Here is a 226,752-nt window from a genome sequence, read left to right as displayed (position 1 = left end):
CTCTGCTCTCTCTAACACCATACTTAATCTTAACTGTCACTGCTTTGAAGCACAATAACTGTAGATGAGAGGACCCTTGAGTGTGCTCCCATGTTTGACTAAAATTGGCTGAGCACAGTGTGTTTCCCATTGTACTCTGGGACAAACCAGAGACCCCATCAACAGACCTTATCTATTATTTACACAGCACCACTGATACTCCAATAAGTAAGCTAACTGCCATTCCAAACAACTTGCTACTGTCACAAACAAGAGAAGCATATTCATATACTTTCTGGCACCCAGACACAGCGGTATCTTTTGATGAATAGCTTTTAAAAAGGCTTCAAAATGTCAAACAAGCATGGGGTTGATGAGGGCGGTAAAAGTTCATGGCACACATGCAGTCAAACACAAATAACAGAAGGAGAAAAATTCACGAATCAAGCCAGGAAATGCATGTCCAGGCTCATATTTGAGAATGATGTCATTCATGCTGGACAGGATGTTGTGTATTGGTGCTAACTCTGGGGGCTGTTACTTTCATCTGCAGCACAATATATGCTGATTAGCTTCCAGGGAGCAAGCCAAGGGAGAGGAGAGGGCTGCAGAGGGGCGAGGGAGCAAAGGAGGGAGAGGATTTTGAGATATGTGAAATGAGTTGCTGTTGAAGTGTATTAAAACTACATTTTGAATCCCTTCTCCACCGGAATGTGGCTGAGGGAGTTTGAGCAAATGCATGCAAATACAGACACAAACACACACAGAGTAACAAGGAGAGAAATGTACACAGACCTGGAAACACACACTTTCTCCGCATATGTACGAGTGAGAGTTGCAGTCTCATTAATAGTGTTAGCGCAACATCGCACCTTAATGATCCCCATCTTTCTCTGTGCATCTGCCTCTGACACCGATTCACTTTAACTCCAGGGCCAGCAGGGTTCACGGCAGGACAGGGCACAACTCGCACACTGCTCGTATATCCAAGATACATCACACCACTTTACCAGAGGGTGACTAATTGCCCACCACCCAGGAGATCAAGTCTACATCCAGCTCTAGGTTGTCAGCTCTGACAGGCCCAAGTCTGGCCCTCCTCCCATATTTTAGGCTCTGCTCCCCTCTGCTTTATGCTGAACAGAGTCATTTTCAGAGCTGAGGCCACTCCACTCCTATTCCTCTGGGTTCTGTCTCACTGGACCCTTCTGACTAGATTTGACCAGCTTCTATTTCCCCTCTCCCTACATCCTTACACAGTGAGCCTGCACCTACAGCTCAACCATGAAACCACAACTAAATATAAATCATCCTTTCTCTTACTATGTCATCTGATAGCCCCTCCACACTCTCTCATTTGTTCCCTTTATTTTTCCTCCACCTCTCTCTCTCTCTCTCTCTCTCTCTCTCTCTCTCTCTTATATTCTCTCTTTCTTGCTCTCCACCTTACACAAACACAACTCTAATAAATTGTGGCACTGGTAATTACATAGAACCCACCGGTAAATTTCACTTCCATTTACATTTAGATTACAGAATATTTCATTCCTATCAATCTGCAGTGCAAGACCAATGTGTGGATGGCTTGGTCCATATGCAGACACAACTGCTCATGGCATTTTTATATTCTCACTGCTGCAAGTATGGACACACACACACACACGCACACACAGGAGCAAGCAAGGAGGGGAGCGCACATATGCTCATGCTCAAATATACACATACACAATCTGTGCAAGCGCATGAAAGCACACACACTCACATAGGTGAGTAGACATGCGCACGCATGGCACGCACTCATGCTCACACACGTACATGAACGCACTGAGCAATAAATCTCAATGTTCACCAGCACACACAAATGCACATATTACGGCAGTAAATCTTAATTTCACACGCCTACGTATCTAAATATGCAAACATATGTGCACATGCATATGGAGCCACACATAGCTGATGGTATCTTAAAGTCAAATGATAGCTCAGGTATATTGGTTTCATGAATAGATGTTGTTGTTTTTTGTTTTTTTTTTAGAGTTACAATTTACCTTGAACTGTGCAATACTCATATGATTAAAGAAATCACACTCTCTGTGGAGTTCTGGTCTTGTTTGTAAGACCAGTAAAGAGATGTTCTTGTAAGCATATTTATCTGCCTCCACACTTTCTGCACATTCTTTGTGTGGTGTGTTCACATTGATGCTATGGTGAGTCTTTAGAGGACACATGCTCCTGTCCCACCCACAGACAAACTTACCCACTTCTGGATCATAATACATTCAGATGCAATCTCATTCACTGCACATAAAAGACAGCAATATGAGCCCAAAACCTAACTGTAATATTTCAGCGGTTTATAAGGAGAGAGGAGAGGGAAAAAGAGCCAGAGGCAGCAACTGGGGAAAACAGATACCACCAAGATTTTGCCTTCCCTCTCTCTTTTTTTCTTTCTGTCTGTCTCGCCGTCTGTCTCCCGCTCTGACTCTCCCACCCACCCAACCCCCACCTCTCAGTATTACTGCATCATTTCCAACAGTAATGAGTGCACCAGGAGCAGAGAGATAGCAAGGGAGAGGGGAGGTACTTCAGGGAATTTGAGTGTTTAAAATATACACAACGGTTTTCCTCTTGTGGTTGATCAGTGCAAATAGCCCACCCACCCCCCTCTGCACATACACCCACTACAACCTGAAGATACTGAATCACACTGCATGGCACACCTGCACACTGTGTGCTCTCTGATCCCTGACATTAGAAGAACACTTTCAACAAATGCAAAGGAGTTTCTTTTTTCAATCGCCATCGAGGAGCCTGCAGTGTTTGTGCCATTGTTTTTGGGGTTTTTTTTGCATTACCTGGCTGTTCAGAATGCACTCATTACTGCTGCTGCTTCGCTTTCAGTGGCGCTCCAGGACACAGAAAATACATTAAATAGCAGTGCTTAAGTGTATGAGACATTAACTAAAGCTTTTGCCAGAAGATAGTATGGAGGTAATTTCCTGTGTAAAATTGGTTTCCTTTTCCTTGAGTGAGGGAAGAGTATTCCCAGGTGGTAAAGTGGCTGAGAAAAAGCAAAAAGACAAAGGACACATGTGAGTTTCTGTACGTGTTCATACTGTTTATATTTATGTAGGCACCCAAATGTGGATAAGAGTGTGCTGATGTTTTCTCCACCCAGACAGCTTCATTGTTATTAGGGAGCTGTGTTGATATGATCTACTGAGGTTCAGGCCAGTGGCTGCAGGAGGAAATTGAAGCAAAGGGGTGATGTTAGAGTTTAGCCTGCAGAGCAGCGGAAAACCAACAAACTGATAATGCCCGCCAGATCAGCATCAGTACAGCATAAACAGCCGCACGCTTACATACAGATACAAACATACACGAGCGACCCTCAGGGTTACACTGAATTGGCAAAAGATCCTGGACACCTTAGCAGAAAGCAAATCACTGGAGAGACTGGAGTCCGAAAGGGAAAAGGAAAACTGCTGTTCTCATATAGGAGCATGCAGACCGAGAGACTCGTGCAAAACACACAATGAGCACAACAAAAGGGTCATAGCCAGCATTTTAGAAATACTGAAATTGTAAAGAAAATGAATGTATAAATAGGAATATAAATCCACACATGACCAACTTTTCATGAGCTAAGAAAACAGCCCTGCTTTTAGCTTTGTAACTATGCATTTTCAAGTAGTTAAGTAGATCCTTAGATGGGTCTGGAGATGGGAGATGCATGGTGTTCACTGGACCCCCCCAACCCTACACAGCCTCAGGAAGGACATTCTCTTCAGGAAATGTATTTATCTATTTATTTATGACTAAAACTAAATCAAAACTAAGATGTAAAGTATAATGGAATCAGCCTGTAAAATATCAACTCTATCCAAGATACTAAAACCAAGAAGATCCTCAGAAGAAGACTGACCACCACACCATTATATCTTAAATAGTAGCCTTTGTCCTGTGCACAGACATGAAAATATATTGATACAAAATATTATACAGGTAGAAACTCTTGTGTCCTCAAGACTTCCCTTTTAAACCTGTTCCAGTCACAAAGAGATAACAAAACAGATGATTTAACAATAAAGCTTCGAGATAGTTGAGATGTAATATGTGGAAGAAGCCTGTAACTTAATGTCCGAAAGACCTCTCCAACGTTTGTGATGCTTTGTGAGTTCTAGGCCAACATCTGCCTCAAAAGAAGCAAGGAGGCTTAATTTTATGCTTTGCTCTGGCTGGATTTTTTTAAAATAAAAAAAAACCCTTCTATGAAGAAATCCAAGGTTAGATCTCTATCTTAAAATAAATGCTCTCCTGCTCCTTATTATGTTGGCTGAATCACTGGAATCAGACCTATTAAAAACCATGGGAAGGTTGTTGAGGTCACTTCAGAAGAATCCAAATAAGCTGTCTGCAGGTCATGTAAATCAGACACACACATGTACGCACACACACACACACACAGACAGAGAGGCTCAACTCAGCATGGTGTACACACATGCATGGTCTCCAGACACACTGACAGATGTCTTCTCTCTCTATATATATATATATATGTGTGTGTTTTTCTCTGTCTCACAACATCACACTTGCCATATTACACTGTACCTTCACCAACCATTACAGCAGAGAGGAAATCCATCACAGGGGAACGCCTGTCCACCATCTCCTGAGAAACCAGAGAGGGTCACCGTACGACTGTAGTTTGAGCAAAGATGTTAATACAAGTGTGTGTGTGTGTGTGTGTGTGTGTGTGTGTGTGTGTGTGTGTGTCGTGCATCATAGTGGAGGACAGCCATTAATAGGCCCAAATATGAGGAGTATGCAATAGACAGACAGATCTATGCCTCATTCTTTCTGTGTTTACTGTAACTGGGAGTTGCAGAATCCCCGAGGAGCAAACCTCTCATGTATGAGGGCATGCAGATAAAAACAGCACCATCACACACTCTCTCAGTCATAACAGATCAAAACCAAAATGCAATGTTGCTTTGAATAAAATAGCTCTGAGGCAAGCTCACGTAGTGATGTGGGCATCTACAAAGGGCTGTGGTTTGAGAGGGCTGAGGGGTGGCAGGAACCTGGCCTCAAGGACTGGACAAAAACTTGCTAGAGTGCAGGAAAATGCTGTCGAATCAGGCAACGAGTAGGCTGCAGAGGAGCAACAGTTTGACAAAGAGTAGGAGGCTGTCGAGAATAATGTGTTTGCAAAAGCTGCAAAAGCACAAGGATCAGCCATGATTGTATTAGAGGTGCTTGGAAGTTCAATTGGCTGAGAAGCCAAAAAAAAAAAAAAAAAAGTTTATTTGCAAGGTGTCCTTTGGGGTTTCTTGAATGAAGAATGTGATAAAAGAAGGTTTGGTTGGGGTTCTTTTCTTCTGTGCATCAAAACAGCAGCAGCACCTTGGTCTTATGTTTGTTTTTTCAGTCACTGGAGGCAGGTATTTAAAGACCCTAAAGCTGAATGGATAGCTGCACTAAATCTAAACACTGTTGACGTGGGAGGATAAGTCAGAGAGGGAGACGGACATTTTCGTTGGGACATACCTCCTCCACAGTGACAGGTGTCCTACCTTAAATAACGCTTGAACTTGTTAACAAAATGAAAGCTGTGCTAACCTGAAGGATATATCTCTCTATATGGTTGCATATATCAAAGAGCAAAGTGGACTCCCGTCCCGCGCTGTGACTTGTCCCCTCTTTGTCCTTCTACCTCGTGTTTACCTCTGAAACCCGGAGCTGTCTGTAGCGTTCAGTGTTGACGTTGAGCACAAAAGGCGCCCTAATCCCGGCCTGAATATGCATGACGCGCCGCGCAGCGCTGCGAGTGCTCGCAGTTGAATAGTTTCAGCACCGCGTTGGTGAACAGCGCCATACGCCGCTGAGACAGACTGAGGCTCAGCTGCAGCGAGTTCCGAGCTGCTCTTTGACTGCACCCGGCGCAGTTTGACAGGCCGAGCCCGGAGAAAGACCCTTTCATCTGTAATCAAATCATTACCCCCGAGGTTGCAACTGAGAGAGGTTTTCCTTTTCCCCTGACGATACCGAGACTTTGTAAAAAGCTTGGCTCTTTTACTTTGAAGCCTTCAAAAGGAAAAGAGAGAGGGACAGGGGGTGAGGTTGGACCAGAAGACACGAGAGAGAGAGAGAGAAATTGACACAAACATATTGTTGGTTGCAGATATTCTTTAATCACACACACACACACACACACACACACACACCTTGCAAATAAAGTTTATTCCTTTTTCCTTTTCCTTCTTAGCGCACAACAAAGGTGCGTGTGTGTGTGTGTGTGTGTGTGTGTGTGTGTGTGTGTGTGTGTGGGTGGGTGGGGGGGTGGGGGGGTTCAATTGTGGGTTACTCAAGCACAACGTGGACAGAAATTATCCCCCTATCCCAGACCCACGCACGGCCACGGGCTGCATTTTATAGGCTACAGGAATCCGGTCCGGTGCAGCCCCCCGAAAAGAGAGTCTGAGAGAGAGAGAGAGAGAGAGAGAGAGAGAGAGAGAGAGAGAGAGAGAGAGAGGGAGAGAGAGAGAGTTTCTTCCTTGAGAAAGAATCTGAACCACTTCAGCCTGTCTGCGCTGGAGCCCGATAATAACTACAGGACTGCTCTGGATGAACCTGCCGTCTCGCCCACCTCGTGCGGCGGAATTTCATTCACAAAACAGGTGATTTTAAACCCGGTGCCAATCAATAGAGGGAAGAGGCAGAGAAAGAGGGGTCAGATGTTTTCCCTTTCTTCCGTCTTCGACGTGTGCGTGAAGAGGAGGCGCACCTGCGAGAGTGCCTGCTCCCCTTCTCGTTACTGAGGACACAACAGGACTGCTGCTGCTTGGCTGAGGCTGCATACACTTTACAGACTGGACCAGCGGACTGTATAAAAGACATAGAGAAGGAGAGAGAGAGAGAGAGAGAGAGAGAGCGTGTGCGTGTGCGTGCGTGTGTGTGTGTGTGTGTGAGAGAGAGAGAGAGAGAGAGAGAGAGAGAGAAACAGAGACTGGATGGATTCCTCTCTTCCTCTGGCACTCCACAGGCGCTCATTCATTTATTTAAGCCCGACCGACGACAGCATGCCAAGCGCAGACTCCAGCGGCAGAGCTCGGTCAGTCTAACATCCCTGTCTGTCTCTCAGTTTTTCTGTCTGTCTCTTTCTGTCTGTTGTTCTCTCTCTCACGTAGTATTATTATCCCACGGGGCGCATTCTCATCTGGTCCCCCTTTTTAAATGCAGGCACAGACTTCACAACAGAGGACAGGAGTGAGACGTCCACCGTCGCACCGGCCCGGTCGCGCTCTCACCTGCGCAACATCCGTGCGGGACCCGTGCAGATACCCAGGACCCGACCGAGGGCGACCCGCGGTACAGTGTATGGGCCCAAAGCCCCGTGAGGCCACTGGGATGGCGTGCAGCGCGTGTTACTACCTGGTTATCAGCTCCACACACCTGAGCAATGGACACTTTCGGCGCGTCAAGGGAGTGTTCAGAGGACCGCTGTGTCCAACCGCAACCAGTGATTCACCGGTAAGAGAACATGCAGGTCTTAATAGATTTCTGCTAGGTGTGTGTGTGTGTGTGTGTGTGTGTGTGTGTGTGTGTGTGTGCGGGCGCGCGCATGTCTTTTTGATTTTGTTTTTGGAAAACCCACTTTGAATCACTGAGCTTGTAAAGGAGTCTGTTTTATCCACTTGTCTACACTTTTTCTTGATGCTACTTCATTATAAGGGTTAGGAAATTAGTGTTGTCATACTAACTTCCTCACAGTAGGAAGACGAGAAAAAGTGTGTAAGCAGTGGGTGCAGGATATGAGACAACAACGGCCTGGCAGACCCAGTGGCACTGTCATCTACTGAGGAGGTGGATGACAGGTGGATATTTTTTTTCCAACAGATGATCTTTTTCTTTTCGTGAGCCATAAAAGAAAGTTTTTGTTTTGTTCTGTTTTGCTTTTGTTCTTTTTTGGTAGAGGACAGTGAATATGGACATTTTAAACAGAGGAGAAATTAGGTATCCAACCATGAAGCCATTGCCCCCCCATGCCTCCTTCTCACTCTCTCACAGCTATGGGAATTAAACGAATCAAATTACATTAGTGCTTTCAGGAGGAGATGAGTTGCCCAGCCGAAAATAGCACTAATTACCTGGGGAGTATTTGTTAGGTGTGTGTTGGTCTATGTTAGTGTGTGTGTGTGTGTGTGTGTGTGTGTGTGTGTGTGTGTGTGTGTGTGTGTGTGTGTGAACTTGTGACCTGCCCATCCTAGTAGCGTAACTCCCTGACCTTTCCCAGGTGCCTGTGGTTCCTTTGAGCCACCAAACTGGCATTTAGCTGCAAACTGACTCAGTCTGTGAGCACTTGCTGTCTGTGTGTGTTTGTGCATATGTGTGTGTGTGTTTCTACGTGCATGTGTGCACTTGCAGAGACAAAGAAAGAGTGTGTGACAGTGAGAGAAATAAGGCAGAGAGAAAACCAGAGAAAGTGACAGTAAATGTAAATATGTACATGGTATTTTAGACTGTGTGAATTATTCTGTGTGTGTGTGTGTGTGTGTGTGTGTGTGTGTGTGTGTGTGTGTGTGTGTATGTGTGTTGTAGATTCAGGAGCTGCTCTGAGGGTCTCTGGTAATCACACATTATTCATGAGCTCTTAATGTGAGACGAGACAAACTGGCGGAGCTGATGACAAGTTTGATGAGAAAGGAGGAAAGTAGCAGCTGGTATGTGTGTATGAGTGTGTCTGTGTGAGCACGCGCGTGTGTGTGTGTTCGTACTCAAGTCATTACCAGTCTGTCATGTTCGGCCCGCGCTCACTATGTGATGGGAATGAGCGAACAGTGTTGAGTAGACACAGTCAGACTAGCAGAGATGCTGCAAAGAGTCATATTAACAAATTTATGTGCAAACCTCTGCTTAAATGCACGCACGCACGCACGCACGCACGCACACACACACACACACACACACACACACACCTTATTTCCAGACTATATACACTCTACAGAAGGCTATGCATATATCTCAATTTCTACAAATTAGTACTTCCCTTTTAAAGTTGCTGATTTTAATTATCTGTCTCAGAGCTCATTGATCTCCTTGTAGAATCATCAAATGCTCATTTTTTTTATTGCTCTTGCAACAAGTTTAGTCTTGTCTTAGAAACAAGTCTAATTTCTCAGAAAGTCTAATTTGGATGCACTTAACTGACTATATTAAGCATGTCTACATTTTTAGACTGATGGCTGCATTTGCCTATTTTTCACGCGGGCAAGTTTCTGTTAATTTTGGCATGCTATGAAAATTAATTTGAAAAGACCTGACATGGCTTTGAGGTGGGCATTCCATTATAATGTATCATTACTTTTGTCAAAAGTTGGAAACAAATGGAGCATAAACAGTTAGCCGACTACTCAATTTTTTGGGTTAACAGAAAATTCATCAGCAGCTGTTTTGATAGTCAATTGAATGCCTTTTGTATAATTGCAAACTCAATACATTTGAGTTTGTTTTTTGTTGCTCAGACAAAATGAGCAATTTGAAGACATCACCTTGGCTACTTGAAAACTGTGGTGGTCGTTTCTCTCAGCTTACTGTCATTTTAAAGACAAAACAATTAATCTATTAAAAAACAAAATGATAAACAGACTGATGATTGTGAGTTCCTTCCATAATCAAATTATTGGTGACTTCCTCTTTGATTAGATATTGAAGCATTCAAAACAGGAAAGGTTCATCTCCACACTATGTTTTATGAAGGCAAAGTGCTTCTTTGAACACACAGTGAGAAATTTGGCATATTTTGTTTATATTCCCCAAACTAAGGTTCCTAAAAAGCTTTGTTAGCACTCATTTTGGCAAACATTTCAGATGAGTTCTTGGTTTATATAGTATGTAGTAAGGCTGTTAAGAGCAGGAACTGCTTGAAAATCCCTTCTTGCTGGTGCACTGAAGTGCTTGTGAAAGACTGCATTTCCTAAAATAAATCAATGTTATCTCAACTCCAGTTTTGAGGTCCGCCATCCCAACAGACCTTTTTCACAGCAGACATTTTAACTTGTATTTTAACTTAGTAGGGAAGGCACAGGAGTCTCTAATAACATTAACAATGACTCTGTTCTATTCAAGCATCCCAGAAAGCCACGACAGTGTGACAGTGAGCCAGCATGCACAGTACCGGGACCCTGAAACTGAAGCAGCTAAATGGAATTCAGCCATTATTAATTCTATAATCTTTACTTTTCCTGCTGTGACACAAGAAATGACTATGCTTATCAGTAACTGAATTGTCATACTATACTAAACAGTCAAATCAGATGTGACATTGAACATTAGGAGTCTGTGCAGCCGTAATTCAAACCCATAAGTGCCCGAATATCATCAAAATGTAGAAATACAGTGAAAGGAGACCATTCAAGCAAACAACGTCAGTACCAGGCAGTGATAAGAGTGTCTAAATTCAGGCCTTCATCCTGCTGAAGTGTCCCTGACCAAAACACTGAATCCACACCAGCTTCAGGGTCTTACAAGCTCAACTATAGCTGACCTTCCTGAGGCAGGTAGAAATAGAAGTTCACATGATGTTGAACACATATATTTCTCTCCAAGCTGCAGGCTTGTAATAGGTGTCATTCACTGTAGGAAGGACATCATTCAGGTCCGCTGCCATGTCTGAACTAATGTAGATAAATCCACATGTGGAAAGTTTTCAGTGTTGGAAAACGCTGGCTAAGTAGGTACGGAAGGTCAAAAACTAAAAAAAAAAAAAGAAAAAAAAAGAAAAAGACGCTTTCAGATTTATCCATATTAGTTTAGACATGGCCCAATTTATGGGCCTGTCAGCATGATAAACAGGCAGCGCTTGTGGTCAGAGAGTTCAAAAGTGACCTCTTGTGTTCGGTCCCTCAGCCAAGAGCGGGTGAGTTTCACACACCTCTTGAAGACATGCTGAGCAGCATCTTTTGCTCCTGTCCATTCCATTGTAGCCAGCCAGCACAACAGCTAGTTGCTCTTTGATTTAGCTTGGATCAGTGGAGTACAAAGGATATTACGACTGGGATTTGTCAGGGGTAACCTCTTGTATCTTCCCTTTGATAAGGCGTTGCAGCATAAGAAAACACTGGGCGCCTACGAGGGGGTAAAGACCAGCCGTCTCGCCACGGAGCCCCCCTCTTCCTCCACAACAAATCCTCTCGTGTTTGTTAAGAGTTCTCTGCTTTGTTGTTTAGTTAGCTTCCCCGTGGAGTGCTGTGGTATGTCTAGATTAAGATTTTGCTCATTACTACTTTATCATCACTAATTAGTCATTGTGATAGGACTCTCGGACGTGTCTAAATTTTGGCTCCCGTATGTATATTAGTGCTTAATCACCAGTGGTGACTCATTCTTCAAACTCTCATTAACATTTCAAAGGTTTTTCATTCTTGGTGTCAGAATAGAGGGAGGACAGGAGGAGGACTGTAGCAATGGAAAGGTGAGTGCAAGGAGGACAGATACAGCCCGGATGCATCCCTCTATTCAGGCTGATCCAAACCGATATACACCTTCCATATCTTCTGCTGTCTCTTGTCCGAAAACCCTCTAATTCTGTTCCCTCTATCACCCCATTTCCCTTTAGAAACCCCCTCCCTGTAGAATACCACAGCCTTGTGTGTGTGCATACTTAGCTGCTCATCTGCTGAATACCACTTTGATGTATATTTCACTGCCGTTGCAGAAAACAGATGAATCTTTAGCGATACAGAACAGTGTCAAAGTGAGTGCAAATGTGCAGGCGTGTATGTGTGTGTGTGTGTGCATGTGTGTGGCTGGGACTGTGTTTTCACCCTCGTGTTTCCATTGATTCCACGGGGAGCTGAACAGTGTTTATGTAAATGAGGTGGCATTTAAACATATGCCCTGAACAATTATCCTGAAACAAGTATTTAGCTGCAAAAAAACACAGCCACGTTCTGAGCGAGTCAAGTACTTAGCTACAAATACTAAGCCATCATGAGGGGACAGAGGTGAGATGAGCCAACTGGTTTGCCATTTGGCGTGCCAGTTTGCTCATGGCTGTAAACACGATACCGAGGAATCTTCGTGCACTTTTAACGATGATCATAATAATGAGTGATACCGGCTCAGTATCAAAGAACTCCCAGGGGGCAATCAAGCTGGTAACAGCGTCTTGACATTTATGAAGTTCGACAAATGTCAGAAAGAAAGAGATTAGTTAAATGTGAGTTTAAGATAAAAAGGCATTTGTGATACAAGCTTAGAAGTGGCTGTAGAGTTGCTGAGTCTTGTGCCGTCAGAAAAGCTATTTCAGACTCAAGGCCCCTAATGCTGCAGTCGCTCACAGTCATAAAGTGTATTGTTAATGCAGACAAACACACACATACACACACACACACGCACCAACTCAGCCATCAGGCTCTAGTGGGGCAGTTTGAGAGTGAGCAGGTGAGTGCTGCTGAATACTAAAGTCCTGTATGACTGGACCGTTCCTGCTGACCGCTGCAAAGTGCTCCCACTGATCACCGCTAATGTCCTCCATCACAGTTTACACTCAACGCTCCGGAGAGAGTGCGTGCACGAGTGTGTGTTGGGGGGAAAGGTGGATAATTGGGACAGATGGGTGAGATAGGATGAAGAGAAAGGGGAGGGAGAGGGGCTGAGCAAGACAGTTGGCATCGATTTTAACACTCTCTCAAGCCTTTATTGACATTTCATTTAGCTAATGAATTCATTAGTGCTTCATAGCATAATAACCTCTACTTGATAACCAGGATGGTTCCCTGGAGGAAATACAAATGTCTTTACTCTGTTGCCTCAGTATTTTCTGACTTTTCCAAACTCATTCTCAGCGTTCTTTGATTATCCCCCCCCCCCCCCACCCCCACCTCTGTTTGTTTTTCTTTTACCTAGCAAGTTTCCTGTCTGTTTGTTTGTGCTGCATTGTGTAACTTGTAAATGAACCCGTTGTTTGAGGTGGCGTAACCTGCCAGTCTCTCAACAACAGCACAGCACACCCTCATGAATGATGGCGAATAAGAGGGGAGGCACAAGATGCACAGGCGCATTCATCCCTACCTGTGTACAGGTGTCTTTGTACCTCTGCACAAGTGTGTTTGGCTGGCTCTGTGATGCTTATTCACCCCGTAGATGGAGACGGTCTTTATTCAATTTACTGACAACTGATGCATTCTTTACTGTATATATTTGTCTTTGACCTGCTGCCTACTGGAAACACAAGCATGCACACAAGCACACACACGCAACCCTGATTTGAATGCATGAATTGAAGGACTATTTAAATTCACACAAAACTGTTTTTCAATCACATAAAGGATGTTTCACCCAGAGGACTTATGTTTGCACACATTTACAACCCTCCATTCGGACCAACACGTCTGTTAGACTTAAGACGCTGGTTTATGAATTGGAAGGATTTATTTATTCCTGTTTGGGTCTGATGCCTGAGAGGTAAAATCTGCTCCTGTGGCATAACTGTATGGATGTCTGTGGGGCCGAGCTGACCTGTGTGAGCTCTGTGTGGGCGTGTGTGAGCACGTTTGGAGGGTATCGTGTGGGCTGAGAGTGTTTGGTAATAGTTTGTCTGTTATTGCCAGAATAGCAAGGGCTGCTTCTGTTGATTTAACGTTTTGATCACCAAGCGTGCAAAACATCTTTATAGTGAACATTCTGCTATTAGATGTATGTTTGGTGTGATGCACTAGTTATCATACACGCATACATGCATGCACATGCACACACACGGGCACAACAGATGGCCAACCTCTCATTTTGTATATTACCTTGGGACAGATGTTTGTCTGTGTGGTCATTAGTGATCGCAGCATCAGATAATTACCTGGAGACACACCAGCCCATAAACACACACACTCACATACAATTAGAGAGTGTTTGATAATTACAGGATGTTTGATGAACCATCTGGAACACCAGCTCATGTAGAAACTGAAAGACACGCTCCAAACAAAATCATACGCGCAAAAAACCTCAAATCATAGTTATCAAAAGAGAATCCCAGCCCAAGTTATGAAAAAAAAAAAGAGGAAACACAGATAGCAAGACGACAGGTGAGAGATGAAGAGATGAAAGCGTTTTTGTTTCACAGTCATTAGGATGTCATGTCTCATTCATGGTTTGATCTCATCCTCTTTTATTCTCCTCGACTCTGCAACCTCTGTCTCTGCCTTTTTCCTTTTTTTAAACGATCATTTGCCCCTGCCTTCTGTCTCTTCCCCCATGCATTTCTCTAGCCAATAGCTTTGCTTTCACCCCCCTCTCCCTGACACCCCTCTTATCTCCCTCTCCTATTGCTTTTTCGTCTCATCTCTCCAGCCCATTCATTTTTTAGCAGGTCAAGGGTTCAGCTGTTAAGGCCTTTGAATCTTAGTGTGTGTGGGTTTTTGTTTGCGTGGATATGTGTGCACAATATGCCTATATGGAAGTTTGTGTGTGCAGGCGATGGGAGCAATATTACAGTGGCAATATTGCTGAAAAACCCTTGAAGGAATGAAAGAAAAGAGAGGGTGTGCTTTATTTGGTCGTCAGTATTTCTGTTCTTCCGTTACCTCCATTCACTCTCTAACTGTGCTTCTTATTCTACTGTACTATCTGGATTAATGCGTTCACATAGGAACAGATGTGAGGGTGCAATTATAACTCCATTAACTCAGCATGCATACATACCTGCATGCACATGTGGGTGTGCATGTTACACATATTTGCACCTGTGTGCCTGAATGGCTGCCTGTGTCTCGAGCACTGACACACAGGCCCAGGTTAAGAGCTGCTCAGACAAATTAATTATCTCTTCTCCGGAGGAGAGATGGCTCAGGGAAAGAGAGGCTGTGAACCAGCACCTCCTGGTTGAGCAGAAGCCCAGGAATCACTCCCAGCCTTGCAGAGACTGAAGGGCTTCCTTCTGAATAAAGCAACTTGGATTTCATCTGCAGCTTGATCTTCAGATCATATTTTTTTGCACTTTTCATGTGCATAAGGCCAATTTATAAAAATAACTGCGACTGAAAGAAGTCGAGCAGGCACGTTGCATTTATAGATCAAAGTGGCAGAGGAATTTTAATGCATATGAACAAGTTTCACTTCCCTGAAATCATTGACATAAGATCAAGGCTTTCATGTTTTGCATTGCTGTGCCTTGCACAGAATAGGCTGTTCTGGTGCATCTCGCACAGCTGGGTACACCCATACACTCACACAGACCATTTAAAGTCATAGACTGAATCAGGAGAACTGAAGGACTGAAATAATTATTCAAAACATATTATATAATGTACATATATATGTGCTGGCAATTTGTATGATGAAAATTTTATTTGGATGTCTGCTGTCTAGAAAAAAGAAAATACATTTTTAATTGGCATGAAGGCACTTTATGTTACAATAAATTTTGGACTTCAGTAGATTTAGGAACTAATTTAATAGCAAGCTTTTTTTAATCAATAGGGCTTTGCTGAATTTCAATGTGAGGCTTTCATATTTCTGCTGTCTCAGCCACAGTCTCTTACCTCTGACCATTCACCTTCCCCTCTGACCTCTGCTAGATAGCCCTGGGGTAAAATAAGTGACAAAAAGGTCAATATTAGTTAGTTTAGAGAGATGAAAAAGGGTATTATTGAACTACTACCTGGAAATATACTGCTTGTATGTTTTCACATATCACGCAGAAGAATGCACATGTGCATACATACATACATACAGGAAGGGAAGCAAAATAGACCAAGAGCACGTAAGTAGAAAAAATGCATGTAGTATTATAACAACATTTTGAGTGCTCACGTGTTTGTTCATTCCGGTGCACTCTCATGTTTATGTATCAAAGCAGATAGGACCTAGTAGGACATTCTGATGTGCAGGGTCGGTCATGCATCAGTAACAATGCATCAAATTATATCAGACGTACCTCCACCAGCAGCACGGGCCATGATGCAGACACTAATAATTCATGCGGTTTGCTTCAACCTGCCTTCACATCAGCCACGTTGGAGAGAACAACCCACTGCAATTATCATGAGCAGCAGCATTCCTATGTTCAGCAGATTGGAGATGCCAGGCGCTCAGCTTAGCGCTGTGCAGAAATGTCCTGGCTGCGCACTGCCAGGATGGCAGGATCACAGTGGTCTGCAAGCAGCCTCCGGCTACCAGCCACAAGGCCTTGGCTATCTCCTTTATATGGGCAGGGTGCCGGGTTCCTCTGTCGCTTTGTGTATGTATGTATGGTGTGATTGTGTTTGCTGGTTACTGCAGGAGTCTGCTATGGGGCCTTCTTACCCTTGCTGTGAGGTATATACTTACCGTGTGGTACGGGATTAGTCACAACACTGAATGGGAAGACATGGAAACAGCGGGAGGGGAAGAGAATAGAGGGAGAGGATAGTAGAGGAGAGGAGAGGAGTGGAGAGGAAGGGATACCCCCACAAAGATGAAAAGAAATGCGTGGGTGGATTGTGTGAGTGCATGTGTGCCTGCATGCCATGGGTATTCATCAATTTCCCTAAGATTCTCCACTTTTCCTCTGCCATAAAACCCAGAGGCAAGAAGTAAACACAAACTCTGTAGAATCTGTTTCTCTCTGCCTCTTCTTGTTTCATTCTCTCTTTCCTCCTGTTTCACCCGCTTCTTTCCACATGTAAAGTTCGCTATGCATTTGTGCGCGTGCAATTTTTTCAACTACATGTGCAAGACATGTCTGTCGTCAAGGAAACAGGTATAATGTGAGGTCTGGGGGATGTGGAACATATTGTCTTTTGTCGCTGAGCGTGCGGGTGTTGCAGCTACCAAGTGCTTGAACGGTATGGGCACAGTTCTAAATCCTGTGTTCATTGCTTGATTTAAAGTGTCTTTTCCAGGTATGACAGAGACGTGTGCGTTTGGAAAAGCTTTGAAAAAAAGAGAGCGTGAGACATGCGCACCGCAAAGCAAGCCAAAAATCGATGAACTTTGCGTGTGTGGCTGTATGTGGGTGTGTGTTTGTGTTTATGTGTGAGCGTGTGAAAAATGGCAGCGTGTGATTTATGTAAATGAGTGTCATCGGCCGAGGAGGAGGCAGAATTCCCAGGCCTGATGAGTGGCTTAATGATTCATCAGCCTGGCTCAGGCAGGCATCAATAATAGATGACAGAGTGGGTCATGCAGGATTGCTCGCCCCTTGATTAAAGTGCTCCACAGCTAAACGCCTCACTTCCTCCCTCTTCTCACCCTACCTTCTACGAGGATAAATACAGAAATGCGCCATATACACACACACACACACACACACACACACACACACACACACATACACACATACACACATGGTCACATACTCCCCTTCCTCAATCTCTTTCTGTACAGCTTTATGTCATCTCACCTCTCACATGCTTAATAAGCCCTCATCCCTTCCTCATCTCCTCACTCTGTTTCTTTGGTCTTAATCCAATCACAGCGAGTGAAAGAGGGAGAGAAAGGGGTAGAGAGAGGCAGCAATAGAGCGGGAGAGAGGGAAAGAAGAAGATGCTGAGCGTGGGAGAAAAGAAGAGAAAGCCACAAATGAATGCTTTATAATTTTTCTGTACAGAAATGGAACTGTTCTCTCTGGATATGAGACAGGAACATAAATGTTCTTTCTCTCCCCTGTGCACACAGAGTGGAGGGAGTCATTTTCTCTCTGTCTCTCTCTCTTTAAGCTGTATGTGGGTGTTGGTGTGACAGGACAAATCTCTGTCTATTAGGAGACATAAACCTCTAAACCCTGAGCTACACGGCCATACATACTAATGCAGCAGCCATACAGAGGGCTGGATAGAAGTTGGGAATGATAGCGAGGACACACAGAGAAAGAAGGAGATGTGGAGAGCAGAGAGATGGAAGGAGGCAGAGCAGGATGTTGAAAGCAGAGAGAGTCCTGGCGGGATTTCAATCCCCGGCCAGCACAGAGTCTTAACTGCTACACAATCTTTTAGTACAGCAAAACCAGCTTTAACAAAGTTGGACTGATGTGCACCACAGAGCAAGTTCAGTGAGTGTGTGTGTGTCTAGTGTATGAGTGTGATGTTAAAGCAAACAGTTCCTTTCAGCCTTCTCGTCTGTAGTATCATTTGGCATCCATGCACTCGCACTCTAATGTGCCAGAGAAAAGATCACTCACTCTTATTGGACACACTCATGCTCTCCCCTGATAGCACAAGTGAACCACACAGAGCGAACATGCACACGCACACACAAACGCTCAGCCGCACATCAAAGCTACAAAAGGAACTGCAATCATACATGCCTGAAAGAGAGCAATCATTCCTCAATTCACCGACAACAGCAACCGCTCGTTCTCTCTCACCCGTCCTCGCTCCCCCTCACTTTGTCACACCCCTCAACCCCCATCTGTAAGTATCTGAGTCGGCACGACTTAGGCGAGCGTTAAGAGCGCAGCGTATAATCTTTGATTGTATTAATCCTGTTATTTAAATCTGCCACTTCCCAAACTGATTACCTTCATCTTCTTAACTTGTCTTTCACTCTAATCTGTTTCATCACACTGACAGATTACAGTCCCAGTTTGATCACTCTAACAGATAGACACACAATCCTCTTTGAGGCAGTCAATCAGACGTCTTGTCCGGACAGAAAAGTCCAGTACATTTTGTGTTTTGGTGGGTTTGTGTGTGTGTGTGTGTGTACCAACTTAACTACACTGTATATCAATTTATCCATGCAGGGTTTTCAATTGTGTCTGTAATTTAAATGTCAAGAGTGTATGGTCCATATAATTCCATTTTTCTGCCAGCTGGGAGAGCAAAGCGGTTAATACTGGAGATGACATTTAGCGAGAGAGGAGAGAAGCCTGATGGAAGGACACATAACTGACAAGTGCTTTTAATGCATGAGAGAGGGAAACAGATGAGAGACGAACTGAGAGACACTTCCAAAATAAAATAAAAGACTACAATAGAAAAAAAAAATGCCTGACATAAATGAGAGGTTGATTGAAGGGAGGGGAGAGGGTGAAAGGATAAGAGACGATCCAATCTCACCTATCGAGCCTTCTAAGGCTCTTTGTCATTTTCACCCCTGAGAGCTGCTGTGGACTGAGCATCAAAGAGGAAAACAAGAGCTGCAAGAAAAACCCATGCGTAAAAAGCATTCTTACCATATATGCATTAATATACTATGTGTAGAACTGGCAGAGACAAAGACTAAAGTTCCCCTCTCCATCATTTCAACAGTACCTACCATCCTTTGTCTTCCTGTAATTGGTTTATGATGTTCTGTTTAATGTGCACTGAGAGTAAGCGAAGGAAACCTTCAGCTTTTAGAGAAACAAATGCAAGTCCCTGAAGAGCACAGTGAGTGAGTGGTAAGATCATAAAAATACATTAAAAGACACAGAGGAGACCACAGTTTGCAGAACGGCTGGGTATTTTAGGAATTTGCATGCACGCTTTCATGCATTTGTGCTTCTGCCTTGATCCCACCCAACACAAATTTTATCCACAAAACGTCTGGAAAGAAAGTATGGGTCATGTTTGTTCAAGTGGAGAAAATGTCCTCTGCTTTTTTTTATTTATTTATTTATTCTGGTGGGGGGGGGGGGGGGGGGGGCTGTAAGCTATGCTCTGCCCCGGTGAATCAGTTTAACTTGTCCTGCACGAGCCAGAGGCTGAGCTCACATTGTATGCAGGATGACACAGGCGCAGAGAGATTGAGAGAGGACGGGGGGAGGATGTTGAGAGGTGGGTAGATTTTAAATGTGCCACCTTATAGGATTGATCAATGATACAGTGCATGAATAACTATGTGAAAACAAGGAAGCCCTGTTGAATGGGGAAGAGAAACAGAGAGAGAGGGAGATGGAGAGAATGAAGGCAGAGAGGGGTGGACAGATCAGTGGAGGGGCTCTTTGGCCTTGCATTGTGATGGACGGGGAATTAAATTTTGATCGCTCGCTGAGTGATCGTTTGGTTGGGCCTTGTGACTAATCATAGATTTATGACTTCAGCAGGAGAGCGGTGCGATTTGTTCATGCCACAGACTTCCTGCTGTTGCCCTTAGTCAAAAGCAGTACAGTTATTTTGAGGTTTCTGAACACACTTCTCTCATTATTTTTCACCCTCTTTTATATTTGGATGTGATGCATCACATGTTATACATGGAGTCAGGCTCTAGTGTAAGAGTAGAGTTCTCTTTTTTAATAGACATGTCTAGGTCTTAAAGTCTGTCAGCTGCATAGATGCCTACAGACACGTTGAGAGCAGATTTATTTTTAACTGTACATCTGTAACACAGATTACCTTCTGTAAACAGAGCATGAAAGCAGCACTTACTGTGAGGTATTTAGACAGTAACATATTCTCTGTTTTTTATGTACTTCAGCATATTAGATTTAAAACAACGACAAGGTTTAAGTGCTGGCTTTCAGCTTTAAGTGTTTCTGAGTGTGTTCACATTTGTGTTGCACGAACAATGTTAAACATGCACATTTCCATATAATAAATGTTGTGTTTTCAGGACAATGATCCTAAACATATAAAATAATCCACATTTTTAAGGTAAAACCTTTCTGAACTGATTGATTTAACTGCACTGCAGGCCTGACAGTAGTACAATTATATCTGACATTGTAGATTAATACTAAAAACATCAAACCTATAAAATAACAAAAACAGACTTCTGTGGTAAGCAAACAAAAGTGTAAACAAAGCAAAATATGTTACACACTACTAGCATCCTCTGAACCAGCTGCATGAGGTCGTCCCTTGGAATACTTCTCCACCAGTCTTTAAATGAGTTCCTACATATGCTGAGCTCTGTCACTCTGTGGTCAGTGGCGTTGCTAGGGCCCAAACAAGAAATCCCTGGGGCCCCCACCCCTCCTGTGCACATGAATACTGAAAAAATAGATTAGTGGTTCTCAAAGTGAGGTCCAGGGACCAGCAGAGGCCCCTGAAAGCCAAGACCTATCAATAATTGTCGTTGTAAATAAGTGGCCGGGGCCCCCTAGTGGCTGGGGGCTCCAAGCAACTGCCTGGCTTGCCTGTCCGCAAGTCCCGCCCCTTTCTGTGGTCCAATTCATCCCAAACTATCTCAACTGGGTTCAGGTTGGGTGATTGTGGAGGACAGGTCATCTCATGTAGCATCTCACTCTCCTTCTTGGTCAAATAGCCCACACATGGCCTGGAGGTGTGTTTAGGCTCATTGTCCTGATGAGGAACAAATGGTGTTCCCACAAAACACAAATTAGATGGACTGGCATGTCACTGTGCAGGATACTGTGTTACTAATGCTGCTTCTATGTCCATTGAATTTTGAATAAATCGCCAACAGTGTCACCAGCAAAGCATCCCCGCATCATCACATGTCCTCCATGATATGGGGTGGGAACACAGGCACCATCCATTCACCTTCTCTGCGTCTCACAAAGACAGAGATTTTTTAACCAAAAATGGTTTCTGGCTGAAATCTGAGAGGTCATTAATTGGTGATTTCTGTTGCTAGTAACTGTAATGAAGTTATCCACTGCAGCAGAGGTAACTCTTGGTCTTCCTTTCCTTGGGCGGTCTGCATGAGAGCGTTTCATCATGGTCTCTGATGGTTTGTACTGCACTTGAAGACACATTCAAAGTTTTGAAAATTTGCAGATTGACCTTCATGTCTTGAAGTAATGATGGACCTGTCATTTCTCTTTATTTAGTTGAGCGGTTCCTGCCATAATTTTGATTGCTACAGTCGAATGGGGCCTTTTACTATATACTAACACTATCTCAGCACAACATAACTGATGGTCTCAACTGCATTAAGAAGGTGAGAAATCCCACTAATTAACATTTGACAAGGCACACCTGTCAATTGAAAACCATTCCAGGTGATTACCCCTTGAAGCTGGTTGAGAGGATGCTAATAGCGTGCAAAGCTATCATCAAAGCACGCTGTGGCCACTCTGAAGACTCTCTAAAATTTTGCTTTGTTCACACTTGCGTTATATCCAAGTTAAAAGGTTACAATGTACGCAGACGCTCAGTGTCAGGATCAAGTCCAGAGAGAAGCCCTCCACATTTCAACGAGGCAACAAAGGGCACAGGGCAAATTAGCAAATATAATCTCATCATTTATTTATTCAGTTTGTTTCTTGCTGCTCAACTTAAAAGGTCAGAGGGAGACGGGGCATTTGGTTATATTTTGAGCAAGACAAAGCAAAGGAAGAGAATCAGACAAATGCTGGTGATTCATGATGTAGACGCTGGTGCTTAAGATAGCATAGCAGCTACACAGAAACTCTATGACTCACAGTACACCTGACACTGGATCATTGGAATACAGTCTGTACTTTACCTTGTTCTTGGTAATCTTGTATTCTGAATTATTTTCGCCTGTCTAGTGTCTTTTTCACAGAGTTGGTTGCTGGCAGTGTGTGAGATGACGTAGCTCACTGGTACTAACACATCTGTCCTTTTGGCTGTAAGAGAAGCCTAATGACTGTATCCGTGGTCAACACATCTGCGATTTTGGCCACGGTTGCTCCATGTACTTGTTTTGGCCATACTTCTAACTGGCTTTAATGATCTGGAGCAAATAAAGATATACAAACACAATGAGAGGCGGCCTCACATAGACAAAAACATGGGCTGGGACGTATGCAGATGCATACACACATCAAAATGGATAAATGGGTGGGTACTGGCCATGGAGGCATATTAAAAGGCAGTCAAGGGAGATGCATTAGGGCTGCAAATATCAGCTCATTAACACTCTGCTATCCTGTTTGGCAGTCTGTGTTTGTGTGTGAGTGTGTGTGTGTGTGTGTGTGAGTGTGTGTGCACAAGCATGTCTGCCGCTGAGATCTACAGGTCATTACAGTAACAAGCAGCTTAGCCCTCAGGTCAGCTGTCATTAGCTACAGAAGAATGGCCAGAAATCACACCACACCACACCACCGGACTCTCACACTGCCAGACTCTCCAGTGGTGCATGTGTGAATGCATGTATGTCTGACGGAGAGAATCACAGGAACACTTAAAGAGACAGGCAGGCAAGAGAACAGAGCGGCAGATACATGTTAAGTGACTGGGGGGGGGGAGTGGAGCGGGAGGCAAACCGATTTGCCGAATTATTTTTTACCACAAATGAAATTGTTTCTATTCATTACAGTGGCCAAGTTAGGGTGATAATTACAGCTGAAGATAATTAAAGACTTAATTGGGCGTGATAAACAGTTATGAAGTGTTTATTGAATTGTTCTCACAAGGCTAGGTGGCAATTAGAAGTTCTCTGGATTCATAAACATCTCCTTTTCACAGCCTGGCCCTGTGTCACACTTCTCTCCTCTAAATGGAAGATAGGTAGCACACTTTCAAGATTAATGAAATTTTCTAAAGGGCAGACAGCCTTCTTCTTTTTGACAGAGCTTATCTTGGTCTCTTTTTTATGAAAGGCAACGATATTCAATAGTTTACACAGTTGAGGGTGCACTTATTTCTGCATCTTTTCATGTTCCATCACTGTGCTAACAACAACTGCTGATATGAACAGTAAAAACAGGCAGTACATGACATAACGTGACTTAGAGACAAGTGTCATATGAGTCAGCCGACTGTTGAAAGAATCAACACTTTTGCACTAAACAATAGGTGTCACAGCAACATGAGTCAATTCCTGCAACGGAGCTGGAAAGAAGCAAAGTTTTGAAGAAACTGAAAGGCCGAGGGGAACAGGCTTGAAAATCATAACATAGGAACATAGGACAAAATACTGAAGCAGAGAGGAACAGAGTTGAAACTAACAGCGATATTACAGACATACGGTGCAGAGGGTTCATAAGGAGACATATTACTAATTGGCATGTAATCTGCTATAGCCTGTGTTTGTACTTTGTGTTCGCAATTACTGTAACAATGTTTTCCTCAAAGTTAGCCATATTAATGAAGTTCTTTCTTACTCTTTTTACCCCCTGCAGTAAAAGTTCTCTTCAGCAGAAGATGATATATTTGAACACGCAGAATCTGTTACCACCAGTTGAGCTGCTGCTGGCCTCTCCTTTCCCTGCGTGGATTTATTATGCATGCTGAGTGTTATGCCGGCCTGTTTTTTTTTTTGCTCGTTTGAAATTGTTTTGAATTTCATACTGAACCAAGATTGCAATTAAAACTTGTGTTGCAATCCTGTTCGCAATTATCACATCTGATCAGTCTCATCTCAGTATGTCCAAGCCAGCATAGTTAACAAGTCTGCAGGGACACAAATAATTCACACCCCTGTACAAAAGATATTCGAGTGTTTGCCAGTCACCCATGCACATCTAGTCACATTCACTTATCCACGCATGCTGATAAAAGCACAAAGACTTTATCTAATACTCTGCACCTAATTTATACAGAAATATTTGCAGAATTTTTATATCACAGTTTCATACTTTAAGAGGATTCTCGTTATTAGAAAATTGCCATTTTCTTCCAGTGACATCCCATCTGTTTAAGCTCTAGTTATAATGATCTCTCCCTGCATTATGTCCGATCCAAACATCCCGTTTTAGTGGAAAACACATCAAATTAAGGAAGCAAAATGCTCTTAAAATGCTGTGTCGGAGTGACTGTCCTCCCTCACACTCTGTCTAGAGTGAGTCCAGCCATCCATGAAAATGCTGTTCAATATTTAATTGCAACCAGCAAGAAAGTGACCAGTGAGATGAGTGAAACAATTTAGCTCAAGTGCACTACAGTAGGTAGCTAAACACAATTTCAATGTAATTGGTTAAATCATAAATTATTTCAAAACTGAACTTGTGCAAGTCACTCTACATGAAGTTTACATGTAGAGTACAAAGCTTTCAAATTATTTTCCACAGTCTCCATCATAAAGGACACCTTATTCAGTGTTTTCTACAACATTTGCTTCTTCTTTTTTTCTTCTGTAACCCCTTAAACTAACGACTTATTCTGCCAACACAAATTGTGTGATTACTAACCTTGCCTCAAGTGGATCTCACAGACTACATGTAATGTTCAAATTGTTTGCTAGATTGTGTTGTATTGTTTTTGTCACAGCTTGTGCAAGCAGAAAAACAGGGGAGAGACGCAGATGCAGACTTCTGAGGAAGAGCTTGTGCAGTTCAATGATTTTATTGCAACAATCCAAAAAAAAAACACAAAAAGCTTACGGTAAAGTGAGGCAGGCGAGGGTCATAACCAGCGGGCAGCAGTCCAACACAGGCAAATAAATCCAAAGGGAGCAGGAAAGAATCCAAAATCCAACATACAGGCAACAAGCCAGGCACACAAGTCAGGCAGGAAAACAGGTTCCTTTAACAAGGTAACAGAAAACAGTTGAGACATAAAACGCATGGATAATGACTTTACAATCTGGCAAGCAACAAGGAAGTAGACCAGCACATACAGTAAGTGGCTGATGATGGAAGGAGTTTCAGGTGAGGAGGTCAGCAGGAAGCTGCAGAGCAGATCAAGCAAGTGAGAACAGGTGTGTGATCGGGTGGGGCAGTCAGGTGACGGGGGAATGGGGAAAAAGTGTGAGAGCATCTAGTGGATAAGAGGAGGATAGCACAGAAGGTCTGACAGAAATGTGTCTGGAGAGGGAGAGCAGGGAGACAGACTGTGGCAGCTTTCTTGTTGCGTAATGCTTTTCTCTGATTGAAGTTTGAAGGAGTGAGCTACAGCTGCATTTCTGTGGAAATAGTTGGGCAGTGATGTAGTGATACAATCCAGACTCCAAAACAGTTTGGAATGCTTGTAAAACATAAATAAAACAGAATGTGACATATACTCAATTAAAAACAATAAAAAGGCAAGATATTTAATGTTTGACCTCATCAACTTCAATGATTTTTTGTAAATATGTGCTCATTCTGAATTCGATTCCAGAAACACATTTCAAACAAGCTGTGACAGGAGCAACTAAAGGGAAACAACCTTTGGATTATTCCACAGCTAATCAGGTTCATTGGTAGCAGGTGATGGTATCATGATTGGGAATGAAAGGGGCATCCTTGAAAGCCTCATTCGTTCACAAGCAAGGATGGAGCGAGGTTCACCACTTCATCATTGTTTGTCTTATTTGTGCTTTAACGTTTTGGAATCGGGGTTGCACAAACTTGGCCTTGAACATAAATCAAGTCTCCCCCTGTCTGAAGGTTCCACCTACAGTGAGCTTACACTCAAGATGTTAGAGTTATGAGAGCGATGTGTGTATTGTCTCGTGATTTTCTGTGCAGTGTAAACTTGCAGGTCAAGATCATCAGACAGTGAATTCTGACTTTTTCTTATGTTCATTTTAAAGTTTCACTAGTCTAAGTGTGCTTACAACTAGTAAGAATACAATTTTTATTTCATAATTGTATGAAAGTCAGACATCCAAAAAGAGTCATTTCATTCTGCAGAACTCTCAAAGGTTCCTCAATGGACCTTTTCTTTCTAAAGGTTTTTTTTTATGAATTATTGTACATCATTACTTTTCAGTGCATACACGTTCAAACGCTGACAGATCACATGTGTAAAACACTTTGAGCATGACGTGTTAAAGTTCATAACGACTCGTATTTGTGGCATAATTTCAGCTATGAAGAAGGATAACATGGCACTTTTCCCACAAATTGAGGATAAACAAAAAGAAAAAAAAAGCCTCGCACAAACACTCACACACATAATCATGCGAACAATCACTGTCCATTCAGCTCTGCAGATATCAGTTGTGCTTTCTCTGCAAACAGATTTATACTAGTGAGGTAAATTGAGGTCTAGATTAATTTAGCAGTTGGTTTATCAGGTTGACAGACTGTGCGTGACTGTGCATGCATAATATGTATGTGTTTGTGTTGAAAGTGTAGGTGTGATTGTGTAAGTGAGTGTATATATTCCGTGTTGGTGCATTAGGGTGGGAATCATATGAGGTGTATACAGGCAAATGAAAGCATTCATGTTTGATTTACGTATTCAGCAGGAAAATGGGGAATTGTATATCAGGATCCCTCCGACAAAAACAAATGGTGACTGAGTTTACACACACACACACACATGCAAGCACACCTCTTTGCGTATATATTTTTTTCCTTGTTCAAAATAATCATCCTGACAGAACACAGAGAGGTGAGAAGAAAGGGTTAGATGCTACACAGGCAACCACACAAAAATATGAACATGTACACACATATATGTGAAGGTATGCCCTTACACAGTTCCTATGTAATCTCTCATGAGCCCAAAGGTTGACAAATACACATTCATTATCTCAATCTCATTGCCCCCACAGCACTCAAAGGAAGGCCGTTCTGGGTGATTGGATCATTTCCTGGTCGTGATTTAAGCCTGCAAGGCAGATCAATACCGTGGCACACACATACTCACACACAGAGCAACACAGGATCAATGTATATTAGTTACCTTTCTGGTGATTTCAGTATAGGAGAGTCGTGTCAGCCTGGTCGTTCCTCCCCACCTCTTCATCCATTGTGACTGCAAGCCAAATTGAACACGAGGACAGTTTTTCCCCTGTGTGCGAATGTGTGTGGACCTTGGGAATAAGAGCATTTTCGGAAAGTGAGGACATTTTGGATGTGCAATTAAAATAGTCTGGCTATAGCATTTATATGTGTGACAAATGATGGCGTGACCAACAGGCATTGTTAGACTCTGAGGTAATAATAATGCTGTTTTTTCTGCATACCTCTGTGTGTGTGTGTGTGTGTGTGTGTGTCTGTGTGTCTGTCTGTCTGTCTGTCTGTCTGCCAGGGCAGGCAGGGGTCATTTCTCCACTTGCCGGCATTCCTATCCTTCGTCTCTTTTCCTCTCACCTCTGTTCCTGTGTGCAGGCATATTACTGAAGCAAATTGGGGCCAATAGACTCTGTCACTGCATGACCCAGGGCTCACCAAACAGAAAAGGAGCATGCCAGGCAGAGAAAAAAAAGGCAAATAAAGGGGATAGCAGGGGAGATAAAGGAAAGGAGAAAAAGGGTGAGCTGGAAGAGGAAGAAGAAAAGGCTGGGACAGTATGAGAGTTTGCAAAGAGAGGGAGAAAGATCCCAATGATGGACAGAAAGGAAGGAAAGATGCAGAGAAGGAGAGAAAGAGAGAAAGAAGTGACAACCTCAAATTAAATTCCCATCATGTCAGTGTAGAACAGAATTCAATAGTGTTTATTGGCAGCCCCTAGCCTGAGGGAAATTACATTCTGAGGCAGAGTATGGCATGAATGCACACACACACCCCTGAACACACACACACATACACACACACCCACACACATTCCTTGTACACAACACTGTGCATGTCCTCAGACCAAAAAAGACAAAAAGCCCTCTGGCTGATGTGAGCATGCAGACAAGCGATTTATCCCCTGAGGTCCATGTGCCATTTGCGCAGTGCATGCATATGTGTATCTGTCTGTCCACATGCTATTTACAAGCCTTTGTGTGTGTGTGTGTGTGTGTGCGTGTGTGTGTGTGTGTGCTCATCGTCACAAGCACAATTTTGCCAGTGTACAAAAGTCCTGCCTTTTAGATGGACAGTTTTTCCGTCTGTCGGACACAATTGCCACTTTCTCTGCAGTCATACTCAGATTATTTGCCATGACAGTACATACGCAGGTTTTTATTATAGTGGCTGTATTAAATGTGTCCCCAGGCTCAAGTTGCCATGAGCACCAGGCATCAGTGCCTTTGTCCAACCTCCAGCAACAGCGGCAAAGGCAGTGTACTTTAATGGGAAGCCGTTTAACAGTTTTATGCAGAGCACATGTAGAGGCTATTACTGCTGATGTCTCTGGGATGCAGATTTGCTCTAAATGGCTAACAATCTGCCATTCTTTCTGCCCCCCTCCCCCGACTCCTCTTGCTCTCAATCTCTGCCCCCCTAACCCTTTATGTCTTTCTCTGGGTATGCCTCTATCTCGATTCTCTCATTTCTCTCCCCCAATCCCTCCAACACTCTCACTCATTCTCTCCTTCTCTCTCTTTCTCCAGGAGTGTGCAGAGAGGGCTTTGGGCTGCTCAGTTGAGGATCTGAAGGCTCTTTTCTACTGTGAGCTGTGTCACAAGCAGTACCTCAGACACCAGGAGTTTGACAACCACATCAATTCCTACGACCATGCACACAAACAGGTACATGGGATGCACCTGCTCTACAGTTACACACACATAGTACGGTGTAACAGCACACGAACAGACACACAAGCAGACATTTTTTATGATCTCTTGTCATGGAATTTAGGTGTGTTGGTATTATGCGGGTTGATGGAAAGCTACTTTACATTTCTATGTCAATCCACCCATTGGGTACAGTTTCCCAGCAGGTAACAGGAGCAGTGTGACAAATGTATCATCTCTTACAAGCACACGCACAGTGGTGAAACAGCTCCACTTGAGGCAGATACACACAAAAAATACAGTATATACACAGACATGTAGCACTATATTTACCTTAGCTTTCCATTTTAACAGCCTGATATCTTATATAAGATAAGATAAACTTTATTCATCCGGGAAATTTAAGTCACATTTAAGTCACAGCAGCTACAAAGAAGTAGAAAAACTATACAAAATTAAGCCCCTGCTATAAACATATAAACAGTATAACACGACATAGAAAAAGAAAACTATATATACTATATAGACAGAGTAAATAAGAAAATAATAAGACCCAGCTGCTGTATGTGTAAGAATAATAATACTTGCAATGTCAAACCTTTTTTTTTTTTTTCCTTTGCTGACCTAATACCCAATATGTAGAAAAGCAGTTAAGTGATAACCCACTCTGCAATCTGAGCGAACACATTTGCTGAAGGTTAGAAAAATACTTAATACATAAAATTTTAAATTCTGGGGTCAGTTAGACCTCTCTGAGGTTAGAGCCATCATGAACACGATGTTAGCAAACTCCCAGAACAGAAATCAAAATAGACTTTGGGATTTGGGAGGGATAGTGCAGAGTAGTAAAGATACAGAGCACAGGAAAAGCCATTGTAGCGTGCAAGCGCTCACACACTGATGGCACATGCTCATCCGGAGCGATATCGCGCTTCATGATGATTCTGTGCTCACTAATGGCACAGCTATCAGGACCATTTTGGGGTTCAGTATCTTGCCCAAGACGCCACTAGAAACCAGCAGCTATGGCTGGCCCTTTAGTGGTCATTAGTGGACTATTAAAAGCGAAGCAATTCTCATAAAATTAGAGAAACTATCAACGTTAAGTCAAGTTTTGAGCTTTTACTGAGGTCCCGCTGTCCCCTGGACCCCAAGCAGAGCATTGTTTGGATATGCGTATTACATAAACTGACCCAGTAGTTGGACCAGTAAATAAATGCAAAAATCCAATGGACTTAGACACAGAATCAAGAGGATACAGTGTTTTATTCTTAGCCTTGCAAGAAGTAAGAGCAGTAACCAAAGAAACCTGAATGAAAATCTTAGTATGCACAGTTTTCAAGTTTTAATTGATTTCCAAGTCCACAATTTACAATAATGGAAATTTCGTTTTTCTCTCGTTAAAAATTTCAAGCAATTGATTTGTATGTATCTGGTGCGCAAGGACGCTGCTACAAAATTCACTTTATTCTTTAATTTGTACTTCCTTCAAAAGAAAAATAAATATTCTGTACCAAATAAAACATGGAGCTATTAGTCACAGCTCAAGTATGATTCTGTTATTCCAGTTTGGACAAGATGAGGCCAATGGACCATTACGAAAAGGCCCGGCAGCAGGTTTTCTCCTGCGTTCTGCTTTCACATCCGTTTTCATACACAACTTCCACTCTGGACTAACAAGCTGAAGGTTCTGCTGATAGCACTTTCTCCTACAGCTATCTGTTGTCATGCCAAGACATACACTCACATACAAAAACATACAGACATGCGCTTACCCGGGTACACATTTGTCCTCAAACACAGGCAATCTCTGAACCGAGCCAAGCCGCTTCCCACTTCTGAACGCCCACACTGTGCAACATGAAATAAACATTAAATGAGACTGTTCCTCCACTGTCATTGTTCTTTGAAAATGAATTGAGGCAACTGCAGGCCAATGTTAATGCTTTGTTTTAGCCAGCGGCAGGCACATGAAATGAGCTGCATGAGGCACTGAGCTGACAGTAGCCACTGGCACTGTAGGAACACACACACACACACACACACACACACACACACACACACACACACACACACACACACACACGCGCGCGCATACAGGCATACATGCACACTCTGCCTACCGAGCAGACAACAGATGAAATTCTAGCTGAAGACAGCTTCCCTGCAGGAGTATTGGCTTTGGAGAATGGAAGCTGATTGCGTTTGCTCTGTTTCCTTTCCTTGTCATCGATTCAGGGATAAACATGTCTGAATACAGCGCTTTATCAGCATTTACTGAAATTGCTCATTACAACAGAATTACACTCCCTTTTAAATAAAACAGCAATCAGCCCATTAGCATGGCCGCTCACATGCTACCTAAGTATACATCATCCCTCATTCTAAGGCCCTAGTGGATATGAATCAACTCTGACTCATCCCTAGTTGCCTCAGCCTGAGCACTCCTTAACACATCTAAAGGAATATTGATCGAGGCTTTGACAGACGGATCGAGCTTTATAGCACATACCGAGACTGGCATGTTGGAGAACAGGAGTAATATCACTTCCTGCTGTTTGGTACATGACATCATCTTTGAAGACAAAAGTATCCCCTTTAAAGTAGGAAAACAGAATATCTCTGCCCTGTGTGCTCAGTGAAAATGGTTCTGCGCACAATATTTTGTTTGGCTCTAAATATAGCTACAGGTTTGCCTGCAGTGGGACCTGTTTTTAAGAGAGAACAATAACCTGGCAGAGTGCAAATGCAAGAGGAAGGAGGAAGAATTCATCTTCATATAGTCCATCTATTATAGACTCTCTCTCTCTCACACACACAGTCATTTCCATGGACAGCTACATCTCTGATCTTTTTTTTCCTCCCTTCTTCCTCCTCTTTCCTGGCTCTGTCCGCAGCAGTTCATTAAGTATGCATCTGTGCTTGAACATGATTAATATTTCCCATAGAATGAGTTTGGCATCAAAGCCCCTGAAAGCTCCTTACTGCACACTAACACACTCAAACGCACACACACACGCACACTCTCTCTCTCTCTCACACACACACACACACACAGACCTACAGTGCACAAACACCTATACTGTAAGACATGTATGTTTAAGGGATACAAGCCCACATGTGCTGCTCCGTCGGTACATACTTAATGCTGTCTTCAGTGAGCTGACAGTGGGTTGTTAAGCATCGAGTGATAATGTAAAAAGACACCCGATTGTGTAAGACTCAACAGAGATTAACCTGACGACTGTCAGCTCCAGCAGAAGATCTGGGTGTGAAAGAGAGTGAGTGTATAAATACATCTGATGTCTGAGGGGCTAATCTGATGTGTGCATGTGTGTGTGATACATACCGTATGGGTAGATAATAGCATAACATAATCTAAAAGTGAGAGTGGTGTAATCCTGTTGCAAATTTATACTACAGGATAGGTTCACAAATATATAAGATAAACAACAAATCCTGAAATTCTAAGCCATGGGTGGATTGCACACGGAGGCAGCTAAAATATACTGGGAGGTGAGAGAGAATAACGCTGGAGATGGGGGGGATAATTGTGCACGATACTGCAGCTATTCCCAAACTTCTTAGTCCCTCCTCAGCTTTCAGGCACACACAAACACATATACAGACAAAAAGAAACACACCAACATGCATATGCACACAGACACATACACAGACACACACACACACACACACACACACGCACACACACACCTGCCAAGCATGGATAAAGGGGGATTAAAGTGTGTCAGAAAAGGAAACCGGAGAGAGAGGCATGAATCATTGTTTCCCTGAGAGGAACGGCGCACCTATGGCTATAGACACATAGTTTTGCACAAATACACACATGTGCACTCGTACAAAAGACACACACACAAAACAGTGGTAATTGGTATTTTTTTCTGCGCCATGATGAAGGTAAAGACCCACCGGTTTGCTCAAAATGAAATTACTCTCACTATGGTGTACTTCTTTGACAAGGTATGTTTCTCGCTTGTGTGCATATATGCATAAACACACATACACACACACACTCAGCGTGTGCATACAATGTTGTAGCATTTTTCCTACTGAAATCCGCGGCCATTGCAATGTCTCACATGGTTATTTTGCCAATGATGAGTGGCTGTGCCTTTATGTTTGGTGATGTGTAATTTGAGCACCAGTAAATCAATGGCTTTGGTACACTCCAACTTAAAGGCAGATTTCATTGGATAAGAAGGTCTCCCAAGCTAAGCTGCGATGACTGATGAAGGGCTGAACATTTTAGAAATTTCAGTAGCAAGAGCATCACCATCATTAAATCACTCATGTCACTCATCTCAGCTGTGTCTGTAATCTACTATTCACCAGTTGGGTTGTGTTTGCTCTCAAACTGTGTGTTGGAGGAAAGACGCTTTCTTCCAGGCTGAATGGAGTTAATTGGACATGAGCTTTGGAGGAGAACATCTGCAAATGCTGCTGACTGATGTGTATGGTTTGAAAGACAGCTGCCTGCAGAGAGCTTTCTAAAACTAATCTGTCACTCTCTCTTCTCTTCTCTTTGTGCCACTCTTGTGCCCTCCTCGCTACTCCCTGCCCTCCACATACTTTTTCTGTCCCTGCCTCTATCCCCCTTAATTTTCATTTCCTGCAGAGGCTGAAAGAACTCAAGCACAGGGAGTTTGCGCGCAACGTGGCCTCAAAATCATGGAAGGACCAGCGCAAACAGGATAAGGCTCTCAGACGCCTGCACCAGCTTGCGCGGCTGCAACAGGATACTCAGCAGTGAGTGGGAGTAGTGTGTGTTTGTGTATGTCGGTGGCTGCATGTGTGTGTGTGTGTAATGAGACCAGGGGCAGGAGTCTAGAGGGGTTAAAGTGTGTCACATCCAGTCAACGCTTCTTAGATGTGATGGATGCACCCACGATGTGAGAGCACTCACTTGTCCTAGATGGGCCACAGGTGAAGTAAATATAACATGCAGACACATTCTTGCTGACACTGTTAGAGTAGATGATTCGTAGAAGGAAGAGGTGGACATTTAGAGAAGAATGAATAGCAGCAACAAAGTAGCTTGTTTAAAAAGAAGTAAATAAAATGAGAGAAACAAGTTGGAAGATGAAACCTACCTCCAGATTCGCACACCTAAAGCAATCAAAGCGACTGATAGAAAAACAATACGTCACGTAATAATCAACTTGATTGCACCTATTCCCTGTGCAATTAAATGTGTTTTCCTATAATCAGGCAACGATATGTGAACAGCATTACTATGAATATCATGCCTCTGCTTTTTTTCTTTGTTTGTTTCTTTGTCTGTCTGCAGTTCTTTGTTCATTTCTTTCTTTATTTGTTTTTCTTTCTTGCTTTCCTCCTTTCTTCTTTCTCTATGACAGTACATCCCTGTACATAGCCGTACACACAGTGCATACCTCTACTTCCCCTATTTTGATCCTATGCGATTTCATACGGCACGGTTTTACTCAGTGCTATCATTTTGGGGCACAACTAACAGCTAATGATTAATTAACTACTAATTAACTTAAAAAGTTCATCAATTATTTACAATTTTAATTGGTTTTCTGTTTTAATGAATAAAATTTTATTTCATTAATTATATTTCTATCTATCTATGCTACTCTGGCATTAGCTTTGCCTTTAATTTCATATCCCAATTTTAAGATTTTAATTAAATGAATTAAATGTAATCAAAATAAGCAAAGCTTGAGTGAAGTCAACTTAAATCAACTAAAATCAATAATATTTCTATTACTTTCTCTTGCAGAGTCCCAGGAAGGACTTATGGGCTAAGAAGTGCAGTCAGGGCTGTGAGCCAGCGAGATAGAGACATGGACCAAAGAGACCATAGCCCTCAGGAGAAACCTGAATCCTTCAACCACGCCCAGAGACCCCCTCCTATGCAACCCAGAACAGCTCCTCTCAGCCACCCACCAGAACATCCATACCAATCTCCTTCCCAAATACCGCTGGCCACTGCTCTAGCAGAGTCCCCACGAATCACATATCCAGCATCCAATTCAGGCCCTTCTGCAGTGAACCCCCCGTCTTGCCTAGGCTTGTATCCCCAGCTACCAGGCAGACTTGGGGTGTCTTTCTGCTTCTCACGCAGGGGGCCCAGGCTTGAGCCTTCTGCCTCTGTCTTCTCAGACCTGGAAGAGGAGGAGAGAGAGAAGAGGGAACAAATGAAGGAAAGGATAAAGGGAATAATGGAAGACATTGACAGGGAAATTGGAGAAGTAGAGGAGAGGAAATACAGTGATAGTGAAAAGCTCAAGTCCAGCTCTGACAACGGTGAGCCGAGCGACATGGTGCCAATCCCCAGAGAGACTGCCAGAGAAGAGGAGGAGACTGAGAAAAGAGACGCAGTGAAAGAACACTCTTCTATTTCCACAGAAGCACCTGATATTCAGAGCCATGATTCACTATTCTCGCCATCACAGACCCTAAGGAGCACAGCTCTAGCAGGGGCACACATGGACACTGAACACACAGACAGCGAGACAGAGAGAAAACAAGAAATAGAGGGGACAGAGGACAGTCAGTATATGTGTGTGCTGGGAAAAGATGGCTCTACCTGTCTGAGATGGCCCGTCAGTTTGCTGAAGTTCACCAAATCTCAACCAAACATCTGCTACGGCTGCAACCCACTCTTCTTGAACCCCCAAAGACCAGAACAAGTCACAGAGGAGCTGCAGGAGTCACGGCAAAATCACTTGTGTGCTCTCTTAGATGAATCAAATCCACGTGTGCCAGCTATTCTTACACCAGACGCTCATTCCTGTTTACACAGACAGACAAGACAAGAGCTTAGAGCACACAGACAGGCACAAACTGAGGAAAATTTCAAGGCAGAGCAACATATCGATGTGGAGACAGAAGAACACCTGTTCCTAAAGAACAAAAACCTTTCATCATCAGACACGAGACCAGAAAGGGGAAGATGCACGCTAAGTATGGAGAGCTGTGAGAGGGCAGCCTCCCATCCATTTGACCCCGCTCACAGTGACAGCTCTGATACAAACTCCCAGAATCCTCTGGGAGGCAGATTAGGGGGTGCGAGAAGGATCAGGGAGAGAGCCATCACAGCCCTGAGCTGTAAATCACAGTCTGTCATCCAGGCTGGCACACGGGGGACATGCATCAGCCCGTCCAGGTGTGAGTGTGGGAGTGAGACAATGTGCAAGTGTGCCAGCGCTCCACAGCCGTACGTGGGTGTCTCAGAAGTGTCACGCAAAAAGAGGAAAGCCAGCACAAAGAAACACAAGCTGGGAAAGAGGAAGAGGAGCAAGAAGGAAAAAGCTTCAAACAAGCGCCAATCAGCAAGGTGCAAAGTGAGGAGTGTTGTCTCTACTGTCTCCACTGGCATTGAGAGGAGAGAAGAAGCTGGAGGGAGCTGGGGGAAGAAAAAGAGGCAAGGGGAGATGGGGGAGACGAGGAGGAGGAGGAGGATGGTGCAGAGAGCAGGGAGCAGCTGTCTCCAGGGGAGATGTGAAGCTGAGCCAGTATCTGTCTCTGTCAGGAAGAGGAGGCCTCACAGGAGCCACAGCACCGAATCCCAGTCACAGCCAGACAGAGAACAGGCAGAACGCTGCAGTGCCTCCTCCCAGCTCGCCAGACACACAGCAGACAGAGACACCGAGGGGGAGGGAAAGCGAGACCAAGATGCAGTGACTTTTCCCTGGCGGTCTCACTTCTCTTTACACTCCTTCACACCAGGATGTAACTCAAAGCTGTTTTGGGAAAGGGGTCACCATAGCAACCCCAGGAGTTTCATTGACTGCTGTTACCCTGACAACAGCTGTGGTTGCAGCCCGGCAAGAAAGAGAAAAGTCCTCCACAGGGACAGGAAATTCATTCATCGTAAGAGGAAGAGTTTGAGGCATCGTGAAGTCTGGGAGGAGACGGAGAGGGGCAAGAAAATGGGAGGGCATTCAGGTGGCAGAGATAGGGGCCTGGTTTCAGATACAGAGCAGTGGGAGTGGATGAGAGGGAGCTGTCCTGGAGGCGGTGAGGAGGGCAGGCCAAGGGCAGGGTGGAGATCAAGAAACAGAGCAGTGGAGTGGGAACGGCTGTCAAGGTTTAGCCCCAGTCCTAGCAGCTGGGGCCGGAGAAACAGACATCTTAGCACAGAAGATGTAGAGTGGGACAGATGCAGCGTGGACAGATGGACATGGGGCAGCAGCGACAGCTGGGAAGACAGGGGGACACACAGATCCACGTCAGGCTCCAGGACAGGGGCAGACAACAGAGACAGCCCAGCCTGTGTATGGAAATGTGCAGGCAGCAGTCGCTCGAGCTCACGACACTTCTCCAGCCCTGAGTGGTGGACAAGTAGGCAGACGTATAGCCCCCAGTCTGTGATGAACACACGGGCCAGCAGGTGCCACAGCCCTCGCTCCTGCAGCCCCTGCAGCAGTACCAGCATGTCTGAGCTTAGCTGGGAGTGGAGCAGGAGCAGCACCTGCTCTGGAGTCACAGTGGATGGATTGACGGTTAGCTCCCGCAGGTCATCCTCAGGAGCTCCAGGAGTCTCATCTGAGGCCCCTCAGGAGGCAAAAAAGCAGAGCAGCCCCACATCCACGCCATCCAGCCATACCTCTGGCTCCTTCTCTCATTCTTCGCCCCACAGATCTTCTTTTGCTCCCATAGTCTCAGGCCTCAACACACGCCATTGTGACAAAAGTCCTTCTCAACTGAAGGAACCCAATTTACAGTCTGACCTTGGCCATGGGCCCCCTGGCCCTGTCACAACAAGCAGGACAGGTGCAACTCCAGGAATGTCCCCCAGTAAGTCTGGACCACAGAAACCAGCCAGGATGTTGCTTCTCCCTCTCATAGGGAAACTACCTGCAATCCAGAGAAAGGCAAGGAGGAAAAAAGGGCTGCTGGAGAAAAGTCAGGAGAAGGAGGGAGAGGACGAAGAGGAAGCTAAAGGCAGTGGAGGGGATCCCGGAGCAGTCATCAACAGTCAAAAATGTCCTCTGGCTGAGTCAAACCCCAGCAGCATGCCAAATCTCTGCTCACAGATTAGGACTGATGACAAACAGACAGGTGGAGAGACAGTTCTGCCAATCAGCTTTACTGCTGAGGAGATGGACAAATACCGCCTCCTGCAAGAGCAGGCAAGAGAGCACATGCAGAAAGTCCTGGAAAAGACACAAGAGAGTGCAGATACACTAAAGGAGACAAACTACACTCACGCAGCACAGGCAGACAACTGTGGGACTTCAGAGGAGCAATTCACACCTGCACCCATGCACAACCCTCCACAACCTCAACCTCAGTCAATTCACACAGACACAATGCAAACACAAGCACAGCACAGCCTCCAGGTCAGTCTCCCACTTCCACATGTGGCCCCACAAGAGAACTTTACTCAACCCACGGCTCTGAGAGTCCCCAACCTCCCCCCCTCTCCCCCTCTCTCCAGCCTCCATCACATCATTTTACAACACACAGCCCTCTCTGTGCCCCCCTCCTCCTCATCCTCTCCCTCTTCATCACCCTCTCCTGCCATCCACCCACACCCAGCTCAGCTCCCTCACCCCCTGCCCCCTCTTCACCCATCCCTCCCTCATCACCTTCACCTGTCTCCTTTCTCCATATCGTCCCTGTTTCCCTCCATCCTGCTGTCTCATCACCCTATCCCTCTCCTCCCCCAGTCCCCCGCTTTTCATGCAGCCCAACTCACTCCGCTCTCCCCAGTAGCCCTGCAACCCTTGAACCCACAGCCTTTCATGGACAGAGCGTGGCCAGTGAGGTTTCAACAGAAGGCGTTGTGATTTTCACTGAGTGGCTGCCATGTTTATTAATCTTCCTTGGCAACACAGACTGGTGAGAGAGAGAGAGAGAGAGAGAGAGAGAGAGAGAGAGAGAGAGAGAGAGGGGGAGGGAGGGAGGGGGGGAGAGAGAGAGAGAGAGGGAGGGAGAGAGAGAGAGAGAGAGAGAGGGAGGGAGGGAGGGGGGGAGAGAGAGAGAGGGAGGGAGGGAGAGAGGGAATTTTTAGTTTGGATAAAAGCCTGTTATTTGAAATGGGGATGTGTCAGTGCTTTTACAAGCATAAACTCCAACTCTTACTCACATATGCCCTTACATGCACACACACATGCATGCATACACACAAACAGCCCAACTATTGACTGTTTTCAAATGAAATTTGTTTCTCCATCTAGCCTCTGCTGTGTTGTAGCAGACAGTGAGAAAACAGACTTTGATCCTTTGCTTTTTCCATCATTTCTCATTCAGGCCCAGAATAAAGGGAAAGGTGCACCTGCTATTCAAAGACAAGCTGGGCTTGTGTCATCCTCTCTCTTTCCTTCTGAACCACAGACAGACCTGTCTGCCTTTTGAAGTATCCTTCATGCCAGGGACAGAGGGGCAATAGTGATAATACTCTCTCCTTATCTCCATTTCATACAGGTTATCTGACTTAGAGTGTGACTTTCAACAAACATAATAACGTTCCAGCGACCGCAGGGCATAGCACAGCCATTTTCACTGGGATGTATACTGTATTTGTGTGTTTTTGTGTGTAAGATAGAGGTAATTCTGGACTGACACACACACACACACACACACATACACAGTAGGAAGGACAACAACTAATTTCCATATCTGACACATGTAAAGGCCTGTTTTGTCTCTATAGTGTAAATATTCTGACAATGAGTGATAATATTAGAGTCATGGGAAACAATAAAATAAAAGGTGAATTTAACCTTGACCAATGCTTATTCCTCACTCAGTGGCTTCAGTAATGCAAACACGTCAACAACTTTGCATATTCATCTGTGACATAAGATTTTTTTCCACACAGCATTTAACAAATCAGTTGTTGAGACAGTCATGAATGAATCGGATCTGTTGCATTAAAACTTGGGTGAAAATAAATGGGCTTCAATGCTTTTTCTTATTCTGTCTGATTCATGTTGATCGTGCAACATGTTGCAACACATTCCACATGAAAAAATAATACTGTGCAGTTTTCTTCTCGCTCACTTCTCAAAGTGAGGTCCAGAGTCTTTTAAAAGATCGTGGAGATGTGGTTCAAAACGTGACCCCCGTAATTTAAAGAGCCCCCGCTCTTGTCACGAGGGGGCATGTCAGCTGCTTAGGGATTTACTCTCAGGCTGTTTTATTGGAATAAGTGTTGGATATCAAAAGAGGCAAAACTATACAGTATTACACAGAAAAGAAATCAGAGAAAAGTTTTCAAAAAACAGAAAATGATTTTATTTCTTACACTGATAATCATCTAGCAGCCCCTTCGATTCACCTTCAGATGAATCTCTCCATCTGAAGGGGCTGATCTCCAGGTTGAAAAGCATCATCCTTGAGGGTCTGAAGAAAAGGTGATGTGACATTTAATACATTTATCTACCAAGTGTAGCAATTTATTTAATAAAAAGAAGGATCCATGTGGAGGTGCTTTTTATTGTGTCCATCACAGTTAGATGTTGCCCTTTAGAGGGTACCATATTTTATTTTAATAGTGAGCTATTAGTCCTTTTTATGGCCAAACAGATAAATCGTTTTGTCCAAAGAAGCACATTTCTTTAAGGACATGTCATTTTAACGTCCAGTCTGACCTTTGGTTCACTGTACTGGGGATGCCCAAAGCCCAAAGCCAAAAAATGTCCACTCAGTTTCAAGCCAGCCAATCTGCACCAGACAGTTTTGAAGTGCATGTTGTCCTTGAATATCATACATGTGAGATAAAAAGAAAAAAAAAAATCATTAATGAAACATCGATGAACTTCTGTCTTGCGTGTCTTGCCAAGGGTTATGATGGTTAGTAACTGTTGCTATGCCTGGTGACTGGCGAAGGCGCAGATGTATTAAAGCTGCTTGCCAAACAGTTGATCACTGCAGCGGCCGACACTCAGGGAGCAGAACACAGAAGAGAACAGAGCTGCATCCAGATGGTCTATGGACTTGGACTACCCAGAGTGCTTTGAGAGATTGGATTGATTTGCCCTCTGTGATATCAGTGAACACAGCCCAGCACAGAGGGGGGGGGGGGCTGCAGCAAGAGGTGGCATAAATACAGGCACAAAAACAAGATACAAACTGTACAATACCAGTCCGGAGGTGTTGGCTGGAAATATAAGTCAACCCCTGCAGAGATTCAGTAATTAGAGCACAATTCCTCTTTCTCCTCCCTCTGACCCCTGCGCTTATGTGTGTGCGCTTTGTGCGTAGAAGTGTGTGAGTTTGTGAGAAACAGAGACAGAGAATCCCTATCTCTCTCCACAGGATGGGAGATCAAACAGACTGTGTGAAATATAGAGCAGCAATAATTAGCAGCTGTTACAGCATCAAACCTCTCTATCTCTACCTCTCCGTCTCTCTGACACACACACACACGGAGACACACACACACACACACCCGACTGCTCTGTTCTTATCCCAGAGTTTAATTTAGAGATACTCAGATGTGCTGCAATTTCTCAGTCCTCCAATACTGATAATCGGGGAGATGATACGAAATCAACCCGCTCCAGTTTTTCCTCCATCTCCTCTCCAGTTCATAAGCATTAAAATCACTCACAGAGCCTGAAGGGGAAATGCATGAGAACCGTCACATACACAAACGAAAAGCTTGAAAGCAATTACAGAACTTGGGAAAAGCCACTAAGAATGCTGTTTCAAAAGCAAATTCGTCCATGAATATGGAGTGCTTGGGACTTTCACTTCATCATAAAGCAAAATTTTGAGTCAAACACACAGAGTTATCCACACAGGGGTCATGTGGAAACTGGTAATCACAATATCACTGTACTTTCTGTCAGTGACTGATTAAATCATTACCTAAGCCTCACAATTCTCCCCCTGGTGTGGTTCTGTTTCTGCTGTTGTGTGTGCGTGCGTGTATGCGCATGCACGTGTTTGTGTGCACACGCAGGAGTGAGTTGATTCATGATCAAGAAGAAGCGGTTTCCTCAGTCAATCGCTCCTGTGAATTAATGAGGTATAAAAACTAAAGCTGGCTCTCACTCAAATACGCCAGCAGTCACAGAGAGCTCACTGCTGGGGCAAGATCACCTCTGTTGGCACCACATTTGATTGTTAGATTGTGGGTATAGATTGCATTGAGCAGAAAAGAGCCCCTCACGGCTACTGAAGCGATCCATCCACCTAAATTGTAATGCTGTATAAATGAGACACTTCCCATTTCTTGCTCTCTCTCCCTTTCGCTCCTTCTTTGCAGACTCGCCCCCTACCCTTCTCTTTGATTCAACCAGGTCAGTGGGCTGCGGTCAGCTCCCCCGGCTGTTCCCTGACTGTGCAGAAGAAAAGGCACGATTACACTTCGTCCTCTCAATTCCCCTCATTCAGAGTCTACATCTTTCACATGTTTGAATGCTGTTGTACAGCACAGACTTTCACAGCACAATGTGCTTTGCTGAATTCTAACACAGTGAAAGCCCTTCCAATACCTCTCTCAGCGACATTCATTAAAAGTTTTCTTGAGTCTCGGCAGAGTGTGACATGCAGTAGGCTACCAGGTAGTTCCACTCCACTTTACATCTTGTTACTGAATATCTGTGCCTCTTAGGAATAGCGGTAATACTAACAGTAAGAATATAGTTTTAATTATTGTACAAGGCCACCAAATGACATTCAAAATTTGCAAGTCAGAATATTGTTAAAAAGGGCTGAACTGCTCAAGATCAGAATGCACTAAAAACCGATTAGAAATTCTACTTTCCATTAGTTGAATAGTCACCTGGCCTCAGTCATTTGAGCACATAGCACTGTGCATTTTGGAGAGTTCAGGTTGATGCATCTCTTTGCTAACGTTTGAACTCACATAAAGGTACAGTAAAAGAGCAAACTGATACCACTTGTGCGTCAAGAGACACTGGTATTGCTGCAGGTGCAATATATGGAGAGGGAAGTGGCTTCAGGCTGTTTAGAGCTTTTACATCGAAAAGATATATTACTGTGTATAATTCTGAACCAGAAAAGCCTGTTAATCCTATGAAACACCAGACTATTTTTTGTTTTATTCTATTTACTCACTGTATGCTTGGCTCTCTTGTTGAGGAGGGACTTTGTGTAGGACTTGTCTTATGTAGAAATAACTGTGAATTCTGTTCTACGATGGATTTAAGGCTTAGAGGAGGTGGTGGGCTCTGTGATACTCTTAAACTTGGCACAGTCGCCCAAGGACATGACACTGTCAGCACATTGCTTACACTCCTCTGTGCACACACACACACACACACACACACACACACACACACACACACACACACACACACACACACACACAGAGGTGTAATAGGGTATAATTTAGGAGGCTGTAATAGTGAGATGTGATGCTCTGTTGTAAGACAGCATGGCTAATTCCCCGGTTATGTTATCTCTGGGAGACAGATGTTCCCACCAAAGATTACTATGCACACACACAAAACAAAAACAACACACACATAAACTGTGTACATGCAGAGATGTATGAACGCATTCAATCCTCAGACAATAGAAGCAATAGGATGGTCTAAAATAGCCTTATTGACCAAAAACACAGATCAATGACGAGACGACTTTTCTGAGAGTTAATTATGAGATGTAATGAGTTTCTGCAGAATACAATAAAGAGAAAAACAACAGCTCGCACAGAAACTTTTCCCCAACAAATAGTTCATTTAAAACACTCAAATGAATCATATAATAGATGTTGACCTCTTGCTCTATTGATTCGAGGGAAAACACACATTTTTCCAAGCAGACCACTCGAAGACAAACCATATCACCTTTTAATGATCATATTAAGCCCCACAAAGCTGTGAGTATTAACCCTTTGCATCAATACATCAGCTCCAGTGCCTTCCCCAGGTCAGACACACTGCATCCATTACCCAGGAAATTCATCCTACACAGGAAATGGCTTCACTGTAGAGGATAAAAGTCAGTTGATTAATGGTTTCTCACAGTGGCTGTCAGGAAAACCCTTGGGTCAGATAACCATCACTCTCATTATGTCGTTAATTCACAGTTTGAATGCATGGCCACAGCGTGAAGGAAGTGATGCAGGTGAGTGACATGCTGTTCCTGTCAGGGAAGTCCATTTTGTCCTTGGTCTTCTTTGTCCTGCTTGTCTGAATTTTTTATTTTGCTGACAGTATGCAGCTGATCATAGAATATCCATAAGACCTCTCCAGAGCACAAACAGTCTCCATGATTCAGAAACATCCCAACAGTGCTTTTGTGAGGTTGAAAGACTTGCTTGTGCACCTTCAAGCAAATTTGAGTGCCTGAGCGTGACTTCAAGAGGCCAATTTACACAAATGAACATGTGAACGTGTGTATAAACAGCAGAAATGCCTCTCAAACTCCTTTCTCCTCTGAGCCCTGATCTGCCTCCTCCTGTTTCCGTTTAACTGGTTTCAGCTTTAAGTCTCCAGATTCTGATAATTTCCCCCTTAATCCCTTCAGAGGAGCACCCCGCTTAACTCTCTAATTAAGTCAACGATACACACATACACCAACACAGGATAAACAGCACATGCACACACATCTTGTAGCATTCAGCTAACTGATGCACAGACAATTGGTGGTTGCTGTGTTGAAATGTGTGTGCGTGGCTACTGTGTTTGTGTGTCTGTATTTCAATGATTAAGTCCCAATCAGGATGTTGTTATGACGACACATGCATTTTTAAGCTGTTAATCCAGGATTATTCTCCCCTCCGCTCATCTCATTACCGTCGATTATTAAAAAACACATACAGGAGCGCGCGCACACACACACACACACACACACACACACACACACACACACACATATACATACTAATTATGGGTTGGTTTCCCTGGAGACTGAACACATGCTGCTCCAGTCTCTAAAGACAGCTTGACATACAGGTAAGAACAAATAGAAATGAATGTGCCTCAGGCATTAACGACACATTCATGTAATGATTTTTTTAAATGTGTATATTTGTTAATTCATGGATATTTGAAACATGAAAACATAAAAGATAAAACTTTACAGGTCTGTGGTGTGGCAATATATTTATACAAGTCTGATTATTTCTGTGCTTTGGCCTTTCAGAGCGATTTTCAACATAGAGTGGGAAACAATGAGAGTACACAGTGAGTGTCCTTTCCCAGTGATTGAATGTGTGTCCTTGTGTAGAAACTGCACTCACCTCTCCCAGCAAGCGAAAATATTCCCGCAGTGCCGGGGCTGATGTACAGGTGAGAGACTAGATGAGGATTTTGTGATCACCTGAGGCTTTGTGCCCACTGTGGCCCACTCACATTAGGTCAGCTCAGAGTACCCAGAAAGGCCTGGCCGTCGACGTTCACTCACCCCAGGAGTCAATCACACAGCACTGCAGATGAGCTGCATGAACGCGTGCCGTAACACACACACACACAAATGCAGAGACAAACGCACACACTCGAGCCCAGTTAATTACAAAGCCAAATGTGAGATGACAGCATCGCTCCAGGTAGTCAGTCCTCGAGGCCTGTACTCCTGGTGCATTACCATACACTGAACATCACAGACATGAATATTTCTGAGCCGAGCCCATAAATAACAACACATCATTTCACATTAAGCTATCAATATCCGCGGTATATACAGCACACACACACACACACACACACATGCAAACACGCAGTACCACATTAGTTATTTTTCTCTTGAGCTTTATTTTACGCTCTTTAAACACAAACGCACACAATCAGATCATGGGATCTGAACCCCTGTATTCCCGAACAGGGCTCGCAGCTTGCAGCTGGGTCGCTATCAGGAGCACGATCTCAGATAACGTTCCCATTTACCGCTTATGAAATTCTTCAAAGGGGCTGCACAGCAATGAATGCCTGTGGTGTGCTGTGTTTGTTAACAGGCATAGCGCATGGACAAATACTTCGCGGTAGATGTGTGTTACGGCCATGCATGTCACATACAAAAGTCGTCCCGTTAAAGGTATCTGAGGAAAATGTCAGTTTATAAAAGTCATAACTGTTCGATGTATTTTCCAAGTGCAAAGCTACAAACCGTGTTTTGAAATTGTGCTTGGGGCAAAAATCAAGAATAAAGAGCAAGAGACATTTACGGATCATATGCTTGTAAGATTTCAATGGATGTGTATCCAATATTGTCACAATGTAGGTTTTCTTTTTTTTTTTTGTTTCCTTTTCGATTTCCAGTCTGACGTCTCTGACCTGAACCACTATCTTGGCATACTGTGAATGGCTTACATTTTGAGATTTGTGCTGCTGTATACACAAAAAGATGTTCAAATGCTATGATCTTTTTTGTCCACAGAAAGTAGCTGCATATCTAGCTGTCTATCACTCCGATGTACAAACACTGCCTCTTCACCTTGCTGCTCTCCATTACACAAAAATCTAAAAAGTGAAAAGCATCAGTCCATTATTACGCCAAGCCGTCACCCTAACCCATGTCACTATGCTACATAACTCTGTCTGAGAAGTTAAAAAGGCTGCAATGTGAAAACTACAGTAAAAGAAAAACTAAGTCAGAGTTGCCAGTTTCTCCTTTCTGAAAGGCTTTGTGCCAGACACTTTGAACAGTCTAGCAGTGAGAGAAACGCATGCTGCATAAGTTAATGTCAAATTCTCTCTATTGTGTCTTGTCTTGTTGAATCCAATGAGTTAACAAAAAAGGAGGAAAAATCCAAAGCAGGAGAATAAACCGAATAGCATAAAAATTCAAGAATTGCACATAAACTTGGAATATTAGAACCATTACATGTAAAGTTAGCATTAACTGTTTGTTGGCAGACAGAGTTTTCTAATAATGTTTACACCTCAATGACATATTCCACTCTACTGCGGTCGGAGAGGGAATCACTGCTGCTACTGGTGCACTTGTACAGAGTAATTAACATGTAGCTTTTATGCGTTTCAGTCTGTGTGAACGGATGTGTTGTGTGTTTGCTTACAGAAACCAATGCATGGGTGTGAAGGTGAGAAGGTAAAAGCACTCAAAGGTGTTTTGCTTTTGCTGCTGGTGAGAAGTAAAGCTCTAAAATTAGTTTCTTTTATCAACATCTGTCAAGGAGATTAAGGGAAGCATTACTCAAGTATGCACTTATTTCACCAAAAGCATTAAACAACTGACTGAAAGAGATTGAGCAGACTGCAGCTTTTAATGCCACTCTTTTTGTGCATCTCGCTTGAATTCAAATTCATCTTTGATAAATGGGCATGAAAGGAAAACCAGTTTACAAAAAAAAAAAAAAAAAAAAAAAAAAAAAAAGGCACTTCAGAGAGCGCACCAGAAGCTAGAGGGAAGCATGATGGGGGAAAAGTGGGATCTTAGAGTACGAGCAAAGGGCTGTGGTCAGTGTTCCATGGGTGCATCTGCATCGTCCTCCTCCTCATCACTGCAGGGCTCATAATCGTCATCCATGACTGGGACTCCTTCGTCTCCTTCCAGCTCTCCTCCAAGCTCGGCTAGCAGCTGCTCCGCATGCTCTAACATCGGCTGGTCATCACACCGCAGCTTACTGTACAGCTGGGGAAAGAGGGTAGGGAAACAAAAGACAAAAAGGATGATGAAAGTGTGTGACGGGCCAGTAAGGAGACTGAAAAACGGACATTTTAATAGAAAGTAGGTTATGCAGCAGATGCTGTGACAGAACATGAAGTGCAATATTATACCGCGGTGGCAATACAAGAAATGAGACATGATGAGTGAAAAGCTCTCGACTGAAGAACTGAAGATAACGCTGCATCACCACAGCATCGGTAAGCAGCAGCTTGGAGTTGAGGGAAGAGAGCGGCCCCGAGGTTCGAAGTCTCTAAGTGCTGGTTAGACCGCCTGAAATATCCAACAGCAGCTGCATTCTGTCAGAGAGGCAGTCACGGCTCGCAAAACGCTGGTAAACAGTTTTTGTCTTTCATTTGGCAAATCAGCACATCTGATACACCGTTCAGCCGCACGGGAGACAAAAAGACCATTTATCTTCCTCTTGCTGTTGCAACACGCATGCACACACACATGCAGAGAAAGCACGTGTGGCGATGCGCCATACGTGCGCACGTACGCACACAAAATCAAAGCTGTTATCTCGATGAAATATGCCGTGAAAGAGCAAGATAAAAAAGTCCTGTTCTCAAAGCAGGCAGCAGATTTATCTCTGTAAAATACTCTGCTTGTGTGTAATTACTGAACTCAAAGTGGAGCTGGGTGATAAAACTACTGGCACTACCACTAAGAACAGCAAGCGTGACGTTGCGTGTGTGCGTGTGCATAGACACAGCAAGGGGAACCGATACAGAGATTCATATTTATGCATTTCTTTCCAGAAACAAAACTAGAGAGAAAAAGAGGTCGAGTGTGGAATGGGTTTGTATGATGTAGGAAAATTATTCTAGTTCGTCTACCAAACACACACACACACAGGCGCACACACACACACAGTCACTTGAGCTCGCGGACAATGAGCAGCTGAGTGCCATCATTCTCACTAAAACTGTAAGGAGGCCAGGAGAGTGAAGAAGAGTGTGTGTGACTGCTTTGCCCCAGGACCAGTCTCTAAGCAACAGCAGGTCCTGACAGGAGACACGCAGTCCCATGGGAACTCATTTGGAGTGTAAGAATGTGTAGTGTGTGTGTGTGTGTGTGTATATTTAAGTGGATGCTGTCTCTGCAGGTTGGAGCTCCAGGGAGGTGGAGCGTGACCCAGGTCCAGGCACAGGGTCTGATACTGAGGGGAGAGCTGACCCTCTCAGCCTCCTTCGAGCACCACACACACACACACACACACACAGAAAAAAACCCTGATTTTCATTCTGCCAATGTCACAGTGAAATGCCTGGAGATGTTTATCTACAACGAACACTCCGAATAAAACTTGGGTTTGCTTTACATTACGATTCACTATATACACACAATAATTGCACATTATAGCCTTGAGGGAGAAGCAAAGGGGGTCTTTCATATGAGTTGCATAAGAGAACTGATGTAATAATTAGGGTGAACATGAGCAAAAAAAAAACAAAAAAAAAACAACAACCTTGTCGACACTACTGTATGCTTTTCTGTATTTCTGTTATTGTGCGAGGTGATATTTCCTACAAATCAATAGCACAGAGTGTCTGCTGGATAAGATGAGATTATTCACTGTGATGCTTTCAGCTAGCTAAACAAACAGGAGCTATTCTTTACACATTCTGCACCGAACGCTGCTGAGATCAGCAACGCCGTCGCAAAAAACACAGGCATTTCTCATTTGCAGCAGCCTATGTTTTCTCTTCTCACTTTCACGGCCCAGAGAGCTGCCTAGAGAGGGAGGGAGAGTGTGTGTGTGCGTGTGTGTGTGTGAGTGTGAGTGAGTGTGAGTGTATGTAATCGTATAACTTTTTCATGGTCCACTTTGCTCTACTTTTAAGCCCTGTGTCACAGCCCAAAGCATACTTAACCACCGCTGTAACAACTCACAAACATGTTATGCACTTACACCCCACACTGAAATATTTCAACAACTAATGGATGGATTTCCATGAAATTCTGCACAAGCGTTTATGTTCCACAACGCATGAAATCTATTGACTGTGATGATCCCCTGACTTTCCTCTCGCTCCACTGTGAGCTTGACATCTGTGTTTTCACAATTAAATATCTTGACAACTACAGGAAGGCCTGCCATGGCATTAGGCACAAACATTTGTGGTTCCCTGAGGATGAATTATAATAACTTTGATCCTCTGACTTGTCCTCCAATACCATCATCAGGTCAAAATGTAGCCTAAGACATACCTGCAAAATAGAGTTGCCATGATTTGGTAATTATCTTTTTTAAATTTTGGGGAATTTCTCCCATTCGTGCAGGACATTGAAATCTTCCAGGACACGCGGACCCGCACCAACAGAAACTGTGTCGCAAAACTAATGACACTCCCATCAGACACAGCTGCACTTTATGCTAAGTGCTAATTAGCAAATGTTAGCATGCTCACACACTACGTTCAGAGGGTGAACATGGTAAATATTACACTTCATCATCAGTATATTAGCATCGACGCTGTGAGCATGTTAGCACGCTAACATTAGAATTTAACTAAAAGCCACACCATGCTAACGCACAGCCTGACCACTAGTTCGACTCTGTCATATTTATACTCACATGTCGTGTCGTTACCGTACTTCATACAGAATAGTAGTGGTTACTGCCAGTTAGCAACACACATGTAGAAAGAGTCAAATGCCATTCACCTCAAAGTAGACAAAATACTGAGTGGACACACAACCCAGCAGCAGCTTAGCATAGTCTTAACTTCATTGCCCTTTGCTACCGTATGTTCACCTGGGAACTGGCAAACTTCTAAACAGGGAAACCAATTTGAAACTTGTGAGTTCGAAGTTTCCAGACATGGAGAGATAAAATGTGGCATAAATCAGCACATTCATAGTGAAGAAACTTCTACAGAAAGAGCTGACAAGTTTGACTTCATGATGATGACAGTAATGACTCCAATCCTTGGTAACAGAATTGAAAAGGCCTCTGGAATTTAATATAAAACAGAATTACGTTCACTTCGGGTGCACAATCGAGCTTAAGTGCTTCTGGAACTGAACGAGGTCTCACCCTGTTTAGGGTCATTATCCTGCAGCCTTCAGAGCAGACAAAATGTTGAAACAGTAAGGAAGAAAGTGAAACTTTATCAAGCTACAAGGTAAGTGAATATACATACATAAATAAATAAACACTGGAGGTATTGACATAAAAATTTTAAAGTATCCTTTAATTCATTTTTTTTCTCTCCATTTACTTAATTTCCTTAGATAGATCTTCAGTATGGGCCAGCATAGATGATCTGTAAGTGCTTATCTTTTGTCCAGTATGTTGCCAACTTAAGTATAATAATAAGCACTAATGTACCCTTCATACTCAAATTGGTCCTTTTCCCCTCATTTCTTGGTCAAAACCTTTTTCTACAACTCATATGGCAGAATAAAGACAGGCTGATTATGTGGTGAAAGCATAATCATTCTATCATTGTTCACCTTCTGTTCCACATCTATGCTTAACTTTCCTTTTCATTTCACCTCTTCTTTCATTTCATTTCCTAATGCCTTCATTCTCCCAGCTCGTGTCCTGACCATTTTCCTCTCGTACACTCTTTCATCTTTGGCTTTCTTTTGCTAACGCTCGCACACTCTCACCAAATGACCTTCCTGACAAGGAGACAGATACCTCTTCATAGTTTCACATCTTATACTCGTACATTCGCGCGTGCACACACACACACACACACACACACACACACACATACACACACACACACACACGCCATTTTGGCAGAGTGTTTCCAAAATCTTGTCCTCTTCTCAAGATCCCACTGTATCCTCAATCCTGCTCTTCCCATCCCTTTTTTAGACCAAACAGAGCAGTCCTACTGTGCATCTCTTCATTAGCGAGACAGCAACAGTCAACATTTTCATCCTCTTAAGTTCTCTGTCTCACTCTGTCATACAAACAAACACACTCTTCTTCACGGGAAAGGGTGCGACACCGGTTGAGATTAGACCTTCTTGAGTGTGAACAGGACATGTCGCTGGAAGTCTCAAGAGGGCTGACCGCAAAGTCTGTGTTTCTCACACAAACACACACACACACACACACACACACACTCACTCACTCACTCACACACACACACACACACACTTCAGTCCTCTAGTCACATCCTTGGTAGGAAAAGGCATTAAAATTACATGACAAGCACACCTTGGTCCTCCCCTACCCACAATCCATGCTCATGGGATACCCTTTCAGCCACATCAAATAGTAAAGCTTTTGACCTCCGTTCGCCCTAGCTGACTTTGTGCATGCTCATGCACACCTACACACATGCACACACATTTATAACAGTGTCCTCTGTGCATACACTGCAGATCCTTTCTCAATCGTACCCTATCTGGCTGAGACTCAAATTCCATTTCACGTCCGGTTTACTATTGATTTTACCCTCGCCACTATTCACCAGCTACACCCCCCTACACACACACACATACACACCACATTCAATCTGTTCCCTTCCTCGCCTCCCCTTTTATTCTCCCACTCCTCTCCTACACTTCTTTCTTGTCCTCTCAGCCCATCCATTCTTCCCTATCGTTCCTTTTTAAAGCATCTCTCAGCTGAAAGCAGTAAGTGTGTGTGTGTGTGTGTGTGTGTGTGCGTGTGTGGGAGCATGCACGTGTATCAATCACAGTAGAGATGAATAAAGAAGACACTCCTTAACAAATAATTAGATATGCAAGTTGGCACATACAACCATAATTAAATATGTGCATCCACATAAGGTGCGCCTACGCATATCCGCATGCTTTTTCTCACCATCTCACACTATTCACATAAACATGCGGCTACACACACACACACACACACACACACACACACTTAGCAAAGTCATAAAGTATGCAGAGAAGTGGACTGGCGCCAAAACAAGCCGTTGGGCTTTGAGGCCTCATTTCCATGTTGGAGCCCATTTTAACTAGCAGACTGACTCATCGTTAATAATTAACACTCACAGTGACGCTCAGAAACAAAGCTCTGATATAAACAAGGGAGAATCTCGACTGCACAATGTCGACACGTGTGTGTAATACACAGACATATGAGAGAAGGCACAGAGCTGAGGAATTAAATGCACCATGTGGGGGGCTGTGTTCGCTCCACATTCCACCTCACCTTTTCAAGGTCTTCATTTACCTTTCACATTATTCTGCACCTGTTGCTTCACTCACTCTGTAAAGAAACAGCTATGCTGTTTACCTGTCACGCTCTGATGCCTCAACCAATTCTTTTACCAGCCTTTCGTTTTATTCCTTTGCATTCTTTCTTCCTATACAAAAAATAGCAAAGTACCTAATTCTCCCCATTTCTCAATTCTATTTTTTTTCAATTTGTATTTTTTTTTTCTCTATTAACTCACCACAAAGCTGGCAGCTCAAGTCTATATGCACTCTGTGCCTTTATTTTCCTCCCCACAGTTTCTTCCATTCTCCTTCTTGGCAGCTCAAAGCCCTCCTCGCTCCTGTCTCAGTGGTGGACATTCCCAATGGATGCTGGTTAGACAGGCCTGTCACTACACTGCTGGCTAGAGAGACATACATCAATATATCGCCACTACGGTGCCCCTACTCATCTGTAGAGGGACACGACGGAGCGGGAGAGGAGGAGGGAGGGTGAGTAGTTGGGTGGGGAAGTGAAAGGGAGAGGAAAGAGAGGAAAGTAAAGAGAAGAAAAAAGGTGTAGGTGGGGCCTGCCATCCCTCAGTCTATGCTGTCTGATTTACAAGCCTATTGGATTTTAGACTAACATGAATCACGGCTGCATAGAGGCATTGCTCCCTGACAGAATGACAGAATGAATGAGACACATCACTCCAAGTGTCTGTGTGTCTGTGTGTGTGTGTGAGGAGGAAAGGGAGAGAGACAGGGGTATATCTAAACCTCTTTGAGATGGTTCTGTGGCAACAATGGAGCTTAGTTAGGATCCTCTCATGTTCCTAGTACTGTGTGTACTCCTTCACTGACAAGAACTGGTTCTAAGGAGTCCTTTCTATTGTGGCAGTGTACTGTATGCAACTATCTGTTCGCACAGTGGTGGAAGAAGTATTCAGTTCTTTTACTCAAGTAAAAGTATCACTACCACACTACAAAAATACAATACATAGTAAAAGTCCTGAATTCAAGCTGTTTTTTTTTTTTTTAAGTAGAAGTACATTTCATCAGCAATAAAGTAAACATACTCAACACAGAGAAAAGTATTTAAGCCTGGTCGTTGTTTGAGGTGGAGCTAGTTTTTAGCCCTTTTATATATAAGGCTGCAACTAATGATCTTCATAGAGGATTAATATGCTGATTATTTTCTTGATTTGAGTTCTTGATCCATTCAGTTATGTTTTTTTGCTTTTTTTGTGTTTTTTTTTTTTTTTTTTTTTTTTTGGCAAAAAACAGTGAGAAATGCCCTTCACAATCACCCAGAGCTGAAAGTGACATCAGGTTCAGATGTCTTGTTTTGTCCAACCAACAGTCCAAACCTCAAAATTATTCAGTTCCCTTTAATTCAAGATAAATCGTCACATTTGTGAAGATGAAGCTATAAAATCTTTGGCATTATTGCGCGAAAAATATTCGATTAACTGACAAACTAAGAACTATGGCTGTCAGATAAATGCAGTATAGTAAAAACTCCAACATTTCCCTCTGAAACATAGAGTAGCAGTATGTAGTGTCATGCAATTCAAATACTAAGTACAAGTAAGTCAACTTTGTAATCTAGTATTTGAGTTAACACACTTATTTACTTCACACCACTAACTGTACACTATTTCAGTATTAGTCAATTGTATGATTGTATGAGATGAATCACAACGACGCCTTATCTGCATCATCCAAAAGCAGTGACCTATTGGACCTACTGGTTCATCGTCAGATTATATGACGTTATCTTGACCTGAATTACCTTCTTAGCGCTGGTCAGGTACGATCTGGCCGCCTCCTTCAATGCCTTCCACTCCTCTTTCTCCTCCTCCGTCGCTTCTCTCCCCTCTCTTTCTTGCTGCTCCTTTGCTTTTTCAAACTGGAGGTAGCAAACCCACCCGGAGAGATACCACACCTGGGAGGCACAGAGAAAGAGCGGTGGGTTGGGGGGGGGGGGGGGGGGGGGGGGATTCAGACAGAGAGAAAATGTTCTTTGCTTTGTTGCAGTAAGTGAGCTGTGACAAGGGAAACAGATTTGTAACCCACATGGAGCATGTCTGCATGAAATCCCATATCTTTCTTTGACAAACAGGTTTCACACATATAACACGGAATCACACACGAGCAATCCATCACTCACAAAATCACTGTCGGCCTGATCCAATCCTGACATACAATCTCCTCATTTACCAATGCTGCAGGATTGTAAATGCACATGTGCATTGTAGCGTCATAATGAATTCAAACCTGCGACTTGTGACTTGACCATCTGTCACCAACGATTTGTTTTGTATCTTTTTGTAGCAAAAGATGCTATTACATTGTTGAAATACACCCTAAATCATAATATAATAAAGAGAAAAAGAAATTCCTACGGGCAAATATCTTACTTGCATTTCAAACAATATCATACTCAGGTTGCGTTAGCCTCGCTATTAAATTAGAGGAGGCAATATTTTTTTAATGTTCCATTTATCTGTGAATTCTTTCGTTGTGCATGCATTTTCAATTCAAAAATATTTCTCATGAGTGTCCTTCTGCCTGGACAGCGACTGTGGAGGAGCAGAGGTACCACAGTGCTGGGGTCTGCCTCAGAAAGCAGGATTAGTGTTAACAAGCTAACCCCGCATCAACGTCCTGGCTCCACATAAGCGGCTCTTTTTTTAATGTGAATGTCAGAAGTGTTTGCAGGCAAAACAGAAAAATATCAATAAATAAATCAATAAACAGGTAGCCTGATGGCAAGTAATGCAATAAAATTCACTCTCGCAAACTGGTGCATATGCATGATTTCTCCATTACACTGTTATTTACTGGAAATATGAATCCTTTAACAGGTTCAGGTGTCGATAATTTCAGAATTTATTTTATATATATAAAATGTCATAATATTTACAGTATATATACATATATATGAAATACATCCTTCTGCATCCTCATGCATTTGTTATGTATTTCCCACTTTTACAGCAATATGCTGAAATTTTCATATACCATGTTTATATAACTACATTTTCTTTTTAAAGCTTTTGATTGCAGGCTTTCTTCAAGGATCATGTTGGTTCAATTGCCACATTTTCACCAGGGCTCAATAGTACCATCTTATTTTAAATACAGCTTTAGATCCATCAATGTAGCAAACGACCGGCTACTTTTCCAAACTCTCTCGTCTCATGTATATAACATGTCAGAAGCTGCATCAGATTGGGCCACCAGAGACTAACCAGATGATTATCTACTGTCACTCCTGTAGGTTAGCTGTCTTTCATTATAACTTCATAGTGTATTTGCTAGAACTACTGAATTTCATGCGCAACACAAAGCAGCTTCCTAAGCTCGATATATGCACATATATTTGGTCATAATTTCGCCTCTTCTGTTGCAATAGTGCAACCCTTAGTAAGTGTCCGACACCAGATGTGTGAGTGTTAAGGGCCTCTTAACCGGCTGACTGACCTTAACTTGGCACCTGATAAAAATATGAAAAAAAGTCCATTATTTTTCCATTTTATCTCATCGCTCCAGAGTTCAAACAGTGACAGGAGATATATTTTTAACTAGAAGTCAGAATGCTGAAATACAACAGAATCAGCTTGTTCTCCTTCTTTTCCATAATCACACATTTCTTCTCCTACATAATCACATACAATGTGCTATGCTCGCTCTTCCATCCCTAGACACAATCGTGTTCAACTCACAGTGAACTTGGAGGTGTGTGTGCACCTCTCATCTAAGGCCAAAGATCACCCACCCACTGTTCTTCAAGCACCAAGATACAAATATTAGCTTTATTCATTATTCATTGAGGGCAGAGGCATTAGGGACCTGCACCTCTTCCAAATCAACCATTTAGCTAACAAACACATCAAGGCATGCCACACTGAATTCAGAATTGCCGCTCAGCATGCTGAGTGGGAGGCTACCCCCTGCAGCCATACTTATCAGAACAACAGCAGCACTGGATAAATGTAGTAACACTGCAGAACCAGCAGTATGACATTTTTATCACTGAAACATTTTCTGTGAATACGGAACCTAGAAAAAAAATGTGTCCTTGTGTATATATGTGTATATTTAAGAGAGAAAGAGTGAAATTGGGTCACTTAATTCTTAACTTCTTAACAAATGAAGAACCACTGCATGTCTTCAAAAACAGATAGAACAAGGCTGGAAATTGCTTTACAGATGGTGCACTGTGAAACATTTGTGCATGTGGTAAAGATGGCTTGTGCATCTGCACTCAAAATTAAAAACACAAGAAAGTTAGCTAATTAAGAACTTCACAAAATCCACTCTACCCTTCCACAACCCCAGACAGAAGCACACATAATAAAATAAACGCTGCGTCTGTCAATCAAATCACTGGGACTATTGTCGTTTCAAAGTGAAGACACATCTTAGTTCCCATATGGTGCTGCTGAAGGAAGAACAAAAGCATCATGAATGAACAGAATACCTTTGAAACCAGATTTGCAAGGAACTAGCTCAGTTGTTTGTGCAGACTTAACATTTTATAAGTAAGGTTCCAACTTTGAGATACGCAAGAGCACACGGAGACGGAGGCGAGCGCTAACAACTTATCTACTGCACTTAAGAGAGGAAATACGAAAGAGAGTAAGACGGGAGAGGGGAGTAAGGAGAGTAATGTGTCTGTCATACACTTCTGACATCACTAATATGACTCTAGCAACATAAGTGTGATACAATCTGACAAACACTTTCTGACCATTAGAACTGGTGACTGTATGCATGTGTGATTGGCTGTAGGCCCGCTCAAATCGAGTGTCACAGCTGTGCGTCTCTGGAGTGAGTTTAAAAGTTCAGCCCCCTGATGACTGCTCTCAATCTGTCAGCTGAAGGGTGTGTGTGGGAGGCTGAGCCTGAGGGGGAGTAGGAGGGGAAGAGAGAGAGAGGGGGAGAGAGAGAGAGAGGGTTGCTGCTGTGCTCTTCTATCTGACACTCAGTGGCACACCTCCACTTCCCCTGCCACTAACAGCGGGGATTTGGAGCACACTGACAGCACACGGTTCCCACTAAATCACAGAAAATGCTGCCATTTACGCCACTCTCTAATAAGCATTCAAGTTCTCAGTCATACTTCGCGTGAGCACGCAGGTGTTGAGAGCACGTAATGCAAAAGTGTGGGTGTGAAGTGCACACGCATAAACAGTAGCAGAAGCAACTAGGTGCTCAGGTTGAGGCTCCCTTCCCACTGGGGTGATGAAAGATTTGCCCACAAGTTGGCCTGATCCAGCACTGGCTACTGAATCACAATAATAAGACTACAAGGGAACACATGAAAAGACATGACTTATTCCTTCAACAAGTAACGCACATGCACACACACATCCCCCAGAACACTGTTTGCTCAAGAATCGTCAATTAGTCAGGACAGACTAGCCTAATAATCAGGCTGAACTGCCATTTTAGTTTCATTTCGTTCATTCAGCCTGACACTGTGTTCATGTTAACTGATTTCTTGCTGGGTGTTGTTTTCTTGTGCTCTGGCAAACAGATGAAGCTGTGGTAGATGCTGCTATGAGCTTCTAATGGGAAATATGCTGATTTCAAAGTTGTCAACTGGCAGCTGCATCTACACACTATTGCTATTTTTCATGGATGTAGCTAAATAGCTAGTTAGCTATGTAGGAAGTTGTTTCCATTCTTAATCCCTGCAAAGCTTTGTGTGGTTGATTGTTTGTACAACTGCTCTCAATGTTCACAACACTGGTCACGCAGGTATCACTGAACAAATCAGCGATGTGGGTGGCGATTCGGAGGTCTGGAGCCAGCATACACACAGACAGGGAGGAAATACAAATGCGATTGGATCAAGACATCCAAAACTGAGGGTGGAAAAAAACTGCTGAGGCACAAAACTGACACCCAGAAATGAAAACTAAAAAATAAAATCAGAATGTAAAGACATTTTTACAAGGCAAAAACAGCTGGAATGTCACTTTACTTTACCTGGACAACTTCATCATCCTCCTCTAGAAGACCCTCCAAAACATCAACTGCCATCTGATGTAGAAAGAGAGGGAGAGAAATTAGGGTTAAAGATTCAAATGAGATTTGAAATGATCTTAATGAAAAAAGAAATATCATCAGAGTATAGTAATACCAGAAAATAACTTTTTAGGTTCAACAAACTCATCAGTGCACTGGTCTTTTCTGTGATACAGCCTGGACTCAGAGACAAACAAACACGATGGGCGCGGCGTTGTGCATCAGCTCGATCAACCAGACTGACAAGAGGGTCCGACAAGCATCTCTGAGGCCAGCATCCCATACAACACCACCGTCGATAACAACAAGACAACAGACATGGCCATCGATAGACACACTCGCCAGTGCTTATCACACAGTCAATAGTCACTTCGGCTCCTCTGTTCGATAGCCCTTTAATCCATTTACTGACATTAACAGTCAATATATTCTCAGCATCAGCACCGCTCCACGGAACGCATGGTTATCCTAAATATCATGCGAGACCCCGCCCTGCCCCGAGAGTAGGTTTGATGCCGCAAAGGAGTTAAATGTTTGAGGTCTCAAAAGAGTTTAATGTCTGGTGACCTTTGCCATCCTGCGTCATTGTCTGGGTCAGTTTCTGTGGGAAGTTTCTATTACAGAAGACAGACCTTGACTAAAGAAGGCTGTGTGTTTGTTTTGCTCTGCTTCTCTCCTTGCGGATTCTATGGTCGTGGTGTGTGTGTGTGTGTGTGTGTGTGTGTGTGTGAGAGAGAGAGGCCCCAGGTGATGATATATTGATTTTTGTCAACTTCAGGTTGGAGGCGACTGTTAGCCAATCACCCATGGTGAAGGGCAAGAATAAAAGACATGCACGTACCCGTGCGCGCACACACACACACACACACACACACACACACACACACACACACATACACGCGCCACAACAAAGCTACACACAACAGTGAGCACAACAAGCAGCACTTGTTAAGGCAGTCTTATTAGCTGCAGAGCTTCCTAATTTTTCCCCCTCCTGCTCTTTGGAGCTCTCTTCTCTTTTCATTAAGCGTACGTGCTTCCGGTGGCGATAAAGAGGTCAGCTGCCCGAGCAGACTGAAGGAGAGTCAGGTTAATTGAGAGGATCTCGTTAAGAGTGTGCAGATGTGCATGCCAGGGAGTCAGTTGATTGATTGCAAGACCAATTATCAGCTGAAAACCCATTGTCCTTAATTAATTAATGACTGATTAAAAATACACAAACAAAAACACCTAATCCCAGCTGATGATGAATGGATTCATGCCCAGCGTCAGAATTATCTACTTGACTTTCATTGTATTACACCAATGTGACAGACACACACACACACACACACACACACACACACACACACACACAGAGTAATTCGAGCCAAGCACTAGATATAAGAGATCGGAGTAAAGATCAGTCTGGGTATTAAACAACTGATAGAACAGGCAGTTTTGGAGCAACAAAAATAGAACAAGAGATATCTGGGAGCCCAGATAAGTGTGCAACGAACCATTATATCGTCCCCAACTGTACTTCTTCCTAACTACACTGGTCAACCCAGGGGCGAGTGATTAAAGATTCAGAGATTCCTAAGCCACTTCACGCTCTAAACAACAACAAGATTAATATTCCTGTGAAGATAAGGGGAAAAGAGGGGGTACTACGAAGGAAAAAGTCAGAAAATTGGAAGGAAGGGTACAAAAAACTATCATAACAAACAAAGCAAAACTGGTCCACGAACAACAATGGTGCACGGCAAAGACACACACACACCAAAGACACTATGTACATGCTGTCCTCTTTATTTCAAGACCTGTTAAAGAAAAAAAAAGGCAGCACTCTTGGGAGGAACTCATTTATAATGGCCATTGTGTGTGTGTGTGTGTGTGTGTGTGTGTGTGTGTGTGTGTGCAGACTGTGTGTGTGTGTGTGTGTAATCTTCAGGCAATTTTGTTTAACAGAATCATTTTACCGGAGCGCACAGCAGAGACAGGAGAAAGACAAATCACTTTACAAGCGAGGGCAAGCCGTATCTCTAACACACAGAAATCCGTACAAACACGCACACACGCATATACACACACGCACGCACACGCAAACAGGGACGTCTCCACTTAAGTAAATAAATCCTGGGGATGTCAGTGCTAACTGTACTTGCAGGCAACATTGCAAAGTACAAGCTGCGCTCCATCGTGAGCTAAATTCAAGAACAGAAATGTTCAATGAATAACATGAAAGCAAACAAGAATGACAACGACAAATAACTAACCATCAGCTGCTGTGACAACTACGCCGAAGAGACACCTTAATGGCTGTCAGGGGAGGGTGTCTGTCTGTCTGTCTGTCTGTCTGACAGTCTGTCTGCTATGTGGCAAGTGGATTAGCGGTGGTGATGGGTGATGATGATGGTAATATGTGTGTCTGTGTTGGTGCGCGTGACGGTGAGAAAACAAGAGCTCTCCGAGGGCCGCACTGTCACCACACAGCACATTTGTTTTTCATTAAAACATGAAGTAACATGTCAGTACAAACAAGTAATAAAGCCCGAATTCAGGGCTACAAATGATTATCATTTCACCCAAATATATTCTTTTATGTGAAGCAAAGAAAAGGAGAAGATGCAACCAGAGTACAGTTGGTAAATAGCATAAACGATGAAAATGATTGGTGATTGACTAATTGATTAATCCAACAATCATGCCAGCACAGGTGTAGCTTTTCTCCAACCACCCTTCGAAACCAAAAACATATTTAATTCACTACGACATAAAACACAGAAAAGCAGCAAATTCTCTCAGATTAAAAGTTTACCATTTCCGAATGACAAATTACTAAAACCAATCAATCATAAAGACTGTTAGCTCCTCAATTAATCCTTTATCAATCCAACAAATCTATCAATTAACAAGTTGTTTCAGCACCACAGAAACAGGCTCAGAAATCCTCAAACAAAACATCAAGCTGCTGGACGATGACACCTCCACAGCTGGCTCGCTTGTGCTGCTTCCAAGAACCTCTCATGCGCTTCTACTCAATTTCCATTACAGTGACAGAAATCACAAACACATTTGGCATGCATTCAAGTGTTTCTCCTCAAAAACAATCGAGAGAGGGAAAAAAAAAAGACCCTGAAAAGTGACTTAAATTAAGTGTCACGGATCTGTGTCTTGCTGAAACACAAGACTGAGGCGAAGAGCGGCAGTCGTGAAACTGACGTGTTCAAGAATCAATTAGCACAGGTTTTGTTTTTTTTGTTTTTTTTTCCAGTGCTAATTCATTTACAAAGAGCATAAAACAATTACATAGTGCAACACTTTTATCATCTGATGATGTCATTGTTTCAAGGCTCTTGACCCCAAGTCAAGTATCATAAAATAGCCACTTTCTTAGTTCATGTCGAGCTTTTCATGTGCACTCAGCTTAAAAATTGAAAGGAAAGCTCTCCTTTTAAAAAGATTTTCTCCAAAACGGTTTCGAGAGTCACGGCCCACCTTCCTACTTCTGGTATCTCATGGCTATTGCAGAGGCTGCCCACTGGCGCTGAATTGGTGACCACCTCTATTAACGTCATAAGATGTTAATTGGCTTTAATGAAATAAACCCTAAGCAAGGGCAGAGGTGCCATTTCAGATAGCAAAGGTCATATGTTTAATGTGTGATGTTCTTGTTTAGACTGTCACCTTGTGAAGTGATCTTAAATGATGAGATGCTGTCTATCCACCATGAACAGCCTTTGGGGGGGGCGGGGGGGGGGGGGGGGGGGGGCATTTTTTTGTGATTTCATCTGTCGCCACGATGCACTACATTGATTTTTTTTTTCCCCAATAACCAGTCAGATAATATGATACGCCTAAATAATTTTGTCATCACAGTATGACATTTTTATTTTGTCAAATGCCTTATTTTCTCCAATTCAAAGGCAAACCACATAATAGATTGAATGTACAATGCCAAACTGCATTAATCAGACAAAGAGCTTAATCTCCAACAGAGACAGACAAGTGCTTTTTGGCAAAGAACATCGTGGCTGTTCTACCGCTTTTATCATTTAGAACTAATATTTCTTTCCAGAAATAGCCGTATAGTGAAAGACACGCATCTTTTTTTCAATTCAATATGCTTCTTTGGCAAAAATATTAATGACATTTTCAAAGCCTTGGCTCCGTTTGGACGAAACCAAACATTCAATAGGGAGAAAATACAGATAAGTGGTCACATTCTGGCACCCTGCTAAAGAAGTAGCCTTCAAACTGATGACTCTAGACTCAGAGAGCACACAACTTCACAGAGTTTAGAGTTGTGAATAGATTTATAGTCCACAGGGAGAGATAGTGAGCACAAAAATGAGTGAGTGAGTAAGTGACTGTGTGTGTGTGTGTGTTTGACAGAGGAGCAGAGGAAGGAAAGAGAAGAGAGGATGTTCCTATCAAATCCAGGTAAGTCCCAGTCTGGGAGAGATGGACAGAAAATAGCTTGCTTCTACTCTTCTTCTACCCTTAAGCTCAATTTCCGAAACCTCCGCATAGCTGAAGGCTGAAAGCAATTACGACCAAACTCGTGCACGGATGTGTACATGCATCCATGTGCATTCGGCAAAATATTCACGTTACAAAGCACACAAAACGTGTGCAGTTTGTGTTTCAGGCTTGATGGCACCAACAGGAGGATGAAGACAAACGACATGTCAGAAACTGTGGACCGAGACGCTGTCATTTTACTGATACACCTGACAGCCCGCCCCCCCCCCCCCCCCCCCCCCCCCCCCGCCTCCTGCACCCCCTGACACACACACACACTATTGGGAGTGAGGGGGGGGAAAAGGACACTGTTCTCATTTCCTGTCAGTGATAACCATAAACCACTCAACAAGAGTGACTACAAATTAATCGCTGAATCACAACAGAAAATAGCTGAACCGCTGTTGGTGTGGCAGTAATCACAGAAAATGACTTCAAGCCTTAATGACTGTTAGAGGTTTTAGCACTGAACTGAAGGCAGTGAGCCAGTAAAATCAAGGCCATTAATACTGGAAATTGATGAGTGATTTAGAAGTGCGCTCTATCACAGATATGGCAGCAATTCATCAGACTAGACCTTCCTTCCTTTATTTTTTTTTCCTTCTTCACAGCCCTCCTCCCACGCCCCCCCCCCCCCTTTACCCCCGTCCCTCTCTGTAAATACCACTCTTCAATTATTGACACAGAACTCTGGAGGGGATAAAGACCAGCCATGGCCTTCCCGCCTTCAGTGCTATTCACTAGAAAGAAAAACACACAATTGCACTGCGCGCACACATACAAATGCCAGGCCACCCTCCCACCACGAAACATCCACAGACCAGCAGAGTGTGCGAGCACAACACGCAACATTTTACCTCGTATTCTTCGGACTCGATGAGCAGTTTGGCTGTGGTGATGCGGGACTCGTACGGTGGGATGTCGTTCTGGGGAAAAAGGACAGCACCGCCACCTCTACAGTGAGTGTTTACACAAGCATCCACAAACATAGTTCTTCCTTTGTCTGACAACAGCACGATCCAATTTCAAGGTACAAAACATTCTGTAACTATGTGGCTGTTAATCACAGTGGAAGTGTCTGCAGGCTGAGTTGAGATCAACCTGCTCCTGAAGATAAGCCTCATAACAGTGGTGCCACTGGGATTTTTGTCTCAAATCATCACCCCAACCACTCTGATATCACGTTTTCTCCGTATTTGAATGCAAACTCGGGTACCGTTTATCAGGTGTCATTTCAAACCCATCCTAACGTTGACATTTCAGCCATTCCCTTCTCTTTGTAAAATTCCCTGTAGTAATTGGCTTACTTATCCTTTATACACTTTCTTGGTGTTGCCTTATGCTTACACATCCATTCTTTCTCTACACACACGCACCGGCACACCACACAACACACACACACAAAAAGCACACAGGTTTGAGAAGTATTTGCTCCATCTTTTATTTTTTATTATCCCTCGTTTCATTATCTCTTACTTTTTATCTCTACTGGTGTCCTTATATTTGTACTCACTGCAAAGCATACTGTGACAATCCTGTTAGTTGAAAGTGCTTTATAAATAAACTGGGATCTTGTGAAGGCTGGCTGCTGTCAGAGAAATACCAAGCACAGCTCCAACTCACCTGCATCTCTTGCTCTGTGCTGGAAGAAGCTGCACTCTGTTTCTGGGCAGGTAGCCACAATCCAACACTCTTCAACAGGTATTCTCTGCCTTCCTGAAGACAGCAGCAGCAGCATATATGTGTAAATTCACAGATACATGTAGGATTGTGCAACTACATATGCAAATGAACACAAGGACAAAGACACAAATCAGCTAAAAAAGGACAGAATTTGATGAGTTTAAATCATGAGTTTAACTTTTCCGGGCTGGATCCTGGATGCAGCGTGGCGTATCAATGACCTCTGGATTAAGTTACAGTTAATTTTCTAATCTGTTTCAGAAATATCACCAGAATATTCCAAAATAGGTTGTTGCTGGGTGATATGAAACGTGACTGGAGTCAGTCTGACCCCTACAGCTTACAGGTGGTATTACAAGTACACTTTAGCTCTGCAGAGTTTCTTTGTTTTTCCTCAGTTTGGTGACAGAAGAGCATGAAGAATAATTTTTAAAGATAGTTTTACATTTATTGGCTCAGGTGTCGGTGATAATCCATTGCTGGCAGCAATACTTTAAAATCTTTAAAATATGGAAAATTAGTAAAAAACAAAAAATATAAAGACATTTTTGCAAACTTATTGTCAGATGCTTCGTACAGCAAAGTTTGTGTCACTTTTTTCCAAGTCCAATAGGTTACTCATCTCTCTCTCTCTATCAGATGACGATACAACCTCGATGATCTGCCCAGTAATTAACATTCCTATCGCCATGACCTGCCTGTGTGTGTGCATGTTAATGTATGTGTCCATCTGCTGATTAATGGCATACGATTCAATTTGCTCAGAATAATTAACTCAGCAGATTCCCGCTTTAATGTGGTGATAACTCATCCTTGGTGTGTGTGTGTGTGTGTGTGTGTGTGTGTGTGTGTGTGTGTGTGTGTGTGTGTGTGTGTCTGAGGACTGACCTGGTTTCTCTCTGTGCTGAACAGGTAACTGGCCATGAGCTGTAGAGCCTCAGGGTTGTCATAGTGATACTGTAACGCTCTCTCAATGAACTCTCTGCACTTGTCTCCAGCTCCCTCTTCCATGCTACATGTGCACACACACACACACACACACACACACACACACACACACAAATCTCAACTCATTACCAAAGCAATAACATGAATTGGGGTTATAAGTGTCAAGAGTGTACAGCAACTCCTTATGCTACAGTACCAGAGGTCTGACAGGTAAATCTCTGCAATGGAGCAGTAGGCTATACAAACATCCTTCGCTGTGGGAAGCTCAGGGTTCTCATCTGGTGGGGCAGCAGCTCTGGCCTGAGCCTGCTAAAAAAGCAGAGGGCAGATGTCTTGAAACGCTCTATCAATTATAAGTTTTAATAAGGTCGTGAACACATGAACATACAGTAACATTCCCTATGTTCCCAGAGAAACTCAGAGGACATGTTGATGTAGTGCAGTTGGAAAAGCACAGGTGTAAATAATGAAATTAATGATGGCTGAATTCCATTTAGCTGGTATTGTGCATGCTGGCTCACTGCCACACTGTCATGGTTTACTGGGACACTTGAACAGAACGCAGCCATCGTTAATGTAATTAGTGACACCTGAGCTTTTCCAACTACGACAAGCCAAAATGTCCACTGTGAAAATGGTCTTTGGAGATTTAAATCACACAGAATATCCTATGCTTTTTCCTATAATTGCAGTTATTTAAATTGACACTAATAATAAACAAGCCATAATGTAGGTTAAACAACTGGTGCATTCAATGTGGCAGTCCAGTGCTGTAACGCACACATGAAGCTTTTGTGTTTCCTACCTTTTTCAAGAAGTGTTGTATTATATTACACTATATGTGACAGCAAAATTTGCATGAATTAATGTAGTTATGAATGACACATGGTTGACATCACAGAATAATAACTATTTGTTGAGTGGGTACATCCACTATGTCATTAATTTAGTGTTGTTCAGTTAAACTGACACTGGACTAAAGATCTCTGTCAAGGGAAGACATGTATGTCTGCAACAGACGGACGGACAGACAGACAGAAAGATAGATAGATAGATAATACATTGTCCAATAGCACCCTCTTGTGAAGAGACAGACCATTACATTTGCATTAAACTTTGGGCACAATGGCATTTCTCCCTGGGTGAAGAAAATAAATCATAAATGGAAAGTAATTGTGTATTGGGTTGCACTCACTGTGGACTGTGCTTGTTTGTCCAGTGCAGACAGCAGGACTTGTATTCCTCGAGTGTAGTAGTCTACAGCCTCTTGGCCTGTATGGATTTGTCCCAGGTACATGTATTTACTGTGGCCTACATCTGGGCTCAGCTCCACTGCACGCAGAAAAACTTGGAGAGACCTGGTCAAGGAGGCTACAACCCTCGCTGTACTCAAACATGACAGTGTTTCAATGATATGATTATGAATGATATAAAAGAAACCTTCATAAAGGATATTTCCTTAGCTTTCTGTGTGTCTCCGAGTTCAGAGCAGATGTTCCCCAGCATATCTAGAGCTTGCAGGTTGTTGGAATCCACATCCAGGGCTCGTTGGCAGAAAAGGCCAGCCATCTCAAAGTCAAAAGTGTCCATGTATTCCTCTGTCTGTACAACAGATGGTCACGAGGTATATAAAAACATGCAGTAGATGGTCAGAATTAAAACACACATTTCAAAGGCATGACAGGTCTGAGCCATGTCTGTGTTGTGGATATCTTGTCAATGTCACCTTTTCTAAAAGCTGTTGCACCGAGTACTTTTCAGCTGACTTCTTCTTGGCTTTTTCATGCATTCTTACTTTCATCCTTTCCTGGGGGGTCAATCCAACAAATCCTGCATCTTAAGTGATTAGATAAAAGGAGAGTCAACGTTAGTTCGGTCTCATTAGGTCAAGACTTGAAGTCAAAGCCTAACAGGTAAATTTCGACTAACAGTAACTACTGTCTGTGAGGTTGATCTTAACGTTACATACTGTAAATAACTAGCAAAATGTTGACCCACTGAAGAAACTTACCCTTGTTTGGGCGGTTGTCTTTCCTCTTCGGTTTGTTTTTCTTTTTGCCCTTTGCCTGTCCTCCCATAGTGCTGAAAATACCTCTTATACCCACAATTTCAGTCTTTAAAACAGACTTTTCCCAAAGTGTGACTCTCACTCGCGTGGTAAGCAAGTGTACGCGAGCCAGAAGAATGCACTGCGCGTGCGCAAAGCAGTGACTGGGTGGCTGCTACGGAAAGAGATAGTGGACATTACATTATCGATCGTGAAATAACCTCTTCTTATACTGAAAAACAGAAAACAGAACTCCCATCGTTTTAACCATTACGTTTTAAACACATGCCTCAACAATGAGGTAACCTTAAACGTCCCTAAGTGAAATTTCCATTTTGCAGGGCGCTGATTCCTTTAGGCGGGCCTTAACTGAATTAAACGGTTCTGTCTGTGGGCGGGTGCTCATATTGATTGACATGCCTATAGACCATTGCCATAACGCGTTTAAACTGTACCCCTAGACGTATCTGGAACTGTCTGAGTGTTAACCAATGGGCAGTCACGTCAAATGTACGCTAGTTTTTTTTTTCTTTTTACAATTCTCTTGTAAATAAACGAATGACAGAGACGCTGTAGATAGTGGAATTGCTACAAAAAATATCTAATCAATACGGGATCAAATTACTCGACTGTCTGTTAAGGTAATTAAGCTTTAATGTTGTCTAACTAATGACAAACAGCATGAATTCATACAACTACAGACATCGCTGTAGCCTGAGAAGTAATTGAATGACAAAGCAATGAAAGATTAGCTGCTAGTAGTAAAGCTAATGCTAACTGCTGACATTACCAAGCCAATTCAGCTCTTTTAACCCACCGTTGGCAGTTATTTGACAACACTGTAACAAGATAACAGCACTGCCACAGCAATAGCTAACCGTTATTCTCGTGTCAGTACTTTTATTAGTAATCATCCGTTGTAACTATCTGACGTTAATGGTTAGCTTGCTCACTTGTTAGTAAAACCAGCGAGTGTATAGCATTACACCGAAGTATGAACTAGCTATATCGCGCCATCGTCGCTTTTACGTGCATTTAAGTTATCTGTGCGAAGAATCATGCTGCCTTATATAAAGTCACGTTAGCATATGTTTCTATCCCATTACGTTGCAGGCTGTTGTGGCTACGTTGATGTCAGTCCCAACCGCCAGTTTGCTGTCACCCTCTAGAGTCAAACTGTATCGTGCTACTCGGGAAGCTTGTGGCCAATGCCACAGGCTCGACCTGCCGAGAGAAGTGGACTGTCAACCTCGAAAAGAGCAGGCAAGTTGGACTCGACAGAGCTGTCCTGTCCCCTCGTGGCTGTCGGACTGAAGAAGGAGTGCCTGTAGATTGAGCATCAGTAAAAGCTGGCATGTCGGAGTTAAATAAAGACGTGGTGGATTTGGTTTGGGGGAGACCCTCCAATGGAGTGTCTGCCTCCATATTCCGAAGATGGACCCAAGGTAACAGTGCTGTGTCTCAGTATGGTGATATGAATGAAAGTGGTTTTACAGAACAGGAAAGCCTTAATATTTTTCTCAAAAACAGCAGTGGAGAGCAAAGTGTGCCCAGGTTTTAATTCTGTCAAAATCAGAACAACAGGTCATTTCCATTGTTTGGTCTTTAACTGAAGGTCAGATAAGCAGTTAAATACCCTGCTGCTGTGCATGTAGTGCTGTGAACACTGCACATAATCATTCCTGCTCTGGAGTTTAGCCTGAATTTGCCCTGTGGTCTGCTTGGTTGACTCAAGATTTTCTCTTCATCGCAGGATTTGTTTTTAGTGAGAATGAGCACACGGCACTGGAGCAGTTTGAAGGAGGACCGTGTGCTGTCATCGCACCTGTCCAGGTATGGTCTAGTTCAGCCTCTTAGTACTCTAAGGGCCCAGTCTCAGTGTCCAGCATATTACCTAAGTTCTGAGTCCTGACAGACTTCCTGCATTCTCAGGGGGTGGAAATACTTAAAATTGTATGGTGAAGAATAGGAAATTTAGTCTGCAGCATTGCACTCTTTCAGAATGTACACCTTTTACAAGTTGACTCTGGAATTTTACAGTGAGGCAGTTTTACACACAGCTTGGGATGTGCTGTCTTAGAGCATCTATAATTAGCTTGTCTGTGAGTCTTATAAATATATGCGTTGTTTGCAATGCTTCATAATGGTTGATCATATATTAAAAATTTATATAAAAATCAAAGTTTGTGAAGGTGGATTGTGGACAAGCAATACATAGCAAGTGTAGCACATAGAATATTTTCTTGAAAATTTGGCACTGAGTTTGTGTTTCTTTGCAGGCTTTCCTCCTAAAGAACATTCTCTTCAGCAGAGAAAGTTCCAGCTGGAGACAGATGTCAGGTAGATTGTACACAAAAAATAGTTTTTGCTCTTGTTTTATATAGTTAAATGTCTTCTAAAGTCATGCATGTTTTATGCTCGTGTCTGTTAGAGGAGGAACAGAAAGCAGCACTGTGTTCCACTCTGAGTGAAATCTTGGAGTCCGCCTGCTCCAGCCCCTCCACAGGGTTCTGCCTGGTGACCTGGGCCAAGGGACAGAGCCCACATACTAGCACACATACAAACACACAGACACAGTCACAGTCGCAAACACAGGACATGCCAGAGCCAGAGAGCAGCCAGCCGCAACAGGAACAACAACCCAGTGAGTCCTGCATCTGTGAGATTCCCACTTGAGAAGCACATTCAGTATGACGGTGCACAAACATATGAATGCTCACTTGTTCACCCAAGCCCAGTCTTTACTGTTAATCGCATAAATAGTAACTTTTAATGGCTAACTGTTTGAACGTGTGGAGTTTCCCTGTGTCATGCTCCGATACTACAGTGTCTGTGTGTTTTCTTGTGCCTAGCTGCTTTGGCTGCTGAGGATCTTGGCTTTGAGCGATTTCACAGTGTTCTCCAGTAAGTGACACTTAATATTCTCATCGCACCTAACTCCTTGCACCATATGCTCATGACTGTCTCCTGTTGTCTCAATGCAGGTAATCTTCATATTAATAGCACTGCAAGTTTCTTCAGAGATCTCACAAATTCTTGCTTTACAGTAGCCAATATGCAGTAGTGAATAGATAGAGAAGTACATATTTATCAGATGATAGACCCCTTTTAAACTTGGTATTAAAATATGATCTATATCCAGACACACAATCCAGATAAGGTAAAATGCCTGTTAATGCAAGATGTAAATGCATCGTGATTGGAATGTGATCAGATCTGGAGGTAGTGTGGCTGGCATTGTGTTTGGACTTAGGTAGGTGTAAAAGTAGTCCACAACATGATGGCAACTATCCACAACAGGGCATTGATACAAATACACGCCTCTGATTACTGATTATACATCTGTTCTTGCCATGTAAGTGCCGAGAGATGTACTATTCAGCACAACTGTTTGAAAATTGAAATCTGTACAGGTGGGAAATGAATTATACAGAGCAGGAAAAAAGTGTGTGTGCAACTGTGTGAGTTGCAGTCATTTGTGCATCTGATCTGCTGCTAACGTGCCATGTGATTTATCTAGTCAGAGTAGCTTTCCCATCAGTGCTGCCAGGACAAACTGACATGATATTTTTTTATTCAGACTGTTTTATATTGCTGAATTTAAAAGAGGGGACAAATAATTAAGAATTAGTTGTAGACAGTGTTTCACAAAGTTGATACATTTTCTCCTAATTTAACATCTCACAAAACTCCGATTTTTTTAGTGGAGTCTGGGACTAATTTCCTGCCATGTCAGATTTCTCACATGCAGGCTTTGATCTGGAAGGACAGATCAGATTTTTCAGTGAGGATATCGAGAATGCATGAAAATACCAGGTGCAACGCAAGGGCAAGATCTGATCGTTTATTATCCAGATAACTGGATACAGATCCCGTTTTAATACCAGGTGTAAATGGACTGCTAGTATCAGCGAAGGGATGGTATTTCATTCATCTAGTCTGCAGGAATTGACTTTCACATTGAATTAGCTATTTCACTCCACTCACAAGTCAACGACTCAGCACTTTCACTGATTGCCTAATAAAAAAAAATCTACCTCTCACTACCTTTCTTACACACATACTGTCTGTCACACATGCACAAACTAAACGAATGCAAGGCTTGCCAGATGAATAATGAAATTTCATCACACAGCATAGTGGCAGCTAAAACCGCCGTCAGCAAAAAGCCGTGCTGACTCACAGTGAAGAATTGCATGCTAAACTAAGACAAATCCACTCGCAAGCTTTGCAAGGTGCAGCAAAAGGGTAACTGCGCCAAACAGACAAGCACAGATTTTTCTCTAATGCAGTTTATTGATTTCTGCCTTATTGTGAAAGTTATCTTTACCAACTTGGCACGACAGATGCGACTAATACATCAATCTCGTCAATCCTAAAACCCAACAATTCTTTGGTGTTTTGAGTGTTTCATTAATCAGCTTAATGTTTGTTGCCCTTCCTGCAGTAAGCGGACTGTAATGTCAGTGTCTGGTCTCAGAGAGGAGGTGCTGTCTCTCTACCACACCTGGAGGGGGAGCTGTGGAGTCTTGCTTTTTCTCTACTCTGTTATCCTCACCAAGGTAAAGGAAAGAAATAAGTAGATAAAGATATTAGATACTGATTGGAAATGATGGCATTTAGTCATCCTGGTCGGTCATTTTAAGTCACTGGATCAATGTTAGAAGACGCTAAAAGTAAATGCAGAATTGTCTCTTTTGGTCCTCTCTGTATAGGGCATAGAGAATATAAGAAATGAGATCCAGGACACAATGGAGCCTCTCATAGATCCTGTGCATGGCCATGGCAGGTAAAAGGAAAAAAAAAGAGAAACGTAATAAAGGGTACAGCATATGTTACGTTGTCTCCGAAACTCTTGACATCTCCTATCTTATCTTTTCAGTCAGAGCCTGGTGAACCTCCTGGTAACTGGCCACGCTGTCTCTAACGTCTGGGATGGAGACAGGGAGTGCTCTGGCATGAGTAAGACTTGCATGAAGTTACTGCATTCACACACAAACAACAGACACATGCACGCAGACTACACTCACAGAGCTCAGTGTTGTGGCCCCAGAAAACCACAACCACCAGAGGGCAATAATTCTTATATCCCACAGCAGTTCACAAAAAGGCACAAATTCATGCCAGTTTGATATAATTTAACAAAATTCTCATGTCGCTGCTCTTTTTCCTCCCCCTGTCTTGTAGAACTGCATGGTATTCATAAACAGGCATCAGTTGGCTTCCTCACGCTTATGGAATCACTGCGTTACTGCAAGGTACGGACACATACAGGTTCCCACAGCAAACTGCTAGTCTAATGCTTCTTCATGGCAAATATGCAGAGGATTTGGGATTTTTTTGACAAACACTCACTATGAATTGAGATGGACAGCCACTGTATACAGTAAGATGAGAGAGTGCTAGGAAGACAAATAAACGCACAAATACTTGTGACTGTGAGATGTGAGACATATCCAATATGTGAGAGTACAAACCACAGTGAGAGCTCCCGTGTGAAAATATGTGTTTGGAAGGAACAGTCCCAACAGACTAACTGTAAACTCCCCTCTCTCTCTCTCTCTCTCTCTCTCTCTCTCTCTCTCTCTCTCTCTCTCTCTCTGCCTACACTTTTATTTTCTGCCTCACATGTACCGAAACACACTTTCACTAAAAATAAATCACAAAAGAGGTTTACAAATACACATGACGTGACACATTTTAGTCTTCTTAGAAAACAGGAATCTTGGTTATTTATTTATCATTGCCTATTTACAGAGTTCATGTCTCACCCCAGCTTTTTTTGGGCTTGCTTATGTTGGCAGAGTAAGCAGCCATAATAAGGTAATAACAAATAAATGGTTGCCAAAGTAACTAGAAGGCTGGTAAGAGTGAGTTAAGAGACCAACTCATATTGAATAAGGAGAGGTCTGGTCATATGTACGCAGTTTATTGTTCTTGTATGGAAATAAACTTCAAGTTGGATTTGATGCCACACTTCACAAGAGCAAGTACTGATAAGAGACGATGCAAGTGAAAATGAGCTGAATATTATGGACTAACACACTGTCATCTGTTACACATTCCTTTTGTGTGTGTGTGTGTGTGTGTGTGTGTGTGTGTGTGTGTGTGTGTTTCAGGTCGGGGCATTCCTCAAGTCTCCAAAGTTCCCTATTTGGATCCTTGGCAGTGAAACGCACCTCTCTGTCTTTTTCACCAAGGCAAGTTCAATGCACTCGTCCATAAGCAACCAAACACATGTTTCACTCACGCAGACACACGGTGTGTAACATAAGCCAGTCTCCTCAGCAGGTTAGAAAAACTAAAAATATGGAATGTGCTTAAAAGATTTAATATTGTGCAGGTCAGATATCGACATGGGGAAAAAAGAGAGGGAGAAGGGGAGGGGAGGGAAAAATGAGAGCTGGAGATAGTCATATATGGCCAGTGCTGTTTCTTGGCTTTCCACCTATCCAGCATTAAGAGAAAAAAACACACACAGCACACACACACACACACACACACACACACACACACACACACAATCATTCATCTTCATGCTCTCTCTGTCTCACGCACACAAACACACGATTTTAGTTTCTCAGCCATCTGTGATCAGCTAAACAATGTGTGGTTCATAATATATGACCATGATGTAAACAGCTGAATTTGGACTCCAGTGAAAACCTCTATTTACAGTATACCTCTGTCTACCTTCACTGTCAGGTTAATTTCAACAATATTGATCACACATTTTTCTGTCCTGGCACTTTGTTGGAATTGTTTCCACTGCATCTCAAGAAATGTGAAGAACGCCGAAAATCAGACTAAGATGTCAAAACAGCAACTTTGTTAGAGAAATGATTTGATAAGGAATGAGATAACACGCTGTTGACTGACTGAAAAGGAAATAAATGTTGGAAAGGAGAAGTTAGGAGATAAAAGGAAGGATAAAAAATAGTAAAAAGGCATGACACCTCGTCTAGTCTCCCTCGTGTTTTTCTGGGTCATTTCTCTGCTTTAGTGCTTAACCACAGTTAGCAAGCATAAGCTCTATCACATGCCCATTGTCTGCTTTGTTAGTTGTTGGGAATTGTTGTTTACATGTCAGTATCACCAAACAAAAATTCCTTGCCCACCTATTTTTTTTTTTTTACTAATACCAGTGCAAGAGTGTAGTGAATGACTACAGTCTGTGCTGCAGAATAAACCCTTGAGCCATCAGAGAGAAGTACATCCGAGTAGATAGCTTTTGGGTTACGGTCCAGGAAACAAAACTGGAACCAGATTCATGTGGTCAAAATGCAGGTAAAATTTCTAGACTTCCTAAGAAGGTTCCTGGGTTCCAGAAAAAAGGATCAAGATATCCTACTCAGATATACATTGTGCATGTGTGTGTGTGTGTGTGTGTGTGTGTGTGTGTGTGTGTGTGTGTGCGCACATACATACAAGGTATAGACTGCATACCGTAATTGGGGTCAACCTTGTAACTGAGCAAAACTTTGGCTGTTGCATAGAGGTATGAATCATCAGATCGCTACACTAGTGTGGATATGTGCACATGCGCACACGCTCACCCAGTTGCACTCAAACAAGCATGTTTATCATCTCTATCCGTAACATGTAACATAATACGCTGCTGTAACATGTGTAATAAAGATGGCAGTTTTGGTTGTAGCAAATCGATTCTCCCTGCTGTTAGGAAAATGGCACCAGAGAGGCAAAAAAATCCCAGGCAATCATCTCCGTCATAACGCCACACCCTTAACATACCATTGATTAAAAGCTCAGTTACATGCATTAAGCTCGCCTGCTAGGCGATCATATGTTGGCTCAGTGATGACCCAAAGTCGTCATGCATGCACTGATGACTTACCAATTGCTACAACTCCCCCGGCACTGGTGACATGTTCACATACACACATGCACACACACATACACAAACACAGTCTGACTCTTACACACACATTCCAGAGCACAGGGAACCTAATCCTGATTAGCATTAGTATGTGTGTGTGTGTGTGTGTGTGTGTGTGTGTGTGTATGTGTGTGTGGCTTCAGGTGAATGGCTTCCTGTAGGGAACGTGATTCCAGAGTTCCCATCTGGATCCAGTTGTCCCACTGGAGACACACACACACACACACACACACACACACACACACATGCATGCACGCACATGTACTGACGTACATGGCTGACGCCACACTGTGCCAGCTCTACAGCTTTGTGACCCTCCTTGAATTGGAGTCTACATTTAGAGCTAATTTGAAGCACACTGAGATTTCCCAGGCTTCGTGATACAAAAATACACGCTACCTGGTTATGTAGCTTTTAGTTCCAATATAGAGCCAACCCCACAAAAGCAGAAAACCTGATCCCTGCCTCTGATGTGTCAGCGGCTCCTGTCTGCCATTGGGGACGGGTGTGTATTCCCCCGAGTCGCTGTCAGTGTGACTGTGGCTTTCAGACCATCAGCTTAATAGCATTAGTTTTTATCTAATCTGCCTACACAAAGCCCATTTCACCATCTCTGATCCTTACCCACAACACCCCCCACACTCTTTCTCTGTCCTCTGTTCTATTAATGTGTGTGCATGTGAGAAAGAGGCTGAGTGTATATAATGGCATGTAATGGGATCTGTTTTTGGACAAGAGTTTCTGAGACGCCAGAGGAAGGACAGAAAGGAAGAAAGACAGACAGAGAGTGAGGGAGAAGAGGGAGAAGAGGGATGGGATGATGGATGAGATGTATCATGCAATATATGTAAAAAGGATTCTTTCTTCCTTCCGTTCCCCCCCACTCGTCTTTGAAGTAACTATCCACTCTAGTGTATAGTTGGTCAGTTCCCCAAGAAAAGGAATCCCCAGCGCACCTCAGCCAACCTCTTCAGATTATTGGTCCCTCATGGGAAAGAAAGAGGAAGAAAGGAAGGATGCACTTTAAAGAGTGGTGCAGTGGTCACTCAGGAAAGGGGGGAGCCGGTGCTCCTGTGACATTTCTCATCACTCTTTACTCTCCTCACTGAGTGATGAGGTTCACAGGCTGTGTCTCAGCTTCTCCGGGGAGTTAAATGTGTGTCTTGTGTGAGTGTGTGTGTGTATGTGTACAGTAGTCGGGTTCTGGGTCAGTGATTTACTAGGAGAGAGAGCAGCCGCTGTGGCGCTCTGTGTCCCTTAAGACTCCTGCTTCTGTCTGCACACACATGCAAAATGTCCTTCAAGGACTGGCAGGGAGCAGGAAATGAAAGCGTGCAGACACACTTACTGTAGGTCAGACTTTATAGGCATAATTACAGTAAATTTATGGCAGTGCCAAAGGGGCTTGACTAAATTGCTGAAAATCCTTATTATAATTTGTTATTAATTAATAATTTGATTCATTAATTATAAAATACTCTAAACTCAATCTCATTTTCACCTTCATCCCACTGCCTTCTTCGGTCAATGGAATTTCCCGGAGATATAAATAATAATATCGAAAATAATCACACTGATTCTCAAACCAGGAGACTGTAAACTTCAAATTTATGACGTTGTATTATCACATCAATATAATATGTCAGTGGTGCATTTATAAATAAATATACTGAATTATGCTCGCTCCCCACAGTGTAGTGAAAGGTAGCTGGAATATTTTAAAAGAGCGACAGGAGCGTAAGACTTTCCAGCCTTCTGTTGAAGAGGAGCGCTTTCTGTTCCTAGTATGACCAGGGGCCGCGGGCCACACACAAACACTAGATAACAAAGCGGTGTACATTAACAGTCATTAATAATCTGTGGCAGGTCAGACCAAGGGCCATTGTGGTAGAATGAAAAGCTGTCTGTGTCAGTGTGTGTGTGTTGCATTATTTTCCCCTGTCCCCTGTGTGTCGTTCGCTGTTATAGGACCCATCATTACACCATGTAATATCCTCCAGTGTCTCCTCTCTTCTCTGGTGAGACACAGTCTTTCTCATCCAAGACCGCTTCCTAAATCATTACTTTGTCCTGTCTGTCACACCTGAAAACACACACACACACACACACAACCATACAGTAGATACTGCATGCACTCCTTATGTAGCAAGAGAGACAGGTTTTCCGTTGTTTTCTGTACTCGTAATCACATGGGACACAGGCTAGTTAAGGTCAACAAAACAAACACACATAGACCCTACATAACAAGCCCTCACACACAGACTCCCTCCTCAGGTTCCTCCTCAGCCTGTCATGTAGCGAGGTTGTTGCTGCCTGCTAGGAACAAGGCAGGGAGACACTGTCCGAGACCTCCGCTTTGTTGTCTCGAAACCGATCCCTTCAGACGCACTCTATGGCCACTCAGAGCCTCTCAGCACACACAATAGCCCTTTGGGTGGACTGGAGGGAAAGAAAGAGTAACTCAAGTAAAGTACTGTGCCTACCTGTCTTTCCTGAAGTACCTACCTGCATGAGGAGATAAAGGATGAAAGGGGGAAGGAAGAATAGAAGAAAAAGTCAACGGTGGGAGGGTAGGAAATACTTCAAAACTGGAGTACCTACTTAGCACAGGAAAAGGCAAGTGAAAAGGGATAAAACTGGGAAAGAGAAAGGCCAAGAGAGGAAAAAGGCCTACAGGGGATGAGTTGTCAACTTAAGAGAGCCAACAGTGCAGATGGCTAGAGGTGAAGGTTTAAGCAGTGCTCAGTAGAACTTCCCAAAAAGACAAAAATGGTAAAGAGGTTTCATGGTTATCAGCTAAACTTGGTAGGGTGGGATGCAGGAAATCTGGTCTAATGATTACAAGGATAACACAGATACTGTGTAGTGCATACGGTCTGATTTGATCTTGTGCTATGGGACAAGATGTATCAGTTTGATACATCAGTCTGATTTCACTGAAGAGACACACATACACACTGTTGCTTCCACCAAAGCCTTTCTGGTCATTTGAAATTGTCGGCTTTTAAACAAGACATGCTTGATCTCAATGCATGTATTCTGGTTCTGCTCAGAGCAAATGTTCTGCACTGCTTTGTATTTTTAAGTCCTTGGCCTGGTGTGTGTGTGTGTGTTGCTCTTGCTTTGTTCCCGCGTAGGGTAGCTTGTTGTTGTTCTGTTAAGGTTGCACTGTGGGGATTGGAATGTGCTCCTCGATTTCATAAGGCACACTGACAAAGGACCTGGCATCAGTGCAACTGTGTGTGTGTGCGTGTGTGTTATTGTGCTGTATTTCTGCATGAACATGAATATTTGCACAGATTGAGAGGATGGGATACCAGCTTTTTTTTTTTTTCCAGTATAAGCAAACAAATTTTGGCAGCGGACAGGCCTGATTATTGCACAGATTCTCTCTCTTAACACAGACACACACACACTGAGACGCAGTGGGATCGAGAGGAAAGAGGCTGAGGCACAAAAACGCACACTTACACACACCTTCCCTGTGGAGTGTGTTAGCTCCATGACATGTTTTCCAACACAGCAGCATCTTCCTCAGGCCTCTAATAAAACACAGATCAAAGACAGGCGGGCAGACCTGTCATCACACACACACACACACACACACACACACACACACACACACACACACACACACACAGACGTCATATAATTGCTGCTGATTTTGTGTGTGTATGTGCCTGATCATGTGCTCATTGTCTTTTCTATCATTTTCTATGCTTTCATTAGTCTCACATTAGCTTGTGCAGACAAGCAACAACGGTATGTTTTGTTTTGTCTGATGACCACTTACAAGCGTAAAGTGTTGTGTTGACATCCTGTAACTGTGGTGTTACCAGGTGATTTGCACAGACTGTGTCCATCCTTCTCTGGAAGATATTAAACAGTGTGCAGCGAGCTGTGGTTCACGAGGAACACTGGACTTACAGCAGCAGGACTGCGTGTGGCAGACTGAAGATCGATTTAGCTTCTCATCACTTCGGGAAGAGATACGTGTTTTCTTAGTTGAGGTGTACTGTTTATAGGCACAATACGAGTTACAGTTTTTCAAAACAGTTCATGTTTCAAGACACATATTTCACTGTTAACCCTGCATGTAGTGAGTTCATCTTCAGACTGCCTTTGACCGCTAAGGAACTTTTTCTTGGCATTTTAGTTCTCCCGGGACAGCAAAATGACCCCTGTCCAACCCTGTAAGTGAGACACAGACATATCTAACTAATTACAAATGTACCGTCAGATTTATGGAGCCTGTAATGTTAACACATCAGGACCCGGCCGTACCTTGTGTGACAGAACAGTGTGTGAGTGTGTGTTTGTGCATGTTTTTCTTTGCATCTGATGAGCCGGCAGCTGGGAGTCATCTCTTCTCAAACTGTCCCCCAGAACCTCTCTCCTCTTCCCTCCTCCCCCCCCTCTCCCCGAGTAAGCTCTGAATACAGTAATAAGTGGACCATGAAACCCTAGCAGCCTGCATGGATCTGAGGCTCAAGCTTTAATAAAGGCCAGCTAAAGGAGATGAGCAGGGTTCATTTGCTTTCCAAAAACACTGTGTGTTTGTCCAGCGCTTCGCTGTCATAAATACACTTCCTCCCTCTCTCACATGGAAGAGCAGTGAGAACCCTCCAACTCTCGCCTACACACTTTGTGTGAGGGTGTGTGTCAACTAAGGCTATCTTTTTATAGTGTCTAATATCATCCTCTTTGAAAAATACCCATTCTATCTCCTCTGAGCTTTTTTTCTTTGTTCTTAAACTCCTCTTCTCGATCCCTGGCCTCGGCAGTCGACATGTCAAAGTATCCTTGGGCAAGATACTGAACCCCAAATTGTTCCCAATGCTGTGCCGTCAGTGGGTGAGTGTGTGTGAATGAATAACGCTTGTAATGTGCTGGTGGCTTAGCCGCTGTACGAATGCGTGTGTGAGTGGGTGAATGCAGACTTGTGTTATAAAAGCACTTTTAGTGGTCGTTAGACTAGAAAAGCCTGCCATCATATCCCTTCTCTGGCTGTGTCAAGCTGCCTCCCTGATTTCTCCCTAAGAGCTTTGTGTCTTCCGCCTTTCTCAGTGCAATTAATCTTGAAAATGAGGATGACTGTGCATGCTTTCAGACACACTCTCCTCTGTAGCGTTCATGTTGTTGCGCATTTGAAAAGCGACGGAAGTAGGCGTGTGGAAAAATGGAGAAAGGAGAACATGAGAGAGAGGTTCAAACCTTGCTCACCTGGCAGAGGCGAAGCTTGTCAGATTCATTTCCCAAAGTTAGAATTCCCATTTAATCAGCATGTACATTGTCGGCCAGTCAAAAGGGGCATCACCCTCTTGTACGTGCATACACACACCCCCTCATTTCTGATCTTGCTGCCAACACTGCTCTTTCTAAACCTCACCAACAAACAAATACTGTAGCGCTTGTCATAAATCACGAGCTGTATATGTAAGACTCGATTTCCTGATTGTGTGTTTGGAGTGAAAACAAGCCGTCTAACTTTATCAGCAGATCAGTTAATACCCCAGTGGACTCCGGTGATTGCACGAGCCCCTCAGATTGCACATACTGACACACACACACACACACACACACACACACATACACATACACATACATGCACAATGTACATTGCATCACACACTGCTGCAGTGGGTGGTACTGCATGTTGACTGCATTTCTTCACTGTGACGATCCAAGTCTGTTCGCTGTGTGTAGATGTTGGTGGTTTGTGCTTCACGCCACTCTGTTCTAATGTTTCAACACTGACGATGCCACATTCTTCCATAATGTGATCTAATTCTCCCTCTCCTCCTTGCTCTATCTGTTCACTGTCTTGCTGCAACTCTCCCAGTCTCATCACTTTGATCTCTATGCGGTCACTTTTCGGTCAGGCCTCTTCATGTTGTCATGCACAGTTTCACACTTTATTCTTCTCTTTCTCCTCCTCCTTTCTCTCTCTTTACATTCCTTCCCATCGATCTGTTTCTCCTTACTGGCTGTCTCTGTGTAGGAGATGTCCCTGGTAGGTCCAGAGTCTCCATCAGAGCAGGCGAGGAGGGTCTTCCAGTCCTTTGATCCTGAAGGTAATGAACAACAACTGTGTGTATAATATGTGTTGTCCACATTATCATTATGTCGCTAATGATTCACTCCTGCTCTTCACCCCCTGCATGCTTGTTTTTATAGACAGTCATACTTTATGCTCTTTGCTCATTAGTATACCTGCTATATGAAAGTCCTGGCACACAGATATACTTCAGTTAATCCAAATTTTCACTCCATCGCAACTACAGTCACAGACAAACAGAGGAAACAATATCCTGGCCTTGCTGTCTTTCTCTCCCCTTCTTCCTGGTTGAGCAGATGCATTTATAACCTCCACTGCCCCCCCTCGCCTCTTATGTCTTGTTTCTTGTTTCCATTATTTTCTTCTGCCGGCAGAACGGGGGAATGTTTCCCTCCCCTCATCTCCACTGTTGTTGTTTAGGTTGGTGAGATCAGCTCCTTCAACAGCTGAGTCAACCATCCTGCTCCCTTCATCTCCTCCTCTCTCTCCTAAACCTCCCTCCCTGTCACTGTAGGTGACTGGGGTAAAAGGCGAAGTGAAGGACACATAGAGTGACACACTGAGGATAGAAAGTTAAATAGAAGACAGACTAAAAGATGAACCAAAAGTCGGAAGTCTGCAGCATCCGTTTGTGTAGCTTTGAGATTATAGTGTGGGACGTTTGTGTGTGTTCATGAGCACTTAGAGACAAGAAAGCGCAGAAATTAAACATTTAGTCCTAACATCTGCTGTGCAATGTTTTCCTTCTGCTGTGGAGACAGGAGAGAGGAGGGAGAGACGCAGTGATGAGGAGTTCCACTCAAGACATGAGCATGTTCGCAGCGCACACTTATCCATGTCGCCATATCCAAGAGTGTTCAGCTTAGCGCGAACATTCAGAGTTATGCGTCCTTATTGTGAAATGAGGTGTGCTGTTTTCTGTCACTGTAAACAACGTTATTCACTCTCTGGCTTGTAGGAGCGAGATGCTGATTTGTAGGGATCTGTGTGTGTGTGTGTGTGTGTGTGTGTGTGTGTGTGTGTGTGTGTGTGTGTGTGTGTTTGGGTGTGTGTGGTACGATGCGGTCTCGCCTGCTACAGTAATTTCAACAACAAATATGTAGGCTTAACTGTCTGTCTTTGTTTCTTTCCTTGTTCTTCATCTGTCCTATCCTGTTGCACATTCTCACATCCACCACTGCTATTATCTGCCGGGACATTCTGCAACCCATATGGGCTTTTCTCACACACACACACACGCACACACACACCCTTTGCACACACTTGTGCAAAACCACACACAAATTCATGCAGAGGCTACAGTTGGTGCATCCGCAGGCATAAATGCGCATGTATGCACACATGTAAGGGGGATGTACTGTACATGACACACATTCACATGCCATAACCAGCAGTACAGTTGAGTGCTGTGTAAAAGGGCCATAAATCTGTCTGTGTCATATGAAGAGTCAACACAGCTCCCTGTGTTGTGGAAAAAGGGCGCCAGACGCTTTCACATGCAGTACAGTGACTCACCAGACATGTACACTCTGTAACCCACACTCTCAGCATGTTCTTTAATATTTGGGTTTTGTCATTGTCCCGATGTAGAGTGTGTGTATGTGTGTGTGTTCCGGCTGGCTGTCAAACTGTCAGCTGTCACACTGAGAGAATAACATCTGGCACTGAAAAGGCAAGATTGAGATGCTCGAGAGCGGACAGGCGGAGCGCTCGTCAGTTAATCTTCTTCACGGCACACTAGGGGTTTGTGTGTGTCTCTAAACAGGCCACACAGGCACATGTTTAAATGAAGCAAGTGCCCAGACACACGCAAATGCTCTTTCGGGCAAAAACACATGTTCGTGTTTAAAGCGTCTCCTCTCAGGTAAAGCGATCATCACAGCCATGGAATGTAGGTCAGAGAGAAAGGACAAGGTGAGCGTGTTCTTCAGTTGTGTCTGATGAGTTTATTCCCCAGGGTCCGTGATGTAAATGCTGTTTGTGCCGTGTGTGGGTGAAGGCCTCCCCTTGTTTTTAATGAAAGCCTCTATGTTATGTTTTTTTGCGGGGTCAGCCAGTGCGTCAGTCTCTCTTTATGTCTCTCTCTCTCCCTCTCTCTTCAGATAATGGCTTCATCCCAGAGTCTCTGCTGGAGGACGTGATGAAAGCCCTTGACCTTGTCTCAGAGCCCGAGTAGTAAGTGCTTGCACGTTCAAGGCTTTATGTTTGTGTGTGTGTGTGTGTATTTCAGCTTGTGTGTGTTTTTGTGTGTGGCACCTGTAGAGCTTCTAAAGTTCTAACTCTTAAGTCACGGCCAGGCCAGGTCAGCAGCCCCATGCTCATGTTTCACTGCGAGGCTACTATAACTTAAGACCAGGGAGAGCCCACTATAAAAGCTCAGGAAGAAAGAAAGAACGAAGAAAGAAAGTCAGAAACAGGTTTAGAGGGAGATCATTAATGGCAGGAAGAAAGACTGAGAGAGGGAGGAAACGCTTTAAAGTGCCGCTTCAAACAGAAGCACGTTCTCATCTGAGGAACAGTAAGCCCTAACGCTGCGGCCGTGGGCCTGGCCAAGGAACTGGACTACTGATCTGCTCTGCAGACCCCCAGATGGGCGATACATCACAACACAACACAGCAAACTGGGGAGAGACTCCCAGTGCAAACAGGCGAGTCTCATTCCTTACCACACAACGAGAGACTTATTGCAGGGATTCCACCATGTGAAAAAAGCCACATTTTTAGTGCTGGGGGATAAAAGTCTGAATAGGAGTATCTGTAGTAGAAGTACTAAATTACTGAATTGAAGACTTTGCTAATACTGTTCTCAAGTTGCCTGTGACTTAACATTTCCACGTATCTTATGACCTATGACCATCAGCTGCTATCATTTGTGGTAAACCAACTTTGTAGACCCTGTTTTCAGCAGAAGTCAGGATGCAGCTCCAAGGAATTGTAGGCTTTTGATCATTTGCTTCATAGTGTTTCCGATATGTACTCATACTCAATCTGTTATCAAGAAAAACTATAAACTCACTATGGATTACACACATCCAATAACTGTGTCATGCTCAGTGTATGTGTTTGCATGCACCTCCTCATGTCCAGTCCATTTTTAAACGGTGACGTCATATAGAGTCATGCATTGGATACAGTGTAAACCCACCATAAACAACTAATCCCCTGAATGCCCATCAACAGACAACCACTTGTTGATAAAAATGAGATGGACATATTCTCCTTCTCTCACCTCCCTGCAAAGGGAGCAGAAGGCTGGCTATAGAGCAGCTCATCTGATAGATCTGCATCTTTTAGGAATTCAGAGTGTTGTTCAATGACACTTCAGCGGGGTCACCATCTGCTCTGTATGCTGCCCTGCTGCAAGTGCTACTTGTAAAAATCAATATATGGAGAAACAATCATTGCCCTCCCTCTGTGTCTCAGTATAAACCTTGCCTCTCTCTCCTCACTGCCTTAAAAGGACAATCTGAGCTGATTTTTTTTATCATGGTGGAATAATGATAACACTGATCTAACACGTAGGAATGTCTGGAAAGAGGTATTATATTTAGTTGCACCGTGGTATTCATGAAAACATGCACACACTCACCAAAACATGCATCATCAAGTCCACGCTGAGAGATGAGGTGATCTTAAATCGGTTTTCATCCAGAAAGCATGACAGACTGTTATTTTTTTTGACTGATCTTATGGCTCCTTCTACTCCCTCTCTTTTTTGACCTGCGTGTTCTTTCTGTTTTCTCTGTCTGGATTTCTGGATCTGTTCACTTTTTATTTACGCCCCTTCCTATCTGTCTCTGTGCCGTCTCAGTGTCAGTCTGGTAAAGACTAAACTGGATCCGGAGAGTTTGGGCATAATTCTTCTTGGCCCGTTCCTGTTGGAGTTTTTCCCTGATCAGGTATGTCTGTGTGTGTATGCGCAGAGGTGGACTTCCACTTCAAATATACACACGTAGTGCGACAAATACCCTCCACCAGCCATACAATCCATATCTCAGTTAAAACAGATGGACAGAATAGCCATACATAATGTCTGGGTGACACTAATGTCTATTTCCCAAGCATGTATAGAGTGCTGCTTTAGCAAATCAAAGATTTCAATGCCAAAAACATTCCTGTGGTGTCTCATGTGAAATGTATGCTTGTGTGTTCGCAGAGAAGCTTAGAAAAGAGCGGTAAAGACGCCTTTTATGAGGCAGAGCGAGCGAGGAAGACGGGAGAGGGAGAGATAGAGCGGAGCTGTGTTAAAGTGATCAGGGATTTAGGGACTCGCCAGAGGAATGGCCCCCGAGCCGCAAAGAAATTATACTACCATTAGCCAACTGGACACACACACTCAGACACACGTGGGATTGAGGTGAGGGCTAGGGTTTCATATATAGGCATATAAACACGAGAAGCTGGACACGCTCTCAGACAACACACCCTATTAGCATTCTGCACCTTTAAGCCAAAGTCCACGCGAAGTGTTTTGGCTCAGTGTCATCGTTCGAACGTTTTGTAGTGTGTTGGCTGCTCTCTGGTAATTGGAGGTTGGCTTCGCTTCAGTGCAAAAATACACACACACTTAAATTTAGCACTGGGATTTAACATTAAGCTGTGGTTGCAGGCAGAGATGTGTCTGTTTGACTGTTTGGTACAAAAATGTTCTGCGTCTGTGGGTCTTCAGCTCCATCTCTGTTAGAACAGCTCGCCCAGAGACTCTCAAACAACATTGCATGTTTTTCACCCTGCTCCCCGCCTGTGTTTCAGGATTCAGGAATCCCAGAATCGTTTCCCATCTACCACTACAATGGACTTAAACAGTCCAACCACAACGAGAGGGTAAGACACTCTGTCATATTCAGGTTTTTCATAGCAGCTGATGTTGGTGGTTCCTTTTAATATTGTCTGTCTCTCTGCCTATTACAACTCTTCTTTTCCTGTCATCATTCACACACACACACACACACACACACACACACACACACACACACATACACAGTTGGAGGCAGCCAGCCACTCCAGAATAAACAGTGGCTATTGCAAGCCTAATAGCCTGCCCATCCATCCAAAAACCCAGGCTTAGCCTCCTATTTCTCCAAGTCATTTCAACGCGGAGGCCACTGTCAGCAGCCTAGCTGTGATAGATGGTCAAACACAGGCCTATTAAGAAAGCTTAGTTTGATGGATGATTGTCAGTGGATGTAGTTGGTGGCCGTGCAAAAACCTGTTACTCAGGAATATCACTTTCTTCATCTGTCAACTTTGTCCACTCTGTAAAGCAGCTTTCTTTCCATCCCGCCACCTGAAAATGTGGGAATGGCACCACATGTGTGCCTACACAGAGAGACACACACACACACACACACACACATATGCACATGGCAGTAAGGCGCCTATAAGGTTGTGATGGCAATTCCATTCCCATAGCTCCAGATGGGAATAACAGACATGCTGACAGCAGTCCCCTGTAGTTGATGTGTGCGTCTGTGTGCATGCATGTGTGGGTGTGTGTGTGTGTGTGTGTGCCCACTCTTATGAGTGTCTGTTGTGTCCTTGCATCCCACCCCTGACCCCTTCAGAGGAAGCATCTGAGAAGAGATTAATAGAGTTGAAGCCTGTCAAAGTTGGCACAAAGTGTTTAAACTCTCTTAAGTTAACTCTGTGTAAACTGTGTGTTGTCCTTCGTGTGTGCGTCTGCATCTGTGTGTGTTCTCAGGTGGAGTACGTGGAAGGGACAGCTTTGGTACTGGGTTTTGAGGACCCCATGGTTCGGACAGACGACACTCCGGTCAAGCGCTGCCTACAGACCAAGTGGCCCTACATCGAGCTACTGTGGACCACTGACCGCTCCCCGTCACTGAACTAGCACTGACACAGTGTGCGTGTCTGTGTATGTGGATGGACCACTACTTCTCCACATACACACACACACACACACACACACACCCCTCCCTGGCTTCCTCTCTGCACATTGACCCTGAAAGGTCAGCAGATTACGACGACCGACACGTATATGACGACGACGGCGAATGAGAAAAAAAAACACAAATGCACATGAGAGACTGAGACAAATCCGTACGTGGACTAAACAGTCATGCCTGAAATCCATCCTGTCATTCTCACTCACACATTCCACACTAATGCAGACTCACCTTTTACAGTTCATGCTATTGTCTGTTCACCATGGCTTGTAATTGACACGCAGGATGTTGACATGATTATTTAAAAAGAAAAAAAAAAAAAGTGAATGACTGTTTATTTTTACAGCTCTGCTCTGTGCCGACACCCCTGCTACAGTTAAGCAGTAGACAGCTAGACACTGTTTAGAGAGCAACACTGGTTTGGTTGAGTGACTCGAGCGTGTCACCGAATCACTTTCTGAACCACGTGAGCAGCCAGTCGACTGTGAAACACTACTGTTAATCCAGCTATAGGACTGTTTGAGGGAAAACCTACCAAAGCCTTCCACATATGAGAACACACACAGATTCACAAACACACACTATCACACCCACTTCACAGCGTTTACAGCGTAAAGGGACCAACCCAGTGACAGAGAGCTGGAGATCTGAACAGGTTTCTTCAGTGTTTTCACCAAGATGAAGCTGGTTTAGGTGCTTTGTGTGTGTATGTGTGTGTGCGCGCTTCATGCACCACACGAGGATGGTTGGCCAAGTGCTCATGTATTTATTATCACACTCTAAGGTTCTGGAATAAACACTTTTTTGTTCAAATGTCGGGTGGTTTAGTAGATTTAAAGTCATAGATGTCCTCCTCTGTGTTTTTCTTATAAATATCATGTCCTGACCCCGACGTCGGACAACCTCAGATTTCAGGATGTCCGAGGTCTGTCTGAATGCCCTCAACACTAAATCACCGACTAACTTGTCTTTTGTGTCCCCAGAGACTCTAAAATCTGAAATTCACTAAATCTCCAGGACACTGATGGAGACTTAAGTACCTCTGCATAAAAAGAAAATATCCCCCCTAAGACAGAAATAAATTTGTTTGCTCATCATCATAATTTACCAAAAGAAGATAAATGAAAAGTTGGCATCATGACAAGTGGCAAGTGTTGGAGAAATTTCAATTTATACCATTTAAGAACTGAGTCTTGGCTCAAGACAAGACTTAGAGTTATCATACATTGGTGTTTGTGTACATAGAGATATCCTTCCTCCAGTATGCGTCTCTTCACAGGAATGTTGCAATGTTGGCTGGGTGTGTGTCTAATGGATTTGTCTAATGGAGAAAGGATGTGATCCTAATCTGACACAACAATCTGCTTAACTCTCTTTATGAGTTTGTAAAGACAGAAGGGAACGTGGGCACCGTGTGTAGAATATAAAGCACTACTGTGCGTGTGCAATAATCAATCGAGAATGACCAGCCGTAAAAAACCTGTGATCAGAACGCACTGGCAGCCTGACAGGACTTAACCTGAGCAGCATGTGAGCAAATGTGTGTACTGCTGGAAATGGGATATCTGTGAGAATTTCATTGGATGCAGGATGGTGGAGAAAGTGATTAAAATGAAAATGCGTCCACACACATTGAAAGTGCATTAAGACATGACCTGGCGTCATAACACGGCCACGCTAAAGCCAAAAGGGGCAAAGGAACAGGAATATGTCTGCCTGCTGCCTCCTCGCTCCATCACCATCACCATCTTTTTTGTCAGTGAGAAGGAAGTAAAGGAGCACATCTGTCTCCTATGTGCTCATGTTTTGTAGATGTTTTTTCCTCTATTCATCTTAGATTTACATAGAAACAGCTGAGAAAAAACAGACCCACTCCCTTCTCTCTCTCTCTCTCTCTCTCTCTCTCTCTCTCTCTCTCTCTCTCTCTCTTTCTCTCTCTCACGCACACACATACACACACACACTCCCCTGTTGCGCACAAAGCCTCAGGAAGATGTATGAGGCTGAACCAAGCTTGCACTAATTAAATGAAACAATAAAGGAAGGAGACAGGGTTACTTGAAGAGATGGAGGAATTGATGGATGGAAGGAAATGTGTTGGAGGTGGAGAGAAGGTCAGGTAGAAGGTGTGGAGGGCAGAACCTTCTCCATCTGGCAGGTCAAGGTTTGGCTTTTCCTCATACACTCTTTACCTCACCTTCTCACCTGGGTCTTATCAACTCGCCTGACAGGAAACACACTCCAGTGCCACACTGACCGCGCTGCTTCTCCACTACAGGTTTACTACGCCGCGAGGCTGCAGCTTCACTCATCACTAATGTGCCCATAAAGCTTAGATTAATTAAAACAAACTCCCCGAGCTGATAAACAGCAGACGAGGAGTTTGCGTCGCAGTAGGTGCCATATTCACCTCTCTCCCTCTCTGCCCCCCCACACAAGCACAGAGAAAGTGTGCTGAGGTAAATATACGAAAAAAAACAAAACAAAACAAATAAGCTGGTGTAGCCTGTCACCTCGTTAAGATTGTTTTTCATTACAGGATATCATTTCCAGCAAGAGGGAAATATGTTGCCTCTGAGTTCAAAATCGCCTGGTGTTGAGTGAAACAATGAGCGGAGCCAAACTGCCTGAACTTGCACGACTCAAGAGATTTCTTCTCTATAATAATTACTGACATAATTACAAGAGATTATTCTCAGCGGGGGAAATGCAGCTCTTGATGAACGCTGTGTTGTTGAAAAGGTGGCTGATAAAAAAAAAAGTATGAAGTGGTTTAATTTATGAAGTGCTAGTCTTTGCATTTGCGTGCTTGCGCGCCAAATCTCTGCGTGCGCTTGACTTTCAGGACTAATTTGAGAAGGCGGTTGTAAATCTCACTTTAATAGTATTTATTGTTTCAGGGTGAAGCTCCCAATTCGCCAAAGAAAATGTGTCTGTGCCATAAAAGGAGCGGTGACGCGCCAGCCCCGGAGCGCGCTCAGATGTGGTCTGTGCCTTGTAGAGTGTGTGTGTGTGTGTGTGTGTGTGTGTGTGTGTGTGTGTGTGTGTGTGTGTGTGTGCAGGGGGTAAAGTTTTGTGCAGAGGGCGGGCTGTGTAGATTTGTAGTTGGGTTTCTGGACAGATCTGGTGGTTTCAGGGTGTCAGGAGGCAGTTTTGGGGCAAGCGCGGCAGAGCGCAGTGATCCAGCCAGTTGGCGGACTTAACTCGGGACAAACCAACCTCACCTGTACGGAGGAAACTCTCTCTCTCTCTCTCTCTCTCTCTCTCTCTCTCTCTCTCTCTCTCTCTCTCTCCCCGCTCCCTCTCATTTTGGGGGAAAAGTGCGCGGGTGTCTGATCTTTGGGGATGGAGCGTGTCTGGGACAGTGTTTCCTCTGCTGGGATGTTTACTCTCGGGGTGCTATCGGTGCTTTGGCCGGCGCTACATGGAGTCTGGAGTTTTAACCTTTACGCGGAGCATCCTACGGTTTACAGGGGACCCGATGGAAGTTATTTCGGTTATTCTGTGGACTTCTACCAAGCTACAACCGACAGCAACACGTGAGTGGCACCATCAGGACTGAAGCTGTCCCATCAGGGATTCTGCGGGAGTTATGATCTAATTCCACTTAACACTGTACATGTAGGCTACATCTAGTTTACTAAATGATGTGGGGAAAAAAATAACTTTAGCTAAAGAGAAAGAGGGCTTCATCTCTGTGGCTGCACACACTGCACATCATGCCACAGTGGGCTAGATGAAGCAGAACAGTGAAACAGAAAAGAGATTGTGTAAATGAGCCAAACTGTGCATTGACAGCACAAGTTTCCAGAACGCATTGCACATTGCACATGTCTTGCATGTACTTTGGTTTCTCTTTTCCCCCTCCAGGATCAGTGTGTTGGTGGGGGCTCCCAAGGCGAACACCTCCCAGCCTGGCGTTGTGGAGGCTGGGGCTGTCTACTACTGCCCCTGGCCTGGACTCCCCGACAGCTGCAGACAGATACCTTTTGACAATTCCAGTGAGTAACCTGAAAGGCTTTTCCATCTTTTTTCATGTCATGAATCAAACTCAATTTACGGCAGACCTCCTGGGGGCCCCACTGGGTATAAAAACGTTCATCCTGTTTTAGAGGATTTGTGCTGTCATAGGACATGGCAAGGAATCACACCACTGTTATATTTGGACAGACTGTGAGACATATACTTAGCAATGTCACTGTTTTATGAAGAATATTTTAGTGAATAACAGAAATGAATTTTAACCAGCGTTCACTTTGCTAAGGTCCAAGTGAATCCTTTCAAAGTCATAGGTGGCTCCAGATGTTAATCCATTTGGAACCGCTGGAGTTTCATAACCTGTTTGTCTGGTGTGTGTGTGTGTGTGTCTGTGTGTGTGTGTGTGTCTGTGTACGAGTTGGCACATGTGCTGTTGCATGAAAAAGAGAGATAAGACATATGGGTCTCATCAGCTTCATCTGACAAAGAAAGGTGGCTGCCGGCTCTGCTGGTGCAAGCCTACATCATGTTGATTATGGTTTTCAATATATTATCATCAAGGGTAACCGTCCAATCAGCCTTTGTTTGTGCATCTGATGTCTCTGATGCGCACTTTTCCATCTGAATTGTAGGTGTGTGCAAGAGGTAGGGAGAGAGAGAACAAGTAGGAAAGCGAGGGGGGGGGGGGGCAGGGGAGGGGAGGGCGGTAAACTGTATGCACATGGGAATTTAGTTCCTTTAGTTCCCCTTCTGAAGAACAGGGGATTGGGTGAGGTCTGCTTTTTATTAGATGTTGAAAATTTATCCCCATCTCCTTTTCTCTCCCCCTCTCTCTCTAACTTTGGTGGAAATGGTTTTGTTCTTTTAGAGTATACACTGCAACAAGTATTCTGTTGGGGGAACTAATTTATCAGACAGAATTCAGAGGAAGTTGTAAACATACCCGAAGACTAGATTGCAGCAGAATTAACCGAATCAAAAGCTCGTGAGGAGAGAGTTTGGGCTGCGGATGGAGGTGCAGCAGCAAGTGATACAGGCTTGTTATTTATACTACTGACGCATGAGCGAAACAGCTGATAGATGATCAGCTGATGCAAGTACAACTTCATTGCTCTGTCTGAACTAAAGCAAGACACCATGTAGATGAGGATAAACCTCCAAAGTGTGGATGATTTTCTTTGCTCTCCCTAAAGTTGATTATGGGTTATTTTATTTTTTTTACACAGTAAGTTAGTTCCAGTGTGAAGTGTTTTGGTGGAAATTTCAGGTTTTGGGGAAATAAGAGTAAACATAGTGGAGCATGTGTGTATGTGTGTATCTGTTCACTGGAATGAGTGGGTATGCACAAGGTGATAGATGACAGTGGCAACAGTGGATATTTCTAAAGTTACAGGAGACCCTTAAGTATAAGTACAAACCAGACAAAGAGACACAGAATATCAGCATGAATGGTGAATATCTGCCTGTACTGTACTGGTTAATGTCCATATGTCAGTGTCACATGTGTCTGAGTATGTGTGTGTGTACTTGTGTGTGTATGTGAGTAAGTGGCTACAGTGATGTTGTGTAGATGTGTCAGGTCATAACAGTGCAGCAGGGGGAGACAGGGCTTGATATGGTGATAGGCACACAAACACAACATTTGGAAAAAGGCAGGATTTACCATATAGCCTCTAAATAATGACAAGAAATTCATTCAGACTTTGATTTAGAACCAGATAAACCAAACTCCTTCAGAGAAGACAGAAACATTACCAACTTTAAGTTCGACAAAAAAATAAAATAATCCGCTCTACACCTGCCTTTATGCATTTATTGTCTGCCTGTATGTGCCTGTTTGAGTGTGTGTGCATGTGCCAAAGGGAGGTGTTTAATGAGGAGGGGTCTGCACAGCTCTAAAGAGACCCAGCTGGTCTTTGATAACACTGGAAAATACCCACAACAGAGCAAAGACACACATGCACACATACGCTCGCAACAAATCTGACACTTTATTGTGAGTCGGCTGGGAAATGCTCATAATGTGCACGCACAGGTTTGTGTGTGTGTGTGTGTTTGGGCCCATGTCTGTGTGTGTATGTGTGTGTGGAGGCTCAGGCTTAAGTGTTATTGCATTTTATAGGAAAAGCTTTGACTGAAAGAAAGCCTCCAGCATCCTGACAAATGTCTGTTTCTGGGAGGCAAATGGTGTTTTGATGTTTGTTACAGGCCTGTTTAAGACGTCACTGTTTGTTCTTCTGCTCATCAAGGACAAATGCTTTCCATTCACACAGGCTGAGCTGCAGGCCTGGAGCCACATTACCACAGTCAATATCAGTTTTTACAGGCACCATTATGAAATGTCTCTGCCATTCCCCGTGCTCTCTGTGTCTCTCCAGATAACAGAATGATAAAGGTAAATGGCACCCGAGAACCTTTGGAGTTTAAGTCGCACCAGTGGTTTGGAGCATCAGTCAGGACACACAAAGGGAAAGTGGTGGTGAGTTATGTCAGTTAATATCAAACATGGACCCCCTGTTTCATCATACATGCTTAAAAGCTATAGGTTACACACACATTTTGGCCCTCTTCTTTTGTTTAAAGTGTTTTTAGTTGCCATCTAGATCAGTATTTCTCTAAATGAGTCTGAATCGGGGTTGTTCATTGCGTAGGCATGCGCTCCTCTCTACCACTGGCGCACAGTGAAGGTGAGCGGGGAGAAGGACCCCGTGGGGACCTGCTATGTGGCCGTCCAGAACTTCAGCGCCTACGCAGAGTACTCACCCTGCAGGACCAGTGAGTCACCCCTGCAGCCCTGTCTCCAACTGTCTCCATCTCCCTTTTACTGCCTTCCAACCCTCCCTTCTTTGTTTTTTTTCCCTCTCTCTCTGCTGTCAGTATGAACACAAATTGTGTTTTCTTTTTATTTCAAAATATCTATGAATGTATCCTCCATCAGTGTAGTTTGTGACAAGACGGTGGACTGATTTTTTTATAAAAACTAATATCTAGGCCTCAAGTTTAAAGGGTCAGTTCACCCAAATCACTCACACACACACACACACACACACACACACACACTCGGGCAGTATCTAGCCATTCAGATAGTTTTATTTGTCCAGGTTTTGATATATTTGCCTCCAACCCATTACAGTTGAGCTGAATGTAATTTTGTTGGTGACACCGCAAAAGTTAATCTAGAGAATTAATTCTGCCTGTTACTCAGAATAATCCACTGTGAACAATTTACTGAAACTACTCAAGAAAAAGTCTCAATGAAAACAGTTTAATAAGCATTTTCAAGTCATTTCTCAATATTTTCACAAGCAAAATTCCATGTACTGTATTGTATTCTCCAAAGCTGAGATAATCTGCAGATGAAAAAGTGTATATTTTTGTAATTTGCTTGAACTGACTTCAAAGCAGAGTTTTTTCTGGCTCTCCCTGTGTATTATTACCTCGCCTGATGTTTTAAAAGTTGCCACAGAAACCTGATAATGTGTCTCTCCCACACTATCTGTTTCTCTCTCTGGTCCTCCTCTTTCTGTCATCAGTTCTGTAAATGGGATTCATGGGATTTTCCTGCCCCCCTGCCTCCCCCCCTTAATCTCTAGTTTTCTTTCTTCCTCTCCCACTTTCTGCCTGCGACCCCTCTCACCCTGTACAGCGATATGAGGCACCAGCAGTGTGATAAGGAGAAATGGAGGCTATCGGGTGGCACATCGTAAACAGCAGATCAAACACAGCCCTCATCATCCACTCTGCCTAAAAAATCCCCCTCTGTTCACACACATACACACAAATTCGTTCTTACACTCCCTCTGGTAATTGGTTCAAAGTTGTTAAAGATCTCTGTTTCGTTGTTTATGTCAATTCTGACTAATCAAGACTAGAATAATCACATTGTAAACTCAATTGTTCTCAAGGGGGGAATAATGCTGCACAGTTCTTGGGGCAGAGGCAGTATTTCTTCGTCGTGTGTCTAAGTCCGATTTTCGCTGCCTCCAGCAGCCTTTGTGCCTCATCTTAACGTGAATCCACGTCCACTCAGACTCCTACTATAACTCACACTTTGTTTATATATGCACGTGTGTAGTTACGCGTCATTAAGCTTCACCTCATGGTGCCTCTGAAACGGAGAACATTTTGCAATGTGCACATAAGTTTCGCGTGTTCATGCACAGTTTGATGCAGTAATTTAAACAGAAACACACCTCAGTGGTTTCACATTTTTTGTAATGGTCTTCATTTTCTTCATTTTCGTAGCTGTAAAATTGTTTCATCTGATAGCAGTAATGCTCTCTGCAAAGTTAGTTGAGTGCTTTGTTGCATAACATGGATTCCTTTCACAGCTAAGATGCTGGTTCTAGTGTTTGAATGACGTGTTTTACCGTTTGTGTGAATTTCAGATGATCCAGACCCAGAGGGTCAGGGGTTCTGCCAGGCTGGCTTCAGCGTGGATTTCACCAAGGTAAAGATTGCAGCAGCAATTGTACAGAGAGGTCTCTTCAAACGCGAGACTCCCAGTAGAGATTTATGGACACTGGGAAGATGAGAATGCATCTGTCCCCAGAGGAGCCTCCACTCCTGATGTGACCCATCGCCTCTGAACACAATAGACCAAACAAACACACACATACACATTCTTTCAATGTGTAGTCAATGTGAACTTTGGCCTCTGTCTCATAGTCCAACTCTACCCTCCTGTACAGGAAGCTGTCATTCTCCACAGGACGTCAACATGCATGACAGCGGGATTCATATATGAACACACACCAACATGGCCTCACATGTTATATACGCCTCTAGTCTCACTCAAACACACACTCTCACTGACGAATTTCATGGCTAACCCTAACCAATTGCATTTATTCCAGGAAGGACTGCTGGTGGTAGGAGGACCTGGAAGCTTTTACTGGCAAGGTAACTGCAGCAACAGTATGTAAACCTGTATTTGGTCTCTGCTCTCTCGCAATGATTTCATCGATGGGAAGGTGTTCAAATGAAAGAATGGAGATGAGTTTAACAGTCAGATCAGCCCACGTACACACACGCTTGCCAAATCTGCAATTTCATTACAGAGTCTTACGTAGGAGAAGGTGGAAAGAATTGTGTCTCTTTCTCTTTCTTTGCCGCCTTCCTTAACTTTGCCCCTCCCTCGCTCCTTTACTTCATGCCATGCCATGTCAGAGAACAGGAAGTTGGTGTTTGGGCTCTGTAATGACCTGATCAGGGGGTAATGGAGTGTGGAGGAACTGCCCCTGTGCCCCGTGACAAAGCGCAGAGGGGCTTAGAAAAGTTTCAGAGGGAGAGGAAGAGGCTCGAGGGTTGGCTACAGGGTTGAGAAGGACAGAGGAAAGGTGTGGAGAATTTAAAGAGCGGGGAGGACAGCGGGAGTGATGATTGTTCAGGAGACGATAGAAACACGGTGCAGCTGCGGGGGGGGGGGAGAAAGATGAGGAGTGAGGGAGTAAGTCAGACAGAAAGAAGAAGAAAGATGGATCTTCTTGATAAAAGCAGCACTGAGGTCAGCTAGCTTGCTGGATATGCAGGGCTAGTCTAAGCAGAGGGATGAAGTGTCCTAATTGGTATAGACACAGCTAGAGCGTGTCAGAGTTCAGCTGCTGAAGTGTTGCAATACTCCCCCGGCTCCAGGTGTGTGAGAGCGTGTGCGTGTTGTCCAGATTTTCAGGAGTTCTGCAGCTGTTCGTAGGGAGTCACTGATCAGTTGCACTTAGTTGCACAAACTAATTTCTCTCTTCTTTCTTTGCGACTGCTCGCCTGTAACACCACAGCACTTCATTTGTTTCATTTTTGAAAAGACAGATGCGGCAAGAGAGAGTGTGTTTTTAGAAAGAGGTCAGTGGTGGATATTTCATAACGGCTGCACAGATTTGTATGATTTGGAGTTGTTGTTTGGCATAGCTGCTGTTATTGCATATGGTTAAATAATGAATGCTCCGGCATACAGGACCGTATTCGATAGGTATCACAGACAGCCTAATGGACTGCTCCCTCTCTGTGCCCTCAGTGTGGCAAGGCTGGCTGCCTCCAGTTAAAACACTTCCTCTGAATGTTTATAAAAGCACTCAGCCTGGATTTTATGGCCTCTAATATACAACGATTATCTTCAGCCTTCAGCCTGAGTCATCTTAAAAAAACGTCTTTTATATACAGTCTTGTTATCTCTGCGTTTAGAGGACATTTCAAATTAGCTGCAGTGACTTATGCATCTGTGTTAACAGTCTGTAACACGGTGTCTCATTAATCAGACAGAGGTTTAATAATGAGTTGATATAGTGATATGTTATTCTGGGGGATAAACTCAGTGCAGTGTGAGGGAGAAGAAGAGGGGCCTGGAGGGGGGAGGGGGGGTGAGTTGGAGGTAGGGTTAAGAGGACACATTTCCCTCCCTGTCAGTACATACACACGCACATTAAGCAGGATTTATGGAAGGTTGAGGGCGGCTGTAGATAAAATCATCTGTTTGTTTGACCTCTTGTTCAACAGCAGAGGAAGGGTGTTGTTTGTGTGCGCTCACCTATAATTCAGGATCGTCGCTGTAGAGAGGCCAAGCAGTTTCTTGAGGGTTTTTAAAGGGGCATTTTCCAGCTATTCCTCTGCCAACGATGTGTTTTAGCTTTGCTCAGGGAAGACCTCCATGTGTCGGCTGTGTGCATCCTTCACGTGGAGCAGGCGGTTCAGCTCCAGCAGGTTTCTATAGCAGAGGGCGGCAATGCTCCCTTCATGAGGTCTGAGCTGAAAGCCCTGTCCATGAACAGATGTGACTCTCTTACCACGAGTGTTTGTTTTTCTCTATCTATTTATTCCTGTGTGTGTGCAGGTCAGGTAATGACAGCAGGGATAGCCGAGATACTGAACGGCTACTCTTTGAAGGCAGTGCTGAGACGGGTTCCAGGAGAGAAACACACCAGAGCTGCTGAGGACACACACGATGACAGCTACCTTGGTAACATGCATCTACAAAACAAACACACACACACACACACACGCAGTGACAACCTTGTTGATCTAAATAATAATTTATCACATCACATACATCTCAGGCAGTTTACACGGAGCTTTGCGTAGACTACAGAGTTAATTTCACCCATATGTGCAACTGATTTCTCTCTCTAGGTTACTCTGTGGCGGTGGGAGAGTTTACAGGAGACTCTGAACAAGGTGAGAAAGCCAACAATTCATTACAACTAACCACACGCAGCACCAAAGGAATCCCTCACTAACAAACATCAGCAGGCACCCTGCAACACCGCCTCAGCAGTCTACGGCTGGATGGCTGGACCACTGTGAAGGTGTTGCAGGGTGAGCGATAAGGAGCGGACAGCTGTGTGACAGTGTCTTGGTCTGAACTCCGAAGCAGTAATGAGAACTGTCTCTGTGCGTCTGGGTCGCGACCCTGAGGGGACAGGACTTCAGGGACCACTGATAAAGAGATTTCCTCTCCTCCATATTGACTGATTAGAATGATTAGCGGGAGACTCAGCAGACCTCCTCAGATCTCAAATAGGTCTCGAGACTTTTCTGCACTTAACGATTTGGTAGAAAGACATACAGGCACGCCACACAGCATCATTTCATTAAGAATATTGATTCACATCTCTTTGTGAGCTTCAGGTGCTGCTGATGTTCATTCCCATGCCATCAGCCATTTGTCAGCAAATGCAAAATGCAAGCAATTTCAACATAAATGCGCACATATTTTTATATGTGAAAGAAAATATGTGTTTTAATGAGCGCAAATGGATACATATTTGTCCTGCCACAGTCATGCCACATCATTTTCTAAACCACTTTTTTTTATTGCTTTCTCATCAAACACAAGCATGAGACCCTGCTCCCCCAATGCCACTTCTGCTTCCCATTCATAATTTCCCGTCTATCGGAGTCTCTTTGCTAATCAGCATTTAGTGGGATCTTTACGGGACAGCCTCGCATTTACATACCCCCATACCAACCCCACAAAGGCCTTGAACCCCCTCAAGCGCAACACATGTCAGAGAGTCTTAAAGTGAGCTTTAAGAGGTTACACATGCCTGTTGATGTGTTGTGTTGTGGTACGAAACTTGTTGTGGTCTTGTTCCCCCCACACCCTCTTCAGACTGGAGAACCAGTCGTAACTGGGAGTACTGAGTGAAGATGGAGCTGGGAAGTCCTGGTTTATAGGCTCGTGGTTGAGTCTTTTGGGTAGAGCTGGAGGGCAGGAAGGGGGGACTCTGTCTTCTCTGTCTCTCTGGGTGGGTTCTTCAGATTGTCCCAATAAGTTCACGGCACCGCACTCATCAATCAATACGAAAGCAGAGCCTTGAGCACCCAATCTCTCAATGTGTTCTCAGCGACACTCTGCCCTCCTGACAGGGTGGGCTGGGTAGGGGATTTTAGGGTTTGGGTCTATAAGAGAAACCTCTGTTGAGCCCTCTCTCTCTCCCTCTATAAGTCTCTCTCAGACTGACATGCTAATTTCAGTTTTTGTTTTTGTGCTTCCCAGAGCTGATAGCTGGAGTCCCAAGAGGAGCACAGAACTTTGGATATGTGAGTATGGCACAAAATTCGACAACAGGATAGGTTTTGGTGCTAGGTTTCCTGAAGAAGCCGTTTCTTTGGTCATGCAGCAGCAAACAGCATGGTGACAAATTAAAGAAAAAACCTGAATCAAAGCTTAATGAAAGCAGATGCCTCATCACATGGATCAATGGTCACTGAATGGTTTGATGAGTATGAAAATGATGTGAAATATAATGCTATGGCCACCAGATCTCGACCCAGCTGAACACCAATGGGAGATTTTAGACCACCACCATCATCAAAACACCAAATTAAATAATATGTATATGTTGGAAGGATGGTGTTCATCCACCGAGTGTATTTCTAGAGATTTTGAAACTGTTTTGCTGGCCTGTAGTGAAACATCTTGTTTTTCTTTTACTTTGTCGCCCATCTCTATGCTGTTTATAAACCTGACATTTCTTGTCAAGATGAAGAAGCGTGCCAGTCTATGTTCTGTGTGCCATAAGAGGGATCAGAGAGTTTGTACAGGCTTTTATGTGCAAACGCAAACACACAACAAAGTCCTCCAGATTCATCTGCTTTTAGTGTTTCATATAGGATCACAGCTTTCTCTGTACACATGAATATTTGCATCTACGTAGCAACAACAAATACTGTATGTGCATCTCTGCATAGCCGGTGGTGTGTCTAGTGTTCTCTTATGGGAACATGTCCTCAGGGCTGGCTATGTCAATCCTCCCTAATGACACATGGCTTCCGCTGCATGTGGAGGGCGGTGACCCCACCTAACCCCACTAACCCTTCTCCACACACTCGCGACCCCTAACCCTAACCTGCAGTGCAACCTCAAGTCTCATCGCACTGTGCGCACTCCTACACACACACACACACACACACACACACACACTGCAGCAGTTTATGTCTGGACATTGTAACTGATGCGAGAATGCTCCTTCGTGTACAGACAGTGCACTGTGAGTGTCATAGATGAGGGGGCTTGTATAACTCTCAGTGGGAGCGTTATGAGGGGTGCAGGTTGGCCATGTTAGAGTCCTGGCACTGGAGCGGCTGTCAGCCCTGATCCGGTTTCTTCTGTGACAAATCTGACAACTCAGAACGCTCGCACTCGATGTTTGCATTTACATGTTCTCATCTGTCTGTAAGTCTTTACCCGTTTAGTCTGTCTTTAAGACATCTGTGATTGGGTCAACGTGTGTCCTCCTGCATGTGTGTGTGTGTGTGTGCGTGTAGCCCCCGGCTGTCTCCATGTGGTTGTTATTTTAGGTCTTATGAAGGAATTCTCAGCCTCCCCCCTCCGTCGCTCCCCACGACCGGGGTTAGGATGGGGGGAAGGAGAGAAAGATGAGGGGGGAAATGGTAAAGGCGCACAGATGATGATGATGGTGGGGGGAGGGCAGGGGAAAGAAAGGGATTTCAGTCGAATAAAAGCTTTTTTTTTATGCGGTTTCGACTTTTTTTCTTCATGTGCATGCTTGTCAGACTACTTGACCATGTTTGCTCCAGGAGTGCTACAAGGACAAAGTCTGGTGTTGTATGTCATGCTGTATTGTATCTGACAGACTGTCTGCTTGTTTAAGGTGGCAATGATCAACTCCACCAATTTGACCTTCATCCAGAACTTTACGGGGGAACAGGTAGGGGCAACAACCCAGTAACATTGTAGGGCTGCATATAAACTGCTGTGCCATGGGCACCAGCTGATATGGATTTCTTTTTCCATTTTTGAATTAATTCAGTTTGAATGGGGATGGATGGAAATGACATTAGATGAAAATCGTCTAACCATATTGGATTTATGTTCAAAAATACTCATGTTCCTTCCTTGTCTGTCACGCAGATGGCCTCCTACTTTGGCTACTCGGTGGCTGTCACTGACTTGAATGGAGATGGGTAAGTCGAACATTTCCCTGTCACTCTAGACACATGCAGTCACTCTGGCTCTTTCTTTCATGGGACACTGAAACCATATCTTATGTCCCCAGGACTGACGATGTGCTGGTTGGAGCGCCTCTCTATATGGAGAGAGAGATGGAGAGCAAACCCAGAGAGGTGGGGAGGGTGTACCTGTACCTGCAGATGGCCCCGCTCTCTTTTTCCAAACCTGTTGCCCTCACCGGCACGCACACCTTTGGGCGCTTCGGCACAGCTATAGCACCCCTGGGAGACATCAACCAGGATGGATACAATGGTATGATGAGATGATGAAAGACAGAAAGAAAGGGAGAAGAAAAGATAAAAAGGAAATTGATCCAGATGAAATTCATCTGAGGAGCAAAAACGTGCAAAATGAGAGAGACAACAAAGACAGAAGGAGATGGAGACAAATATAGAGATGAGAAAATTTAATAAAATCCTGTCATATGTTTTGTGTGGCAGTGCATAAGCCTCTTTCCCTTGTGCTTGTCTGCCGATATGGGGCTGGTGCTTTCAGGTAAACCTGATGACAGACAAAGACAAATCTTTTTCTGTTTCCCGTCCCTCTTGGACTGTTTTGTCTCTGACTGAGGAAATCCTATCAGATGCTACTTCTTGAGATAACATAAAGCTCCTCAGCCAATCAGGAAGTGTGGCGATGAAAGGTTGTCTCTGTGAAGTTGTTTCCTCCTGTGATGATAAGTGTTAAGGCCGTGTGTGTGTGTGTGTGTGTGTGTGTGTGTGTGTGTGTGTGTGTGTGTGTGTGTGTGTGTGTGTGTGTATGTGTGTGTGTGTGTCTGTGTCTGTGTCTGTGTGTATTGGAGTTATTTTTAACTCACCAGATGTGCACTAAGATAAAATCATCTGGGAGTTTCTGTCCTGCAGCCCTGAGTTCATTCCTCTTCTATGTGTTTGTTTTATCCACACATTGATTGGATAAAAACAAACACACATGCACACACACACACACACACACACACTCACACACAAAACCATGCAGCCTGCAGCCCAAATGCTACATGAAGCTAAGGCCTACAGCCTTAAAAATGCATGAACTGATGCACATATGGCCCTCGTATGATGTCGGTCCCACTAATTTGTGTTTTATTTATTCATGGACAGTTTGTGTTAATGCATGTTCCACCTCTTTAAACCCTTTAACCATCGGATCAATAAGCACTGGCTCAATACTGAAGCTTTCTCTGGGCAGAAGCGTAAATCACATCAGGCTGTCGGTCAGGATGTGACAGTCTCTGAGGGATGGTGATGTGGCCTGAGAGGAGATGGAGCCTCTGCCAGATGCAGTGACGTACAGAGAGTCCATGTCTGTTCATGATTTCATTATTTGGCATTATGCTATGGAGTCACCATGGAACCACTGTGATCAGGGTTTTCAGCAGCTTATTTTTGCTAATGTCAAACGTCTGTATTCAAGCATACCTGTGCCCCCGTGTGATTATATGTGCGTAATCACTGACAGATCCCTCCTCTGTCTGCAGACATCATCACTCCGTTTGCAAAGTTCCTCATAAAAACAGAAACATACTCATTTCCTCTAAACTCCATAGCTTTGTTGAGTGTCAGCTGAAACAATTTAGCTAATTTAGCTAATTTAATTTACCATGTGGCTCTTTTTCATTGTTATTAACCAACGCTGACTCTCTGTCACCGTCGCTCACACGGTGTCGGCCTCTTTCTGTCTGTGAGTAACAATCTCCTATAGTTTTGGTCTCAGTGATCACCGTGGGTGTTCCACATTTTGCTGTGGATGTCTGCATTGTGTGGGATGCTGTTGAGCAATGCCCATGAGTGACTTTCACATTATTTGAACACTTTCTTTAAAGTGTTTTTTATTTTTTTTACACAGCTAGCTATTCAGTTCTGCGCACATACCCACGCATAGACATACAGACTCGCAGACACACATTCTCACACACAAAAACATGTATACACTTGCATACACACATGGTTGCATTTATCCTCTCTACCCCACAATCTACTTCATGTGGAACTACTTGTTTAGGCTGAGAGAGAGGGGGTCCGGAGACAAACAGGATGTCTAGAGGTGTTTGGACAGTTTCAATACTGAAGGATACTTTCATGCAGGACAGTGCATTGTGTGGACATTAAGGGGTTAGGGGTAAACACTAAGAAACGTATTGTATGGTGTGGTAAAAGAATCTATGACTTGTCATATCGGGACAGGTGCTTGTAGTATGTTACTCGTTATACCTCTGTTTTCATGTATGTGTGGAGGGGTACATGCAGGGGTAGATCTGATTATTTCAGTTGACAGATTTTTCTGTAGTTGTTAGCTTTTTTGTGCTTCTCAAACTGGGCTGACATGGACCATTGGAAAACATGGTGTTGGATACTTTGGTGCACTAATCAGGGAACCATTTGACCTGATGAGGGGGATGTTTCCTCGTTTTGCCAGACCATTGTCAATCAAATGTGATCAGACCACTCCTACATGTTCCTGATGAAGTAATTAGTCTCTGAACTAAAAACAAAACATCCAAACACTGTCTTTGATTGTTTTTATTTAGTTATTAGACTAATGTTTAAGGGTATAGAGAATTACTTAAAAAATCAGCCTGAGGGTTTTCAGAGGCTGTGAAGTTATAGGTCAACATTTTGGGAAAATTCACTTTGCCACCAAGAATTAGATGAGAAAGACAATACCACCCTCACATCCGTCCATCCAAACATATGGATATGAGCATGTTAGCATACTGATGTTAGCATTTAGCATAAAGCCTTGCAGAGCTGTCAGTTGTGGACACTTGTTACTTTTTCTTTGTGTATGGACCTAACCAGCTGCTGGATACAGCTTAATGTTTAATGGACAAACATGAGAGTGGTCTTGATCAAATAAGCTTATTTTCTGAAATGGCTAGCTGTTCTCTTAAGACCAAAACAGGCTTGTTGTCATGTCCATTTGCACCCAAAAAAGGAATATAGAGGAGAGACAAAATTAAAAGATGAGCAAAACAAATGGAAATCAAAGAAAGAGTTAAGTGACTGTGCTGTCATGGTCCCCCAGTGCAGGTAAAATGAAAGTCAAGCACTTTTCCTTCTCTCTTTCCTTCTACCTGTATGTTTTCCTCTGCTTCAGTCTCAGAGGGGCCTTAACCCTGCTGATGTCTAAACCATTCGTGTGTGTGTGTGTCTGTTTGTCATCCCTTAGACGTGGCAGTAGGCTGTCCGTTCGGAGGTGAGGAACGTGGAGGCAGGGTATTGATCTTTAACGGGAACAGGGATGTATCCACGCAAGGCCTGATGCTGAGCCAAGAGCTGAGAGCAGCCTGGACCCCCAGGGGCAGCTTGCCTGGATATGGATTCACTCTGAGAGGAGGCCAGGATCTGGACAACAATCAGTATCCTGGTAAATAATCGCACTCAACAAGTCAGTCCTTCTCTGCTCAGTTCCCCATGTTATAATCAAAATTCTTTCTCCAACTTGCATTCCTTCACTTCTCCACTTTCCCTCCAGCTCCTCTCATTACCTCTTCATTGTTGACCTCCACATTTCATGGTTCCCCCATGCACCCCTCGACTACCATCCCCGTGTTCTCCTGTATTGCTTTCCTCCTCTTCTCTGGTAAAGTCATCAGTCAGAGGAAGGGGGTATAGGGAGAAGTGCCAATGAACTGCTCCCGCATCCATTCTTTAGGGATTTACAGTGCTGAAAAAGGAGAGAAAACATAAGATTGAGAGAAAGAAAGCAGTATTATAATACATTATCCGCATGTTCACTCTGCCAGAATCCCTCAGCCCAAATCCCTAAAACTGAGAGCAGACAAAGCAGGATTCAATCAAATTACGTGCAAGCAGCTTCGACTTTATGTGGCACCTACTTACTCTACCAGACACCTCCACCTTCTGACTTTACAAAGCACATTAGAAACCTCACTTCAATCATATGAGACCTGAAAAGGAGAGGATTTTTTTCTACGAGTGCGAAACTGTTTATATACATGAGTTTTCAGTTCAGAAACAAAATCCATTTGAAGCAAAGCAGGTCTATAAAACCACTGTTTTACTACCTCATTTTCTCCCTAATTTAGAGCCACTCTGCTCTCAGCATTACTCTGGCTTTGTGCTTCCACAGATTAGGCTGAAAAGGAGAATTTGTTTAGTTTTACCTTTTCTTTTCTTTGCCCCCACTCCCTCTCCCCTTTTTCCTTTTCATTCGGCTATAATAACAGATTTCTTCATTGCACAAACAGGATATCAAGAGAAATACACACACAGGAGTACACACTAGTTCACATGTGTTGCTTGTGATCAGTTTCACCGGCTGCTTGAGAGTGTGTGTTGAGTGTGTGCCAGGCTCCAGGTCAAAGCGAGACCCTGTGCAGACCCACTGCAAATCAGGGATTCCGGATTAAAAACATTGTACAGTAAATACACACTTAGGGGTTACAGGTTGAAATTTAGGCTGGTGGAGGCCGTCTGGGAGGAGGAAGTGGAGTAGAGACTCATGGGTGGCAGTGCTTTCAGCCAACACACACACGCCACATAAACATGCACACACACAAATGGTGCAGCACTTGTGTCGTCTGTCATTAGAGAGCTGGCTGGCGGAAGCAAAATGTGCACACACACACTCACGCACACACTCACACAGTGACTGTCGTTATCACAGCAGTAAAGTCACACTGTTCAAAGGAGCCTAGATGTTTGATCAGCATTATGAGAGGACTGCACAGGCGTCAGGGAGGCCTGCCAGAGCCGCCATATGCTCCCATCAACGTTAAATGTCATTAGTCTACTGCAGGAGCACAGAGAGAAGGAAGGAAGGTGCTTTCATGGCCTTTTTCTGAAAGATTATGTCACGTATTTGTGTTTTTATTTGATAGCTTACAGTGGGACACTAAATGAAAGAGACAAAGTGAGACAACGGAGGCAGCAGATGAACAAAAATGAAGAGCCCACACTTAAGGTCTACTGCTCAGAATGAAACTTGGCCATCTGTGGTTGTGAGCTTGACACAGAAGCAGCACCGAGAAGCGGAGTGTGGCTTAGGCTGAAGGCTGGAGTTCAGGGTAGGGGTAGCTGTGTATCAGGAGGGGGTCAGATTTCCTCAAGGTGCATTTCAGTTTCAGCAGAGGGGTCAAAGGTCAGAACTGACAGTGTTTTACCTGTCAATCACAGTGACTTGCTGAGAGAGTTACAGACACAGAGGCATGTCAGGGTCGGTGATTTGGATGTGTGCGGTGGTGAGGGGTCATTAAGTCGCTCATTTGCTTGGTAAGTAGGTGTAAAATTTATTATAGGGCTGCATGTCTGCACATATATTTAGTGAGTGTCTTTGTTTCAGTCTGTTCTACGTGTACTTTCAGGTTGAAATAAGTAAAAGTAGACAAAATTTGTACCTTTTTGTTGTATTTGAGCAACTTTTTAAAAGCTTCTTCTTCCCTCAGTATTATGATTTTATACCCCAAATGGACCTTCATGTAAAATCTGCCATATTAGTCAATTCTGAGAAAATCCTCCCAATCTCTAAAATTCAATTCCTCCCGTGTGCAGTGTGAAAAATATACTTATCAGTACTAAAATCTGCAAGTTGAAGCTGAATAGTCTTGAAATCCCACACATGCATCCAAGGATTAAGAAATCCTTCATTTCTCTGTCAAAACTCCCTCCTTTTCCACTGAGTGCCATTGACCTTTGACACTTCATCATCGAGGCCAGTCCCCTGCAGCCAAGCAGGCAGTCAGAGCAGGCAGCCAGTGACAGCTTGACAGTCCGTCTAAACTCTGGATGGAGGTTGTGTTTTCACAGCCCAGGATGGACACCAACAGCTAAAGCAGCTCAGTTACCAACACTATACCTGCACCTCGACCTGCCATCAATGAGTGGAGTCTATGCACCGGTGTCTCAGCCCATTATGTGTGCTGGTAGGATTCAGTGTGTCTCTACACACACGCACACACATACACACTAACCTCAAATCAACAGTGGCACTCAAGCCTTCCTGTGTGTACGGAAATGGGATTGACATGAAAAGGAAAGTGGGCCGTTATTTGATTTAGCCCTCGGTGCAGCCATGCGCACAATCTCACACGCACTTAACCCCAGAGGTGCCCGGTCCTCAAATCAGTCTCATGTCATGTAGCGGTTTTGAGAGCAAACAAAAGAGTCAGGATAAGGAGTACAGACAACCACTGTGTCGAAAAAACACACACCTATGGCAGGAGTGGAGTTGGACTTTGGGATGGACAGAGGAATTTGGACTGGGAGTGAGGCGGTCCGTCTCTGTGTCTCCCCATCTGCTGAAAACACACCTTGCTTCTAATGGCTTTCACAGATTGCGGTTTAAAGGCCAAGTGCGCTATCCCCCCTTCCTCCTCCTGCGCTTTTCGCCCCTTTTCCATACCTCTCCAACTGCCCCACAAAACCCACATCTTTAGGTCCTTTGTCGTGGCAGGCTTTTTGATACAGTGCACACAGACACACACACACACATAGCGACAGAGCACACCCCAGGGGAAGAGGGACAGGGCTTAAATGTTTAATGTTGTGGTTTCAGGGGGACTCAGTGACTGCAGCCAAAGGCAGAAACAGATGTGCCTCTCTCAGATTCAATTAGTCCCCTTCTTCTTAAAAATGCAGGAGAGGACGGACAGAGCACATGACAAGCAAAGTCTACAAGAGTGCACTTCCGCCAGCTTCGTCCAATCTTGCCTGCAGCAAGCCACAAGTATTCACTGATAGTTGCTAATCAATTAAAATATCAAACATTCACCAGCTCTCAAATGTGAGTATTAGGTGCTTTTCCGTTTAGTTTTGGAAGTCTGGCAAATTGGCATTCTTCACTATTCTCTGACTTTATAGGCCAAACATTTGATCATAAAAAAAAGTAATAGATTAATTGCTAATGAAACTGCTTGTTAGTTCAGGCCCAGTTGTCTCACTGAGCAGCATGAGGTTATTCTGTCTTTCTCAGTTTCACACAACTTAGTTTTGCTGTATCTGGCAGTGGTGGCTTGTATCCATTAAGTGCCTCTCTTCAGTCTCACATTGTTTTAATCAGCACTCGTGTGTGTATGTGTGTGTCTGCATCTACGTGTGTGTGTGTGCGTGGCTTTCAATGGTATGTGTCCCCTAACCGCATCCATTAAATACAGGCTCTATTTTAAACTCTGAGAGCCAATTAAAAGTGTGTGTGTTCATCACAAAACCCATGAAAACAAATAAAACATCTAATATAGATGAGATCTGCTGCTGCTTACAATTAGGAGCCATTCCTGCGCAGGCTGTTGGGAAATGTTGTTTAGCAAAATGTGATTGGAGCGATGTGAGCTTTCTAATGGCACTGGAATGCAGCATGGGGTCCCTGTCTCACAGCACATACACACATATACTAACACACACACACACACACACACACACACACTGTATGTACACAATGAACTCACAATGATGCATGTTGTGTTTATGAATTTATTCTGAACCAGGTCATGTGTGAAACGATAAGAATGAAAAAGCATGGCGATATCAGAAAGTCAACGCTGTGCTGCAGTGTGTGTGTGTGTGTGTGCGTGTGCGTGTGCGTGCGTGTGTGTGTGTGTGTGTGTGTGTAGTAAATGTGAGAAGCCTGCGTTCGATGAAGATTGCTGGAGACCTTGAAATCAGTCCCATCTGTGGCATTCTTTGAAGCTATTTATTTTCCGTCTCTCTCTCCCTCTCTGTCTGTCTCTCTCTTTCTGTCTGTCTCTCCCTCTCTCTCCCTCTCTCACTGTCTCTCTCCCTCTCTCTCTCTGTCTGTCTCTCTCTTTCTGCAGATCTGATCGTGGGGGCGTTCGGCTCAGGCGAGGTGGCGGTGTACAGGTAAGAGTGCACAAGGCATTCTATCACGTTTTTATCCCACGTTTGTCACTTTTCCTGCTTTTCTTTTTAGACACTTTCAAGTTTTCTTATGTCAGATTGTATCATGCATGCATGTGTGTGTGTGTGTGTGTGTGTGTGTGTGTGTGTGTGTGTGTGTGTGTGTGTGTGTAGGTCTCGAGCTGTAGTGTCTGTGGAAGCTGAGATGATCTTGACTCCCAGAGTCCTGAACCCTGATGACCGACAGTGTCACCTGCCTCAAACAGATATTATGGTTACCTGGTAAGAAGAAATGATCTTTTATCTCAATTTCATACTAAATATTAACACTTTAAACTGTTCCACATAAACCCGACAAATGGTTGACTTTTATATATAAATCTCTCCTCGGTCTGGTTCCTCCTTGCCTGTGTACATAGGCCTATATGTGTAGAAATCACGACCAATATGGCCTCTGTTTGTTTTGCAATTAGAGCACATTTGGGCCCATTACAATTGGTGAATTCAGTTCAGTTTTAATGGATCTGGAAAGCACCTTTTACCTTATTTTAGGCTTGATATCGTCTCTACTCTTTTGTAGGATGTGACAGTTGCATTAGCCTGTTGATGCCTTGCTGTAGCCCCGTTAGCCTGATCTCTCTTGAAACAGACATTTTAATCTCAATGAGACTTTTCTACAGTTGAATAAAGGAAAAATAAATAAATAAACAAATAAAAATACCGACACATGCAGACTTTGAAACGCCACTAACAATTAAGCAAGAAAAATGTTTTCCCAAAGAATTTAAAGTAGATTTTTTTTTTGTTTTCTAAAATGTTCCTCTAGCTCTTCACCACAGTCCACAACTTTCTGTAATTTTTTCCAGCTGTGTGTCGCTTCTCCACTTCTGTTCGGCATTGCATTGTGGGACAATAGCATCCATCAACACCCCACTCGAAGTCTAGCCCAAAAATGAAAAGTGAAATCTTTGAGCATAGTTAATAGTTAAAACTTCTCCAGTGTTAACACTCCAGATACTTTTACAATTCATGTGTTGTTTGGAATTCGGAGTGTGCGCAGGTGAATTAAACGAAGTCTTAAACAAACATGAGAGTAATGAGACCCTCTGCTGCACTGAACCCCAGAGCTGTACCAGAAATCTCCCTGCTTATACTGTATGGTAAAATGGTATGCAGTATAAAGTATACACATTCACAAATCACACGCAGCCTGACAGATGTGACAAATATTTCACCCCTGTGCTCAAGATGTCTGCCATCAGCCATGGTCTGTTTGTCTGTGTGTCTAATGCAATAATTTCGAAGCACACTGAAAAAGCATTCTCGTATAACCTGGAAAGTCAGATTTATGGAACTCTGCAATTAATTTGATACTGTATAATTCTATTTTGATTATGTTATTGTTCTTGTGGGTTGCAGGCTGGCTTTGAACAGTCTTGGGGTGAGTTTAGTCAAGGGGAACTAAAGGGGTGGGGGGGTGGGGGGGTGGGGGTAAAGGCTCCTGCTGTTTCGCCACAGTCTGTTGTTGGTCTTAACTTATTGGGGCTGGAACTGCTGTAGGACTATTTGGACGGGCGAAGTGTACTCGGCTAGCTGCCATCATGGTGTCTGCGTGTTCGTAGCGGTGTGTGAGTGTTGGCAGTGAGTGAAAAGGGAAGAGGGTTTGGGTCGGACTGACGGCGAGCACTAAACTGTGGAATTCTGTCAAAACAAAACTCAGCTTATTTAAATAAACTGCCATAAAGTTTTGGTCGGAGGTATGGAATCAGATAGGACATAGGACCCGCACATATGCATAGACTCAAACAGCAGCTCGGAGAATTCAAGGATGTCTGAGGTTCTTGTGTTTCAGAGCAGTGAAGATTTTTGGACGTTTTAGTTATTTCCCTGCTGTGGGAGGTAGCCCCAGCTTTTGCGCCTCATGTATTAACATTGGATTTGAGTCATGGGGTTAAGCATCTGATTTTTGGAAAAATGATAATCTGGTAATCTTTGAAAAACCTTTTTTTTTTCTCATTTTAAGTATTTTTGGGGCATCTTAGGCCGTTTTACAGAGAGCAGAGTTGTGCTTCTTTGTCTAAATCCAAGCAAAGATGGTAGCCAGTAATGACCAAAAAAAAGCAAAAGCAAAAGCAAAGGTTGGTTTTCTCTCCAGTAAACTGGCAACTCTATACCAACATCATCGCCATACCAACTTAAGACGTAAGAAATGTCAGTTAAAAATTCAGTTATTGCAGTTTTAAGTGACTTTCTGGGTTTTTCAAGGACTGTGTGACTCGATTGTAATGGTGATACATGACTGGCACAAAGTGGGGCTAGATGGGAGGATGAAGGAGTGGTGCAAAAGGAGGGACAGCTACTTAATGACCAGTCTTAAATTGGACATTCTTACTCATTAAGCAGACCCGGGGTTGTTGGGGAGGGGATTTATGTGTGCATGTGTGCAGGGATTGCCGGCTGGTGGTGCGTAGGGTGGTGGGGCACAGATGCATTTTGTGGAAAATTACATACAGTAATGACTAACCAAGAGCCAAAAGCTGCTGTCAGTAAAGAGGGGGTCATTTCTGCTCTACATACACTTAGGTTTGACACACAGTGCTTATTAGAGTCACACTTGAGCACACCCACCCGAAAACACACAAACCCTTACATGCAACACATATTAAACACCCATGGAAGCACCTGGAGAGGTCAGAAATGACTTAAGGGAGCAATTTTCAAAATAGAAACCTGCATTTTATTTCACATAAACCCACATCTGCATCACACACATTTAGAGCGCAGGGAAACTAGCTCATCATCACTGTGTCATCTAATGGGGATCCTAATTATTAACAAACACACGAGCATCCACAACATCTGCGTTTTGGATGGGAGGGTTTGTGAACTGGAACCAAACAAACAATAATCACATGAGCTCGTTGACCTCATGCCTAATACTGCTGAGTCTTCAGCGTAGAATCAGGAGCATTAAATCTGTAAAATCCCTCAGATTAGTGGACATTAACAGCGCAGAGCTCCCCGTGTGGGACTTGCTTTCCTGTTCCTGATTAAAGAGGTGATAACACACACATACATTCATACGCTTACACAGTAAATAGAGGAAATGCACAAATGTTTCCCAGTCTCCCATGTCTTTGTCTCTAATTGAGGGTCTCGCACGGCCCTCAGCGGTATTTCCTACTGCCCCCTGGAGTGCAGGAAGGAATAAGTGCCTTGCTCATGGACGGTGTATTTGTATAGTTCGTTCTCTTTGATTTCAGCATGCATACACGTATGAGGGGAGAGTGTAGTCAAAACATTGGCAATGAATGAATTAAATCATATGATCACATAATCCCAATTCACACAATTTACCGAGTCATATTTTCAGAATTGTTCATTCAGTTGTTCAAAATTCATGTAAATGTAACCTACAAGAGAAATCACAGTAAAGATAATTAAATACTCCTTCTTGTCTTCTTGTCCAGTCTTTTGAGACAGCACAGTGTCATTTATATATTACAGTATCAGGAGTGGGTACAGTGTTAAGCACCCATGCATTTTGTTCACTTGTCACTGTGGATGTGGGTCAATAGACATCTGGTGTCTCAATAATGTGTTGATCATGCACAATATGGTAACAATCATCTCACGCTCTTTTGTCTGTCTCTTCCCAATATTGTCTTCCTCTAGTCTGAAGGTGGAGGTGTGTGCAGCAGTGAGCGGAGTGGGGATCCCCAGCTCTGTAGGTAAGCAGCTGTGCACAGTGTGGTGGAGTGAGGGAGGGGGAAGAAGGGAAAAGCACAGAGGGTGGGACCGGAGTCAGAGCCAGCTCTGTTGTACATCAGTTTCCTGCTGTGAAACCGCTGCTCTGCCACACTGATCAGAATGGAGAACTAATGCAGCCTGAGGGAGGGTGGAGACAAGACTCGGGTCAAGAGACACAGACAGCGGAGGTGTAAAGTACATTGTTTCCACTGTCTAATGATGCTCTGTAGAATAAAACGCCTACAAATGGCTCCTTACTTCATAACTAATTGTAAGTTACACGCATAAAGAGACCATGGACCATTGGGATTTAACAAGGAGTGTCTGATTTGCTGGATTGCCTTGCTCACTTTTATTGTCATGCTTTTTCTTTCACTTCTCCATCCATCTCCACCTTTAACCATCTGTGCAGACCTGAGAGCAGAGCTGCAGCTGGATTGGTTGAAAGGCACCAGAGGCGGAGTGAGGAGAGTTTTGTTCCTGGACACCCAGCAGCCTCAGCGCACAGGCCTCCTAACTTTGGGTCACAACCGCGCACGTGCATGCCTGAGCTACACCATTTACCTGAAAGTGAGCAAATCACTCATATATACAGACTCTAATGTATGAGCTTTGCATGACGTTGTGTATCTTACAGATGACTATCTGACTGTTCAGTTTACTATTTAAACTTTCTGCTGCTCTCTCAGGAGGACGATGAGTTCAGGGACAAATTGACCCCTATCTCACTGGCTCTGAACTACAGCTTGGCTCCACCCTCTCATGGCCAAAACCTCCCACCAGTCCTCAACCACTACAGCAGCACCTTCCTTCAAGAGCATGTGAGTATATAAACTGTAGTGTAAGCGGAATTGTTGTGTTGTACATCTATTGCATGTTTGTCCTCCCATCTTTCCTCTGTTAAAGGATTGTCACATGCTGGGCACTTTCTAAAGTCACTTGAGGAAAATATGTGATTAACTCTGCTAGACTAAGCCAAACTCTGAGCAAATACTACCAAAATATGGCCCATATTCAAGCTGATGGTATACTTCACCCTTTTCACATGATAGACCAGATACACAGCTGTGTGATCCAGGTGCTGGTCAGTCAAACATAGGCAAGGCCAAAGGATAAAAAACGAAGAAAGGGTTCGCTGCACACCAAAAACTCACCTCCAGACTACCTTAAAACTATTTATTTGTCAAGCAAGCCTGATGAAGAATATGTGAAACACATTGTCTACTCGCCCACTTGCAGAAAGTGTCTAAATAAGTACCAAGAAGTTTTGTCAGAGCTGAGTTTCTCATGTACAGCGAGCCATTTCTTAATTTTTGATTCCGCTTCTAAACTGTGTTCATGCACGCTGATGCATCATACACTGAAGAAGTCTCACTTTGATCGAGCCTTTGCTTATTTTCTCACCACTTAGCATTAACTTGTTAGGCTGTACTTTCTTTTAATGCTGGCCATTGCATGTCTTAATTGGGACACATAACACCCACAGATGCAGACCATTAGAGTAACCATAGAAAGAGAGACAGAGAACATTTTTATTACATTACATTTTAAAATGACCAAACCAAACCGCAGCCCAAAGCTTCGCACATCAAATCCAAACTTACTCTTCTGCCCAAGACATGGATAGCAGTAGTCCAGTGTGCATGTTATGTGTCTGTATGCAAACACCTGCATCCTGGTGTGTCCCTGTTAGTTTTATTTCTGTTGTTGGTTTCCTGATGAGGTCTAGTTTACCTTGAAATTGTTCTCATGACAGTCCCCCCTCTCTGTGCCCCTCTTTCTCTCAGGCCTACATTCTCCTGGACTGCGGTGACGACAACATTTGTATCCCCGACCTCCAGCTCTCTGCCAGCATGTAAGACTGACATGGCCACACCCTCTGACCTCAACCTGTAAACACTCAACACTTCACACAGCCAAACACAGACACACATGCACACACGGCCAAACCAAAGAAAGTATGTCTGTTATTTCTCACACAATGAGCAAAGTTTACACTGAAGTTGCTCACATTATACTTCCATTTACCATGTGGTGTGTGTGTGAATGTGAATTAGCCTCCTCTCTATAGTGTTTCCAGCTGTACGATATCTCCATGGCAGCGTTACACAAACATCCTGTCACCCTCTTCTGACTGACACACACACGTACACACGCACACATTGTTGGGGTTATTATCGGGGTCAGGGGTATTGCATTCCATGCAGCAGAGTCTGTTGCACATGAACCAATCCTAGAAATTACAACACAAGTTAGGAGTCGGAGATTCTTGTTTGTAACTGCAGCAAAGTGCTTTATCTCATGGCCGAAATAATCTCTCTGCACACTGTGCTCTTTTTTCAATGAAACACACACAAACACACACACACAGGGACCAATCAGAGCTGGTGATTGGAGACGACAATCTGGTCACGTTGACCATCACTGCGGTGAACCGAGGAGAGGGAGCCTACGAGACAGAGCTCCACACACAGATACCTCCAGAGGCTGACTATATTGGAGTGAAGCGCAGGGTGGAGGTAAATAAATGCACGCTTACACACACACACCGCATGCACATTTGTCTGAAATCAGGTTGTTTCATGTCAGTAGGATGGACACTGATAATAGACATATAGGATTGAGTCTCGTCACAATTGAAGCATGTGCCAAGTGATCATACGAGAAGAGGAAGTGAGCAATTGGAGGCTGCAGTTACAGTACGACATCACATCCTGTTGTGTCTTTGTGATGTGTGTTTGTTTGGAGTGATTAAAGCCAGGCTATCAGCAGGGTATGCTTTACAGGCAGCAGCCCAAAAGCCCCTATTATGATTTACAAGCTACATTAGTGACCACGGAAATGGATAGGGTCAACTGCTGTGTGTGTGTGTGTGCGTGTGTGTGTTTGCACGTATGTGTGCGCTAATGAGTGTGTAATGGGGCTGTTTGATTGATGAGGTTGTTACTGTCAGAGCATTCATCACTCTTCCTTTCCTGCCTTCGTCTTTCCCTCCCTCCTTCTCTTTGTCACTCCCTTGCTCCCTGCCCCCTTTGATGGTTATACTTCCCTCCGTTGTTCTCCTCTTCCCCCTCTTGACACCCAGTGCTCCCTATTTGTCACTCTCATCCACTTTTGCGTCATCATCTCACTCAATGTACTTCTTTTCCTCTCTTTATCTTTCTCCTCTCATCTCTTATCCAGTCCCCGTCTCAGCTAAATTGCGAGTACAAGATGGTGAATGAGTCCAGAATGGTGGTGTGTGACCTCGGGAACCCAATGGTGGCTGGGACAGAGGTGAGTTTTAACACGCAAAAGCACAAAAACACACACTTTGCACTAAAACATCCCTTTCAAATGTCCACGCTAAGGAGCTGCAACTGTTACGCCTCAGCTTTAATTCTCACTGATTGATGGTTTCCAATGATTGCTGATCATCGCCTTGACCCTCATTCCACACACTCTGACTCCCTTGGCTATACTTCACACTCAATGTCCGTGTGAGTATGTGTGTGCAGCAGGTAGTAATAATCCATTTAGCTCTTGGATGGCTGACACATGCAGGAAGCCAAGGCTTTGTAAAGTAAAGAGCGGTCCCTTCCTACATGAAATTCTATCACACCGGTGTACGCATGTGCACCACAAAGCATCTCACTTGTGCTCCAGTGTGTGTATGTAATCAAGTGTGTATCACCGTGAGTGTAGGGTTTTTCTAAAGGTGTCAAGGCCAGCACAGAGGTGCGTTTGAGCTCTGGAGGTGACACACAGCTTACTGATAAATCTATTATGTGGTCATGTTTCACTGTTGGGGGAGCAGAGCCAAACAAGACGTGTGTGCGCGCACGTGCGTGTGCGCGTGCATGCTCCCCAGCCGTCCAGATGTTTCCTATATTTAACTCTCCCTTTGCCCCGTCGGACATTCAGGAATCCGTGAGCTTATGCAGAACATACCTCCACATACCCCATGCAGACTCTAGTCATATTGTGCAACTAAATAGTCCTCATCGCTGGAGTTCATTCCTTGTGCCACATGACGCAGCTGTAGTGCCTCACGGAGCGGGGTGATCAGTGTAGGAGGTAGATGCCTGAAGGAAATCTGGTTTTGGCTTCAGCACATGTGTCTGGCTGCCTGCCTGCCTGCATCTCTTTCAGCACCTTTCCTTCTCTTTCTGTCTTCATTTTAGTCCAGTGAGCCTTGATGGCATTAAGCAGAATTCAGCATATTTTGCCAAAGCTTTGTTCACATTCAATAATGAATGATTATATTAAGGCAATGATTCAAATAATCATCTGTCGACTTTAAGTACAGTCCCACTGTGATGATATGATCATAGTGTGTTCCTGTTTCACAAAACTTTAGTGTTTGCATTCCAAGCAAAATGTAACCGGAAACTACAAAATTAGTTGTTTATGCACAATGCATGCAAGTTGCTGGAAATGAGCAGAGATGCGAAGAATAATGTACGCCAACATTTAATTAAATGGGCATGTTTCAATTACAGTTGCACCTTTGTCAAGTCAAAATGACCAATTTTGACTTGACAGTTTTTACATTGTGGCAAAGACGTGTGTGTATTGTGTCGCAGTGATATCTGCTATTAGCATGCTAACCAGCTAGCCCTGGGCCGCCCTGTCTTGTAATACCGCTTTGTACCGAAAGAGGTGATAGTCCAAAAGTATAACCCCCTGTAGTTTCAGCTGGGCGATAATAAAATAGAACCCTGAACTGTCATTGTCTTTCCACTGTTCCATAAATCACAAAACAAACCCTTAATTCACAGAGTTAGATGTGAAAATCACTGTGTGATGCCCGACCACACTCTCACTCTTCTACCATTTCATGTCTCTCCTGTGCCGGCCTGTGTCTACATCGTTACGGTCGGAGCCGCTGATCACCTCTGCACTGTTTTCCCTGTCATTAAACTGGCTTCCTCCTGTCTCTGAGGCTTTATTTGATCCTGATCCGGCTGTATTCAATGGCAGGCCGCTGAGCCCGGTTCAGTTGCTCGTGCTGTAAACAGCAATAATCCCTTTGTGCTCCGAGCTCTCAGTCTAGGCAGACTCCAGTCAGCCAATAGGGCCACTATCTGCCTGCTACATCGTCAAATAACTACAGCAAAGAGATTAGTAAGCAGCAGTTATTGGTTTCTCTGGTGATATGCTGTTTACAGTGACCTTCGACAGGTGGCCAATTCGTACACGTTGCACCTTTAAGTCCTGCAGTGGCTGTTAAAAGCTTCTAGTTTCTTCTCTCTTTAGCCTCAGTGCTCAGCTGAATTGTTATTTGTTACCAGTGGAGACCAATAGTGACAACTTTGCATGGCTGACAAAAAGTGTTATAATTCTTTCCGAAACTTCTCAAACCGCCGCTTCAGCATAAACCACTTCTGTCAGCATTGTTCCAAAAGCATTGTTTTGCCAAAATGTGGTTCAATGCGCTTTTGTGGCAAAGGAGTTTTAAGGAGGGCAGTGACCCAACACAGAAGCAGTGTATTTAGCCATATTGTGGCAAAATGATAATTATTTGGAATACACCGAGTAAACAGATGGACAGCGGGGAATCATGCAACACTGCGAGAGTGCTTTGAGAGCGTTCCTGTGGATGTTTTGATGATTTTTCTTGACCGTGAAAATGTACAATCCACTGTAACCAACATAAATTCAAGCTGACCACAGCTGCTGGTCGCTCGAACGGGTGAAACTACAAACTTTTAACCACCACCTTTCAAGTTGGCCCGTGATGCTCAACAGATTTTAGGAGACACAGTTGGTCTCTTCAGACTTTTGTCAGGCTGTCCTCCTCCTCCTCCTCCTCCTCCTCCTCCGCCTGTGACAGAGCGTATCGTAGCTGATAGTGATGTCTTCTCTCTGAACAACTCATACTCATTTGGTGTCTGTCTCTTTAGATCTTTCATGCTCTTCTCTTCCAGGCTCTCTCTGATGTGTCCTATAAAGATGGCCTTGACTTTGTAGTCCCGCACCCCCCCCCCCCCCCCCCCCCCCCGCAGTCATGCCTTGTGAAGTTCGAGTCTGCATGCTGTCACTTCCCTCTGTGGACCATGTGTTTGACCTGTTGCTCAGTAGTGCTCACAGACACATACACATACACATGGACGTGTACACTGCCGTACAGTGACAAGCACACACACACACACACACACACACGCTGTTGCCATAAAGTGGATGATGAAGTAAACCCTCCACGTGTTTTCAGTTAGCCTAGAGGACAGGGGATTTAAACTGGAGAGAGACAAGAACCTTAACTGTAGTGTTTAAGTGTGTGTCTGTGTGTGTAGTCTGGATTTTCTCTGATTTTAGATTTCTGCTCTTGTCAGCGCACACACACACACACACACACACACACACACACACACACACACACACGCACACCAAATCGTCTGCCTATGTAACAACAGAAGAGGATGTAGTTAAGAGGGATTTCACTGTCTATGACTGGACACTTTGAACATGATGTGGATTTTGATGCACAGATGCATCTTATTCCTGCCCTTCTTTCCTCTCTCTCCCCTCTTTAACTGTCCACCTCTTCTTTCTTTCTTTCACATTTTTTACACATTCTCTCCCTCTTTTTTTTTGCATTTTCTCCACACTATCGCCCAGCTGTCTGTTGGTTTGAGGTTTTCTGTCCAGAGGCTGGATGATGCCGGACCGAAGATCAACTTTGAGATGCAGATCCACAGGTGACACACCCATCAACTCTCACGCATGCCCCCCAACCTCCCACACACACACACACAAAGAGCTGTTTGTCTTTCTGTCTGAGCCATGTAAATTAGTCCTGTGTCTGTCCTGATCACGTCGCTGTCTGTGGTTTGATGAACTGACCGCAGAGACAGAAGAAGGCGGATGGCCCAGAGGAACTCCAGGGACAAGACACAACATGTTCACTGTTTGCTTCGTTGTATTGCTCTCAATGCATCACATCACTAGACACAGACAGTTAAATGCTGGCCAAGCCCGCTGCCAGAGAAAATCTTCTTGGAGTCAGCTGAACACAAAAATACTTGAGCTTTTCTGAACCTTTGCATTCACTCGTATTGTATCACAGCCTCCTGTGAAATGTTTGCAAATAGATGCAGAATATATAGCACAGTGAGGGTGATGTGTGGTTTTCATTTTATTTACTTTATTTAAATTCCCTGTGAATCTCTCCACAGCTCCAACAAAGATAACTCCAACAGCAACCCAGTCAGTTTGAATCTGTCCATCGTTGCCGTCGCTGAACTCGATTTGCGCGGGTGAGTCAAGCATCTTTGCGTGTGAGAGCGTGGTGTCCTCTGTGAGAAACAGTGACAAAATTCTTTGTTGTCGTGTTTGCTTCACAAAGATGCAACTGATCTGGTTTCGGCCTATACTTGTTGGTGTTTGCAGGATATTACAGCCCTTTTTGAGATGTTTAAATTTGTGGAGCCTGTTTATATACAGATGGAAAACAGCATGAAAACACAGTTCTAGAAATAAATTTGAACTAATCGTGAGCACATGGGAGACTTGTGAGCCTTTGACATGTTCACGGATGTCCATGTGCCCACTGAGATACACACAAACATACACACACGGAGACACAGGCACACTTCAAAGCTTGGATTCTTGCGTGGCGTTGTTTGGGTGTGGTCAGTTGTACATACAAACACAGGAGGACCGGGGATGAGAGAGAGACGAGGACATATGAGTTCCTGTTTTTGTACAGTGAGGCTGTCCTGACTCAGCCGTGTCCATCTTGCATTTTAAATGTTGTATTTGCTCAAACCTGATGAGACTGCGCCCGCAGCGTAAACAGTTTTGCCCACGTAGGTCAGACTACCTTGACAACTTCAGAATGGTGTCATCAAATGGAGCGGAATCAGCTTTTCAACAGTTTCCGAACCAGGAAAATCCCCAAAACTGCCATTTAGAGCTTTAATCTTCAATGCTGACAACATTTGAACTATCATTGATAGAATTCTCTATATAGATTTTACATGAATGTTTTAACAGTAGTTTTTTGTTGTTTAATTCCTAATTCCTAATTAGATACACCTGTAGCACCTAATGCACTGTGGGCACTGTCACACCGGTGTTTTAACATTGAGGTCATAGTCAGTGGTGGTGTTGTACTGAACTTCAATATATTCAGAGTTATTGTGATTTTAATACAAAATTTACACTCTGTGCTTGATTACTGAGCCACGGTGGAGGGATACAGCCTTGCGTTTGGGTGTAGGTGACAAGACACTTTAGTTAGTTTAGTTCAGTTTACTGAGAGTTGTGTCTGGTCTGCTCTGGGGGTGCTGTCCTCGGGCCCCATTGGCCCGGCTGGTGGGGGGGCTCCCTACCTTGGTGTGGGGACTCGCCGGTACGTCAGGGTTGGTGGGGCCCGGGTGCTGGTGCCCCCTGTGCTCATAGCCTGTGATGACTCCTCTCGGTGTGGACGGCCCCAAAGGTGGCATTCTCCTCAATCCTCAGTGCCTTGCATGTCTCATTACTTCTGCTACTGTCTGTGGTGAGAATGTGAGTGTGTGTGTGTGTGTGTGTGTGTGTGTGTGTGTGTGTGTGTGTGTGTGTTTGTTTCTGTGTGTGTGTATGCATGTGGTTGAGGGTGTGTGTTAGTACACATGGGGGGTGGGAGGGTTGGGTTTTTCATGTTATTCTGTTTTTATTTATATTGTTTTTAACTCTTGTAAAGCACTTTGTGTTGCACTATGTATGAAAAGTGCTATATAAATAAAGTTTGATTTGATTTGATTTGAATGCTCACAGTGACCAATAGTCAGCATTCATACAGTCAGTGAATGTTATATTTAGATGGACTTCCAAACCTATCGGTGTGTACATGCATCAGTGTCACCGAGCTGTTTCTCCTCTCCTCAGGGTGTCTCATCCCTCTCAGGTGGTGCTGCCATTCCCACGCTGGGAACCCAAAGAGAAGCCTGTCAGGGAGGACGACGTGGGACCACAAGTAACACACATCTACGAGGTAAACGCACGCCCTGAATCAAAACACAGCCACACAGTTCAGTCTCATGTGAAGAGGAAGGTAGAGGGGCACTCAGAGCGGCGAGGAGGTAGAAGGCTGGGTTGTTTTGTTGTTTTTTGTTGTCGCTGGTCTCTGTGTCTGAATGTTCAGATGAAAAGAGCAGAAAAATAGGTGTGGGAAGTTGTAAAGTGTGGGGGGGGGGCGCTCTGTCAGGTGGAGTAAACAGTAGCACACACACACACACAGAAAAACAGCAGCTCTAGATAATGAATTGGGCTCTGGCTGATCAAAGGTCTCCAGCTCAGGAGTAATTACTGCTGTAAGGCGGGAAAAAGAGGGGGGGGGGGGGGGGTACAGAAGGGAGTAGGGGGCAAGGCGAGGAGGGAAGAGGAAGATAGGGAGAGAGGAGGGGTTGTTCTTAAAGGGATAGTGCGGATTAATTTGACGTGGGGTTGTATGAGGTACTTCAGTGTATTACCCACAGTAGACGGCGGCCGGCATGCACCCAGTTTGTACCAGTGAAAGAAGCTAAGCGGCGTGCAGCTGTGGACAGGTGCGGCAGTAACACATATTTTAGCCACCTTTCAAAATACCAACCTAAGAAAATCAATATCAGATTAAGTGTAAGCTATATTTAGAATATTTTCACTGCTTTACTTTCCATCAGGAAGTCCTTTCTGACAGGACCTGAAGCCGTGAATATTGCTGTCTCCAAAGCCACAGTCCCAATCAGACCACACCAGTAATTTTACCTCGCAGAACGGGGAAGTTGCTGGTGTACCGCTGCCTCAATCGATTAGTTTGTTTATGTTGTTGTGTGACTTTGGTGAATCCTGAATAACCCTTTTAAACACCAGCGTCACACAATAATACTAACTAACTAACAGAACGAGGAAGTGGCACTTTAGCAGCAGGGCTGACTGATGGCAAGGCCAAGTGGTGAAAATATTCTAAATATAACGTACAGTCAAAGTGATACAGTTTGTTTGGTGTGGGCCTTTTTTGGTGGCTAAAATACATGTTGCTGCCGCCCACAGCAGTACGTCGCTTAGCTTCCTAAACCACTACTCCTGCTGCTCCTTCAAACTGGGGGGGCGTAGAGACCGCCATCCACTGTAGGTAGTACACTGACGATACCTCATATAACCCCACTTCAAATAATCCAGACCATCCCTTTAAGTCTGGACCCAGAGCAATGAGTAATAACCACCAAGAGGAAAAACAAGGTCAAACGGAGGTACAGACAAATAGATAGAAGGAGGGAGGATGGCAGACAGACTGGCGACAGTTTACAATAGGGGTATGTGCATGTGTGCGTCCATGCACTGCACATGTGATTTCTTTCCGTTTAAAAGGGACGGCCGCTTCATTGAACCCGAGTGCAGCAGTGTCTGGCCCGTCCTGCAGCTGATAATGATTTTCATTTGCGGTACTTTTCCCAGTTGGCAGCTGCTTCTAGTTAGAGAGGACGGAGTTTTTGCTCTTGCAGAATTCCTGCCCTGCAGCACCGGGATCATGTCCTGTTTGGATGACTAGCTTCAGTGTTAATGACTCTGTGTGTGTGTGTGTGTGTGTGTGTGTGTGTGAGAGAGAGAGACAGAGACAGAAAGAGAATACAGGTTGAGGTAGAATATGAGGATTTATTGAATTGATGGTTCATTAAAGCTCATAATTCATTTATCCTACTCTTGGTGTGGAATGATGAGCCAGGCGATGCTGTAGGTTTGACTTGTCTTGTATTTTAATCCCCAGTGACTGAATGTCGTGTCACAGTTATCTTCACTAAAACACAGGTGGCCTGTGTCATCATCCCGCAGTTATGATAACCTCATTATAGCCTCAGTCACTTGAGACCTACTAATAAGACAGAAGAAAGCACAATCCTGACAACTTCCTGGGTTTTTTCTGTTCCCCATCTCTGCCTCCAGCTCCATAACGCTGGTCCCAGCAGTATTCAGGAGGCCGAGCTCCAGGTCGGCTGGCCCTCCCGTTTCCGTGACGAGAACCTGCTGTATGCCATGGAGATTCAAACTGAAGGACCAATTAGCTGCCGGACGAACACCAGCCTCAATCCACTCGGCCTTCAGGTAACACGACAACATATGAACATATACACGCTTATGCAGACAGACGCATTTAAAAACTCATTTAGAGACATGTAATTATGGACGTACATGCCTGTTTTGGAAATATATTTCATGGTATTCCTAACCACTAATTTACCTTTCTTGCATACTATTAAGCCAGAGGACTTTTATTTATTATACTGCAAGCGTACTATTCATCCATGTATCTCTCCATCATTTATATCCACTTACTGAAAACATAATTGTTCCCATTTTTCTGGCTTCTTTCCGTGTTCTTAGCCAGTTTTCTCCAAATGAGGTGGATTGAGTATTATTCTTATTAGCAGAAATTAGAGTTTGATAGTTTCCAGTATGTATGATATCACCCGCAGAGTCATTCCAAAAGAAAACATTCAGTTGTTTCATAAAGTGCACAATTATGTCAGAAAAAGCTGGAATCACATACGAAAACGAAGTCTGATGGACAGCATTTGAGGCGCAATCAGGAAATCTCTGAAAATCCTCCTTTCAACAAAAAGCATTTGGATCAGATCGAAATGTCACACTTGTTTCCACACCTGCTGATTTTGTCTTATTTTATTACATCTCTTAAAACATCTTTAAAATCGTACTTTACGAGCATTCCTCAGGTATGTCTTCAGGCCCGCCATCTTCTCATCGGCTGTCAGGGCTGCATCAGAGCCCATGTGCCATACAGACCACATTACACCATCAAAATGTGATAATCAGTATGTTCCTCCTAATAACTATCCTCAAAAGACCCAGACATGCTGTAAGAGGAATGTTTAAAGATGAAACAGAGGACTGTCTTTTCTGTTTCTCATCATCTCCCATTTGCAAAAGATTTAGTTTTATTTTTGAAGATCTATTATGATAGACACTTTATAGCTCAGCTCTGACTTCATAGCAAATATAAACTGGCTGAAATACATGAGACAATTCTAATCAAATGTCTCAAATCCTTGACTTGATCGTCTTGTCGTTCCAGGTTGGCTGTTTTCAGCTGAGTTGTTGAAATATAAAAAGTAAAATAGTCAAAATGTTGACTCTCCTCGTCTGTCTCAGATTTCCTCTCTCCAGGACACACCTGAGTTATTGGGTTTCTTGAGGAACACCAGCGCTCCTCATCAGCGCCACAAACGAGCCGTCACCGCCTCTCAGAGTTACAGTGGTAAAACCCTGGTGAGCCTCACGCACATCGAGAAAACAAACTAAAAAGCACACTGGTGGTTCGCGGCTGTTTAACGTCTCTCCGCTCTCTCTGTCCTCTGTTTCTTCTCCACATCCTTTGTTTCTCTGCAGAACTGCACCAACATTTCCTGCCTGAAGATCATGTGCGTGGTTGGCCGCTTGGATCGTAGGCAGAGCGCGGTGGTCAAGATCCGCTCGAGACTTTGGGCGCATACTTTCCTGCAGGTCGGTGTCTTGACCTGTCGCCGTGAAATTTTTTTGTCTGTTATTTGTTTGATGCTTTGCTTCCTTCCCAAGTGTGTCACTCTCTTTTGTAGGGTTTCTCATTGTTGTACCTCAGCTTTTGGTACAACAACATGATCTTCATTAGCAGATGGAGTTTGCCAAGCTGTCATTGTAAATTGTAGATTTTAAAATTATCAGTTTCTCTGAGCACTTTAGGAACTTCTTGTCCATGTTAGATATAAAAATAACGATAACACAATAAGTCAAATATGTGATTGTTTGTCTGACAGCGGCGTAACGACCCCTACATCCTCAACTCGACTGTGTCCTTTGTGGTCACAGCCATGCCTTACCGCATCCACCCCTCCACCCTGCCTCAACACGCCACCTCGGTAAGATGCAGGCAGTGACAGAAGTGTGTGAGTTTGTGTTACGTGCTAAAGGAGACAAAGGACGTGTATCAGCACTAATAAACACCTAACTGTATCTGTCTGTGTCCTGCAGATGGGGACGCTGGTGTTATGGGGGACTCCTGATGTGTCGTTTGCTGTCCCACTCTGGGTCATCATCCTTGCCATACTGCTGGGGCTGCTGGTGCTGGCAATGCTAACATTAGCCATGTGGAAGGTATATATCACACACACACACACACACACACAATCATCATCCATCATCTTCAGCATTCTGTACAGTAATTGAATTATCCAGTGTTACACTAATGAGTTAATGTGATCCCTCAGTGTGGTTTCTTTGACCGGGCGCGGCCACCAGCTGACGATAACGTCTCCGACCAGGAGCAGCTGACGTCTGATCAAACAGGGGACGCCTAAGACCATTTGCAACAGCTCCTGATTGGAGGACTGTGGCTTAGAAGGGATGTGCACCTTCTGAGTAGCTTGAACCAGATCTGAGATCTGTATTTGTTGGACCCTTCATTCCTTGGCTGGATGTCTTCTGTCTCTTTGGTAATGAAATTGACTGAAAGGACAGACTGAAGACTGCAGCGCCACACAGGCTGGGACCAAAGAACAAGGTTCAGACCAGACAGAGTGGGACCAAAAAACATGTAACAGACTCAGTCACACACACACACACATGTCCTTGGTTTATCTGTTGTGATGAAACACGAGAACTGAAGACAGAGCGGACTTTGTTATGAAGACAATGCTTTAAATGTTTCTGTAACTTAACATTTTTGTGAGTCTGTGTAAGTGAGGCACAAAGAGACTTGAGGTCTACGCACAAGTGCTTTTGCGTGTGTGTGTGCGCGCGTATGTGTGTGTTCATATGTGTGCATGTGTGTGTAGTACTGTACATATGTGTGTGTTGATTAGGTCCCCCTCGTGTCATCACTTATGAAACTCTTTCCCCACCTGATTTAATTTATCCTTGTTTTGTCCAGACTGGCCTGTATCCACATTAATCACACACACATACAGATGCAGCCACATGCATAAACACAAAGGCACAAAGTTGATGTGTATATTTATGAATGTATGTGCAATATTTGGGCGTTGCGTGATACTGAAGCTTGTTTACACTGGCATTATTTTATTAGAGCTTTCCATTGTTTATGTATAGAAATGATTTAATTGGTGTATTAGATATTAGAATATATGAACAACAAAAGCATTTGTTTGGACTGATTTACAGTAAAGCCCCACAACATAAGGTTTTAAAATGGAGCAAAGTGAGTAGACAGACTTATTAACTAACTTATTATTGTCCTGATAGAATGATTTTAGGATGTTATCTTTGAGGAATTAGAGCATATCTTGCCAGCTGAAGCCCTGCTAGTTCAAGGTTTGCATGTCTCTGTTAACATAGCAGTTGATAAGACTTCAAAAACACGCTGCAGACTGCAGTCTGAGACTGTGTACATTACTGCACGTACTGGGTGACATTTAAAAGTGTGTTGAATGTTGTCATTTGCTGATCTGACATCAGCGTATCGTGCACAGGGCTGGCAGAGCAAAGCGGTCAGGACATCAGCAGCACTCTGAGCTTAAAACTAACTTTTAATCCGTCACCTTTCAGTCATATTTGGTTTTTGTATCAAGTGTGGAGTTTTATCACAATAAAGTGTTGTTCCTTTTCTGTATATTTACTGAACTTTACACTGTCTTGTTCAACATGAAGCGAAAGAATGAAATCATCAATGCATCTGCTGCAAAAAGAGCACAGAAACATAATATAATAAGAAATTGAAATATGTTAAAAGTCATTTTATTCTGCACTACAACTTTCCTTCCATACTAATGATGACAAATACCCACAGACCCTGTATTTGCTTAATACTAATATCACACAGCACTTTTGCTCTGTGTAGGTTACATTCAATTTTAAAAACACACACAAAATGTTTAGCGTACATAGAGTTGTGATATATCTGGAATCATCCCGTACTCCACTCTTTTCTAATCGGTTTTGTCAAACATCATCAGTGATCAGGGCTCCTCCTCAGAGGAAGGACTCTTGCTCCCCCAGGTGGTACAAAGTATAAAGAAATCTGACTGGCTGTCAGAAATGAACCTGAGGAATCAGTGTGATGCAGGACAGTGACCCTCAGTGGTGATGACTTGAATTGTGGGCGCCCATATAAATGCAGTATACATTGAGGACAAGTAAAAAGTAACCGATAGGATGAAGATACATTTTGGATGTTGCAGAGCAAAGCGTTGGTGGAGATGCTTTGTCGTCCAAGCTCCAAACTGAGTTGTCTGTTTAAATATTCTCCATTTACTGTTCTTTACAACACCTGTAGCATTACAGGTGCCTCTATGAAACAGTGCTACAGTCTAGTTCTCTAATTTTTATTCCTCTTCACTATATACCTGCTACAAGATGGTCTGGTCATCTGAGAATTAAGCTTGTGGTCACATATAGTCTGTAAATCTGTACTGCATGGTGATAGATTGATTTTGTGGAGCCACAAAATGTTTCGCATTGAGTTTTATTAAGGTTCTTGTCATCTCTCCAAATTCAGTCTCTCTGCAGCAGCCTCAGACTTTACACCACAGACCTGACACAACATCACAATTTCCTGGCTTTTGGGAGATATAGATGTAGGCACAGATCATACAGGTAATCCACAGAAGTCAGCCTGAGAGTGAGGCAGAAGAATCAATACTGTCCATCTAACCTGAATGTTCCTTAAAGACAGCACACTCATATCTACTTATATCACCATTAACCAGTTTCAAAGGAATTGGATTTGATTTTGTGCTGAGTTGAATTGAGAGGCAGCAAGTATGCAGGAGCAAGACTGAGAGAATGGCATGAGGCTAAATAAGACCAGAAAGGAAAAAGTCAGCACTGACAATGTATACATTTTGAAGAGTAGTATCTGTACAGCATGTCAGATCCCAGAAGGCACCTCCAAATTCACAATCCACTTGTGCATTAATGATGAGGTGTATGAACAGCCAGCACAGGTCAAAAAGGAGCACACAACAAGGTGGAACTTTGAACTGTGAACGTGAATCCATGCACGTCGATCAGACTGTTGCAGATATAAGATTAGTCGTTGATATTTCTACAGTTGCATGAATCCAAACGCCATTTGTCATTTTGAGTTATTAAAGTGCAAATTCTATTATTCTTCATTAGCAGTGCAGCTGGAGGAACAGATCATTTTGAAACACAAAGCCTGTGATTAAATCTGTTCTTCCCCTCAGGCCTGTGTGCAGGTTCTCAAAATAATCTGAGGCACAAGGGACAGCCGTAACACATTCAGGCTATGGCCTTTTATGACCACCCCCCCTCTCTTTGGTTCTTCTTCTCATTTGTGCAGGGAACATGTGGTCAGGAAATAAGAAGAGTCTGTTTTTTAAAAACAACATGGCAAACATTACAAGATAAAAATGATCCAGGGTGCAAGACTCTGAGGTCAAAAATGCCTTTAGGGGTAACCAGTGTCAAGAATATTCTCTACAGGAAACATTAACTTTTTTAAGACAACCTTGGTTATTCAGCAGCAAGAAAATCTGCTATCACTTTCTCCAAGTAGTCGCCGTGTTGGTCTTGTCACGGCTGGTGTTCAGAATATGAAAGTTTCCTGTTGGAAATCTACAAGCAGGAGAGTGGAGGTGAAGATATTATCAGGCGTTTCTCAAGTGGAAACATTTATCACAGTCGCACAGCTGACAAAGCACAGAGTGAGACACAAAGAACTGCAGAAACATACTTTCTTTGTCTTTGTCATTCTCCCACAAAGAGACACACACTGCATTTTTCTTTAGACTCTTTATTTCTTTGAATATATTTGATCAAATGTAAAATCAAACATTTGAAGTAAAGATTTAACAGTTTCTGACTAGCAAACCTCAACACCATCAAAGTAAGGGAACATTATTGATACATACTACATACTGTACGTAGGACATACTGTAGCTTAGCTGAGATTTATCCAACAAACAGACCCAAATTACAAAATCATTTTTCAAAAGTCTTTTACTCCTGTAATTTCCTGGTTTTCTGAGCTGGTGCAAAAGAAAACGTCTTAGGTGAAGCAATATCCTGTGTTTCTGTCAAATAAATTATGTCTTTTGGAAATTAAACTTAAAAGGTCTGTACATGGGGATCAGTGTTCATCCTTCCCACTGGCAACAAGGTCATACCAACATTATAATGGAAGACTTTGGCTATTTACAAATCGCTGAGATGCTGTACTGTTAGTGTACAATTTCTCTCAGACATGCTGTATATTACTTCTGTGTATTAGTTAGACTAAAACACCACTCCAACCCCATATGACAAAGTGCAATTCCATAGATCATAGATACACAATTTTCAACCTTTTTTTTTTAGAAAGGCTCTGAAATTAAGGGCCCCTGCTTAAGTACATTTGTACGCAAAAGGGACATAATATTATTACTGAACCTTTGAGTTTAAAGCCCCTAAACACCTGTGGTTCAGCCTCACAGGTGTTTGCACATAATTTCACCTGATTAGACTTCTCAGGACTGCAATTGATTGACAACTCGTTGTTTCACCTGCTGGGGGCGCCACAGTTCCTCCCAGCTTCAACCTGAGCTGAAGACTAATTAGCCAGAATAACAGAGTGGGTGTGCAAGGCCTTTAAAGGGATATTTTGGGAAATGCGCTTCTTCACTTTCTTGCTGGAAGTTGGATGAGACGATTGAGAGCACTTACATGTCTGTACGGTAAATATGAAGTTACAGCCAGATGCCGGTTATCTTAGCATGAAGACTGTAAGATACGCATAATCTGCTTATACCTTGTTTGTTTAATCCATACAATTGTACTGATGATACCTTGTGGTTTTACAGGGTGGAAGGTGCTGGAGTATTTCCTGGAGTCCCTGCTGGTTACCAGACAAACCCACAATGACAACAAGGCGCCAGGGAAGTATATAAGACTATAACTCCTCCATAAAACCACAATATGATGTTTTTACTACTTGTGTTAAATGGCTATTACTGAGCTTTATGGGTGCTGGTAGGTGAATTTTACCTTTGGGTAGAGGCAGGCTAACGGTTCCCCCCTATTTCCAAACCTTGTGCTCAGCTAAGCTAAGATACCTGGCTGCTTGCCTTAGCCTCATATTTACCCTGCAGGGGTAAAAGCAGTATCAATCTTCCCAGCAAACTCTCAGCAAGAAAGCAAGTATATTTCCCAAAATGCATTAATCCTACATTTCATAGATTTGTCTGCGTCATGATGTCATTTCAGGTCTGTATTTGAAAAAGAACAATTTCTAAAAGAAAAAGATACAAACACGGGCCACGCTCACGCAGAGAAAATGGCTACGAAGACAAACTGATGAAACAGTACCTCTACCTTGTAACTGAAAAATATAAGACCACATCATTTTGGAGAACAGTCACTGGGCAGTGTTTAGCCTGAGCAGTCAAACACAAACAGAACAGTCTGGGTTTACAATAAACACCTTTCAGGAGTTATAAAAGGTCCATGGCTATTATGATAAATTGCAGTTCGTATTCACACGTACTGTATGGTACAGTGTGCGAGTCAAATTAAAAATTCAGAGGAGGCCAATTTATGTAGGTGTTCCCAAAGAACTGTAGCACATTCATGAACATGAGAGCAATACCTGAACTGACAAAAATGATAGCAGGACCACTTGATATTGGTGAGTTAATGGAATGATTGAAGAAGGAGGCGCTGCGGCACATACAGTACATAGGCTACATAAGGGTTAGAATATCTATACACACACTGTACACTCTCTAGGATACAATTTACTGTACATGATCAACACTAGCTGGCTAGTTAACTCTACAACTCATTCTTTCTCTGTATAGTAGCTCTGTCTGTCATTAAAAATAAAGTTGAGATAGTTTGCCCGATGTGTGTTTACATTCCCTGCTCCATATATAATGTTTTCTCTCAATGATAAACCTGCAGGACGCGGTGCGATGAAAAACAGTCGATTACTCTCGTTATATCTAACAGCTGAGGAGCAGGGACACCACCGCCGCCGCCGCACTGCCGCTGGATGCTTCATCAAAGTGCTGCTGCTCAGAACGCACACATACACGTGACTGTGGACATGCACAGACTGCCTCAGGCACACACACACACACACACTGTTTGTTTACACACACATACAGATACACATTGTTCCTGAGTATGAACTGTAGGATATTTATTTTGGCTCTACTCTAAGAGAGAAAAGACATGTAGGGACAGAGAGCTGTTTAAATCAAACACAACAGTACTCTCATGTAACAGGAATGGACTTGAGAAAGGCATACCATCAGTGAGGAAAATAGGTTTAAATGGTAAAACCATAAAAATCATGTGTTCCTGTGAACTAAGTACATATATCTAAGGCCATAGTTTCTGCAATGAGAGCAACAGGATGGGTCAGTGGAATGGGATGGGACCATTTTTCCATCAATAGATAAATACTGCACCATTTTTTGTTAATTTATAGTGTTTGCATTCAATGTTGCTTTAATCGATATTTTTATATTAACACTGGGTCTGAGGGTAATCTGAAAAGGTGCAAATTATTACCTAACTCTCCAGTTCCTCTCAGCTCAGCAGAACTTTTCAGCATCCTTCAGCTCAGCCTGTAACTTTCTCTCACTGCTCTCATAGGGAGTCGATTTCAGGCGCAGCAGGCAGGTGTTTTTGGTGAAAAAAGCTCTGTTAAAGCCGTTAAAATCTACCAGCCCAGCACCAAATGGCAGACAAAGTTGGCAACTACCTGCTGAACATGATGGAGAATTTAACAACTGAAGGGCCAGATGTTTCCCTCAGGAGTTGGTAGAGACCAAAACAGAGCTAAAAGTAGGATGAAGTGGACTTTGATTCATTAGGTCACCTGAAACATGAATGCAAATGAATGCCAATGTTGCTGCTGGATGTGTAATTACGCAATCGTTTACTACAAATGTTGCCATATCAAATCCAAAAGGGAATGTCAGTGTTGAGTCAAAGGGCTACTCTGTAGTGTTTAGTAGCATCTAGCAGTGGGGTCGCAGATTGCAGCCATCTGAACACCACTCACTCCATCCTCCCCTTCCTATCTTAGAGGAGAACCAAAGGTTTGGTTTGTTCATTCTGCGCTATTATAGAAACATGGAAGCGTAACGTGGCGGGCTCCATGGAAGAGGACCCACTTCCTCTGTAGATAGATGCAGATACAGAGCCCATTCAAAAGTAACGAAAACAGCTATTCTCATTTTCAGGTGATTGTACACGAACGGAAACATAAAAAATGACTGTTATATTCCATTTCTGCCATATTGTGCCAATAGATCCCCCTAAATCCTACACACTGGTCTTTTATCAATTTGCTGCCCCCAGGTGGCCAAAATAATTAATTAATGCATTTAGGCAAGTCAACCAACTAGGGTTTACATTGCAGCATGAGGAACATACCATGTGTATGTCTCCTTGATTCTTCCCTATTTGTGCTGATTTTACATGCTGCACATCGTGGCCACGGTTAAAGACAGACATTAACTAGTTCTATTCTTGAAAGGGATAATGAGACGTTGCAAATAAACTATAAAGGTAAATTTGACTGAGGAACTTCACCAGAGGAATGCACCCATTTGCCGCTGCTGTCACCCACGTAAAACAATGGCATCAAATTCTCAGCACGCACACTCATCAGTGGTGTGGCAAGCAGTACGTGGATGACTTCATGAGTCAGTATTGAGGACAAATTCAGCAATTTACATTCAGGCCTTTTCAGTCTTGATATTTGCAGGTTGTATTTACAGCTGAGCTCTCAGCTACAGCCACACAAACACACGTTAATCCTGTGCTCTGTCTGACAGCCACACAGAAAGAAAAACACACACACACACACACGCAGAGACAAGTGGCACAAGGTCACCTGCAGGAGCCCACACATCTGTAATGGCATGAAAAAAGTAATAAAATATAACTCAAAGCCTCATGAGATAATCACACAAGGCAGCAGAGATCACAGCCACGATGATTGAGCATTGTCATCGAAACACCAAAGGTCTCTCTTTGACTCCAACCACTCATAAACCACAAACGGGTCAAAATATGGTTACCCACTTCGTACACGCTGACATCGGGGTCTGTGCTTGTTCATGTGATAAGAGCAATGGTTGACTGGTCTGCATCCAACAGGTATAAGTCACGTGACAAAAGAGATCCAGCTTATGATATGTGACACGCTCAAGTGTCTGACTGCCATTCATACTAAACATTCACGCTGCATTCATTTTAGCTTTCAGCATTGATTGCACTGATCTCATGTGATACCACTTATGAAGGTGCTCTACTGTACTTCATCGCAGATATCAGACTTTGTGAAAGAAAACATGTAAATACGGTGTAAACTCAGCCTATATTACAGTAGTCTGGATAGAGAGAAAAGGGGGGTTGGAAAAAACACAAAGCAAACCACAGGTAATCAAAAATTCCTTAAAAGTTCTCTCAACAGTCTACTCTTCTGTTCAAGCACCTTTCACTCCCAGCACTGGAGTGGCCCTCTATGCTGATTTTAACCTCCTGAGGGATGAAGGAGGGTTTGGGCAGAGTCAGAGGAGGCTCCTCCTCAGCTCTCTCAGTCTGGTCTCGCTCTGGAGCTGACCAGCGTCTCTTGCGGACTGCGGGTCTCTCTGGATCACCACATTGTATTTTGGTAAGAGCAATCTGTCTGTCTATTTTCACTGATTCCTGTCTCACTTCTCCTGTCCCAGAGACCGCCAGTACTGGTGCATCTCCGTAGATCGCCTCCCCTTGTCCTGGAACAAGTCCTAATCCTGGTGGTAGTTCCAGTCCTGGTCCCGGTCCAGTAACCTGCTCTCTCTCCTCCAGCCTGTCTGCACTGGAAGCCTTCATGAAGAGGCCACTGTTACTGTGTGCAGTGTTTGGACTCGTACTGTTTCTGACAGAAGCATCCACATTGTGACAGGAGTCAGACAGGTGACCAGTCTTCAGCTTGGTCCCCAAAGGCTGGCTGTCTGCTACTGAACCGTTCCTTAAGCCGCGGAGGGTCAGCGACACGCATACATCACCCACACACAGCTTAGCGCAGGACAGCTCAAACAGCTGGGTGGTCCGGTCTGGGCAGCAGGATGACCAGCCCTGGCCAAACACAAAGAAGGGGTACTCCACCAGCACCTCCACACACACCTGGAGATGAGCACATGCACAAGAGACACAATTAGCTTTTAGTTAGATACAGACTGAACTATTTCAGGATAATTTAAAACAAACAACTGCTTAAAGCTACAAATTGGTGCGCATTTCCATGGGATTGGGCATCTATTATGCATCTTGAAACTGATTCTGTTCTGTTTGTTTTTTACACAAGACCTTTTGACATGTCACAGTTGGAACTCGCAGGTTTAATAATAAAACTGACGATGGCTGAATTCCATTCAGCTGCTTCCAGGGTCGTGATATTGTGCGTGCTGGCTCACTGCCACAGATTCTATTTACACCTGCGTTAACATGCGTCTCGGGTGATCCAATCACAAGTGGGCAGCGCTAAATACAAGTGAAAACGACTGCATTGTGATCCAATCACTCATACCACTTGCTGGGGTGGTCTGGGATGCATGTGGCCACATATCTTTTGTAGCATAAATGCTCAGGGGGTAACAGGAACATACCTCATCAGTGCAGGACGTGGGGGTTGTTTTAGTGACACTTATAGAGGAGCACTGATGTTCATGGTTGGATTTCCCTTTTCCTCAGATGGCTTTGTCCTGCCAGCCTCAACAGTTGGAATGGCTCATACATATTAGTACTTGAAACATTTTTGTGTTCTTAGCTCAGCGTTAGACGAACGCTGTGAAACAAATCTGGTGACACTCAATAACTGTGCGTGGGGCCCTTTTACCTAGCAAAAGTGATGTAGGCCGCCATGAAATCTGAACGCAGATGGTCAGCAGAACAGCTTGGAGTCGCATGATAGACACAGGTGTGAATGGTGATGGCTTGAGTGGAACACCCAAGATGCCCGTTAATGTCCGGTGTAAACAGGGTTACACTGGCATGGCTCACTGGGGCATTTAATGGAAAGAAAAAAAACACTTTCTCCCTCTCAGTGCAATTCTTTAATAACCAATTTCAACAGAGCTTTGTCAGAAATGTTTGTTTACATTATGCATTCATGTCACAAAACTTTTTGTTGAACTCTAACCTGCGAGGGAGCAGTGTTGGTCGTACTGCTAGAGAACAATGGTCGGCTGAAAAATAATGATTTGAAGAAAGGAGTCTTCTCAATTTCTTCAGTTCTGCATCACAGATAGATTTCAAAGCTTATCTAGCTTTACGGTGTAACTGATGACCACAGTGAGCACAAGGGCAGCCACTACTGGATCCCCTAATACATTTCTCTTCAATTTTATTAACTTTAGGTAAAATACAGAATTCTTGTGACTATTAATTTACGTATGTGTTTTTGATACTATCACTAGGGGGTATCAAAGACTTGAGGTTTCAAAGTTCAAACATAGTGGCTTAAAAAATATAACTCATGATTATTCACACAAGAATGATGAACAAGGATTAATTTACCTGGGCTTTGAGCTCTCCCACAGAAAACTGTATGATCACAGCATTTGGGCTCTGCCCACTGTCAATACGCTCAACAGTGCTCGAGTCAATCTTCAGCTCACTGCTTATCTCAGCACTCTGGATGAAGTCCTCCGTCTTGAGGTCCTCCACACGCTTCAGCTCCCCGTCGGCCAGCTGGATGATGGAGCCTCGCATGAAGAATGGAGGAAGCGCAACTGGGGAAGAGGAAGAGGAGATGGAAGGAGAGGCTTGGATGGAAACAGGGGCGGGAGCGGGCACAGGCGCGGGAGTTGGGGAGGGAGCTGCCACCACTGCAGGAGCGGGGTTTGAGGGCAGGACCGGCAGTGCTGGTGCCTGTGCGACGGCAGGGGGTGGTTGATTTCCATCTGGCCCTAGCGCCTCACACTTGGAGAGGGCTGTGGCCAAGTAGGCATGTGGCATCGCAGTGGATATTTGTGGAGTAGTGGTAGCAGTCAGGGCACTGACAGAACGACTAACCTCAATTTCTGTGCCATTATTGGTGCCACTGACTGGGATGAGGAGGGACTGGCCACTCGGGATGACCAGGTGCTGAGGAAGTGTCGCATGGTAGCTGAGAGCGTGCTGATTTGCACTGGTGATATAGCCAATGATTGGTGGCTGTGTGGAGGAATAGAGACTGGCTGGCAGCTCCTCGGAGGGTAGGGTGGTCTGGATGACTGTATGGGGTGCAACAGACTTAACCACTTCTGAGGAAGTGAGGGAGGTGAAAGAGGAAGATTTGGACACTGGTTTTCCCAAACAGATGCCCCCTTTCTCAGTCTGCACTAAGGAGATCTTATTTGAGCCAGCTTCACGTTCAGCTCCATGGCTGGGCTGGGCCACCAGCACCAACGAGGTCTGAAGTCCTGCAGGGTTCTGGCTGTAGTCTGCAGGCAGGAGGATATGTCTGGCCTCATAGCTCTGGACCTGCTGATGGTTCGCTGACTGGCTGGGAGTTTTAGCCTGTTTCACAACCTCCAATTCCCCATTCAGCACACCCTTAGCATGCCCGTCTGGTTTCTTTCCAGCTGAACCATCTGCATACTGGACCACCAGCTGGGATGGAGCGAGGGTAAGCGTTTGAGGGAGGACGGTGTGAGGGTGGAGCTGCAGGTGAGGTGAAGTGACGGCGTTTCCGCTGACAGTCAGAGATGTTCTGCTATCCAGATGAATGTACTGGCTGGTGACTTGAGGAGAGCTTGGAAGTGACACCGGAGCCAGTTCTGTGGGAGAGAGGCCTATTTGAAACTGCTGATCCCCTTTGGTGTTGGGGGAGATGAGGGCTGTGGTGTAACCCTCCAGGTGGGGACGCTGTCCTATGGCAGAGCTGTTAGGTGAAGAGCTAGTATTGGCGGAGATGATGTGAGAGGAGATGTAGCCAGCATAGGGCCCAGAGCTGATGAACTGAACGTTGGGTCCCAGCTGAGCAAACTGGATAGTCCCTGCCTGCTGGGGAAGGGCTGTGGGGTAAACTGTAGGCAGGGAGGCCAAGGGCACTGCAGACAGGGGAGTGGCTGCAGAAGGAATAGAGGTGGAGGGGGAAGAGGAGGAAGTGGAGGAGATGGGACATCTTGGGCTCTCTGCGTCCCTCGATTTGCAGCGTTCACTGGCTACACTTGCCAGCCACGCTAGGTTCTCTGTGTGGGGACTGTCAGGAACCACTGCAGCTGGAGGAGTTGCTGTGGCTACTGCCACTGGCCTCTGCTCCAGAGCCAGGATCTCCCGCTTCTTAGGAGGCAGGCATCCATTACTCCTCTCCTGGTTGGATTTCATTGTGCCAGGGTGGTCTTAATATTCCCAGGTAGGACTGCTACGCTCTCCTGGGTTCGTCTTTCTCTCTCTCCTCCACTCGATGGTCACGTGCAGGGGCCGGCCTCTCTCTGTGCTGTGTGGCTCTGGCTGTCTTTATGTTCACTGGTAGACAGCTCCAGGTCTCAGGGCAGAGAAGATGGAGTCACTCCAGCTCACAAAATGAGCTCCATAGACTTCATGAGGAATCATCTCTGATCGATCCACCTCTTCCACGATGTCGGCAGGAATCTGACGGCAGAGAGAAGCTCAAATCAAATACTCAGGTAATATAATAATAAATTCAAATCTCCAACTAATATGCTATACAGATTTTCATCCCTCTAGGACAGCCTCTGAATATGAACAATATAAACAAACTTGACTTGACTTGAAATTCAATTCAGTCTCATTAGTCTAATTGCACTGCAGAACCAGCTCAGTAAGCACAGCTTGTGTTCTTTAACCATATCCACAAAATGTTCCTGCAGGGCTGTAAATGCATAACAGCAAACACCAAAATACTTTACTCTTAAAAATGTCCCTGCTTTCATGTCTGTGAAAGTGTTGTTCTTGGTTTTGCCACAAGGTGGTACCTGGTACTACAGCATCTGATTAATGTTTGTCTAATGCACTTGAACACAACATGTAGGCCATTCCGTGTTTCTCCAAGATCAACCTCTAAAGATGCCCCTCGAGTGTCTGCATGAACTAACCTGTCACAATTCAATCAGCATTACCACGAATAATGATGTATGACGCACAAAAAAGTACGGTGCAAAGCTTTGTGCCATCATTTACATAACATGGGAAAGGCTCTTTCATGTTTTCGACACCAGGCGGGAGTTTCCTGAATTGCTGTGTTTGTGTGTTTGTGTGTTCTCTGTGTGCGCGCTCATGTGGACGGGGTAAGCGTATGTGCTTTGCTGTCGGCTGTTATCTTGCTCCAGGCTCTGGGGTAAGAAAGCAGAACACAGTGAAAGGATAACAGCACAGAGTTACAGCCTCAGAGGAGTGCATGCTTTTGTCTTTGTTTTAACACTTCCCGGCCTTGTGTTGAGTCAGTAGGGCTACTGTAAATATAACATCCACCTCCAGACAGGAACTCTGGGTCAGTGGGCACATCAGTAAAAAAAAAATGAAGTGAAAACAATATGGCTGGAACTTTGATTGTGGAACATTCTGCGAGAAGCGTAAATGGGCCTTTGTTGCTATGACTGAAGTGCTTCAAAATATTTCAACAATGGCTTTCCGTTGTACCCTGTTCGAGTGGTGTTGCAAAGTTCAAGGGAATACAAAGTGGAGAACAAACAATGAATGAGTAGGCCCTCTTAGAGTTTGGTTTAGTACGAGGCAGAATGAATGCTGGGTTAAATGAGCACTGAAAGAAGCAAGAAATGAGGAGGTTAGAGGAACTCATGATGTATAGAAGGCAGGTTACTGAAGGGCACCTAACTATGTCAACAGACCACAGCAGCAGCTAGCCATTGCAAATGTTTGACTGACAGTCTCATCATACACTAGATTCATATGTATGCATGCTCACATAGCTAAAACATGCACACGCAAACAATATGCAGTGCGTCCATTAATTCAACGACGCTGACGTGCAGCCTTTTGCTTCGCACGAGCTCCTTTTTTTTTTTTTCACAGTTTCTTTTTCAGATTGACTGTTCTTTCCTGCAGGCTTATCTGTGGGTCAATGCACATGACTCTGAGTTGTTCATTAGCCAGAGGCACTACAGAGATGTAGTGTATGACACACACTCACACGTCCATCCATTCATTCTTCTCCCCCTGCATTCCATTCAGAGGAGCTAAGCTATTGACAATGCTAAACCGTTTTTCATATTACAGATGAGGTTCACTACAGCAGGCAGCTACAGACATGTTACATAAAGACAGAGGGGGGTAAAAAAAAAAAAAAAAACACAGAAGGCGACCTTGGTCAGTTCCTATTTAGATGCATCTGACTCTAAACGCTAGATCTGACAAGGTCACTGCATCTAAAGGCAGTGAAAACCTCCATGCAATTCATTTAACCACACAGCCTGGTAGATCCACCAGATGTAACAAAGGAGGAGAGAAGCAGAGCTGGAGAGAAACAGAAACAGCAAGAGGAGAGCGAGGGGGAGGAGAGGGAGAAAAGCAATGTAAAATGACAGATAGAACTGTGTAAATGAAAGAATGAGAGTGTGTGTGTGGGGGGGGGTGAGAGAAGAAAGAAGATTAGGAATGAGAAAGAGGGAGAGGGAATGGGTAGAAGACAGAGTGCTGCCTCTCCTGACCCACATTGAGCAGCGCCTGCAGCATCAGAGCGCCATAGCCCCCGCCTCGCTGAGAGATCCCCGATCAGCAACACAGCCGCCGCCACAGCCTGAGCGACACTGTGCAGCGTCGCTCAGTGGCAACAACCCCACCTCAGCAACACCCTGTCAACAATGTAATGACATCACATCTGAAGCACAACTACTTCCTTGGAAGACAAAGCCAGCGCGCACTGATTTCCAAATACCACACAGAAATACACCATTACCGTGAACAGACCACAGATACGACAGGATGCTCTTAAAGGTGTTTTTCCTTTCCTCACATGACCTGTGCACGGCACTCTCTGCACATGGTTGCACACACAGCTCAGCAGCCAAAAGCCTCCCTAGATTTTCCAGCGTCAGACTATTATTAGAATACCGACACCAACAAACATACGGTCTGTGTGATACTATGGAGAACAAAGACGAGCTTTCAAGACTGTCACGCCGAGCCAGACAGCACGGGAGTCCTGAGTCAGTCCCCTTGTCCAGGGCTGTCATATCTGAGACATGTATGGAGGGATGACACCAGAGGGAGAGAGGGGGACAGGCCCGCTCTCTGTCCCGCTCATCACACTGATGCTTTTCAGCTCAGACAGAGTGATAGAACCAGCCTTGCATGTGATCCTCTTTCATACTCCCACGTAAAAAGCTGCACAAACCAGAGAAATAGGTTTGTGTAGCGGTGTGTGTCTGCTGCCACTGTGCATGCAGCGATGTTTTCATTCAGCCTCCTCTCTGTTGTCTCCAGGTGAGAGGCCCCCCAGCAGAGTTACATCCCCTCTGTTACGCAGCAGTCGCCAGCTCCTCCAGTCCCCCACCTCCTTCTGCCTGAGCCCTGAGTCTTCTCTCTCATGCTCCCCGACACACTATTTACTCCTCGCAGTGGTCCACGGCTTCAGAGCAATAACATTTCTCTGCAGCAGGATGTTGCAGGGAGGCAACGGAAAGGCAACAAAATAATTTAGTGACAGTGTCCCGAGAGGTTGCTTCAGTGCAAAAGATTCATGCAAAAAGCTAATTCAATGACCCAGGGGTGATGAACCTGTTGTCACTACTACTATACATCATGTTTCACCTGCTAGACCAGACATAGATACACAGTGAAAACCCTGTACAGCAAATGGCTATATATAGAAAACAAAAACATCATTATCAATCTGAGCTCTGGCATGAAACAGAGGGGGAGGTGCTGTGGAAGACAATATGTATGTACGTGTATGTGTGATTCGCTGCATATAAATAGAACCTCCTCTAAACCCCCTTACAAACACGGCTGCTTTAACCACAGAGCAGATCAGTACAGTGTACTGCTTTTTCCTCTAATACCCAAAAGAGCCATTTTACTGCCCCTTCTCTGCACAACAGTGGCGCCTGTGCCTTTAAGAGGCGGACCTACCGTGTGGCAGACTAAAGCAGACAGTAAGAACAGGCAGTGGGTTCAGGCTGTTTGTCTTCACAATGACTCCAGAGTTCTGCATCACTGCTCGACACACACCAATCACACAGTATACGAGCAGAGATGTGTACGCAGGTTGTCCCTCTCAGCCAGCACCTCCACCACCAAACACGGTCAGTGCTGCTGAATCCTACAACTGTGACTCCGGACTAACGCTGTGACTGTAGCCTCTGGGGGCTTTAGAATGACAGTGAGAGTGCATGAGTGTAGTAGCAGTGCAGAAAATACTACTGAGCCACAAATCAAGAAGAAAAGAGACAACCCCCCCTCCCGCTGGTACTAAGTACTAAGAATAGCTCACCAGTCTCTCCACAGCCACTGCTTGCAGAGCATGTCCAAGGATTCTTCCTGCCTCTCAGTGTGTGTGTGTGTGTGTGTGTATGTGTGTCAGTGCGTATGTGTGTTGGAGACGTGTTTCCTAGGACTCCTCTTCCTGAATCTCTCCTTTGTGCCGCTCTCCTCTCCTGGAGCCTGTGCTGTAGCAGCTCCAGCTCTGCCCTTCCTCTCTGGTGTCTCCGGTTTGGAGGCTACGCTGCCCCTGCAACGGGCTGACGGTGAAGGAAGTTCCCCACTGCTGAAGCTAACACCATGTCCTGCGTTCAAGGCTGCTCCAACGTGTGTTATGCAAGGCCACCAGACCGCCAGCTCCCTCTCTGCCTGGCTGCTTCTCTCTCTCTCCCTCTCTCTCTCTCTCTCTCTCTCTCTGTTTCTGCCTCTCTCCCTTTCCCTCTCTACCTCCCTCCTCCTTCTCTTTCTCTCTCAGTACTCCACACTGACACAGCTCCTCCCCCAGCCAGCCTCATCAGCCGCATCAGGTATTCATTCAAAAAAACACACTCTACTTGGCTGAGCGCCCAGACTACGCTCACACAGAGTGGGAAGGAGGGGGAGGGAGCAACAGACGGAGGGTGAGGGAGAGAGAGAGACAGAGAGAAAGCTGGAGATTCAGTGAGGCTTTGCTCAGACAGACATACTGCGTGAATGTGAATATCTGTGGGATATTCGCATTGGCACATACGTGCAGACACTAACACATAAGCACAAACACAAACTGACTGAGGATTAAATAGTTCAGTGTGTTGGCTCCTCAAAGCTGTTTTAATGCACTGCTTCGTTTTCGTTCATTTTCATAAGCATTTTCCCAGTAGAAACAAATCTCTTTCTGATCTGCCCTGTGAGCTGCCCGACAATTAGAGTCTCTATTCAGCTGCATACTGAGTCAGAGTAACCTGCCACATCCACCCCCAACCCCCCTGCCAGGTCTCCCCAGGCCTCCCCCATATCTTCCCCAGAGATATTTCCCTCTATGCAGGCAAGCAGCGCTGATAAACACCCCGCCGCCCAGCCACTTGGCATTGGGGCCCTTCTCACCCGAGGGCTTCCTCCTTATCCTGTACAGCATACAGCAGAGAGAGCCAGGCTGCAGACAAGCACTTTGCCACCAGGCCAGCCAGCTATCTGCTCTTCTGCAGGGGGGATAGCAGAGTGTCACCTCCACCTAGACTGCAGACTGGGAGAAACTCAGAGATCGCAACAAATCACGCAATGCCCCTACTACAGTGAGCTTAGTGAACAGTATCACACCTACAAAGGTTCCTGAACTTTCCCACGGCTGCATTATACAAGAAGAGGAGTAATCTGCATAGCTAAAGGGAACTAAATTGCATCTAGAAATTTTCAATTACAAACAATCATCCCACCTCAATAAAGCATTATTTGGAGAATTCTTTTCTTCATCCCTCAGCCCACCTGGGGTTGTCTGGACTGGGCCCAACCACTGTGACTGTCACAGATACACATATTGAACCACTGAGGAGATAATCATAATAAAATGATAAATGATCAGCTGTTGAACCAAGAAAAACATGTGCTGAACACTCCTGAACCTCATCATTACTCTACTCCAAAACAACAATGGGCAGCACCCTGTGTCTGTCAGTCCACATAAGCTTGTACCACTCATTGCACCACATTAAGTAGGACTACAACATATACATTAACATATATGACTTTTGACTACAGTGTCTTCCTGACAATACTGTTTTCCTTAGACTGCTGTTTGCTCCAAAGTAAAAGTACAAATGTACCTCATATTATTTAGGAACCATGTAGTTTGCTAATCCTCAATTTATTATCACCTGTACCCCTCCAGTGTTGGTGAATACACTGCCTTCCCAGATTGTTTCCTCCTTGTCCTCTTACTCCACTTCTTGTTCCCTTGTATGTACATGTACTGTATGTGTGGGTACTGGAACTGGTGTAAACTGGGAAGAGTTATGCTGCACATGGCAGGCCGTTGTCTAAGGTGTTATCGGATAGTCTTCAGCATAGGTTGGGAATATCTTTGCTGACAGTTACAATTAGTCAGATTCTACTGGATGGTGATAACTGTGGTTCAGCCTGATAGGGGGGTTTGTTGGCCTACCTGCATGCGCTCTTTTACTCCGTGCACACACAATGTGTGACATTCGTCAGTGTGGCACACACAAAATGAGAGGGAGTGCTCCAGACCATAACAAGTTCTCTGTCATCTTACAAACATTAACCACTGAAAGCCGATACTCAGCTGAGTATAGTATTAGTAGTATAAATGGGGACATTATTAGGAGAGTGATAACAGTCATGGCAATAGCAGTTACAGCAGTCGGGTTCCTCATCACTATCTTTACAAATCAACATAGCGTTATGCTTACATTCCTCCATTTTTCAACACACAGATGTCTCCACACAATGCCTCTCAGTGCTGTCTCTTACACACACACACTCGCAGCCTTCAGCAGAAAACACAATGAAAACTCAAGTGGGTTCCAGTTGCTGCAAGTTATAACACTGCATGACCTTTACCGCAAAACAAAACACGAGTTCCAGTTTAAGTTCTGGGGAAACTTTTGCAACCACATACTCCTCAGAAATCTGAAGAGATGAATTATATTACCTTTAAACTGCTCAGTGTCCTCACAAACAATTATCCATACTCTGCTCTGCATCCTCAACGTACACACACTTGGGCTGAGTAAGCCTCATTTCATGCAGCAAACATGTCCAGACATGTAACACTGATCCTCATACACACAGAACAAGGAAGAATGTATGATGCAGACAGTCACATATGGAAAATAGCAAAGTGCTTCCCATGGTGTGCTGTTGCTTTAATGTACACATTCATATTTTTTCAAAACATTTCCAGGAGCATCAACTCAAAGCAATTAGCAAAAATATTGCACAGTTTGGGTCAGACTTTAGAAGTCAAAAGTTGTGCATTCAAAGTTGTACTTGAGTAAAAGTACAGTGGTAATATCATTAAAATACTCGTACCAAAACTATTGAACCGCACATATCTGTGCGGGCATGCAGGGCATTTCTGTTATGATAATGCATCATATTTTAAAAGCTGATGATATGTTTTGTAAGTAAAATCAAACTGTTTAAGCTGGTAATGAATGGAATATTGTAGACAGAACAATATTGATTAATCAACTCATCAACTAGTTGATTGACAGAAACATAAGTGGCAACTGTATTGATAAGGTTCCAGTTTCTCAAATCTTTCTCAGCACATATACTGTATTGTCCTGTATGTACTGCATGTGTGTATGTGAGCCCATGTGTTACTCATGTTGTGGGGACTAGCCATACTTGTGGGGACAAAATGCAGGTCCCCATAATGTAAATCATTAAGTGTTAGGGTGAAGACTGGGGTTAAGGTTAGGGTTAGGCAAGTGGTGGTAATGGTTATGGGTAGGGTAAGTCTCCTGTGTGTGTGTGTGTGTGTGTGTGTGTGTGTGTGTCTTTCCTTTCTCTTTTTGGAAGCCCATTTAACTTTTTTTAAAATGATATAACCGATTCAAAGTTCACTTGAAATCCTCAGCTAGTATCAGCAAAATTACAGTCCGGAGTGGATTAAACCATGTACACCTTATAGAGGGGGGTGCAGTCCCTGAGTGGCTCTTATATGGTTTTACAAACTTGAAATAACGTGTCAGACTGTTTAGTCAGCCAACAGTTTAAGTTATCTTATCACACTAATGATGTGAAATTTCAAAATTGCGGATAAAAACAAACTTTTAATTTCAGGCACTTTTGAGGGCCCTCTCGATGTTGGGGCCCTAAGAAATAATTAAACAAAACTAAGTGTTGGAGCAAAGGTCAGTATGTGAGAGCTGCCAATGGGAAACTCTATGCATTAGTATCAAAGAGAATGGAAAGTGGAGTGGGTGGTTGGATTATGAGGGCATCTGGTGTCAGAGCGGGAGGTAAATAACCCTGGCTTGGTCCTGTCTGAGAGCAGACCTGTCTCTGCTGTGGCGCGCTCCAGTTTGGAGGGAACAACATGCACGCCGCACGCTATGTGGGGAGAATGTGAAAGCGCTTGCTGCCATGGCAACAAGGCAGCTCCACAGTCTCCAGTCCCCATTAAGAAAGATGGGCGGCAACGTGGCTGTAGCTCAATGGTGGTGTAGCATGACACGCTGAAAGAGCCTATTGAAAGGCAGTGAATTCAGCAGTTAATGAAAAGAGCAAAGGGAGAGCGAAGCCACCAGGCAGGTGATACTGACCTCACCTCCCTGTATGGGTGAGGTGTCGTGAAAGATGGGTGAATATTCCATCTTCTCAGGTTCACTATTTTGACCACACTTTAGGCTGAAAATATGACAGAGACTGTCCAGCTTTAATCACAATAGAGCAATGGTAGAGTGGTGATGAGAGTTCAAAGTGACCTTCAACAGAGTCCTTGGATTAAATGCCCAAAGATGAAATAAAAGAAGCAAGAGGTTGAAGCTCTGTAAACAAGAAATGCCCTGGTTCTTTTCAGAATAAGCTTAAGAAAACAGTGTCATATTGATTTTAAGGTTATTAAAAGGTCAGTGTCCTTCATTGAAAGAGTCCAAAGAATTGTTATTAAAAAAAGCCTATTACAAGTGGGCTGTGATGTAATCTATTCCTTTCAACTATATGAAGGTGTCTGTGTCATTTCACATCCCAAAGGAGATGTTTTGTTTGTTCAGAGTCCAAATAGTTCCTCTATACAAAACAAGTGCGATGTGATTCATAGCTGAGGCAGTGGCTGCTCTGCTTGATGTGAGAAAGTACATCAACCTGTTGGATCAAACATGCTAATCATTACTACCTCTTACAAACAAATGTGCTCTGACAGCCAAAACCTGAGACATGTTTCTCTCCTCAGTGCTGCATTTTGTATTGACGTAAGTAAGCATGATATTCCTCTCACATGAAAGCAAACAGATCAGTCACACAACACTCTTCTTAGTCAAAATGGTTGTGGTTTTACTGTAGCATGCCATTAAAGTGAAGCTTTAACTCTGTTATATGTAGATACAGTGCATGTGGTGAAAGCCAAATTCAGCAGAACAAAACAGATTTCATCCTGAGTCCAAGTGCCAAGACTCTTTTCATTCAGCTGAAAATAGCAAGCCACTGCTTACGCACATCTCCAGAACATAGTTTAGGCAACTGAAGGATTGGGTGGGGGTGATTTGTGGAGGAGGAATACAGCTACTGAGGGAACTCAGCAGAGTTTGTTCAAACGCATGAACCAAACGGATCAGAAAGACACCAAATCATGAAAAAAAAAAGAACTCAATGTACAGCCAGAAAGCAAAGCAATTGTTCATTTCTAATCATAGTTTCCATAGACGTCCACCACAGACTTGTTGGGCAATTCAACATGGAAGACAGCTAAAAAAAAAAAATCCATCTGTTACATTTAATGGCAAATATGTCATTATAGAGTACATGCGATCAACATGGATCCATGCTGCTCTGTTTTACGGATGCTTCATTTGGATCTTCAAGCAAGGAATATTACCATCACTGAAATGACCTCGTTGACCTCAGTGAAAGCCTGCCACTCCTCCCACTGTGGCGTAGGTTCAATACCAGATTCACACAACAGAGGGCAGCATACAGACTGTACATTCATCTCTGAGTGCACAGATCTGTTTATCTCAACAATATGTTTACTACGAAAGCAAACTAATGCTTGTCTCCAGCTGCTCCCTGATGAGAACATGCTAACATTTCTCTTTTTTTACATTTCGTGCTTCATTTCCAACACAGATCAATATGTAACAAGGAGAGTCACCGTCATACACTGCACCATGCCGTATCTCTTCCAACCAGTCTCTAGATGGATAAATGACAAATATTTACAAATGAATGTTGGCCTGATATGTCACCAGATATCACATAGAAAGTTGTTTGGAAAGCAAATAATGTTTTTGAGTCAATACAGTATTTCATTTATACTAAAAAATATATATTAAGAATCATGAGAGTGGCCAATGATGCCTGCCTACAGAACAGTGAAACACAGTGCCGTGTAACAAATATATCTGCTGTAAAACAGTGATTTTATTGTTAACGATCTAGAGAGGACAAAATATGTCCCTTTAAGCTTTCGTGTCCTTCTGAACTGATGAGTTACTTTGATAAGTTCGTCTTTAATTGAATATATTAGAAAATGTGATGTAAAGGTGTGACTTAACCGCATCAAATCACAGACGCCGCTCTGCCAAGCTTGTCAAATTAGGTTTTAGCAGGACTCTGCTGCTCTTTTTTTGGCCATTAGCACATTTAGCCACTGCCTTGAACTGTTAGCCGATAGCATCCAAATTGATTTTTCAATAACAGGAAACAGGTAAAGGCTAGTAAATTAGCATTATTTTAGGCTAGGAGTACAGTCACTGCAGGTTGGTTTTTATCTATTTTCTAGATGTAGAAAATAGAAAACTTGGGGTTTAACTCAACTTTGACCAAATGTGTGCGGTGTTTTGACTTCGTGTGGCAGCGCAGTCTGTGTGGGGGGCTGCATTCAAGCACAGATGATGGAAACATCTTTTTTTACATCACCGTATCAGTCAGCCACTTCAGATACCTCTGTCATTCCTTCGCTGCCGCTCTGTTTTGTCTCCTGCAAAGGTATAGAGTGTGTTGTGTTGATTATTTTGTACAAAAAAAAAATATATTCAGCTGTTGCCAGGCAAATGTATTCAGCATCTCCTTAGTCAAATTGGTGGTGAAGTGGAAACACAGTCTCTCCTGACATGAGGGACACCGCACAAGTCGAAAGTGGACAAGTCGCTTTCGAGTTGATACCAGGAGGCAAACATATTTTAGGCCAATTTCTAGCCTTCAGTTTGTCTTATATATGTGGAGCCAATCAGACGTTGTGTTACCCTGAAGCAACATTTTCCAAAAAAAAAAAAAAAAGGAGAGAAAAAGCTGAATTTCTCTGCAGCAACCAGCGCAGCCTCCATGGTTGTCTTGGCAACTGTATTCAAAAACACAAACATGCAGAGACCTAATGTTATGTCATAGAAACTGGTATGAATGCTGTACTACGCACACACACACACGCACACAAACACACACACACACACTCAGTGTCTCTTTATGCTTCTGCATCACTCATCCTGAGTTTGTACTCTCCTCATATCCACATCTATTTTTACACCAGGAAAATGAACTCCGGCACAGGCAGCATGCTATTCTGGAAAATGAGTTTATTCATATCGTACTCACTCTTGTTTGCTCACTGTCCCAGCAATGAGGTCATTCATAATTTACTGGCATTGTAAATGACAAACGATACAGAGCCGACATGATTCCCTCATCTAGTTTAAATAAGCTTACAGACTGTGTGAAAATGATTGGGTTGAGGGGGGAAGCTGATCTTGACTTAATGAACTTAATGATTCACTTCTGTAAAACGCAAGGCCTTCAACAGCTTTATTAAAATTTTAAACGGTCCCTTCCCTTGAGTTAAGATGAAGACGGCAACATCCTCCTCCCTGATATCTTAACATGATATAGGCTAACAGTAATTTTCCCACCATTTTAAAATGGTGGCATCATAGAACAGTGCACATGAAAATAGACACAGTGGAATTAAGGAAACCTCTTCATCAGCTGGACACCACATGCAGCATTAAGTGCTGCAAGTAGCACATGACTCTTTCCAGGGAACCCTCAAAGAACAGCAAAACAACTTCAGCTCCTTCTCCAACACCACTCACTGACTTCAATGACTTCGCAAACTCTGGCAACAAGCATGTCCCAGCTGTTTGACCCACTATGCCCTTGTACCACGCTTAAGTCAAAATTCAACACTGATCTCAGATCGCTTAACATTGTGCGTGTATGTAAACAGCATTATTAGTCCTAAAAATCCTCAGATTTCAGAATGTTTGCGCGTCTATGAGTGCCTGTGTTTCCCTCATCCCCCATGGTGTCTGTAGTGTTAGAGCAGGCCTCTGTATCCCTCCCCAGTCAACAGGTCTCCTCTTCATCAACAGCCCTCTCCACTCTGGCAGAACCCAGCCAGCCTGTAATTACTGACTCCACTTGAGAGGAATACCAACAGGCGAAGACACACAACAACAACAACAACAACAACACTGAGCAACATTTCAGTCCACAGCACCTTTCCACGACTTCAAGACACCTGGAGCCTGCTGCCGTGTGTGTGAGGAGCAGCAACCAGCTGCCATTTTGGAACTTCCAATGAAGGGATAATGACTTTAAGGACACACATCGTATCATTCACACAGAATATTTTAGTCCAGCTGAGCCCAGATTGTTTACCTTGTCCCCCTGCCCTGTACATGGCTCTGTTCACACACAGACACATGGCTGTCAGAGAAAGCTGTGAGCCCTCCATGCTGCCTGTAGATGACTCTCTTGATAAAAGAGCCAGAAAGGGTGGCAGGAACTCAGGCTGGACATCTCACCAACTCAATACCGTATGGCACGCCATGTGGCAGCAAGGAACTAATGTTTTTTGTGCAATTACAGTGAGGATACACTCACTTCCTCTCACTGCTTAAGATCTAAATTCACCTTCTTCCTCTCCGGTGATATAAACTTGAACAAAGAACAAAGTAAGCCATTTGATGGATAGCCCAAATGGACCTTACTTGTATCTTTCCAGTCAGTGGCAATATCATCATGAGTGCCACTTTAAGATTCCTGTTTACAGACACAATTATTGTTATTGTGATCGGTGTTTTTACAACTGATGGCTATTTGTTAATTATTCTCTGTAAGGGCTTTGAGATTTATTGCAGCATGAAGCAGTTTCACACAAAAGTCTGTTATAAATGGTAGTAATAAGTGTTCCCTTGAGCTTTTCTAAAATCTTCCTCCTGCACATTCTCTGTGGATGCGAGCCAGAGCATGTCGATACAAAAATAGATTACAAACATGCCTCAACTCCAAATAGAGCTGCACTCAGTCATCAGTATACAGTGCAGTAATGTTGGTGGGTAGTGTCTGCCCACACTTTTCTGCTCCTCAGCACAGCCCTTCACGACTAAGAGTTATATTATTCCATTGCCTACAGTAATGGCACGGTGCATGGCAGCAGCATGTGGAGAGGGGTTTGCTCTGTAATCTGGGAGGACCATCTGCGGCTGTCAGCTGAAGCTGCCACTTAGTGGGCCTAACACAATCACCACGTCAGCACCTGCCAACAGTTGGAGCTTCGAGCCTCCTCCAGGTATATATACATGCCAGACAGCTCAAAGAATGAGAGAAATGTCTTGAAATTGATTCCCCTCAGTTTACTAGAGAATGATTCATTCATCATCACACACAGACAGATTTTTGTTCAAAATATTGTATTCATGTGCTGTGATGCATTAGCGCAGGCAGAGTGATGTGTATGACCAATGAATATACACTAGGTGGAGCCAAACTCCTGTAAACAACAAGAACATGATCACTGATCAGTCGTGTCATGATTTCATCATCTCATAACAAATAATACATTACAAATTACTGTATTTAAAAGTGCAGTGATTAGGTTACAAGGTTAGTTTATTATGACATATTTAACTGGAAAAACACCTGCTTATGAATCTTTTCTTAAAGAAATTGCATTGGAATATGTTTACAGATTTTATTGTGGAAGTACAATTTCCCAGCAGGAAATACTGTGTCTTAGAAAATCATTCAATGAATTATCACAATCTGTTTCATCAATCATCTCTCATAAAGTGGTAAATGTTTGAGATGTCAATTCAATGAATACTGCATATACATAATAATACCCAGTGTTATAAAATAAAACTAAACATTTTTTTAGAGCAATTTGGACAAAAATCTTGAAGATACTGTCTTAAAATGTGGCCACAAAGTGCTGGATAATGGGGTGTACTAGAGGGAAAAACCACCATTAGATGGACCATTAGTATCCAGAGCAGCTTCAATGCACCTTTGCATAAATCCTGATGGGGACTTCATAAAAATGTATTTGCTTATTTGGTGTTCTGTCATGGTAGAGAGCATTGTCTAAAAAGTCGATCCAAAATCTCCCACAACCTTTGAGAACTGGTGACGGTGAAGGCCACAGATTCATAATTTCTTTTTACTAACTATTCAGTGACTCCCCGTGCCCTGTAGAAGCTTCTGCATGTATTATGTGTCTCTGCTCATTTAATCAGGTTTTTCTTTCATCACCAGTCTGTCTCTCTCTAACTGGTGTACTTTTTGGGGTATGTGAAATTCTTCCTAATTAACCCGTGACATACAAAAATAAAACAATTACTAATCACAACACAAACCGACACATGCAACCATTACATGAGGCTAATATGCCGGCGCGTTAACGAGCCAATGCAGATTAAGTTCAGAAACATAATGAGGCCACTTAATTGGTATCAAAACATTGTGGGAATTATCAAATAGCAGAAGACAGACATGTCCAACATGCAGGGAATGAGTGGTTTCATTTAATCTTTTTAAATGCAAAAAACAGTTGATCATATAAAATGTGTAATACATTAAAGGTCCAGTGAGTAGTGGCATCTAGTGATGAGGTTACAGATGGCAACCAACTGAATATCTGTCGCCTCACACTCGCCTACAGCGGCCGCAAAAAAACGTAAAAGGTCCTCTCTAGAAGGAGTGTTTGGTTTGTCCATTCAGGGGCACTGTAGATACTTGGCGGTGCAACATGGCAGACTGCGTGGAAGAGGGCCCATTCTCTGTAGATATAAAGAGCTCACTCTGAATGAAAACAATAATTCTTATATTAAGGTGATTATACAGTAATTAAAACAAAACTATGAATATTATTTTCCATTTCTGCCGATAGATCCCCTTAAACTCTACACATTGGACCTTTAACTTTTCAGTCACACACATGCTGAGGTCAGATTTCAATTTCCTTTCAATACGTTTAAATGAACCAAAGTATTTCAGCATCTACAAGCTGAGCATGATGCACCGATCCTGCACTGATGAAGGTCAACAATTCAAAAGTCTGAGCATAAAACTCAAAGACAAATTTAATACAAAACGATACTGAAGGTATAATCTCATGAATGCGTGATCAGTGACTTAAACACTGAGTGATAGGAAACATTTGCCCTTAATCTGGAAGAGCATTTAGAATGAGGCAAATCTTGTGTTAACGAAAATGTAGTGTATACCATCATTTCATTATCCATCAGAAGGAGACATCAATTTGGCACAGGAACAGATTGTGAACACAGCATGTAGACATACATGCAGAAATACCGTCTGGAACGAACCACACGCCAGTTAAAGAGAACTGAAATTGTTCACACTGATGTGTATCGAACTCTGCAACCATCTTAATGCTCCTGCATGTTCTGATGATACCTTGAAAGGACAATGTCCGAGTTCCGCAGGCATTTAAAACGGAAAAAAAATATCACACAGTGCCTGTTCAGCAAAAGTGTAAGACTATCTTCTAGACTCCTGCGTCACCTGATCCTGGAGCGCTTCACAACAATTGTACCAGCTACCATATCGTACACAGTCCTGTTGTGCTGGAAGAACAGAAGTGTGATGAAGGCCGGGAAAAAGAAGGCAATTGAAAAGTTCTTATTCAAGGCTCGGACGGTTGATCTGTAGAGGTAGACAGAGCAAGTGATTACAATGAGGGACAAACTGGGTCACATTCGTCATGAAACTGCTGAAAGACAACCTTTAATATTAACTACTCACGCAGACAGAGAGACATTAGTTGCTGGCACCACAAGCACCCTGTTCGGCTGAACCAGAATCGATGAGTCACATGTAACAACTCTGAGTCCAATGAGAAACTTCCCTGGAGTGGCTCCTCCTGCTCCCCAAATGCACACGATCTGAAGGGAGAATGGTAAAGGAGCAGTCACTTAACTGCATGCAGGCGTTCACAAAATTTACAGAGAAACAGTTGTGACCAAATTTGGGAAAACAGAGTATGCAGAAAACTCACCTCGTAAAAACACACTAATATCCGATACACAAGTGCGACAAGCATCATTTTCTGTAGCTCCTCCATCGATGTGTCCTCATCTATTTCCTCCACTATGAAATGCATGGCGAACTTGGAAACGTCCCTGAAGGGAAAGTAAAATAAATCTCTGATATTAATCCGAAGAGCGTGTCTAGTTTGGTTTGGTTTTCTATGCTTGTTGATGAAGAAATACAGGCCTAATCATCATTTTACCGGCACTATGTGGAGAAATGAAACAAACTCACTTGATTCCACTCAGGTGCATGATACTGATGATTATGGTCGCTTTGATGAAAAACAATATGAAGAAATCCACCATCTCAGCGAGGAGTCTTTGGAGAGGTGAGGGGATGCTATACTCCCGACCTGGTGAAAAGCAGCAACAAAGCAAGTCAAAACCCATTATATCGCAGCGCACCCAAACCTCACAACCCATATGTGGTTGTTGAACACGTCCCTCTAAACCCATTGCCTACTCTTCAAAGCATTTTTTTTCACAGGATTTTGGAAGCAGGCTGCATGGATGTACTTCATCTGATCTACCACCAGTGATTAGACAGCCACTGTTGTCCTTCACAAACTCCTATTAAGTCCATTACTGTATTCTAAAGTTTGTGGTCAAACCATCCTTAGATATATAATCATCCTCAAGTTCTGTTTGGTATGGTTTATGACACAAAAATATTTACCTGTAACCCATTTGCTTAATTTACAAGTTAAGCATATCATTTTGCCCTGCAGCCTGCAGAAATGAGTCGCAGGTCATTGCAGTCAACTTGTTAACCTGTGGAAGCACTCTGGACTACAGCACAGACCTTCATATGCGTTAAAAATTCAACCTGTTGTCCGAAACCTTACATTTTGAAAACCTGTCAAGGCAAAGGCAGCAGTTTTTACCTGGTCTCTGTGCATTTCCGTTCTCCTGCGGCAGTTGCTGCGGCTGGGCGGACACTGCAGCCCCACCAGCTGCCTCACCTGCCCGGCTGCTTGTGGAGGTGACGGCAGGTGGATAAGGCGACAACGGAAGACCAAAAGCACCGTTACTATACCAGTTCTGGGAGTTTATATCAAGATGTGCCGTCGACGTCCCACTTGCTGACTGTAAATAATAAGGGTAGGACATGGCTGACGCTGCCAGCCAGCTCTGCCAGTTCACATATCCAGTGTAGTACTGCCACATCCACGCCTGCAGCCGTTCGCAGTATTCCGTTGTGGCGCGACTTTCACCGGCGTTCTTCTTGCCTTCGACATTGTTCTGGTTGCCTGTTCTTTGGGTAACATCGTCAACGAGTGACTTAACTTTGTCAACAAACGGTTTATTCTTTTCCTCATCGACTTCCATGTTTGTGTTTTCTTTGTCAGCCATGTTTGATGATGGCGGCGCGTCACGTACGACGTCATTCCGGATCATTGCATCTGGAAGTCGAAGACGAGAAAACGGAAAAGTGAACATTATGCCGCATAAAACATAACTTTTGAAAAGTATATCGATTTAAAAAGATTAAATTGTTGTTTCACTATAAACAGACAAAGTCTCACAAAACTCTTGTCCATTTCACGATTAAATGTGACTCCCCCATCCCCTTTACGAGTATACAGTGGTACTGGCCAATCATTGCCTGCTATTACAAGAATCGGCCGCAGGAGGAAAGCATTTCTCCCAGATAGAAGCTGACATTTGGGGTCTTCAAGTTCACAGTATTTCAAATGAATTGTGTTGCAGCAAAATGCACCATAATGTTACTTTTTGACTTGTTTGGATGGGGCCACCTCCAACTGTACAGAGCACGAATTAATGCTTAAGTGATTAGTTTTTGAGATCATATTTTATTAATTGCTGCACACATTTGCAAGTTGCATCCCTATTGGCTGCTAGTCAGACAGTTTTAGACATCAATTTTGGTCCTGGTAACATTTGAGGCAATTTGTTAAGTTTAAGATTAAATAATCATAATCACTAGATTTACTTTTAAGAAAATGAAATTTAAACAAGACAATTTTTATTTGCATGTGGCCACTGGGTCCTTTCAATAAAGCAGTGAGGTCAAACTCGTATAATTTCTAAGAATTCACCAGCTCATGGTGTGATTGTGTTTAAAGGGATAAAAATCGTTTCAAAGGACGTCTGCTTCCTAAATCCTGCACTCACACACCACCCCAAGTAAGCTTAATCCTTAACAATAGGGTATTCAGAAATCTAAAATGAGTTTGGGAGAACTGTAGGTTGTTATCTGAACACAAGGACTTTAAATGACTTTTTTTTTCATGGTCATAATTATGTTGCCAAGACGTATGCAAAATGCCTAATACCGTGTGTGCATGTGGCATGGTCTTATGTAATGTGGCACTCAAGACAATGAATCAGCTTTTCATTAATCAGTGCTCATTGTTGCCTGAGCACCACCCAGGGTCACAATCATTCACTAAATCCTGGAAAGCTTTTGGAGAATTTGGGCTTCAACCTAGTGCCCCAAAGAACCCTAATTAAAACAAATTATGTGCACTTGCTTGAACTTTACATCCAAGACGAAAGACCTTGCACAAATGAGGTCACTGCTCTAACCCCAAGCAGGGATTTGGCCTTCTCACCCCAACTCCCCCAACCAATTCACCCACATCCTTGTCATAAGAGGGCTGCTGTGTTATTAGGACATGTTGCTTGTCCTTGTTGGAACAAAAGCTTTCTGTAAAGCCCCATGTCTGGCAGCTTAAAGGATTGATAGAATAACTTGCTAGGTTTTAAACTTGGCAACTGGCCTCAAACATGCCTCTATGGAATAAGAGGAACTGAAAACTGAGCCAAGATCACAGCTGAAAATGAAGGTTAGTGTTTTTTGCTGAGACAAAAGTTCTTAGCTTGGCTTTGAAAATGTTAAAAGCCAAACACTTCCCAATTGAAGTTGTGTGTGAGGAAAGCTCAACAGCTACCCCAGCAAGTGCATGCTAGCATCTAACAATCCCTCTGAGGAAGAAGTGGTTCATTGAAGGAAGGACAAAGCATGCAAATCAAAATGTGAACCCACACAAAACATGTGCATCCAACAAGGAGCACAGCGAGTTACATTCATGCACACAGACTGAAGTGTCACAGTTCAGACTTTATTGGCATATTTGGCAATAGCTCAGTGCATTTAGTGTCTTGGTAAATGAACAGAGGTCCAGGCGAACAGAAGGAATTAAACTCCTTTCTCATAGGTCCTTAATGCAACAACGTCATCCATGATGCATTTCTGTTGAAAGAAAGTTCAGACGTTAAAAACCTTGCATTCCCTTTCATGATAGTCCAAGAATAAGCTTTTTTTAAAAAAAACAATACGAAGTCATATGAAAACACCATCCACAAACATCAGTGCTGCTCAATTACTCACAGCTGTTAACTTTCCGTCTTGGATCTCTCGTTCCAGCGTCGTTTTCTTTCCATCCCACGACTGTGTTTGCAGAAGTTTGCCATTCTCAAAAGTGATGATGGTCTGAAAATAAATGAAAAAAGGAAATATGCTGAGCAGTCAGGAGCAAAAGGTTTAGGTCTATCAGGACAAAAGGATGACCCACCTTGGTCTTTCGGCCGTCTGCTGTCGTCTCGTCAAATTCTTCATCCACCTTGAACGTGATCTCGGTGGTCTTGAAGGTGCTCTCGGACTTCATTGAAATGAGCCCAGCATCGTCCACGCTGATCACCAGGTTGGGCTTTGCCATGTTGCCCATTTGCCGAGTGGCGAAGCCCACACCTGCAACACAAAGAGGACGCAGTTCGGCTGAGCCGCCCACTTCAAATCACACCTGTAATGAGTAGAATTAATCTTACCGATGGCCTTCATGTATTCATCAAAGTTCTCGCTGGCAGTCAGAGTCCAGGTTCCAACAAACTGCTCGACCATGATGGTGGAGATGAAGCTCGGTCTGCTACGCGAACACAAGATGTTCAGTCTCCTGATTCAGCGTGTGAAGCGCGGAGAGGGACTGACGCTCCGGCCAAATGACATATTTGAAGGCTGCTCGACCACGTGCTTGATTCAGACCTGCCAATCAAGAGCAGGTGCTGGCGTTGCCATGGAAACTTTTCTAAAGGGGGCGTGTCTTTAAAATCAGATTCAGATGGTGTGTTTGATCCGAGCGAAGTGAGAGTTTAGCCCGAGTCTGCTGACTTCAGCGTTCAATGGGGAGGTGCAGAGTGCTGCAGTCATTTGGTCTGATAGGATTTAGAGTGCAGCAGGAGGAAAGATGCAGAGTAACAGTAACAAACATTTTCTGCAGCCGCGCACACGATGCTTTGTCGTGCAAGAAAGCATCATTCACATTAATGGAAAATAGGTTAAACAAATAAGGTAGGATTGAAACAATTTCAAAACTCACATTTACAGATAATAATAGAAATAGTATTCAAATAAAGAATAAGACATAACTCTCCGGATCACACCTTAGGCATGTACGCGCTTTTTCTTGTCTTCTCTTCTATATTTAGGGAGCTAAATGTGAGATATCTGTGTCTGAAAAGATTTAAAAGATGTTACGTTTGTATGTCAAAAGAATTCAATTCCCAACTCTGATTGGGTGTAATACTGGGATTGACCAGAAGATGGCGCCTGAGAAAAACAAATAACATTTTCTTCAAGGTTCTGTTCATAACTGAGTATTTTTAGTGGTTTGTACAATAAGTGTTGACTAGATCTCCAAATTAAAGTTAAGCATTTGTGTTTATGTTCATTCCTTATGTATATATTCCAGTTTTAGTAGATAGTGTACAAAGTATTTACAATTAAATTGCTTGGCATTTAAGACTTGCAAAAGATGAGTTATTCAAAGTGTTCTGATTGGCAGTGTTGGCCTACTGATACTATATTACAATAGTATAGCAGAAAGCAATCATTTATCAGTGGATTTGTGTCTAAATGTCAGACTGCGGTGTACTGCCTCCCAGTGGTTTCAGTAGCACATTACAGTAGGCCCGATATTTGGCATTTTGAAGTAAAAGCAACCTAAAGTCGCCTAAGAAAGGACAAATAAACAAACACAAAATCAAAAGTTATCTTCTTCTTCTTCTTCTGTTTGAGTGACTATCCTGATCTAGTTTGGGGCTTTTTTTTATAATAAGACATGTCCTGAACAAGGGGTCAACAAGTACAGATTCCACCAATAGATGAGTTTTGATATATTTCTGTATTTATTTGTTTAATCTAAATCCTCTCGGTGAAAGACAGTGCTATGCTGCTGATGAACGTCTCATGAAGATCAAAGTGGAGAAGAGTGCACAGACAGAAATGACTGGAGATACTCAGAGCAAAACAGATTCAGATCAGATGAGTGCCCTGTGACATATCTTCCAGGTGAATTCAAATGGATTCGTCTTCTTCTGACTGCTTCCCATCTAAAAACGCCTTTCAGGTACTCTTTGGGAGCAAAACGGTGATTTATATAATCACTTGAAACAGATTTGTCACTGAAATGGTTGTTAAAGTACTGAAATTCTACAGACAAGGTGAAAAAGATGCAAATATCTGCAACAAGAAACAAGTTGTCTTTCATACTGTGTATTCTCTACCTTAATGCGGTAGATAAACGATGTCTGTACACAGGACATGAGCCTGAAGCGAGCATGCAGTTCTGCTCTGTCAGAGTCCAGACGACAATTCAAAAGCAGCTGGTTTGTCGATGATGGCACCATGTAAGAACCCTTTTGTTCTGTCATAAGCTGAAAATAGTTCAAACAGAAATAGCAACGCTCTTTTGATTATATAATAAATATGCTGACAGTGAATATGGGTGCAGTGAAATGTCCCCCGAGAGCCCATTTTTATCCCGTTCACCACAATGACATCACTCAAGAAAACATTTGTGTACATGGTGAGTTACTGTGGCGCCAGGTTCTGCCAAAAACAACTTCTTAGGTTATTAATATTAATTAGACTGTCAAAGAGCAAGGGTATATCTTAGGTGACAACCCTTCTGAGGCGGATTCACCCTTTTATCACGGCACATCTGTGCTCGATCCATTATGCAAAATCAGCCGTCAATATGAAACTGGAGAAACTGGAATCAATGTGTGCCATATAGAAAGACTTTAATGCGACTGTCACATGGTTGCAATATTTGATTTCATGGTCCAAATGCATTAAATATTCATTCACTGCAATGGCAGCCAGTGTATGATGTGATAGTCAAAGATCATGGAATGTTGTTTACCCATCCAGTAAGCCGATTACTTGTTGTTCTGTCACCCGGGGTTTTTCTGCGTACATACAGGTGCCATCCAGCAGGCGCAGAGCCCATCTAATGAACATGAACTCTCACTGGCAGCCACAGAGATGTCCTTTCCTCCTGGTTTTCATCAACACTTCAGCCCCCATTGATGGGAGAACAGTGGCCATGGACAAAAGCTGTATATACTGTACAAACACAGCTCTGAGCGGCAGCACACTGACTCATTCTTCAGTGTGTGTGAGAACGGAGGGGGACCCCTTTCAGCTCCTTTGTGTTGGTGTCTGTCAACAGTGTAGTTGGAGGCAGAGCCCATTGTGGCGGCCAGTGTTTCGTATTGACACAGGGCCTCGCTCAGCTTGTTCCCAGGGTCCAACCTGAGGACTCATGAATAATGGAGAGAGGATCCTCAGGGCCAAGGGGGAGTTCGCAAGTCTGACTGGGCTCGTTATAAACCTAAACTACAGCTTTATATGCCGGCAGGTAAAACTGCGGTCACAGCTGATCACATTGACAGTGAACTTTGCTGCAACTCTCTGCAGCCAATGAGCTGGCACTGTGAGAATCTGGTTGGTGGTTTGGTGCTTCGCAAAGTATAATTAATATAATTAAACCTATTTCCAAATCATGTCAGTCTTTTCACTTCCTCATCTTGTTTGGGTATGTTTTTATTGTATTCCCTCCTTCTGAGCTTCTCTGTTCTGGCTAAGCCTTTGTCTAAGTTAAGGGATAGATTTCTTCCATGTCGGGATCTGAAAGCCATAGCAGCGCCTCTCATGCACTGGAGCTGAGACATGTCCTTAATCTGTTTAGTTATTGAGCCAAACCCCACAAATGATTTAGTCATTTTTAGGAACTGTGCTGCTGGCTTGTCCCTGATCCCTAAGATGTGTTTAAGTTCAACCATCTGTCATGATTTTTCTTTTGAGATGTTCTCCTTTAAATTAAATGTTTTCTATGTCATCTCTTTTGCTGCGCCAGATTTTTAGCAATACAAATGTGCCTTCTGAATGCCAATAAAACAGCCATTCAGTAAAGCACAATTTTGCACTTCTGGAAAACAAACAGCTGAAGATGCCAAATAAAAAACAACGATAGAAAGATGAGTTCAACTTTGATGAGGAAGAGGGACCAGACAGAATTGGGTGTGTGCGACAGGCATCACTTCAGCTCTGGTTCCCAGCAACCATCTGCTGAGAGGCTCACACGACCTGAGCGATGTGCCCTCTCCTCTTTGCCTTTTTACACGGCTGCTGGATGAGGGGGAACCAGAGGCCAGCATGGGTGCCAATCGTTCTGCCTGGCCAGGATGAAGAGTGTGTGTGTGTGTGTGTGGGTGTGTGGGTGTGCGCGCGCGTGCTCCCACATGTATTATTCACATTGTGGGGACATAAATCCTTTCACACAGTCACATTGTGGGGACTCACCTTCTTTATGGGGACAAAAAGCAAGTCCCCATAACGTAAATGATCAAACTTTGGGTTAAGGATAGGGTAAGGGTCAGGGTTAGGCAAGTAATGGTTATGGTTAGTCTCTAGGAAATGAATGCAAGTGAATGTAATGTCCTCTGAAGTGATGGAAACACAACTCTGTGTGTGTGTGTGTGTTCAGTGTGTGTGTGTGTGTCTGTGTGTGTGGCGGAGGGCAGAGAGGTGCCTCTTGCTTGTGTGCTTTGAGCTTTTTCATGCTTCCTGCTTTGATCTTCTCTCTCATCCCTTCATCCCACACGCTCCCCGCGCCTCAGGCTTCTGGTTTGCAGCACACCGACAGCGGGGCTGCAGAGTGGAAAGGGGCGGGGGGGGGGGGCACACAGAAACACTGCTTGTTCTGTCAATACTGGGAGGGTGCGGGGAGAGGGCACAGCCACCGGGCGCAGAGGGCAGTGGGCGGTGGGTTCACCAGGAGCTAAAGTGATGCATACTGTACAGTTTTCTGCTCCTCTTTTATGCTTTTAGATCCCCCAACAGTGGGCCGGAATTCTTGTGTGAAAAACAACTGCCACAGTGCTTAGAGGGTGGCCTCCCGACCTCTTACAACATGGGAAAGTGCATCCCTCTGCTGGTAGTTATATAAAGCCAGCCAGAGTCATGAGAATCCCTGATAAATCACTTGGCCTCTCATGTCCCTCTGTATCTCACATGGCATGATTATTTTCTGTGGGTTAATATAACATGTCCCTTTCTTCTACAGCTTTTATATAGGCTGTGTGCAAAGTGTTGCCATTTAATAAATGTGAGAGGAAGTAAAAATTGTGGGACAGCATGACATGTCGTGAAAATACGTGTCAGAAAACATGATTTTGTCCCTGTCCTGTGTCCCCTCAGAGCCTGATAATCCTCATATAACCCCTCACACAAACACACACACACACACACACACACACACACACACACACACACACACACACACACACACACACGCAGTCCTGCCGCAGCCCACCTGCTGAGACGAGACTGGGAGACACAAAAGCACAGGCACAGAGCAGAACCCCTAATTTAAGATTAATTGAAGGGGTGAGCACTTACCTTTATTTAGACATGTGGTAAGTGTTAGGCTGTGACAATTAACTCGACCATCTCAGCAGATGACTGCACTCAATATTTCATGACAAACTTTGAGGGAGGGGGGCGTTTCGGAGGGAGCTCTGGCGAGCAGCTCTGCGTGCCACGTAACCAGCACATCCATCCCTTTCAAGACGATGACATTAGGTCATTAATAACTGTGACATCTCGCAGGTAAACTGGCAAGGGGTCTCTAACCTTTCCTGTCAGTTCAAATCATCTTTAACTCACATGGATATACGAATCTGATAGAAAGTTGTTAATGCATGTAACAAGTGTAATGTGCTGTTGTCCTTTTTAAACAAAAACTGCTCAGACTTGGAGAAGATAAGGTCAGTGATGCATTTACAGTGCTGTACAATGACACATGAGTTGCCATGGAAGATTGCCATACATACAAGACATACAAGATTTTTATGAAAACTGCCCAAAGACAGCAGTTGACATTGAAGGTGACATTCGACATAATCACCAGGACATTATAGCTTGATATGGACAAGTGAGAAACGGGAAAAAGGGGTGAACAAGACAGAAAAATTGTACAAAGAAAATGAATTATGCAGTAAAATAATGTATAGAGATAGAAGTAAGGATGAAATTAACAGCTGGACTTTGTGCGATTCTGATGCATGTTTTTGTGAGTGGGAGAGAGAGGAAGAAAGAGTAAAGGGGCTGTGCTAACCGGCTTTCTGCAGATCACTGGCAGTTTGACTGCAGTGGAGAGTAATGGGGCTGGCAGGGCGGAATCAATTACTGGCCACAACAGATTTTCCCACAGGTCGGAGCTTGGGAAAGCAGTGCTTTACTGCAGCGCAGACAGCTGGCACAGAGCATCCACTGGGAAAGGAGCCGGCTCGCAAAAAAAACCCCAAAAGAAACAGCATTTCTTTTTGATAAACTTGTGACACACGATAAATTGACTCTTTTTGGTTTATCTGTTCTGTATAAAAATATCAGTTGATATAATCACTTTCTAAATTGCATGAGACAAATATAAAACTTCACACAAGCCCTCCTAAAAAAAATCTTGGCCTCAGCGTTTGGGGTGACGTAAAGGACATAACTTGGTCAAAAAAAACCTGATTTCTCATGCCAGTGATCAATCATGTCTTGTACAGTAGAGCACACACACATACACACAGCAGAGAGAATTATTGTTTTCTGCAGCTTGACTAATAATGCAAAGAGCCATTAGGTTCTCTTTGCATGATGTAAACCAGGAGATACATTTCAATTAGAGCCACACACACACACACACACACACACACACACACACACACACACACACACACACATGCACACACATGCACACACTCCATTGATATGCAAACAATGTTTTTCCTGTGGCAACACAATGTGCGGCCATAAAAGTAGCTTGCTCCGTGGTCCTCCTTTCTCTGAGTGGACATCACGTGCCGTCTCCTGTTGCGCTTATTTGGGAACCAGTCTTGTGATCTGCCTTCCCTCTATTGTGAACCTGCACAAGTTAACTGGTAATGGGCAGCACACCAGTAAACCTTATGAACAATATAATTGTTAGGGGCCATTGTGAAGGAGTGTGTGCCATTGTGGAGGAACTGATGAAATACATTTTTATTCATTCAAGTGTGACTCATCTGCATTTTTCTCAAGCCAGCACACTGTAAGGTAGTCCGTATCAGAGTTCAAAGTATTGTCCAAATCTTTTCCAAACGTGGTTCAGGCCTGTAATTGACTCTAAACCCTGCAAATGGCAGCCAGTGCTGAGTTGTCAGTATTATGGCCTGAGGAGCTGTCTTCAGAAAAAAAGATTTTTAAAAAAGCTCTAGCTAAACAAAGAAACAAGGAAGTCAACATATCCTCCCTGCCTTTACCTATCCAAAAAGCATGAGGAGAATGGATGCCAACAAAGGCAGGAAAACAAAGAATGAGACGGCGGGTGTATTACAATCAAACAGTGGGAATGGGTCTCAGGCCTGGTCTGGTCCCTGCCCAATATAGCGCCTGGGTGCTGGAACCAGGGGGGGACAGGCAGGAAGCTGTGGCCCATAGGATAACATTGTTGTATGGAAGTTGTCTGGGAGACATTTCCCTCAGTCAGACAAGCTATTTAAGAGCAGCATGGGTGGCATTTTCTCTGGCTTACATAATATGTCATAGCTCAAAAGTTATCTTTTTACATGCATCTCCACACTATTTGAATAAAGCATGGACAAGGCGTGATCTCACACAGAGATATTCCCCCCTTACCCTCAACACACGCGCGCACACACACACACACACACACACACACACACACACACACACACACACACACATAAATGCAAACTCCAGTGCAGCAGTTGTTGAATGACAGGTATAAGATGTCAGGATGGTGTGCACACAGGATGCAGGCACGGCTGTGAACGTCGCTGCTGCCGACAGCCCCAACGGTTGACATAGTAAATCAATCCTGATGGGAGGGTGGGCAGGACGGAGGCTGGGGGGGGGAGTGGGAGGGGGGGGTCCAATGGGACTGAGCCGGCCTCTGTCAGACACACTCAGCCACTCAGCCAGCCAGGGAGAGACTGTCGACGGGTGGGAGAACACTCGCCGGGAAGCGCTCACACGGAGATTGAGTTACCACGGAATTAGATCAGGGCTGTGGGAAACAGCACCTCCTAAACACACTTGCACACTCTCGGTCACACACACATAAACACACGCAGACACACCAGCGCACACTCAGGCTGCACTCTTGCGCACAAAGAGTCACCAAGGGAAACCTAAGGGAAGATTGAGGAAGGCAGCTGGGCACACGCCAGTTTCAAACAAATGCCTTCTTATACCTCTTAGCTTCCTGGCACTGGCTCGAGAGTAGTTTTTTCAAATCAGTGCCAAGCCAGACCCACGGTCAACAGGCAGACTGGCATGTTCTTCAGGTTATTAAATGTATGTCATTCAGAGAAACATAGCAATCACAGACCAAGGAGCTCAAACCAAACACACTGGAAAAGAGTGGGAAATTTCACAGAACGCACATCCAAAATCATCACAAGTCAACAGGAGAGAGGGGGCTGAGAAACTGTTGTGATGCCAGAGGTGAAAAGTCAAGGTTTTTTGGTGGAAAAATCATAATTATGTTTAATGGACCACAGGAATGTCAGAGCTAATGTGAAGGACCTTGACAGTCAGGTGTGAGGAGAGTGGTTTGTGTCGGCTTAATGGAGACCACATGACTCGGCCTGTCCTGTAGAGCTGGTGCCACTGTAGAGCCCCATTACCATAATAGCACCATAAACAATACTGAAGTGATTTCAAGTTTACTCAAGCTGCCTATCAGCAGAGAGTCATGGAAAGGTTATGTGTGGTTTGGTTTGCCCTGACCTAGTTGAAGATCCCTATATGAATCTGTCCCACAACAAGCACCAAACTGTCTGCAGTCAACATGCCTGCATGAGAAACACTGTCCAGGAAAAGGGTTATGCAGACCTCAGGAGCTTTTTCGGCTTATGCACATGTTAAGGTCTGTAAACCGATCAAGTGGGAGTAAACGCATGAAGTGGGTGAAGGTACGTGGTTTTCAGTGAAAGTGTGTGCTGACAGGGAGGCGAGGTGAGGAGGTGGGTCTACGCATGTGTGTCAGGAATAGCGTGAAGGCTCATCCACACTCACCGCATCAACAAGAATGACCGAAGCTCGCACGTTGTATCTGTCACCACCGAAACTCCTCTGACATTCTGGGAACAGCATGTTGGCCTCCAGTTGCTCCCTGGAATCAAGCTCTCATCCACACTTGTCTGTCCCCTAACGCATCAAGTTAACAACTGACCTGATGGACAGAGCAGAGAAACAGCTGTTGCTCTACAAGGTACTGGAATGGAAGACAGCAGGGGGGGTCACGCTCCCGCTGATGGCCTTACCAGACATGTCTTGATGTAGGAATCATACCAGCCCTGAGTGTTGTCATTTCCCAGACCTTCAGCGAAAAGTCTGACATTTGACTGCTGTTTTTACATGAATGGCTTTATGGTATTTTACATGTCTATTTATATAATGGTCATGTTGGAAGAAGTATTCAGATAATACCACACTAAGAAAGCAAAAGCAAACACCCTGAATTTGAATTTTAGTGAAAGGAGCAGAGTTAATACAGAAGTACTGGCTCAAACTGTGCAAAAATACAAGTCGTCATAATCCAGAATGGCCTCTGGGAGCTATATATTTTTCTAGCACTGGATCCTTATTATTCCTGCTTCAAAATAAAAGCCCTTTAGTGGTGTAGCTGCTTAAGGTGGACCTAATTTTAACTGCTTTATATATTGCTGTTTTGTGCAATCTATAGGAACACACTTTACTTTTTATATGATCACATATTTTGTATGTAAAATCTTATTTTAACTTTGATTTTGCATAAATATAGTGGAGGATAGAAATGCTTAAAATGGAAACATTCAAGTTGAAGTGAAGTACAGTGCTCGAGTAAATACTACTGTTACTCTCCACCACCGTATGATGATTTCATTAGTATACTTATAAGATATCATTAACGTTTTCTTCACATTTGTACATACATATGTGTATATCAATGCAGAAATATCTGTATCTCGTGTCTCTTTCTCTGTAATACATAGAAAAACAGCCAGTAGGGATCAGTTACACAGTGGAACATAAATATTGAAAGCTCCTGTGTTTTATATAGTTTGCCCTCTGACCCAAGCATATTAGTGAGGTCAAAATTTTCACACCTTCTGCAGACCACCCGTGCTCCCCAACCAGTGTGAGGCACTTAGACATGCCACTTATGCCTAAGCCGGTTTCTATGTTTTTTTAATGTTCATCACATGAAGCAAAACATTCATCTATGGCTGCATGTAGCTTGAGCTTCTAAAAACATTTCTGTTTCTCAACACAGCAGAGCGAGGACGACTGTTTTCACCCACAGTGGATGAATGATTCCCTGGGAAGGTCTCTCTGTGCCAGGCGGTTGACCTGTTTGCAGTGACTGGGAGGAGGTGGAGGAGAGAGACGGGGGGAGTTTTCTAGGAGAGCCTGGCAACGCTCACTGACTAATGTTGGGCCTCCCGGCTGATCAGTGTTGTTGTGGAGCCACACAGCTGACAGCAGACAATGAACAACACACTCTACTAATAGGCCGTGTGTCCTCCACAACACCAAAGAAGAAGAGGGCTCCGGTTAAAATGGGGCCCGTCTCTCATGGGGTCTCAGCAGGGAAAGTGGGGGACCTGAGGCCAGGAGTCCACCAGTCAGTCTGAGCTGTCAAGCACAGGAAAAGGGACTCTCCAGAAGACATCATTAAAAATCTTTTAATATAACATTTTAATTGATAACATTGATTTAAATTAGTGCAATAATGAGTTGCAGCATTTTCACTGAAGCTGATCTCCTTCATCGATGATCATTATTATTATTATTCTGTAAGCATCTGTCACTCCAATGCCGGCTCGATTTTAACAGGCTCAAGTCTTTTTCAAGCACCGCCCACATGATGCCGGGGAGCCCGCCCCCCTCTCCGCGGTGTGAAAGTAGCCACAGCAGACGCACATCTGACGTCCAGACAGTCGCTCAGACCCGCTGCTGTCAGTGCGCCGCTGGAGCTTTCACTGCGCGCCTGGAGGCAACATGAAGCGAAGCCACAATTACAGCTCATCGGAGAGCGACCTGGACGACAATGTCGAGGTGGAGAAGGATAGTGGCGACGAAAATGGGTTTGTTCATTTTTATTTTTATTTTTTTTTTAACAAATTATTTTATAAGGCATGCTTGTTTTAATTCGCTGACTTTGTTTCATGCGTATTTTAAATCGTACTCTCGCCTTTACGCATGAACTCTGACGAACATTTTGTTTCAACTAAAATTAATCCGTTGCTGTTTCACCACTCAGTCAACTTGATTCCCACGGCTCGATGTCACCCTCCACCACCACCCAAGTTCAAGCCAGAAAAAGGCGCAGAGGGGTGAGTAAGCTCATTATCTCTGCTGCCAAGTTGCGCACTGCTGCTTGATAGATCCCATCGTTCTGCAACCACCTGTGACCTAAATTGCATTTCTACCCATTCACAGATAATTGAGAAACGGAGACGTGACCGAATCAATAACAGTCTGTCAGAGTTGAGAAGACTGGTGCCAAGTGCTTTTGAGAAGCAGGTAAATTGGTCATCCTGTCTTTCCAAATAGAGAAATTTGCCCCAAATGTTTTTCCTAGACGGACACTAGTTAATATCAAAATCATTAAAAGTGGCTATTATTTCCTATTTCTTTCCAGGGATCAGCTAAATTGGAAAAGGCAGAAATTTTGCAAATGACTGTGGACCATCTGAAGATGCTTCATGCGTCTGGTGGCAAAGGTAACATGTCTTCTCCTCGGCTTTGGTTAATGAATAAATAAATTCATGTTCTAACTCTAATTCAAAATGCCAAAATCTGCTGTGAATCAGGTTTCTAACCTCCTGACACTGCTTCCTTTCCTGGCAGGTTACTTTGAAGCTCATGCTCTCGCTAAGGATTACCGCAGTCTGGGCTTCAGGGAGTGCCTGGCAGAGACGGCCCGCTACCTGAGCATCATAGAGGGTCGGGAGAGCACAGACCCCCTCCGTATACGTTTGGTGTCCCACCTCAGCAACTACGCCTCTCAGAGGGAGGTGCACACTGGACTGGAACACTTAGCCTGGGGCTCTGCTTATGGGACTGCCCCTGCCCATCTCCCCCACCCCCTCCTCCTGCAACACCCCCAGGGCAGGACACCTGCATCCAGAAGCAACAGTAGCCCACCCTCCTCCTCCTCGTCTTCCTCTACATCCTCCTCCTCCTCCTCCTCCACCGAGGCATCTGGGACATCCAGACTCAGTGTCCTGCCCCCCACGGAGTCCCTCAGGGTACCTCCAAACGGCTCGTTGTCCCTCAGTCTTCCTGTGCCAACATCCAAGCTATCACCACCGCTCCTCTCCTCCCTCTCCTCGTTGTCGGCCTTCCCCCTCTCCTTCGGTGCCTTCCCTCTGGTATCCCCATCGGCCCTCGGCACAGTGAGCCCCTCCTCCACCCTGTCAAAGCCTTACAGGCCTTGGGGTACGGAGATTGGGGCCTTCTGAAGCTAACAACTGGACTGAAGGCAACAGCTGAGCTGTGCCCACCACCACAGACTAGGCAGGGCAAACTGCCTCATTTGTCTTTATAGCAATGAAACACAGGGGAACAAAGTAAACTGATTTTATTTTATTAAGTATAAAGAATAAATGGGAGAGGTTGCTGAAAGATGTCGTTTCCTCTCAATCTGTCATTACTCTTTTAAAAAAAAAAAAAAGGAATTTAAACGATTTTATGTTATTCGTTGAAATTGAGAACTAATTTAGATAACATGCACTGTTTCCAGGTTGAGGACTGACATATGACATACGGGCCATGAATAGATTTACTGTAAGCACAAATGTAGAGTTAACATTTTGCATATCACACACCGAAACCTCTACATTTGTCGAGCATGGATGTGTGTATTTAACATAATGTAGAGTTACATCATTCGGTCTGCTTCTGTAGCGGTATCTGAACTCCTGGAAATGACTATGCATTCTGTACGTGTCGTTGTTAGAAAACTTAACACTTGAGAATCAGAAACTTGCCTTCCTGTATCTATTTGTGATATTTTTGTACAAATAAATTGAGTTCAAACTATAAAACAAGGATTTAAACCGAAGTGTTTGTTTCTGTTGTATTTGCTCCTGTAAGTCTGTAGAATGTGTTCATAATGAGTAACAGTTGGCTATTTTTTCAACAATCACGCCACATAGACCTATATGAAGGCAGACTAACTGCCCTCCAAGTGATTAAGATCATATCCTCCCAAATGACATTACACACAGGTGCATTTTTGTTGCAGTCCCACAGAAGTTAATCATGAGCTGAGGCCTGGTTATTGACTGAAAGGCGATTCCTTTACTGTGTGCCAGGTAAGTAACCAAATCTGAGAGCATTGTTGCCCTTATGAATACCCAGGAAATCATTAAGAGCCAGAGGAAATCCTTTACAATGTTGCCCTGACCTCACCAGCCTGGGTTGGTCTGAAACGGAGACAATAGTGTGAACAGGATGGGGACCTTGGAGGAAAGCGGTTAAAAAGTAACAACAACACACAGACAGCTGGACTAATAAATCACTGTTCAGCTTTATGGTGTTTCTGCTCCGGCCTGAGTGACACACATTTTTAGGGCTGCAATGTTTTACAGACTCAGTTTCATCCTCCATCCATGCAGCACCTCTGGCTTCCAGGAGGGGCAGTCGCTGTCTGACTTGTTCCCAGAGGGCTTAAACCACATCCTGTTAATGAGGAATTAAGCAGATTGTCTTCCTTTGAGAAATGAAACATGAGTCAGTTTAAAGCACAAAATACAAAAGTGTCTGCATTTTATGTCTGCAGAGTGTTGATGAATGACACAAAACCTTCTCCCTCTAAATGAGGCTGGTGCTTAAAGTCCGAATCCTCATGATTCCCGAGGAAAAAAGAAACATATATTATCTAAATTAAACCTGTGGCTTTCTTATAATATTTCCTCAATATTTGCATTTGGCATATATTGTGAACTTTTGCCCTACTTTTGGATTGGTGTAGGCTGCGCTTGCTTGGTTTCTTTGGCTTTAAAAAAAGATGACACTGCCACCTACTGGAGGAACTTTGTCTTGCACACACCTGATGGATGATCATGGATTCATTTTGTGTTTGTAATATGTTTGTCTAACCCTAAGTATACTTTGAATTATGCCAGAAAAACTGGATACAATTAACCCAAACGAATTAACATCGGACTGAAACATGAATGAAGAACTCAACTGGGGGAAGACTGTAATTCTCAGGATGTGTAGATAACTTGTTCTTTTATTTGGCAGTTTACATATTCCCTCCTCTTTTAGCACAGAAAAGTATTGGATGGTGCATGCCATGTTCACAGAACCCCAAACCTTTATTCAGCAAAGCTTTCACAGAGAAATATATGAAGGGAGAAACACAAGCAGCAGAGGATGCAGGCAGATATCAGTGGGACTGTATATTAAAAAGAGACTAGTTCAGTGTGCTGAATGTAAAGCATCCTGCATCCATTCCCCATCTAATCCCATAAAGAGAGCAGAGGCTAGTGATGCCTTGTGGTAAATTCGCGTTCACACACACCCACACAGACATACGTTATGTTCACACTATTGATATCAAGGTGGGGGCAACAGCACATTCCACTGTCCAAGACAATATGCATGGTTCCAGTATGGTGTCATAACATTCAAGAGATTAATCCCCAAATACTGTGTACGTAACAGAGCTACTGATTTATCTTATGGTGGATTCATTGAGAAATAAAGTTGTCCGGGCAAGTGGGAATCTGCAAGTGCAGAAACAGTTTCTCTCATTGGGCAAAGACATTCTTAATAACAATAAAGCACCTATCAAGTTCATTATCAAGCTCGTTTCAGAGGAAGTGGACACGTTATGAATCTGTGGATTTGGCGTTTTGTTAAGTTCCAAGCGTGTGTGATGAGAAAGAGCAGGTGTGCGTGAGGAAGATACAGATGGGATACGTTGATATCTCGAGGAGTCTGTGGTCTAGGTACACCAACCGTCATTCTTCACAAAGACACAGAAACATCATCATCATCATCATCATGACATCATCAGGAAAACACTGTAAATGTCAGTCTACAGCCAACTCACAACACCGAGGGCTTTCACAAAAAAATGGTTGCAGAGTCAAATTTCAAGAGCTGAAACAATACTCAATTACAAAGAAAACGTTTGAAATCATACAGTGTAGTACAGTACAATCTTTGTATGTACTTCACCTACCATCATAGATAGATAGATAGATAGATAGATAGATAGATAGATAGATAGATTTTAAGAAAAAAGTATTTACAAAATAATAGCCATACTCTCACATTTTCCCTTAAATCAACAAATTCGTTCTCAAGATGGGTGTTATTGATGTTTGTATCCACTGATAATACTGATAGTGGTGAGTACTGGTGGTGTGGTGTGTTGTGATGTGGTGGTGAGGTCCTCGAACCTCTCAGCCTCCAGGGTTGGGTGTCTGTTCAGAGGGGGGGTGAGGGCAGGGCAACGGAGGGGGCGGGACTGGATGGAGGGACGTCGATGGACCATGAAGTCAGGACTTGTGTGAGGCTCATGCTGTCAGCTCTTCCCTCATCTCTTTGTTCCTGCGCACCACAGCTGCATGTCTCTCCTGAAAACACCAGAACAACGGCGTGAGAATGAGAAGCCATCGCGGACTCTTCTGCTTCTTTCGTAACAAATGAGATGTCTGCACTTCTCACCTTCTCCTGTAGACGCTCAATCATGGCTGCCAGATGGGCGTCGCGATTCTCCTTGATCTGCTCCATCTTCATCTGGAGCTTCTCCTCAGCCATCTTGCTGAAGTTGCTGTTCTCTTCCATGGCCTTTAGCAACACGTCCCGCTCATGCTCTCGCTTTTCTGCCAAAGCCCTCAGCACCTGGGCCTCCTGGTACTAAACACAGACAGCAAACACTAGTAAGGCAACTGATTATTATTGATTGTCTGAATGATTTAAAAATCCAAATTGTGTGAGTTTTGTTTTCATTTCAAACACCCGAAGCCATTTGAAAAAAGTAAACTACTCACCTTCCTTCGATCCTCAGCAGCCTCCAGTTTCTTCTCAATGTCCTCCAAGGAGATGTCCCTCTTGGGGGTTGAGGGGAAGTTGTGGCTTACATCTGACACTGGAGACAGAGGCTTGAGAATCACCTCAAACGCCTGGCCGGAGGCCCTCTTGTTTATAGGCTTCACCTCGATGTCTGTAAATCAAACAGTTATGAGGAGAACACCCACAAAATCAATGTCCAATAACACAATGCATCAGTTCAACAATTATTACTAATGTCTGTATTGGCAGGGCAGAAAAAACATGGGTGGGGTGGGGCCAATTTGTTTGATCCAAAAGAAAACCAATGTAGCTGATCCATACCTTCAAACTCACTCACAAGCTTGTTGCGTGTCTCTGGGTAGAAGCAGGAGCAGATGAGGGAGAGGACAGACAACTCCTTCATCTTCTCTTTATATGCTGTGGGAGCAGGAACACATCATAGCATCCTGGTGAGTCTCTCTACGTTACTCATGAAAACACTACAACAGGCAAACTAATACTCAGCTGCAGTTTAATCTTTATCCTGTAACGCTGTACAAGCAATGTCACAAATTTAAAAGGAAAAGCTTCCAAATTATGTTATTATGAGTTAGGGAAGGGAAAAAAAAGTTCAATAAAACAATTAGCATCAGATGACTTGTGTGTTAATGACATACGGAAAGTCCATAAGTGCCCTGTTGCTTAATAATTCATCGGATGAATGTATACTGTAAGGGTGATCAGACAAAGATTCCTTTATTGGATGTTGTAGTAAGACATCCGTCCTCAGAGTGCCTTGTCAGATACCCCCTTGCAATATGCATGAGAAGAGTGATAGACAGGCCTGTGTGTCGAGATATTCAGCTCCCTGTTGAACTCCCAGGTGTTCGTCCTGTGTCATGATCACAATAATAAGAAGCATTCGTGTTTATCAGTCTCTTCCCCTGACCGTGTGTGTTTTCACTAGCTCCTTGCTGACTATTTTTAATCTCATTGGCAAATTCTGTCATTTTTTCCCATGCCCTTCCTGCCTTGGACCAAGCGCCCACCTGGCTGCTCAGAGAGGACTACAGATTGTCAGTGCTGCTAAGCCTTCTGCTGCAAAGGCCAGTGTGTGAAGCAGCCCCTTGCTGCAGGGCTGGCCTGCCTCCCACCCTGCCATGCACCTGTCTCCTCCGCTACATCTCTGCCACCACACACACCACAATGAAGCACAGGCCACACAGAGTACTGTATTTCAGAGGGAACAAATGGGTTGCTCATGCTAAGGCACCACAAATGTTTTACATATTTACACAGAGGTTGAACAAATCCATGAAAACAAATATGCTAAATGCTTAGCTTACAACAATTATTGTCCATCAGTAGAGATGACTAATGCAGGCTGCATTCTAGTTGTCCATTACTTGTCTATTAATACAATATTCAGTGTGCCAACTCCTACACATAATTAACTGGAGCCCTTTCATTTGTTCTTATGCCAGTCGGGTGTTTTAGAGTAATAAATGGCAGCACATCTGTCACAGCTGGTGATGCACCTTGGCAAGGAAGAAACACGGAAAGCTACAGACATGAATAAAGGGATCAATCCCAAGCGCACGAACCGATCAAACAATCGCGTTCAGGACGCGTTTAGGGTTCAGAAACACGTTTAAAAATAAGCAGTTACAGCTGTGCAGGTTTGATTATAGCCAAGTAATGTAAAAGTCAGATTGATGAAGACCTCTCAGCTTTGCTGTCAGCTGAATGGTCGGCAGCCCAGCATCTTGGGTGGGGTCCGTCTGCATTATGCTGCATGTTGGGGCCGCTGTAGCATGAACCGCAGGTGCGGCGTTGTAGTAAATAAAGCTGTTTAGAGCCAATCATGGTGCCTAATCATCCACTGCTACACAATATACGATCAAAGCAAATTAGGACTTACACAATGATATAATTGAGGTGAATGAAGTCGATATTTCAGGAACCTAATGACGGAGGATGCTTGGCTTCTAAGGCCAGATTCCTGCTTTCATGACCAGACTCTTGTGCCGGGACAATAGGCCGACAGTCGATGGAGAAACGTCAAGGTGAGAGATCTCATTTCCCTTAATTTAAATCATTCAAAAGAAAACATTTCTGAGTGGAGCCAACACAGAAGCACGACCACCAGCCAGTAGACAATACCGGGCCGATATGAGCTCTACACAGAAAGGATGCATCTGACACAAGACCATGAATCCATCCGTGCGCATCGCTTTGAACAGTCTGAATACGCTTACCGGTTGCTGTTTTGGCCATGGCTGATGTATTTCTCCGCAGAGGATGCTGTAGCTCTGTTCAGGTGAACGGTGATGCTGCTTAAGGCACTGAGTCAGCGAATAGACCGGGGTGGGATCTGATGGCAGACAGGAGGTGGGCACGCATGCACGGGAGCGCGCAGGCAGACCCTCCCCTCGGTCCTGTGACGCGCAGAGCGGTTTTCAGCATCCCCGGTCAGCGTGACCATACAGCCGACTAAATGCTGGTGATTAGAAGACAGGACCACCAGAAAGCTGCTAAACATGTTCCCCACACCGGATACCTGACATGTGTGTGTGTGTTCAAATGAATTATACATTTGAATGAATGAATGTTGAAACTGAACTATAAAGTTTTAGGTTAATGCTTTTATTTTTGTTGCAAACTATTACAGGTATGATAAGTACACCGACACAAAATACACAGGTGAACACAGGTGAGGAGGATATGAGCAGAGCTGACATCAATGATGGACAATCCCTCTCACTCCTTGCATGAGACAGTGGGGGCCTTAAGCAGCTCCTTTGGCAACAGACTGCTGCATCCAGTGTGTAAGACAGATCGCAGGTATTTAAACTTCTGCACAGGCTCTGGTTGAAGACCAGTAGTCAGCAGTGGTCAGGATCTCGGTCTTGACTATGGGCTTCTTCAGAGCTTTAAATACAAACAGCTCCTAGTGCAACAAAAATCCTGCTGCAGAAGGTAAGACAAGCAACTTCAGACTGCATGAGGCTTTATTAGTTATAAGACATCCAGTGGAATTGTTTTTTCTCTATGAATGAGTAACATTTTATTGCAGTTCTTAGAATCTGAATGAAAGTTCTATGAACATTTCAGAAGCCTAATCCAAAAAAAAACTACCACAACATACTTTATGCAGAAAAAATGAATCCTGGTGACACATATTTGCAGAATTTTGCAATCAATAACATCAAAAGGACACATTTATCAAGGTCGGTGTGATTTTTTTGGTTTTCAAGGAAACAAGGAACAATTTGATGACAGGTAAAGTGATTATGTTACAGCACCTTTGGAAGCACAAACTGAACCAAAAGTCATGAAATGCCTCAAGTTTTGTGGATAAGGTACTTAGCAAGTTGTATAAAACAGAGGCAGCCTTAAATAGGACATAGTTGATGCCCATAGGCTGCTACATAACATATAACCCTCAGTTAAATTGCATTTAAGTTAAATACAAGAGGAAGTAAATAGTGCATGCTGGTTTATTATGACAGTGAAATAAATAGAAGGCAGTGCATGATTTCATAAATGATTATTCTGGACATATGAAAAGGTATGGCTTCTGGTGAGCAGCAAAGAATGTATACAAAAAGGTTTTTTAAAGCTGAGTTATTGCATTATCTGCACCACTTTTTCATTGGTTTCAACAGAAGAGGCCCAGATTTTGATGCATGCTTGCATACCAGGGTAATAACTGTTGCACTTAGCTATGTACTGCTTTGGCCTTCAGCTGCTTTTTAATGTAGGAGCCAACCAGTATCTGCGGACGTTGCTGGTAACTGTAAAGGACTTCATGAGAGCTGCTCAGCTGATCCCCCTTCAGTCGATCCAGTAATGTCACACAAACCACAGCCGCTTTACACAACAAGAAACCAAAGTTAGAAATTCAACATTCGTGTTTTGAGACACAGAAACATTTGTCAGCCGTAAAATAATGCTGACATTGGGTTTTCTTACCTCGCAGACCACTCAGCTTGCACATGGCTGCAAAAACCGAGGACTCCATTTCAATATTGCAGACTCCTGCTTCACTGGCTTTATTGAGGTAGTCCTGCTTATCCTTCTCAGTGTAGGAGCAGAAAGCACCATCCAAACGGGCTTGCCCTGGGTGATCAAAAGAGAGATGGCAAAAGATGCACATGAGAAGGGAACAACAGTGCATGTTGGTGAGCAATGTGATTAACACATCAATGTATCCAAAATCATACCTTCATAGAAATCCAGTGTGCACATGGTGTTGCCTATCACCGTCTCAAACTGGTTCAGCTCCTTGCTGCAGTGTAACAGCTCCTCAGCCAGGCTTTGGTCCAGATCAGTATTGCGCACCACCGTCTTCCCCAGGATCACCTGTTCAAACTTGGGCAGGAAGGTGGCATCCACAGACTGCTTAGTGACAACAACGGTGCCAGGCTCAAGCCCTGAAAACCAAAAATGGGAAGTGAGATAATCGTTTCTAGTCTGAAAGTACAGAAAGATTAAATGGAAAAGCATTATTTAGATGTACTGGACTGATAAAGCATCATATTCATTTTCAATTTAAAAACACCCAAAGAGAGAGACTCCTAGCTTAACTGTTCAAACATCTATGGAGTTTGGGCTCCCTCTTGTGGTGAAACTAAGAAAAGGCGTCTTCGAGGAGACCAAGTACTCACCACCTTTGACCACATGGGGAATCTCAGTCAAGTCTAATAACTTCCTTTTACATGAAGTTCATTCATTTCATATACAGAAGCACAGATGACCTGTCATCCATGGGGTGTTAGCAGTATTTATAGTTTGAAAATGAATGCTTAGCTGTATCGTCAGACGCTTGGGTAACAAAACATATTTCCAGTTTACCTATTCCACCCGATGTCCCGATGCGTATTATTGTGACATCTGTGCAACGTGCATGATGGAGGAGCTTTATTAGCTCATGCAGCATAATGGCAATAGATGGAATGCCCATCCCATGCTGCAAAATAAAGCACACACAATTTTCACATTGATGTAGTTTTTCAATTGAGGGACACTAAACACACAGATTATTAGGATCACTACTACTGGTAGGATATTATCTGTGTCCAAAATGAAAAAGGCTGTAAGAGAATTTTTTTTCCTACATACACTGACAGAGAGTACAGGGCCAATTTTGTACATGGCATAGCGGTCTGTCCCAGCACAGATATTTGGGTACTCTGATTTGGGGTCTTCCATTCTGAGCTCAGCAGCAATGTACTCAATGAATGCTTTCATTCTCCAGGGACTGCCCCCAACACACACGAACTGAAAGGAGACACACACACAAAGAAGACAGAGTAAAGACAATTATGGAGATGACTTTTCTTTTTCCACAAATGAATGTCAAAAAAATCTTTACTTTGACGTCACCAAACATCGCTGGTAGGTCGTGAGTTCCGGTGCCTAAACTGAAGTGGTAGAGGACATCATCTTTCAGTGCATCCAGGTGTGGGTTGTTCACACAAACGGGGCTTGAGGGGAGAGGGGACAACAGATAACAGATAGGAGATGTGGGCAGTGATTTGTTATTCAGCCTACCTTGATTAATGTGAATGCGGTGGACAAAATAAAAGAAACACCTCTCTGTAAAACACCTCTCTGTAAAATACAACACAGTTCAACTGCACCATAAAAATATCAAAATAGAATGAAACATTGCATATTTGACAACCTTTTTTCGGCACAAACGCAGCCAATGAGATGCCAATGCTTCCTTTCTCACTTCAGGTTTTGTTATCCGTAGATATCCTGACACACCCGCTTGTTTCCTAACCTCACAATGAGCCAACGTAAAAATACAGCCGAAGGTGAACTTCTGTAGCAGCTGTTACAGAAGTTCAGCAACAAATACGTCCAGACATGAACTTGGACTGGAGCTTCTCACCTGCTGCATGGCTCGGTTCCCTTCCCGTCCTTTGGATCCATCTTCCTGTGTCCTGTGGCGGAGCAACACGATTCAGCGACCGAGAACAAAACCAAAAACAACACCTGCAGGTTACAAGCTGGGCAGCACGGATGACGAATAAGCCTGAACCTAAAACTCAATTTCGCACAATAACGACAGTCTTCAAATTGAAAAGCACCTTTTAACCGCTAGTTTAGATTCTTAATCAGACATCGCCGCGCGCGGCACTTTGACGCTAAAGACACAACTAGCTTCATCTTTAACTCCAGAATAAGCCAGGAAGACAATAAAAGCCAAAAAGCTACAACACAAACAGCGCACAGGTTTTACCGTCGAAACGTTGCTGGTGAACTGCAGTTTGTGACTAATTAATTTCGCTCTCTGAACATCTGACGTCCAGCCCACACTGTCGACATGTCACAGACGTCGTAACTCCGCGAGCAGCATCCGCGTGCGCTATGGGCTACTCTGCCTCTGTCACGTACGTACGTGACGTGCAGTTAGCACGTTCACTGATGTCTGCAGAGGAAACGACAGCGAAAATCCACGTGCTGCCTGGGGCTTCCTGGCAGCTTCATAATAATCTTGATGACAGCGTTGATAACACGTACGCAGCAGATACTCCTCAGACTCACGAGGGCTGAGTAGCCCCTCCTCTTTTCAGACCTTCAACGTATCATAGCTGAGGTCAAACACTTTTGAACAACATAAGTTCTCAGTATGGACTTGAATTCATTCAGAACTGAGATTTTCTCTTGGTTTGAAAGTCCAAACTGAGCTTATATGGACTGGTCTTTAATACCTGAAAAGCTTTCAATACTGTTATATTGGGTTCTTTCAATAAATTATTGCTTATGTAATATTGCATGTGTGCAATATTCTCGGTCTGGTGTTTACAGATCTGGGTGTGATGCTGCATGTTAACTGCAGTTTGATTGTACATGTGTGCAGCTAGATCAACTGTGTCTCTTGAATACCCAAGAATTTTTTTTTTTTTCTTTATACTAGCTCAAGGTTTGATGGTGGACCATTGAGGGTACAGTCACACATCTGAGACAAAATTCATATCAAAACTCAGCAAACTTGAACCCCATGTGAGGAGACGATGCAAATTTGATTTTTCCGCTTGTGAATATGGTAGGAACAAACTGTTGTTGATGGTTTGATGGTTGTGAAGTACCGTGGGATCATGGGAGTTGTTTTCCTTTTTAAACAACCACCACTGCCAATGAAAATGAATAATTCTGCTCCATCACGAGAGATGCTAGCTAGTTCGCTGACTTCTTTCCTCCCTATGATGTATCATGTGCTGTTTCCCATGTTTCCCTGTAAGTTATAGTAACTAGAGTAAGTAAAGGAAAAGGCGATATGATGCCATTGACCAGCAACCAAATGGAAGGCACTGAGTAAAATTACAGACATTTCTGGCTTTGCAAATTGTTGGAAACATTTGAAAATGTTAGTATACAACTCAACCAAACATTTATTTGCAGTGCACAAATGTTACATATTGGAGCCTTTAAGGTGTTTTGGTCCCCACCAACCCCCTGAATCTGGCTCTTCAGCTGCTCAGTGCTCCACTATTTTCACCAGCTACTTGAAAACTCAGTCAGCTGTTTGGTGCTGGGCAGGTAGCAAACAGTGGGCTTAGAGCTTTTTCACTGAACACAGCTGCTAGCTGAGGCTGGAAATGAGCACGATAAGAGCAGAGTGGCTGAGAAAACCAAACACAATCAGCTGAAAAACCCTAAAATGCTCCATTGAGTTGAGTAGAGTTGGGTGAGGTTTCTCTGTGTGTTTGTCATGATGAGCTCCACCTTCTACACTATAGTTGTTTGATACATTGCCAATAGAAAAATATAAATAATCGCAGCTTTAAGTTTTAATGACATGCCTGAAAGAAAATGTCAACACAACAAAACTGCTGAGCCAAACCGTCTTTTATGAGAGAAAAACTTAACAAGTAAGACACGTTAAATCACAGTGCTGATGTAACATCAGCTAATACAGCTGATCACAAACATCACTGTCGCTTCAAGTAGGGTTTGTTTCATGACTCTAACACGCTGAGTGATAAGTCTGCATTAAATGGCACTTTTTTCAATATTAAGTAACAATCATTACAAAAAAAACACTTCAATATAGCCGAAGTCGTACACAGCAGAAAATGTTAGTAAAAATGCAATACTCAAACAAATAAAGTGGTGTTTAGTATTATGACTTCACCTCAAAATGTTATCAGAATAATAAACATACAAATTAAAATGTCACAAGTTAAATTCATCAAGAAAAATAATAAGAAAAAAACAATAGGAACGCTCTTTGGGGTGTACTGAAGAACTGTGCAAATGTCTTACGGCGAGTGGAGGCTTTCTGCCATCCTGAAAGCAGAAAAAATGTTGACAAATTATTTTTCATATTCTCATGTTTGTGACTTTACTTTCTTACGATACCAAACTAAAACAGAAACATCCAATGCCCAAAGTATAGCATAAGCAAGATGATGATAGTCACAACAACCAGCAGCGTGTCAGGGCTAATACACATATAACATGTAGCTTTATATCAATGTGAAATTCTAAATAGCGTTCAAAGATAAATTTGAATTAAATTCAGATCATGATTGAAATTATCTAATTTGCTAGAGTATCAAAAATGCTTGATAAAATCACACGAGTTCACATTATAAAATGAAACTCACATTTCTTCATTTCCCTATTGCTCATTTCATGAGGGTGCAGATCTCTCTGTCGAGATAGTATAAAAACATAATTCAGTTCAAAACAGCACAGTTCTCATTATTTTGACCTTTCTGTGGGGACACCACAGGAAAATCCAATACCAACACCCAACTTACTGCCTTGGTTAAGGTGACAGGGTGCTCTGGCAAGTGTTTCGGCTTCTTCCTGGCCTCAGGACAATTTGCGAGACCAATTAAAAAATCTCTTGTGTAAGATATTCTGCCTAAAAAAAATAAAAATAAAAATAAAAAATACACACACACACACACACACACACACACACACATATATATATATATATACAGTACCAGTCAAAACTTTGGAGACACCTTCTCATTCAATGGTTCTTCTTTACTTTTGCTATTTTCCATCGTTATTCAGTGGGAACGCAGGTACCATCCATTCACCTTCTCTGCCTCTCACAAACACACAGAGATTTTTGAGCCAAAAATCTCACATTTGGACTCATCAGATCAAAGTACAGATTTCCACTTGTCTGGTGTCCATTCCTTGTGTTTTTGGCTCAAACGATTCTCTTCATGTTGGACTCCTTCAGTAGTGTTTTTTTGCAGCAGCAGCAGCAGTCACCTCCAAATAGTTGCTGCAACTTGAGCTCTGTGAAGCATTCACGTGGGTTATTTACTGTATACCAACAATTACTATTAAAATGAGTAATTTGGGAGACGCTTTTATCCAAAGCAACGTACATATGACCATACTGGCACAAGACAGCTGATGGTCTGAAGTGCATTAAGCAAGAAATTCTACTAATTAACTTGTGACAAGGCACATCTGTTAATTGAAAACCATTCTGTGGAACTACCTTATGAAGCTGGTTAAGATCATGCCAATGGTGTGCAAAGCCATTATCAAAGCAAACAATGGCTACTTTGAAGAATACATAAAACATAAAACCTATTGTGCTTTGTTTACCATGTAAGTCCACACGTTCTTTCATAGTTTTGATGTCTTCAGTATTAATCTGCAATGTAGAAAATAATAAAAATAAAGAAATACCACTGAACGAGAAGGTATGTCTGAACTTTTGGCTGATACCGATTATATGTCAGTTAAAACCATCATAGTAAAAGTTCAAATCTGAAAAAAGTAGGTTGTAATTCTGATGATGCAGGGACTTTCTGTAAAACCACTAACATACATACCAGTAACAACTGGTAAAAACTAACCTCCCTGCTTAAACACATAAACTTTACAATGAGTGCGGCCAGTTTCCAGATGAGCAGAAGTGCGTATATTTCAACAGTCATTAAAAAACACGTTCTGTCTTACCTTCTTTCTGTTTGGGCTGGCTGACAATCTCGCAGGACTGCTCTATCTCAACATTTGTCTATCAAGCACAAAATTAAAAAAAAAAAAAAGTTGTCTGAATCAACTGCTCAACAGGCAAAGAGTTTATTAAAGCATAATGGAAACAAATGCTAAGCATGAATCAGCAGTCGCAACTGACCACAACTTTGATAATCAATATAATTACTGAAGTCAATTATCAAGCAAAACTGTCAAACATGGTACGGTTTCAAATTGTCAAATGTGATGATTTGCTGCTTTTCTGTTCTGTATCATCAGACGATTGATAAATTATTAAAAGAATGAAAATAACATAATGAACACACAATGAAAATAACTAAGTTTCAACCCTGAATTTTTGTCTTCTTTGGGATTTCTTACCTTTTCATCCATTTCCTCCACCGCTGCCTGTGCACATGCAGCATTCACACTGGGCTCTGAATAAAGTGACAGAATTCTCCAATAAACATGTCCTTAAATATGCACACAATGAATTTCAAACCAACACCTTGGATCCATTCCGATCTGTCTAACCATCCAGTGCAGCCTGCTTACCGACGTCAACATGGCGGCTGCGGCGCAAGGGTCTCGCAGGCACCAGATGTTTTTGGAGGACTCTTCCCTTTGACAGCTCCATTCTGGTGTCAGTGAGGTTCAAACATGTTTTAACCGTATTGCACAGAGCTTGCATATCACATTTATACTGAGTAGCACTATATTATTGCTGACAGACATGACAAATGTTTGGCTAACTGTCAGTGCTTTAAAAGTTGGGTAGTGTCGCTCGTCAGTTACTGCAGGTGTGTCAGCCACTGGTCTGAGAAAACACCTGAGCTTTCCCAGTTCTCAACAGGCAGGTATTTAATTAAAGAGAGAGAGAGAATTAAAAATACAAGCATCCTATAGAATTCAGTCTGTTGACAGTCACGTTTAGTTTCTACCCTTCAGCAGTCAGACCAGGGATGTCCCAGGTTGAGAGTAGCACAACAGCTAACGTGAACAATTCCGTAGAAACGAACTGAATTGGTCCTTCTCGCTTAAGTGGATTAATTGTAAAATAACAGCATAAAATCGCAATATGTGAATCCTAGTTGCAGAACACTGTTTCTAACACTCTTTCTGTCTTGATTGTGCATTGATGAAGTTTTGGGAAACGGGTGGAGAACTCTTGTCCATTAAAAAGTGTTTCATGGCAGACATCCGTGTGCCGTTAAACCGCTGAATGCAGGATAACGGCAAGCGGCGACCATGAACGGTCCTGTGTCGTGTTGCCGAATCACTGCTTTTTCGCCGGTTTGTCATGGGAGGTCCGAGTACATTCAGCCACTTTGTTTGTTTCTCGTTTAAAGGATCTTCCTGAACATACACGGACCTCGGGACCGTGTCAGACACGTTTTACATCAACTTAACATAACATTAACACACCGACGTTCAGTAACGGCAATAATGATGCACAGGTTTGACCTGTGAGAAACCATACTTTTAGCTAGTGATATTGGCTTGATGACGTTAGTTCGTACGGGTAACTATTACTTTACGATTTCCCTCAGTAACTGTCCGTTGTTTTACTATACATCGAAGCCATATTATTTACCTGTACTTCTTCAAAATTGCCTCTGCCTTGTTTTCTGCCCGCTCACTTCACCGGCGACCTGCTAACTAAAGCAATTCCATAACTTCCGGTTACCACCTTTCAAAGTAATGTCTTTCATATTAGTGCGCAAGATCATATTAATGTAAATATAAGCGACCATGTGGGCAATGGCTTGCAAATGTAGTTAAATGGGCTCACAGGACACTTCTGGCTTTTATTTTGATGCTGTGAATATTGTGGCTGTGAAACGTCTGGTCAGAAATGGTCCGTTTTGATTTGTTTTTGTGAATAGGAAATTGTTCATTCCGAACATTTCAAAATAATTACAAATTATTATGAATTTGTATAAATATATGTATACGTTTTCATTAGGATGCTGAGATTCCTGCTATGGCATGAATTTTGCAGTTTTTTTTTTTTCTTTGAGCCCGAGGACTAAGATCTTGCAGAGACAGCTAAAATAAGACTCCAACAATGCACATATACTAGAGAGTTTTGAGCACATAAATCTATGGCTACGTTTACACGTAACACGGGCTCTGTGCCAAACCTATGGGCGCGAGTGTAAACATAGGTCGCTCAAGTGACGTTAAGTATTTATAGTCACGTGTTGTGACGTTTCGGAGCCTAAAACGCCGTTTAACCCTGTTTACACGCCAACACATAACAGGCGTTTTCAGAAACCTCCACTTTACCTGGAAAATGATCCTTTGCCGTAAAGAGGGGAAAAGAAAAAAAAAAAAAAAAAAACTCCGTTTGCATGTAAACGAGAGGCCAAACCGCATGAGAACATATGCGTTTTCCCTGAGTGTAAACGGGGTCTATTAATGTTCTGGAGTCAGTGCAGTTTTCACCTTCATACTCCACCTCACCGGGAGCCCAGGACACCGCTACACCTGCCGCTGGTGTAAAACTTCCATATTAGAGGGAAGGAGCAAGCAAAGTTCAATATTTGAAATACAATTAGAGTGTTTCAGAGTACTCACTCTCCCTACGGATTATTTAAGTCTTCCTCTTGGACTGATGGATTTTCTAAAAGGCAAATACTGTATGTCTCCAACTTAATGTGTGATCATGAACAGAGGACAACACTTACAGATATCCCATTGTACCTAATCTTACAAATTAACAGTAACCATTTCCGTTCAACTGGTGACTTACTGTCACTTTATATACATAAGGTTTATGTCTGCAAGCAAAATTTGTTTGCACTGTGAGTGTCAGATATGTGAAGAAAAACAGACAATTCAAAGGTGTATATGGGTTTATAAAAAACAAAACAAAATAACCACAGATCGGAAAATGAAATGTACATACATTTTTCCACAGTGTTGAAAGCTGCATTAAAAATATTTCAATGAGAAAACCAAAAACCTAGTTTTTCAATTTGAGTGTTGTGTACAAAACTCATACTTAGTCAATAGAGTACATTACTTAATCACAATTTTTCTGAAATGCAGTTAGGAAAACGCTATATAACTAAACTCTTTGTATTCACCGTCACATAAAGCCATGCCACATTAATCAGAAAGAAAGACAGGAAAAAAAGAAAAAAGGGCATTGCTTCCCATAAGTCAACTTGGCTTCAATCATTCAATTCATTGTATGTCCAAACCACACTGCAAGTGCCATGGAAAGCAACATCACTTTCACGCAAGTAGTAACTGTATTTTTCTTGGACCAATAGGTCTTCCACTCAGTTCCTCAACTGCCGTTTGCGCCTCCTGACGGGACTGGAATACTGCAGTTGCAGAGCCTTTAGGTTTTCCACTCTGGTCATACTGCAGTGAGACAGATCCAGGAATAATGCGATATCCATAGCAAAAATCATAGATTTCCTCACTTTTGATTTGGAATGGCAAGTTAACTAGCATTACACAAGTGGGGCCATCAAGACGCTGCACTGAAGGACCAAAGCTGCCACGAACACCATTGCTTCTTTCTTGTGGAGCATAAGAGCCTACTGCATAGGGCTCATTATCACTGCCTCCACAGGTACGAGCCTGTGCATTGGTCACTGACATATTACCATCACGAGGAATCCTAAAGTCAGAATACTCAGTGTCACCAGGGCGATGGGATGCCTCGCTGCTCCTGCCAGAGTACAGCTCCTCTCTTGGCAGTGGCTCTTGCACAACTGGCTCTTGCACCACTGGTGGCTCAACACCCAACTGCCGCATCTGAGAACGTGAAATGCATTTCAGTATGACTTCTGACCCAAGAAACCTTTGTCCATTGAGAGAGAGTGCACTCATAGCCTCTGCCTCAGACCGGAAGAGAACCAAAACCTTTCCCACGCCAGCACCTTTGTGGTCACGCAGCACGAACACCTTGTCCTCTGTGACATTAAACCCCAGGAAGAAGTCCGTGATCTCAACTTTCCGGACATCAAATGGCAGGTTCCGCACAAACAGACAGACTTTCTCAGAGTCATCAGCATCATTGGGGTACGATGGAGGCCTCTCCTGAAACCTCTCAGAGTTTCCACAAGGTCTGTCATCCACGCTCTGAGATTCCAGCAGGGCGATCATTTTCTCTCTTGAGATTGGGCGGGTATAAACCCATCGGTTGAGAAAAAGCCTTTTTTCATGAGTTAAGGCTTCACAATAATCACGCAGACTCTTGAACAGCACAAATGTGGATCTAGTTTTTCTCCCATCACTGTCACTTAAGTGCAAGATCTGGTCATCCTGAAGCTTCGCATTACGAAAGAGCCTTTTTATGTCTTCTTTGTCCACTGTATAGGACAGATTTTCCATCAGAACGCAGTACTCCTCATCCGAAGTAGCAATGGACCTCTCAGCCAAAGGTGACTGTGACCGTGTATGATGTTGTGGATCCCTCTGATTGCGAACAGGTGATCTCTCCCTTTCAAAGTTGTCACCCATGTTGACAGCCATCGACGCTTTACTGGCAGTGGCTCGGTGCCAATCATCTGCTGTTGTTGTGGAAACCTCCACATACCTTGACCCAATGTACCTCCTATCCCTCTTCAGGCCTTCATATGTATCCTCTGCTGTTGCAAATTTGACAAGACCATTGCCATTCTTTAAACCTTTTCCATTTTTTAACAACACTATTTCATCAACAAGTAAACCACTGAAAAATTCATGGACTTGTGCCTCAGTCACAGAGAAAGGCATTCCTTTTAGAAACAAATACAAAAAATTATCATTATTATTTGTAGCCCTCTGGTGCTGGGGAGGAGGGGTATGACCCAATCTGCTACCCGATCTCCTGCCCATCTCAGGGTCAACAGATCTTCCAGTGCGCCTCGAATTATCCTCAAGTCGCCTCTTTTGATCTAGCTCTATGTTTTTTGTACTTCTTTCAAGGATGGTCTGCATTTCTGTTTTACTACTTAGTAGCAATGCAACAGGTGAACCCTTAATGTAGCCCCCTGAGCGTGTCATGGCTCTTCTTGCATCTTCATCTGAAGCAAAGATAATGAAAGCTTCCTCTCGCTCCCCACCAATTATATGCACCCCTCCATCCGGAATTTTGAGGCCAGTGAAGAACTTGCGAATATCCTCAGAGCCTGCTGTGACTCTCAGTCCCTGTAAACGGATGACGACCGCCATGCTGAAGCACAAACAACAGCACCTGTAGACAGAAGGGTATAGAACAGCATTATTGCCAACAGAGCTTCTATAGCTCAGCGTCAATTTCCTGGCATTACAATATAACACCACTGAACTGGAACAACAGTGCGAAATAAAGGACATCAGAGACAGACACCATTATGATCAACGTCCAGACAAATTCCAATTAGAATTGGAATTGAGGTTAACAAAACAATTCAACAGATACTGTAGCTCATGCTCTAGAGAATTAAGTCCCAACACACAATATCAGCAAAAAAGCATCTGGCCTTTGTTGAAATGGCAGCTAGATCAACAAAGTACTATATGAACGACAAACCGCTTTCCAAACAATTCCAACCAAAATCTTATTTATTGCATATTCAATCAACTTCCACCCGAGACTCCTGACTGCCACACGTCATTATTCCTCGTTTATGAAAACACCAATGGAACAGCATCCACCATATATTAAAAAATGCAATCCAACATGTACTTAAGAAGGACAATGTGGCATCAAGTCAAAATACACAAAGCAACACAATCTTGCACAATCATGTACCCTTGCTCCTGATCAACTTCATCAGACCTGATTAATCAATCATACCATTGGGAAAAAAAATCTACCATTTTATCTTAAACACACAAAATGTTGCACACACCTCATGCACAAAAAAAATATTTTGTTAACTATTCAAAATCATTGCATTCAACTAAAGCAGTGAATTTGAAGTTGATCTCAAAAGCACTAAAGGCCAATTCTTTAATAAAACAACATGGCTCATAAAGCTGTAGCCCTCAGTTGGCAGAAGACTAATAAACTGAAAATGTGTCACCACCCAAAATGCAACAGTCTGCAGAAGATTGACCACAGCTATCATTTCACATTTATGACCCTTCCCCAACATTAATGCTGTATCCAAGTGTTGTGCATCACAACAGTAGGTCAGAAATTTTCCAAGTTTACCACCAAGCATTTCAACTTATTCATTACATTCAGCCAACAAAATGACAATAACACCAGTGTTGAATTCTGAACAAGTATTTTCCCGATGCATTTGGAGGGGCCTTCGTAATCGAACAGTCTTGCTGATCCATCATAAATACGGTCTTGAAAGGCAGATTTGGAAGGAGGCAGGTCAACTGGGACACAGGTTGCAAGAGCAATATCAGAGGTATAGTGGAATAATGTCTACGAGGCATTTGTATTCACTGTATCAGCACCAGCTACAATCAAACCAATGCAACTAAAATCTGTCACTCAGGAACCAAAAGCCAAAACAGCACCAAAAAGGACAGCTAAAACCGTAATTGTACAACACTGTTCTCTAAACAACAAATAGTGCCATAACAAAAGCCAAGACAGCCAACACAGCATGGCTGTATTAATTCAAGGCCACCATCACCCTTAAAACTCAAAAGTTTCAAAGCATGGTAAAGGATGATACCAATGAAGTACTATCTGCTTACATCCTCAGATAGTGCCAATTACTGCCCAAAGTAGCCACATATTTGCCTTTGAAATATTTTGCCAAATTGTTGAAATGTTCTTCATTGAAATATCAAAGTGCTTCACTCACCAAAACCATCATAATTCATAACTCTGTCATAATAATTTAGCTCATAACATAACCTTTTGTCCATGGACAAATTCCCATAGCAGAAATAGATCTTCCCTCTGCTCAATACCTCTGATCCATGAGGCACACCATGTTTCAACCAAAATATAACAGCTATGAGGAACATATAACTTCATCAACTTTACTGCATATTTGCAGGAGGGCACTGAAATCAGGACATCTTGTCACTCACAAAGGTTCATCCACTGCATTGCTGCCTTGCTCTAGTTCCTTTAATAGCAGTTCCAAAATATTCCACTCATGGCAGCAAAACACTCTGTGGTGGATTGCATAGTTTGGCAATCTACTCTTCCTTCCAGAGGCTGGCGTTCTCTTTAATCCGATAGCAGCAGTGCGCCCCCTTCTTGCCCTGTCCCTTTAATACTGTGCTTGAAAGTGTAATCATCTTCTCATCAGAGTTCCTCATCGTATTTGATCAATGATATTTTCTTGTGAAGCGTCTCGACTTTGAAGAGTTACTTCTTCGCTTTTTGTTTACTAGCTAGTATGCAGCCTTGATCATCCAACAGAAGCACACATTGGAATTCAATGTAGAGGAATGGTGCCTTCATGTGCCTTCACGTAGCCAAAACTGTCTTCCACTCTGACGTGGCCACTGAGTGGCAAAGTTCTTAGTCAGGCCCTGAAATCGGCATTTACATGCTTGAATGCACCTCGAGTAAGGAGTCAGAAATGACTCAAAAGTTTAACATAATCAAAACTCCAAAATTCTGTAACTAACAAAAAACAGGGCGGATGTATTTCATTATGATGCATTAGCTATGCTGAGTAGGTTTCAAGTCTATGTGAGTAGATCTAGATAGCATACTAAAATGAATTTAAACCAATGGGCCCTGAATGTAAGTAATGCAAGTTGTACGCACGTGAGATTGATTGGGTTGGTGGTGCAAAGACCCTGTGTGACTCAGAGGTTTACCACAACATGGTAATCATTCATTGTGACGTGGCTTGCTGCTTGGTTCCAGACCTCTAAACCCACAACAAATGGAGAGAAAGCAAACAGCAATTCAGCTTAATTATCAGGGTAATATATGGCTACACACAGCCATCAGATAGGTCACAACACCAGAGATGACAGAAGTTTGTCTCAATTGCCCTGTACCGCAAATTCTGTCATTACATAACCAACTTAAACACCAGTCAATTTCCTTGTATGTGCACACATGCTTGATCAATAAAGCTGATTTTTGAATCTATCATCACTTCGTGTCGAGCTGTGTTGTGTTGTAAACGCAACACGAACTTCATTACAACACCGCTCTTCACCAGTGGCCTCATAACCTCAGAAAAGCTAGCATTAGCTTTCACACAAAGCCAACCTGTAACTATCAGCCACACTATCTAAATTAAAACCCAACGTTCGTCATTGACAAAGACGAGCTATGGCCGGTTAGCAAATCAACTGCGAGACAACTGACTATGGCTCCCAAGTTGGCTGAGGGCATTCTGTTAGTTAACGTTACAGGACGTAGTCACCACCACATAGTTAGCAGAAACACACAGATGTCTCGGCACAATTGATGGCGCCGACATTTCGTCAACAACCCCAATGTTAATTGGCGTTAAGTACGAAAAGATGCACAATCTAAGGCTACTGTAACACTGTGCGCAATTTAAATTGGGTAATGGTGATCGTTAACAAGGCAAGCCCCTAAGAACAGGCCCTTTCCATCCAAACAACGCTCAGCAAAATGATGATCTTAGCTTACGTTAGCTATGTAGCCAACAGGCCTCTAGCTGTAGCGTTAGCTCGTTTGACGGCCAGCACTAACCTGCGGCAGTGACGATAAATATTTTATTAACAACACCACAAATAGCTCCCTAACCCAGAACAACACTTACACAATTGACAAGCACAGATTCTCGAGGATATTCGAGAATATAGAATAGATTCAGACAAAGTTCGACTTTGAACGTCGTCTCGAGGAAAAACTCTGCTCCTGCTGTTTATCGCCCACCGTCTTCTTCTTCTTCTTCTTCGTCATCGTCGTCGTTGTTCTTCTTCTTCTTCTTCCGTTCGAATGACGAGCTTCAAACCATTGTGAAAGATTTATGTCGCCACCCTCCATACCGGAGTGTGTAACATCATGCCTTTATGAAGCGCTTCTGGATATTAGACCTGTTTCACGTAAAGATTTAAATAAAACTCAATATACCTGCAATTGTTTGCCCCCCATCTTCAACAGACCTCTAATGTTGCCCTACCTGTCTATTTCTACAATCATGTCCCTCGGTCTTCTCACTGAAGCTACTACAGCCATATTTTCAACGTTTTCCTTGCAGTTTACATTTATCTGACGCTTTCCTTTTCTCGAATGTTGCATTGGTACTTTTGTGGCCTAGACTTAAATCAAGCGTTCACCTTATTTCTTGATTCCGTGAAAATATTCAATCAAGTCCAACTCTTTCTCAACGTGCAATACTTGGTACCAATGGGCTGTGGCCCATATCATCTCTTTTTAGATCAAGCAATATTATATTGAGAACATTTGTGTATTGTTGAGATCCCTTTCGTGAATAGCTATGGAACTATGACAATAAATAAGTCACGACCTTTATTGTTGCATGTGGAGCATAAATTAACTACTTCATGTGATGATCGGGGCACAGTAAGTCACTTGTCAGCACATGAAATTTGCTGTATGATCCGACTCAGACTCTCATCTGTTTATTCAGTAGTCACAATTGAATGCGGTTTTGTTTACTTAAGCTTTGCTGTTGTATTGTCATTTATTGTCCACTCTGTTTCCTCGCTTATTTTGGAACAAGGGTGCGAAACTTTTAGTTTTATCTGTATGTTTATTCAGTAAATCGCTATTGCGGTGCGCTCCGGGGTTCGCGCCAGCAATGTTCCCACATCATGTGATGTTGTTAGACACAGCAGCCACAGCCAGAGACACACTGAGAGGATCAATGTGTGTAATAAAAGGTATTCCAAAAACATGTTCGTCATCTTAAAGGCAGATCAGGTTGTCACTGGTACAGTAACTTACAGACTGATCAAGTTAAGACTATCTGTCGTTGGGGTTTCGCGATCATTTGTGTTCTCGGTCTCTCCTCCAACTGTTGGCTAACTATGTGAGCTCATGCTAGCTCGATAGTACCAGCGATCACCCAGGCTGAAGCTGGGGCGCATCAGCACGGAGACTCTGAGCCGACGATCATTTCCGACAGCTCCGTATGGATTTGACGTCGGCATAGATTGTTGCTTGATGTTTTACAAAGGGCCGATTAAAGGTGATTTCGAAGATGGGGGAACCTTGTGACCTTAAGCACTTCGTAAAGTGAGTACCCCGTGAACCGCTGTTTTTTGTTTTTTATTTTTTTTTTTTCTGAACGTCACGTTATTTGTGGTTTAACCATCCTACTACACACAAGTAAGACAAAACATCATTAGCTAGCATGCTAGTAAAGCCGGGTGCAGAGACTTGAGAATACGGGTCCATTAGATCCTAAAATGGGAACTTTCTGCTTGTTCGTTGAATTAGAAAAGCAACAAGCGCCCAACTAGTCGAAAAACTTACTTTACTATGACTTTAAACATTTGTGACAGATCAAAGATCTAAAAGTAATCCATAACAACAGTAACGTTAGCCTAGTGGCTGCGAGTTAGAGTGCGAGAGTTAGCCACCGCAACTAGCTTTAGCTGCTGATGCTAGTAGAGTTCCTTGACTAGCCTACTTCGTTTACAGAAACAAATGTGATTGTCTGCGCCTGCTACCTTGCCGATAAACCGCTTAAACGCCACACGTATCCTATTCCCAAGCATGTAATGGCTGGCTGGTCAATATTAACAACATTAATTAACGTTATACAGGGCACAACACGAGCTAACGCTATCTTTAAAGATGGCCCACGGAAGCTCTCTGTTCATGTTAGCTTAGCTGGTTGTGATATTTTTGTAAACCACCGTCGCAGTCGAATAGCTAAGTCAACGCTGCTTTGCCTGCCAGCTTGCTACTTATAAGCACAGTGTAGTGTGACTAGTTAGCAAATCTTGACAACATATTTCACTAAATTAATAGGTTTGCCACACACCCCCTGCTCGTTTTCATAGTGGGTAGAATCACCCTTTGAAAGGCCATGACTTGGCTGCAGCCAGTCCTCCCGCTCAGGCCATGTTTTAATTAGTTTCCTCATTTGCTTCAAACCAGTCACCGTTTGTTTTCATGAGTGTCCATGTGTTCTTTGACATCAATCCTTATTCTGCAGACACCCTTTGTTTTCTGTAGGCCATCTGCTTGCACTGTACATGTCCAGTAATGAGATGCATGTTCTCTACTCGCCCTGCACCCATGTTTTTCATCTATCTACGACCATGATAGTACTATTCACAAACCATAGGTGGATGTAAGCTTTTATTTTTGTTGTTGCTGTGATGCAGCCTGAGTGACAGCAGTAGAGATTAACTGTCCACCAAGTTGAGAAAGGGGGAAATCCTTGTCTCATAAATATTAAGATGTGCAACTGGATTCTCTGCCACATTGCAGCCATAGATAACAGGATTCTTAGGAAGCGTTACTTGTAGAAGTCGTTAATACTACAACGATTGAAAGCATGTCACACTGTGTACTTTTTGACGTTGTGTACACATGGAAGATATGTTTTGCACAAGTCTGACACACTACTAAACGCTATGTATAGTATGTCAAACAAAAAAAAGTTGCATTTGCATTTTTCCGCAACTTCCAACAGATGTCAGTGATGTAGAAATTCTAATAGTTATTGACAGAGTAGCTGTAAGCACTTGAGGACAAACAAAATTCAGTTCATTGCAACCCTATCTCTCTTTTTGTCAGGTGTGGCGTCACTTTGGAGGGCTCATTTCTCTGATTTGGATTATACTTGGCCAGCAGCCTCTTCAGGCCTTCTAATCCTAGACGAGTTTCTCAATGGACACTCTTCTCAAGTCAGAGATCAGGTATTAGACAGCACAAAATGCAACTCACAGTGTATGTTGTTTAGAGTAGTTTGATATGAATTTGGAAAGCATTTTATTATGGTCGCCTTGTATTTTGCTTTGGATGCAGACCTTTCAGTCATCTATATACTGATAAATCGTCTTGATTTCAAGGGCATCCTAAACCCAAGGCCTTGTCATTATTTTTACACTGATAGTTATTTGATATTTAAAAATACAAGACTATCCTCTGCAAAAAAGTCTTTGGCTCTTTTTTTAAATTGATAACTGATAGCATGTTGTCTTTGTTACCTATTTATATTGTTATTTGTGACTGCCCTGTGTATAGAAAGGTTGTGTTTTGTGCTGTGTAGCCACAGATGGAGTATACAGTAAATAAAAAGTCAAAATGCATACTTTAATTCATTAGTAGGAAAGAGGGACATATCATTTCAGGTTCAGTGATTAGGTGTCAGTTATTTTTATGTCACCATATAGAAACAATAGATGACCACAGTGCTTGGTATTGAATATTATGTTCAGTTATGCTCTCAGTGTTTTAGATTTATTAGCTTGAAGCCTGAAAGTCATGCATCACTGTTGTACATTCCTGTACTTTGTGTAAAATATTGTCACAGCATCAAGTTAAAATGGTAAAATTCTTGGTCTAGTAGGTCCAGTTCATTAATCATTTTCTTGTAAGATGCTTGTAATAGCCTTTTGTATATAACAGAATGTCACTGCAGAAGTGTCTCATTTTGAAGGTCATAGAGAAAAAGGAGAAAATGAAATCCTAGTGGATTAAATGACCCAATTGTTGCCTGCACCCATATTGAGCCTACCCTAAGGAAAACACACACACACACACACACACACACACACACACACACACACACACACACACTCTGTAATAGGACAAGAGGAGGTTCAACATCCAAATTATTCACTTTTTTTACATATTAAATACTTATATCAGCGAGTTGGTTAGGTTATTAGTCGGTTAGGTTATTTCCACCCTTATTCAAAGGACCCTCATATATCATCTAAATATACTCTGCATTTTGTTTGTAGTTTGTTTTTTGTGTGTATGTGTGTACTGTAAAGTCTGCTGACTTAGATTTACGTTTAGTAATAAATATGAATGAGATTGTTGTGACAGTAATCACTACAAAATCACTTAAATGGTTAAACTCATCATCATCATCACCTTAACAGATTTTTTTTTCAGTATTTTCTTTCAAGAGTGATAAAACACAAACTCAGAAAACCTCTGTTGCATAACAAGGGAAAGGCTCAAGTCTGTAACACTTACCTTTGGCTGCAATCAGCAGTGATATCGCAAACTTACTGTAACATGGCAAACGTAAACATAAAGTCTGACTGGACCAGAGACAGTCCAGCGTGTCATACAGCTCATTTTTAGTCGGTTTGTTTTGTTTCTCAGTGTGATGTTGACAGGGTTTTATCATGGGAAAAAGTGAAGCACACCATCTTAGTAGGATATGAAATGCACAGATGTCTTGCAAGCTAGGCTACTGCTGTGGAGTCCATCTCATCGGACATATATTTTACTGTTTTACAAAAGTTTAGAGTTCTCTGTCTCTGCATCCTGGCTCACTGTTTAGCACAGTAGCCTCAAAATAAGAGACAGGTCCTGGGGTTAAATAACTGTCCTGACCATCTTCTGTGTTGCTCACATGGCCTTTTCATGTTTACATAGGGGTGTACCAATTTTCTTCTACACCAAAGTCATGCTACAGCTATTGTTTTTGGAGTTGTTTGAGTCCTCAGATATGATTTAAAAGAGAAAACTGAAAATATATAATCAATAATGTCAAATAATGTTTGTCTGTTGATTACCTCAATATGTTTGGAATGTTTAATGTTAAGTGCACAACTTCATCTTTGGTTTTATCAGCATGTCCCCAAAAGCAATTGCCGTCAATAGTTGAATGAAATATTTAAGACCATCAGCACCATGCTGAGTATTTAGGCGCCGTTAAGCAACCAACACCATAATATTGATACATTTTGGTGGAGGATTCTGGTTTTATCTTCCACCATCCTCAGCCAACGTAAGTTCATAATGAACAGTACAATATCTCTGTTTAGATAAATAGACTATTTTTGATGCATTTTGTTTTCAAGTTACTATGGCCACCTACTTTTGTCATTCAGCTATTTCATTGGTTAGTTCTCTGTGTAAAATCTGCGAAAATCAGTATCTGTGCAATCAATAGCCCAGTGAACCTGACAGCCACACAAGTGCTTCCTGTCATTTACCTGCCATTCAAATCCATTACCCCCCGTCACTGTCTGTTTCTTCGACACTGCCCTACGTTTAGCTTGTAGTTTGGACACATGGTACGAGCTGAGTTGGAATCTATCTGAGGAGTAATGTTGCATGTCAACCATCCACTATTTGTAACTGATAAAAATAGTTTAGATGAAATGGTTCAGATGAAATTCAAAAATGCATTCCAGATATGATTATTTTTGATAGTATAACAGGCCTGTTGCATGATGAGGCAAAACAGAGTCACAGAAGCAGGCAGTGGAAAGAGCACACCTAACACTGTTGTAGCTTGATTTAAAGATATTTTGCTTCAAAGGCATTAATAGTTATGAGCACACGTGTTCACATCCCACAAGGTTACTGTGAAAATGTTGGTTTCATATATCCCTCCTTATTATCTAAAATTGTTATATATATAGTATGGCAAGAACTATGCAAATTGATTTCTGTCTTTCCTCTTTTTTTTTGTTGTTGCCGCGGTGTTCATATGTAACCACAGAGAGGAGGGGAGTGGTGCCTCGGTAAGTACTAATTTCAGTTGAATGAGTGTAAATATTGTCTTTTCATGCCTATTCATGCTGTTTGTGTGCTTTCTATTAACCATTGTCACCCCATGTCTAATTTCATGATTTCCGAGATACCCAGGTAACAGCTTCTTTTGTGTTCTCTCCTTTATTGTAGCTTAAGGTAGAGGGTCTATCCAAGGCAGCTCTAATCAAGAGCCTGTCTCCCAGAGTTATGCTATCCAACCATCTCCTGCCTAAAGGGACCAAGATGAAGGTCAACCTGGAGGATCAGGGTCGTCAGAAAGTGTCCTTCAGCTTCGCACAGACCAAGAAGCCACTGCAGAGCCTCTTCTTCATCCCTGCCAGCTCTGACAAGTCTGTCACTGAATCTCTCCCGGCCTTGTCACAGTCAACCTTAGACAAAGGAGGTCAGAATACAGACAGCAAAACTGAGCAAAAGCAGACACCCATGGTGCCAACATCAACAGCAGAGACACATTCTCAAACACCAGTCTTCTCTGCCACTAAACTGAAAACTGACTTAGCAAAGAAGCATTTCAAGAAGCAAATTTTGAGTGTCTCTGTGACTGAAGAGAAACCAACATCTGTTGTGCCGGAGGAGCCGCACTCTCCTGAATTACAGGTTCTGCAGAAATCAGAAAGTGTAACTGAATTCCCAATACCCCAGCCTCAGAATGTCGTCAGTGTCTGCCTCTCTGAGAATGCCCACATTGAGGCCTTGGAGACAAGGGTAACCCGTAGCCTCAAGAAGCCAGCTGCTTCCTCTGGAAAAGATGGAGAGAGTTCCAGTAGTGCTGAGCAGGACAGTAAGATATACAAAAGGAAAACCAGGTCCCAGTCTGATAATGCTCCCCCTGGCTCAGAATCTGATGGAGATTCAGTCCAAATGTCTTCCAGTCACAAATCAGTTGACTCCAAAAGTAAAACAAACTCTGACAGCAGAAGCAAAGAGGTAAAAAAGTCTTCCTGTGGTTCACATGTGGAGGAAAAGGAAAAAAGTTTCTCAAAGCGGTCAGAGAATCATGAAAGGTCTTCTAGTTACTCCAAAACAGACCGTGATTCTAGACACACATCTTCACGCTCATCTCGATCAGACAAAGATCGCAGAAGAACCAGATCCAGATCACGGTCTAGATCGAGAGGGTCTAGAACAAGTTCATCTCACTCCAGATCAGAGAGATCCCGAGGTGACAGAGGATCACGCTCTGAAAGGTCATACTATCATGATTCTGATCGGAGATCACATAGGAGTTCTCCACGCAGAGAGAGGAGACGTTCTCGTTCTCGCACTGATAGAACTCGGGACAGTTCTGACTCTGAGGATGACCACAGAAAGACAAGGACAAGGACAAGTGACTCCAGCAGATCGTCTGCTCATTCAAGCTCACATAAAGAGTCAAAATCATCCTCCTACTCAAAATCTGAGAAAGCCTCCAAACCTGCAGATTCTCCTCACTCCTCAGAATTGGATAAAAGAACGCAATCGTCAAAGTTTGAAAGGACTTCAAAGCGACTATCAGACTCTGATTCCCAGCGTAAGTGCTCTCCTGATCAGGACTCCAGTTACCGTAAATCTAGCTCCCATCACAAGTCAGAGACCAACAGCAAATCCTCTTCTTCCAGTATGCATACCCACCCTCAGACATATGAAAAACGGCAAAAAAGCAGCTCTAGTGACTCTGAGGCCGATCATAAAGGAATATCACAAGCCTCTGACAAGGAGGAGAACTGTAAAAACCCCCACAGGAAAACCAGTAGGCCAGACTCAAAGCAGTTGACCCCTTCTAGATCTTCTGTGAAAACTACTGGACATGATAGACAATCAAATGACATATTTCACAACCCTGGCAAAGTTCCACCTTGTGCAAACACCACAGAAATGTGTTCTCAGAGTGAAAAGGAAAAATCTGATTCCCAACCAGGTGGAAATGAACACAGTAATCAGGATTTTAAGGAGATGGTCGCATGCACTGATCAGAGTTTGCAAGAATCTGCATCCAAGAGAAAAGAAGCTAATTCAGGTCTTGAAGTTGAGAATGAAAATGTCTCAGCTATAACCTCAAATGAAAGCCTAAGGCATTTAAATGCCGCCCTGGAAAACTTGACCAATGTGAAGGATAGCATTTCTTCTAATAACCGACCACATGTGAACTCAGATGCAGCTGTTTTAAAGTCATGCAGTAGTAAAGATAGTATAGTGTGCAGCCAGGACAAGAAAGTTGTCGACTGTTCACCAGGACCAAAGTCCTTACTTGATACATCAGATCCAACTGTTACACATGATGTCCAGCAGAACACTAAACCAGAGACTGTTGAGGTGAATATGGTTTCAGCGGTCAGCAAGCAGGTTGACACAAGTGTACTACTCACATCTGATTCATCAGGTCTTGAATCTGAGAATCAGCTGACACTTGAACAGCAAAATATGGATACTGTTAAAAAGAGCAGCAGTACTACCAAAAAGTCCCGATGGGATATTGTTGGGCAGGACACCCCAGAGAGTGATAATTCACAGAAGATACTTTGTGCAGAGAGTAAGCCCACTGTTAAAAAAGTGATCTCTGTCAAAAAGATTGAGTTTTCTAAAGAAAATAGCCAACAAGACTCTGACATTAAAGATACTGTTCAGCAAGAAGCTGAAACACATTCCAAACTGGTGAAGCAGATTGAGATCCCTAAGCAAGAAGTCAGCTCAGACAGTACATCCACGACCGATACATACAAAGACCAAAGTGAGCCTTTACAAGAAAGCACCAGCGTTGACCACTGTGACTTAAAACTGAGCATATCTCAGAAAACAAACACAGATGAGCCTTTGCACATAAATGATACATCCCAGGATGGCAAAGCTGCAAAGATGCAGACTTGGAATGGCGATGAATCCAAGGACAGTGCACACAAGAGCAAATTGAGTAAGAGAAGTGCACTAAATCAGGAAGCATTAGGAGGGCAAAGTGAGGTCAGTGATAGTGACAACTCGGAGTATGACTCTGATTGCGGCGAGGCTATAAAGCGATTACACTCTGTGGTTGTGGTGCCAAAGAATTCTTCCCTAACAATGGATACACAGGACACAGGAGCTTTGCCGTGCACTCTGATGAATAGATCAGAACTGCAGAATGCTAATTTAGCAGCTGATGTGAATATCAGTGAAGTCCCAAAACAAAGGCAGGGGAGTCCTTCCACTGCGTTTGTAGAGACCAGTGGTCCATGTGGTGGTGTGAATGATTCGCTCAATAACAGTATGCTGTGTCAATCCCAGAGTAATATGATTGACAGCACCAGTCACTCAGAGGGCTCCAGCTCCATCAGTGCCCAGCCTTACATGGCTGGTCATATCAGTGCCCATGGAAGTGCCACAGATCTTCCCCACAGCCTTGATAATTCCAGACAATGTGAGCAAGGGCACAAACAGCATAATGTTAGCAGCAGAGGTGAAAGGATGCACTCCCATTACCGACATGATGATTTCTCCAGTGCTGACAATATCAGTGACAACGTTGGATTCAGCCTGGGTTGGGATTTTTCGCAACCAGAACAGCCCAGTAGTACATACCAGCAGCCTGATAGCAGTCATGGGCCACAGTTAATGAACACTAAACTAGCAGGAACCTCTCCCAAGGAACAGGAGCACAAACAGAGTAATGCCTCGTGGAACCACCAATCCTCTGACATGCAGATCAGCAGAAAAACCTACCTCCATGTGCATGAACATTATCAGGATCCTGCAGGTGAAATCCATCCTGACTCCCTAACTAATGACCATGACGACTACAGTGGGGATAAACCTTCTAATCTTCATAAAACAGCTGTTGAATGCAGTGGCAATAACACTCCTGGGTCATCAAGCTTTGTACAAGGTCATGAAATAAGCAGCAACAGCAGGGGCTCTGCTGTTCCTGACCCCCCTAGAGAAGACAATTTTAGACCCCACAGAGGCCGAGGCCCTCCAAAGAAAAGGCGCCCTGAGATTGAGTCAGATTCAGACAATGAGGCAGAAGCTGGGCCTGCAAGCAAGAGGGACCGCCTAGGAGATACTGATGTCCCCAAGGAAAGTCATGTCAAAGCTGAGTTGCACCGTCCGTCACTCACTCTGCAGGACTTTCAAGATGCCAATAAATGGAAAGAGTCATCCAAGTCAAAGAAGATGCCCCCTTACTTTGACTTGATAGAGGAGAACCTCTACCTGACGGAGAGGTAAGGTGTTGTCCAACCTGATTAACGACTAACATTTCAGTAATTTCAGGCTTGAGCTTTGAACATATTCTGTTCTTTGCAGAAAGAAGAGCAAATCGCATCGAGATATCAAGAGAATGCAATGTGAGTGCCCAGTGCTGCCCAGAGAGGAGCGTGCAAAGGGAGTATTAGCGTGTGGGGAAGACTGTTTAAACCGGTTGCTGATGATTGAGTGGTAAGTTGATTAGTACAGATAAAGCTGGTGACAGCATGTAAGAACTCAGTGTTTTTAAGTTAACATTTTGCAGGTTTCCTAGGAAAACCTGGAAATACATGAAATACTTTTAGTGTTGAAAGGATTGTACAATTGACAGAGAAAGACAGATGCTATCCATACTGTAGACAAATACTGTTCTTATACTGTTTATCTCTTTTTTGACACCCTGACAAATTGTAATTGACGCTTTAACAATAGGAAATCTAGTAACATGATGCACCTAATCAGAGCTGGCTGAGAGTCATTATGAATCATGCTGTCCCAACTCAACAACAAAGTCAAGCCAGTAAAAAATATGGCGTTTTGCCATCAAATATGTGTAGGAGCATGTTGAAATACATATGTTAACTAAAGAATATGATTGATCTTATCTCTTTTCTTTCTTTTTTTTTTAAAGCTCCTCGCGGTGCCTGAATGGAGTCTACTGTTCTAATCGACGCTTTCAGATGAAGCAACATGCAGACTTTGATGTTATCCTCACAGAAGACAAGGGCTGGGGACTGCGGGCAGCTAAAGACTTGGCACCGTAAGCCTCTTAAAAGCTTTCGGTTTAACATGTTTTTCAAGTATTTATCAAGAAAGGATTCACAAACTAGGTAGTTATTTTGTGGCCAAAACTATGGGCCATTTAAACAGGTTGATGCCTAAGCTTCTGCAATTAGAACAAATCAATGCTAAGGTTTGTAAGACTTGCAAAAAGCTAATATGCCGCTGGAATTTAACCTTTGTTTGGCATTTAATTAATGTTCTTAAATGTTAAGGGGTGAAAAAAGAGACATGTTGATTGTTAAACTTTTTTTTTATTGCTATCTCAGGAACACCTTTGTACTGGAATACTGTGGGGAGGTATTGGACCACAAGGAGTTCAAAACGAGGGTGAAAGAATATGCTCGCAATAAGAACATCCACTACTACTTCATGTCTCTAAAGAATAATGAGGTGAGTGACATTGCAATTAATGGTAATATTTCAACTGCAATCTGGTTTGATGAGTTGGATAAAGTGGCTGACAGAAATACTTGATATTACATTATGTCTCTTCAGATTATTGATGCAACACTGAAGGGCAATTGCTCTCGGTTTATGAACCATAGCTGCGAACCCAACTGTGAAACTCAAAAGGTAAAGTGGCAAAAGAAAGCACTTGAATAATACTCTTTCAGGTTGATTTGAAAGCTGACGTCCCTGAAATTGGTTTTTATTTCATTCCAGTGGACTGTCAATGGCCAGCTTAGAGTTGGGTTCTTTACCACCAAGGCTGTCACTGCAGGAACTGAACTGACGTTTGATTACCAGTTCCAGAGATACGGGTACGGTTCTATACAGTTATTATTTTTCACCACACCTGTGTTTTGTGCCGTTTGTGAAAATGTTTTTGTTGCATGCAACATAAAAATAGATACATTCACGTAGATATGGTCATAAAGAGTGGTTACTTAAACTTCTTTCCCCGTTGCTTTGTCTTTTTCTACAGCAAAGAAGCACAGAAATGTTTCTGTGGCGCACCCAGCTGCAGAGGTTTTCTTGGTGGGGAGAACAGAGTTAGTGTTCGGGCAGCTGGAGGCAAGATGAAGAAAGACCGCAGTCGAAAGAGCGCACTCACCACGGTCAGTCATATTTCACAGTGTGTCTTGGTTTTGCACCCGGCTGCCGGGAATGTTAATGTGGTTACAATTCCACATGAGAGTCACAACCACAATAACTTGATAAATTAACTTAAATTAAGTCTAACTTTGAGCCCAAATTGGCATGCTCCAATTTTTGATTGTTGTTTTCACCATTGTGATGTTAGCTCTGTGTTGTATGTAACGGGCTAAAATGTCTACACCAATTTTTCCCAAGAAAAATGTGGCATTTTTGATGATGAGATCATGTCGTACTTCCTCAGGTTGATGAAGAGCTGGAGGCGTTATTGGAGAATGGAGAAGGCCTGTATGATGAGAAACAGGTGGTGTCTCTCTGCAGACTCATGGTCCGAGTTGAAACCATGGAGCAGAAACTCATCTGCCTCAAGCTCATACAAGTATGACCTGAGCGGCGGATGCCTTGTTTATATTGTTGACATTTGTTATTATCATTTGCATTATGTAACACTGTATGTTTGTGTTGCACAGGATACTCAGAATCCCTCATGCCTGAAGCAGTTCCTGGACCATCATGGATTGTCTTTGCTGTGGATTTTCATGGTGGAGCTCTCTGAAGCTAAAGGCAACAGTGCCAATAATATCAAACTGCAGTTAGAGGTGACACATGCAATTGACTGTGCATTAAAACATTCATAATGTTGTCAAATTCAACAGATGTAAGTGGAGCCTGTATGTTCATTTACGTGCCATTGGCTGTTTAATCACTGATATTCCATATTTCTGTTGACAGATTATGAAGACCTTGGCTGTGCTACCTATCTCTACTAAAAACATGTTGGAGGAGAGCAGAGTCCTGACCTTCATTCAGCGATGGGCTCAGACAAAAACTCTCCCTCAGCCTGTTGAGATGGATGGCTACTCCAGTGAGAACACCTCCCGAGCTCAGACACCCCTCAACACTCCCGATGGTTCCTCCACCAAACTGGGACCAGAATTGGACGGTGACGCCTCCAAACCTGCTGTTTACCGCCGCCTTAAAATCATCAGTGAAAACAGCCTGGACAGTGCACTCTCTGATGCTAGCAAAGCATCTGATGGGAAGGAGGAAGAGGAGGAGGATGATGAGGAGGAAGAAGAGGAATCCTCAAATGCAGGACTTTCTGATGGCAAACAGTTGAAGGCAGACCCAGTGTGTGAAGCAGAAGATCCAACAAAAGTAACAACGGAAGAGTTGGTGAACGAGGAGAAACAGGAAGAGACTGAGATGAATTCAAGCAGTCAACACCAACCTCAAACTGAGGAGGAAAAAGAAAAAATGGAGTTGAATTTGGAGAAGGAAATTGAGATGAAAGAGGACACAAGTGAGGGTCAGACAGATGACCTTGAGGGGCCAAAAGACCATAGTGAAGAACAAGAGAGTAGGGAGGAGCAGACCAGTCAGACAGTGACAGAAAAGGCTGAACTTGAAGGAGACCAACTCACCGATAAAGCTCTCGAGCCAGAGAGTCAGTCCATCCAAACGGATGTTGCTGATCTTCCACCTGAGCAGCCTTCAGACAATGTGGAAGGCCAGGCAGAGATGCAAGAGGCAGAGAAACCTCCTGCTGGCAGTGAGGCGCAACCTGGTGAATCTACCACTGATACTGCTCCAAGCTCTGAGAACCCAGAGGCCAGTATGCCCTCTGAGGTCATAGCGACCCCTGTGGACCCATCGCTTATAGGAACTCCATCTCAGGATGAAGAGGAAGGTGTCTCAGATGTGGAGAGTGAGAGGAGTCAGGAGCCCCAACTCAGTGCTTTGGACATTAGTGGCATGGCTGCCAGGCTTCTAGAAAGCTGGAAGGATCTGAAGGTAAGCTTAAAGGCAGACAATGTCAAACACACACCAAAATGTACATGTTTGTAAATAATGTTTGCATGCTGTTGTCTTCTTTGAAATCAAAGTTGTGCTTGTCCTTTCAGGAGGTGTACAGAATACCAAAGAAGAGTCAGGTGGAAAAGGAAGCAAATGGTAAGTTTAGTCCAATGCTGATTTTTGGCCTAGAATTTTTCCCCATATGATTTTGACTAATTACATTGTCTCACAGATCGCAGCCGAGATCGAGACACAGCTTTGACGCCACGCACCACGTCTGGTAGCCGAGAACGTGAGAGGGAGCGAGAGAAGGAGAGGGAACGCGACAGAGACCGAGATTATGACAGAGACAGGGATCGAGACTGGGACAGGGACAGGGACAGGGACAGAGACAGAGATCGTGACCGGGAACGTGATCGAATCTCTGACAAAACTCCACGCAGCACCGAGAGACGGAGGAGACGCTCCGCTTCGCCACCCTCATCCTATGAAAGGACCACCAGGCGCACAGAGGAACGGTGAGTAAATTCTTGTGATTGGGAGAGCGTTGTGGAGAGTGTCCTCCAAGCATAGTGTGATGTATGTGTAGCTGTATATCATGGTGAAATTTTAGCGTTCAACTGTGGTCTTGTTCTTTGGATTTTTAAGGTTTGACCCATCTAACAGCAGCAAGACTCCAAGGGGAGGGGTTGGCAAGGAGCGCAACAAGCTGTCCACGGAGGAGCGCAGAAAGCTGTTTGAGCAGGAGGTTGCTCAACGTGAAGCTCAGAAACAACAACAGCTTCAGCAGCAGCAGCAGCAGCAGCTTCAGACGATGTCTTATGACCCTGCTCTGGCCTATGCCTCCAGTCCTGGTTTCATCACCTACCCTCCTGGATATCCCATCCAGACCTTTGTGGATCCCTCCAACCCCAACGCAGGCAAAGTACTGCTACCTACTCCTTCTGTTGAACCCACCCGGACCTATGAACAGACGCCCCCCCAGCGTCTTATCTCGGACCTGGGACTGACCTCTCCATCCTCTACTTCCCAGGCCACTCCAGTCTCTAATCTCTCTCAGCACATCAACACCACCAACCTCGCCACTGGAAACCCTCAGCAGTATGCGCAGCCAACTGTAGCACCCCAGGACGCAGGCGTAGCTGTCCTCTCTGTACCAGCCCAGACGGCCCCTCAGGTGCAGGGCCAGCAGAGCTACACCACTCTCTGGGATCCCACTACTCAGCAGGCAGTGACTGTACAGACACAGCCTCCGCAGCAGTATGCCACAGCCCCAGCACAGGCGCAGACACAGACGGCCATCTATTACCAGGGCCAGCCATGTCAAACCATCTACAGCATCCCCACAGCCTACCCTCAAGCCAACACTCCCGTTATACAGGTAGCGTGCTCCGTGTCTGCATCTTGATATCCTCTGGTGATTTTACTCTGCTTAAATTTTCTAATTGCTCTCTAGGGTATACAGTGTTGAAAAGCAAAAATAAATATTTTTGCCATTATTGTGGAAACCCTTTTATATTAAGTAACAACTTTGTGATTGGGCTAGATATGTTACTGTAATCGTCCAGTTAACATGAAACTGCACTCCTTATTTTGTACTGTACATTTGATAGACTTTCAAAGCTTTTAACAGAAGCTGTCCTGCAGCAGAAGAAGTGAATACGATGGGAAAAAGGAATATGTCATCTCAACTCAACAGTCATAGCACTGCATTTGCTTGTGCATTGCTACTAAATCTTAATCAGCATTTGTATGAAATCATTACTGAACATTAAAACAGAATGCAGCACGCGCTCAACACATGATAATCGATGTCTGAATGTATAGAGCTTATACTGTATAAAACATGGATGTAGTCTCCATGATGTCACCCACAGGTTTCTGAAGAGCCATTGTGAAGCTCATTGGTAGTGGCTCCGGCCGGCATGCTCTCGGCAGTGCCTGACTCTGCCTAATTTCCAGCTAATCCAAAAATGGGCAAAGAGGCGGAGCGTGGGTGGGGCCTGAGATGGACCAAATGAAGCCTGGTTGCTGAACCCTACTAGCTAGCTGTCACTCAAAGAAGCCATGCCCATAAATTATGCAATACTTGAAACTTATAATTTAAGCAAGTGAGATATATAAAAGTTCACCCCCTCATACAGTTGTCACAAGTGGGAAATTAAGAAATTGGGAAAAATAACATTCTGTCTATTTCTGCTGTAATATTGGGGTCATGTTGGCTTCCTGTTTCAGCCCTGGAGGTTGCCACTTTGTCTAGAGAAACTGTCTGATCTGATTGTACTTTGTGCTTCTGAAGGCGTACACTGAACCCACAGCCAGCTACCTACATGGCCAGCCTGTGTATCCTGGTCATCAGCAGGGAGTGGTGGTGCAGCAGGGAGGCACAGTCACCACCATTGTTACATCCCAAACTGTCCAACAGGTAACGCATACACACTCTCTCAAGTTTCTAAAGCACGTGGTATACAGAGAAGATTGGACCTAATCCATCCAATCCTAAAATGATGTGTTCACTTGAAACAGGATGATGGGGCAAGACAAAACACACTGACATATAATTCATAAGGAAAGGAAGGCAGTGTGATCTGAAAGGAGGGGCAGAAGGGGTGGATTCCTTAAACATTTGTGATCATTTCATTGGATGATTCTTGAGCAGCATGAGTTCCCATTAAAGATTAATTTTCTTGAAGGATGCAACAATTTGTCTGGAAATTGGAGTCACCACTTTTGAGGATCTTTGAGACTCATAAATCTACATTATGTTGCATGTGATTCTGAGGTAACCCTTTGTCTCAAAGTGGCCACAAGGGGGCAGTATACATCTAAACTATGCAGCTCTTCAGAGCAACAGCATGTGGATTCAAGACCTGTCTCAAATAAGGACAAAGTGCCTTTCAAGATGTGACTGAAGTTAAAACAAATAAAGGAAATGGCTCATTTCTAAATAAGACTCTAATCTCTGAATCATGTGTGATTGTAACTACAGTTGTCATCAAAAATGTGAATCAGGTTCTTTCTCCTGGCAAAATCCAAATGAAATTTGAGGGTGAATATAATGAATTTTCTGCTACTTTCTTCTTATTCTCATCTTCAGGAAATGATTGTACCCAACAATGTGATAGACCTGCCTCCTCCCTCTCCCCCCAAACCCAAAACTATCGTCCTACCTCCCAACTGGAAAGTGGCGCGGGACCCTGAAGGCAAGATCTATTACTACCACATAGTCACAAGGTTAGTATTACTGTGTGTGTGTGTGTGTTTGTGTGTGTGTGTGTGTGTGTGTGTGTGTGTGTGTGTGTGTGTGTGTGTGAAGTGTGCATGTGCGCCTCTAGAATCGACATGCACGCGTTTCTATCTCACATTACTTTTCTCCGTGCATCAGACAAACACAGTGGGACCCTCCAACCTGGGAAGGAAGTAGCGACAACACTAGTGTGGACCATGAATCAGAGATGGACCTGGGAACACCCACCTATGATGAGAATCCTTCCAAGGTGAGCTTTTCGCTGTGATCGTTTTCACAGCGTCTTATGAAATGTAAAGTATGTGTTGTAGTTGTGATGAGGAATGAGGAAGCATCCTCTTCACTTTTTCATTTGGTTCCCAGAAAGTTTGCGCCTGGATGCAAAACATGATTATAGTGTTTGTTCCTTGAGGTAATTGAAGATGCTGTACTGGTGATTGCTTTCAGCTGTGTCTCAAGGGGGAAAAAAAAAAAAAAGAAAAAGGCACAACGCTATATTCATTGAGAGTTATGACCTCGCCAGTGACTCCACCTTGTAAAATGGCTTCATCAGAATCTACATGGAGACACTGAAGAGAGAATCCACTCACCCCACCCCCTGCTCAGCTGTCTGTCCCCAAGCCTCAAGGCCGTGAGGGGAGGGGTGGCTCAGCTCATCTCTTCTTCCTCTGCCTCGTTTGTTTTCCCTCTCTTCATTTTTATCCTGACTTTGAGGGTAATAGAAACCATCTGGGTGACCCAACATTAATTTGTTTGCGGTTTCTTGTACTAAAGTCCAACTTAGCGCGCGCCCCTTTTGTCTCTTTTAAAAAGATGCAACAGAGTTGGAGAAAAAAAAAAGCATCAAAAACTGAGATGGCAAGATCCATGTCTGTCATGCAAGGTTTCCCGCCAAGAACAGCTACAAGGTCATGGACCATTTCCCAGCATGTGTTTAGACAGTGGTGGCGTCCACGTCCAGTGCTCGAAACTGTGACACATGCTCTGCACTTGCAAAGCGTCCGATTTCACTGTTTCTGGATTCCTGGCCCTGGCACTGTGTGTGAGTGTGTGCGTGTGAATCTTATTTGCTTGCTTTTGATCCTCACCACTTTGTTGTGGGTCTATGCACTCAGCTGTTGCCTGCTTGCCTTTGCTGTTGAAGGCCGGGGCCGGAGAGGCAGCATCCTGGCAGGATATCCCTGCTTTGTGTCAAATAGCTGGTGAGCAGGTGCTGTTTGATGCCCCACTGACCTTGATAGCTACTGTTTTGCAGCCAGTTGCCACGTTTGATGGAGATGATGCACAGGTGGGGCATCAGTTGTGATTTTAATTGTAGAAAACTGGTGCACTGGTTAATATCAGTATGACTTGGTAATACTGTCTTCCATTATAGCTAAAAAAAAAAAAAAGTCTGACAAACAGATGAAAGAAGTAGAATTGGATGAGGGATAGTTTGGGACAAATTCCTCTTGCAAAGCCAAGAGGTTGAATGTGAAGCAAGTTCTGTTTGTTTGCTAACATGTATTTTAATTGTATCATCCATCTCTTATATTGCATTGTTACAGTTCTCCACAAAAACAGCTGAAGCAGACACATCCAGCGAACTGGCTAAAAAGAGTAAAGAGACGTTTCGCAAAGAGGTGAGCCAGAGTTTCTGTAAACAATCTTTGCAGCAGTGCTATTTGATCCAGCTGTTTACCTTTTTCCAAACCTCTACACCTTTACCTACGTGGAAGTAAATGCCTTCTAGCCATCCATGATGGTTTTCATTTATTGTGTGTGTGTGTGTTATTACTCAGATGTCCCAGTTCATAGTGCAATGTCTAAATCCTTATCGGAAGCCAGACTGCAAACTTGGACGCATCAGCAACACAGAAGATTTCAAACACCTGGCCAGAAAGGTAAGGCTGAACAAACAAGATGTTGAGCCTCCATCAGTGCTGAGAAGCTTTGAGCCTTTCCTTGGCCTCCACAGAGTCAGAGCACAATGAAAGCATTGGTCAGCTTTTTCACTTGAAAGGAAAAGTTTTTAAACCAGAACAAAATAGTTGAGCTCTCACGATTTCTGTCTCCAGCCAGATGTTTTTGTATTGTCCCTCAGGAAGAGACTAAGAACACATTGTACATGTAAACTATTATCTCCCTCTCTTTTGTTTTACTCATTCCTTTCTAAAAGCTCTTTTCAACCAGCGTTTCTTCAAAGGGCAGCATTGTGTTTTTCCATAGTCGCCGGTGGGTCCGTGGATTGTGTATGTAGGGAGTGGTTTGCGCTGAGTGCCACTCGGACATACCAGGACTCTGAGGACATGGGCACAATAAACAGAAAGACGAGTTGGGCTTTACTCATTTAGAGATTGTGTTTTATTGTCTTAAATTATAAAGGGCAAAGTCACTAAAAGAGAATTAACCATCCTACCACTCCACCACAACTTACATATACATTGTAATTATATAATTTACTGCAGTCTGGTGACAAGAAACATGTCTAACTCTGTCTTCATCTCTGCCCATTCTTCTAGCTAACTCACGGAGTCATGAATAAAGAGTTGAAAGCTTGCAACAATCCTGAGGACCTTGAGTGTAACGAGAATGTGAAGCACAAGACCAAGGAGTACATCAAGAAGTACATGCAGAGGTTCGGCTCTGTGTACAGGCCCAAGGAGGACACGGAGGTGTACTAGCCTCAGGGGCCACAGATGTAACACTTGCTCTGCGCGAAAAACAGGAGAAGCACAGATTTGCCTTTCCATTCACTCCTTCATGTATGTACTGGCCAGCCTGAACCGTGAAGTAGTTCCTTGCGCCTATTTATGACTAAGAATTGCACTGGTGCCCAAGAAGCTCTCCAGGCCCCGTGGATCGTGGAGGAGCCCCATTCTAGAGACTGTCGGAGACTAGAGGGTCGCTGAACAAGCCCGAACTCCAGGTGCAGTGGGTGCAGTGTTCTTGATGGATGACACTGGGGGTGCTACAGAGACTGTTTTCACTGACTGTTTGATTTTAAGCTTCTTCTTCTTTTTTTTTTTTTTTTCTTTTTTTTTCCATTTGTTGCTCTTAAATGTTCCAGAGATGATCACCTCAATTCCACTTTTTAAACTCTTCGAGCCCTGAATGAGGATTACTCAGTGGAATCAGCTTTTGGTATCTTATTTATCAAAGTTTCTTTGTTACTTTCCACTGTTCAGAATGGATAAATGACAGAACAGTCCAGTCCTCCCTCCCCCCTCCTCCACTTCCTTTTTCTTGTGCACGCTTCAACCCCCTGCCACTGACTGTATCTGGTGCTGCTTTTAACTGGGCTGTGGAGGTCCAAGCTTCCACTCCTCAAACCCTGCCTTCTTAACCACAAGACTCTGGAGCCTCTGTTGTTTTATGAATGCATGATGTAGGCTGAGGTCAGCGTGGTATCCTTATGGAAATTCCTACGTTTTCCATGTCTCCTGCTTCAAGTAATACGGCCTCACCGGGATGAGCTTTTACTCACAATACACTTAGGGATCAGCCAATAACCAGCAGGTTGGCAGTGGGGTTAGTGATCAATATTTCCATCTCTTTTATCAATTTATGTATAATAACGGGAGCAGGGTTTGAATGCTATGTTTGATGTGCTGTTTAGCTGTGTATCAGTTTTTCCCCATTTACTGCCCAACCCCTCCCACGGCTTGTTCTGCCCTGTTTCCTCATCTTGCAGGAATATGGCTGAAAATGAAGTTTGTAGCATTGCATTTTTAACAGGTTCTAAACATCTTGTGTGTTCTGTTTATTTTGGTCATGTGTACGTCCCAGTGAGACGGTAGAGACACTTAGGCTGGCCTTGCTCCACAAACTGTCGTTCAATAATTTCCGAGATTTTTATGGTTGTCGAGGTAGTTTCGTTAGCATAGTTTGTCGAAAGGCTGTTGCATTAAAAGGTTCCAACATATGTACATTGCTTTATATGTGAATATATTGAATAATAGTTTGGGGAATGTTAAAATAAGCAGACACTTTGTAAAAGGACTATCATTTCATTATTGAAAGTGTAAATATTGTGTAAAATTACCAAAGCTGTATGCAGGAGAGTAGGGTCAGGGAGCACAGTGAGCCCACCCATCCTCACCAGCTCAGCCCTCCTGATGCAGTCCCCTCATCAGTCTGTCAAACTTAGGACCCTGCTGACTCACAGCCCTCTATTTTATTTCAGTGGTGGGGGAGATTTTCATGCGTTTTTTTGTTTTGTTTTTGTTATTATTTTTCTATGTACAAAGTAAGTAACCCTACTGTAAGTATTGTGTAAGCACATTGTCATACCGAGTGTACAAACATTTTAAAATATAATAAACTTTTTTGTAAAATGATGTCCGTCTCCCTGCTGTGCAGTTGAATTGGATTCACTCGGCGTCAGTTACACAGACGCGAACAGATCGAAGCGGCGTGAGTGAGCTCTGTTCCGTGATTAACTGCTGAGTGCACACCCAATCCCGTTTTAGATTGGCTCCCTCCTCTAATAAGGGGTGCACATGGCATGAATGCCACTCCAGCACAGATGCACGGTGTCTAGCCAGATGTTTGGCCCCAGTAAAGGGAATCAAAGTGATCGACTGCCTTCATTAGAGACGTTCAGTGTGCTCTAAACATGGAAACCCGTGACGAGTGGAGAGAGGCGCTGCTGTGCTTCCCCTCTCTCCTCTGTCCCAACCCCCCTCCAAGTGTATGCACATTCCGCAGCCCCATGCCTGTGTGCTCCAGACCGCAGTTAAGCAGTCCCGTCTGGAGTGTGTGACGGCATGTAACACTGCCCTAGGCCAAGCTAGATGCCTGCTCCCACTTAGAACTGAATGCAAAGAGATCATTAACAGATTTGAGTTCAGTGCAGAGCAGCAGATTGTGCCTCAGAGAGAAAGATGAAGCTTTCCTCCAGAATATTTTGGATGAAGCTATCATTTTCATTTCACTCTCAAATTATTAAATACCTCTTGACTGATTTCCCACAGGGTTTTGGATAGGAAATGTTCTTAAATCCTAAATCCTTGATAAGGCGTAGCATATTCCTAATATGTCCAAACGCCCTCGCTGTATAATCCTTCAACTTAATTTTATATTTTACTTCAAGTGACAGACTTGTCTATAGGACTGTAGTTGTTGCACATTTCAAGTCATTTTCATATTTCAGTGATCGTTAAAAAGGCATTTGGTGGAAACAAATAAACACAAAGGCATAACTTAGTCTGCAAATTACATAAACAATGCCAGATTTTATGCTAAGCTGTTAATTGTTGAGGGCCTGTGGGTGGTACGACACAAAGATACCTAAAAATAAAACTAAATGTATCACACTACTGAGGCATGTTGAACCTTTTTCTCAGTGTACTGTCGCACCCCGATCAAGTCACTACGCTGCCATTTATTGGTTTGTTCAAATGTTTATCTATTACTTTTAAATATAACCATTTAGCCATTAATTTGAGCTAGTTCATTGGTTTAAGATGACTGTTTTAACTGGCCACTATTACCTATTTCACCATTCATCCATTACTTTTAACTAACCGTTTCCACTGTTTATCCATTACGTGTAGCTAATATTATGTCTTTTAACCATTTATCAACTGCTTTTAATATCACCATTTGTCCCTTAGTTTGCCATCCATTAGTTTAAGCTTGCTATTTGGACTTTTAGGCTTGCTTTATGGTGGCTATTTTGACAGTTATCTTTAAATATCACATTTCTTAATTAATTTAAGGTAGTTTTAATTGAAGTTCAACGACCATTAGCTGTCTATTTTAATGGTTCTCTGCTTGCTGGCTAACTACTTTTCAGGCACTCTTAAAATGTTGTTGTAATTCTATTTTTTCTTTCTTATATGAGCAACTCAACAATCACAAACCCCATAATTGTAGTACCTGCAGGAACAAGTAGGCCTACCCTATGATTAAATGCTTATTGTGCAGATTTAGAGTCCTTCTGTTACAACAAAGGAGCACTGATTTATCAAAGTTATTTATTAAATGAATAAAACTCTTACAAAAACACATTTAGGCATACCATTAGGAAATATATACATAAAACCAAACCTGGCTGGTGTTAAGAAATATCAAACCATCTGAGGCCATCATATATATGTGTAATTTGCACACTGCAGATGTCCATGGTTCTCATAGATTTTATTTAGTTATAGACTTGAAATTGTAATGAAATAAATACAAAAGCATGATGGCAAATTGGACACGAGTACTGATGTTAACAGTGTCTTTGGATTTTTTTCTGTGTCTAATATGAGAAAAACAAGGTGACAAAAATGAAGCTGTGTGTTATGAATGTAGGAAGAACAGATTCACTCCTGTTCATTTTCTCTCTCACTCTCAGCCACGACTTATCAAAACCAAGCAATATTTAAGATATTTACAATCATAGATGATTATTAGGAAGAGCTAAGAAAGGTGTTTTTATATTTCACAGAATGCTCCACTTTCATGTCTTCTGATTTGAAACATCACTGGTGCGTAATATATCCTCAGTGGAAATAAATACCAAGGCAGCAGACAAAGAAGAAAAGAAAACAACCAAACAAGACAACACATGTTAAATGCAATCTAGCGAGTCGTTCCCATCTACACATTAGATAAAGTGTTCTTATTAAGAAAATATCAATTGCAAACATCATTGGCATCACTGGATTTCTGCTGGATGGAGTTTCCTTCTCTTCCTAGGTGTGCACATGTGCACGTAAACAGAGGAAATCGCATCCCGTTGGAAAGCAGTGCTGTTGGAAGAAACCATCTCCTCTTGGTAAACATCGTCTGCAGTACCAAAGTGGTCGCTGAAGTTGTGAATCATAAAACAAGGCTGGCCAGACGAGAAACTTGATGATCGAAGCCATCCATATGTGTTTACAATGGCACATGGAAGGGTGATGTTATTTTAAAGCAGACGAGGGATAAATCTGATTACTGTCTAAATAACATGTAAACAGTGGTTTTAGAATAATCACACACGTGCAAGACGTGTAAACACATTATTCTGTTTCCGGCCACTAACGGAATACTCACAGTAACCAGGATTTGTGTGCACGTAAAAATGACCTTGTAAATGTACTTCAATCTGACCAGGTTTCTGCTGTGTCCATTGAGCAAGGCACTGAGGCTTAACCAGAACTGAATAAAGTTGTTCCCTCAGTAGTGGCAGCGAGAGGTTGCGACATGTTCAGTTTGTTCGTTTCCTCCAGCGACTGCTGATTTGCTCTGTGGTGACAATAGGCACATCGCATCGCATCCATGTAAAGTCAAATGCTGACATAAACTGGGCTACAGGAAAAGGAAAAAACAATCATTTTTGTTCTCTTAGTAAAAACCGAATTATAAGTGTCCGACAAAGCAATCAGGACCATCAGTGGCAGCCTTGAACAGTGACAGAGGTGTTGATATCAGAGTGCCTCTCTTGTCATTTAAATGAAAGTTCCTCGCTTGAGTTGTTTAATGTCATACGTGCTTCTGAGGAGCCATCAGACCACAGAAACACCCTGCGTGGGACAGTTGAGAACTGTTACCACGTCAGGCCTCTCGATGCGAGCCAGTGCAGAACACAGCAGTCCCAGAGTGGAGCCTTCTTTCTGGGCCCAGTTAGAGAGGAGAGTGTGAGCAGGGGCCTCTCCACGCCCAAACAGGTCCAGCTGTTCAGGCTCATAGCCCAGCGCTGCGCCCAGCTGCCGCCACCCCCGGCCCCCTCCCTCCTGCAGGAGGCGCTCCACCTCTTCCTGTCTGTGGGGGGGTAGGTTGATGTACAGACGATTGTCCTGCTTGCTGTCCCTCTTTGTACCTGTGGAAACACAAAGTTAGCTTACTGTTTGGCTATTTGAACCAAAAAAAAAACTAACCAATCGATTTTCAATAATAACAGCCTTTCTTTTCAAATACGAAACATTTTATAGGCGTTATATAAGAAAGCTTCCTCGTCGTTGTTCTTGTGAGGAACACTGGGAAGTTAAAGGTGCCCTGTGGTGTTCTTGTAAACAAACAAACCTGTGTTTACATTCGGTGTTTCTTTCCAAAACCCACTTTGTGTATCTTTAACAAATGTGTTGAACGCATTTCCCTCCTCCTAAACAACAAGCCAATCTCTTAAGTATTCTGAAACCTGCACCTAAACCTTGTTTACATATATTTACATATCTTGCTAGCTAGCGATCTTCCTCTCCACTGCCTTTTGTTCACTCAAGGACTTCTCAATTCTGAAACATATCAGGAACCATGAAGTATTATGAGGGCGGTAACGTGATTGTTTAAATTCAGGCTGCAGCCTTCATAAGAACATGTGATCTTCTTTTCTGTGTTTTTTCTTCAATACTCTAATAACAGGTATTGCAGATTAATAAAAGTCTAGATGTATTTGTTAAAATGTCTTCTGAAGGCTCTGAAACTTAGTCTATTTTAGTCTCAAAGAGCCTGTGTCTACCACACCTTTGCTGGGCTGGTTGTCCTGCAGGCTGTGAGAGTCCAGGAAAACACCACTGTCACTTTGGAGCTTTTCTCCCTCTGGAGATGCTCCCAGCTCAGCTGCACGAGCCTTAGAGAGAGCCCTCTTCTGTTTGCATGATCTCCAGCTGAGAAGTGCAGAGGAAGGCAGGGTGAGTTAGGAGACCCACAGTGAGCTATCTTTCATCCCAGGGCCAATCTTAAAATCATTATTGCATCCACTGAAGGACTACTACCCATCCCCAGTGAAACCTCACCATTTATAAGCCACATAAAGAAGCAGACCCAGCACCACAGCTGCCAGAACAGACACGTAGGCCAGAATGTTGTTGCTGCCATCCTCATCCTCCGTGGTAAACTTGGGCGTTCCAGGGGCCGGACTGGCCTCCCCTTCCTTCGTCACCTCCTCAACACCTGGCCAGCGAGGAGCATCGCGGGTCCCATCAGGTCCATCCAGACCAGGACGAGACAAAATGTGCAGCTTCTTATCTATTGAGATTGTCGGGAGAGACGTGTCAGGCTAGTAGCATTGCATCGGCACATATGCACATCAGAAACACATTTGGTCTGCATAAATTAGAGCCAGAAATAATTCCTCAGAAGCCTGCGCGCCTGATGTAATGATACCCTCAGTCATCCTGGTCCCCTGGGGTTTCGAAACCTTTCATTGCCCCTGTTTCCATCCTCGTTCTCCCTCCTGTGGTCTGCCTATTTTAGGATCAAACACTACAGGGTACTGTGCTGACCTCTCTGGGGTCAAAGGGTCTTGACATATGGAACCAGAGTGTGTACAGATGACCTTACTCCTGGAGAGCGAATGAAGCCATTTGGGAGCAAGCAGACTAGTTGTCAGGGCCAGCAGCCTCCTTTGGCTTTAAGGTTCTTGGGGGCAGTTAACCTAAAGACCTGTCAAGCTCATACCAATTGGATTACAGCACTTAAGTGGGCTCTTTTTTCACTGCTCATATTTCCCATCTCAGAGTGTTACAGAGTGTTCAGATGAGGTGTGGCTACAGGTGTTGACCACATGTCGTATTCTCACAGACCCTCCCGCTCCCTGTCACCCTCCCTTTGGCTCATTCTTTTATCTTTTACTATTGCTGCCTTTCCCTGCATTAGACATTTAATGTAACAAGGCTGGCACTCTTCTCTATGTTTCTTACTGTCAGCAAATAAAAGACCAGAATGAAAAAATGCATTAGTCTGTGGCACTCAGCCCCCAGCTCATTAGTTCCTACTGAAGACATAAAACAGATCATAAATAAATATATATATATATATATATATTTTAAAAAAAAAGGCTAAATAAGTTACCAAAACAGCAGGGACTGTAGTTTTTGGAAAATCTTACAAATAGTCTATTTGTTGGGGACTCGTTTAAGCTGTGCATTTAGGGCACTAATGAGCAGCAAGGCGATGACTGGAGGGTTGATTCAAAATTAACTACAGTGCCCGTGTTCATCAAAATGAAAGACCACGTCACCCAGAACACCAGAGTGGCTCATTTATGCATTTTTAACTTCTGGACAACAATGGAGGTTTATGCCACAGAGACACAAACCATGTCAGTCTTAGTCAGTAGGGTCAACTTACTGTTGTTTTGTGTCTTTTCATGCAATTTGTTGACAATAAGACAAATATAGAATGTGACCAGTGTCTTTTCTTACTCTAATTCTTCCATACAACTCACCCATGCAGAGTGTGTCAGAGTTGGGCATGCAAGCACGGATCTCCACTTCACTGTCAGAGCACAGGGTGCATTTCTGGCAGGGTCTGGTGCTCCTCAGCTCCTCAGAAAATGTTCCCGGGCCACACATCTGGCACTGCGTGTTTCCCTGTGGGCCGCACTCCCGGATAACACCCTCGCCATGACTGCATTTGGAGCAAGGCGCACACAGGCCGTGGATGCTCAAAAAGAAGAAGCCGGTGTCGCACTCACATTGTGTGTCTTGAGTGGCGGAGCAAGAGGCCAACGTGGGGACACTCGATGGGCACTTGGCACAGGGAACGCAAGGGCCGAGGCCTTCAGATGAGGAAAATGTTCCTGGGAGAGAGATTACAAAATCAGGGTCTGTTGGGATAAGTTGCGTTTCTCTCACAAATATCAGTGGAAGTGATGAAACGCAGTGCTGTTTTAAATCTTCCAGCCTCTTGAGCAGATGACAGAGATAATGATAAGGCAGGTAAAACATAGTCTGCATTGGTGGAGTAACATTAGATTATAATTGCTTACCCTGTGGGCATGCTGTGCACTTGGTATCCTCTTTCCCACACTCTACCTCCACTCCAAAGCCAGCAGGACACAGACTGCAACACTGCCCTGCTTCAGTGAACTGTCCACTGGCACAGGCATCTCCAAGAGTAACCTACAGTAAATAAATGACATTAAAAAAAATACCAAATTAAGCAAATACTACCCACGCAGGCAATTTTGAATCAACCGTCGTCATTCGGACGTAACTGTTAAAAGGATGCATGTTTAACTTAAGTAGTTACCAAACAAGAAAACGAAATAAGAGGTTTTTCTTTGTCCAATGAGTTTTCTGTCTTACACCACATGTGGGAGGGAAATCACACACATCCCGTCCCTGTGCAATTAAAGAAGCGTGGAACCGGGTAGACCGAAAATGGCCTTTTTATCTTTCTGTCTGCTTCAGTTTTCACCCTTAAAGCGCTCTGAGTCCTTATCTGCAAGTGGGTAATGGAGAGGCCGGCTTGAGTTATGACATGAGGGATAGATCGGACATTCCTAGCAGCTTGTGCAGCAGGGTTGGTGCCTGACAGGAGGGGCTGGCTTTAATCAGATGGCTTTAGACCAGTGGAAAGAATAAGACATAAAGAGGTGAAGGAAAACACTCAGAAAAGGAGGAAGGGAGAAGTAAAAAGAGCTTCCGCCCTCCCCCTCATTCCAAATCAGTGTGAATGGCAAAGTGTATCTGTGTGTGTGAATACAGTGTTTGTATTTTTTGACATTAGAAAAAGAGGGGGAGGTTTATAACGGAGATGGTTCCAGCCCCAGGCAAGGGTGTCAGTTAACCAAGGCTGCCCAGCATGCAAGTGTGTGTTTGGGTGAGAGGGGGGCCTTTGAAGTCGTCAAGCCCTGCAGGTGTGTCTATGAAGGTCAGTATTTCACTAACTCCCCTTCTCCAGGCTCCCTACAACGGCATCTTAAACATGCACACATTTAATGGAGATTGGTCTGCTCCGCCTGGGGGCTGACAAGAGCAAACAGATGTCTAACAACTAACCTCCTGCAAAGGGGAAAAGTAACAGCTAAACAACCCACCAATGACTCTCTTTGTCTCTGAAGGCTGCCAAGAAACACAGGCAACGTGCGTGAACCTGTTGAGCCTCCAACAAGCCCACCAGAAACACACACACACACACACACGCACACACACACCACGCCGTGCCCCCAGTCACAAAACACTGAAATGTTCCATGCTGATACTACAGGAGAAGCAGCTTTGAAACGGGGCTCGCCTCGTTCCAAAAACAACAGCCAGTTTCAGTGCAGCGCTTACAGAGGAGCCTGATGATATCTGAGCACCAGCCACAGAACCCAGATCAGAGGTATTAGGGCGTCGGGGTAGTAGGATCCAGCAGGCAGGAACCAGTAGGATGTTTGGAGTTGGCAGACTGTGACCAAGCGTAGACCATAATAACTTGTAGCACAAAGGCTTCCTGGTAAGGCTGGTTGGTCCTCTCCATGTGACAGATGGAGCTCCTCTACTCACACGAGCTAACCTCTTAGCCCTTAATCTACGCTTTGATAAATATTTGGTGACAGTGGCTCTGCTTTATTTTTACCCCCAGCTTGGATTTCTGTCATTTTACAGCACCTGGTGGGCGTCTGGTCTGGTGTAGCTCTGTCAGCCTGCCTGGAGGGTTGACTGGGCTCAGAGCAGGAACTGCCAAAGGCTTGGCACTTCACCCACTGGTGCCCAGTGCACAATAAAATATTTAGTCAATGCTTCACTGGAGGCAAGTGGGAACAGTGATCTACTCAGTAGAGGAATGAATAAATCATTATCTACTGTATATACAGTATGCAATACTACTATATATGGATTGGATACTACTTAATGCTTATTGGCGTGATGAAATATTCCAGTACACAATTCATACCTATCACATGTAGTGCGGCGATGAATCAGTGTTTACAATTTCAATTAAATGAATCATTAGAGAAGTGATACCCAAAAAAAGTGCTTATGCTTCCTGACATTGATGGTGTATTATCGATCATTATGAAACCGTTACCATCTCACAGGATCTGCTTGTGTTCCCACAGTGTTGTACTTTGGCTTCATATCCCACTTTCATTCAAAGATTAATTTGGTGTGCGTGCAGCAGAGAGGATTCAGTCTTATCTGCTGCCTCAGGGGCAGAAAGTCTGAAGGGACGGGGCTGCAGTTGCTTTTTCCATTTAGGTAAGAAGCTGCAATCTGAAGGGATTCCCCAGTGAGAACAGACGGACCACCGAGGAGCACGGCTTTCAATGGGGCTCTCAACTCCACGGCTGCCGGAGTCACTCAGTCATCGCAGATCACACACACCAACACACACAGTTCATTTCAGCCCTCTCTGTGCCTGAAACATTTTCTGTGCCCCTTTGATGTGAGACCACTTTTGAAGCACGTAGGCTGGAGTTTCCAGAGTTAATCTAATCTGCGTGAAAATAAACACACAAAAGGATGCTCTCTCGCTGTGAGGACAATGACCCACGGGCCTTCGCTTCAGACAGGGGCCTTTCAGCAGAGACAGCCTGAGCGGAGGGAAAGTTGTCTAAGCTGCACATCCCACCTACACTGATTGCTGTCATTAGTATTTAAAGGGAGCATGAGGGACAAATTAAAGGACACAGGTTTCTCTTTTTTCCAGCTTCAGGCTCACCCAAAACTATGATCCTAAATCAAATAAGACAGCACACAGTAAAGTATCAATCTAGTGATTTTTAACTCTCACCAAAGTGTTGAGAGGTGGTTCAAATTTCTAAATGGTCCTGACGTCTGCCCCCCAAAGAAATCTGCTTAACTACTCTATGGAAACTCAAATGACTGTGGTAACAAGCTAAACCACCCCCCAATTTTTGCACTCACACACACACGCACCACAAACTGGGAGAAAATGATGATAATTGCTTTGCTCCGGATATCCAGACCCAGGAACACTGAAAGCTAGGCCACATTTTCACCAGGAACTGTGGCAAATACGGCAAAGTACAGTAAACGACGGGCAATATGAGCCTTAGAAACAGAGTCAGCGGTAGAAAATCAAGAAGAGTGTGCTAACACATTGTAAAATACAATCAACTTCTGCTCTAAATCATCCAAGTGAGCTAGCAGAAAATCATTTGACAGCACAAATGAGGATTTTTCAGTGGGCTAAAGCAACAAGTCTGTGTGTTTGCAGTGCAGAAGAGAAAGAGCACTTCAAAAGAAACTCTTTTGATTATTGGAGGGAGATTTTATCTCTCCAAGAGCTGAAGTTTATCTAAACACTTTGATCCAACAAAAGTGCTTTGACTCTGAGGAGCGTGTCCAGACAGGACTACAAGCCCCATGGGCTTTTTGAGGTAGATGAGTGTCAAGTCATTGTCTGCAACTGTGAAGGCAAGGGCCTTCTTTTCACACTGATCCTGGCTTAATAATATGCTATTAAATAACACAGACACTATAATTTGTCTATAAAATACATCATTTAACACGGTGTAGGTGCCTAATCTTGGTAAACTGTGCGCCCCTGTGATGTTTCTCCACATTTTCCCAGGATGTTCTGTGACCATGGAAGTCAACATACAGCCGTGTGTACATGTACAGTAGGCAGGCCACGGCCCAAGATGCGTCTCTGAGTCACAAGCAGCCTTCGAGCAAAATAAGGAGTAGCTTGTTTTCTCTTTGATTATGAGAGGCTGCAGAAGAAAGAGCGGATGAGATTTGATCAGAAGTCTGTCCTCACTCTTTCCACTGTTATTTGGCAACTACAGAATGACAACAGACATATTCACCAACAGGAGCCATGTGACACGGCCTTAAAGAAATGTGGCTTTTTGGTGCACAGCAGATTTCCTTTGGGAACAATGGTGTTGAATTGAACTCGGTGGCTGAAGTTTACAACGACTTCTATTCCAGTGTTATGGTTATAAGCGCGTGAAATAAGGATGCAGCTCATTATAAAGGCTTTTGACCGGTGGAAATATGTGCCATTGTGTGAGAGAAGCAGTGACTGACTGTGGCTTACTTTTAACAGCAGGAGCGCGCAGATGACAAATGGTCTCATGTCTTCAGTATCCAAAATCCCTCCAGCGGACAGATTGGTGCGTCTCAAAGTCTTTGACAGAACCTCTTTTTTTCCAGTCCGCGACCCTCAGAAAATCCCATCCAAACTTCCACTTCTCTAAAACCTAAATGTGCCACTTAAACACAAAATAGCGTCTCCTAAAACGTGCTGGTTCCACAGACGGGAAAGTTTGGTAAATTATAGTCCAGTAATCAGATGGTTTTTACGCATGAGAAAGCGGCTTTACAACGAGGGCTGTGTAGTCCGTAGGTTCTCCCAGGAGCAGCGCCGTGGACGCATTTCCTTCTTTCAGTGCATTCCCTGCTGATACTGCGCAACTTTACACAAAGTTTCTTCTGTTTCAGCCGGCGGGACGCACAGACTGCTGCCTCTCCTGCAGCTCTCGTACGGATGAGGCAGGCAGGAAAAAGCTGCTGGAAACTCTCCTGGGCCTTTTCTCCTCCCATCTCCTCGGCTCGCAGTGCGGCTCTGTGATTGGCTGCATCCCTTCGACGGCGTGTTGGAAGCAAGAATGTAATGGAGGCTTGAACAGTATGAACTGCAACCGAGTCTGACATTGGCACTGTTTGGGTGCGATTATGTCAGCAAAAGACCCTCATACCTGCTGGAAACAGCGAATACACGTTTGAAATAAAGTGATGAATAAATGGAGTATTATGAATTTGATAATTACATGAGTAAATGTAGACAAAATGTTAGTGGTGGAATATATATAAGAACTTTTACTTATAATCCAAATTTCAGGTGCTTTACTTGAGGACTTCGTTTGAGGCCACTATTGTTCTTTTTAACACACTACACTCATTTGTTATAGTTACAGATACTTATACAAGCATGTTGCATTGTTACAGATTATACTCCCCAACAGTATATAGAATAGCTAAAATACTACGTACACATTAATGCATCAGTAAAAACAATTCAGTACCGGCCATTTTACGGCAGTACTTTTACTTCTGATACTTTAAGTACATTTTGTTCATGATGCTTATCAATTTCAGGGTTTTTTATGATATTGCTTCATTTATTTAAGGATCTCAATACTTTCGCCAGCTCTGCAAGACACATAAATGAAGCATGAAATAGTCGTATATATAAAACTCAGCTCTGTATAATCAATTACTATTTCTTACTGCTCTCACAGTTTGTCTCCATTCATGGGGTTATTTGTTTCAGTGTGTCTTATCTACTCATTCAAATCTTAACATTTTGGGTCATAGAAATATAACATAATGGTTTCTGGCTGTGGAGGAAAGTAACACATTTTCTCAAGTATTGTACTTAATTACAATTTTGACGTAATCATACTTTACCCAAGTACTTTCACCTTATTCAACTTTATACTTCTGCTCCACTACATTTCAGAGGCAAATATTACACTACATTTATGATGGCTTTAGTTACTGGTTACTTTGCAGATTCAGATTATTAATACAAAAACTAACTGACAAATAAATTAGGATGTATCATTATTAATTAAAGTGTATTATATTAAGTGTTAAAATTAGCCCAACCTTAAGGCAGCAACATTAAAGTGATATATACATTAATGCATCAATAATTAGCATACAATTGTAATATATATTATTCTGAAATTTGTCATTCTGCATAATGAGTATTCCCACAACATTTATTATAATGGATAGTGAATTTAAAAAAGCATATGTGGATCCATAAAACTGCATTAAGCGGAAGTCAGTGACGTGACTTTGCAACCTCAGAGGGAAGCTTACAGAGAGCTGTGATCAGTTGTTATCAGAAACAAAGGAGAGTGTGTGAATCAAACAAGACGCTCTGAAAAAGAAGTACATGTTTGATCTCAGCAATTCAAAAGATTAGAAAACCAG

The 226,752-nt window shown here is 43.4% G+C and overlaps 13 protein-coding genes across 22 annotated transcripts; 5 read left to right on the top strand and 8 right to left on the bottom strand.

Annotated features, from left to right (window-relative positions):
- The first annotated feature begins 6,515 nt into the window (after positions 1 to 6,515).
- Positions 6,516 to 39,975, top strand: znf804b (zinc finger protein 804B). Its single transcript, XM_076738208.1, has 5 exons — positions 6,516 to 7,093; positions 7,222 to 7,512; positions 28,945 to 29,082; positions 33,704 to 33,834; positions 34,835 to 39,975. The coding sequence occupies exons 2-5, from the start codon at positions 7,360 to 7,362 to the stop codon at positions 38,850 to 38,852; spliced, it is 4,440 nt and encodes a 1,479-aa protein (XP_076594323.1). The 5' UTR covers positions 6,516 to 7,093; positions 7,222 to 7,359; the 3' UTR covers positions 38,853 to 39,975.
- Positions 39,976 to 46,204: 6,229 nt separating this feature from the next.
- LOC143325227 (uncharacterized) lies at positions 46,205 to 68,085 on the bottom strand. Of its 2 annotated transcripts, none has more exons than XM_076738175.1 (11): positions 67,931 to 68,085; positions 67,646 to 67,755; positions 67,377 to 67,521; positions 67,115 to 67,269; positions 66,116 to 66,228; positions 65,860 to 65,983; positions 64,912 to 65,004; positions 64,146 to 64,214; positions 58,744 to 58,797; positions 54,536 to 54,688; positions 46,205 to 47,574 (listed from the first exon to the last, which is right to left on the bottom strand). In XM_076738175.1, exons 1-11 carry the CDS (start codon positions 67,995 to 67,997, stop codon positions 47,401 to 47,403), a joined length of 1,257 nt encoding a protein of 418 aa, XP_076594290.1. In that variant the 5' UTR covers positions 67,998 to 68,085; the 3' UTR covers positions 46,205 to 47,400. The 2 variants fall into 2 exon arrangements, with proteins under 2 accessions (XP_076594290.1, XP_076594291.1); XM_076738176.1 differs by having other exon boundaries at positions 66,116 to 66,225.
- Positions 68,086 to 68,497: 412 nt separating this feature from the next.
- On the top strand, positions 68,498 to 88,667 carry mindy3 (MINDY lysine 48 deubiquitinase 3). Its single transcript, XM_076737186.1, has 16 exons — positions 68,498 to 68,607; positions 69,080 to 69,411; positions 69,720 to 69,799; positions 70,246 to 70,306; positions 70,398 to 70,610; positions 70,819 to 70,870; positions 72,414 to 72,528; positions 72,682 to 72,755; positions 72,849 to 72,928; positions 73,154 to 73,224; positions 74,086 to 74,166; positions 81,865 to 81,937; positions 84,024 to 84,096; positions 85,733 to 85,820; positions 86,674 to 86,745; positions 87,623 to 88,667. Exons 2-16 carry the CDS (start codon positions 69,321 to 69,323, stop codon positions 87,770 to 87,772), a joined length of 1,374 nt encoding a protein of 457 aa, XP_076593301.1. The 5' UTR covers positions 68,498 to 68,607; positions 69,080 to 69,320; the 3' UTR covers positions 87,773 to 88,667.
- Positions 88,668 to 90,966: 2,299 nt separating this feature from the next.
- On the top strand, positions 90,967 to 128,393 carry itga8 (integrin, alpha 8). The gene is made up of 30 exons (XM_076738148.1): positions 90,967 to 91,366; positions 91,698 to 91,828; positions 94,184 to 94,284; positions 94,457 to 94,580; positions 96,194 to 96,255; positions 96,662 to 96,707; positions 98,629 to 98,754; positions 98,925 to 98,969; positions 100,294 to 100,337; positions 101,912 to 101,968; positions 102,172 to 102,224; positions 102,317 to 102,522; positions 105,439 to 105,636; positions 110,042 to 110,087; positions 110,259 to 110,366; positions 113,760 to 113,815; positions 114,247 to 114,404; positions 114,524 to 114,655; positions 115,622 to 115,689; positions 116,206 to 116,353; positions 117,018 to 117,110; positions 120,435 to 120,514; positions 120,992 to 121,072; positions 122,685 to 122,790; positions 124,719 to 124,877; positions 125,943 to 126,059; positions 126,180 to 126,293; positions 126,584 to 126,685; positions 126,798 to 126,920; positions 127,034 to 128,393. Exons 1-30 carry the CDS (start codon positions 91,173 to 91,175, stop codon positions 127,121 to 127,123), a joined length of 3,168 nt encoding a protein of 1,055 aa, XP_076594263.1. The 5' UTR covers positions 90,967 to 91,172; the 3' UTR covers positions 127,124 to 128,393.
- Positions 128,394 to 130,532: 2,139 nt separating this feature from the next.
- Positions 130,533 to 143,648, bottom strand: LOC143324501 (ataxin-1-like). The gene is made up of 3 exons (XM_076737052.1): positions 143,182 to 143,648; positions 137,301 to 139,361; positions 130,533 to 135,908 (listed from the first exon to the last, which is right to left on the bottom strand). Exons 2-3 carry the CDS (start codon positions 139,092 to 139,094, stop codon positions 135,207 to 135,209), a joined length of 2,496 nt encoding a protein of 831 aa, XP_076593167.1. The 5' UTR covers positions 139,095 to 139,361; positions 143,182 to 143,648; the 3' UTR covers positions 130,533 to 135,206.
- An 8,800-nt stretch (positions 143,649 to 152,448) lies between these two features.
- LOC143324950 (protein FAM8A1-like) lies at positions 152,449 to 156,549 on the bottom strand. The gene is given in 6 exon segments (XM_076737770.1): positions 152,449 to 154,775; positions 154,875 to 155,014; positions 155,128 to 155,251; positions 155,394 to 155,514; positions 156,046 to 156,529; positions 156,532 to 156,549. Coding segments are annotated over 6 exon segments (1,032 nt in total). The 3' UTR covers positions 152,449 to 154,630.
- A 1,677-nt stretch (positions 156,550 to 158,226) lies between these two features.
- On the bottom strand, positions 158,227 to 159,122 carry fabp4b (fatty acid binding protein 4b). The gene is made up of 4 exons (XM_076737028.1): positions 158,954 to 159,122; positions 158,701 to 158,876; positions 158,517 to 158,618; positions 158,227 to 158,378 (listed from the first exon to the last, which is right to left on the bottom strand). Exons 1-4 carry the CDS (start codon positions 159,024 to 159,026, stop codon positions 158,325 to 158,327), a joined length of 405 nt encoding a protein of 134 aa, XP_076593143.1. The 5' UTR covers positions 159,027 to 159,122; the 3' UTR covers positions 158,227 to 158,324.
- A 9,866-nt stretch (positions 159,123 to 168,988) lies between these two features.
- On the top strand, positions 168,989 to 171,559 carry LOC143324604 (hairy/enhancer-of-split related with YRPW motif protein 1-like). The gene is made up of 5 exons (XM_076737247.1): positions 168,989 to 169,591; positions 169,768 to 169,840; positions 169,947 to 170,030; positions 170,149 to 170,230; positions 170,358 to 171,559. Exons 1-5 carry the CDS (start codon positions 169,506 to 169,508, stop codon positions 170,969 to 170,971), a joined length of 939 nt encoding a protein of 312 aa, XP_076593362.1. The 5' UTR covers positions 168,989 to 169,505; the 3' UTR covers positions 170,972 to 171,559.
- Positions 171,560 to 172,720: 1,161 nt separating this feature from the next.
- Positions 172,721 to 176,953, bottom strand: stmn2a (stathmin 2a). The gene is made up of 5 exons (XM_076737229.1): positions 176,780 to 176,953; positions 174,864 to 174,959; positions 174,521 to 174,693; positions 174,195 to 174,386; positions 172,721 to 174,103 (listed from the first exon to the last, which is right to left on the bottom strand). Exons 1-5 carry the CDS (start codon positions 176,796 to 176,798, stop codon positions 174,044 to 174,046), a joined length of 540 nt encoding a protein of 179 aa, XP_076593344.1. The 5' UTR covers positions 176,799 to 176,953; the 3' UTR covers positions 172,721 to 174,043.
- A 192-nt stretch (positions 176,954 to 177,145) lies between these two features.
- Positions 177,146 to 181,037, bottom strand: upp1 (uridine phosphorylase 1). The gene is made up of 8 exons (XM_076738308.1): positions 180,775 to 181,037; positions 180,424 to 180,475; positions 179,899 to 180,010; positions 179,646 to 179,804; positions 179,379 to 179,493; positions 178,748 to 178,957; positions 178,497 to 178,643; positions 177,146 to 178,394 (listed from the first exon to the last, which is right to left on the bottom strand). Exons 2-8 carry the CDS (start codon positions 180,462 to 180,464, stop codon positions 178,243 to 178,245), a joined length of 936 nt encoding a protein of 311 aa, XP_076594423.1. The 5' UTR covers positions 180,465 to 180,475; positions 180,775 to 181,037; the 3' UTR covers positions 177,146 to 178,242.
- Positions 181,038 to 183,317: 2,280 nt separating this feature from the next.
- Positions 183,318 to 193,282, bottom strand: rbm12bb (RNA binding motif protein 12Bb). 7 transcript variants are annotated; one of them, XR_013077471.1, is made up of 4 exons: positions 193,151 to 193,282; positions 192,172 to 192,277; positions 184,476 to 189,690; positions 183,318 to 183,408 (listed from the first exon to the last, which is right to left on the bottom strand). XR_013077471.1 is itself a non-coding variant. In XM_076737105.1 (3 exons), exon 2 carries the CDS (start codon positions 189,810 to 189,812, stop codon positions 187,737 to 187,739), a length of 2,076 nt encoding a protein of 691 aa, XP_076593220.1. In that variant the 5' UTR covers positions 189,813 to 192,277; positions 193,151 to 193,276; the 3' UTR covers positions 183,318 to 183,408; positions 184,476 to 187,736. The 7 variants fall into 7 exon arrangements, 6 of the variants coding, with proteins under 6 accessions (XP_076593220.1, XP_076593221.1, XP_076593218.1 ...); XM_076737105.1 differs by having other exon boundaries at positions 184,476 to 192,277; positions 193,151 to 193,276; XM_076737106.1 differs by lacking the exon at positions 192,172 to 192,277 and having other exon boundaries at positions 193,151 to 193,276.
- Positions 193,283 to 194,168: 886 nt separating this feature from the next.
- setd2 (SET domain containing 2, histone lysine methyltransferase) lies at positions 194,169 to 214,491 on the top strand. Of its 3 annotated transcripts, none has more exons than XM_076736908.1 (22): positions 194,169 to 194,592; positions 196,108 to 196,229; positions 199,004 to 199,025; positions 199,186 to 203,228; positions 203,311 to 203,442; positions 203,882 to 204,010; positions 204,300 to 204,423; positions 204,529 to 204,606; positions 204,697 to 204,794; positions 204,959 to 205,091; positions 205,373 to 205,507; positions 205,599 to 205,727; positions 205,861 to 206,922; positions 207,033 to 207,081; positions 207,158 to 207,443; positions 207,574 to 208,306; positions 209,225 to 209,350; positions 210,023 to 210,159; positions 210,311 to 210,422; positions 211,720 to 211,794; positions 211,954 to 212,055; positions 212,674 to 214,491. In XM_076736908.1, the coding sequence occupies exons 2-22, from the start codon at positions 196,201 to 196,203 to the stop codon at positions 212,833 to 212,835; spliced, it is 7,896 nt and encodes a 2,631-aa protein (XP_076593023.1). In that variant the 5' UTR covers positions 194,169 to 194,592; positions 196,108 to 196,200; the 3' UTR covers positions 212,836 to 214,491. The 3 variants fall into 3 exon arrangements, with proteins under 3 accessions (XP_076593023.1, XP_076593024.1, XP_076593022.1); XM_076736909.1 differs by lacking the exon at positions 196,108 to 196,229 and having other exon boundaries at positions 194,478 to 194,592; positions 207,574 to 207,850; positions 207,959 to 208,306; XM_076736907.1 differs by lacking the exon at positions 196,108 to 196,229 and having other exon boundaries at positions 194,478 to 194,592.
- A 1,622-nt stretch (positions 214,492 to 216,113) lies between these two features.
- On the bottom strand, positions 216,114 to 225,273 carry nradd (neurotrophin receptor associated death domain). Its single transcript, XM_076737538.1, has 6 exons — positions 224,846 to 225,273; positions 220,836 to 220,968; positions 220,293 to 220,646; positions 218,860 to 219,091; positions 218,588 to 218,730; positions 216,114 to 217,946 (listed from the first exon to the last, which is right to left on the bottom strand). The coding sequence occupies exons 1-6, from the start codon at positions 224,882 to 224,884 to the stop codon at positions 217,633 to 217,635; spliced, it is 1,215 nt and encodes a 404-aa protein (XP_076593653.1). The 5' UTR covers positions 224,885 to 225,273; the 3' UTR covers positions 216,114 to 217,632.
- Between the last annotated feature and the right edge of the window lie 1,479 nt (positions 225,274 to 226,752).

Source organism: Chaetodon auriga, chromosome 8 (assembly GCF_051107435.1).
Source record: "Chaetodon auriga isolate fChaAug3 chromosome 8, fChaAug3.hap1, whole genome shotgun sequence".
Classification (NCBI taxonomy): Eukaryota; Metazoa; Chordata; class Actinopteri; order Chaetodontiformes; family Chaetodontidae; genus Chaetodon; species Chaetodon auriga.
Note: the sequence above shows the minus strand (reverse complement) of the source record. Positions and strands in the feature narration are given on the sequence as shown.

Excerpts from the sequence above, each read along its gene's own strand:
- znf804b (XM_076738208.1), top strand. The coding sequence starts at position 7,360 with ATGGGCCCAAAGCCCCGTGAGGCCACTGGGATGGCGTGCAGCGCGTGT. Across the intron at positions 29,083-33,703 it reads ACGACCATGCACACAAACAG|AGGCTGAAAGAACTCAAGCA; the intron begins GTACATGGGATG and ends CATTTCCTGCAG. Across the intron at positions 33,835-34,834 it reads CTGCAACAGGATACTCAGCA|AGTCCCAGGAAGGACTTATG; the intron begins GTGAGTGGGAGT and ends TTTCTCTTGCAG.
- LOC143325227 (XM_076738175.1), bottom strand. The coding sequence starts at position 67,997 with ATGGGAGGACAGGCAAAGGGCAAAAAGAAAAACAAACCGAAGAGGAAA. Across the intron at positions 65,005-65,859 it reads TCAGCACAGAGAGAAACCAG|GAAGGCAGAGAATACCTGTT; the intron begins GTCAGTCCTCAG and ends TGCTGTCTTCAG. Across the intron at positions 47,575-54,535 it reads ACCTGACCAGCGCTAAGAAG|CTGTACAGTAAGCTGCGGTG; the intron begins GTAATTCAGGTC and ends CTCTTTCCCCAG.
- mindy3 (XM_076737186.1), top strand. The coding sequence starts at position 69,321 with ATGTCGGAGTTAAATAAAGACGTGGTGGATTTGGTTTGGGGGAGACCC. Across the intron at positions 69,800-70,245 it reads CTGTCATCGCACCTGTCCAG|GCTTTCCTCCTAAAGAACAT; the intron begins GTATGGTCTAGT and ends GTTTCTTTGCAG. Across the intron at positions 81,938-84,023 it reads CCAGTCCTTTGATCCTGAAG|ATAATGGCTTCATCCCAGAG; the intron begins GTAATGAACAAC and ends CTCTCTCTTCAG.
- itga8 (XM_076738148.1), top strand. The coding sequence starts at position 91,173 with ATGGAGCGTGTCTGGGACAGTGTTTCCTCTGCTGGGATGTTTACTCTC. Across the intron at positions 96,256-96,661 it reads TCAGCGTGGATTTCACCAAG|GAAGGACTGCTGGTGGTAGG; the intron begins GTAAAGATTGCA and ends CATTTATTCCAG. Across the intron at positions 98,970-100,293 it reads TACAGGAGACTCTGAACAAG|AGCTGATAGCTGGAGTCCCA; the intron begins GTGAGAAAGCCA and ends TGTGCTTCCCAG.
- LOC143324501 (XM_076737052.1), bottom strand. The coding sequence starts at position 139,094 with ATGAAATCCAACCAGGAGAGGAGTAATGGATGCCTGCCTCCTAAGAAG. Across the intron at positions 135,909-137,300 it reads TGGGAGAGCTCAAAGCCCAG|GTGTGTGTGGAGGTGCTGGT; the intron begins GTAAATTAATCC and ends GCTCATCTCCAG.
- fabp4b (XM_076737028.1), bottom strand. The coding sequence starts at position 159,026 with ATGGTCGAGCAGTTTGTTGGAACCTGGACTCTGACTGCCAGCGAGAAC. Across the intron at positions 158,619-158,700 it reads CAGACGGCCGAAAGACCAAG|ACCATCATCACTTTTGAGAA; the intron begins GTGGGTCATCCT and ends ATTTATTTTCAG. Across the intron at positions 158,379-158,516 it reads AAGACGGAAAGTTAACAGCT|AAATGCATCATGGATGACGT; the intron begins GTGAGTAATTGA and ends TTCTTTCAACAG.
- LOC143324604 (XM_076737247.1), top strand. The coding sequence starts at position 169,506 with ATGAAGCGAAGCCACAATTACAGCTCATCGGAGAGCGACCTGGACGAC. Across the intron at positions 169,592-169,767 it reads GATAGTGGCGACGAAAATGG|TCAACTTGATTCCCACGGCT; the intron begins GTTTGTTCATTT and ends TTCACCACTCAG. Across the intron at positions 169,841-169,946 it reads CCAGAAAAAGGCGCAGAGGG|ATAATTGAGAAACGGAGACG; the intron begins GTGAGTAAGCTC and ends ACCCATTCACAG.
- stmn2a (XM_076737229.1), bottom strand. Across the intron at positions 174,694-174,863 it reads GCTTGTGAGTGAGTTTGAAG|ACATCGAGGTGAAGCCTATA; the intron begins GTATGGATCAGC and ends TTTGATTTACAG. Across the intron at positions 174,104-174,194 it reads TTGAGCGTCTACAGGAGAAG|GAGAGACATGCAGCTGTGGT; the intron begins GTGAGAAGTGCA and ends TGGTGTTTTCAG.
- upp1 (XM_076738308.1), bottom strand. The coding sequence starts at position 180,464 with ATGGATCCAAAGGACGGGAAGGGAACCGAGCCATGCAGCAG. Across the intron at positions 180,011-180,423 it reads GGAACCGAGCCATGCAGCAG|CCCCGTTTGTGTGAACAACC; the intron begins GTGAGAAGCTCC and ends TCTCCCCTCAAG. Across the intron at positions 179,494-179,645 it reads GCCCTGTACTCTCTGTCAGT|CATGGGATGGGCATTCCATC; the intron begins GTATGTAGGAAA and ends TTTATTTTGCAG.
- rbm12bb (XM_076737105.1), bottom strand. The coding sequence starts at position 189,812 with ATGTCCTTTATTTCGCACTGTTGTTCCAGTTCAGTGGTGTTATATTGT.
- setd2 (XM_076736907.1), top strand. The coding sequence starts at position 194,558 with ATGGGGGAACCTTGTGACCTTAAGCACTTCGTAAA. Across the intron at positions 203,229-203,310 it reads AACCTCTACCTGACGGAGAG|AAAGAAGAGCAAATCGCATC; the intron begins GTAAGGTGTTGT and ends TGTTCTTTGCAG. Across the intron at positions 212,056-212,673 it reads TCAAACACCTGGCCAGAAAG|CTAACTCACGGAGTCATGAA; the intron begins GTAAGGCTGAAC and ends CCATTCTTCTAG.
- nradd (XM_076737538.1), bottom strand. The coding sequence starts at position 224,884 with ATGAGACCATTTGTCATCTGCGCGCTCCTGCTGTTAAAA. Across the intron at positions 218,731-218,859 it reads CTTTATGTGGCTTATAAATG|CTGGAGATCATGCAAACAGA; the intron begins GTGAGGTTTCAC and ends TGCACTTCTCAG. Across the intron at positions 217,947-218,587 it reads GGACAACCAGCCCAGCAAAG|GTACAAAGAGGGACAGCAAG; the intron begins GTGTGGTAGACA and ends GTGTTTCCACAG.